Consider the following 288,358-nt stretch of genomic DNA (forward strand, 5'->3'; position numbering starts at 1 on the left):
AATAGTCAGTCAGTATTTAGGCACCATCCTGGATGATAAGCTGTCTTTTGACACCGGTTCAGATGCCATGTGCAGGAAGGCAAATCAGAGATTGCTTTATCTGAGGAAATCGAGACGTTTTCATGTTGAGAAAAAGCTTCTGAAAGTGTTTTATTCATCTTTATTGAATCCATTTTAACTTTTGCTATGATCTGTTGGTTCGGTAGCCTCAGCATCTCAAGCAAGAATAACCTGAGAAACTAGCCGAAATGATCTTGACTTTTGGCAAACCCTTTTCATCCTCTTCACGCCGAGTTTCAGGTTTTCCCATCTAACAGAAGTATACGCTTTCCTGCGAGGACAAATCAGATAGGTACCTTTAAGTCATTTGTCCAATCTGCCATTGTTTTGTTTTTTTTTTTTAAATAAGCTGGAGGAAAGCTTGAGGGGAATGATGCACTAGTGGAATAGTGATGGCTTTATGTATTTATGTGTATGATGTCTGATGTATCCGTATAGAAAGATTTCATTGTGCTTGTATGAGATGATTGCACGTTTTTACTTCTGTTGCAAACCAAATTGCCCCTCTGGGGACGTGGAAGATTTTCAAAGTCAAAGATATTCCTCAAAATAGCCGGCGTGTCGGTCCGTAAAATGCTTCGCCAAGTTAGATGTGCTACTGGATTTTATCACCACACCTATCAAGCACTGTTTGTATGCCGTTTTATCAGCTACTCAGAGGGGAAGGCATTTATAGTATTAATACTTCTGCAAATAAGTATCATATCTGGATGCAGCGTTTTAGTATCAATGCTTGTTTCAGTATTGATACTTGTGACGACAGTATTATTATATCCATTTCAACCCTAATACTCATCACTGGTATGGTGAGTCACTTTGAAGACTAAAGGCCTGGTTGAGAAATGAGGTCATCTGTCCTCGTTACACTGCTGATACCTTGTGGCGGGACAACCTTTCCCTGCCGTTGTCCACTAATGTGAGAAATGAGCAATCTGCTCTTAATGAACACACTTTACAAACTCCTGCTCGACTGATGCAGCCTTTACAGAGTTTGTCAGTAGTTTCAAAATGCGGCTGCCAATAATTGTTAAGACTTATCTCAGCAAAGTTTACTCTCTGATGACCGTTCTGGTTAAGCGCTGCCAAAACATGACGGCGGATTGGCTGTTTTATAATTTAAAGTCAAAGTGTATCATACACGTGCCCAGCATGTCAGAGATCTGACTGATCCGTCATCATCAGAGCTTCAATTACATCATGATACCGAGATAGAAAAGAGGGAGGACATGTATCGTCTGCTTTTAATCATGCCCGGAAGCAGAGACGTAGATCTGTTTCTAGTTGAACATCTATTGTCAAGGTGTCTTTGATTGAGGCTCCTATCTGCCCCGTTACATTATGTCTGTTTCATCTTCACACAGAAAGAGAGGACTGGGAATCTGCTTCTTCACCAGGAAAGGGTTGATGATGCTGCCACATCCCTGCACATCTTATACTGCCCAGACACAGAATCACAGCAACGTTTCGACAATCAGGTAATCATTATGTTCGTCTTTTACTTCTCAAACCTCCTAACTTTTGTCTTTAATCGTTTTGACGTTTTTCAGAGCAAACATATAATAGCTGCATATTTTAATAAACCAAAAACGGACTGAAATGGACTTATGACTTCCAGCGCAAAAATAAGTAATCTCTGTTATACGGAGCCCATCAGTCACAAGTTTTGATTTGTTTGGGCTTTTTTTCTATTTTCAGTTTTGCCCCTTGTTAAATTAAGAGTATCTTTCTATGACCTTAGATACTTTCTTGTTTTTTCCTTGAGTCTTCAGGATTGTTATAAATTGATCTAAAGTGAAAAAGTAAAATGAAAATATTTCAACAACTACAGAACGGACTGCCATGAGATTTTATACAACCTTCCTTTCAGAATTGTGTTGTGTTCACAATGCTATTTATTATCGGTTATGGTCACTTAACTTCTGCAAAACCTTCATAGAATAACTTTCTTGAATAATTTTGAGAGAACTGCCATCACCACAAGCCTTTACAGAATACTGAACATCATACCCGTTGAACATCACCAAGGTGGCAGACATGATGCTCTCTGAGTTTTTGATGCTGCATGGTTAGAGCTCCCAAACAGTTTTTCTTTGTTGCTCAAACAATAACGATAAACCTCTTGAGCTTGAACATTGAGCCTTCTCAGAAGCCGAATTAAAGCAACTGTCAAGATGACAATTTGTGGTTTTGAGTCTGGCGATGACTGTGTATTTTTTATTATCATAGGTAGGCCTTGTACCAAAGGCCTGTCACTCCTTAAACACTCCTATTGACTGTTCTCACAGGAAGCATTTGTGATGCTGTGATGTATTTATATTTGACAGAAAGATAGCGCCACTGTAAGAGAGTATATCCTGCACCAGTCCAGTGTATAAGGACATGTGGACATCAGAGGGTGCCAATATGAATCTGTATTAGCAGGAGGCTTCGGAAACAAAATGCCAAGAACAATTTCTTGAGATTCGGATGCCATTTTCTACCAGCAAAACTTGCAAAATATCCCCATAATACATAGATAAAGATTTAATGTTTTAACCCCGGAGCAGCTTCTCCGTCGGCATTAAATGTCACTGCTGAGCCCAAACTCATCCTGTGGTTTTTTCAGACATAAAAACACTTTGCCGCCCATCATCCAAAACTGTAATCAGCAACTGAGTGTAATATTGCATCTTTTTTTTTTTTTTTTTTTTTTTTTTTTTTTTTTTTATATTCTCTCTGTCTTGCACTTTTATTCCATCGTTGCACTCAACAGGGTTTTAAAATGTGTCCTAATGAAATAAATTTACTAAAATATTCTAGTTTCATGAATTTAACTCACTTATCATTGCCATTAATTGAGGTAGTTTGTCTGTGTTAAATAGCACTTAACCTGCCCAGCAAAAGCACAACTATCTCCCACACCAAGTCTAGGTGCTGTTCCAGCGTAGTGTAGAGCCAGCTTTTTTTTTTTTTTTTTTTTTTTTTTTTTTTGGGGGGGGGGGGGTTCTTTTCACACATGTTGAAATATTTATTTGACTTACAAAGACAGAGCTCTGCCTACATTGACGCCAGCGTGAGTGCCTGCTTATGGACCATGATTTATATCGGCTTGCAGCACCAGCAGCTGAATTTCAGACTATTGCTTTCAGAAGTCTGTCACATCGAAATCCAAAGGAGCCATTCTACTCAGCCTCACACCTGTCGCTGTAGACTCCATCAGGGTGCAAACTGTCGCACATTATCACTGAAGCACTGGCTGCCATTTATTTTTGGACCCTGCGGTTCCTTTGTTCACACCATTCTTTATGAAACATGTATGAATAACTGAGCAACCATGCAAACATAATAGCGTGCTTCACGCCAGGAAAAGACTCACTTTGCAGTGGCTGCCTGGTTAGGGCACATGCTGCAGGTGCAAATTCTGGCTGGACAGATCATGTAAATCCCACCTCTCTTCCCTGACTGTACGTTGTCATGTCTAATAGAGGTGAAAAGGAAGAAATGCTCAGTTCACTGATCAATCAAGACGTGAAACAAAATATCACATTTTAAATGAGAGAGTCCCAGAAATTAGAGCAAAGGTTATTGATGTGTCCAAACCAGGATCATTTCAAAACTGCTGAGGCGGTTCAGAAGGTAACTGCAGTTTAAAATGAAATTGGGATAGTAAAATGATATAAAATTGTTATGAGCTATTAAGAAGTACAGTTGAGCTCCCCAGCTGATGTCTGGCACAGGTGGCCACGTGTGGTCATGTGTCACAGCTATATTCTTGAACATATCCTACACCTTTTTACATACGCTATCTTGATGTATTTCATCTGGTTAAATCTAATTGTATAAATTCTGCAAACACACTACCAACAACAACAGCGAGGATAATTCCGCTACGTGGATCACCAGGGGAAAAAAATCCATTTCACACTAGGCTAATTGAAATGTAATTCAGTCTAGGCTGAAGCGATGTAGCAAGCCATCTACGGACTGACATTTGTTGCTGCCACAGTGGTCATTCCTAATTGTTCACCATCTCTAAGTTCGCCTTTTCAAGTCAACTTTTTATCCATTCAGTGTGTGGGGTTTAGTTTAACAGTCCAAATCTAGTTTCTCTTTCGATGCTGAAAAAGAAAGAAAGAAAAAAGAAAAAGGCTGCTACAGCAGGAGCAGGTGCATGGTTGAAAACTGTTACGCTTTGTCTCTTAATTTGTCATGGGTGCGAAGGCGTGCGTGCGTGTGTGTGTGTGTGTTTGTGCGTGACATGCTGCAGCCAATCAGTGTGCTCTCTCCGGGTGCACCTGAACCATGGCAGATTGCTGGTATAATGACGGATTTATCATGCGGTAAGACAGAACAGAACAGATCTTTGAGAGCACACACAGCAGACCATTTACTGTATCAGCGTCATCAAATAAGCTTCAGTACAAAATAAAAAAAAAAAAAAAAAACCCAACTACTCTTTTCAGAAGGTGTAATGGCTCTTAAAAGGTTGCACAATGCAGAGAGCAGCACAATTATGTTATGATGTGCCAAAAGTGATTTCCCCATGCCATTGCAATATGTTGTCGCCTCACAGCACGGTGGGTCTGAACTCCAGCCCCAGTGGAGTTTGCATGCGCCCTCCAGCTACTCCAGTTTCTAAAAATATACACATTAGCCTGATTGGTGGCTCTAAAGTTGCCCATCGACAGGAGTGGGAGCATAAGTGTTTGTTCATCCTTGTTGTGCCCGCCGTCGCCCAATGTCAGCTGGGTTTGACTCTAGCTACCATGTCACCCTGCAGAGATAAGCAGTGTAGAAAATGGATGGATGGACACTGACCCGTTAACGTCAATCCAGAGTTTGGGTCTGATTTTTATTGCGCAGTTGTTGCCTGCATCCTCATGAAAGCCACGCCCCTGACATGATCTACTCTTAAAGCCAGCATACGTATGGATGCTACGGCTGCAGATGGGTGTTAGTTAAACAACTGAGTTGGTCTGAAACAAGCTGATGCTGCTTTGCTCTGTATGTAAAAAACTGTCAGCCTTTTCTAACTAACTTTTGATGGAGATTTCAGTTATTTATTCAGAGCACACAAACGTAAAGGTGTCCTCTGAAGATCACCAGTAGTAACAGCATAGGGCAGTTTTATTTTTAATTTTTTTTTTTTTTTTAACGTTACCTTTCATACCAACAGATTCACATTATTCAACAGATCCGCAAATGTTGGTAACTGTCTTGGCACCATAAATAAAAATGTAGGCCTGTGGAGAATGTTGAAAATGCATTTTGAATTGCTTTAAGTGGGAGGAAATCAGTGTTGACATAACTCCACCAGGCACTTTCAAAGTTCAAGGACAAATTACAGTGGTCAGGATGATTGTGCCTATCTCTCTCCTCTGTTATTTAACTGAGGATAACAGGTCATAATTTGACGAGGACTGAAGTGCAAAACTCCAGCTAAACAGGCAGTTTGTTTTATGTTGTTGTTGTTTGCTTTTTTTTTTTTTAAAGATCAACTGTAAATGCAATGAAAATTAATAAGAATTCAGAAGAAGCCAAAGTGCAGGGAAAACTTCTGAGAGGAGGCAGCTGATTGAAGAACCGAATCAAAGAGAATGCATTTGTGATCAGAGATAAAATAATCCATATTAGCAGCTAAGTGACAAGCCTAGGGTGAAGACGAGATCAAGGCAGTATTAAAAAACAGAGCTGTTTAAAGAGTTGTTAATAAGAATATAAAAAATTCAGATCGTCGGTCATATTTGACAACAGCATACTGAATTCAATTAAGTAGTTGAGAGAACTGTTAGTAGAGATTATGTGGGGTGGAGATTATGTGTACAACAAAGTTGGACTCAGAACTCAAAAAGCTCAGAATTTGTACAAAAGACTACATTGGCTGTTCGGAAAACACCGGGCTGTAAACCAGAAGAGTCATAACAATGTCTCAATACCTCTTAACTTAGGTGTCCTCGGTTTAGGAAAACCTGTGGCATTTTCATCTTTTAAAAAGTTGAGGTTTACATCCATTCATAATATCAAACACCCGACAAATTGTTGAAAAAAAAAAAAAACTATTGAATGTAAACGACCCTTTGGATGAATTTCGAGTCTTTTAGATACAGCAATGTTTGCATTTCTATTCACTTGAAAGCAGACTTCTTCCCCCTGATTTCTCTGGCATGGCTGTTTTTTACGGTTTCCTGCTGCCTCCCCACGATCAGTAGAATAATAATAATAGCAGAATTTCATTTCTCTTAAACCGTTGTGCATCTTCGGTGCATTTGCACGCATTCCAGGAACAAGATGCAAACAGAGACTCGCGCATAAAATGATTGCACCATAGCACTAATATAAAATCTGAAAAAAAAAAAAAAACAACAACTCCACAGTGCTTTGAGACAGTAACTCTTAGTAGGCTAGTGGATAAAAAAAAAATAAAAAAGTCCTCCAATTTTTCCAGTTCAAAGCTGCTTATTTTCCACTATCTCCAAATCATATCAGCACCTGACCCATTAATACAAAAGCTGTCCCTCATCCCAATAATGTTCATTAAACATGAAGGCTCCAGCCACTCACGTTAAAACTCCTCCAGATTGAATAATGATAAGGCTTTCTATGTACGTCCCATTCACGTGTCCAAGCCACTTCCTCAGTCAGCTCCCACATGTTGCTGATTTGATGCAAAGTGGCACAAAAGTAATCGATTATGCTGTAATTATCTTTCCATACATACTGACTGACTGGCAGTTGCGATGCCATCAGTCAGCAGCGTTCCTCTGTCTGCAGAGAGGATGAATGAAGGGTGAAACGTAGTATTATAGGCATTCACAACAATAAAATCAGTTTAACTTGATAAAATCACACAGTTGGTTTTTTTTTTTTTTTTATCACATTTTCATTGTGATTTATGTTTTCTTTTTTTTATTCATTCTCCTGCTCATTTATCCAGCTGACAGGCTGCACGAGTTCATTTTTTTACAAGCAAATTCATAGACATTAAACAGAGCAAACCACATTTTCCTATAACTGACCCACACAATGCACAACATCTAATCAAAACTAAGACCAAGGTTGATGTCGCTCATGAGGAGACTCGTGTGATTCAGGGACCTGAGGTACTACTAAAAGCCAAGTTCTTATTGTGTTTACATTGGTAATGACAAAGGATTAGCAGCTGCTCACAAAGTCCCATCCTGGGTGCAATGTGTGTAACCTTTTAGCTTTTTGTAAATGTCAGTGGGGTACCATGGACTCCCATGGTGTTTAGTAAGATAGTACAGTAAAAGGTTTTTATGGCTCAGCTTTGATAAAACTACTGTGCCAACTTGGAAATAGCCATTTATTAATAATAATCTACGCTCTACTTGCAATCATTTATTCCAGTTTTACTTACATTTTCTTTGACAGAGTATTGAAAGGTGTTCTTTTGTGCCTTGAAAGGAGCTTATAAATAAAACGTATAATTATTTCTGTTATGAAAGCTCCTTCAGAGCCAAAGGCATTAAATAACCTTTAACACAGCCGGAGTAGGATTGCTGATGATAAGTAAACTAATTTTCAATGGAGTGCTACTTCACTGTGAAGTAGCAACAAGAAAAATTGAGCAAATCTAGATCACTGGAATACATCTTCCAAGCAAATGTATGAAAGGTACCAAGAGGTCAAGACCATGAAATATTCAAAAAACCTTTTTGTACTTATCAGACACGGTGAATATAGACCCCAAAGAGGTGTGCCATAATGTATGTGCCAATGTGCCATGTTCTGTGCGCCTGATCATTTTTGTTGTTGTTGTTTTCCCAAAACTGCAATGCAACAGTTATCTGTTGTTGTTGTTTTTTTTTTTTTGTTTTTTTTTGTGTCTGTTTTGTTTTTTGTTTTTTTTTTTTTGTTTTTTTTTGCCCGTGATGATTCAGTAGCACGGTATCTGCTGGAGCAACCCAACAGTTAAAATCAGCTGCTTCCAGGGATCCATGGTGAGAGCATACCTCGAAGAATGATGACTGTGATAGACGGTCGCATCGCATCAATATTTCTCACATTTTCCTTCCCCATAGGTGACACACGGGGCTTCGGCGTCACTCCTTGTTCACCTGAAGGGTTCTTGCAGAGGGAAGGGGTAAGCATGTCAGGTTTATACTCTCTGGGTTTCAAAGACCAGAAAGAGCAAAGGATTAAGGGTGTCTGATGAACAACCGCGTCACCAAAAAAGGAAAGCATAAGAGTGGGACATCATGCAAATGCTCCAGTAATTTTTCCAAAATGTTCAGCTTGTAAGAATGAAAAAGATTAAACAAGCATGGTTTTTTTTTTTTTACCGAGCAATATAAATAAAATGAAAATTGTCTATTCTACACTGTGGACTTTACTGATGTCTCCTGAATGCCTCACATGCAGGTGATGTGTTCATGCCACACCATTCGAGTGTTTGGTGAAATAGCAGTGAACTGATAACTGATTTCATGGGGCTCAAAAGGGTTTATAGCTGTCTTTGCAAAATGTGGGCCATCGACGGCCCACTTTTCCTTGATGGGGCCCCAAGCGTTTGACTATTCTCCCGCATCTTTTGGCATGTCTCTGAAAATGATTTAGTGCGGCTCAGTCTCCAGGATCAGACTGTCAATGAGTGAAAGTTAGCTTCTATTGTCCTTCAGTTTATTTCTGTCTCCACTTTGGTCCAGTCTAAAATGTCTCGAATAATGAAATCATTCATTCAAGTCATTATCAGGGTGAATCCTGGTGACTTTGGTGATCCCCTTGACTTTTCTTCAGCACTGTAATTAGACTGACATTGGATTTTTAAGTGGAGTGTCTGAACAGCTCTTGAATGTGTAGTCATTAAATTTGATGCACACGTTCATGTCCCCCTCAGTGACATTTTTAACTAACTTGTTGAGCCCTGAGGTCTTTGGCTGGTGTCATTATTAGGCCAAAACGTCCGCTGGCTGCTTTGTGTACGTCAATTCTGAATGAACCATGTACTTTTACCTGTTTGCGACTAATTTAATTTCCCCCAGATTCTGAAAAACACAGCTGGTCCCTCCCGTTCCATTTCCCAGTGATAACAGTATGGCAGGAGTCAGGCAACCTTACCCGTGCATCCAAATGAAAAAGATCAACTTCAGTGACATAAAATATTCCATTAGAATCAATCTCATTCAAAGGCTATTTGTAGAGATTCACTGTTCCTCACGACAGCAGAGTGGTTGAACACAATCCTCTGAAGAGACCTGTTCTCAGTCAAAGGAGGAAAAAACTTGGACTGAAATCAAAGCTTTTCTTATTGGCAAACACAATAGCATTTTATCTATAGGAGCTTAAAATAAATTGAAAAATACTGAAATGTTAATGACCTCTTCGGGGAAATCAGGCTGCCACTAATACATTTATTGGTACAGGTTACTTAGATGAACAAAATTTTGGGAAAAAGCGAAACTCCAGTGAGAGTTTTAAAGCGATGCAGCACCAATGCAGCAGCATCAGAGAACTTAGTGATCTTACTGAACTTCCACTGATCATAAATAGGGAGACTTTTTTATACTCACGCTTGAGCTGTAGTTGATAGGCTTATTTTGGCACTTTTCGTCAAGATGTTTTTTGCATTCTTGTGTAACCTAAGAGAGATTCAATTTTACTGGATAAAGATAGTCACACAGTGAAGAGACGTGATACCCAAAAAAAAGGTCAAGCATGGTATCAAGGAACGATTGGCTCTAGTTTCCACACAGCTGAAGCAGCAGATCCAACCACAAGAAAGCATAGAACATCAATGAAATCATTTAGTAATGGCACATTCACATTTATTCACGTTAATTTTTAGAAATGGCCTTGATATAAAAAAATCCAACATAGTTCTACTCTGGAGGGGGAACATTTGGTATAAATCCATCAAACCAAGTCGGTCGTAGATCTTTACACCTCCTATCCCTGACTCGGACACAAAATACATCAGTAATAACAAAGATTTATGATGATTGAATGGTGTTTCAGTGAGCCAGTAAGCCTGAATAGTGTCACTAAACTTTACAAGGTCCAGAGGCCTGATACTGCACAAACTCCATCCTGTCAGTCTGACAAACAACAGATGAAGCGAACAAATGCAGAGGCACGCTCTTCGTGTTTCACATTCACATCGGTGACGCTTTACAATTTTACCACACAGTGTGTTACCTGTGCAGAAGACATGTGAGTGATGAACAATGCATGTCGCCCAGAGGGTACACAATGGCCAAAAACTCTGACAGGCCAGCTGTTGTGTTCTGTTGTTGTATTGTTCATCGTTGTGCTCCCCCGGTGGATTGAAGGTGGGGTTTCTATTTGTCATATACAAAGGTATTAGTCTTTCACCAGCTCTCCCTCCCGCCCCCTGTGTCTGTGCTGGGAGTTCCCCGGGCCTCACCGTGCAGCTTATGGCGTGAGGCAGCCGTCTGCGGTGGCTTTTAGGACACGCAGGCAGAACCGAGCAGCCGATCACGCCGCCGTCAATTTAGAGATTCAGCTGTTGACGACGCTGATCGAAGAAATCGATCGAAAAATATTTATCCTGATAAGTCAAATGTGAAGTACAGAAAAAATATAAATTAAGAATGGCACAGTGGAAAAGTGTGAACCTTTGCTGGCTCATCAGTTGGACTGGAGTTGAGGCTCAGTGGAGACGAGGGAACGCCCGTCTTGAGTCACCGCTTTTACTTAATGACAAACAGGCTAAAGTGCACGTACATTACTCTGGACCTGGACAGCTACACTGCAAACTCCTGACTAACACTGCTCTCTCTTTCTCCCTCGCTCTCGCCCACCGCACCGCACAGCCTGATAAATCAGAGTAATTTGCTCATTTAGTTGCGTCTGCTTCATCTTAATGTTTAATGTGCAAGTTTACTTTCCACACACACCTGCATCTATCATAAGTAGCTTGGCTCACTCTGGCGGCAGCTAATCAAAGGCCCCGGGACATGTAAAAACCCTCTTGCCAAATTTCAGCCTTTGTCAACGATACAGATGCAAGTTGGAAGTCAAGCTGGCCTCACCCAGACAGTGGAGCAGGGCTCCCATCCAGGTCCGTATGACTCTTGGGTAATATGGTGCCAAGCGCACAGTTCTAAGCAGTGACCACTTGTGAGCTGATCTTGTTTCCTCGCTCCATATGAGAATGCTCAGGGTGAACAACAATAAGGCCGCAGGCCGGAAAATCAGAATAATGACTCCTGTTGCAATCGAAACATCTTGTCCTCCTGGGAATATGTGACTAATTCTCTCGTACGCCTTCACAGAGCATATCCTGTCATTACAGCCCTGTGAATACTGCAGGTCGGTGGCGAGGTGAGCTATGGAGGAAAGATTTGTTTTATCTTCTGAGTAGGTTGAATTTTTCAGTTCATCCGTTCAGAGTGATGGTTATTCCATAATTGTGGGTCCTAAGGATGTCTGCGCTGCGTCTAATATATATGAAGTGACATTGCTGATGATAACGACAGAAGACAGGCCCTGTTCTTCACCCTTCCTTATCAATAGTCTTTAATAGGCTTTTATCCCAAAAGATGAAACCAAGGTCATCCTCTGACTTGTCTTTAAGCGTGACCATCAGGCTGACATTTTAAGTTTAACTGTAATACAAATTTTTAATAGCTCGCTGCCTTTAAAATGGGCATTTCTTCGTATCTGGAGGATGAACCTTGGTGACCTTGTTGACGCTGGCAGTTCTAGACCAATTTTACTGAAAAACCACTGGCCTCAGCCAGGGCCCCTGTCAGAGGGGGACTTCAACCCGGGGCAAAAAAGACAAAGCTTCTAAATCTTATTGGATTTATTTCTATCGTATTTTTCCCCGTATATCTACAAAACTGGCCGCCATTTTCAGTAGTGCAACACACGAAAGGATCCGACTGGAATGTTGAGCCACGCATCTCGCAATCTCAGTTTTATTAGTTACTGCATAACCCTTTGACTTTTCCTGTAGCACCACCAGCAGAACAGTTTTTCCTTTACTGTGAAACATCCCATGACGTCTAGCACCATCATCAGGTCCAAATCTCGAATTAGTCTGATGTGTCTTTGATTTTTTTTTTTTTTTTTTTTTTAGAGCAAATTAACAAATGAGGTTGGTAGAATCAATGTTCTACCACAATTTGCTTTTTAATCGGAGCTTTTCCTAGATTTATTTATCCTTGAAGTGTTTTATTCTTCTTAGGCTGACTTTGTATGTCTTTTTATCCTGCACTAAATTGCTCTGATTATTTTATCTGTTAACATAACCTGTGGTTTCCATTGATTATATTTCATTCCTGCCTTTTTCTGGTGCACCGTGCCACAAATAGGCTGACACCTTCGTTTATAATGTTTTTAATCTGTGTGGGAGTAAAATATAAAAGGGCATTAAAATGAAATACAGGACTAAATATGTAATATACCTGCACATTCCCATAGCAGTTTAAAGGATTTTTTTTTTTCTTTTCTGGTAGCCAATTTAATGAAACACAGCATGTTTGATTAACATAAACCTGACTTGACACAACCACTTTTTTATCTATATTAAGTCATTTGTAATCATTTCTGCACTTTCTGCAAACATCCTCCCACCACTTTTTGCTGTTTTACTTTGCGCTGTCAGGTGTTATGACAGAAGGTTTAAGACTTTTCTTTTCCACACCCAGACAGCGTAGGTTTTGCTGATGAGATACGATGCAGAGGGAGAGAGGTGGAGAATACTGCCATTTTAGCTGCCATGTTGTGAAGACAATCACCAGAACAGTAAATTACTGAACTCTGAAAACTGCCGAGGGCGAGAGCCACTTGACGCAGGAGTGTCACAGCGTGCCAAGGGCTGCGGGCCGAGGCAGATATAGGAGCCGCCACTCCGCCAGTCCAACCAGCAAGTGTGTGACTTTCACTGGACTCAGCCAGTTGATCCGGCCACATACTGCGCAGGCCAGACGTCAACTTACCAAACCATGTTCCATCAATGTAGCACATAATTGCAACTGTTCAAAGTTGCCAAACACATCCAAAAACAGCTGAAAGTTAAATAGAAAATGAAGGAGACCACCTGGACCAAAGAACATAGGAACTGTTTGTTTATCTGAATATCAAAAAGGCTTTATTTCCGTGCATTATCAAATTACATTTGTTCCTTTTAGCCAGCTGAAATACTTGTAGGTCTGCTTATTAAAAAAGACGAAATCACAACCGAAAAGAATCAGTACAGAATAATAAGCACATGAGAAACACTGAGGAACACCAGTGCTGAGGTCCTACCTGGATGCTGATAATTATGCCTTCTTGGTCTTAGTGGAATAAACAAACACAGGGCTGATTTTGTGCTCTGTCTCTGCTTCTCCGGGGAAACAATTTGGATAGTTAAAACATCACCAGCCTCAAATCTGTTTGTTGTTGCCCAGACAAGAGTTTCTTCTGAGGTCACAGAAAGGAACGTTGGCCCTTTTTCATCAGAAGGAAGTGTAATGTCAACAATCTGATTACCAAATTATTGACAAGCGCCAGTTTTGATAAAAAATTGCTTCTTCTTTTTTTTTTTTTGGAGTAAAATCGTTGACGAGCTTCCAGTGCTATGAACTGCTGCATTTCTCCATTCTACACCTGTAACCTGATCATCTCTGGCCTTTAGATTGCTCGTCAGATATTTGAAGACATTCATTAGCTCAAAGTTCATTAGCTGTACAGTAAGTTATTTCGCTTCGCCGGAATTCTAAATGATTTGCTTATTCCAACTCTGTCTGCCGAATAGTTTTTTTGCTGGTGTGAGGTGATAATTTTAACTCCTCCAGGGTCTGGTTATGGATCTCTCTGCATGGCTGTATTTTCATAAATGGCATTTATAAGTGTAACACCTTAAGACTTATACAAGCTGCTGAGAGCCCCCCTAACTGGAGAATACAGGGAACTGTTAAGCCTGCATTGGTTGCAATTACAGGTTTGAGAATGTGCATGCTGTGTCCACTGTGATTGGTTAAAGGCACCCTGGGCCTGAAATTGGGTAAAATCTGGCACATGCCTCCATTGTGCATGGTTGTGTGGGGTTAGGCTTAGTGATCAGTGATTAGTATTGTCGCCTCACAGCAAGAGGGTTCTGTGTTCAAACAACTGGTCACAATAAATTGCCTATATGTCTGAATGTGAATGATTGCTTTCATTTGCTATATACGCCTCTGTATGTCGGCCTCTCTCTGGGACCCACTACAGTTTTCTGAGATTGTTTTTCCCCAAGAAGTAATCAAAACATTTATTGACTTCTTATTAACTCCTGAATGTTACAGACTTTTATTAAAGGCAGCTCATTTTCTAACTCCCTCAGTTTGATATATGGAATTGGTCATAGCTGTATTTATGTCCAAGCCTAATTTTCAGTTGCTTTCATTTTTCTTGATGATTATTAACACACTTCCTGTAACTTTCCAATGTATAGCCCTTCTGTATTTCAATGGACAAATGGGTGTGGTTTTTATTTTTATTTTTTTTACAGGGCTTTTATTGCCAATTTAGCCTTGAAACATAATCCAAACAGAAAGGTGAGGTCACAGATAATCTCGAGTTCAGGTAAGCAAGTATTTCTCTCTCTCTCTCTCCATATATATACAATACAGGTCAAAAGTTTGGACACACTTTCCTCTTCATTTGAATGAGAAGGTGTGTCCAAACATTTGGCCTGCACTGTATATATATCCACTTTTGTATGAGATCACCTGATTAGGTTTCTGACTTGGCTGTGGGTGGATAAAAGAGCTCTGAATCCACAGCCTGAAGGGACCACCACTGTCCCCTACCAATAAGAGACATCCAGCTGGGACACGATGCCTCTCCGTCAACACCCCCAGGCCATCCTCCAGCAGGATGCAGAAATTATGAGTTCTACCTGGCCGCTCGACCACAGTCAGGAATGTTGTCAATACCGAAACACCAGTGTGCTGATGCTGCACCTTTTTTTTTTAAAATATATATATTATTCTTCACTGACATACACACAGCTCACATGAAACATAGCATTTGGTGCTATCTCTGCAAACTGCCAAGAAAGCTTAACTCCAGTGAGAAACACAACACAGTGTGCCATTAATGACGCTGCTGACTACACTGATTATGTGTCAGTGGTCAGTCCACTTCAGGCTATCGAGTAGCGAGAGCAGAATGATCTTTATTCCGAAACTTTGCTTGTTTTTCCAAGTCGTCACTGTCAAACAGCAACACTATACCTGTAAGTCGCAGTCCGTGGTGGTTTTCTGTTGAACTAAATCAAAGTTCTAGCTTGTTTTGCTGATGGAGCAGCACTGGCAGGCAGGGAGCCTGTAGTGAGGCCTGGGAGGAAGGAGAAATAGAGGTAAGAGGACTTCATGCATCGGTATACACAGTAACCTATGCAAACGCACCTACAGGGTCTTACTCACATACTCTCTGCCAGGTTTGACATTGATTCATCTTCTCATACAGTTCAAGTAAAAATGTCAAATGAGGCAAGTTTGGGGTGAGTGGCTGCTCAATGTCAATCACTCGTTCAGTTCATCTTCATCATTTCATTCATCTTCTCTCCCTTATCTGTTTCCAGGTCGCAGGGCAATGTCGAACTGCATCCTGTTTCCTGGTTCCCTGTCCTCCTCACAGGTGAGGATAAGAGCGCGTGATTGACAGGCTGATGATGCCGCATCAGCAGTATTGCAGGTGTTGATTGGTGTGGTGAAGGGAGCTGAGTAAAAAGCAAAGCTCCTGATTTACCTGCCAGTCCTTGTTTTATCTCCTTACCTGCAATCATGAGCTTTAGGTAGTGACGGGAAGAATGTGACCCCAGCTAGTAGCAGCTCAGATGGGTTTCTTGTGTTGAATGGAGGCCCAGCTTTAGAGATGGAGTGAGGAACCTGCAATAGAGTTGCCGCTTTCACATATCTTAAGGATCCAGTTCAGATTACTTGGGATGCCTCTTGCATGCCTTCCTCTGGAGTAGACCCAGAGACTGCTGGAAGGATTACGTATCCCATCTGGCTTTGGGATCCCTCAAAAAGAGCTGGATAGCGTCGCTGGAAAGAGGGACATCTGGAAGGCAATGCTGAGCCACTGTGCCATGACAAAGCCCAGGATACGCAGAAGAAAATGGATGGAAAGATGGAAATACCAAACAATTACAGGTACCAGCTTCTGCATTGTTTGGGCCTGGGTCCATACTTTTCTTATGTTTTTGTTTTTTTCAACCATGGTAACCTTGTAAATGTATTGGCCTTTGCTGGTAAATTTGATAATGACAAACAACATTTAAACTCTACCATGAACTGAATTGCCCATCCAGATGGGCAATGTCCCAATATGAAAAATGGCACAAATGGCAGGAAGTATAATAATCATCATTATTACTGAACATCAGTCCAAGACTAAATCCATATTACCTAAATGACTTTATTTGTTACTGAAACTGACCGTACCTGACATGCCAGTAATAATATCTCATTACAAAGAAAAATCTGTCCTCATGACAACAGTACATTGATCTGTCAACTTCACAACAAATAGGTCTATAATCCATGATGGATGTGTTTGAAAAACTCGATTTATTCGTAAATCCTTCACATTTGCTCGCGACTCTTGCTCTGTTGGACGCAGTTGCAGCAAAAGCTGGCTGTCTTTTAAAGTTTATGTCTGAAACATTAAAATGTGACCCTTAAACCTAAGAAGAGCTCTTTCTACAAACAAACTTTTTCTTGTACTTGTCCCTTTGGTCCCGAAGTAATTGGTACAACTCAAATAATAATAATAAAAAAAAGCCTTTAAAGATAAATGAGAGCTCTTTAAACCAAACTTTCATTTCTGTCGAGCAATATCTTCTGAATCCACGTTTTGTCCCAAACACATACCAGAACTGTTTTTTTGTGTGTCTGTGTGTAAAACTTTTACTGAGTCGTGGTCAAGCACCATTACACCTCTCATGAAATGCAGTTTAATATTATGGACAAAGACAGCATGCTCATAAAGCACTATGTGTCGGGAGTGTCTCAGATGACAGTTACAGTCTACCAATTTATGTGTGACAAAATGAAGCACTTTAAAAAAGCAGCATGAGCTTTAAACGGAGCAGGAAGTAGCAGCGGCTCAAAGAAGAGTGCGACACACAAAATCGAGTGTGACATTAATCATCAGCAGTGAGATAAAACCACGATATCGGTAATCACCTGCTGGCCGTTCCACTGTGAATGAACTTTGCTTTATTGTGTTCACTTGTGCAGTTATATAAGCAGAGCCCATCCATTTTACTCTGCTGTTTAGGAATCAAACTTACTGTATCCTGCTGTCATCACAACAGGTAATTTAGTGTTTGGTTTGCCTGTCATCGATAAATAGTATTAACACACTTCACTGGAATTTCAGAATTTCTTGCCTCCCTTCTTGCTGATTTTTTTCAAGTAGAGCAATTTAAGAATTGCAGCAAGAAATCATTAATTAATTAATTAATTAATCTGCAGTAGAAATTTTGTTCATTACAGGTTCAGAATAGAAATATTACTTGAATATGTAAGTTAAAGCATAGATAGAATCTAAAATTAAGTAATACTAAAGAGCAAGCTGCTTAAGTTAATTAAAGTGAGAGGGCTTATGAGTAAGGACAATTAAGTGCAAATATCAAAATAAAAGCAAAAACTGTGATCTATATAACACATACTTACAGGTTTTAATGGAAACTATTTAAAGTTAATTAAAATCCCTTACTGACCATTTCATAGAGATTTTTTTGCCTTAATAAATGAAATATTAAAATTAGTTTGATCTGAGTGTGACAAATATGCAAAAAAATCAAAAATCAGGAAGAGGAGAAATACTTTTTCACAGCGCTGTATATATGTGGCGTATCCCCCGTGAGTCATTTTAAGTCGAGGGAGCAAACTAAAAATATGACAGTGGCATCAAGCAGGTTGACAAATTAACTCATAGTTTGTAGTTTTGTGTTATCTTCTTCTTTCTTTTTTTTTTATTTCATTTTATTCCTTTACAGGCTGTTATGAGTTAGCTTTGCATGAATGGATTTGGGCTTTCCATTCTGTGGTGCGTGATCAAAGCTTCAGATCAATGCACCACACACCAGGCATCACCAGAAAGCTGAATAAACCCGCGTCTAATAGCAAAACACCCAAGTGTGCTGTTGCCTGCATCTAACCAGAGCAGCATAGTGCGACAGACGGGTATTTCATTGATGTCGAGAAAAACATCTTGGATTATGTGAACTTAAAGGTAAAGACAGCAGACTGTGTGGCATCTTGTCTTTGCATTTGCAAAAGATGCTATATTCTCCATAGATTCATCATTCTCAGTAACAGTAAATAATGCCTGCATGTGAGGATAACTTCGGCAAACACGTCGGCCAACGTCTTTGATTGCTTTTGTATTCCTGTTCACAAGTGTGACATAACTGTGTGGCATCATCCAGCAATGTAAGGCAATAATATTTTCCCTTTTTCTTTCCCAAATGACAAAAAAAAAGTAGGAGTAAATAATTAACTCGGGATCCAACTGTATAACCTGGAGGATCCAGAAATAATTCATGAACGGTAGTTCCTGGAAACACATGACACGTTGCTTTTAAACGCATTCAGTGGTGGTGAAAGGCATAAGTGTTAATGTCATTTTAAGGAGTCACACGGCAAATCAAGCTGGTACACACGAGGAGCTTTAGCCGACTCCTCCACCCTCTCAGGATGGTAAATGTTGCTGGAAGTTAGGCCTGGCGTCAAAGTCTGCAAAGAAACCTGTGGTGTGCAGCGAGCAGCTGGAGGAACCCGGCAGTATGTGGATGTTTGATAAAGATGGTGGCCTGTGGGGAGTACTGCTGAGACATGACGGGGCCAAATGGCAGAAGACCAAATGCCCCTCTCTTTCTGCCCAGCAGACATCACATGTACATTGACAGCGAGTGAGAAAGATCCCCAAAAGTTTGGCGAAGATAAAGTGAGATGCTCAGAATGAAGCAGCTGCGCAGTGTGTTTCCACAGCAGTGATATGCACGGGGGACGAATTTCTTTATCAGTTCTTTATCTACCAGTACAAGGTAAAAGGGTGCCCTCAAGTGCAGACATATATAAATATGTGCATATTATTAACCTATGAACCAGATAAAGCATCATTACAGTTTTAACCTTGTGTTAACACACAGAACAATTTCATTCAGAGCAGAAAACAAAAGCACTTCCGCTGAACAGTAATAGAGGAAAAATATAGAGACAAACTTTGGAGTAGCTCAGACTGCAGAACATGCTGTAGACCAAAATGCCATCCTGCCAGAAATCCATATAAATGTAATCAATCCTTTTGTGAGTGATCTACACTCAATTCCCCACAAATAGGAAGTAACCTCAAAAAAGAAAATATCACACCGTTGGGCAGCTATTTATAAGCCTCTTCGGGGATTTCTAGCCAAAGCTGTAGCTGGGCCACTCATGGACATTCAGAGAACATCAAGGCCACTCCTGTGTCTTCTTGGCCGTGTGCCCGGGGTCCTTGTCCTCTTGTAGGCTGAACCTTCAGCCTTCTCTGTTGTCCTAAGTACTCTGGACCTGATTTCATCAAACATGTCCCTCCCTCTGTTTTATAAACTATCTGCCGCCATTGTGCCTCACCGGTGGGATAGTTATAGATGAGGAGCAGGTGATGAAAAATTGTGCTTTCATCAAAGCAGAGAATCTAGAGGCTTCAGTCTGAAACGCTGCTGTGAAGCCCAAGACGACAAAAGGGCTGCAGCGATGGTTGTCCTTGGAAGTCCCCCCCCCCATCTGAAGCTCAGCTGGCGTGACCATCAGGCTGCTGGTCACCGCCCACACTGAGTAACATCGTACCAGTTTTCAGTTTAGTGCTGGTTTCCCCACACTTCCAGTGAGTAGCATTCACAGAGCTCTTTGTTCTTTTGGGAACCTACAGTGATACAGAAGTGTTTTCACCGTCCTCTTTCTGGATGTTCCTTCAACCCCATGGCTGGGCATTTGTGTCAATGTTATTTGTCAGCTGTCAGACTTTGTGTGTTTCTAAATCATGTCCATTTCAACCGAATCGAACACAGATGACCTTGAGTCCACTCACAGAAGTCGTGATGATGATCAAGAGAAATTGGAGGAATCAGCACACAATTTTAAGTGTAATACCTACCGACTGAATTAGCAGGTCATTTTTATGTGTTTGCAATAATATGTCTGATTCTGTTTTTCATCAATTGATGAGGTGGAAAATTAATTTTAACAAAAAAGGCGAAATAATCTGAATAATAATGCATTGCATCTAAGAGCGACAGAGATGGTGACAGACAGATGAGGATTAAGAGTCTTCATATCAGTAACCTTACTAAAGCACTCGAGACAACATGGCAGTGATGTATCAGTCCGTTACTGTTCAAATGACCTTTCTGTTTCTTCTAACCAATTATGTCCTGATGTTGAAAGGCACTTTGTTTGCAGTGTCATGTGATTTAAGCAGCAGGTTGTTGGTTCAGTGGTTGCCATTTTGCCTTTTTTTTTTATTCTGTCAACATGACGCCATGAAACATTTCCTGACATTCAGCCTTTTTCCTTCAACCCACACTCCCAAATTCCGCAGCAAAAAGACACATCAAAACGGTCCGTCTTCAGATTTTAGTCAGCAGGACTTCATGAAAGTCAGATGAACTGAGGTTGTGCTCATTTCCATCTGTAGTCTTTGTAAATATGCTGCCAAAAAGAAAAAGTGTGCTTTTGTAAAATATTTCACCGGTGACAATAATTCGGCCCAGTAAATATCGCTGATGTGATATTACAAGCTTTACATCAAATGGAAACGCTGAGATCTCGTGTGAGCATCACTGAAGAATTTAATATCCTAATATTTTCAACCTGGATGGTCTCGTGTCCATTCTCGATATGGGTCATTACAGCGGCCCTGAGTGCTCAGGGTACTGCAACTTAAGAAAAACATTTTCAGCAGTTTGACAGTAAGTGTTTTCCAGCTAGGGGAAAGTAATAGACTGGTCTGGGACGCAGTTATTGTTGATTTGTTATTTCTAATATTTAAAAAAAAAAACAGCACAGGGATGTATCATGATTGACTATTAGTATTATGCACCCATGCAAGTGTTTTCAAAGTGGGTCTTCACTATTTAATAAGTTATTTATTTCAATAGCAACAGCAAAGTCATGGAGAGAGGATGACACATAGTAGCAGTTTGGATTAACACCTCAACTCAACCTGCACATGTGATATTGCACTGACGAACATGTTTCCTGCTGTTTGGTGTATTTACATGTGTTTTCTGAAATTGAGGTGGGTTGAGCCCTCAGGGCTTCCGTAGGTCATATTAGCATTGCACCTGCTATCCGTGCTGTAGAGAGTGAAAGTAAAGTAAACCAGAGATAGCACATTAACCACATCTAATGCTTTTCACTGAGTCCGAGTATAATCTGACAAAATACCCTCCGGATTAGCGATGTTCACGAGCTACGTGAAGGTCTGCTTCTGGGGAAACTTGCAGTTTGTGAAAGATATTTGGAAAATTGGTCTAACATCTTCAATCTTTTTTTTTTTTTTTTTATGTGTCTGGGTTCTGTGCCAGGTTCCCTGAGCAGCAGTTGAACACAGAATGTCTGAAAATGGTTTGGTACACTTCCAGTAGACAGGGAGCTATTAATAATAGAGAGCACATTAGAGCGTATGGCCTCTATTATATCTCTGGACAGTCTTGTGGGGATAATGTCAAAGGGACTGTTTCATGTGCGACTCAATATTCATAAGAGCATTCATTGATATTAGCCTAAAGCAACTCAGCAAATTTATCCTGGGCTCAGGTATAATGGAGGTCTATTGCAGAGACAGGGGGTGTGATGTTGAAGAAGTTTTCCCACGATTCGCTGCAGGAAAAACATCTGTACCCCTCCACTTCACTTCACTTCTGTGTGGTCTGCTAATGTTTTAATAAGTTCAGAAAAAAAAACAGCCTAACTCTTTCATAAAAACAAACCACAAAATATATTTTAATATAATCTGTCGGGCACATTTGCAAAAGTTGGACACACCTTCTTATTCAGATGAATAGGAAAGTGTGTCCAAACTTTTGGCCTGTACATAAGCTTACACAAAAATATAGGCAGGCATCCAGAAAACACAAACATGCATTAAAAAAAATCAATACAATACCCCTATTATTTATTTTGTATAATTACGTGTCTCCAGTTGGAAAAACAATTCAATAATTAATCTATTTTATTCTATTAAATTGTTATTGGTTTAAATCTGCTGTTGTTATACACATCAATCCCTAACACATACACTGCAGAGACTGTCATCAATCCCAAACATGTAATCATTCACTCATTCAACGCTCATCTTTGAATTATTTTTTTGAATTGAAAGTATTAAATTACACGTTGTTTAAAAATGCTAAATAGAGTGTGCCCAACAACCATAACAAAATCAGATTTACATATGCAGTAGTTGCTGGTTTGTAACCAGAAACACGCTGCTCACTATGGCCCCAAATAACTAGGCCTCCCAAGGTAACATAATACAAGTCCATCATATGTAGATGAGTCAATTCTAGATGTATTCATAGAGCACATGTTTAATATAATACCACTAATCTTTTTTTTTGCATACATGATTTCAACATTTATTTGCCTCATGTCCAAATATATTAAAGTGTCTCTGTTCATATGCAGCCATCCTGCCAAGCTCTAAGAACCAATCTTGAGCTCATGGGCCCCTGGTGATTTCCAACATTTCACTATCATCTGTCTCCCAATCATAATATTGCTATAAATTCATGTCCCATGGACTGTTTAAACACTGCACTAACTAGAGTTTTGTTTCTGTCTAAAGGATGAAAAGCCTGGAAGCTGGCAACAATTCAGACATTTTCATACAGCCCCTAAAATCGGTTCGATTTTGATGACTTTTGCTGATTCATTCAGTGGAATGACGTAGTCTGGTTGTGTGTGATGACACATGAAGGGATATGAATGTAGTTTTCTCCTTGACTAAGAGGCCAGTTCTGACCGAATATGAATGATAAATGGAACCCCAGTGCTCTGGCATATGGTGTTTTTTCCCCCGTGGTCTACTGCTAGTTGTTCGCCTGTGATCTGTCCATTTTTATTTTTTTTTTATCACAGAAACATGTAGGGTAACTACTGTGTTATCCCTCCTTGCCTGCTGGCAAAAACAAGCTGCTTATGTGTATTATAGCCCCATACCACATTCCCTCTCTGCATCCCTCCCATGTGGAACTCTCTGACTCCTTTTGAGCCAGACAAAGTACAGACTGAGTGAAGCAAAGTGGGAAGAGGTTGCTATTTTCGTGGTACTTTGGAAACAGTTAGCTAAGTTTTCACAGGGGGGTAAGGTGAGGTGATTCCAGCCACTGCTGCCTCCGTTACTGCTCCATCGTCTGCAAAGGAAACACACCTCCACACAAATATTTACAGATAACTTATTGATGCCTACCAAATTGAAATTAAAGTATGTGTGCCCTGCATTTGACTGTTGGCTGTTATGGCTGACAGAATTTCTGATCAGCAGACACGCATCTGAAATTTAGAAAATTCATTCATCATTTCATATTAGCTTATTCAAAGTTGGACATTAGATCTCTTAAAAGCTGACATTCTGTGAAATTGTTAAGAAAAACCGTAGGATCATTTAAGGGTGCAGAATATATATATTGCTTGTTTGTTTTTGGCACATTGAAAAAAAAAAAAAAAGATTTAACTGCATTTTTTTCCAAGGGGGCGTTTGTAAGCTGTTATTGGGAACAGATGGGAGCAAGATATAACATGCAGGATAGACCAGCCAGCTGGAAGTCAAACCAGGGGTTTGCTGCTCAGAACATTTGTATCCATATCTGCCATCAGGTCACTCATATTCTTCTGTTCTGTTTTACCTAGATTGTTATTACAATAGACAAATAACTTTCACTAATCATCACTAATTCAGCTGTGAGGGCCAGTTTTTATTCATTTTGTTTTGCTTGAAAGACTTTTTGCTGTATTTGGTGTGGGTTGAGTGTCACCCTTTAAAACTCATGCCCCACAGTGTGCTTCGGATCACCTGGGCTTGCTTTGTCGAGGTTTTTGACTTGTGGGGAATTTATCTGCATGTAATGCAAACAAAATGCAATTTGGTTTGACGACTCTGCGCTGCAGTGAAACAAAATAGATTTCAGTGTGGAAGAGCGAGCCTGTCAGCAACATCTTGTCACATAGTGTCATTTAATTCACGTTCGAAGGTCAGTATTTCTGAGGTTCACATTAGAAATTATTTAAACTTAGATCAGCCCAAAAACGGTCCGGTGCCTTCTGCTAAAGCTGTGCAGCTGCTCAGAAGCTGAGCTCAGCAACACTTCTTGGCAGGTATTAATTAATAGATACTCACTGATGGAGTGTGTGGATAAAGGGTACTCTCAACAATTCCCATGTGCAACAACAAAGCAGTCACTTTTTACTGTGCTATCGTTTGTCCCGGTAGAACTAATCCTTTTTTATAGTATGTGTACTTTATAGTGATAATAAGTCGTGTGCTTGTGAAGCCACTACCAGCTGAGTTGAAAAAGAAAATTCAACTTCACATGTCCTATCAGTCCATCTGCATCAGCAGCTCATCAGTCTGCTCTGCAAACTGTATTAGCATCATGATGTAACCCCTCTGCAACTAACTGTGCAAACTGGGTCATCAAACAGAAAATCTTTACACGTATTCAGTTTGTATCTGCACACCTTGCCACCTGGAAAGGAACAGTACACTAACATAAGACGCACTGCCTACTCCAAATCAGTGCCCTGTGTTTCAAAGAGTCGCTTTCATTGTCATTGTGTTCATATCCCGTGGTCCCTCTGCAGCAGAGCTGAATATACTACTGATTGGACATTCCTCAGAGGATCTGCTCCTGAGTTATCCTCAAAGGGTGAATGTAACAGCGACAGGACAATGGACAGCTGGCAACAAGACACAACTCTTAATTCGGCAACTTGGGCAATGCCCCTTTTGTAAGGAGCTCACATCTCAAAGACACTGTAACAAGAGCAGAGCTTCTCCAGCACAGGCAGCAGGAACTTCCTCTAGTCCTGTAGTCCTGTACGATTGTCCTCTTGAATCGATATTTGAGATTGACTTTAAAATGTAGGACAGCTGATTTGTATGGCGTTTTTTTTTTTTTTTGTTTTGTCTTTGTTTTTTTTTGACATCTTTTTGTGTAGTTACTCGTTGAAGATAATAGTTTATAAGGGTAAATGTCCTTATAGGCATGAAACTGTTGTATTCAACTTAACATGAAAAGTTCACATCTATCTTGTAACTCAGCAATAGTACTACTACTGTTAAATATAAATAGGATATCAGTAGAAAATACAGGTGTATTGCTGACAACAGTGCAAGATAAAATAAGGCCTTATGGACTTATGGACCACTTACTGGGCTTTTGTGAGCTTTCAATCACACTGGGGTACTGATGTAGATCATGGCTTATGGTCATATGAGATTTGCAATAGTGGCACTAATAATTCAAGGACAGCATGAGTTAAAAGTTAATATCAAAGCAGAAAGCTTCTGACACAAAGGCTCTGACATTAGCCTTGTAGATGTATTCAGATAAAGTCCTATAAATAGCAGCCAGTGAGAGATCCTCATAAGGAAGACATAGATAGAGCTGGCCCTGTTATTTTACATTGCCTTTAAATATTTCAAGACAGAAGCTGTTGAGAAATGAGTCACCCACAAGCTTTTGTTTTATGATGATTGCGTCAATGTTATCCAAGTAACATAAACAAAACAAAATGTGCATGTATGTTGTATAATAGCTGTCGAAAAGAGGTTATTATTTTTATTATAATTTTTTTTATTATTATTTTTTTCAAATGTGAATATCACAATCTGGCCCTACGTTGTGCAGCTACACCAAACTGCAGCAGTGAGCCTAAGCAAAATCTGCAGGGAGCAGGAATCACGCTAACAGGCTAAACAAGCAATTGTTAATGTTTTGATAATGAGCAAATCTGGCGAGCCTTGACACATTCAGTTGGCCTCTTCGGCTTGATTTGGCATATAGGATGCAAGTCAAGTCAAGTAAGTTCTCTGGCCTCAGCTGTTACCGACTACCTGCTCAGAAAAACATCTGCACGTTGTAGGCCAACCTCATAAGGAGGTTGAGGCGTAGTGGCAAGGGTGGAAGTAGGAGTATTAATAAAGGTCACAGGTCACACTAGCACCGCAGCAGTGGTAGTCATAATAGTTGCAAATAAAAACAGTAATAATAGCAGCGGATTGATACAGATTTGGGCGGCAGTAAAACCGGCAACAGCTACGGCAGCAGTTGTATGTGAGGTGACGCCACTAGTGATAGGACTCATAGTGACATAACAGCAATGCCATCAGGATGTACCAATACCAGAGCGTAACAGCAGTAACGGCATCAGCAGTCGCATTAACACGATGAGCAGATACAGTAGGAGATTTGGTCTCAGTGGCAGCGGCTGTGGGAGAAGCTACAGCAGTGCTGGTTCTCGGCTATTTCAAAAGATCAAAAAAAAAAAAAAAAACCAACAAAACAAAACAGTGTTTTGAGCCTTCAAAAGATGTTTTCAGTGGCAAGCCTGTTTGATTGTGTCACCTTCACTGTAACGCAGGATTGCAGAAGGAACACGACAAAAAACAGAGGAGAGATAGAGGCAAAGCTGGTGGCACTAGATGGGTCTTTTTTTCTTTTTCTTTTTCTTTTTTTTCATTGCAGCAGATGCGGAGGCTTGCAGCCGTCGGCCAGTACAGACAAGGCGAACCAATACTGCGACTTGTCACACACAGACACACAAAACATCACACACAGAGAGACAAACACGCACATACACACACTTCATTCCTATGTAAATACGACATTGTGCACTGGTGTGGGAGAGGGAGTTAGATCGAGCCACATGATGTTACAGAGAGTACAGAGCAAGCCTTTTCAATACTTTGAAAACACTGTGGAGGGGGTGAAAAAAAAAAAAAAACTGCAGCAGATCAGCTGCGGAGAATGACCACACTGCCCTCTAGTACTAGGAGAAGGTATGACACTGCAAACACTGCAGAGGATTCCATCCCTCCTACTCAGTCACCATAACAAGTGGTTTCTCTCTGTGACACTATTTTATCTGCTTTGTTTCTCTCTATTTTCAGTCTTATCTTCTATGGGGTTTGCGGAGAGGCTGATTCTTTCCCTGAATGAGATTTGATGATAGAGACTTGTCTGTATCTAAACCATAGAAGTGTATGTTTGTATCTACTTAACTTGTGGCTTTATTTGAGCGATGTGACTATATAAATATGATACATACATGTAATGAAACAGACATCAACCCTTTGTCACCTACAGTGAAATATTTGGTTTTCCATTCATTTCATCAAGTGTTTCCTTTAATGCCACTCAGCATTTATTTATACCTTGGACATAGCTCAGTGACTGTCACCCTTCTCTACAAGGACAAAATAAGTGACACTATTCAGTATTTTTTGTATCAACAGTGAATAAAAAATTGCTGTGTAGTGGCAAAATGTCAAATGCCCCAACCCACATCCTGGTCCCCTTCATAATTATTAGTGGTTCCATCCATCCATCTTCTACCGCTTTTCCGTTTCTGGGTTGGGGGGGGGGGTTATGAGTGGTTTATTCAGCAAAATATCAACCTACCTGGCTGAATTCATGAGGAATGATTAAATTGCTCCAGATAATTGCTAACACAACTTCTCTGTTAACTGATGGCTTGGCGCATGTAGAGTGATTTGTCAAGATGAAAATAAAAAAAATAGGCAAACTAAAAATGGAAGCAGAACTTTGAGATTCTGTACCAGAAGAAAATCTTTTGTATCATTTGTAGCCACTACAATCTTTATATTTAAGTATGAGATATCTTTTGTCTAGTGTTTAATGTTTTTAAAAAATCAATTTGTTTTCCAATAAAGCCTGGACATTTGAGGGTTGGTCTCCAGAGCATTATGAACCAGGCCAGCTTACACTGAAACAAGTACTTGTGCTGCTGCCCCCTTGTAGTTTTATTCATGGCACTGTGTTCGGTTCCAGCACTGTATAATGGCTCCAGACTAACTTTAATAAGATTACGAAGGTTTATATGTAAAAGCAGCAGCTGCAGTGGAGGGCAATCTGTCTTAGAACATGAAAGTAAACCCGAGGAATGCACTTCATTTTTCACGAGATGGGAGAAATGCAGAAGAAGAGCTTGAACTGAGTTACAGCAGCTAGTGGAGCGGAAGCGTGGCTCCAAATAAAATGAGGAGTTCATCTCTCATGTTTTTCGATATGTCTGTCCTGTAATTTAAGAAAATTTGTGTGTGGGGCAGGAGTCTAGTAACATGCACAAGTAAGTCAGACAATAGCTTGGACTGAAGGCAGGGTTGGGGTATTAGTTGTTGTTTGTTTTTTTTTTTTTTCTTGTTTGGTTGGTTGGTTGTTTACCTGAAAGCACACACTTTTTTTTTTTACTTTTGAAAACCTTTCCAAATAAATCAGAAGTTATTGACCTTAAAAGATAGCATTTTTTTTTTTCTTTTCACGTTCTGGTTTAATACTACTCCTAAATGCCCTTTAATGCACCCACAAAACTGTCTGGAAAACCAGCTCGCTAACAAGGAGCAGAGAATGCGTTTTAATTACTCTCCACAGTGCCTTGCATCGCCATCCCAAAAGTAAAATACACTGACAATAGTGTCAATGTAAAGGTAAACAAGCTGGGGTTTGGCTGCTTTATCTGCAGTCTAATTATAATATTGATAATAATAATTTTGTAATTAAAACCCAAAAAACATCCACATTCTTCACATCAAGGGTCTTCTGTATCTCGTCATCTTAATTTTCATTCATTAACTCATGATGAATTGCTAATAATTAAGATGAAAAGTTTCTAATAAGACCACATAGAAATTATGCTAAAAAAACATGCACACAAAAAGTCAGCAATATCGTCAATCGCAATATTGTCATGTGATAAAAAAATTGCAGATAGTATATGCATCAACACATCAGTACTATGTTTCACTATGTTTCACAAGTGGTTATAATGCTCTGATGCAAAATGTGCTGCAGTATTACTCAACAGTATGTAATACAATGTACAATTTCTCTCCCTGCCCTGGACCCGAAGAAAATTACATGACTTCCAGCTACAGTAAAGTTTAACAGCAGAAAATTATAATACCAAACATCATGGCAAATGGCCATTGAAAGGCCCTCTGGAAAGCACTTCTGCTGGAGTAGATGTGTGAAGCAGGTTGAGAGAAAAGTGGCTACAGCAAATAATTATCCCACTTTATCACAGTGTGGCTACCTCTTAGATTCAACTTTGGTTTCATGAATTTTGTGATTAATGGTCAAATATATCCGAACGCTTCTGGTTGTCTGCAGGACATGTTTAACATTTTGTGATCTGATTCCACAAAATGTATGCTATAACAATTATTGGCAGGAATGATGGCAGTGATGAACCTTATGTGAACCTTATGTCTCTCCTGACCATGTGAAACTTTAGGATGTTTTTTGTAGAAAAACTGTACCATTTTGGTTCTAAAGCACTAAGGAAAAAGCAAAGGAAGTTGAGGGCTTTCATACATTATGACATGAGCCAGACAGGCTTTAATACGTGTGTAACAGGTGTCTTATTAGCTGAACAAATTAAGTTTCCTGCTCTATGCCCGCATGCGGAGTCATTCTTTGGATTTGCTAAAGATTGACAGACCATTAGAGTGAAATGTATGTGTTGAAAGTTGGTAAGTAAAGTGCATGTCCCACGGAACAGCACAACATCATTGACATATGTAATTGTGCCAATGGAATTGTTAGATAGCAGTTGCCTTATTTAAACATCCGGCACATAGAGTGAAATATATGCATTGTTTTGGAGCAGTGTTTTCATTCTACCGTATAATGTAAGCTGTTTGGTCCCGAGCAGGTGGTGCAGAGTTGGCTTCAAGAGCTTCTCCTCTGAACAGTTACCTGTTGCCGCTGGACACATGGTTGATGAGAGCAGTGAGTACAAAACAGTAAAGCAGTAAAGCAGGTTGGCCACAAAACCAAAATAGCTTAAAAATCCATCAAGCGAAAAGAGGACAGAGCTGATGAGAACTGATGAAAGATTTGTCCTTGTGACTGATTATTGTAAAAATTTGATTAAAGATTCTATTTGATTTGAAAGGGAAACGGGGCACATCCAACTTAGTTTCTCCCCTGCAAAAATTACAAAAGTAGCATGATTGATATATCGCAGATTCTGTATCAATGCAAATATTACGTGTTTAAGTGGGACTTTTGCCATCCTAAAGCTGTGTTTTAGGATGTGTTGTCTTGTGTGAAGAACAGCAGTGTGTAGCAGTAGTGGGCGTAAGTGTGTAGTTACAGGACATCACAAAAAAAGTAATCTTGTCTCCCTCCTCCCTCTCCCTCCTCCTCCTCCTCCTTCTTCTTCTCATGTCTCAGTCAGTGGAGAGATGAATAGGTAGCTGTTGCTCCTTGTACTTCAATGAATCAACCTTAATGGAGAGGAGCTGACAGAAGGACCAGGAAAATGAAACCAAGAACTGGAAGTAGGAGGAGGTGGTGGAGGAGGAGGAGGAGGAGGAGGTGGTATCAGTGTAAGCCAAGGGAAGAGAACAATGGATAAAGGCAGTGAGTGAGAGGAAGTGGAGAGGAATGAAAGGGAATAGAGGATAATATGAGGGGGTGGAGTGACAGGGAGACGGGGAGATATCAGGGGACCGCAAGTGCAGCCAACCCATGAAGATGTAAATGTTGGTTACTCATTTACATTCATTGTGGCAATTTCTGTCTCGCCCACTCTCTCCTATCCTACACTCTCCCATTCCCTCATCCTCGAAAAGCACAGGCAGAATATAAACCGAGTCATTGCACAGTGATTCCATATATGTAATATTTGTGAGGCATACTAACAAAGTTCATCTTAAATACTGTCTTTGTCAAAGCACTGCTGGTTTGTTTACAGCTCACGGCTTAATGAATTCTGTCTTTTGGATCAGGGGAGGTGTGGTCAGCTGTTGGTGAAATACAGAGGTATTAACTAGTTCTGTCCAGTAGATGACACCAGAGGAACAGTCCACTTACTCTGATGTATGCAGGGAATGATTACAGTGATAAATCATCCACTACAGTTGGCCTGAAACCATGCTTATCCAATCTTTTTTATAATACAATAGTCATTTCTAATACATCCTGCATGAGCGGAGATCTGTTCTAAGCAATTTTCCGTTCATATACCATTTTTATTTAAATATTTGAATAGCCTTTATAGGCCTGAAGAGGCAATGTTGTATTGTATTAAACTATAATAAACTAACTTTGAAGAAAACCTGATCTAAACTAATTCCCTCATGTGCACTTCAGAAGTTGAGAACAAGTGATTTAGAAAATATATGCTCAGGGCCAACTCCGGTGAATTCCCCAACCGACAACTCATTATTTTTAAACATGCCATAATATATGGAGATGTTAACAAACTGTAGGCAACAAAAATATAATAAATAACTTTAAATATCTAAACATTTTGTAAGCCACTGTATACAAAGAAGTGGCTCAGCTCTACTACAATATTTATGACATTCACAAGGAAGGAATAAAAAAACTACTAAAATAGAACCAGACATATATACCTTGAATGTAATGTTGTGGGAGTCTAATGGATTTAATCATGATTAAATTTAGGACAACAACTTCAGCAAGCCACTACTCCAATTTAATGTTGAACTGCTTCTACTTAGTATATCAGTTTGCGAGTTTAAGCCAAAAATGTGTTTAATGGGGTCACATTTCACATGACTCTTGGTTACCATATTCTAATTAATTCATCCATGAGTCCAAGTGAACGTTGACAAAATTAATGACATTCCCTCAGAGTGGATTTAGGATGCCAAAGGCATATTTTCCTCGGTCGCCATGGCTTGACTTCTCACTTCTAACCAACCAAAAGTTGAATTTGAAGAATATGCATCAAGATATTTCTAATATGTCACATTAAAAAAAAAAAAAAAGGGACACACATATGTGCGGATGGACAATCCAAAAATATAATTCCTCTGGCTCAGGCACTCACCAATCAGAAAACACAAAACCCCCAAATACTACAGTATATCCATTTCTAAATTCAGAAAAATCATAACCACATTGTCAAATACTTGCACGAGATAAATAGGGTGACGAGTTATTACTGTAGACCAAATCAATAAATAGCTTAAGTCACACAGATGTTTTGATCATTACACATAATTTTGAATGTTGATGCAGAGATCCCAAATTTTTAAAAAGTGGCATTTACATGTTATTTGTCTTTTTAGTATAGCAGGTTCAGCTGCTCAAAATGCTAAATGCACTGCAAACTATATCCATTGCAAGTTGTTCAAATACTTGGCATAATTCATCAGCTCATCATTCATTCACGTATGACATGTTTTCATGCCACCAGACTGAAACAGGATCAACTCCTCCTCTGTCTATCAAAGCAAAACCCAGGCAGGTTGTCAGCTGTCAGCCCCTATCAGATGATGCAATGATAGATTTGGTGTCTGCACCCTCACCCCACTCAGAATCACACTTTACAGAAGAATCTGTCACGGGAGATTGAGTAATGCTTTGAAAATAACCTAAAAGAGTTATACCTGCAGCACTTTTTTGCATTTCAGTCTGTGACTCTAGCAAGTTCTATGATTGTCTCAATTTATCCCATGTGGCTCTTTAATCAATTTGCCATTGTAAGTAAATAAAGCACATATGTTTGTGATTAAAACATTACAGAGTGTGATTGAATGGATGAAAGGGACTGTTGGATGTGCCAGACAGTTCAAGGCCCAACACCATGTTTACTTTTCTCTAACCTCCTTTGATTGCAGTGTTTGGAGGCCATGGAGACCGAAGCCCATCCATTTCCAAGCAGACAGACATTTTAACCATGACATCTTTATTATCATGGCACTGTTTTCACCTTCAGTGAAGATCCGTTTGAGCAACAATCATCTCTCAGTGGACTTTTTACGGCGTAAGTTATTTCAACTCATCTGAAGTTTTTACCTTCGAACTAAACCTTACTCCCTGTCATTCTGTTTTCTCTGTTTTGTATTGTCCTCACCTTATTCACGGTGAACATCTGTCAAGCATTTGTTCCTCAATAGAAGGCACAAAAACAGATTATAAAATGATTGCTTTTTTTGTATCATGTGTTTTTAACAGCAGCTGGTTTCCATTCAGTTTCGATACATAATGAAAATTGGGTTTTTCTTTTTATTTGTCCTGAGGCATTAGTGTTCATGCTACACAGCATACAATGTTAACTGTTAACTGACGAAAATAATACCAAATTTCATTTGGTTTCATAAAATCTTTCATAGCGAGTGCTTCTCTAAGACAGATTTACCGCTTCCTTTTTTCTTGACTTGAGTAAATTTACAGTGAGTTCAAGGTCCCTGCATCACTTTTCATCTGGTCAAGATGTTTCCATTAAATATGTTGCAACAGATGGCGCTGTAGTTTACTCAGAATTACAGCTGCTTGATCTTCTTCTGGGGTTGTTTAGCCCACAGCCCATTGCTTATTGCGCTGCATGCTGGGACCCTCTCTGCCACCATACGACCATTCAAAGATATTTGTCTTTTTGCTTCTTTGTGATCATATCCGAGTTTGGGATTCTTTGTGAGTGCATTGTGCACAGCTATTATTATATTTCTCTGTCCCATACATCTTCAGTATCTCTACAACCACATATCATTCCTGTATGACAATCATATGCACTTCTTATTTCATCATAGTTGTTGCAAATTTAGGATAAAAGAATTGGATATTTGGCTCTACTAGACCACCACTAATCACACAAAAAAGTTGTTTTTGGTATTAATTATGATGTAATGAATGCCTGAAAACAGTTTTTGAGTTTGTGATTTGAAAATTTTATGAAAAATTTTATACATGAATAAACACTGAACATATATAAAAAAGGATAGCCATCAAAACAAATTAGATGTGACCTCAGTTCTACGTAATAATATATTATTACAATTTCATCCTGCTGCCTTTCACAATAATTTATTCAGTTGGAAGTCATGTTATTTCATGTCACAAGATTTTTGTAAGAAATATTTCCATTAGGGCGGCACAGCGGCATAGTGGTTAGCGTGATTGCCCCACAACAAAAAGGTCACGGGTTTGGTTCCAGGGCCTGGGGCCTTTTTGTGCAGAGTTTGCATGTTCTCTCCGTGCTTGCGTGGGTTCCCTCTGGTTTCCTTCCACCATCCAAAGACATCATGTTTGGGTTAACTGGTGACTCTCAATTGTCCATAGGCCTGAGTGTGAGTCTGAGTAGTTGTTGGTCTCTGTCTGTCTCTGTCTGTTTCTGTGTGTTGGCACTGTGATGGACTGTCGACTTGTCAAGGGTGTACCCCGCCCTCATCCAATGTGATCTGGGATTGACTCCAGCACCCCCTGTGACCTAGAAATGGATAAGCGGTGGAAGATGAATGAATGAATATTTCCTTTATTTTTGACATGAAAATTTTAGAGAACAGTATTTCATTTACAGTTAACTGTATTCTTTAAGATAAGATAAGATAAAATAAATAAAATAATAAAGCTCCATGTAAACAATAAGATAGATACAAATATTGCACTATCCCTGAATATAAGTCTTACTGGGGGTTAAAATTGTGTTGAGAGAAAACAGCCAGAACTTAAAGCCATCACCCATGTAGGCTGAAATAAGAACTAAGAACCAGTAATAGGACAAAAGTAATAAAAAATAATAAAGGCTAGTTAGAGTTGAGACACCACCATCAATAAATAAAAAAAGGCGAGGGGGCGGGGCTGCGTTGGTGGGTGGAGGAGGGTGAGGAGAGGACGCGAGGAGAGAGGCGCGTTCTCTGATTGGCTGGAGGACTCTGGTACCCAGCTGCGTCAAGCCCGACAGATTGTTCTCGACTATGACCAGAAGAGGAGCTTTCAAAATAAAAGCGCACTTCCAATTGCTATCGCCTAATCTGATCAGATTAGAGAGAGACACTATCTCAACCAAATCACGTTTTCACACTTTGTAGGAATATTATCTATGTTATTTTACCCACAAAAAATATCCACATAAAACAACAAATTAAAAAAAACGCAGACGTCTCAGTTTTGTCCAGGCCGGAAGCAGTCGGTTTAATCCAGTCTAGCTGGACTGTGGTCCAGAAAAAGAGGAAAGGATGGGACTGGCGCTCCTCTCCGCCTCTCTCTCATGCTTCGTCGGCCTTTGATTCGCTCCGCCGTTTGTTTGTGTCCCTTCTCACCCTTCTCTCTCTTTACCCGTCGAAATGGAGCCCCGTGGAAATTAGCAGGGAGGGGGTTCCACCTCTTCGACTCCTCGCCCCCGTCACCTTTAGGGAGAATGATCCACCGGCAGGTTATTTTATCCCAGGTAGGTCGCCCTCCATTGCCGCTGTGTAGCGTAACGTTAGGTGATGTAGCCAGTTTCCCATCCGTCTCCAGCAGCGGCCCAGCGCTCCGGAGACCCGAAAATGTGTCATTACCCTCGGACCGGAGGAGACATAGGGGCCACGGGCTTAAAGCACATTTCAAGACGTCGAGATGAAACGACAAAAGAACATATCTTTCTGGTTTCTCTCTCTCTCTCTCTCGTCTGTTATCTGGCATCGCCAAGCAGCAGCTATGTGGCTTATGTTTTAACAGCCAGCTTAATTTTGTCACCACTGCTAGCTGCAGCATCCCCACAAGTTGGCATTACATCAAGTAAAAAAAAAAAAAAGAAACAATAATAAATCAAAAAGAAGCTGAGATTGGGTTATCACGAGCTGTGGGACGTGTGCAGAATGAAATAACGAGTGCGAGTGTGAGAAAAGCTTGAGTCATCTTCCATGTAAACACGACATGTTTCCTGGTGAGCAAATGCAGCTCCAGATGAATTCATTTTCTTAATGGTGTTTGGCGTGATGTGTTTGTTCGCCCTAATTGGGATCTACTGGGCTCTAAATACAGGAGGAGGCTTCCCCTTTCGCTCTTTGTGCGGGGACTCCCATCCTCAAAATCCTCTTAAATACTGGAGCAACACATGACCCGCATTTTCCTTTTGTTTTCCTCTGTGTCCTGGTACCAGGAGAGTGATTGAAGTCTTCGTACTTTCAGTCGTGAATCAAGGAATTAGTTTCATGAGAACAGATGCTGTCCTAAATGGAACACATTTATTTTCCAAAGTGCAGCAAGCTTTTTAAATATACATTTTGCAGACTTTGGGCTAGATAATTTCAGTGATGATTGTCATATTGCCAGGCTGGTGAGGAATTTATGTCTCCAGGATAACCACAACAATATCGAATGGTTTCCTTCTAGCTCCTTCTAACACAAATATGCACATCTTCTCCACATTGGTTCAGCTATGCATAACATTAGCCAACGCAGGCAGAGGAATTGTGACTTCAGTTTTTGTGGGTGTAAAGTTGGTCTTGCTTATGAAGCCACTTTAGTGCATCATGCCCTGCAGGGCTTGGCAGAAGTCCCTGAGGTGAACTCGGCTAGCCTTTGAAGACTAGTATTCTCTGGCAACACTGAAGGGGTTGTACCAGTGCATCTGTAGTTATTCAACTTGTATGTATTCTTGTCAGTATGCAAGCTGCCATTTATCTCTCACAACAGTGGCTAACCTTTGAAATTGTTAAAATTGTAAATAATGTTACCTGGACATCTCTCTTTTTCTTTTTAAATCTTCTGTCCTGCAACAACATGTTGTGCTGGTGCGCTTCGAAAATGAAAAAGTGCAGCGATCTGACATTGACAAGGACTGCTTTCTTTGTGTGACTCATCTTCTTTTATAGAGGATACAGCTCTGTGATGTTTTACCACATTGGCCCTGAACAGACAGATGTAGACTCAACAGTAGATTCTTTTAACTGTATTATTCACAGAATTTGTATGGTGATCCCTGGCAGACTTCTTTACACGCAACGTTCACCAGAGCTCAAACTGTGCTGTAAACCTGCCACTTTTGGATTAATTTATTAGCGACAAGGCCACTAATGATTATTTTCATTATTGAAGCCGCATGTGTCAATAAAATATTTAGTGAAAGGAATGTTTAAAAAAAATAAAAAACAAAATGCCCAACAGTGCCCAGCTGCACAAGCACAGTTATGTTTTTTTTTTAAATTACAAGAATTAATGGGTTAGAGTTTGCTGACTAATTAAGTTCAGTTTTATCTCCTAACTCAAACTGGGCTTAAGATCAAGATAGTTTATATAACAGGATTACAGCCATGTCTTTTACACAGGGTCCAGTGTTGTGATACTGAGGGGATAAATGATAGGATAATTGCCTCTGTGAATTTACTGGTTATTTCTTTTCTGCCAATTCATAATACCCTGATATTTAAACATTTAGCTGTTCAACCAGTTCTATGTTCGTCTTCATAAACATGTATGGACCTAAAAAAGCTGACATTTAAAAGTATAACTCATTGACTTGTTATTTTCTATTTTTTTCTGCATAGTGATTGTTGACCAGTAAAACTTAATGTCCGGTAATGGATATATTTAGCTGATTGATTCATACGACGATCAAAAGAAAAGAAAATTGACAAACCAAAATAAGTAAACCAGGAATGAAAATCCAAATTAGTTGCATTCCAATGATGAAATGTTGTTTGAAGTGAAATTTCTCCCAAGACTCATTCCTGTAAAAATATTGAAGGGAGTGATGATGCTGAAGAAGCAGAGATAAGTACTCTGAAAAGCTGCAGGCTGTATTCATCACAGTGTGCTGTATATAGAACTTTATTGATTTACAGTATGATATATAGCAGTGACTCTGAGGCAGAGAGACGGTTTTAAGTTGGAGGATTTGGATGCAGTGTAACTCGTATTAACTGGTCTTTGTGATAACCAGACTTTGGATATTAGTTACTGTGAACTATAGAGATTTGATTAAATCGATCTTAGATGTACTGAGTTAGGCCTGGGTTTTTTTGAATGTCCTTTTAATATAGGAAACCATGATATTGTGTGGGGGGGAAAAAAGTTGTAGTTTGAAAGCTTTGTGTGTCTCAAGAGGGGTGTGGAGTTAGAGAGACATGAGCTCAGCAGCCTTCTGTAGCCCACTCCTCTCCTCCTGTGCTTAAGGCCAGCGGCTACATTAGCCAGTATCGGCATAACAGACATCCATCTCTGATCCAAGTGTTGCTGATTGAGCTGATAACTGGTGTTATTCTCTTACACAAGTCAAGCATGGCAGAATCAGTCCAGTGAGAGGGGAAGCGGTTTATAATGCCCAACTGTAAATCTATTTCCGTACTTTTTTCCACCCAGAAAAACATAATATTCATACAGGCATGATACCAAGAAATCCTGTTCAGCTCATATAGACTATTAAAGTAACAATGGACGACTATTGCATTCACACCAGTGTTAATAAGAGTGGTGGCAGTCAAAGTCCAATCAGCCACCTCCGAGTGTGATGCACACACTGAATGACAGTTTGTTTCATTTTATGATGTGCATGCCAGTTGCGTGGCTGTAAGACAGTTTGAATGAACAAAACAATTATGAAAATGATGATGATATTTGGCTTAGTGCTGCGCTGAAAATGACCATTCTCACAGTCGTGTTAGTGCTCAAATATTAGTGTAAATAATTATAGGTATTTACAAGCCAAAATACGACAGTAATGGCAATTTATATTAGATGTTATCACATTATACACCTTCATCACCACTATAATCCCTGTGTTTTTTCTGTGGAGTCCTCCACAGGCTATTTAAAGGACATTTTTAGTTCCGGTATGTGTTTAGCTACAGCCAGATCATCAGCATGTGGTTTGTTCCTCTATCCTATTGGAGTATGTAATGAACATAACAGCCTCTGTAGAGACCAATAGCAGGGTTTAGACTGTTAGTTTTACTGAAAACAGCTGAAAACTGAATGAACACACAGGAGCGGATTTAATGGTAACAGGAAAAAATAGTTCCAGTTTTAACTCTGAAAACCTGGAGCTGATTAATTGAGTGGCATCTTATTTCACACTGATTGGATTGTGAAAGATTCGTGTCAAACTGCTCACTGTTGAAGAAAATCACTTGAGTCTTTCTTCAAGATTTGCTGTAGTGGCAGATGCATATTGGTTTTCCAGAATACGGTGAGCTGACTGACACAGAGCAGGTCTGAGGCAGTCGACTGACCCAGAGCATTGGTTTAGTGATTGGAGGAAAAAATGTAAACTACACAGAGAAATGGGGTGCACACCAGGGGGAAAGGTTGTTCACACTGTGGTACAAGGGGTATTCACACCAAAGGGAGGAAGGACTCATCCGGAGATCACGTGAACAGTTAATCTACCAAAACATATTAGCCGCCTCTGTGGCTAACATAATGCTACCATGGAGAAATACATTTATTGAGAGTGGATACCATTGAAATGCAATGGTATCCACAATGGTGGTTTGCATACATGCAATCTATATAATACTAATGGAAGGTGGGTTTTTTTTTTTTTTTGTTTGTTTGTTTTTTCACGTCAGATGACTGGAACTATTTTTCGATACAGCGACAGTTTACTCGCCTCTGTAAGGAACCTCTGCCGGGAATTCACATTGCCGTAGCAGCTGCTGCTTAGTTGTAAACAATGACGTCGCCTAGCCTTAGACTCCCACCTCCTCTGCTATGGACCAGCTGGTCCGCTGGTAAAAATTGATTGCAAGGAGTGCTAACTCAGAGAGATGGCTTATTCTAACCAAGCCAGAGGTGTCTGCACAAAACCAGGCTGTGAGGGACAGATGTTTGATGACCATTAGAAGACAAGAGGTGCATTTGTGCAGATGCTCATTGTATTTATTTTCCTAAATCCTATCTATCTTCCATGAATTGAGTTTCATGTTGCACTGGAGGCAATATGTCTGGCTTAGATACCCTCTAGAACTGACCCATAAATAAACTAGTTGAAATGTAGTGTTTGATCTCAGTATAAAGACCTGCATTTGAATGAGACAAGGCAATTTTTTACTACAACATGGCAAGGTGCATGATAAACAGGAATAAACAACACTTAAGACAAAGACTTAATTGTAACCCTGTACTGGTTTCCTTGATCACAACTGAGTGCCAGAGGCTGCAGTGGATAAGAGATACACGTGAGGAGAAAGGCCGTGCCACTGTTATAAGTGGGTTATTTGAACAGAAGCTTCGCCCAAACATCAGTGCCATCAGCAGTTGTAGAAACGTGGCTCGTCCTTAACAACTCCAGAGCTGAATTGAAGATCGCGACCTTTTTAAGTTTTTATTTTCAGTATCACAGATTAAATAATCTATTACATACAGCTATGAAAACAAAAACAATGGCATGCTGTGGTTAAACAGTTGTTTATAGATGCAACTTTCTAGAGCTGTCCGGGCAGCCAGTTAATACTACAAAGAAAGATTATTTAGTATTATCCTGTAGAATCATGAAAAATGAATCTTTAACACAGACGCAGGTGTGGTGAAATCTTTGTCTTGAAACAAATCTCCACAGAAAGTGCATATCAGTTTCCATGTGAGGTGGAAAGTAGAGCAGTCGCAAAGACAAGACACAAAGAGTGTGGACAGCAATAATTAGATCATTACTATGGTTACTTGTCCTGAGGTGAGCAATAAGCTGAAGGAGGAAGACTACAATAATGGAAGTCTTTACTGAGCCATGGCACTGGATCATCTCAGTCCCAGCAGAGGCTTTCCAGTCTCTCCTTACTCTTTGCTCTTCATGCGTACTGGATTCATAATCATGTTGTCTTTAATGCAATTTTATTGGTTAGTTCTGCAATTGTCAGATCAACTGGGGAGATGTCCCTTCAGATTACAATATATATGTGCTATGTAGCCATGACAACATACTAATATCCTTGTATATGACTAATGAGGACTGAGAGTTGTTATTGCATGTGAGGAGAGCCCTCATAGGTGGTCCATGGTCTGAATTTGGATCCAGCTGCTTCCCTATGCAGATCTGGATGTAGTTCATAAATGATTGAACATTATTACATTTAGTCACCATCATAGTCCATCGCACAGTCTAAATGTGTCATGCATTGAGAAGCAGTTTTTAGGTTAATATGTTGAATTTGTTATCAAGCTTTTGTTTATTATTGGCAGTTACTAAGCTATGTCATAACTGATGGTACTTTCAAGTATCAACATGAATGGGGACTGATATATATATATATATATATATACAAGCAGCATATTACCTTGAATGCAGGTTTTAATGACGTTATAAGAAAAATATTGCACATAGAAGGAGATATTACAACATATAATATTATTAAATATCAACCCAATAGCATCCATAATTATTTGACAGTTCTGCTGTATGAGGCACCCCTTCATAGTTCCTAGTATAGCAACTTTAAGTTAAGTAAAAGCTAATGATCAGTGTGGTATTGATGAACACAGTGAGTGCATCCCCTGTAGAGCCATACAATATCACAACATTTTAAAGTGAAGGAAACTCCATCATATTCCTGTTAATCTTTTTCTTCCCTTGCAGGCTCTCCTCTCTGCTGCAGCAATGCAAATCATATGACCATCCAACTGATGCACGTTAAAACATGATGAGATGCTGTTTTTTTGTTGCTGTGTTCAATATGTTTTACGTTGAACATCATCAGATGCTGATGTTGTGTCTGTCCATTGTCTTATCTCGTATCTCTGTCCTCCATGTCTTTGTGCGGAGTGCTCAGTGTTCTGCCTCTCTGTTTCCTCTTGTCTGTCCATCTGTGCTCGTTCTCAATTATTCATATTTTTATCTAACAAAGATAAGGTATGAAAGTATGATGACACTGTTTTCCCCTTCTAACAAGAGTGCGCGCAAATGCCATACTTGACTTTCACCTGCTGCATTCACTGCCTCTGCTTTTTGTTCTGTGGTTTGTAACACACCACCCTTCTCCTCCCACTTCCCTTAGGTTTTGGTCTGCTTTGGGTTGACTGGTCATTATGCTGATGCAGCTCTGTAGTTTCAAGGTCAGTGCCCCCCCCTCCCACAATCACCCACCACCTTCTCATTTCCTGCTTACCACCATCAAAAACCCAGTTTGTCTTTCAGATTAGAACATGATGGGATTTTGATATCTCGCTTCATCAATATTATGTCTCAGAGTAACCGTTTTCATACATGCTTATTTATTCACTATCATCAAGTACATATGAGTTCATACCAAAATCTAATCTGTTTTTAACAAGACAAGTATTTGCCTGAACAATTTAAAAAGTAATATACTAGTATAACCCATGACTAAATCCATAAGGTTGTTTGCTTCTCATTAATGTTTATACCACATAGTGACACAAGCAGGCACATAATAATAGTGTTGTGCGTGTGGATAACCTTTCTCCATCACCAACTGCACGCACCCAGCGCTTCAGCATTTAGACCGATCCGTCAAGGCTGGCTGAGTTGTGCCCTGAAGCTCCTTTTTAACTGGAACACTCTCTGATCTGATCAGAGATGCCACAATGGAAAACTCTCCCACTTATATGTGGTCTAGGTGGTAACGGTGCTGCATCTTGTAGCGATCACAGCATCCAAGCTGAACAGACTCTTCATCTCTGAGTGGAACAGGCGACACCTTCACAGCTACACCTTTACACCATGTTTACAGATTTGAAGAGGTTCAACATTGATAGAGTTTCTATTTCAGCATCTGAATCTGAGCCAATATGAATATTTTGTAGTGACAACGACCACAAGAAATACATTAACTACTACTGTAGTAAGAATTAATCGCTATTTAATATCAATATCACAGTTATTTTCAAGGCTATTAATTTGTGATGTTATTATATTGGTATAATGGTGTTTTACCTTATGGGTGTTCCTGCTATTTTATCCTCTATGGACATATGGACTAAAAAAATTCTCTGGCACAGCTTCAATAAAATAAAAAACACTACATCAATAAAAACTAACCCCTCAAATGGCGGAGTATTTTGCATGGCTGCGAATAGCGTAAGTGTTTGTGTTGTTTTGGCCAACTATATTATTGTACTCTATTTCAGGATTTATTTTTATTTATATGGCATTGTGCAACATTGTGTTGGAATTTGGCCCTCAAAATTACAATTCCCAAGATTTTACACCTGTGTACGTGACATGAATTGAACTGACGTTTCATTTCAATTGCACTGAATAAATCAAAGCAGCAAACCAGTGTCAAGTGGTAAAGAAAACCAAAAAAAGACTACCTGTTTACATTCCCGCCAAACAAACGATGGCCTGGAATTATTCATCAGCTTTAAAAAAACGTGGACTGCAGCAGCTATCAATGTTGCCCCGGATTTAAATGTCTGAATTTTGTCAAATGATAACCTGGCATCTATTTTCAGCACCATTCCCAGTACAGGTTTTCATTGTTTATGTTTCCTGTCCAGCATTCCACTCTGAAACAACAGGGAATATAGAATATACAGTGGCTTATATAATGCTTCTGTATATTCTCCAAATCCAGTATAATTCAGGAAAAAAAAACAAATTGGTTTGTTTGAGACCGCCACCATGTCAGCCTCTGGTGTTGTGAATCTCGTCCCAATTTAACAGAACCGTCTCTGTCAGCCTCAAGACAAACTGGCGTATACCTGACAAACATCAATAGGTGGAAATGTGTCCACTGCACTACTGTCTCAGTGTTTTATTGAAATCAGTGACTTGTTCAAGTAATTTTAAGGTTTATGTTCATAAAATAACAATTATTAACTGTCCAAATAAAATAAATGTTCTGTACCAGGTGACATCACTGATTCAGCAATGTGTAAGCAGCATTTCATTTTTTCTGAGCTTTAACAAAATGAAATGTTTAACATTGATTTGACAATATTTCTCTAACATCTTTATAATGACTGAGAAACAAACTAGCTAGAAATACGGCTGACTATACCCTTTTATCAGAGTTGTATTTGTCCCTCATTGCTTTATATTTATTTCTACTTTCTTTATTTCTAATGTATCCTGTGGTGAAACAGCATGTAGCTTCTCAACAATGCGCTCATTTTCACCTAAAGCAGAGACATAGTTTGAAGTTATAGGAACAGTGTGTCTCTGTAGTTTGTTTGGATTTTGACATTACCACCTTTAACTTGACACAGAAATACTAACCTTAGTAAACTTAGCTACTTTTAGTAAACCTTGTGGTTTAAGAAAAGGTCCTAGCGATCTATTGTGATCACAAATAGTAACATGATTTTATCTGAGCTGCAGAATGGAGGATATGTGAATCCTCACAGCAACACAGCATGAGTGGCATCCTGGCTTAGCAGTGATTTAGCAGCTTTCTTTTCAAATGGTAGTCACTGTTAAAAGGCAAGCTGTTAAATCAATTAGATTCACACACTGGGCCTGTGTGCTTCTTAGCCACCAAGTGAGAGGAGTCAAACACAACATTGGGCATTAGTCAGCTCCAGCCGCTTTTAGGTGGAAAGTCGTATGGATTAAAGAAGAAATTGTTTTCTCATCAGATTTCATCTCGCCAAAAAAAAAAAAAAAGAAGAATGAAATTCTTTTACTTTGTTCAGCTAAAAGCTTGTAATGGACTATTTCTTTACAGAACTTGTACCAGAATCGGTTCCTGGGTCTGGCAGCAATGGCCTCACCAACCCGCAACAGCCAGACCCGTCAGCGCTGTAAGGATGCGGTTCGTCACAGCTATGGTCCTGATTCCTACGCTGTCAATGGTCTGAACCAGGAGGCCTTCATGCTGGGACTGTCGCGGTCTACCAGTGACACTGATCTGGTCTCCCCAGATGCCCGCTCCACTCTCACCATTAGCTCATCCCATTACACTATAGGTCAGTCTGAAGACCTTGTCATCACCTGGGACATTAAGGAGGAAGTGGATGCTGGAGACTGGATTGGGATGTATCATGTCGGTAAGTGAGCTATGATACAGTAGCACTGAATACTTGAGTTTGATTGACAGAAGATAAATTTACATGGGGGCGTCTGCATCCTCCCATTCCAAGACAATATAGCTATATTAATTATATTCAGCAACTGTGTGGTTTCATCAGATTCATCTGTATTTCCAGATGAGGCTTTGTCTGAAAACTTTCTGGACTATAAGAACCGAGGCATCAACGGTTCTCACAAGGGACAGATCGTTTGGAAAATTGACTCCAGCTCCCACTTCAATGACTGTGAGTACTATAAAACTCTCCTTTGCTCTTTTTTTTTAAGGAGAAAACAATTTTCCCTGAGGGCAATCAGTTTCTCATTAAAATCAGCTCAAGTTGAGGTGCTCCATTAACCAACTGTATTGTACAGTTAAATCATTTTTGTTTCTTGCTCCAAGTCATATTTCTGTTTGGAATTCTGCATTTTCGGTCGGGCTCTCCCCCTCACATGCAGTCTGCCACGTCAGTTTAGGCAGAAAAGCCAAAATCAAACCATCTCTGCACCATTAGTAAAATTTCAAGGCCCTGAAATTAGGACGTATTCTACAGCTCTGCTGCAAACAGTTGAAGAAAGCTAAAATAGAGTGTAGTTTGGTCAGGTTTGCACTGACTTGACCAGTGCCGTTGACAAATAATAACCTGGTGACTTGAACTCGACAGATATTTTCCTGAGGAAATGGTGAAGACCAAAACGGACCTTAAAAATAATGAATATTGGACTGACAGAAACATTCTGCAGTCAGTCAGTCAGACATTATTTACAAAGCCCTTTCAATTAAATGAAAAACACAAATAGCAAGAACTAAGGAAATGTTATCTTGAATCTCATAAATTTGCTTTTAGTTAACACCAAAAACTGGAAAGCCAGGAAAAACACAGTGAGAAAGATAAAAACAATACATTGCTTAATCAGAGGAAATTTATTAAAGTGAAGTGAAATCCAAAAAAAAAAAAAAAAAAAAAAAAATAGATAATCACAGTCACATGAAATGAATGACAATGTTGCTTAAATTCTGAATCCATAAATAGGACTGCTTGCTAACACACTGCCCATAATAATTTTATACGGCGATAACTTGTCAGTGTTGAGTCACAGCTGGTTGATTGTAACACTGATTTTGGCTCACAGCTCTGAAACAGATACACACGCTTTTCACTGCACCAAAGAGATCAGATGTAAAGAATGTAAACAGCCTGCAATCCTATATTAGTGGTAATTACAGACCCACTAACAATTTCTTCAAATCTTGACATCATTTATCAAGATTAGGTAGTTTCCAGTTGTCTTTAAGCCTATGTGTCATCACAGTGGTGTTTTTACAGTATATTCTGTCTCAAACAGCAACTTGGGTTGAGCTTTTAAGTTGGGATATTGCTGCCACCGCATGTGAGTTACCGGTGCAAGCTCTCAGTAACAGGTTTTCTTGCCGAAGCACATCGTTTGAGGGAAGCAGAGAGCAAATAGGTGCAGGCTGACAGTCACAAATGATGCACAATTGCTGCATTTAGGGGCGGGGGGGATTGAATGAGTGAGACTGGCTGCACAAATGAAACACGGTAGATTTATCAGCACAGAGTCACCCAGGTGTTTCCACTTAGGGAAAAGAACCTTCCTGTCACAGCTGGAGAAGGCTGTTTTAGCTGTTGTGTTCGACTAGTCCAAGCACTACTCATGGTTAGGAGCTTTAAAGTATCACTGGCGGTAAAAAATGGCTTAGATGTTTATTTATTTATTTATTCTGTGATGTTTCAGTTGTGATTGTTTCCATTTGCAACAACAATTTTGTATTTTTTAATGGCTGTAAGAAATATGTTAATTACATAAAAATAGGAAGCACATACTTGAATGCAGTTAACAATGAAATGAAAAGACATATATAACCACAGGAGATGTTTAGTTCTATTCATTTAGCTTAGACTCACAGGATGCTGTCTTGACCATTTAAATACCCCATTTTTTCAAAACTGAAGACAAACATAAAATTTGGTGGAATATGGTTCTTGCCTCCCCAGAATGAATAAGACGGGTTTGTTCAGTTACTTGACTACTGATAGAATCACTTGTGTTTAATTGTGAGAGTAGCTTCATGTTTTATGTCTTTCTAGCTTATTCTATCGTCTGTTCATGTAATACCAACCAATTCTCCTTTCTGTGGTTGACACCACAATTTTGATTTAGAAACACATAAATCCAAAAATCCGAAAACCTAAAAATTCCTTAATTGCTAAGAAGGTTGTATAATGTTTGTAATATCTAAACTTTAGAGTACATAAAGCATTATCCTACTATCTAAAGGGGATCTTGAACATACTGAGTTGTTGTTTGCTATAATTATAATATCAGATCTCATATCCAGATATCCAGTCTGGATATGGGGTACATTAGTTTATCATTTTGTTTCCTTGATCTTGGTCTGAGTAGGGAGTGTTTTCTCCCGGCTTTATGACCTTATTAAACAAAGACTGCAACTATTTAAGGCTATGCAAATACAAATCATTAGCTATAATTTAGCTTTTCCATGTTACTCTCCAGTCCGGAAGCTCATTTGTGCACAGAACATTCAGCCAGTTTCTGTGCTTCTTCTTGTCAAACCATCAGAGATTGTTCAAATGTGGCCAAACAAGCAGAAAAATAGAGTTCTACTATGACCTCAATCTGTTTGTGTGTCCAAAGCATTTTTTTTTTTTTGGCGAAACTTCCCCTATTTTCCCCACTGTGGAAGTCCCAGAAATGGTAAACGTCATCAAACAGCTGTTGTTGTTATATAATATCTCATCAATATAAGTTTGAAAAACTGAAAACAGCTTTTGTGATATGATACTGCCACCATTGGGAAATGATAATGTATAAATTAAAAGATTTATTTCAGATTTTTGATTTAACCCCTTCACCTAATTTAACACAAACATTTGTGCTGGTCAAATAGAGAGCTAGTGAGACGGACAAACAGGCGCATGGCTGTTTATTAACCACACCTGTATTAGTAGAGCTGTGTATAATAATGTTGCAGTGATCAATCACATGGTGGAAACAGCAAGTGGTAAGTCATCTGTAACACTGAAAAAGAGTCATGCTTTAACAGTCCAGGTTCAAAACAGTTCAGAGTTACGTTTAATTTTGGTGCAAGGAAACTAATACTCCATTAATTTTCTTCCCTTTCTAATGTGTGTGTGTGTGTGTGTGTGTGTGTGTGTTTCCTCCTCAGCTGAAACACAGGTCTGCTTCAGATATTACCATGGTGTTACTGGAGCACTGAGGGCCACAACTCCAACCGTGACCATCAAGAAGGGTCCTGCACCTGTGAGTCTCATCACACCTGATAGATTTCTTTTGACATCTGCAGCTGTCTGGGTTTTGTGTATCACTGGGAAAGACATTCATCTCCAGTAAGCGTTCAAACATAACATATTTCGCATGTAGTGGCTAAGTCCAACCGCAGCTACCATCTGTTCACTCAACTGTGATTGTTTAGATGCCTCCTTGGAGTAATGATGTTCAGTCTGTACCTGTATCCTTCGTCTGTGTTGCCCCAGTACATAGCAGAAGGCTCAATTCTTAGTGCAGCAGCCCATGGACACATTTTGACAAGAGGGTCAAAACTGAAGCACAGGAATTCATGATATTGTCTTAATAGGAATATTAAACATAGCCTTATTGAGCATACCCTAATTTGCAATGATACACAAAGTAAAGTCCTTGGACAAAGATGGATGAGTGGACAGCTGCATTTTCTGAGGCAGTGGACAAAAATCCATCTTTCAGAGCATCTTCAACCCAAACTGGAGCCTAAATATGAATGCAATCTCTCTGCATTCTCTCTGCTCTTTCTGTCTTCCCTTTCTCGTTGTTGTCTGCTGTCCCTTTAACTTCTCCCTCCCTTCTCTCTATCGCCGTCCATCTGCCCTACTCGTGTGAATTTAGCATTTTATGCTAGCTCTTATCCAGATGAAAAAATAAAACACTCTGTCGTGTCAGTACGTGAGTTCATCTTGCATTGAGGTCCTGGCAAGTAGGAACATACATCAGCATGTTAGATGAAACCAGAATCCCTACTTGGGGGGGTTTTGTGAAGAAGTGTTGTAGTTTTAATCACCTACACTAAAAGGACATTAATAGATATTTGTAAATAGTTCTATATTTTACCTACTAAACTGAATTACCGTGATCATTGTGTATATTGTATTAACTAAAATGACAAAATTAGTGTTGAAGAACAGCGAAGAGGAGATACCATATAGTGACATTGGAACAACTTTCTTTTTTTAATCTGGAGACTAAGAGCTGTGCTAACCCTAACCATTCTGCATAATGGGAAAAAAAATAGTTTGGGTTTTGAAGTTAGTTCCACTAAAACAGTTTTTCTGATGAAGAGAAATACGGCATGAGGTGACAGGGACAACTGCATATCATCGATGCACTTCAGACAGTGTAAAGCTCTTAGCATCCAATTGCTGCAATTTACATCGCAAATCATGTGAATCATGACTTAGATTTGAGGACACAGGCACGACACAATCTCATTTCAGTGTGTCACACATAATGAGGATATCACGAGCTCTGGAAAAATCACACTTCTTATGACTCTTGCTAGTGATAGTTATCGGAGCAAGAACAACAGGAACTGTTTATAGATAATTGTATTCACTCTTAGAAATAGATACAAAGGAAAAAGGGCTCAAATTGTAGCCCCCTGTGTGACTCACTGAATCCATGCATATTTTATATTTTGTATTTCCTGTTTTCATCTCATGAAACCCCAAATTATGGGATGATAATGGGACTTGTGGCTTTGAGGGTTTGGATCGAGAGATGATCTCAGCTGCTTAATGCATCAATTCTTTTAGCACCTCTGATATGCAAAGTAGTAAATGCCAGATGCAGTAATTTTTGGAGTAACAGTATGACATATTACTGTCATGCCAACAATTTTTTCATTGCCCTTCTAAAGCCTCTATCAGTCAAACATCATTGTCAAGCGGGTGTCCAGCTGGATGATTGGATTTCCATGTTTGCCTTCCCATTCTGCTGCTGTTGGCTTCAGGAAATGCTGATGGGCCCAGAACTTGATCTGCGCCTGCTTCCTGAGGACAAAGGAATAAAAATAACCAACAGAGAAGAGAGACAGGGAAGAGCAAGGATAGCAAAAGATAGTTTAGTTCAGGTAAGTCATTCAGGTTTTCATTCAGGAGGCGAAAGGAGGAAAACACTGATTGTTTGAGGCCGATATAAAAGCGGAGAGGAAGCAAAGAACAGAGGACAGACAGGGAATCAAGTGAAGGATTTGTCTACTTTGACTTGTATTTACTGTAGCCAATCAGTCAGACGCTGCAGACGGAGAAGTACAGCATTTGTTTACGAATGTGTGTGATGGACGGCATGTGTCTTCAGCTGGGACTGCTGTCTCCCAGTCATCCGGAGAGGAACAGCGGGAGGAGAACGAGGCTCAGCTGGATAGCCTGGGTAACCATAAATATTTGCTCCATCCATGTCGTCCTCTTTTTTTTACACATTCGCTTGTGACAGCTCATTTGATTGTCTGCCTTTTCATTAGTTTTTTTGCAGACACATAATGTGTGAGTCACAAAATAAACATGTAGAGCTAATGATCTTTTTGAACTTCTGAAGTATGACGCAATACATGATAAAACAGTGGGCTGAAGGTGAATTTATCTGCTTTAATGGTTAACATTCGCTTGTGCGTTCTAATGTTAGCATATGACGTATTCGTACTGTCTGCACAGTTTGTTTTGGAATTAGTGCATTTATGTTCTGTATCTACTGCTGATATATTGTTGTTTGTGAATGTCAGATTAGGTAATGAGAACAGCTGATGCAAAATTCAAATATCAAAAGAATATTTCAACAATCAAACTCAAATTAGGTTAGTTATTTTTCTGCAGCCAGAAAGGCTGCACAGAAGCACTCATAAACAAACATCAATTAGTCTTCCATTGCAAATTCATTTTGGTGTACGCAACATAGAGGATGCTGCGTCAGAGGTGTTGGTAGGCAGGCAGCCAGTCTACCTGTTTACTTCCTGTTGGGCTAAGATAGGTTAACTGCAATCTGGCTCTGGTTTAACATATGGATATAAGTTAAATGTCAATCTTATCATTTCACTGAAGTAAAGACAGCAAAGCACATTTCCCAAATACGTCATCATAACTTCAAAGTTTTAAAGTTTTAGTATAGATACCGTAGAATTGGAAGGCGTTGTATCTTAGGTATCAAGGAATTCTCAGAAAACAAAATCACCAGGTTATTATTTTTCAATTTTTTGTCGCCACCGACCTTAATCTACTACCCGCTGCTCCCTTTTTTATTTGTTGTGGCACTATTTGCAAATGTATTATTGAGAAAAAGGATAGAGCTTGCCTAGCTCACTTAAAAATGTAACATATCTGTTATTATTATTTTAATCAGCATACAAACTGAAATGTAAAAATGCCTAGTAATGAGACATTAATTAATCAAACAATAAAACACATTTAACTTTATTAAGTCAGGATGAAATACTGAAGACCTAAAGCTTAAAAGCTACTTAAGAATGTCAGAATCCCCCCTTTCAGTACCATGGATAGAGCCAGTCAGCCAAACGGACAGTCAAAACACTTATTTATAGACTTTGATATCCAAAGGAATCAACTGCAGTAACAAGATGTGTGGGTATAAAAATAAATTGGTTATTGTCGCAGGAGTGTGAGTGCCATTTATGATTTTATTGTTTTTCACTCCAGAGTATTCCACCATTGACCATCATATTAACCATCAGAGGTGCAGGCAGAAACCTCGGGGGGGGGGGGGGGCAATGTTAATGTTTTTCCTGGTCCTCTTTGTCATTCAGTCATGACAAAAAAAAAAAAAAAAAAACCTAGATTCTGATGATGCTTAAAGCTGTGATTTTATATATGGCCTATGATACACATTAATCAGACCAAATTACAAATAAAGGCTTGTTAGGAAATCGAGGAAATGCAGTAGGTTAAATATTTATTATCTATTTATTTATTATTTATATCTGTTTATTTTTATAACAAAATCTATAAAAAGCTATTTCAACCATTAACATTTCTATGGATATACTGCTAAGGTTAGGGTTCCCCTCCTAGTTGGAAAATGCACTGTTCTGGAAATGTTACACAGCACCAAGCCTACAACTAATAATACTGATCGACATTGGACAATGGCATTTGACAAACTACCCCCTGCAGATCTGCTCTCAACACTGAGCTGACATAATCTTCTTTATGCTACTGTGTCGATGTTCAACCGCACTGAGCTAGATCACCCAACCTCTCTGTCTTAAAAGGCACTGGAGTGTATTAAAATGTCTTGCACACACACACACACACACACACACACACACACACACTTACTCACTCACTCACGCTCAAGCCTTGGTGTATCTGACCTGTAATCAGATGTAGATCCATTTCGTAAATGTAGGCTGTCTCTTCCCAGCTCATCAAGGTTGGAGGATGGGGGGCTTTTATTGTGTAAAATCTCTCTCCTCTTACATCATTTAAGATTCCTGCAACACTTACAGGGTGCTCATAAATTGTACATTCTGTTCCATTTATATTGTGAAAGTATTTGTGGAGAAAGAGAGCATTTTGTCTTTCTCTGTATCTTGTAGTAGGTCGGTAGATTATATAAAGTGTACTGCAGATAGATGAAGTTGTCATTTGGTTTATCTGCAAGATTAGAATCACCGAGGAGACCCGCGCTGGCACTTCTCTCTCCGACTGTACTCGGCAAGGCAGATTAGCATCTCATTAAAATGAATTGGTCCAAGCATCTGTCATTTCTTTTGTCCCTTTATCTTGTTTTCACTGCCTGTGTTTTGTTTCCAGCCAGTTGCATAAGCATTTAGACATGGAATCGAATTTTTCCAAGAAAATACCGCCATATTTTTGAATTTATACATATTGTTGTCTTCCTGATTCTCTGACATTAATATATTTAATATTCAAAATCACTTTGAAATAAATACGTCACCCCAATGCCAAGATGTCTATATATCGCTAGGGTTTGTCTGGATTGGTCAGTCCAGTAGACTGTAAAACCATTAGTTTTTCTTCTAGCTTCACTGCCAGGTCAAATAATTCCAATGGATAACATTTTGTTTTGTGATGAGCTAGCAGGTTAAATCTGTGTTAACAATTTTGGTTGGGGTAATGCCTGATAACAAATGTCAGTTATTATAACTTGACTCATAATCTCACATTTATATCTAATTTTAACGTATTTTTTAAAGTGAGGGTTCGGGAGGCCTTGTAGTGCTTTTGTAGTGTATTTTTATATTTCAGTTTTTCTTGAAAATAATATTTTGACATAAATGGTATATGCGATGCGGCCTTTCTTCTTCTTTTTTTTTTTTTTTTTAATAATTGAAATAATCAATACCGGCCCAAGTGTACCTCTCACATACAGAGGCAAAGTTCAAGTTAATATGCTAATATGTTCAATCTCAAGCTTTTATTCATAATTTTATAATCAGTCTCAAAGATTCATGGATATCTGCTAAAAATGTTATGGCAATGTATAAAATACTTTTCACATCATTTCAAAACCTCAAAACCCCAAAGTGCCTGAGGAAAGGTCTAAATCCAGTTTTTTTTTTTTTTTTTTTATTAGCTGATGCTGCCTGGCATCAAATATTTTGCAATCCATAAATTATATCATCAGCGGGACTGTTACTGGAAGAGCAGGCATCTCTCGGGTGGACTCCACGGGTTATGCACCCCGAGCAAAAATCTGCCTCAGGTTTTTGGGAGTTGGTACGTGCCGCCGTACATCTCCTGGGATCTTGATATTTCTAACCGTAAATCATACTTCCAACCATGTGATATACAGAGTGGGTCGACTCATCGTGCACAAGGCCTTTGGCTGCCTTCCAGGCATTTGATTTCTGTAGGCCTGTCAGTGCACTGCTTAATCAACCATCCAATCGATTAAAAAATTTCTCATTGTGACCAAGGTGGTGGTGACAGTGCAGCAAAGCAGCAGTTACTATATTTTTTCCTGCAACATTTTCCAGCTTGCTTTGGGAGGTCTCCACGGTCCAGCTGAGCCAGTGCTTAGCTCCCATATGACTCAATTTTGATAAACTGTTAATCAGCAGCAGTTCCGTTATTTATTTATTTTTTAATATTGTCTTTCCACATTCAGGTGGCTTGCATGTTCATTATTTTTTAGCTTAATTTACAAGGAACGCCAAGTACAGTAAAGTGTTTCCACTGTCTGCTGGAGTTGACAGAACAAGGCATTTACTTTCCCTCCTCTCCATCAGCTACTCTGTCTCTCCTCCCATCCCCCATGCTCCTCCTCTTCCTGGCTGAAGAATCGATGTCAGAATAATGAAGACAGAGTATTGATTGCAGGATGCTGTCTTGCTGAAAATGGAGCTTAAAAAAAAAAAAAAAAGTGTTGAAGTGAGACAGTTGCTTTTTTCCTTCACCTAAGCATGTATTTAAAGTCATGTCTGCCATGTCATCTTCATTTCCCGAACACTTTCCTCACTTTCCTTCTACATGGTGTTTTTTCTTTTTCTTTTTCCTTTTTCTTTTTTCTAGGTGCACACTTTTATTTGGCTACTGTGACCCACTTTCCTCATGGGCATCATTAAAGTTTCATGTAACAGGAAAGGAAGGAAGATGCTGTTGTAGAAGAGACGGAAGGCTTGAGTGTGTTTCCATGTTATTCTTGTTTGCAGACAGCTGTTAACTGTTCATGTCTGTTTCTGCCTTCAGGTATTAAAACCAGTGGTTAGTCCTGAAGTCAACCATGGACTGGGCAACAGGAGACTGATCAACTTTTCCCTGTCAGGTATGTTACACATGGGCATCTTTTTTCCTCCCTCTTTTCTCATGCTGCTTTATTCAGTACCCATCTGTCAGTGTTTTGATAGTCTTCTTTGCCTGCTGCTCTCTATAGCCATGTCAACTTTCTGTTGACTTTCTAAAATCATTGGTAGGTGTGAATCAGTGCCTGCCCATATCCATGTAAAAGGAGATGCACAGTCTCATTGAAATCATTTCTAAACACAAACAACGACTTTTATTTCCATTCTTTGGCAACACTGAAACTAAAGTATACAATAACACAAAATTATCCTGTTTGACTATATTTACAGGCAGTTCATTATCAATAAAGAGATAATCATGCTTTAAATTTTGGATCCAAAGTTCCCATAATGATTTTGTGGAGGTACGATCCTACGATACAACTTGAACTAGACACTTTAAAGGCAACAATGATGAAATGTCTTTTTGTAGACATTTCAGATCAAGGAGCTCGCTAAATCAAATGTGTGAGTGGAATGTGTGCAATATTTCCAACCTGAATCTGCTGCACACACTGTATGTGTTAGATTATTTATCATTTAGTCTCACATCCCATATTTCCTTGAATTTGGTGAGAAGTGTCTTTAAAACTCCAACTGTGCACACACCAATTAAAATTCAGTTTCAGGCGACTTTGACACATTTTAAAAAAATGCATACTGCCGCTACACACAACTGCCTTGCAATGTTGTGCTCATTCATTTTTACAAAGGCTTTACGGTTACCTTTACTGAATGCAGCAACACAAATCAACTCTTAAATGCAAATTGTGTCAGTGGCCTCATATCTTTTTCATTCACAACCCTGAGCTGGGTGAAGGATCTGGGTTAGTCTATCTCAAAGGATTTAAAATGAAACTAACTGTAACTAATTAACAAAACTCAATCATTTTCTCAATATTCTGTAAATTGTAAACCAAAACTGTGTTGCAGCTTTGTGTGGAATTTATTTCAATTTTGTTAGCACCCTACACACCAATGGTTGAACCAATGGTTGAACTGATCAGTTCTTGGCCCCTACACCAAAACACTGCATTGCGTAATACCTAACTAAGTGTACATGTTACACTTAGTTAGGTATTATGTCTCATAGAGATCCATTGACAGCCAAATAAAATCATTTTCAAATTCCTTCACACAAAACAATCATCTATCATCAAATTTTGTTAACATTTAGAAATATCCTTCACTATATCCATATGTACATATATATCAGCATAGCGGTTAACGGTTAGCGCTGTTGCCCCACAAAAAGAAGGTTGTGGATTTGGGTTCCCGGCCTGGGGCCTACACTGCCCTCCCCCAGTGTGAGCTGGGATTGGCTCCAGCACAACCCGTGACCTGGAAATGTTAAGCAGTAGAAGATGAATGAATATTTCCTTTATTTTTCACTTGAAATGTTTAGTGAACAGTATTTTCAGGCATTTACTCAGTTAACTGTATTCTTTAAGGTAAGATAAGATCTACTTTATTGTCCCCAGTAGGAAATTCTTTGTGGGCAAGTAGTACAAAGTAGGCTGTATCACAGAAAACACAAATGGATAAGCAATAGATGAATGAATGAATTAGTATATAAATATATACGTGTGTGTGCGTATGTTTTTTGTCGTCACTCGACTGTCGTATGACCTCATGTCTTTCAGACATCCAGGCAGTGGGCTTGAAGAAGGGGATGTTCTTTAATCCTGACCCGTACCTGAAGCTCTCCATCCAGCCTGGAAAGCATAGCATCTTCCCCTCTCTGCCGCACCATGGTCAAGAAAAACGCTCTGGGGTGGTCTGCAACACAGTGAACCCACAGTGGAGCACAGAGGTACACACACACGTTTATACCCTCACCGGCTATATTTAGACATTTAAATATGTGATCAGTATGCAGATTGTTACCTGTGCCATTTGTGTCCAGGCTGTACTTGTCAGGTACAATCCTCTGAGAGTTCATCTTAAAGTCACCCGCTGTTACTGGGCAAGCAGGGAATAGTTTGACTTTAAACAAACTTGAAGGTTAGGAGTCCAAACAGTCTGAATTTATATGTTCTTCTGTATTAAGGCACTGAGTGTTTTTTTTGTTTTTTTTAAATAAATGTGTTTTCTTCTTCTGTTTTCCTTTGTAGCTTCTGGTCTAATTTTAGAAGGACTATCTGCGTATTTGATCCAAAAACCTGTTATGTTTTTACCCTCCTGGAACTGGTAATTCTGCTCTCATTACAGGCAGAGAGACAGTTTTAGTCATACAATCTGTGTCTCTGTAGACACTGTACAAGTGAATAATGCTAATAAGGCTTTGAAGAACAGCAGTGAACAAGTTAAAGCAGTTAATTGTCGAGCATTTGCATTATTTCCCCTTTCACAGACTGGTTTATGTAGCGTTTAAATAATTTTTGTTCTGGAAAAAAAATTTAAAACTATTAATTTTTAACAGTTTCCTTATGTTTCCTAACGCTTATGTTAGGCAATGATCCATTATATAGGTGTATTACAGGGGTTGGTCTAGATTTTTTATGAGCATTGATGGAAAACAAACAACATATGAGGAATTTTTAATTAATTAAGTTAAAGGATTGTAAAGGAAAGAAAATGTCCATAAATGCATATGTTCCCAATGTAAACGCAGCACATAAGGCTATACAACACAGACAATGGAAGATTGGGGGCATCTTTGGTTTCATTACTGCAGTAGAGTAAGAGGGTCAATCTAATCCATGAAAATCATGTTTGCTTTGTGGAAAACAAGATCAGCATAATGATTTTCGCATTTAGGACTTTTTTTTTGAAAAACCATATGTTTGGGGCAAATTCATCGCTCATCAGTCCTATTGTGGACACTGTAGATTAGCAACACAAGCAGTATGGATGAAGTAGCATTAAACCATTTCATCCCTTTGAGTGAGCATTATAACTAAAACTCTGCATAAAGACCAATTATCTTGATTTGTGTCTTGGTCAGCTCATATGTGGGGAAAAAAACTAAGTTCTTTAACCTCAGTAATGAAAGCTCTTTACAGGTTAATATGGCCTGAAAATATCTTATGACAAGCTGTCTTATTTCTGAACTTTAATGAGAATTTCAGGATCAAGACATATTATGAGGGTGACTTTCCCAATATAGATATTGTCATGCTTCAATCATTTGGCAGAAAATTTATGAGCAACTACTTTGATAACTTATTCATCATTTTATTAAGTAAAAATCTGGACAAACATGTCCCAAAGCCCACAGAGTCCAGGTAGCCTAATATCAGAAATGCTTTGCTTTCTTTTCTTTGTGGATTTTTGGCTTGTTTGTCATTTCGAGATGCCAGCTTGGACTTTTTTTATTCACGTTTAAGCAGTTCAAGTCCAGTGACTGACATTAAATGGTGCAAAGGCAACAAGCACACTGCCCAAGCAAACAAACAAACAAAAAAAAACAACAAACAAAATAGGCCACCAATAATTATTTATAAACAAACATAGTATTCAGGCTTTTTCCAGAGATTTACAAAACTGGTGAATTTGAAGATTTCCTGTAGCATTGTAAATAAATGAAGCTTTGGAAGTGGACTAATCATACAGTGTTGGAACAACATGTACTACTACAATATTGTGTTGCATTTTATGGCCGTACTACAGAAGTAGCAGTATATAAAGCTGTAAAGGATGAGTAACAAAGAGAAACAGACACGTTTGGTTTGAAGTTCTTCCCTCAGCAAAGATATTGACCCAGACAGAACCAGACAGTAGGTTCAGATGACAGAAGAGCATTACAGTCTCCAGACGTGAACCCATGAGATCAACTTTCTGAGCATTACATTTCCATAGTAGGAAAAAAAATGTAGATTTAGGATTGAAAAACAAGTAATTATTTTTTTATTATTCTAAATTTGAATTACAGAAAGGCAGAACCATTATGCCATGTACAATTCACTAAAATCTCGAGTATTAATCTTGAGTAAACTGTCATTCGATCAATAATTCTTAAAATAAAAAAGCCAACCCATGGCACTGACACATCATCACCTCATAAAGTAGTTAGTTTATCATTATGTGTCGGCCTTTTCATGTCATGCATGATCTGCAGTGATCAAATGCAGATTTTAGAGATTTGCAGAATGTTTAAAAAGTATATGGGGATGTTTGGCATTTTAGTGACTCTTTTTTTCTGCACTTTATATCAGACTGATGTTGAGATTCAAAACTGCAAATTTAAATCCATTGAGCGGACCTCTTTGTAGTTCAAGTCAATATTTGTGTATACTGTACACTGCTGATCCTGTCAGTTTGAGAAGCTACAGAAAAAGCTTTTATTTTAAGGAACCTTGTCTTAGCATTAAAGATGCACTGCTTCAGATGACCCAGATTTTATACAGAGCCATTTAAATAGTTTACCTGTTCTTTGCTTGATGGATGAAGGTTTCTAATGTTCTGCTGCAGGGAAATCATAGTTATTTTTAGTTTGTAGTATTAAAGGCAGAATGTGAAAAACATGATTCGGAACCATTTCTGTAAATTAGCATATTTCAGCTTCAAAATTAGACAGGCAGGCTCGATCATAACAACAGTGGAAACGACTCTGTGCTTTGTGCATAATGTTGAGCTATTTTCTGTCAAACTTAGGAGACTCCAAACCCGGATGTGATGCAGTATCCCTCTTGGCAGCATCCACTCAGCTCAAAGCCACTTTCCCTTTTCAAACAGCTCCCATGTCGAGTGGAGCTTGGCTTGCCTCGCAGTAATGCACTATTACTCTAATGGGTCTCCATAGCCTGGTTGTTCAGTCAACATACAAACCCATACTCCAAACCAGTACTTTTTCAGATTTCAGACACAGCTTTGAAACATTTTATAATAAAATTAAATGATGAAAAGTTACACCAGCAGAATGTTCCAAAACAAGAACTAATCCCCTGGAAACCTATACAGTGTTGGAAAGTGTGTTTTTGGAGTAGAATACTTTTTTGGAATAATTAATGTATTTTTATATTTATCTTCACATGCCAATATGTAAAAAATTTTGCTGTCTTTTAAATTTGGACATAAATAAAAGTCTGTCAATCTACATTTGAACATGTCAATGTGATCCACACTCAGAGCTGTCAGAAGGGCCAGAAGGTCTTGTCATTTTCAAATCAAATAAAATCAGTTCATTTTTATTTTCCCAGCTAGATTAATTTGGAGGCTGATTTTTATGCTATATAATCCACCCTAACTGGTTTAGTGAGGTTTTCACACATGAGTTTGTGGCCACCTAAAAGGCAAGATTGCGTTAGAATAAATTCAGCAATGCTTTCGTCCAATCTGACTAAAAGAGGTCAGTAAATCAGAAGATTTTATTGGTTTTCAGATGAGATGTCATCAATGAACCCGCATCAACTTCTTGTATTACATATACAGTTCAAATAATAAAGCCACGGTTCTGGAATACTGTTGAAAGTAGAAATATAAAGTAACATATTTCAGGTTTTATTACATTATTTGAGTAATAGTGTCAGTGTCAGTAACAGATTACTGGAAAGTGTGTTTAACTGTACACTGAGGAGTTACTGTATTACTGAATTTCATAACAAAAATAAAATAAGAGCTGGAATCATTTATCTGAATCTGAATAAAGGGAGAACTTAGACATAGAGCTGCTCTTACTCTTACACAGCCTCACTGGTTTCATACATATCATTTACATTTTTGAAGCTTCTCCGGGTCACTAACATCAAAATATCACTTAACTGATAATGATTGAAAAATCATTAATTAAGCTTTGTGTTGTATGCAATTCAAACATAATAGTGCAGAACATACAATAACATTGCATGTTTTTGTTGCAAATGTCTTTTCAGTGCTGCAAATGACTTTGAGTGTTTATTTTATGAGCTCAAGTCTGACATCCTCAGTAATATGAGAAAGTGGTGATGGTGCCGCAGCTGATTCACTCTGCTGTCTCAAAGTGAACACAATGCTGCATCCTTTAGCAGCAAGCTAACTCTTACAATATAAGCCAGTCAGCCATGTCACATGCAATTCAAAAAGACTTAATAGATTTAGAGTTCACCTGAAGTCCTCAATGACACCATCAGTGTAATTACTGAATTTGCAGACAAACTTTGACAGCCTTTGACGGGGTGGGTGGGGTGACTATTGTAAGATTTCTTATTGTTCGAGAGACCAGAAAGTCTGTCAAACCATATTCTGGGTGAGATTTATTGCCCCTTATTCACACTGATAATGTTAGTGTATTAGTCTCCAGGCTGTATAATGGGGCTTTGGGTGTCATCACCACCTGCATGCGGTTGAGGATGGAAATAATGCTGCTGTTAATGATAGCAGGGCCAGGCAATTTCTCCACAGAAATGTAGTTTTAACTCCAGTTAGTTTTCAGTGTTGCTCTAGTGAGCCTGCTGCAGTGAGCCTGCCCAGTGTACCAGCTTCTAGCTCTATCCACTTGGTATGCTACTCTGCCTTAGGGCAAAGTGACATTGTCTAATGGTCATATATGCAAAATACTGCAAAATTGTCTTTTTCACTGTGATACATTTTGGAAGTTGGTTTAGCTAGAGAAAGAATGTGCAGTTTCAGTAATATTCATAGTATGCAACAATATTTGAGCACAATATCCATAATGTGCACAGAATAGACAAATCCCTCTAAAATGTATCAGGTTCTTGTTACTTCTTGTCACGGCAAACCCCAGTCTTTTCACTTTCATCAAATGTGCTGCAAATGTAATAACATCAATATAAATCCAGTGTGCAGCCCGATCAAAATGACCTTTATGACCATATGAGGATCGACGCCTGTCATGTGGACAGAGCCGTGCAAATCTATACTGTCTCTCATTATGTGCCTCGCTGTAGGTCACGCTGTAGTGTGCATAGTGTGTGCCGCTGAAGTTTCAATTATCTGGCCTCCTCCATGTGAGGGAGACCCTGGCCTGCCTCGTTCCTACAGTGCTCTGGTAATGTCACCAGGGCCCAACAGAGAACTGAGCTGACTGTATGTAATAATGTAGAAGGTATCTGTCAGGGCTGTGGTCCTGACTGTTGAGCCAATACTCACCTTGTACCGCTTACTCACTTCAAAAAGGTTATTCCATAATTTGTTGCACAGTGGGGAGATTTTTGGGCCATACATACACAATCAGAATGTATGCTTTGGCATACATTCAGTTATAGCACATCCATATTCCATATATCCCACTAGATATAATCATATTAAACTACATATTGAAGTCGCATTTGTTTGCTGTGGCTTTTTTATTGAATTATCATCCTCAGTGCCGATGATGTAGTTAATCCATGAATGAAAATATTTTTACCAAGAGCAGAGCTTGTGAAATTCAGGCTGGGTCAGCTTTTACTGGAGTTGCTAAAAATAGCCTGTCCTTTAAGATAGCAGTCTGCTAAGTTTATTTTAGCCCTAAGCAATAAATAAATCAACTAAAAAAATGAACTCATTCTGAATAAATGTCAACTGACTTAAGTAATAAGAATGAAACAAAAGTGATGTTGGAGATCATTTAGAGGTTACATTTCTCTGCATTGATAGATTTTGAGTGCTTTTGTTCTGAGCACACATTAGATTTATTGCACAGTCCCATCCAGTTTTTCAAATATTAGCAAAAGCTTTGCTTCTCCAAGCATCCAATCCAATAAGTGTTCCTAAATCTCAGTGCTTTTGTGTGATAAATACAACCCATATCTCTGGGTACCTCTTCTCCTCCTATGGTTTTTCCCCATAGGTCCTCCTCCACCACTTCATTTCAGTCTTTCCAGTCTGTCCAGTCTTTCCACTCTCTCTCTCTACAATCTCACCCTCTTTCTTAAGTTTGTTCTGCATCTTCCACCCACGAACAACCATTTTTGCTCTGTCTTCTCCCTTCTGGCTCATCTTGTAAATTATTCACCCTGACTCCTTTTATCCTCCTCCTTTATCACCCTGCACACTGATTGCCCCCAACCCCCTCCTTATTTTCCTACCTTCCCAGCATCGCAACGTCATAGATGTACTCTTTACATTCATGTGCACTTTGTTTCTTTTCCTCCCCTGTTTTTGTCTGCATTCATGTTCATTGTCATCTGTCTCCTTCCACATGGAATGTAAGAATCAAGAATGCATACATATTTGCAAACCAAACTCAGCCAAAATGATATACACTTACAGAGAATGACTGATTGTAATGCTGGCTAAAGTACAGTTCAAGGGCAACACACACACACACACAAACACACTCACACACACATACACAGGTCAGTAGTTTGCAGCAATGAAATTTGTTGAACGCATTCTGAATGTTTCTCGAGTAAAATTATACCTATTTTGTTCCTTGTAAATTGACAGTTGTATTGGTCAACACATGAAATCTAAATCCGTTTAAACATCCAGGAGACACTTAGATTGTCAATTATCAAAATAGATTGTGAAGTGATGTACAACTTGCTGAAGAATAGAGTCAGAGCAGTCATGAAGGAATAATGACAATAAAGAAATGAAACATAAATAATATCATTCAATCTTAGTTAACTTTAGGCTATATTTGTATTAAAACTGCTTATTAAAAATCATAAAAGTGTGCACAAATATTCATTTTTTGCTTTGAAATGGATTTCGAATCACGTCTGAAATGGCTTTGAACTACGCTTAATGTTTTCCTCAGAATTTTATTTTGGTGGGTGAAGAAAAAGCCCTTGAGGATTTGGGCAGTTAAGTCCCGGGCTGTGAAGCAACATTTAAGTGGCTTGGATAGCGATCAGACCCACACTGAGAGAGAGAGACAGTTTATTTATTTCATTCATCCTAAAACCACACACATGCCTGATTGGCTTGGTGAAAATGGGAGCTCTAAATTAAGTGGGTGCAGATCTCTGGAAAGCTATTTTAATCTAGAATAACATCACAGCATCAATAAAGGAGAGCATTATTTGGTAAGTGAATAACAGGAGGCACATAAAGGTCTTTGTTGTCATATTAAAAGAATTGGAGTAAGTTCAGACTTCCAATCTCATGAGATTTAGAAATTATTCCTCCTGACATAGCGTGAACCAATGCTAAACCATATAAATGAAATAAGGTCCACGTTGTATTTGGTTGCACTGTGGAGGTTTTTTTCTGCACATAGTATCTAATATCGATCTACAATCCTGGTAAAGGTTAGGGGGAGATTGTTGTTCTGATTAAAGGCCCCCCTTAATGGTTTAACAACACAGGATGATGAATGAGTTGTTGGTTTCCAGTTTCTCTGCACTCACCTTAAATCTCAGTTTAACAGCTGGATGCGGCTGTGATTCTGTGATATCACAGCTATTGTGGAGGCCGGTTTGTGGTCCAATATGCAGCTGATTAAATTTTGATGTGGAGACTTAAAACCTACAGAGCACATCAAGTCGAGGGATGGCTACAATATTTCACTTCACAGTGAAATATATCAACAAGAATGAAATGATATGCCATGAAATATGGTGCAAACATTCACATCCTCATACGCATCAGGGCATTTTTGTTTCAAGTCAAATTTGTTTTTATTCAAAACAGAACAAAAACACTATGTAAAACAAGAAACAACCACATCTCATGTTTTTATGTTTTATTTTGAATGACCTTGTAGTGCACACATCTAATCCTTAAAATTCTCTCCTCTCTCTATCTGTATCTGCAGAGGTTTAACTTCGTATCTCTGCCCACTGATGTCCTGGAGATTGAGGTGAAGGATAAATTTGCAAAGAGTCGGCCAATCATCAAACGCTTCCTGGGGAAGCTCTCTGTCCCTGTCCAGAGGCTGCTGGAGAAACATGCCATTGGGTAAAACTGACGCGCAGTCTATGCCATCATGCAGAGGATTTTGTTTAATCACAACAAAACGTTGGTTCAAGCCTTCACAACTTTCTTAGTTCCCACATAAACAAGCCCGCATGGACAGTTGACTTTACATATATATATATATATATATAATAACTTGTGTTATCACAGCAACAGAAACCTTTCCACCTAATCTCTGACTCTTTCTTCTGTTTTTTGTGTTTCCTCTGCAGGGATCGGGTAGTGAGTTATACCCTGGGTCGCAGGATGCCAACAGATCATGTCTGTGGCCAGCTGCAGTTCCGCTTTGAGCTGACCTCCTCTATTCACCCAGGTACGCAACTGTACAGTCTCCCTGCATGGACAGACTTAAACTGCTTGTCTTCAGCGCTAAGACAGCTAAGAAAGAAATGCATGAAAAATGCGCATCTTCATGCCTCTGCGTCAGCAGCATTGTGTATGTCTCTACCATTCTCACACATGGCATATCTCAACATCACCCCAAGGGAAGGCTCACTTGAAGTCAAAGATGGCGGATATTTCTTCTGGTGTCATAGAATAGTGATTTTATCAGACAAATCTCCAGGCTGTGTTCCTGGCTACTAGCGTAAATATCAGATATCCTCCTTCACTGTCTGTGGTTGAGCTTTTGGTTGTAGGTAATGCAGGTGCCAGATTTTGAGGAAAGAAGGATGTAAAAATTGTGTGGAGTAGGCAGATAATGTTTGCGGTTCTGCTTGTTTGTTGTCATTTTTTGAGAATGGCCAAAACATTTGTGCTGGCTGTTAGGAATGTAGATTTTGTAGATTTTGAGCTGTAAATTGAGAGTCTTCCAATATAACTAGAGTCCTCATTTAAAAATGTCAACACAACGCAAACTGCCAAACAGTTTGATGAACACTGACAAAAATATTTATGTTTGTCCTCATTAGATGATGAAGAGGTCTCTCTGGTTGTCGAGCCCGCCTGTCTAGAGGGTGGAAATGCAGCAGATGTTAACCATGCTAATGACGCACCTGATGATGACACACTCAGTGTTGGTCCTGACATGCCTGACCTGCCCTTGGATGCCCCTCCCGACTTTGAGACATCCGTGCCACCAGCTTCCACAAGTGAGGGGTCCACACCCAAGGAGGTCCAACCTCCTGATGAGGAGGAGGTGGATGCAGCATCGCGGGTGGAGACTGGAACTGTGGAGGAGGAGAACACAGTTAGGGAGGAGCCGTCATCTGTTGAGCCCCAGGTGGAGCAGGAGGAGGGGGCCTTGGCTCAACAGCAGGAGGAGACCAGTGGAGCGGGGGATAATGAGGAAGTAAAGGAGGACACGCAGCAGGTGGAAGGAGATGGAGAGCAGAGAGAAGAGGCTGCATCCCAAGTTCAGGAGTTAGCTGAGGAAGAAGTCGATGTAGGGGTAGAAACAGAGCCAAAACCAGACTCTGACAATCCTGTAGCTGTATCAGCAAATCAGGAGGAACCCACAGAGGAAAACAGCACAACCCAGGGTGCTCCTGCTCCTCCTCAACCAACTGAAGGTGTCCCGCAGGAGGTGACAGAGGAAGGAGAGAGAAGCAGTGCCCCATGCACTTGCCAGTCCCTGTTTTCAAACTATAACTCCCATGGTCCCTCATCGCGTCGTAAAAACCGTCCCTGTTCCCTCCCAGTATCTGAGCTGGAGACGGTTATCGCTTCAGCCTGCGGTGAGCCAGAAACACCACGAACGCACTACATCCGCATTCACCACCTCCTACACAGTCTCCCTTCAGCCCAGCAAAGGCCTCCCAGCCAGGAAGAGGAAGAGGCTGGGGACGGAGAGAATACCATTACCACTGAAGACACCACCGCCACTTCACCCACACTCAAGACCTCCAAAGATGGAGAGGAGGAGGGCCAGGAGGATGAGGAAGATGAGGATACAACCCAATCTCCCTCTCAGGTACAGCCATGGGCATTAAGATTTTGACAAACCTTACTGCAGCCACCACCACAGATCCCTTAATGCAAAAGTTTCTGAAAATTGGCAGAATTATCTGGGTCAGAAACACAAAACTCAATTGCAAGACGGCAGCTTTTTGTCTCACTCAGTTTTTGAAATTGTCATGAAATGGAGTTTGCTGTGTGACAAAACGGATGTGTGTTGTGCAACACAGTTACCACACTTTTAAAAATTTCTTCTTGTAATAACTGCAGGTCCCAGAGTGTCCAGGTCCCTGCTGCCGTCGATCTTTGCCCCGCAGCCTCTCCATTGAACGCCTCTCTGAGCTTAACCAGCTCTTGGAAGGTGAAGGAGGAGGGCACGCAGCTGTCAGGAGGATCTCTCCCTCTTGCCTGGAGAGTGAATCGGGCGACTCCACCAACGGAGGAGGAAGGAGAGTTGGTGGGAGCACCCAGACAGCACCTAATGAATTGGACTGTGAGTTTTGTGACACCTCGTGCTACAGCACCTCCTGCTACAGCACTTCCTGTTACAGCACGTCATGCTACAGCAACTCAGGCTACGAGGGGCGGAGCCGCTTCTGCAGCCACACCCGCCTCTCCTCGGTGGACAGCAACAGGCTCTCGGGCAGCACCGTGTTCTCCTCACAGGATGAAGACGAAGATGAGGAGAGCGCCTTTGAGCCCATACTTGATGGCAGCAGCACACCAGAGGGCCCGGAAGTGGGCGGGCGAGGAGGGGAGAGGAGAACAGCAAGATGGAAGGAGGCCAGGAGAGTAGACACGGGGGAACCAGCTGTGGCCGGGCCAAGTGACAGGAACAGCATTGGTGAGATGAGACCTTCTTATTGGTCATGAGGCTGTTGTCACATAAGATATTTGGTTTCCCATGTTTGTGAAACACCTTTTTAACGTGTAAGACTCGTGAATAAGGTCCCAACTCAGTTTTTGGAGAAGATAGACCAGCTGTAACACAATAACATTAGTTGTGGTGATGGAGATTTGAGAGAGACAGAGAATTAAATGAACCAGTTATATCTAAGGAGTGCTAGAAGGGAGAGAGATGTGGCGTGTGTTAGTGAGAAAGCGAGAGAGTGTTTTAAATAATGTCATCTTCACTAGACAGGTGGTTTTATTGATATGTTGTTGCAAAATGCTGCTTTCTCATAGGCTGATGGGCTCGAAGCAATCAGTAAATTTCTTTCTCTGTCAAGCTAAAAACTTGTCAGGATTTTAAAGGCTGGCTGAGCCTTGTGACCTCATTCTTGTTTGGCATGTATTGCGATTGAAGCAACAGGACTTTTGAAGACCAGGAAATATATTTCGTCATAATTAAAATGAAACAGAGAGACATAAAAGTTATTTCATGATATTTAACATATTGGTTTTTGTTGGCACTTTTCCACAATCTAAGTGCAATGATAACCACTAAATATGTACATTGACTCTAGAGGATGGCGTTTATTCTTAACCCAAGTTTCCACAGTTACAATCACAGAGAAGAAAAGCATCGTCTTCCCTTTAACAGGGTTAAAAAGGAGTTGGCCATTCTTTTCTTTTCTGTTTTTCACATATATTTATACTCTTCATGTCTTTTTTGACTTGGCACTGAGCTGATCATCAATTACAGAAAAAGCCTTCCAGCAACTCTATGTGCATGTGTGACACACTGACAGTAATCAGACACTGATTGAAAAATACTTGTTGGCGAAGTGGGAGCAATTATAAAATGTTATTAGATTAAAACACAAAACTGAAGGCGGCAGTGACGGTGAGAGCTGGTACAGTGTGCTGAGACAGGATGACACAGAGACACCTTCACGTTACTTGGTCATGGTGACCGTGGTGGCTGAATACCTTCTTTAGTTTGAGAACGAAGAGCTACAGTGTGGGCCCTGTCCAACTGTGTAAAACGGTGTTATATCTGATCTAATAAATAATGATGATGATGATGATGTACAGAGCATCATGTGTGCACAAGATGTTCATTAATTAATAGAGATCTGTGGTTAAAGCCCAGAGGCTATTAACATTTATCAGATTAATGTAGCCAAAAATGTTTTATAGACAGTGTGAAAAGGGCTCCCTTAAATTAATTCCTAAACCAAAATAAAAGCACACACGCACAAAAGATAATTCTCAATGTGCACACAAACACTTAATATCCGTAGAAAGATGAGTTTAAATTGTTCCCACCTCTGATTTCAGCCGGTCCATAAGACCTGCAGTTTGTTTCCTGTTTTATTCTGTATTTGTGCATTTTGCATGACAGTTGTTTCAGAGTTACAACAGGGATATGAAAGTAGGTCATACACACACACACACACACACACACACACACACACGCATAGTCTTGTGGAAAACAAAATGAAATTCCCCTCCTGTGAAATGCAATCAGCACAATGTCAGACTCTTTGCCAGGTGTGTTGTTTCAAATGGTGACTTTCTTTTTTTACCCTCCCATCAAAACACAAACACTTTAGTTAGAAATAACATTTATGCTTTATTTAAAGATTTTTTTGGCCACAAGTTTTGGCTTCAAATTAGAAAGAAAATCAGGACAGGCATATATTTGTATTCATTTTGAAAGTTGATTCTGTTCCAAATTTCATCAGCCACATAATTTCAGGGCTTGATTAAACCCTGGATTCTCTCTAGACCTCTGTGTTGTAACACATATATTCACTGCTTCACACCCCTCAAGTAATGTATGCTAGGCGTGATATACTAGCTGCTGCTCTGAGTTTATGCTGTGCCAAGTAAATTCATTTTCAGACTGTAAGTGGAAATTATTTTGGACTGTGTGGGTGTGTAGAAAGAGAGAATGTGGGTCTGCTGCCTCTTCTACCATGATGTAAACATGGCAGAAAACCACCATGCAGCAGAGTAAACAAGCAGCTCAGGTAGAGGAAAAAAAAGATTTATTTCAAGCTTAGCGCTGTAGGCAATAAAACTTCACACTTATGAGCTGATCTATCACCATTTTTTAGATTAAGATTTAAAAGTATATTTTATGTAAATCCATTCACTTTGTTTTATTAAGACTAATCTTCCTAGAAAGCCAGTTTTAACTCAGACTTTACACATTTACAAATATGGCATAATTATGGAGAGTATAAAATCTCCAAATGACTTGGGGAAAATATAAAATTGCAATATATGATACGGTTGCAGAAAAAAAAAATGACAACTGTACATATTGTGCATTGTCAAATGTTGCCCCAAACCTGTGTCAAACTTTACCAAGAGGTCCATCCCAAGAGGGGAATGAAATCACGTTGCATCATAACTAAACTGAGCATGAGTTACTGAATAATCCATGTATTCTGCGGTCTTTGTGTCTGTACATGTGACATTTGGAGCTACGCTACCTTTGCTCATGCTATGCCCACATTGTTGTTCCTCTGTGCTCCACTGCTATAGTACGAGGCAGAGATATTGTTTTTCAGTTATATGTCTGTAGCGTTGTTTGTGACGTTAACCCACCATTGCTGTCAGCCTCAATTTGTGAAAATCTGTCATCTCATAGATCCATCCATCCATCCTCAACCCCTTAGCCAAAGTCAGGTGGCGGGGGGGTAGCAGCTTTATCAAGGTGCTCCTCTCATAGAATTACTGTTATTGCCTCTTTACTGTGTTTTTTGTTTCTGTCTTTTGCACTGATGTATCTAATCAGACTAAAGGCATTTTTCACCCAGTGGGGGGATGCTTTCTCATCAATGTGATGCCATTGTATGATCTGCATTTCCGCCAGGCTGGTTGACAGCAGCTCGTTTTCACCATGTTCCCATCTGAAAGCATATTGTGTTTATTTCCACTTAGAATTAACACGTTTTACCCCATCCGTATCACAATTCTATGATTTTATGGCAGAAGGAAATGCTTTCAGAGACTATTTACACAGAAAATGCCAAAAGCCAATAAGAGTGCAGCTGTCTGAGGACACGTAATCAATCTGATTTACCAAACTCATCACAAGAAATTAAAATATGGATATTATTCACTGCCCAAGTTTTTAGAATCATTAGTATTAAGCATCACTCTTTAAGATCTGTGCGTGAAAACTATGATGTGGTTAAAACTGCACAAATCTATATTTTCATATGCTCAGTGGGATCAAATGACTTGTGGAATGTACCAGTGTTTACTTGAAGTCGCAAACCAATACTCAGTCGTCACTAACTCTCGAAGATCTCTCTAATCAAGCCCTGATCGAAGATCTTTTAGCTCTTTTTGGTAGACATACTGTAAATGAACTCTTCGCCATCTGGCCAACACCAGACAGCAGGCAGGAATAGTGAGCAGCTAGGTGATGATTGATGGACATAGAGGAAAGATTAATAGCTAAGAGTTGGTGGAGACAAAACCAGAGCAAAAGGCGGAGTAAATATTTACCAAATGGTGTGGAAAAACTACTCCAAATGAATGCTGTCATTTCTCCAGATATGCTGGATTCATTCATATGCAAAGGTTTACCAATACATTCCCCAGAACTCAATACAGTGTCTTAACTGAGCTGAAATCAAATACTTTGGAAACAATCTGTTGGGATCTGTTTTTGTTTTGAGTTATTTGCTTTCATTATAAGCACAGTCAAACATCTGATTGGCTCCACTATGAAATGTCCACCTGTGGGAGCCAGTGTTGCCCAAGAGACAAAAGTCACTTTTATCAGTCCCATCTGTCGTTGAGCGCAGCTTTTGAAGCGTGCAACCCCTGTATTGCTGCATAGCTAATGCATACAGTAAAGCTTACTTCAATGCCCCCAAGTGACCCAAAAAATCAATTCCCAGTCTTTAAGGCCTTACATGATTCCTGTAAGTATGACATGACATGGAAAATCTGCATCCTTCAATGTCCAAGAGTCTCCTAGTTTGGCATAGTGTATTCCCAGCCTTATGGTAATCTATCCCATACTGTCTCTCTGATGTCCTGTAGGCTCAGGCTTCTCCCCTCCTGTTGGCCATCTTCCAGTCCTGCGACCCAGCCATGACCTTAACCATTTTCCTGCTGCCTCTGACCAAGCCTTACCTCCAAGTAAGAACCAACAGGTCCCAGTCTTACTCTGGAGTCCCATCCCATCACCTTGGTTTGCTGTGAGTGTGGCTGTTTGTGTGTGCATGTGTGTCCATGTATCTTCCTTCTTTTCAGACGTGTTTTATCGCCTCTTTGTTTTCCATTATCATGCCATTCTCCCTCCTTGTACCCTCAGTCTCATGCTGCTCTGTGCTGCTTGGTTCATGATTAGATATGCACTCAGTATTGGATGATTTTGCATCATCATCCAACAGAGACTCTCTAAGCTGTGTGCCATTAATGATGTTTTTGTGATTAACAGTGTAGCAACTAATCAGCCAATACTCTGAGCATGTGTTGTGTAAGTACGAATGGCAACAAGTACAAAACTTTTTTTGCATTTATGTTGGTGTACAAGCCTTAGAGGTATTAATAGGTGAATTTTTGAACTGTGGACACGCTAAAGCTAGGCTGCCCATCACAATCAGGGAAGTGGTATCCATCTTTCCAGCTCATTCTTGGAAATGAAACAAAGCATACTTCTCATCTGTTGAACTTGCAGGAGATTATGCTAATAATCCAGTTGTCAGTAACATCACTGATGTTACTGACAACTGGTTTTAGCACTGGCTATCTGCTGATACGGTGTGTAATGGGATATCCTTTTACTGACTCACTGAAATTATTTCTGCAGCCTGCTATATTTGGCAAACATTACATTTCTGACCTTCTCGATCCAGACAGAAGTTACGATTTTATAGGCTTCAATGATTTATATGAATGCAGCTTTGGACTGTCATCAAATTATTCACTGGACGATAATTGGTGACCCTGATACAACCTACCATCAGTGAAGTGTTTCCTTGCCACTGTCGCCAAGTGCTTGATGGGTGGATCTGTTGGGTCTCTTTCAAAAATTTTATAAAGAGTTTGGTCCAGACGTGCTCTATATGTAAAGTGCCTTGATGTAACTTTGTTATGAGTTGACGCTCTATAAATAAATCTGATTTGATTTGAAGTTTGTCCGTTCTACCACTGAAAACAATTCTCAACAGTCTACAAGTAACAAGCTTCATTCAAATGATTTTACGCTCGTACACTCTTTGCTAAAGAAAAAAAAGAAAATGGTTTCATGAATTCATGTAACATTAATTTACCAATTCAGATGTTATAGTAATAACAGGATTGGCAGGTCATTATAGCCAATATGAATCTATAACTAAGAATTAAACAAACAATGGCAACAACAGTGGAAAATTACAAAGAACACTATCAGAGCTTGTCACAGCTGCATCTTTGACAAAAAGATCTCAAAATGAAAAATATTATGACATTTTGAATATTGCTATGGCTGAAGTCATGTAAAAGATTCTTTTCCTGGCCAGATGCAGTCCTGATATTTCTTCCTAACATTTTCTGTGAAGCAAACATCACCAGGGAAGTATGGAAATTAACAGTCAGTAGCAGCAGCAGCAGGGTCTCACCCACACAGCTCATGGAGAAAAATTAAGCTAAGTTAAAGCCCTTGAAATATCTAGTGTCCATTGCAAATACATTTTCCTAAACTCACTTAAAGAAAAATCAAAAGAGACTGCTCAATTTTCCAGCGATAGTTGCAAACAAGACCGCAATAGATTCAATCCTATAATTTTGCCAGTCTTCATTGTGAACTCAGATGGAGTTAGAATTGTAGCTCGCAATAAATCAATTTCCCTATCACCTCCTACAGGGTCTAACCACTGTTAAGTTCATTGCTCCTTGACTAAGCAATGGACTTTACAGTGGTTAGGTGTGTGGAGGCTGGTTGCAGTGTTATTTGGTCAAGTACTGTCTAGCAGATGAGAAGTGTGTAAAATTATAAAAAAAAAATAAAAAAAATATTTTCAAGCACTTGGAATGGATACGCTTACAACTCATTCAGGCACATGATGGCATTCACATGTAGTGGCACTCAACTGCACTTTGAGCAGGAGTACACAGCCTGATCACGGTCATAGGTTAGCTCACTTCTGTAAGAACCGAGAGGAAAATGTCATTATGTGATCACACCATTACTAAAAACCTAGTCCAAACCACTTTCAGCCTCATGAAGCTAAAGAACCAATGTAGGAATACTAACTTCTTATGGTCAGGACTGGAAATAAGAAATTATTCTGTGTGTCTGTGTGTGGGCAAAGCAATCGTGACAGCCAATAAAGGGTTTTTGTCCTGAGGGGGTAGTCTTCATCTTCCTCTTCCTCCCACAACAGTTAGTCAGAACTGAGAAACGCTGCTACCATCCTTATTTCACACATTTACACTGTGGCCATTTACAAAATCAAGTGACACAGAAATCATCACAGAATCACAACAACTCATTTTCTGTAAGGCTCTTTTAACCTGCTTCAGCTTTCTACATACACAACAATACAACGCTCCTCAAACTAATCAGGTAACAAAAGTTGCCAAAGCTGTTCTGTCCCATGAGTCAATTGATAAATATTATCTATAACATGTAAATATGTATGTGTAACATGTGTAACATGTAATAAAGTAATGTGAATATTGATGCAGGCACTAATGCATTGTTATAACTACTGTAAATGTACTGTAATTATAAGGGATACTTTCTTACTCTGTCTACATAAATTACGACCTCACTACCCCCTCACCACGTAATAACTTATTAATATTCACACAGGCCCTGTTGAACAAGGTAAAATATAGAAATTAATCAAGAAATTGGACATTTTGATAAACCAAACTTCTTGATCTAAGCTTATTTTAAGAAATAATTTGAACTCAAATTAAAGCAGCTGGAATCATTCATTCATTCATTCATCTTCTACCGCTTATGTTTCCGTGTTGCAGGGGGTGTTGAAGTCAATCCCAGTTTACACTGGGCGAGGGCGGGGTCGCCACAATCAGCAGCAGAATAAATCCACAGACTCCTATTGTTTTGTTTTTCTCAGTCAACTTTACTGTTTGTTCCCAACTCTCATCAACATGGTTTCCAGCAGCTGTCTTCAGTGACAAGCTTTGATGAACCCACCTGCTCAGCACCAAACAGCAGACAGATGCAGTCACACATAACTGGTGGACATAGTTGAGCAACTAATGAGCTTGCAGTTTTTTTCAGGAGTTGGTCACAAACTCAATTCCAAATGGAGGATAATGTTGGTCTGTGTCTGCCTGATCTGGAAATAGGCAACTCTTAGTCAAAGGTGATCTATATCAGCTCTTTAAGGTATTTACAGCTGCCCCCAATTTAATTTGACTAAAGACCTCAATAGCAACATTATTGTCGTGAATTCCACTTTTTTTCTCAAGTGATGTCATGTCACACCAGAGCTGATCTTAAATTGAGTTCTCTTATATGCGGTTTTTACCAGAAGTGTCTAAGGTTCACCTAAACTTCATGCAGGTTTTAAAACTTGAATAATGCTACATGTCACACTGTGCGTTAAAGGAAACGTATTTTTTTTAAGTAATCCAAATGAAAAAGCAAGACATCAAACATCTCTAACTGCGTCATAGAAACATAGTGACAAACATACCTTTATTCCGCTGCCATGTCTCTCTGTTGCCACAGACTGGGAGGCTCGCATCGACAGCCATGGCAGAGTTTTCTACGTGGACCATGTCAACCGGACAACAACCTGGCAGAGGCCAAGCCACGGGGGCAAGTGTAACCACGGCATCCCCCGCTCAGGATCCACCCACCAGATGGAACAACTCAACAGGAGGTCAGAGTGAGACTGAGCGAGGAAAATGTATTTTATTTTTAATCTGGTTATTTGGTCAGATAACATGAAATCTTTTTTTGTTTAAATGGGATGCATTGAATTTGCATAATATCAAGGATGCTTCATGACATAACGGATAAAATGGCAGAAGCATTATCTGGAAGAATGTGTTATTATATCATGAACTACATGAAAAATATTATGACTGGTAAATCATTAGGATCTTGTTTCTTCATCTCTGATGGTGGTAGCAGTTTATGTATTTTATCATTATATTCAAATTTTGATTTGTTAAGTTTTTTGTGAACTTTGTGAAGCTAAAAATGTTCTCGAACTGAAAGGTCCTTTAAAACGGCAGCAAGAAAAGAGGATGTATTGTATAAGAGAGTGGAAGTCAGATACGCTGGAGTTAGGCTGACATCTGGTGACTGAAGACGGAAGTTACTTGGGCAGCATGTTATGTATAAATGCATTCACCGCATGGACTTCTCAAAGTGCAGCATTTGTCTAAGTAATAAATCTGAAGCCAAAGACGTATGAAGGATGACTTATTGCCTGTTCAGGTACCAGAGCATCCAGAGGACCATGGCCACAGAGGAGGAGGGCGGAGGCCCGAGGCTGGAGCGGAGCAGCAGCACAGAGACTGACACTGAGTCTGCTCCACCAGGTATAGAACCATCTGCATGTTGATGTCATGTTATGAGATCAGCCATGTGCTGATATTTGGATTGTATTCTTCATAGATGTTTTTTAAGTTAATGCTTTATTTTGGGTGACTAAGAAAGTAATTTAAAATTTCATTTTTATTTTTTTTTAATAAGCACACCTGTTGTTTGTCTCCAGGCCCTGCCTCTCCTGTCAATAACCAGAAGATCAGCCATCTCCTCCAATCACCTGCTGTCAAGTTCATCACACACCCAGAATTCTTCACTGTGTTGCATAGTAACTATGTGAGTTCTAATTTATATTCACATAATGTAAAGACAGATGAAACAGCTAATTATATATTCAGTGTGACACTGATAGAAGCATCTGTTTCAGCTACGCAAACCCAACTTCCCACGCACATGCTCACAAATGCACAGCCAAAATGAGAGGAAAACAGTGTTTTCTGACAAGGCCGCTGTACTTCATCATTTTCTAAAAAAAATTTCTATTCACTCTCCAGGCAGCATACCGGATGTTCACCAGCAGTAGCTGTGTGAAGCACATGATCCTGAAGGTGCGTCGGGATGCCAGGAATTTCGAGCGCTACCAACACAACCGGGACCTGGTTGTGTTCCTCAATAAGTTTGCAGACACCCAGCTGGAGCTGCCAAGGGGCTGGGAGATCAAGACTGACCCCCAGGGAAAGGTATTGCCCTTTATGCGAGTGGAGTAACCTTGTAATGACTCTGCTGGAGGGGGCGGGTGTCAGTAGTCATACAGTACAGTTCTACTCTGAAAGGCTAACAAAGCAAAATGAATGAAGGACAGAACACTGGACTGTGTGGTAACAATCAAGGAAGGTCAGTCACAACACAGATCACAGTCTGTCAGGGGTAGATTAAGTTATATACTGTTAAAATCAGACAAACCCATGTGAAAACAGTAAATCTCTTAGATGCAGCATACATGTGGTCTGTAAAATTTAAAGAACAATATTTTTGACTTTTACGCTGCCTTAGATACTGTATTAAAAGGATGTCATTAAATTCATATTATTTCCTGCGTCCCAGTCGTTCTTTGTGGACCATAACAGTCGAGCAACAACTTTCATCGACCCTCGGATCCCACTGCAGAACGGCCGGCTGCCGGGCCACCTCGCCCACAGACAGCACCTGCAGAGACTACGCAGCTACAGCGCAGGAGAGGTAAGCACACATCAGTTTTACAGTAATCAATTCTGAGTTACTCACAAGAGGCTGTTTGTTTCCACATACTGTGAAGACGACTTGACACAATTCCTTGTTTGTGTTTAGTTGGCTCATAAAATCTTAAAAAAAAAGAAAAGAAAAGGCTGCTAGTTTTCTGAATTGTTTGTTTGTTGTCTTTATTGTAAGCCAACGATGTGTTAGTAATTTGGAACTTTCCCTCCTCAATCTGAGATTCTGAGAACAAATCTGACTCATATTCTTAAGAAACAATTGTCAAATGCGCAATTTTAAAATGCAAAGTCCTGGTGACTGTCATTTTTAAGAACCATTTATGGACCAGGAGGAAACACCCTGAGCAACAGTTTTTTTCATTGACAAAGCCCTCATTGTTTTTTGTGGACAGTGGAGCCTTCCCGGTGTGGAGGACTAAGATAAGTCAGGCAGTGGATTTCATCTAGACTGAAGAATAGAAATTTAAAAAATGCCTTACAGCACCATAGTAAACTTCCCACAGCATTTCAGCCAAGGAGCATTAAGAGCCAGAGGCTTCAAGCTTAAATATTAAAAGCAGCAACTAGATTGTGGGGGGGGTGTTATTCTAGATGGTTGAAATTTTATCTTTATAACAATTGCAACAACAGCAATGACACTCATCTTATCGGGTAAATAAGCCTTTTAAGCTGTTAACTCTGAATAATAATTCAGTCAAATCTTAACATACACACAATACATGGATATTTAGACCCAGTTACTTTCAGAGGATGTGATTGTGATTAATAATAAATCCAGTTTGAAATCATATAGAAAGACAGTTGTTTTAACTCTAAAAGCTAAATAGGCATAAACTTCAATAAGGTGTCTGTGATTTTCTTAGATCAACAGCTGTCTCTTGGTGAAACTTGCATCCTGTTCTCTGTTCTCAGGCATCTGATGTGTCCAGGAGTCGAGGGGCTTCTCTGATGGCCAGGCCTGGAAACAGTCTGGTAGCCGCCATACGAAATCAACATCACGGTGACCCACAACAAGTGACTGCTCCATGTAGGCACTGTCATACTGTCCCTAACCACTCACAGAACATTGCTTCAACTATAACCTTCTACATTAATGTGTCTCTCCTTCTCTCGTTCTTCAGCTTACAATGACAAAATAGTGGCATTCCTTCGACAGCCGAACATATTCGATATGTTGCAGGAGCGTCAGCCAAGCCTGAGCAGAAACCATGCGCTGAGGTATCCCTCTTTCTTGAAGTACCAATTCTTAAATACTGGCATCTTTATTATTATCTCACTCTTTATTTGTTATCTCTATGCAGTGCTCTTGGTCCACAATGTTTGTTCCATAGAAAAATACATCTATCTGAAGCTGTTGTGACGCTTCTACATCAGTTTAGCCAGTCAGCGATAGACTGTCCGTGTACTTTCCTCTTTGGTTAGCTAGGCACGTGGTCGTTGCATAAGCAGCTTGCAGCAATCATAATGGCTTCACTGACTGTACTAGTCACTTACATATCAGCAGTTTGGTTCATTTGATCCAGATCAAGGAAATTAATATGCATTATCCATTACCTTTTAGTTTATTATCACCCTAAGTACAAATGAACCAAGAGGGAGTAAATATGCCATATAAGCCATTTGGTGATCATCCTATATCACCAAAGGTGCTTCTAAGACATTTTCAGATTTATTATCGGTTTGCTCTGGTCCAGTTAATTGGTTGTTAGCCGATCACCAGTCAACCAATCATCTGTTGACCTTTGAGCAGTTTTAATGGAGCAGTATGCTGTCTGATTCTTTTTCACTCTGGGGTCAAAGCAGCAACATACCTCACTTTGGGTCACTACTGCCCCCTGAAATATAGAAATATATTGGAACCACTGATGTTACCAGCATTGCATTTATTGAGCATTATTCAGGGGGCTCTGTTGCAAATGGTTTGTCCCAGTCTTGAAAAATCATGCTTTTAAAAAGTAGTATGATTCAGCAGTTCAGTTCCATATAATGGAAATGATTTTGCCATCTATTCTAAGTGGCTTCAGAGGCTGTAATTTGATTTTACTTGGTTATGGAGCCGAGAATGAGTCTTAACACCCAGATATTTGCTTCTATGAACAAGGGATTAAATACTACTCTTGCTTTTAGGGAGAAGATCCATTACATCCGAACAGAAGGTACCCAGGGGGTGGAGAAGCTGTCATGTGATGCAGACCTAGTCATCCTATTAAGGTAAAGAAGCTCACTGAGTAGTGTAAAGCCAACATGTATAGTTTGTTCTAATTATTGCTGAAATTACACGATGTGCTTTTGTTTGGAAATCATATCCTCTCTGCTCTTGTGTCTCTTGGCTCTGCAGTTTATTTGAAGAAGAAATCATGTCTTATGTTCCACCTCACCCCATCCACCCCGGCTTCAGCTTCTCTCCTCGCTGTTCACCCGCCTCCTCACCACAGAACTCTCCTGGTAGGTCGTCCAGCCAGCCAGTTTCACATAATTTTGACAGAATTTAATTTAATTCAGTCAATTCAGTCTACTGATCCTCAGTCTTTTACTTCTTTCTTGTCAGAGGCATTTATCAGTTTGGCTGCTGTTACTATACTCTAATATTACGACTTTAACATTTTCTGGGTTGAGAGGAATATCTTATTCACCTTGTAGAATATAACATTCATCGCAAGATCACTCAGTGGGAAGCTGCAAGGGAGCTGGGATATCAAAAGTAAATAATACAAGTTGTTTTTGGAGTTTCCTGGCTGGCAGATTTGGAGATGCTATAACGTACTAATGTACAGAAATCCCATAACAGTAATCAGTGCCATTTGACATAGCCTGCTGTGCTATGTTAGGGGCCACTAATGTTATCCTAATGAGCTCCACGAGACCTCAAGCAAGTGTGTGTATGTGTGTTATTGATGGGATGGTCTATAAATGGAAATTGGGTCACAGCAGGGAAGCTTGGCTTGTAATTATGCTTCATTTGTTAGCTGTTATTGTCTTTGTGGAGACCTGACCTGGAAACTCTGAGGATGAAATGTGGAGAACTCAGAGAACTGCTTCATATCATTCCGTCCCAGGCCCATCAGGGGTCAGTCCATTTCTTAGTTGGTTTTCAAATATCAACGTTTGGGAATGCCACACAACAAAAATGCACTGATTCAACTCAAGCCAGAGGTAACATGACAACATGGTCCCTTGTCTGCAAGGAAACCCCTGGAAGATCATGTTCTACAGAACATTTTCAGAGAAATAAAGAGAGTGCTGTTCTTGAATGTTGCATCTTTGACCCAGAGCTTCAATATTTCGTGTGCTACAGTTGCTGTGCACATGGTCCGTCCTGACATTTAGAAGCTTAATGGTTATGAATAGTCTTATTTGTTGAAGCATGAGGAAATAAATCAGGTATGGTGCTCAACAGTTGAACATTTACCAATCAGTGAACATTTGTAGATCGCCAGGTGAAATGATCTCAAATCCATTATGATCATCATCAGTGTGACGTATGCCTCCAGGCTGTAATTGGAGTTTCAGTTGTGTAGGTGTGCAATCATGCTATCTCATCCTGAAGGGAATAAGTCTCAGGGAAGCTTCGTGGTGAAATGACTCAGCAGTTTTGTCAGACTATTGATACAAAATAAATTCACCTAAAAGATCAATACATGAGGAGACTGATGTTTGTTTACAAGGGATTTTTCCTGACTTCATTCTGAAGAGTATAGACATGCACAGAATTGCATAAGTTTCTTCTCTTGCAGATCTTGTTTTATTTCATGTGAGCTGATCTGTTCTAAATCTGTGTCCTTGGAGTTCAATCAGAAGCCATTTCTAAAGAGCCAAATGCCAAATGTTCAATATTAAATAAAGTTGCTCTACAGACAAATTTTTCCTCATTACTATAAAATATTGTTTCAGCATGGATTTTTTCTTTTCCTTTCCTTGTGTGTGTGTAGGCTTGCAGAGGGCCAGGGCTCCAGCTCCTTACCGCAGAGACTTTGAAGCCAAACTACGAAACTTCTATAGGAAATTAGAAGCCAAGGGCTACGGCCAAGGACCAGGCAAGATCAAGTAAGACTTGCTGCAAATCACACAGGATGCAACTTGCCTTCAAAATGAAACAGATGCCTTCAGAAAACGGGATGATTGACCATCCTGTTGTTTTTTATTACTATTGCAGGTTCCCATGAATTGTAGTAGTTAGAGTCCATGCAATGAAAAAAAACAAACAAACAAACCACTGAAGAAACTGCTCCATGTTTTGCTTCAGTTTAATCGTCATGATAGGTGTGTGTCCTTATTATCACTCACCTTTAATTTGTTTTTCAGGCCTTAAATGGTCTGGGTCTAACCCTGAGCCCACTCCATTCCCAGATCTCTCAGATCCTCAGACCAACTGCTCCTGACTGTCCCTTAGTTTGGGCTGAAGGAAAGGGTCAATGGGGAAGTTTGAGCTGTTAACCTGTTTTAATTAAATGTTTTTCCTCCATGGACATTTTGAAGGCTTAACTTGAAACCCGCATGCTTTCTTGTGCTTTTGAGTTTCCCTGAGGTTTTTCACTTTCAGCATCTGTGTTTTTACTCCAAACAGTTCCCTGCCTGACTGACTACACTAACTTTGGTTTCATTTTAGCTGCTCATGATAACTTAATTAGGTTTGATTTGTTACATCTATAAAATGAAATGCTTGTCTACTGTGCCTCAGACACTGAACAGCTGAATAATTAAGATATGACAAATCCAAACAATTGAAAGACTTCTTCGCTTGTTTGTTGTGGTTTTTGCAGGCTGCTGATCAGGAGAGAACACTTGCTGGAAGGAACCTTTAACCAGGTGATGGCATACTCCCGCAAAGAGCTGCAGAGGAACAAACTCTATGTCACCTTCCTGGGGGAGGAAGGGTGAGATACACACACTCGCACACTAACGCACGGTGATGTAACACAGCTTTGTGGGTTGCATTGCAGTGGGTTTATGCTTGAAATTGCCACCATGTTTGTTTCTTATAAGAAGCATAAATAAACTTTGCACACACGCAAACTCCCACACAACGGTACACAAGATAAACAGGAGGAAAACAGTTAATCAGATGTTTTCTATGTAACGCAGAACCATAAGAAGCAACTGAAAATAACAGATAAACACACACATGCACAAGTGTCAGTAAAAACCTGTTCAGCGACAATGAGCACCAGCTGTACAGGCAACAACAAATCACACTGCACCGCAACTGTAGCGTGATACAGTGTGCTGAAGACATGTGCAAGAGAGAGGGAAAAGTGAGCTCTACTCTATGGACTGAACTCACTCCCTCCCTCAGTGTGTGTGTGTCCCTCAGTGCTCCAGAGCGTGTTTCAGATATTCTGCTGCGGTCAGGTGACTAAAAGTTACTCACTGCTGCTTTAAATGTTGTATATGTCGCTTTTTTTGTTGAACAAAAAGTTCTTGGTGAGTTCCAAAAATCTTATGAAACACTGCTGAAACTCTAAAATAATCCTAATTAATTAATGAAACATCATTGGTTTGAGGTGGATAAATAGACTTGATCTATTTTTTAAATAGGCCAAAGGGCTTTATTACCAGTCTAAATCTCCAAATATACCATGAACCAGATATATAAAAGGCCATCCTCTCTTCTCCCTCTCTTTTCTTCAGGTTAGATTACAGCGGCCCATCCAGAGAGTTCTTCTTCCTCTTGTCTCAGGAGCTGTTTAATCCATACTATGGCCTGTTTGAATACTCAGCCAACGACACATACACTGTTCAAATCAGCCCCATGTCAGCTTTTGTTGAGAACCATCTGGAATGGTGAGCTGCACAACAAACACATACACACACCCATTCTTATTATTTCATGAAACAATTAAATTACAAAATAAGGATCTTACTGTTTCTACCTGTAGTGTTAAACAATTGGGGGGTTATGGTTAAGTTCTGGTTTTCAAATGTGTTAATAAGTAAGTTTAGGAGGAATATGGTATTGACCGGTGCACAAAGTGCTTGAACCTTAACACCTTAATAGATTTTTATATAATTGTTGTTCTTCTGATTGCCTTTGAAACTAGTCGAATCACAGTCTCTGGCAGGTATATGTAACCTGGCTCAGTGACCAGTTTACATAGTTATCTGATTGTCAAATGTCACATAAATATGTAGTGGTTCCAGATATTAATCATTTCGCCCCCTGATTTTTAATCATCGCAATCTCTCAGTCTGAAACAACCATATTATTCGGAGTCAATGAATTGTAAAAAAAAAAAAAAACTTGTAAGGGATGTGTTTGACACATCATGAAGGATGATTCTTCTTTGATGTTGATAATGAATGTTCCCTCTAATACAAGGGAGGTTAGAATTTTGATCAATCAAATCAACGATTAAGCCTGTAACAAACAGCATGTTGTGGAAGAGAGATTCAGTTCCTGTTAAAGTTATTTTTCAAAAGGCTTTATTGGTTATGCTTTTGTGAGACAGATGTTGGTCTCTTTGAGTATCAAACATACCTGTGCGTGTCTTTGTGTGTTTGTCCAGGTTCCGTTTCAGTGGTCGTATCCTGGGCCTGGCTTTGATCCACCAGTACCTGCTGGATGCTTTTTTCACCAGACCCTTCTACAAGGCTCTACTCAGACTGTCAGTACACACAAACATGCACACTGGGTGCTAGGCTAATGCTTAACATGACAACTCCTGAAAATGCAGTCTCACTTTCATGTAGTTATATTCTGCCAGAAGTTTGAATGTCATTCATATCATGTAGATTCCATTGGGAGACTGAAACTTTGTGCAGATATAAAATTCTCTTTGTTGAATCCTGAATGAAAAAGATCAGCATGTTACTCCTCTCTGCAGCAGCAGCTGAGGCTCATGGGTATTGTAATCTCAAGGATCCCAAGCAAATACTGAACAAAGTTTGTCCATGACTGATGGCCAGAACATCAGCCTATACCACTGCTACATTATACAGGATGATTTTGTGCAGAAATATTTGTCAATAGCTAAAAGAAAACAGGGAATGTGGAATCAGTGGTTACTCCTTCACAAGTCGATTAATGTTTATGTATGTCATGTTAAAAAAGACTGACGCATTTCAAAAAAAAAAAAAAGATTGTTTTATTAAATTATTTGTCAGTGTACATGGAGCAGCTTAGTCAGTTACATAAGTGAGTTGTTTGTGTCTCCTGCAGAGCGACAGACCTGTCTGACCTGGAGTATCTGGATGAGGAGTTCCACCAGTCCCTGCAGTGGATGAAAGACAATGACATCACCGACATTTTGGACCTCACCTTCACAGTCAATGAGGAAGTCTTCGGCCAGGTTTGTTATCTAACCCACGGGCACGATGATCTGTTGTTGCATGTTGATCTCTTTGTCCCTCCCACGCAAATACTGTACCTAGAGTAAGATGTTTTATTTTCTTCATCTTGTTTTTCTGTGAAATGCTGTGAGAAGTTTTAGATTAGACAAAGTGGAGATATTTTTTTTTTTTCCTGTATTGTTTTGCACATGTAACCTCTATGCCAAACTTTCACTGTTTATCAACCTCATTTTTAACCAGAGCTCTCCTTTCTTATTAGGTGACAGAGCGTGAGTTGAAGTCAGGTGGTTCCAACCTACAAGTGACAGAGAAGAACAAGAAAGATTACATTGAGCGAATGGCCAAGTGGAGGGTGGAGAGAGGAGTGGTGCAGCAGACAGAAGCACTGGTCAGAGGCTTTTACGAGGTAAACAGCTGGCAAAGACCAAATGATTTTGACCACTTTTCAGATCATCATCTGATTGAAGCTTCCAGGGCAAAACTGAACTGAAGAATCTAGTCCTGCAGTGCAATTTACAGTGAAGCATCCTGTTCACCTCACCCGAGCATGGACGTGTGCATGCAGTACGCATGCAAACACACACTCTTTGCCTTTTTTCTTGTCCCATCCAGGTGGTGGACTCCAGGCTGGTGTCTGTGTTCGATGCACGCGAGTTGGAGCTGGTGATTGCAGGAACAGTTGAAATTGACCTTGGTGACTGGAGGAGCAACACAGAGTACAGAGGAGGTGTGTTTATCCAGTTGTGTATGTATTAATATGCACATGTATATCTTGAGTGTTACCTGGATCGGAAAAACATGCAGGTTATCAGAGTGACCTGACTGTATGAGATGTAGTCAGGCTTACCTCATGTATGAGCACCAGCCAAGTGCAACACATAGCCTATTTAGCTTTCCCCAGAAAAGGAACAGAGGATCAATAGAACTCAAACCTATACAGTGTGCTGAATATGAGTGTGGAACTCGAATGCAAAAAATACAGATGCTGGTGGTTGAACAGAGCCAGGCCATCTAACTCTGTTTTTAGTCTTTATTCTAACTTTCATTGTTAAACTGTGTTAATGAGTGTTAAATCATTTACATCCCAAAATGCCAAACAATTTTTTTGAGACAAAAGTCACTTCAGTAAAGCTGCAAAAAAGCCCCAAAAGTTCCAGTCTTTCAGAGCTGTCAACAAATCTTCCCATAATTTCACACATAAACTCACTGACTCCCACTGACCAGGTTACCATGATGGTCACATCGTGATGCGGTGGTTTTGGGCTGCCGTGGAGCGGTTCAACAACGAGCAGCGCCTCCGCCTGCTGCAGTTTGTCACAGGGACATCCAGCGTGCCCTACGAAGGCTTTGCTGCCCTGCGTGGCTCCAACGGCCTTCGACGGTTCTGCATCGAGAAGTGGGGCAAAGTCACATCGCTACCCAGGTATCTAAGCTTATTTCCTATGAGGCTGCACCCACTCCCTACCCGCTACAATATCTCATACATACTTTTGGACTATAGTCACTGCAGGTGCTTTACGGTACATTTAGATTGATAATATTAACTGAGATGTTTGAATTGCATATGGGATGTTGAGATTGTTCTTGGCTGGTAGAACAATAAACCTGTCAGTCCCCATCAAAATGTACCGGCAACTTTTTATTTCGTACATATTATTTAAGTCTTAGACTTGGAGTATTATATAACCGCTCTAATATTGCCACTTTCAAAGCAATGTGCCAACTCAGCAGAAGAGCTATTTTAGTATTTTTTCCCTCCTCTGCAGTCTAAGTGGATGTGATATTGCTCCTCTGACCTTACAGCAGGACATTAATTTAGTAAACAGCAGCCAAAATGCGAGTATGCTCAGCAGAAATAAACCAGGGCTCAGGTTTCACTGCAGAGTAGGGAGAAGTGCCAGAGTTTGACTTTATCGACATTGGACGATTTCACATCAACCATTGTATTATAATGTCATACTAACTGTGGTACTGTGCTGATAATAAGGTTTGGACGCAGTGGAGTTTGCTCCACTATACTGCATTTAACACTTAACATAGAAGCGATAACGGATATGCCTCAGCATGAGTTGCACTGGTTTGTCATTGATCCCAGGTTTGTTGTCAAAAGCCTATTGCTATGCACAGTTTTGAAAGTTACAGTCAAATATTTGTGTGTGGTGGCGTACAGTTAGACAGAGATCCTAAGACTTTTTTTTTTTTTTTTTTTCATACGTGGGTCATGTGAAGTAAATTTTTTCATCCCCCCACATCCCCCATAGAAGACCAAAATGTGTAACTGAATGTACTATATGCGCAGACAGCGACTGAGCTCTGCAAGGGGAATACAGCCACCTAGCTCAGCTGGATGGACCCTGTTGGTGGAGACTTTCTTGTTTTTCTTTCCTTTGTTCTTTCTTTTTCTCCATGATGAACAGAAAGTGGGATGGAGCGGAGTGGTGTGGAGAGGTGGGCTGGAGCACATGTAATGGACAGCTCCGTCAGCTGTGAGCAGTGGTTCGTCCTGCTCACGCTCACATGTTCGTGTCGTGGTCACCTGCAGAAAGAGCCGCGAAGCTTGGCTATAGCTTCATCTCTACGCTGCAGATGAAATATTGCATGTACATTGAAATGTAAAATTCCTTTTGATTTTTCAGGGAAGATTAACATGTCTTATATGCCTTTTTCAGGGCTCATACCTGCTTTAACCGACTGGACCTGCCTCCCTACCCTTCATACACCATGCTGTATGAGAAACTGCTGATCGCTGTGGAGGAGACCAGCACATTTGGCCTGGAGTGAGGTGGACAAGCCCGACAGTTCAACCTTGTTGAATCCCTCTCTGTGTAACACTGGCTGGGCCAAAATGCAGCAACAACAAATAAGCAGCTCTTGTGGGCTTCTAATGTCGTAGAGAGACTCGGATCGTGCACAGCAAGTTTGTTTTAATGAAGTTATAATGAAGTCCTTCACCTGGCTATATGGGTGTTCATGTGAGCACCCAGCACTTGGTACACCACAGCAGGACTACTGTTATTTTTATATTGATCATTAAGTCCAGAAACTATGACACACAGCACTGACTTAAAAAAAGAAAGAAAGAAAGACAGAAAATAATATATATCTATATAAATGCATACCTCAAGAAAGGGTATGTACAATGGAATAAAATCACTTATAGTTGCATGCACCTAAATTCATCAGCCATCCAATGACAAAAATACTTATAAAATAAATTCTAACACAATAGTAACAAATAAATAAACTGTACAGAAATATCACTGATCTAAGAAATCTAAGACGGTGGAGTGACAGCTAAATACATGAGAATTTATCTTCAAAATTTGAATTGACATAAAAGATTTTAATTACAGTGTAATGAATCACAAACCCTATTTAATGCTTATATATGTGAAAAGCAAAGTGAAGCAAAAAGAATAAGATAACAGACAAGTTTGTACCAAATGTGAATGGGAAAGGTTACACTTACAATCAGACTTCAACAGTTCCCTATCACTCATTCATTCATTTATCTTCTGTCGCCTATTCGTTTCCGGGTCGCGGGGTCTGCTGTAGCCAATCTCAGTTTAGATTGGGCCAGGGCGGGATACACCCTGGACAGGCCGTGTTTGGACAGTGGGAGAAAACCCACAAAGCACAGACAGAAACGCTGCACCGAAAGGCCCCAGGCCCGGGAGCTGAATCCGCAACCTTTTTATTGTGGGGCCACAGCACTAACCACTCTTACGCCGTGCTGCCCATGATGACTTATGAATTTGTCAATCTTTTCTGTCAATTCAAAAACTTGAATGCTAAAGATGTGTGAAAAGTGCTGCACAGAGATTCTCAGGCGGTTTGCTGCTCAAGTAGCATTCTGATGAAAACCTGTGAATGTGGCCGAAGAATTGGAATTAAGAATATTATTAAAAATTTTATTGCCAGTGTGATGATGGATGTGATGATACTCAGTCTAGTCTCTCCAATGCAAAAGGAACAATCATGTCTGGCGTTTGAGCTGGAGAAGTGGCAAGAATAATTGCGTAATTTATTTAGAAATACATTATTAAAGAAATGCAATGAAGCTCGAAGGCCTGAGGGGGTGATCAGTAGATTGATACTGTCAACTCTACAATGAAGATCACTGTAAAAGTAATACTAATTGTCTGTTTGTGTCAGTGAGAGCAGTAGCTGTGGTATGTTAATCTAGGGGAAGGACATCTGGACATGAGACAGAAAATCAGACCTGCAGAATTCCAAGAAGGATTTCTTGACTATTTACCAGCTGAAGAAATTCACTGTACCTATCAAAGAGCAGATAGAGATCAAACAGTGAAGGCAAAAGGTACATCTACAGATGACTGATAAGAAAATCAAACCCAAGAGTGGGAAACTGATGGGGATATGAATAAATAAGATCTGGACATCTGAAGGGAGACGCGAATAATAGTCAAGCCATGAACATCTTGTTAAGCACTCCATGAACTAAAGCAGTTCAATGTCAATAATTTAGAAGACAGTGCTGTTCTTCAGCAGGCTCCTCGGTAATGAGCAAAGACTCCAGTGAAAAGCTGAAAGTCTGAGAATGTTCATAGAAACTGGGGGAAAAGTAACATAAAAACTCTTCCTAAACAATTTACCTTCGGTCTAATTAATTGGATTCATTGTCCATTAACAACGAATCCAAGTGGGTCTAATCACCAATGATACTTTATCCTGTCTTGATTTTCGAGATGTAATGTCCAGAAAGACGTAGATCTGGACCTTCACCAGGTTCTCTGTGTCCCCGTGGTTCACTCCAAAGCAGACAGCAGCTGGACACAAACCTTTCATGGTACTGAACAGTAGTCCCTCCAAGCTTTCGTGCTCAACGTTTTCAAAAGCTGAGGCCATGATGTCATGCCTCCTCTTACAAAGTAGCCATCAATACCAACACAAGGGCTTCTGGGACTGCTTCCACAGAGATCATGGTGACAGTAGATGCACATGTGGGTACTCCAGCTGGCTGAAGGGGACTTTCTTTGTACCTGTAGGCCGAAGTGGGGCTTCACCCTTCGGCACCTCTGGTCCTACTGTTTGAATGGGAGCTTCACATACTCTTATTCAAGTCTTCCACTAATGAATTTCTGTCTGTGTGTACACCATCACCTCAGTGCTGTGCACGGAGCAGGAACTCCAACATCAGAGCCTTTACTGTCTCACACAATGTGACTGGTACCAAGCAGCATGTGGGTCTTCAAGGGCTTCACCGGACCAGCTCCCTGGACTGATCCAGCTCTTCTGGTACTAACTTGTGAAGTGGAACAGATGCCCTTGGATGAACCAGTGTAATATATGCAATAGTTATGAAATTAACTTAAAGCTGTTCCGCAGTCTGCTGTGTTCTTTCAGACAGTGACTGACTGCAGCATTCCCACAGCGTTCCCACAGCGTCTCCTCAGCATTTCCACAGAATTCCTACAGCGTTCCCGCAGCGTTACCAACCCTTTGTCTACATCTCCGGTTCAGTAATCAAACCGTGCCTCAGTTACTTACTGTCTCACATTCGGCCTGTGGTTTTGTGGGGCTAAGGGATTTGTTCTTAAGCCTCATAAAAGAAAAGCTTGAGTTTAGATATTTTTGAAAGCAGTGTGCATGTTCTCTTGGCATTGGCTTTCCTTTCCTGTCACACTCTGAATATGAGTCAGGTTTACTGGAAACTCTGACACCCAATTTACACCAAGCCACCTCATGCGTCTTCATGGGCAGATTTGCAATATCATTTTTTATTTTCAATTTAAGAAAAAGCCAAGTAATGCAACAAGAAATCTGGCAAGTGTGAACCAGATGTTGAAAAGGTGTGAAAGCTTTTTATCTCTCAAAGTTCTATACAGTATCTGTCCTCCTTCTAAGTGTAACTGCACAGTTCCTCATTGCAACAATTGAAAGAGCTGCAAAATTAAAGAGTAGTGGATAAATGATAAATGAAAATGTTGTTTAAAGCCTTTTGTATCTTCAGGCGGAGCTGCCTGAAGTCTGCCCTTAAGTGACGTCACTTGAGTCAGAGTACACTACAGGGCAAGAAGTTTGAAAATGAGAACAATCAACTTTTGTGGAGGTAAAAGTGAGCATGAGGCTAGAAGCTCCAGGTTCGGTTAGCCCCCATTATTGTTAAAGACAATAAGGAAACAATGAAGGACAATGATGAAGATTGTGGGGATTAAGACAAGGAGATATCTCTGTTTTCCATTCATGCGAAATGTTGACGTGTGCACTTTAAGTTTTAAACACGCTGGCTGGACTGTTTTTAACTTGTTATCCTGGGGCCATTTTCGCCAGCTGTTCATAAGTTCAAGCTTAACATGGTCGTAACATTAGTGTTTGCAAAGTTCATCACTAACAGGTTCCACCACATAAACTACTTCTTATTTAGAAATTCGATGCTACTAAACGTGCATACTCACCAACTGCCAGGTTTAACTGTTGTGGGATTATCTGATCCAAATTACCAAATTACTAGCAACTATCTGAGCCATTTAAAGTGAAAAGTTGATATATCCAACCTGAAGTTTGATGAAATAAATCTTTATAATATAACTCTTGATAATTTGAAATCACATCCTGCTAAATTACCTCAGTGTACCTCAATTTATGAAACCAACAACCTAACATTTGGCTAAATTAGTAAACCATGTCAGTTAGGCTGGATATTTCCTATTTTACTATAAATCATATCAAAACATTCACAGAAGTATATTTCTTATGTTAAACAACTTTAAAATTCAAATTTTCTGATTATATGCTACAGAGACCTCCTGTTTGTACAGTTAATGGCTCTTCACTGGCGAGTGCTACAAATGTTTTCTGGCAACAGTCTACCAAAGTCTTTACCAGCTGAGAAGTTTAATCTAATGGTGAAATCCAATACAGATCACAACAGAGAAATGAACTACTGAGAACTTTTGAAGCACTTTACGTTCTAACTTAGTAATGGTTTATGAGGAGCTGGTGGAGAACAATGACAGCCGTCACCAGACAGCTTCATCTGGTTCAGAATGGGGCCCAACCTCCTTTTCATCCAGTGCAAGAAATGCACATGCCAATAAAAATGACAATGTATTGAATCACTGTGGGGATTTGTCCAAATGTTTGAGATGAATCAATCCCTCACTGTTAAAATTACAATGACACCATTGAATGCCAGTGGAGGAGTACTCCTTATTGACCCTAACCCATTTTGCAAAAGTGAACCTTCATGTTCAGCTTAACCACAGTTTCCTCGCCAAGACCCCAGTCTTTCACTTAGCTATCATATTTGCCATATAATTATTTATTGTAGGCCTACCAACTGAGAATCATTTAATTTCCAGCATTAGCTGTATTATAAGTTTTCATTGACCTGAGCTGATATATTGAGTTATACAGAGTCATTGAATAGACACATTGTTGTCAGATGGAGGGGTTAAGATAAGACTATGGAATACAAAGCGCATGAAATGGCTGGATGAGACCTCTGAACTGTGTCACACCCGTTGAAATAATTTGACCACAGTTGAACTTCTCATGATTCATCAGCAGCCTGTTGGATTTCATGCTTCTGTCTTCCCCAAATGATGTAATATTATTCTCTCCTATTCTTTTTTTTCTTCACCTAAATGGTGCTTTGTTTGCTGTCTAGCTACAGAAGTAAGAAAAAGCCAAATTTCAGAAAGTATCGCAGCAGAAACAGATGAGATGGCTTTCTCATCACACTGCACTGGCAGTCGGACCATCAGTACTGCAGTGGTTAGGCCTTATCCGTGTATCTCTACAACCAAGAGGACAAGGCTGTGGTTATGTTGCATTCCGTGTCTTGTTTTGTTTTTTGTTTTCTTTTGGGTTTTTTTTCTACACTCTTTTGTACTGTTATTTATACTGTATTGTAATTATAAGTAAATGGAAGACCTGACGCTTCCCTTGAATGTTTTGTTTGTTTGCTATTTTGTGATGGTGTTATGAGAAGCATCAGTTGAGAAGTTTGCCTTCACTTTTGAAGCCTTCCTGTTTTGACTTGTGTCTTTTCTATTACCCGTTGAGCTAATTGATGATCAGTCACTACTGTGGTTTTGTTTTCATTGTGCTCACAATGACAGACAGACAGACAGAGCGTCTCTAGCGTGTAACTCAGACCGGTCTTTGACAGTAAATGACGTGCATAAAAAGAAGAGATTTCTGTGTGCAATTTGTTATGTACAGGCGCATTTCTGTTATTAGATTGATATGTTTAGTACATGCATTGTAGACCTTGACCACAAAGAATGGTTAAAAGCACTCCCATAACACTGACATGTAAGTGCACTAATTGAATCATTTAATTAAATACTGAAATGAACTTTCAGAGAAAGAAAGGTGGTGGAAATTTGTAGTGGCAGTATTTGTGTTTTTGATTAATTTGTCAATTTTTCATTTTTAAAAAGGGAATCTAACAAAGGGAGTAAGTGAATGACTGATGGGATGGTGGCAACTTTGCTAAGGCATGCATTGTTATTCTTTCTTATTTTTTAGCTATGTGTGTGTGAGTGAGTGTGAGTGTGTCTGTATGTGTATATATTGTACTGTATATGTATATGTGCATATTGTTGAAAAGTACAGCTATGTATTGTCTGAGAACGGGTTGCTGAATACTCAGGCTGTGCTAACGCTCCACCATACCATACAGCTGTTCATGAATCTCAATAAAAAAAGGTCACTTTGTTACTTTGCTTCCATTGTGTCAATATAATATACAATCTGAAACTGGTGAAAGACAGGAGGATTAAGAATCTCAGGTTTTCTTCTTGACCTTGGATATAGTTAGCTGCCTTTGACTTAAATGGTTATCTGGACTCCAGGAGGATGTTTTGCAAACAACTAATTTGTGGAATGAGAAAACAGAAACTTAAATTCTAAAGTGTTAAACAAGAAAATGAAGGTTAATATAACGTATAATTGTGTGTTTTCTTGCGTGTTTTGTAATTTTGCCTCACTATGTAATTGATTTGCATCCCTTTATCCTTTATCCCTCTCTGTAGCTGTTTTGCATCCCATTGTCTGTTATTGCTATTTGTGGTTGTTTTGCTGTCCTTTGTGGAGTTTTTTTTTTTTTTGGCATTTCTATAACATTTTGTCTGTGTTTTGAGTTTTCTGATAGTTTTTCTCTTTGTGTTTCATTTTTATGCTACATCAATCACCTTTGTGGTTGTTGGCACATTTTTCTCATCATATTGTGTCTCTTTGTTGTTTTTTAGTGCTTCTTTGTGTGTGCACGTTGAGTTATGTACGTGGGCAACAGCAGACCTTGTCTCACATGAGCCATCACCTGCAGTGAGACACCTTAGCACTATGTGGCATTGTGTGCCGCAGTACTGAGGAACAACAGAAGGACATGGTTTACTTCATAGTGAAGAAATATACCTCAAATGTAAGTAAGCAATTAGTTCACACATTTTCAGATTAAATATGATTTGATCGATAATCAATATGATTGAATGCAGTTTTCCTGGGGTGCTGTTCAGTGGCCTCAACTACTCTTCTAAATAACCCATTGTCTTCCAAATGTTTGACCAATTAAGTGAATAATTTCTACTAACCACTGCAGCTGTACAGCTTGTCTGTGGTGTGACCTCTCACGAGTTTCTTATACTGTTGTGAAAATGTTTTCCGCCAAATAACCAAAAAACCAAATGGTTTCTTGCCTGTACAGAGTCTGCTGTGTATTTTGACATTTGTCTTGTATATCTGCCCCCCACACACATCCCCTGAAAGGACACCTGTCTACAGATTGTGTGTCTTTAAAAAGCCATTTTACCAGCTTTCTCAGCTTGGTTGCCTGCTGTAGGAGAGGCATTAACAATGGCTGTAAATAAAGATAATTTATTTAAACAGAATGGCCGCAAAGCAAGCTATAAATACGAGTAAAATATAAAAATACATTGGTGTGTGAGCTCTCGCTGAAGTAATACATTTCAGTGATTGTAAAAACGTTATCATTTTATGCCATTTTTTTTATGTCCCAATTTACTTATTATTTAATTGAATCTTTTGAGTTAGTTTTATTTCCGGGTTCGGAACCTCCCAGTTACACCGTTTCCATGGCAAAGCACCACGCTCCGCTGCGCGCCGTCCAATTGGCCAGCCCGGCTGTCAATCAACACGCGCTGCCATGGTAACTGACAGCACCGGCTCTTCTGCTCGTCAGTGAGGAGCGAGTGGAAGACCTTCGAGCACCGAGCGAGCAACTCCATCAAAATGAGCCGGACCGCCGCGTTATACGAGTCAACATTAAGCTATGCGGACTCGTTCAACTCTTAAGACGGCACAGTGTGATATTTTTACTGCCATTACCCGCTGGGGTCATCCGTGCTGTTGAAACATCAGTGTGCTAACGTCTCGTCCGTTTAAAAGTTTGAACTCAAGCTAACCGACCGCTCCAGTCTACAGACGTCATGATCCCCGAATGTCCACGCGCCGGGGACTCGAGGAGCCGGAGCCGTTTCCCGCGGACTCCGGCAGCCGAACCGAGCCCGGGCCGAGCTGCCAGCGGCTTGTTGTCCGAGATCACGACCACCATCAACAGCGAACCCTTCACGGACCACTACACCATACTGCCCGGTAAAGAGCTCGGAAGGTAAGACCTGGAAAACTCCTTTGCGGAGATCTGTGCCCCAAAGTTGTTGTTGTTATTATTATTATTATTATTTTAATTCATTATTAATTTTTAAGTTGTCCCTCACAATGAAATAACAGGTTCCTCCGGTTATAAAATGTCTGTTTTCATTGTTACTTATGGTAGGTCCGTACTTGTCAAACAGCAGAAACGTTACATTTTTGAGTTGAATTGTTTGTTGTTGTTGTTGTTGTTGTTGTTCATTTGGCGCGGCAGCTCAGTCGCTCAGTCAGGCTGTCTGCCAGGCTCCTGTATCCATGCCCGATTGGATTGATGGGGTTCTAACAGTAAACGGGCTCGGTTGGGATTTATTTCTTCACTGCTCTCTTTGTCCTGCACAATCATACGTTCCTCATTTTGATCATATCAAGCCTGTTTCTGTGGCTATACCAAGTCACTCCTCCTATCATGACAAGTTACTGCAAGATCTAGCATAGGTGATGAATTGTTTTTCCTTACGTTAATGATACACTGCTGCAGTTGAGCAAAAGGAAAAAGATGCCCTGAAATATTCAGTTTTTTTTCACATTTCTCTTTTTGAATCAAGTATATTTTATATTTATATAAAATGTATCTTATATATTTTCGGACAAATGTTGCTTTTTCTAGTGAAGTTGGATTGACATTTGGTGATCTTATGTCCATCAGCTGTTTTGGATCCCAGTTACATATTGAATGCTAGGTCAAAGTATTGTTATGTTTGTCTTAAGTGCTTGAAAGTCAAATCTAGTCCATTGTTTGATGCCAAGGATATGCTATCTGCGCACCGTTTAGAACAGCTAATGTTTCACAGGATTTCTTAAAGGTTAACTATTAGAGAAATTGCCCTCTATCCAGCCTGCTCAAGTGATCTTACATACAGCCAGTAACACAAGGTCACAAAGCCAATCCCTGTTTGGTGCGAATATACTTTTACCATGACTAATTGCCCACTGAAAGACTTGAGCTAGTGTGAATGGTTTCTCTGACAGCTTTTTCACAAAGATAATAATGTGGCTCTAGTGGTGTGTTGACTCCAGTACAATACTAGAGATAAGAGTTGGCTGAATCAAAGTCATTCAGCCAATAATCTCTTGTTATAAAGTTATGTCAGCTATGTGTGTTTGAGTCTTAGAGGACCACAACAAAGACTGTATGTGTGGGTGTGTGTGGAGGGAGTGTGGCTTTGCATCGCATGACAGGACATTGTGACTGAGATTAGCTGCCAGAGAACAACATGAAAGGTTACATTAATCTGCAGCACTACTCCGATCTGATCGACAGCATTGTATTCAATGGATCAGCTGACAGAAGTTCGTGTGTTCAAGGTCCTGTACACCACAGCAGTTCCAGGGTTCAAACATGATGTTTTATTGTTCTCTTTGATGTAAACGTTTGCAATTATAGATTTTTTTTATTTGTAAAATAAATCAACTTTTAATTGATAATACACCATATCTAGAGTTTCTGCCCTCATTAATTTTATTCAACATTTTCAGACTGTTCTGTAACAACAAATTCCTTCATTTCTATTAAGATCATGTGTTGACACACATGTGTCAACACAAATATCCTTCAGGTAATTAATCGATGTAATAACAGATGAAGCGGTGGCCAGCCTGGCTGTACAACTTGTGTTTACTACCTGGCTGGCTCTTAGCCTGTCTGAACTCACAGGTAGAATTCCATTCAAGAGGCTTTTTCAGATTAAATAACTATGAACGTGATCTTGCATACTAAAAGAGATTTGTGTTAGAGATTAGTGTTTTTATTTTGTGTGAATTCAGCTTTATTTATTTATTCTGCTTAAATTGAATCTGTGTTTTTGTGTGGAAGTTTCTGTCACATTATTCCACTAGGTGGTTTTTCTCTCGGCAGTACAGTATGGCATGAAACGGTAGCATGATCATTAAACAAGCCTGCAGAACATTCTGCCTGCAGCACAGCGTTCTAGCACCATGTGTTTATGAAGTGTGAAGTGTGATGTGCATGGTGAGCAGTTTCCGGACTGAGATGTGGATGGATGATGCTGAGCTCACTCCTCTCTGGCCATTGACCCTACCGGCACTGCTTTGTGGGGAAACTCCCCGTATGTTGGGAGTGAAAGGCAAATTTTCATGGGCTTTGGTGCCCAGCTCATTTTCTTAAAAGGAGGCATATTGCCAACATGTTCAGGTTCTGGGGGCTCAAGAAGTTTGCAGTTTAAGTATTTGTCTGGTATATTCTGCTTTGTGTTTTACAAAAACCCAGTATTGGATCTTTCTCAGGGACAAAACATTACAGGAGGTGATACACTTAAAATTTTCAAGAGTAACAACTGAATCTAAGAAACTGAATTATTTTATTGGTTGATAAACTGTAAGATCTATGAAAAAACAACATGGCAACATACGGAAATGTTGTAAAAATAACAGCTTTGCCGTTAGAAACAGTTAAGACAGTTATTATCGGATGCTCATAATGAAAAAGCCTGCTTCTTGCTCCTTTTAACAAATATTATCCTTGCCACTCCTCCTTCTTTAGTCTCGATCTGGGGCGATTTAGAAGTCAGGAAAGTCCTGTGTCACTGATAGACAAACTGGAGGTATGAAGACATCTTCCTCCATCACATGTAATCCAACAATTTTCAAGATCTTTTATCTTTCATATTTTTTTTCTAAAAGAAATCCCTTTATGCTTAAACTTGGTCTTAAATGCGGCACACTTTGTGATATAAATCTCAGAGAATAATGGATTATTTTTAGCCTACTTTTCTAAACTATCACTACCTTTTATAGTCAACAACAGTGAAAACTATGTTGTCTGTAATACTGTTTTTGTTAACAGTAACTGTAATATTGTTTTTGTAGTAATACCCTCCAAATATCTGCAGTAGGAGTCCCAGATGGCCTGCAGTCAAGCTTCTTTAGTGACTTTGACAATAGAGAAGCAGTCATTGATTTCCAGATGGTTAAGACCCAAAGCTTTTTCCGGAATGGGTCTTAGTGACAGAAATGGCCACTCTCTTATTAGCCCATATGGTCCTGGACAGAGCTCTTTAGTGATTGAACGTGCCCAACATTGCTAGGGAAAAGATAAAATCTTAAATTTTTTCAGGCTAATCTTGATTCACGATATTAATTGAAAGAAATTATTCCAAAATACATTTTAGAAATAATCTTTTATTTTGTTTTGATTATCCCTTCTGATATTTGAATAAAATGTTCCCTTTGCGTTAAAGGTGCATTTCTCATTTCACATTTTCTTATGAAGCCTGAAACCATTTTGTCCAAGTAGACTAGCCATACCTAGCTGTCCAATATTGCGAACCCGGCATGGGATCACTGTGTAAATCATATTGGATAACAACAAGCTGTGCCCACTCTGAACTACAGAAGCCCAAGGGGAGTGTCGCGGTGGAAGCTAAAGAAAAAGACGATTTTCATTCAAAACAAATTGTCCTAAACTACAAATTCGACTTAATCGATTAAATCGATTCATTGCCCAGCCCTACTGGAGACATATTGTCATGACTATACTTAAGTTTTTTTCTTGACTAAACTTTCTGGTAATAGAAATTATTTAGAATTTTTGCCTTATTCAGTTTTAGATCAAAAGAATGGCTTATATGGTGTGTTTTAGACTATTTCCATTTTTTCTCTTTGCACTGCACATTCATCACCATTTCCTGAAACAAGTTTAAAATATGCAAAATGTTTATTTCCCGGATTATTACCACAATCCAGTCAGAATTAAATGCCAATAAAGAGATCACTAATCACCGCTGATGATATCTGAGCTCTCTGTAAAGTGTAAGATACAAAATTAATACACAAAAATGATGGCTGAACACAGATGCTTTGAGAGATTGGGAACACTGTTGGCAGCAAATCAATTTCTTTTTTCCAGAACTGTGTTTGTGGCTCTGAGATGAGTGACATATTTGATGACAGTGAATCGACAGGAGGATACACACTATTCCTCCTGCTATGCATGTAGGGAATCTGTTGATATGAGTGGGAGTTTTTGGCCCCAAGCCAGTGAAAATCTTTATTTCATTAAATGTGTCCGGGGCAGTCTGGCTGCATGTGAGAGATCCCAGCTACAGTATGAGACTGCAACCACCCACCACTGTCCAAATTGCTCAAATCAGGGAACTACTGTTGGCTAATATTCTGTGGTTGGTGGAAACACATTTTTATTGCATGTAAAAAGTAAGCCCCATTTGTACAGGATTCACATTACAGGCGAAGTAGGAAATAAAGTATCCACCAAGATCCATTTAGGAGTAAGATAAGGACATGACGAACATTTGCATGAGAATCATCCAGCGTTCTGATCAGTATAATCCAGTTACAGCTGTCTGTACGCTCACTCATACATTACAAACAGGAAACACTGATAGTTAATTCAGCATACTTAAAATGTTTTTTCATACAGTAGGCTTAAAACAATCTGCCTGCCTTACAACAAGACATATGAGAGTTTCTGGCATCTTACTCTGTTGAAGGCTTTAATTTTTATGTGATTTTTTTTTCTTTTTTTCTTTTCTTTATATATATATATATATATATATATATATATATATATATATATTTACATTTTCCAAATATGCATTAGTTTTTTTCTCTCTATCAGTTCCACAAAAAAAAAACATTCTTTAACAGGAATCGAATTTCAAACTGGGCTAAAATGACATTGCAGAGATATAACTATTGCTGTGGTTGAGGTGAATTCCCCCACATACATGGTCTGGAAAGGCTAAAGAGTGGAGTTCATTTTAACATAAGAGAGAGACCAAAAATCCAGTCCGAATGGGTTTTTGTGCTCTCCAGTCAAGATGAAGAGGAGTAAGGGCTTAATTTTTCCAATTACCAACACATACAGTATAAAAACCCAGTTTGTGCTCTGCAACCTGTTTTTGAATTAGTCATGATAAATCTTCACTTTGTAAACACGCCATACCTTGCCTGTGCTTGGACTTATGACCAGCAGGTGCAGCCTGCTGTAGCTTTCCATTAGATACACTGTGTTCATACCTCATCAGATTTATTAATGTACGTAGACTCACACACTAAACATTGTAAGGTTCTTTGCTGGAGCTTGTCTTCAGGCTTTAACCTCCAGAAGTCTATCACTGCATCCGTTAGATTTAATCTTTATGTTAATTTTAACCATGAATTCACCTCTGGCTTGGTCTGTGTGTGTGTCTACACAGACACCCGCATAAGTACTACACATTCACAAACACACACAAAAGCCACTCTTTCAGGGTGTAGTCTGTGAACAAGGCTGCTGGCTTTTGAAATGTGCTGACGCTGCGTTAGAAAAGGCTGTGGTGGCCCTGTATGGTTTTTAAAGAGCAAGCCCAGACTTCCAAACCAAACCAAACAGCATCAATGCACTGATCCAGGCATGGCCACACCCAGATCGAAGCACACTGCGTCTAGGGGTCCAAGACTCCCTTGAAAACTAAAAATCACTGCATGACAGAACCAAAACCCAGCCTAATAAGGATAACACGTTTAACATACTTGAAATCACAAACTCTTATGCAGTTTACATTAGGTTCAAGGCAAATGGCAAAATTGGCTAAAAAATGCCATTCATTTATCATGCACTTACACATATATACACTGAACAGTAAATCTGCTGCCTTTTCACTGTTTGTATGCGAAAGGTGGCACAAGGTAATTTCATAGCCAATAAGAATGCAATTTTGAGTGAGTGAAAGTTGAATGTTTCACAATTTACTTGGTATTTGTTCCTTAAAATGTCCGAAGGTACTACTTGTATTACTAAATATGACCACACAGTTTTCAATTTCCCAAATCAACATACATTTTTCCTTTATTAATGTGCTTTATTGGATTTAATTTATCAAAGTAGAGGCCAGTAAGGCCAATACATTTCTACAAAACAAGGCTCTGCTGTGATTTTATAATCAAAAAAGATTATAAAAAGTGTTGATCTCAGCTGCTTCAGCCCCATGACTCTCACATGAGGCCAGCTGAGGATGAAGCAGCACAGTGCAGTGCTTCAGGCCCAGAGCAGCTCATCATGCTGTGCACCCTGACACAGTCTTTTTCATTGTTTTTTAATGTCACAGCTTCCGTTCTTGCTCTTAGCTATGGTCTTATAAAGAATGAATTAAATTACTCAAATCAGAGACCCCTTTTGCTCTTATGTTGGCTAGTTCTGATTTTAATTAATGTTTTTGCTGCCTCTGTTGCACGGTAATTATAATAATTTCCTTTGTGAAAGTCTAAAGAACCCTTGATCAGTTCACTGAGAACTTTTAATGAGTGTAGTTGTTCATGAAACATTGTTTTTTGATATAGGAAAAATACTGTAAAACTCAAGAAGACCAAAAATTCATCATCTGTGGTAATTCAGTTAAGAAAGTCTGTTCATGTCCCCACATCTGTAGGAACTATAGAAGAAAGTTGCTTGTTTTGCCTCACAAACCCTCTGGAAGGTTATCAGACCTAAAATGAGGTGAAACCTGACACTCTTTCTTTATGGTGGAACATAGTCTAAGTTCATAGTCTTAAAAATAAAATTTTTCCACATCTTCTCTTTGTAATACCTGCTCTTTCAGAGCCTGTAAAAATGTTGGGTCGGTCAATAGTGCCGCTCTGCCTCTGACAACATTTTGAAGTAAAACAAATGAAGTATTTCTATACACCATCCTTATTAGTGCCACACCACAGAGTAAGTCCTAGATCCTAGCCAAATTTAGGTAAGTGGAGAGAGCAGTTTGGACATGACCGTGTGCATGTGTCATGGCTGCAAATCGGTCACGTTCAGCCCGGCTGCTTCTGCTGATTATTGGAGCATTGACTGCCAACAATAGCCAGAGGGAAGACGTGATGTGAGCTTGTCATCTCCATCACCAAATGCATTTCAGAGGATATCCCCTGGGCAGCATGCACATGTGTACACACACAGCACTATGTGGTCTTTACATGAGACCACCTTCTAGTCTGCAGTAAAACTGGGTCAGGCCAGACTGTTGTGGTGGAAAAAGAAAGGGGATCACTGCACAGCCAAAATGACCCCAAGTCAGCTTTTATCTCCTAATATGGGAGGCTGCTGTAGCCAAAATCCTTAAAATAAAAATCCAAAGTTTCTATATAATATACAAATATATTAACAGATTTTTTAAAAAGAAAAAACAAACACGATCACCCAGATTTTTTTGCTGCTTTTACCATTTTTAGCATCACTTTCTTGCAACAAATTCACATTATATAGAGTTCTACAGCTCTGCCAAAACATTGGCCAAAACATTGTTTTTTAGTTTGATAATAATTTTTTTACTCTCTGTTGTACCTTATCCTCCCTAGAGCAGGTGTTCAAAAGGTCTCAGAGAAACCAAATCAGTGTGTTTTTTCTTTCCTTGTTTTATAGCTTCCATGTACTTGGTTGTCCTCTCAACTCTGCCTTTTAGCATCTTAATATCGCCACTATAAACACAATGATTGTATTGCGACTGAGAGCATGTTATGACTGTAAAATATAAGTGTAATGTCGAAGAGCTTCTTTTGTGGCTTTAGATTTATCAGGTTTCCCTTGAAACACAATCTCACATGTCTACTTTTTGCCTGAAAAGATAAAATGTTTGCCTCTGCAGTAATTTGCATTTAAATTTTCACAGATTGTGAACCTACATGCTGCTCTTCCTCTGCACTCCTACAGTATGTGTAGTCCACTACTTGGGCACATCGGGTATTCTGAAATCAGGAAATTGTGGAGTAGCAAATGAAGAACTAAGCACACAAACAGGCCAATTTCCAACAGTGATAATTTTTCCTGTGCAAGTGATAGTTCAGATGCACTGTTTCAGTTTGTCTTTTACAAAGGTTAAGCTCATTTGGATTTATGGATATGTAGATATGAAAGAACTTCATGGCCACAGATCAAGTTTGTTAAAGAGTACGTTATTTTTAGAAAAGGTATGCCTGACCTGCAGTGTGTGTTGTTTTTTTTTGTTTTTTTTTTTCTTCCCCCCCTTTCAACTTAATGATTTGAATATATGTATTACCACAGGGCTCTTCATTGTACATTCCTTATTGCTACTTCAGTCTGGATAATTTACTTCACTCTTAATAATTCCAGTCTCATGAACTCAATTATAAGCCACTTGTGACACACGAGAGATGAAAATTCAGAAGTATCTTCTTTCATGGGAAAGAAGGAACATAGCCTTTTTTGCTAAAATCAGACAAGAGTAAAACTCCTGCCACTGTGTTTACCTGGGTATCTGTTACTATCCAAATGGTCCTCCATTAAATCCTAACTTAAAACTTATTGTCTCTCAGGGGGAAGTTTGCTGTGGTCAGGAAGTGTGTGGAGAAATGCACAGGCCATGAATATGCTGCAAAGTTCATGAGGAAGAGACGGAAAGGCCAGGACTGCCGGATGGAGATCATCCATGAAATTGCAGTACTTGAGTTGTCTACAGTCAGCTCTCGGGTGGTCAACCTCCATCAAGTCTATGAGATGGCTTCTGAGATGGTGCTTGTCCTGGAGTTGTGAGTATCCAACCAAACACAATGACTAAAAACTACCCGAATTGATGAAATTAATTTTTGTCAAATACGTTGAGATTTTTAATCTTGTCTGAATCTTATAGTTGTAGTTTTTAATTACAAAGCATCACCAGAGCTTCAAATTTGGTTTGTACATGACTGAACATAGAAACACACAGGAACACAACAGTGTCATATTCTCAAAGGAGAAGCACTCCAGGAACCGCTTTTCAGTCCTGCAGAGCTTCAGGCCAAACTTAAATGCTCCAGCAAACACTAACTATTCCAACAATGTGCCTCGCCTGTATCCTTTGTATACACGCACGTAGATCATGTTGTAGGTCATGTGTGGATTGGGTTTCCTCTGTTCCAGGCCAATAACTGAGAGATGAAGGAGACAGACTAACAGCAGTTTGATGTGTTAAATCGATCAGTAACACTGAAACCAACTGGAGAACAGCTTGGTTTGACCCAGTATGTGGGATTCATGCACAGAACACGCACACACACCACACATACGATGGGAACCAGGTCAAGTATGGCCCAGGCATGACCAGTGAGATGAGATCATCATCAACAACTGGTGGGACTACTCTAGACAACACCATACAGTATTACATGCAACTATGTGTGTGTGTGTGTGTGTGTGTGTGTGTGTGTGTTCATTTGTGTCCATTAATTCATGACACGCCAGACTGATCAAGGAAAGTCTCTCAAACTTCCCCTCTCTCTCTCTGTCTGTTCTTGTCACTCTTCCCTTACAGTATGCCGTATTGGATTTTGCTGGCGTTTCACACCAGTGACACCCAGATTTCCCTCCACACACAAACAGACAGATATAAAAACACACAATGTGTTTTCAAAGATTTTAAACGGAACTGCTGGATTAGATGTTATTGACATATTTAGGACCAGCTGTCACCTTTGGTTTAAGACCACTTTGCTGAAACCGGAGACCAGCTGGCCTTTGTTGAATAGAAAGAAGGGCAAATTAATCTCTTTCACCTTTTTTTGTATTGTCGCTCTCAAGGTTCTGAGGAAACCTGGATTGAATTCTTTAGGAATTCTTTGTGTCCCCGTGCCATGAAGCAGGATCTGTCCTAATGTTTGTTTCTGAGTATGTGTCAAACTCCAGAACCAGGGATCCCCAAAACAGGTCTTCCCATCTCCTAACTCTTTTGAGTGAAATTAGTGTAGTGCAAGTTTAGAGGTGTTTGTTTTTTGTTTTATTGCCTCTCTCATTTCACGATGAAAAATTGAACAGAGAGGCTGTGAGCGGTGTGTAGATTGTAGTGTTTTAAAGGATTATGTGTCAGCAGCACATGCCATACAGGGCAGTCTGTCACAGCAAGGGGATCCCATAAATGCTCCTTTTTAAATGTTGTTGTTGGCCCAGTCCTCCCCCATCTCAGTCCATAATCCTAATCTAAAGGATAATCTTCAAATTAATTGATGCCCTAAGTGAGGATAGTGCTCCTCAGCAGGCCCACAGTCATTTCAGACACTCTTAGACAGGCCAAGCCATCCTAATCACTGAAGGACACTACAATTTGTCTGGAGTTTTGAAGTTTTGGAGATATTTTTTGTTTTACACTGTGAAGAATACATTTTTTAAGGATATTCTCCTAGATATTTTTAAGAGGTAGTAATTGGCCCACACTTTTCTTGATGTGAAATCTTAGCAGTTTATTGATTTAAAAAATGTGGGCTACATGTCTCAGAAACAATTATTTTCTTAGGTCATAAATCACTAAAGCAAAGAAAATAGTATTTGATTATACAATTTATATGAATTATGGAAGAAGTGCTCATGGATTCCTGTATGCTGGCTGGAGTTCATGCCAGCAACATTTAATCCATCCAATCAGCCCGTCCAGCTTTTTTTTCTTTTTTTGCTTATTCGTTTGTTTGTTTGTTGTGATTCAAGTTGAATGCTGTCATTCTTTCTGCACCACATACTTGTCTTTTTGTCTGAGTGAGGTAAATAATGATAAAGGAGGATTGAAGGATGGATGGATGGATGAGGGAGGAAGAGACAGATCTTCGAGGAATGAGGGTCAACTTGACATAGAAAACTATTCATGGTGTGGTGGTAAAGGGCGGAGGGAGGGAGTGAGGGAAGAGAGAGTGGGCCAGGATCCTAAAGCTTTTTTTCAAGCTGGTAGGGAGAGGAAGAAAGAAGGCAATGAAGAGTGAGAAAAAAGATAAAAAGGGGAAAAGAGACAGAGGCAAAAATAGCGAAAGTGTGATAGAGAGAGCAGTTTAGCAGAAAGAGGAAGTCATCCATAGAGAATGAATGAGAGCAATAGCGAGCTCTATGGCCTCATTGCTGGCTGAGCTCCAGCTGGGAGTCTATTATGTCAGTTCAGCTGCAAAAGCGCACGTGACTGGCCAAAGCATGGACCCACGAGAAAGTCATAGAGGAGAAACTCTCTACACTAGCAACTAGGTTTGGTTTTATTGATAGTATTACTCAATGTTTCAGTTGGTTCCTGGCCTGCTTTGTCTTACATTAAAGCTAAGGCTGGTTTCCTTATTCCTCTTACTGTGAATAAATCACAAGAAGTGACCAACAGGAGCAATATGTGAATCCAATTTCCCATTACCCACTCAGTGGCCTTCAGCCTAAGACAAATGAAGAAATCTTTCAAAATGGCACTTCAGTACATAGTTTCACTTAAAAAGGTAGCTTTATTAATTCGTTCATCTTCAACCATGTCCGCAGTAGGGGGGTCCTGGAGCCAATCCCAGCTCACACAGGGTGAGGGCGGGGTACACCCTGGACAGGTCGCCAGTCCATCGCAGGGCCAACATACAGAGACAGACAGAGACCAACAACCACTCACAATCACACCTACGGACAGTTTAGAGTCACCAGTTAACCTAAATATGCATGCCTTTGACTGTTGGGAGGAAACCCACACAAGCCAAGGAGAACATGCAAACTCTGCACAGAGAGACCCCAGGCCAGGGAACCAAACCTGCAACCTTCTTATTGTGAGGCAACAGCTAACCACTGTGCTGTGCTGCCTCAACAGAAAATTAAAACACATTTTCCTTTTAAGTGAAGATTTGGGCCACCAGGAGAGTCTGATTGTGTGCATTGTCATGAAAGCATACAGTATATCACACAGCATTACTCTGTACTCTGCACATCTCTGTCTCTGTCATCTCTGGGAACTTTTTGCTCCCAATGGCTTGCTGGAATAAGCTCCAGTATTGTGGAAAGGTTTTCAGCACATCTATCTTACTGTCAACAGGCCTGAACCTACAACTTGGTAATAGGCAACATTTCATTTAGGTTGATATAATTTTTTTTGAAAATTAGTTGTTTATGTTTTTTACCTTTTGCTAATAAACTGTACCCTGTTTGTTTTTAAAGTAAAATGTAACTTTTCTGCTTGCACTTCTGTTGTATTTGTCTTCTCTGATGACGTCATGGCAAAATTAATGATGCATAAATAATAGCAAAATAATTAATATATAATGTCTGTAGACATGTAACTTGGAGCTCTGTACTCAATGTAGAAATACTAATAAGTTCCTGGGGCTCTGAGATTATGTTGGGTAGACCCAGTAGGAGCCCACTGCTCACCTTTGCCCTGGGGCCCATCGGAGGTTAATTTGTCCATAAATATAATTAGTGGTGATGTCAGATTTGAGGCATTTGGGCATATGTAGGCCCATAACCAAATGGTTAATTGCTATTTTCTCATGTCAATGGAGCCATTACCATGTGGGAAACTCCAGTTTCCTGGACATGAATGCATGATGAGTGCAGTATGGAGGGCTGCTCCAAGGCATTCACTTGACCTCACTCTGACTTTACTGCTCCCCCCATCTTATGTATTCATCTCTTTGTCCCTACTGTCCTATGTGGAGATGGTTTCTTTTTCACCACTCGTTTCTTTCTACTAGGAGTGGGTGAAAACATGTATTCATCAGTTCATTGCAATATAGTTTTTCCCAAATCGATTGCTTTCATTGTAATGAAACTCCACACCCGTAGAGGCACATTGTTCCAATGTGGTGTGATTCGTGTTGTACTAATGGCCAACTTCACCAAACAATGTACGTAGTAGTGGTAGCTCATTAAAATCAGCACCAACATCTCAAAGCCAACTTTTGGATACATTTTGGATTCATGTTTAAAAGTGGAACAGAGAAAGTTGATAGAAGTGTGTGTGAGCTTTGCAAGTCAATAGTAAAATATTGCAACAATACAACAAACCGTGTAACCATGTAATTATTGCGCAGTTATGTTTCTTACTTTTGTGCTGCAAGATTATTCCGGTCAGCTGACATTTATGTTGTTATTATTGTTTTTTTTAACCAAATCATGTAAGGTTGAATGGGACGGGTGGCTGATCAAAGCTGAATTGATCCATTCCCACAGTACTGAGCTGACACTGATTTCATTAATTACATGAGCAACTTGCCAATCAAACATTGACTGACTGCCCTGTGGCCTGCATGAACCTGACCCCTCACTGGGCTTCAAAGCCACTGTCAGGCTTCAGGGGCAAAGTATAGGCAGCAGGCCAATCTGCTTTTGTCTGTGATAATATGAATTGAAGTGTTTTTAGTGCTTGTTTGTTTCTGGTTATGCAGATGACCCATTTTGAGAGCGTTCTCAGTCACTGAGGTCCTTATTTCAAGTCAATAGTTTAAAAAAATGAATTTCAAATTTAAATATATTAATTCATTTATTCATCTGCCATGGCCTACTGCCATTTTTAGATTATGGAGGGTGCTGGAGCCAATCCCAGTTTACATTGGGTTAGGAGGGGCACACCCTCCTAACCCAATGTAATGTCTCCAGCAGACAGCATGTCTTTGGACAGTGGTACCAGAGTACTCAGAGGAAACCCACACAAGCACAGGGAGAATATGAAAACTCTGCACAGAAAGGCCCCAGGCCCAGGAACTGAACCCGTGACCTTATTGTTGTGGGGCAACCGACTATGCTGTCGTGCTGCCCTAATTTAAATATAGTTCAAGTAAAAGAAAAATTGTAAGTGCTCTTCCTGATTACTGCATTTAAGCTAAAAAAAAAAAAGCACACTGAACACAATAGAACAAAACCAGACAATTTAATGTTACACAAATTAAAACAGTGTAGATAAAAAAAAGTAATACACATTGCAAGTGTTGGCATTGCACAGTCCACAGGATTTATTGAACATTTAATCCTTTTTTTTCCCCTTTCTGTGTTGATTGCTTTAGGGCAGAATCTGTTCAGGAATCTGGTGGTCTTGAGTTTTTCATGGCCTGTATCATCCACCAGAGAGAAGGTGGACCAGATGATGGCAAGGGTGAAAACTGTTTTTGACAATGTGAGGGGAGAGAGCAGCTGATGATTATCCCTTGAGACTGCGGAAACTGCAGACTAATTTTTGTTATGTTAATGTACCGAGTAGACAGATCCTGTGTTCTTCGTATGGTTATAGTTTAGCAACTCAAACAAGTTGAATTCAACACATTTTCTCTCATCAAAGGCTTAAAGTCACTCACCAGTGTGTTCATCAGGCTTTTTATTACCTTTTATTTCATTTCAGTTTATCTGATAACATGCACTTCACACTGTTCAGTGTGCAGTGCAGTTCTACTGTAATTGAAATAGACAACTGGGTTGCTCACTTGTTGAATGTAAAAGAAATATGAGATGTGCCTAAATCTTCTCCTTAACATTGGTATGTGTTGCCGTGAAAGACCCACATGGGCGCAGATGCCCAAGCAACGAGCACCCAATTTGATGCCCAGCTGTCATTCCCCTATTCTTTGTATCACATTTCCTGTCTCTCTCCACTCTCCCTGTTTAGTCACAGGGGAAAAATTGTTTTAATTGGGTGAAATCCGAATATTAGAGAATTTTAATGAATTATGAAAATAATCATTCGTTTTTAACCCTAGTATTCATTTATTTCCAGTTTGGGTAATCAACTTGTCAGTTTGTAACTTTGTAACTTTAACACAACTTTGTCTGTCTCTAAAGTGGTCTGAGCTATAATTATGTGAGAGAGACGGTCTGCTATATTCTCCACTCTGTGTGTACACAGTACAGTCCACAGTTCTCTAACATTTGAAAAACAAATCAATATATATATAAAGATTATACTACCGGTTTTTATGCATGCTATGTTAAAACATTTCATGTGAGATAAATAGGCCATATCAAATTTTAGTAAAATGCCAAATTAACCACAAGTCTAATCTAGCCCATCATTAAGTAAATCTCCTGTGTACGGAATCAAAACAGAACAGATACTTGAGGAAGTTTTCTGTGTGCCAGACTGGATTAGTTTCTGTCTGATCCTCTGAGGAATGAAATTTGGTTTCAACTGTTTAATGCACGTGCCGAAACCAGCCATGTGTGCAGGTGTGTGTGCCATGACAGATTAGAAACCACAACTGGCACACACATTCACTCAGCTGACCTAAATAGTAATCATAATTCTCGTCTTGTTCTTTCTGGTCCCAAACTATTTCCTCATTAAAGCAGCAGACTTTGATTCTGGAGCTACGCACATCAAAGCCCATGCACTGGGTGTGTATTTGTGTGAGGCTACTCAAATCTTTTTAGCTGAATTTGTGACAATTTCTATTTTTTGTAAGCTGTTTGCAAAGACACATCTGTTGTTCTCAGCCACAACAAAGACGGACCCAAATAAAAAAGGAATAGCATGAAGGTTCTCACAAACCATCCCAGCTTTTGGGTATTTCATGTCGATTATTCTGGCACAAGAAACCAAAATTTAGTTTCTAAAGACAGAATATTACACAATTTAAATAAGTAGTTGATTTTAAGCAAGTCTGAAACTGGAACATTAAAGCTGTTGAATTTATTAACCCTGATACTTCCTGAGGAGTGTCAACATAACCTCACAGGAAAAGTTTGTTTCTTGAAACTAACAGAATCACTGCCAAAAGGTTCAGCACGGTTAGCTCTATTGGTGCATTTAATTGGGTAAATGAGGCTTCTCTTCAGGAAACTATAAAGCAGGTTTAAAAGAGTCTTACCTTTGTTTAATAGAAATGTAACTCCAGTTTCCTCCAATCCACAACAAATATGCAGTTTGTTTGTTTTTTTTTACTAACATATGTCAGTTGTCCTGAATTTGTTCCAAGACATTCACACATTTTTTTTTGCAGAGGCATATTAAATCTGTCTTATTCTGTCTGCTCTCTGCATCATACTCCTTTCCTCCTCAAACTGACTCTGACAAAAATATCAGGGAGTCAGTTTAAAAATGTTGACATTGAGTTGTAAATGCATAAATAGTTGTATTGAACCAGGACTGTCCTTGTGTTAAGCCTCTGGGCAGCAGGTTGTCTCCAGCCTAGTTTCTCACATCTATTTTGATAAATTTGCAGAAAGGAATCTCTGTGCGGAGCTGTTTGACTTTCTCTAGGTCTCACTTCCAGACTGTTTTGCTAATGTTTTCATCTCTTCCACTTGGGTTAAAGGCCCTTTCTTCTCACCTTGAAAATCCAAAACATTTGGACTCACTCCTCCTCTTCCTCCCCCTTTCCACCTTCCTCTGAGATAAAGCCTAATTCACCAGCACCCTGAGGGAACACCTTGTCTATTCCTGGCTGCCCTCCCTCTTTTTCTTTTTATGTTTCTAATTGAGTTTGTCTAAGAGAGTTCATCTCAGGTCAAAATACATTGAGAGGGCTTGAAGGAGAGAGCAGGAGGTTAAAGCCTTTACAACAGTTTGAGACAATTTAATTTTGTTGTTTATTTTCTACCCTCCGACTGTTTTGCTGTGTCAGGTGGAGAGAAATGATCAGTCAACTGTTCAAATGGCCTCATTCAAGTGAAGCTCATAATTAGTTTGCTATATATGGAGGTCTATTTCTACCACCACCCCCGGCAAGTCAAAACACATACACATTCATACAATGGGGCTACAGAGTGATTCAAATCCACGGTGTCTCGTGGGATTTGCCAAAAAAATACTTAGGACAAGTTTCATAAGGATTTTGGTGAGGTTGGGGATGAAACCGGAAACCTGGCAGTGGTATAGGGTTTCAAATTGGTGATCTGGTTTCCTCATGTAGGTGATTTCACATATATATCGTAATTTGAAACCATAGCAGCACTTAAAACCTATATATTAAAACAATTATAAAACAATCTGTTCAAGGTCATCAACTTAAGGGGCAATATTAATTTCAAAGAGACAAGTGAACATGGCTGTGTCTTGGGCAGTGCGGCAGGAGGTGAGATCTTCAACCAATGTGTGGCTGACCGAGAGGAAGATGCCTTTAGCGAGGATGACGTGAAGAGGCTCATGAGGCAAATCCTGGAGGGAGTTTCCTTTCTTCACCAGAACAACATAGTTCACCTTGACCTGAAGGTAACTGGAAATGTATTTTGACGATTCTCCACTACCACTTTTATTTTGTATTCCACTCTTATTCTTAGATAATCTGCCTCACTGATCCAGGCAGATAAGCTAAAAGCTACTTCTTTCTCTCACAATGACATAAAGACTCCGTTAAAGCCTCTAAGTTCATCTGTTCATTGTTGCTTAGTATCACCAGGCAAAGCCACGGATAAATCAATGGTACAACTGTTTCATGATGAAACAAGCCGCTCCATATAAATTACATCATTAGTTTTTATATTAAAACTAGTAAATGGGGGAAAAAAATGCTGTAAGAAACACTAGCGGAAGCATCAAACTTTCATTGAAACAATCTTTTTGGTAGGGACATAGGCTTGATTTCTGTCTCTGGGGGTTTTGCACCTCCAATGAGTAATGAAATAATGAGGCAAGATTAGTTGTGTGCTTGTCACTATTACACTGGATATAACTTTCTTGGCGTGGACAAATGTCCACCTGAAGCTTGCCGAAAGACCAATCCATTCCAGAGCCGGAAACCTGTTGGGAGTCCAGATGAAACCTGTCAGTGAAATATGACTGGCTTTGAAAAAACCCATTTGTAGTTTCTTCACAGATCTTCCTGAATGAGAACAGATTCAAAATGTATTTCACTTTAGTTCTACTGCTACCATTAGTGAGTTTCTTTCTTTAAAATTAAGAAATTAAATGAGGAAAAAAAATAGCTGACTATCTCCTGTACATAATGCTCTGTACATGAAGGAGAGAGTTTTACAGGTGCACATGTGTGCAGTAATGTGTGCTGTGATGTCCTTCCAGCCTCAGAACATCCTGCTAACTAGCAGCTCTCCTCTGGGGGACATCAAGATCGTGGACTTTGGTCTTTCCAGGATGGTCTGCAGCCACCAGGAACTGCGAGAGATCATGGGAACCCCAGAGTATGTTGGTGAGTTGTTGTTCGCCCTTACTTCTAACACTTTGCAACAATTTTCTGAACTGATTTAACTTTGAAGGATGATTGACGTGATTGTGTTTGTTTTGTTTGTTGGTTTTTTTCTCAGCTCCAGAGATCCTGAATTATGAGCCCATAAGCATAGCCACAGATATGTGGTAAGAATCCGAGTCAAATGTCAAAAACCAAAACTTGATGCTGGACTTCTGTTTGTTTAAGCCATTTCTCTTACTTTTATATTATATCCAGGTAAACTGTCTGCTTGCTTCTTAAACTCTAACCTTTTTTTTTTTTGTTATTTAAAGTGATTACAGTCAGCTTCAACCATTCATTATTTTCATAATGTCCATCATTCTGCAATTAATAATCCATCCTTGCTACAGACAATTCCATTTCGTTTAAGGATATACATAATATTCTTTATATATTACAGCTTTTGTTCTTCCTTTCATATCATTCTGACCTATCATTGTGTTGCTGTGTCCAGGAGCATTGGTGTCTTGGCCTACGTGATGCTGACAGGGATCTCGCCCTTCCTGGGCGAAAACAAGCAGGAGACATTTCTCAACATTTCCCAGCTCAGTGTGAGCTACACAGAGGAGGAGCTGCAGCAGCTGGACCAGACCGCTCTGTCCTTCATCCAGATGCTGCTCCGCAAGCAGCCACAGTCAGTTCACACTGCACTTATCAACAAGACAGTCTACTGAGATTTACATTTGTATATTTGTGCTTTTGTGTTTCTCAAGAATATTATGTAGACAGTCATGGGTGCAGATTAAAACTTTGCACAGGCAAAACACAATAAGGCCAGACCAAACCAAACACTTATCCTCTCATGACAAAAGGGTGTACTAAGTAAAACGCAGAAAGTATAAATGAAATCCCATTTATTTATACAGCGCCAAATCATTAAAAAGTTGCATCAAGGCACTTTACACATAGAGCAACCCTTCCTTTAAAAGCCTGAAACCTCAGAAACAACCAGGCTCAGGGAAGGTAACAATCTGCCTCATTTAGTTGGGTTGAGAGAGAGAGAGAGACAGGGAGGGCGGGAAGGGGGAGGCAGAAAGAAAGATACAGAGAGAGTGAGGGTGAAATTTTGATAAGCATCGGTGACCCCTAGTGGACGCCTTGACTCTCAGGTTGAGAAAGGCCTGGACCACAGAATATCTGAAAATGACCAGTGACCGGTAGTGAGCTTTTTATACAGCCTTTGTTTCTTCACTACTGGACTACACCATTGTCCACGTAAGGTGAAACATGATCCATTTTCCCACCAATTACGCTAGAAGCACAATGTGAGACGTGCAGCTGTATTCAGGTTTGTGTGTGTCTCTCCAGGGACCGGGCTACTGCGGAGCAATGTCTCAAACACCCCTGGCTTCAGTCGTCAGAGTCTAAAGAAAGCCAGACAGCAGAGAAGACCCTCACAGTGGAGGAACAGGAGCCGCCAGGTATGACCAGTAGCCCTGAAACTCCCGGCAGCATGTCGACAGCTGAGGAGAAAGAGGAGCGTCCAATGACAGAGGAGCTCATAGTGATGGCTGCCTACACCCTGGGTCAGTGCCGCCAGTCTTCCACCTCAGAGAAGGATGCTCTGGCTGCCGAGCAGAAGGCCATCTCCAAACGCTTCAAATTCGAGGAGCCCTTCAGTGCCCTGCAGGAGGTCCCGGGGGAGTTCATCTACTGAGCCCTATCACGATATGCACCACCAACCTCTGACAATACAATCAGCAGAGTAAAAATTTGTGTTGTCACAGTAACAAAACTACTTATTCAACTCCTCTCTATATATACTCTAAGTGTATAATCAGTTGCTGCTGCGCTGTCAAACTGATTTTATTTAAGAACTTTGACTAAGTGCATTTAAGTACCTACTCATATATTTCCCCCATAATGTACCACCTTGCTTGACAACCACCAACCCTCACAACCCAACACGAATACAATAAGTTTATGTCACTTGTATTTCATTTGGTTTGCTGTTGTGGTTTTCTTTTCCCATGAATAATTGGCCAGACGTAGACAGGTGTGAGATATTGTGAACGAGCTACCGTGAACATGTAAATTGAAGAGATCATCTTTCTAGAGACTATCAGCAACAAAGCAGAAAGAAGTCCATCATAAAAGAGGAGGGGAAAATGAGGCTGAATCCAAATATACTGCTTCTGGAGTGGGCCTTAAAATCTACAAGGTGCAGGCAAAATGCTCCAAGACAGGCGTTAGGTAATCCTTAGGTCATTTTCCTACACCAAGTTAGGATTTTATACATTTCCAAGTTTTGTGCAATACAAAGCCTCAAAGCAGAAAAAAAAATATGCATAAGGAATTGAAAGTATTGACTAAATGGTAAGATCATTTTTGACAATCTGACCACAGCTTTGGCTATGGGAAATTGGCATTATAATATCATTTAAGCATATAGGCCATACATAATGCCTATGGGGCATCAGTGACATCTGGGACAAACACTAAAAGGCGTCCTGGAAAGCACAACTTCACTGAGTAATGGAAACTAACAAACTAACTCCTGCCACTGGTATCAGGTGATGTGTGTCGTAGTGCTGGAGAAGTGGGGGCTGTTACTGAGAGCTCTACTTTGCCAGGTGGAAACTCTCTACAGTATACAAATATTATGTATATGGTACAAATACAGTTCCAGTCATTACATATGTGCATGTGTACTGATGACTGCGTTGATTTTCAGTTGGGACTGTTTGTCAACAACAAGCAAAAAACACCTTTCTTACTTCTCCCATGATTTTTGATCACAGAAGCCAAATCCGTGTTGATTTCTGTCCATATCCTTGTGTTTGCTGCTTTCCTCTGACCAACCAGCTGCTCTTAACTCAATCCTGTTTGTATCTTCTTTTTATTTTGTATTTGGTGCCATGCTTGGAGATAATATTTGGTTCTTTTAACTCTTGCTGTTTTTATTTCAGGTGTTTCTGTTTAATATTGCAAATATCTGAGACAGAAATTTGGAGTTTTCTATTTGTGTGTAATGATGCAAATGTTGTTTTTCAGAGGTGCGTACTGTTTTTAAGAGCCATGTCACATGTTCCTCTCCCATTGAGGTCTGACCCTGTGGGGTTCAGCTCTCTGAAGCAATAAAGACAGATCATTTTAAACTTATACATGTAGACAGTGAGCACTCTACACTTCCACTGGATCTGTGCTGTACATTTGTGTCTATAAAACAATAAGCTCTGTTACTATGGAAACAAATTTGTACATGAATGTCCCCTATTGTAAATAAACATTTCAAAAGCAAGAATCGTCCTTGATCCTTTATGATGAGAACAAAGTGTAGTGGAGGTTGTGCATATCTCAGCAGCACAATAACACAAATATTGATTGATATAGACCAACATAAACTCCACGACATACACTTCAAATGACACAACACAAGCAGAATTTAAAAAACTCAAATTGTAGGTGCCACACCGTGGGTTTGCTTAATATATTTTTTTGGAATATTGAAGTTCATATGATGTTTATATGATGCACAGCCTGAAACCATGCAGCATGTTATTAACTTAAGTGATATCAGTTACCTTTTCTTAAGAAAATACTGTAAAGCTGCGACTTCCAGGTCTACTACCTGAACCAAAAGGGGAGAGAAACAGATGAACAAAATCAGAACGAGAAATAAAGATTGAAAATTAGTCAGTGGCTTTTTCTCAGCAGAACAAGGCCCACCGGGAACAGGTCAAAGGTCAAGACCATGAGATGTGGTTGAAAGGCCCGGAGTTTTACAGTTAATTGTCCCTGTGTTATAAATATAGCAATGATGGCGGACATTCAAGTTCATTCATTATTATCATTCCTACGTTGTCGTGATTGAGGGAAGACTTTCTCCATGGTTTACTAAGTCATCATTTGTGTTTTTCCCTGAACTGCTGCATCACTTCAGGTGACCACCGGATGGCAGCAGCGTTCCTCCAATCAATGGATTTTCCTGAAGGACCTCATTCAGCATCCAAACTGTGTATTTTGTTCTTGAATTATCCTCATTTAGAAATTAGTGAGTAAGTGCAAAGAGGAACATGGCGAAGTCTTAAATTAACTCATCCATAACGGATCGATGTTAAGTGTTGAGATGAACGACGAGAAATGAATATGTATGTAAACAAGTCGTGTTTCCCGCTGTTGATGGGAAATACTGATGAGTTTTTAATGCCATTGTTTTAAATGCAAAAGTAATACAGCCAAGTAATGGTGATGGACTGTCGTCTGTTCATCGTGATCATCTTCAGGACGGATTTTGTTTTGCAGCTTCCTTCTATCACTTCCGAGTCCAGCTTTAGTCGGAATGTTTCTGCTGTTTCCGGCGTCTCAGACTGAGCCGGAGTTCCGCAGGGAGAAATCAAACCGAGACCGAATCACCCTAAACAGGACGAACGGAAAGCCCTGTCGAGCTGCCGTAAACCATCCACCACGTCTGCATCAGCACGTTCAGACGTGCTTCCACCTGCTTTTATTCTGCGGTGAATGATTTCACTGTTTGGTTGCAGACGTCTGTCTCAGTGCGTTGCAGCAGCTGTTTAGAAATGTTTCAGCCGGATGCGGTCGGTCAGCGTTTTCTAGTTTCAGGCCATGGCAACACCTCATCCGGATCCTTCACTGCAATTGGCTGGACTGTGTGTTACACTTTCAAATCACTGCACAGCCTCATCAACATACCGACCACCCACAACCTTCATTTTATGCATCAAAATACGGCTAAAAACGGATTGAATGTCGGAGTGGTTACATTTTTTCACCGCCTGATGCCAGTAGATGGAAAGTTTCGGTCACCCTGAGGGAGGTATGACGTGGCAATCCGTCAAGTAGCCCTCAAGACATTTCAGTCAAGGTGTCAAAATGTCAGCCACACGGTGGCACCAGATGGACAGTCAGTTTGCTGAACTCATCCTCTCAGGGTCATGAATGTCTTTGTTAAGACTTGTCGTTATCAATCCAGCAGTCGGATAAAATATCTGAAAATAAATGACACGAGAGTGAGGCAGCTAATCTGACACAGTAAACTGATTAAATGTATTGAGCATCAGTCTTCATTCTTCTGCATGTCCGTGATCACATACAGAACCAGCTTTTTGTGTGATGAATGTTTCAGTACGCACAAAAGCAGACGAAGCTATAAGTCAAATGAAAATCAAAGCTGAGTCACAGCAGACAGACGGAACAGTTATTTAGTTTGATGTGCAATTGATGTGTAATTTTCTGAAAACAGAAAGACTCAGGCCACAAGGAAGAGCAATTTGTCTAGTTTATTCATCACACTTGGAAGTGGGAAGTGAAATGAACATGCTGCAAGCAGGAAAGGGAACCAGAGCTGTGACTCCTCTGGTTCCTCTGTTCTGCCTCCATACACACAGGCCTTACGATAGTCTGAGACATCTGTGGAGCGTGCGTCATCATCTCCTGACAGGTTACCTTACTCGGCGATCGACCAAGTTAAAATTAGACAGAAAATGAGACAGCACCTGCTGCCAGTCTCCTGAAGAGAGCATTATGACTATTAAACAGCTGACATAACGAAAGGGTCATTTTCCCTTCAAAGGCGTCTTAAAAGTTACCGGCGAATGAACAAGTCTGTGAGCCAGCAGGCTTTATGTCCTGTTCAGTTCTCCAAAAAGTGGAAAAACAAAAAGTATGAATTCATAGAAGAAAATCACGAACGCGTAAAAGTTGTTCCTGAATTTGATTTTAAGTGTGGTTAACTGGCTCATATTGCAAAAGAAAATCAGTTATTACCTCATCATTATTTGAGTTCAAGAAGTCAGACTGCTCACCAAGTTTAGAAAGGCCGCGTCTCTTTGGTGGCTGCTCGCTGGGAGTTAAATTTCAGGGGAAGCAGCTCCCACCTGTTGGATCCTCAGCCGGTTTTTGTCCCAAAGTTTTGGCTGTGTCCAAAAGTGGACGTGGTCTCTTGGTCTGTAAAGTGAAGCCAATACTACTCACTCCGATCCACTGATTGCAAGTCTATTGTATTGAAGTCTATGGGAAAATGGCCCTACGTCTTAGTTGATTTACTAAAAGTAAACATCGTCCTAATGAGTTTACGGTGTCAATCTGTAGTTTCAAGCCGTCTTCAATACAACAAGATATATATTGTTTCTTCTGACGGCCAAATTACGGAGCGGAGGATTCAAAACAGCAGCTCACTAATCAGTCGGTTGTCATGGTGATGTTATCACTGTAAGAGTGACGACCTCTGAGGTCGCAGTCCTCCCTCCGCCTGCTGCTGCCTGATTTCAGACCAGCAGCATTAATCAGTTTCGTATGCAGATACACATTATGGAGGGCGATGGATGTATGGATTTCTTATTACCTTTGAACGCTGTTTTATTTTGGTTCTGCCGTCCTAAAGCAGGATGATACGGTGCAGTTAATCCTTTACAACGGTAATGTGAGCCACTTTAATACACAGTGAAACAGGTGACTTTTTTTTTTTTTTTTCTCTGATGCAAGTGTCTTCTACATGGACAGCAGTGTTTACATCTTCCGATACCCAGTAATTACTACATCACATTTGTCTGGGGGCATTGTTGGAAATAAAACAGCCGAAAGAACGAAGCGCTGAAGAATTAGTTGAAGTGGATCTGTGTGTGTGTGTGTTTTCCCATTTTTCCTGTCAGCACATTTGCTGATCCTCAAGCAATCCAATCTGGATGCCACATAACGAGAGTCTGCAGGTTTTGTTGCAGCACATTAAAAAACGAATTTTAAAACGACAAAATAAACATAATTGAAACAAAGAATCTGTAAATACAAAACCTGTTTTATGTGCAGTGATCATGTCGGTTGTTGTGTTCGTCTTCTGATGAACACATGCGTGAGATTCTGTCAAATTTCAGGCCATTTTGCATTGTGCATTTTTAGTCAAGTGATGTTTTCTTCTGCAAAGCAAAAAATATTCAAGTCTAGTTTTCAACACTGATGTTTATGTCTCATATCTTTTTCTTTTTTTTTTTTAAATAAGTCTTTTCGTCTTTTGAGGCTTTGTGCGCAGTATGTCCACATGTCTCAGCTCTGCAGGTAGCATTTCCAAACTGAACAGCATCGCCCCGTCCAGTGTAATCAGCTGCAGCCAGAGGACAGCTTGCAGATACCTGTGCTGATCAATGTGGAGCTCTGAGTCTTTCACAAACTGCATTCGCTCGGTTCATAATGATGCTGTTGTGCTTCGAGGGAAGAATGCTTTGCATAACAAAACTGTTGTGACTGCGAACGCAGGAAAACTTGGATGGTCACATCAAGTCTCTTCGTGTTGTGCGGGTCTTGTTATACTCAGGAAAAACGGTGTGTGTCTGCTAACGGGATGATTCAGTGTTTAGCTTTAATAAATACGTTGGAAAAACAGCTTCTTCAATGAGTGAAAGTGAAGAGCTGAAGTGGAGCTGATTGAAAAATCTTGCAACATGAGTCGCTGTCAGCTAATTTACTCTGCAGATGACCAGGCGATGTTCTTATTGTCGGTCTATTGTCAGGATCCTGCGGGCAACTAACAATGTCCTGACTTTTGGCCTCCCACATTCAGCGAAATATAAACGTCTAATAATGCCGGTGGCCAACTGTCTGCAGGGGCCGCAAATGCATGATTCAGGATATTTTTGAAAAAGCATCCTTAGAAATTCAGAAAGCAGCAGGATCATCGAGGAGTGAGAGGATGCCAAGCAGCAAAAGGCCACTGAAGGACTGCTGCAGTTAGCAGTACCAGGGGCCTCCGGGGCCCTCACTGCACACTTCCTCAGAAACACTTGAACTCCTACTTAGCCTTAGAATCATCCAATCATGTGCGAACGGAACTGAAACAGTGAAAAGAGGAAAGTCATGCAAAATCAAACATGATACAGCAGCAGCTCTGAAAGGCATTTGAACAAATTTAGCTCTTTAGATGTTTTGTTTTGTTTTTTTTTCCCATATTAATGGATTCACTCACTCCATCGCACACATACACAATCTGGTTTGAATGCACGGTGACGACCGGCTTTATGTCCCCATCATCTGCCGCCAGCCTCTTTGTGTGCCGCCGCCGAACGCACACGCAGTTGCTGCTGGGGTCGCTACGCGTTTGTCGTCTGCAGAGTGGAAGAACGGCAAAGCACAAAGGCTCATCACCCACACAACAGGATGTTAATTATTGTTGTCTGGTGCCAGCAGACTGACATCATTAGCAAACATACACAACGCTGATGTTGCTGCCAAGTCCTCGCCCTAATAGCTGGTGTTGGATGCATTTTATTGTTTGTTGGTCCAATATCGGTGTAAGGGCTTTTTATTCAAGCCAGTTCCTGTTCGACAGATGCTGTCTAGAGTAAACCATAGACGACAAGCATTGTCTCCACTCTCCCCAGGTTTTCTGCCTCATCGTTTTGGTTTGCCGATAACTAACAACAAAGTGTGTTTGTACAGCAGAACGGCAGAAAACGACGCCTTCCATGTCAGCTTTTTTTTTTTTTAGCATTTATAAATGAAGTCAAATGCTGAAAATCTCAAAGTTACTATCACTTGTCCTTGTTTTCCCTAAAACATTTATGGAAACCGGATGGAGGTCCGCCGATGTGAGATTGAAGCTACTAGGGGAAGTATGACAATGGCTCCCACACCGCAGAGGTCAGCGTGAGCAGCAGACAGACGGCAGGCCCTTCAAGTGCTTAGACTGGAGCGACTGAGCACTTGAATTGGAATTGGAGTGCGTTTGTGCGCAGTGCGTGTGTGCAGGTCACACTGACCTGTCTAACATCATAACAGGAACAATAATAACCGCAACTCAAAGTGAACATCACAGCTGTAATTAAGGAGGAGCCTGAAGCAGGACTGCAGATTTGATCTGTAAACTGCCAGCTGAGTGTATTTTCCTTCAGATAGATGTCAGAAAGGCCACACAGAGAAGGACTCAATCTGCCCAACACTTCTGCAGCTGGTGCCTTCACTGAAGAAAAGCAGGAAGTCTGCCGTTGCGTTTGAAACAACAGAGAAACCACAAAACGAAGAATGTTTGTTTGTTGACTTTTCTAAAAGCAAACAAACTGTTCTATGTTTCACCAAACGGCTGCAATGGAAATACGTGAACAGAGCGGAGAAATCATTAATGTGGTCAATAATACAGTGTGTCGCCCCGACCTGTGATCTCGTTACCCAGAGTGCTCCTGGGCAGAGCCATCAGGCAGCTGTGAGGACAACCACGGCCAGAGCTGCATGTGCTGCTGTCCTTCAGCATCTGTCCCGACTGTGTCCTCTATCCCGACTGTGTCCTCTGTCCTGACTGTCTCCTTTGTCCCAACTGTGTCCTTTGGCCTGACTGTGTTCTCTGTCCCGACTGTGTCCTTTGTCCTGACTGTGTTCTCTGTCCTGACTGTGTCCTCTGTCCCAGTTGTCTCCTTTGTCCTGGCTGTGTCCTCTGTCCTGACTGTCTCCTTTGTCCTGACTGTGTCCTCTGTCCCAGCTGTCTCCTTTGTCCTGACTGTCTCCTCTATCCCGACTGTGTCCTCTATCCCGACTGTGTCCTCTGTCCTGACTGTGTCCTCTGTCCTGACTGTCTCCTTTGTCCCAACTGTGTCCTTTGGCCTGACTGTGTTCTTTGTCCCGACTGTGTCCTTTGTCCTGACTGTGTTCTCTGTCCTGACTGTGTCCTCTGTCCCAGTTGTCTCCTTTGTCCTGGCTGTGTCCTCTGTCCTGACTGTGTCCTCTGTCCCAGCTATCTCCTTTGTCCTAACTGTCTCCTCTGTCCTGACTGTGTCATCTGTCCTGACTGTCTCCTCCAGCCTGACTGTGTCCTCTGTCCGGACTGTCTCCTCTGTCCTGACTGTGTCATCTGTCCTGACTGTCTCCTCCAGCCTGACTGTGTCCTCTGTCCGGACTGTCTCCTTTGTCCTGACTGTGTCATCTGTCCTGACTGTGTTCTCTGTCTAGACTGTGTCCTCTGTCCTGACTGTGTCCTCTGTCCAGACTGTCTCCTTAGTCCTGACTGTGTTCTCTGTCCGGAGTGTCTCCTTTGTCCTGACTGTGTCATCTGTCCTGACTGTGTCCTCTGTCCTGACTGTGTCATCTGTCCTGACTGTGTCCTCTGTCCAGACTGTCTCCTCTGTCCTGACTGTCTCCTTTGTCCTGACTGTGTCTTTTGTCCCAGCCCCCTGGCTCAGATCCGGTGAGGTGCTGTCCATGGTGCTGAATCTGAAAGACCCCAGTACATATGGAGTCCTTCAGGAAGAGGACAGAGGATAGGGGACATTAGTCAATCAGAGAAGCAGAAAGTTGGGCAGAGGAAAGTGTGCAGGGCCCTGAGCAGGAAACCATGAATCATTGAAAGCCATTAGAAGAGCCGATGGGCTCTGAGTAACTGATGCCACAGATTGACTCCTATATATAATGTATATATATGTTAACAGCTATCCAAGTCCCTCGTTGCTCGGCTGTCTGGTGAGCTAACTGTCGGTCAGCAGCATTGCTAAGAATAAGGCTGGTGCTGTTTTATTTCGGTATTTTAATAGGACATTTTCCTTTATGGGATTAGTTTGTACATAATAAAATGGATGGCCTAATAGTTAAGACATAAAACAGCGTCTTCCTCAAACTCAGTTTTTGTCCCTTCTGGTCCTGTCGGCAGTCTGTCACTACACATCAGTTTGGGAAATCAACAATAACATAATATAAACTTCATAACCTTATGAAATGTTAACTTGCTGATAGTAAAAATACGCCATCTTAGACTGTCATAATGAGTATATTTCAATAAACACTCATTGCTGGTGAACGTGTCCAGGCCCAACACTCATGTTCCTGTGTGTCCATCAGGCTGCGCTTTTGTTTTGGTGCGTTGCTAGTTTTGTTTAGACAATAAAACGAATTAAGCTGATAATAAAGCACTGTGATTGTGTTTGCGGTTTTTTTTTTTTTTTCTTTGTGAGGTGGGCGGGTCTATGTTGGGAAGGGGGCGTGGACTGGGCCAACATCACAGGCGAATGCAGTTTTCCCACCATGCCATCAATCTCCATCTGTGGCGCGTCCGAGCGTCGCCCAGGCCGCCTCCGTCCGTCCCGTCACCCGAAGCGCCGCGCTGTCGGACCGGCTGGATCTGAGCCTGATCTCCGGGGCCCCTCCGGTAACGGGATGAAAGCGACGTAGTGACAAAGGAGCATCCCCCTCCTCGTCTTTCTCTTCTCTTGGAGGGCTTTTTTTTTTTTAATTAATTTTAATTTTAATTTTGATTTTTTTACGCTCCTACCGGCGGAGATATGAGGAACCGACTGGCCGATGTAGCGCTGACATTCTGGCTGTTTCTGGAGGTGAGCACCGCCTGCCTTTATCACAGACTGGAGCTGTTGTCACACCTTTGATAGATAAGTGTTTCCCTCTGGATGTGTTTGACACGCAGAGACTAGAAATCGCCTTGTTGGGGCCGATCGGTCCTCCAGCGGCTGTGGCTCCGATATGGAGGGTTTTTTTTTTTTTTTTTTTTTCAGAGCGTCGTTCGCCAAACTCCATTAAAAACCGGCAGAATTCAATATTCGACCACTTGGCGTCAAAATCACGCGAATCCTGCGGGAGACGTTTGTGTTTTGCTCGGAAATGTGTCGTCTCCTGTCTACTTCGGCGTGCGTGTGATCGGCCAGGAAACGGTGTAGAGCCATAAAATCTGAACTTTTATATCGGTCGATGCTGCTCCCATCTCAGCTGTGATGTAAGTGGCTGCATAGAACATGAGCACAAAAAGCGAAATGCCAGAGGAGGTGAAGTGAGCCGAGGATACTGCAGCTTCCTCTCATTGTTCGGCGCAGGAAGAGTTACCTGAGATTCTGCCATCCTTTGTCTTTGTGCCCAGACCCCTAAAGTACTCACTGGGTTACTGGGCCTGGAGGACACACACACACACACACACACACACACAGATACAGTGTACAGTAGGTTGAGTCCAGTCATAGATAAAGATATTCAAATGTCCTTTGTCTGGTTACATTTGTCTGTAGGATTTTTATTTTTTTTTTTTATCCCATCCAAAGGTCTGACAGCTAACAAAGAGCTTTATGTTCGTGCTCGGTGAAATTACTGTGCTGTCACAAAAGGCATCCCCGTTTGGGGGGGATGGTTGAGGGTCATTTCAGGAGGATGAGGGGACGTAGTTAGCTCCTTATTTTTTTTTTATTTTTTTTTTTGTTTGTTTGTTTGTTTCCTCTGTCGAGGCAAATGCAGCGTGCTCACAAACCCCACACTTCCTGTCAGTCCAGTGCTGCCAACACTTTATGTCTTTTACATGTATTATTAACTCTCATCATTACTATTTCATGTCATTCGGCTGACGTGGTGAGCACATCCATTTTGGATGTGAGCAGGCGTCCTAGAGGGAAACGAGCCCTTAGACCTCAGACTGGTGCTGCTGTGCTCTCTTTGATAAGTGCTCCAGACAAGCACTGCTGGTGATTTTGCTTCATTCTCAATAGCCTCTCTCGCTTTTGTTTTTCTTTTTAGAAATGTCTTGTGGATGAAAAGCTTCCATTCATTAAAACAGATGACGTTGATTTACGCAGCTATGAGCTTTTTTTTTTTTTTTAATTCCCTTATATTTTATATAAGATAAAAGTCTTGCATCTGTATGGCTTAGACTGCAATCATAGTTAAAATATCCAGCTTTGGAGCTTTTGCAAAGTTCTCCTTTTCAGGACAGTGATCTTTGATTTTCATAGAGAATGATAGAGCTTCAAACTGGGCTCAAACGGTCGACGTGCCAAAAAAGTGATCACACGTTGTTTTAAGTGGACTGATGGGCAGGGACCCATGAGGGTTTGTCTCATCTGCTGATATTGGCTGGACTGTGAAACAGATATGAGGGATACTGACGGTGGTTTCCAGCTATGCTAGGCTATTGAGAAATCATGGATGCTAGCTGGAGAGACAGCTTAATATCTTCAAGCCATGGCCGTCTTTCTCTGGTTCGGGTTTTAGTGCAGAGCAGCGTTTGAATAGATTTCTTGTCATGCTTGCAAAAAAAAAAACCCAAAACAACCAACAACAACAAAAAAAACGCATAAATAGTGAAAATCTACTACACAGCATTGATGGTGAGATGCGTGATAGAGAGTCCTACTGGTTGGCTATTGGGAAACTCCCATGTGTTAAACTGGAACTTCTGTTGTTGAGCTTTTCTGGCCATCAGCCATTTGCAACGCGCCAAGCCAATTTTCCATCTTCTTCACGCGGACAGTTGTGTGTACGAGTTTTATGCCTGTGGTGTCAAAGAGGCAGCACATCTGTCTGTGTCAGTGGAATTAACTGTGACAAGGAAAACTGATATTTCAAGCTTTTATTCTGAGGATTGAGCCAAAGGATACGATACACGCTGTTTAAAAAAAAAAAAAATGCCCTTTTTATGCCAGAGGTGCTCATGTGTGACCTGAGGGTGATGTGAAAGGATGGAGCAGGTTTTTGGCCTGGATGAGGGAGTCAGTTTAGGACATCTCAGCCTCGGCCTGTCAGGCTCGGCTTTAAACTGTCAGGTGAAGCTACTCTGTTCTCAGTCTGTGTGGGAACATGGTCAGTTTATCCAGAAGAAGGTGAATTCATCGTGGCTCTTACAGTTCAACAGTTTACTTATTCACTCTAATGCACAGAGGGAGAGGTGATGTGAGTGCAACAAAAACACACACAAACACACACACACACACACACTCCTGAGGTGTGCCTGTATTACCTCCTAGAAGCTGTCTCTGCTGTGTATTTGTGCTTGGTGGTGCCTCTTGTTGGATGAGAGCTACGTCGGTGTTTCTGTGGGTTCCTCCCGGCCTCTCTCCTCTAGTCAGAGGTTAAAATGTGCCACTTGTGTTGGTAGATAGTATAAATGCAGTGTTTTGTTTTTTTTTCCAACCCACGTGGTTATTTTTGTAACCATGGTAAGGAAGGCCCTCTAATTCAGACCTTTTTTAGCCCTTTCCTGAAACCGAATCCAACTTCATAGCAACGTTGAGTGATCACCATTGCTGTAAATGATACAAGCAACAATTGACCTCTGTCTTGTCTTGTCTTGTCTCTGTCTTGTCCGGCCAACTTCTGTGAATTTACAGTTTTGATGTTGACATGGTGTTTTGGTCGAGAGTGGGAGGAAATAATTTACACCATGTACTTCAGTATTTGATGTGCAGATAAGGCTGAAACACTACATGGGTGTGATAAAACTACATTTCGGTAATGTCTGTAATCAGTAATCAAGTTAGAAACAGTCACTGTTTTGTGACCAATCATGTGAGTTTCTGCTTTGTGGGTTAAGTTGCTTTGAGTAGATTTTTATTCAGAAATCGGAGTGATTTTAACATCAAGTTTTTTTTTATATAAGAGTATCTGTTAATGGATGTGATTTTCGCTGAGCGTTCAGAGTTCAGAGTTGAGTAGTTGGGTAAAACAGCGACGTCCAGATGAGCTTATGTATGCCGGGCAGGGTGTCCATCTCCAACATCAGGGTTGAGTTCCCTTTAATGACGGACTGTGGGTCATGTCAAGCACCCATCTGGTTTTCAGGAACGTATTATTTAATGCACATCTCAGTAATAATTACCAGCTGGAAAATCATAATCATAGTCATTTCAAAGCCATAACATTGGACGGCTGCTGTCTGGCCAGCCTGTAAAGTCCGAAGACTTAATGTGTTCTGAGACACTTTGGACGTCTTTTTCACAAAATATGTGCTCATTAAAATGGAATTTTATCAAGTCAGAAGCTGTTTTCAGGCTGTTTTGTAATATGTGAATTTAGACAGATGTTGGATTAAGTTTAGAGGCTTAAGGCCTTTTTTGTGTTGTGGGAGACTTTGAAATTCCTCGTGTTACATAATGTCACATAACTGAGCAGCAGGGTCAGGAGCTATTTCAGGGCAACTGATGTCCACAAATGCCCCCTTAGGCACTAAGAGCAACTCCTCTTTAACTGCCTTCGTGGATCAGTTGTCTGAGGAGTCTGCTCCAATGGTCTGGTCCGCTCTAGTCGTCTGTGATATGGTAGTTTTTAGAAATGTCCCGTGATTGTCTGTTTGTTTTTCACAGAGCTTCACTCGAACAAAACCAGCACATCCTGAATATATTAGTCGCATGAAGTTGGATTAGAAATTAAAAATACCGCCCAAGTTATCAATGGAGTCACTTAGTGTCATTGAATGCTGTGCTGATGACATCACGGGTGTCTGAGCCAAGCTCTCTTTAACCAATCAGACAAGTACAGAGTCAGAAGTGCGAGCTCACTGACTCTCTTTCAATCCATTGAGGTATCTCTGCTCTAACGCTCTCACACAAGGCGGAGCCGAGTGGTCTGCTGCGGACTGTCAAGCTTGATTTTCAAATTGTGCATATTGCAGCTTTAAGCCTTTAAGCACTGGGGTTTGTAAAAAGAACAAAGGGCAGGATTTTGACATCAAGATTTCATAAGGCTGTGGATTGAAAGTGCTAAGAGATAAAGGGTGACTGTAAATGACAAAAAGATTGAGTATGATACAAGTACCTTTACTCATCTGATTAGCATATTATGACTATTCATTGGATTTCAGTAAATGCTTGGTGCTGAACATAACATAAATATACTGATTTATCAGTATGCATAATAAAACCTGTCCGCTGGTATTACTTTACCAAATCAGGGAGTGTAAGCCGCCCTGCAAGTATACACATCACTAATCGCTGTTGTTAGACAACCAGTCATCATCTTCTCAAGGTAGATTTTCTCCTTCAGAATGAGAGGACATACAGATCAAAAAGCTTTTTTTTTCCTCTTCAGTATTTCACGTATTTATAAACAGGATTGCTTGATTATCAATTCACACACGCATGCTCGGAGAAGATTCCCTCTGCAGTTTGATCAACATCATTCTGGGCTAGAATCAACTAGTCTTTGAGCGTACTAACAAGATTTAGCACTGTAACTGGAACTACGGGCTGTTCTGTTCAGTAGTATGGTAATTTTGGGATTCAGATGTTTAAGTTTCATTATGCAAAATAGTAAACACTGAAGTGTTCATATTTGACAAGAAAAAAGAAGAATCTGTGGCAGATAGTAGCAGGTCCAGCAAGATGCAGCAGATAATTAACTGAATCAACATAATGAATGAAATAAATAATAAATAACGTGATGACATCGGTCCAATCAACCCCCGATCAACATTGTCAGTGAATTTATTCTTGACAGGCCGGATTAGACGCTTTATCACTACTGTACACTGTATGCACCTAAATATTAAACCGCTTCAGCCTGTTGGTCTTGTACAGGTCTTGACATACTGTTTAAGCTGAGGAAGCTGATGGTTTCTGTTCCTTCCTCTGTTCTGGTTCTATTTCTGTAGCATCTTCATCTGAATGTTTGATTGTCCTCTAGAGAAGAGACTTGAAAAATGCCTTTGTGACTTCATCCGTCACAGATGTTTTGTCTTGTTGCTTTTGTTGTTGTTGTTGTTGTTGTTGTTGTTGAGGTCTTTATTGGATGAATTGTGTTGCCTTCATGCTGGTGCAGTTCTGTTGTTGCAAACCTCAGACCCGGAAGAAATTAGATAGCAATTTAGAAGCCGGAGGCCGCAGCCTAGCTCACAGACATTATACTTTGTGTTTAGGTCTTTCAATGAAGTGTGAACTTCTGTAAAACTGGTGCTGGAGCTGATCTGCTGAGTAAATTCTGCTTCCTGGTGTCTGTGTCTCTTCTCAAGGCAGAGACATCTATTTCCTGCTTGCAAATTAGTCTCTGTGCCATCTGTAACATACTGGTGATGACACTGGAGCATCTTTTTCGGCATCTGTTTCTGTCACACATCAAAATCGACCTCTTGATCTTGACGTGATCTGTCCAGGCCACCATATGCTTCGAGATGTGGCAGCATTGCTGTGTGCAGACGTCCAGACATGCAGCAGTCCATTTCCAGGCTTTTTCCTCTTCCTATAATTAGAATAAGATTGTATTATCATGCACTGCGTGATCAAGATTAGCTCTCTGCTGTTTTGTTTGTTCTTGTCTATAGACAGTTGAGCGTTTTCAAATTGGTTAATCACAGAAGTAGCTCCATTAAAAAAGAAAAAAAAAGAAAAGAAAAACTCTGCAGAACTTTCATGAATAAAAAAAAAAAGAAGAATATTTCCCAATTTTAATTGCATCTTTCGTAGTTTAACAATGACAAACTGGAGTGTGAAATAATGCTCAACTGCCTCTTGAATCTCAATAGGAGGCTGAGGAGTAATCAGAATTTCACGTTGTGGTTCAGGTATTAAACCACATAATGAACCCGGGGAGCAGCACTGGGATGACTTGAAGTGGTAATGGGAGGTGTGATTTTGAATATTGACAATATGCTCAGAATTCTTTTTATCACTTGCTATTTTTTTTTTTTTTTTTCATCTTGACGGTATGTTCTGTCTTTTATATATTTATCTTAGAATATGGAGGCTAGTGAAAGAAAAGGGACCCATTGAAACCACAGACTGTTTTCATTTCCAGTAAATAAGATGAGGCCAGAAAGTAAACAAATAAAAATTGAGTTTAGGGAGCCCTATTTCGATATTTCATTTTCTGATGACACATGATGGATTTGTGTGTCTGTTCAGATTTTGACAGACACGTACAGCAATCACCTCACACCTATACAGGAGTAATAATAGTACTGTATATAGATCTGCCCACTCAGAAGACAGAGGTCATGTCTTGGTGGACGCTGCTCTGGATCCAGACGTGGTCCAGTTAGGATCCACATGTTTAAAATATAAATTATGGAGAGTTATTAAAGTTTGATGATTTCTATTTTAACCGGCACGACCATTGTAGCCTTTACGGCACCGATCATGTGACCCCTCTCAGCCAATCAGGGGAGCGACAACATTGGTAGGGTAGAACAGGGTTAGAAACATTTTAAAGCCGCTCCGTTGTCTCACCTGCCGTAGAATAATCTCATTTGTGTATTACACATTCTGGTGACACTCCCATCACTGCGAGGGCAGACAGATGAGGGCTGTTTGTGTGAAAGTCGAGTTTACACAAAACACAGGGAATGACAGAGGCTTTAAGATCTGCGTGTGTCTGCACGTGAAAATTCTGCTGACTCATGAAAAACCCGGTCAGCATCGAGGCTTGTCATTAGCAAATTACCAAACAGCACATCAAGCACACCGCTGAATTAACATCTCACATGTGAGACAGCTGAGGTGGAGCTTTCGGCCGGGACGCTTTCAAAGCAGCTCCATCTGTGTGTGTAGATGATTTAGGGTGATTAAATAAAATGAAATCATATCTCCCCCCATCCCAGAATTTGGTGTTGGCTTCACCTGTGATTCTGCCTGTGTTTGGACAGTTGCTTGTTGCTGTTTGTTTTTAAGTGAACAGCAGTTGCCTTATCTCCAATTTAAAGACAAAGAAAAGAGGAATCATCCCGTTTGACTTCCTCAGAAATCCAGTTGCATTTGATACTGTCAGGTCCGTGCTGCTCTCTGCTGGAGACACTATTGCACCTCATATCATGTGACCAGTAAAGCATGGAATCAGTTAATTAATAAAAAAATTATGTGCCATTAAAATGTATTTTTCTTCCCAAATAATAAAAAAAAAAAAAAAAAACGGCTACATTCAACAGCTGTGTGGTTTTAGCTTTTAATTTTAAGATCAGAGGAGCACAGCTCACTGTGTGGTTTTATAGCTGAGCTAGTGAAAGCATTTTTATATGGATTAATAAATGAAGGTTAGACTGGATTAATTTATATCTTATTTTCCTTGTGTCTTTTGATGTCAGGCTTAGGGTTAGCCTGATGTTAGTGTGCAGATCTGCAGCCAAGTTTTTCTGCCTCCTCCCACTGGCATCAGCCAATAGGAATGCAGGAAAAGAAGATGACCGTTCGGCCTTGGAAGCTGAAGTATTTGGATCATAATTTGCCAATCACTAAAGCCTGCAAGCAGAAAACTAACAACCGTCCACTAATTCACTGGCACATCCAGACAGAGCAGTAGATTAAAAGAAAGGCACCCTCACCCGACTCCCCCGCCTTCCTCCGGCTCTGTTTCCTCTTCACTGCTGTCTCCACATCAGGCCAAACACAAACTGACAGACAAATGATGCTTGGCGGCCTGTTGCTGCTTGCTAATGGCAGCGTCATCTGTGAGTCCAGTGGAGTCATAGATCATCCAGGGAGAGATAGATGAGGGGGGGGGGTAAGAAGAGACCGGCAGAAGGAAAAGGAGGAAGACGTGTATGTGAAGTTTATTTAAGCGCCCATTAATATAACATCACAGGGATTGGAGATTAGTTCTTCTTCCACCAAAGACTGCGCCGGGACAGCCTTGAAATCAATATTGATTTATTGATTAGTATATGCTGGTTAAAGTATCTTTCCAGAGAAATGACGTTAGCGGCTGCAAGTGAGTGGGTTTGAAGGCCTGCATTGGATTACAGAGTTTGATACTCGTGTCCTTTCACAATTCCACAGCATCGTGCAGCTTCAAAGGCGTAGCACATCCCGATCTCACACACACACACACACACACACACACACACACACACACACACACACCTGCTTCTGAAGCTTTAATGTGAAGTGTAGAATCATTTGAACTATTCATCCCTTTGGATGTCCTCTAGCCATCTGAGCTGCTTTTAAAGCAGGAAAACACACTCTGTGGTTGCGTAACGGACATTTTCGTCCTGTGGGAGCACAGAGGGACATTTTCCTCTCCTGTCAGTGTCTTCACTGAGCTCTAATTAGAGAAAGACAATGAACAGAGCTAGACAGTGAGCACTGCTGGCAAATTGTTGGGGACAGGATGATGATCAGGTCGGAACTAACGTAGAGCGTAGCACCAAATGAAATCCTCCTTGCTTCAACTGCTGTTTGTGGGCTTCTGTTTTGCAGTTGTGCTCTGTTTATTCACATTGTGTACATGATTTAAGAAATGGTCCTACAATCATGATCATCATGTCAGAGGCAAAATTGTAAGTCTAGAGGTTGAAAACATTGGAAAGATATTCCTTTAAGTGTAAGCAGACGCCCAAACAGCCAACTACTCATTTTGTATCCGCTAGTCTCCACTTGAACACAAGCTGAGCGTGATCAGTCCTGCTGCCTCATGCTCTGTAGAAGCAGTGAGTTTGGCAAATATTAGCAACGTGAATGATGACCACATGAATGACATTAACGCATTAACAACGGCAGTGATTTTTGCAGACAGGTGTCCATCACTGAAGAAGACACTGTTGATAAAATACTCAGCCTGTGGCAATTTTACTTACATTTCATCCCAGTTAACTACTTTCAGATTCTCCCCACAATGTTGTATTGTAAGATGTATTTGAACTTACTGCAGCAAATGGTATTTCCAGGTCACTTGCAAAGTATTCGAGCCACATCACATTTTCCTTTTATGTTATACCGGAGCCTTATACTATAATGATTTAAAAGCCCTTAATCCAACTGCCTTAAAAAAAAAACAAAAAAAAAAAACAGATGTCGAATTGGTGTTAGAAAAAATAAATAAATAAATAAATAATAAATAAATAAATAAATAAATAAATAAATAAATAAATAAATAAATAAAAAAAGAAGAGGCAGCACTTTAAAGACTTGGTTACGCACTTCCTGTGTGGACGGGGGTTTCCCACCATTGAACACAGTGATAGCAGAAAGCAATCTGGACCAATAGAGTGGATGTACATTGTCTCAGTAAGGCGGGATAGGATGCTTTTCTTCCTGCCTCTCTCTCTCTCTCAGCGTGTGTGTTTCCGCCATTATTCCTTTCGCCCAAGTGACACAGTACGGTCCCATTCTCCAGCAGCATCATGACAAATAACCCATTGTGCTGGCGTGCTGTGGGCCGCCAAAACACCTCGGCCTGCCTTGCATTGCTGCTCTGCTCTCCACACGCTGTCAGAGATGTGGTTGGGCTTTATTGTTTTCCTCTGGGCCCAGATTTATCACATATGAAAGCAGGTGGAAGAAAGATAAAAGGGAAGAGACTTTAGTTTTTCTCCTCCCTAACCTTACAACTCAAATCTGAGAGAGTTCACATTGAGCTCTTAAGTTGGTTAAGATGGGCGCAAAGGAAGAATGAGCTTGGACCTGTAGAGATTGAATCAAATATAGATAAATGATGAATAATACGTCGGTTAATAAGGCTGTAGGGTGATCAGTAAGATAAGGGCAAGCAAAAGCAGGGATCAAATCAAATCAAATTTATTTATATAGCGCCAAATCATAACAAAGAGGGGGACAGAGGCAGTTAGAGAGACACACTGTGAGCATTATGGAGATAAGGGTAGAGAAAGAACAAGAGCAGGGGGAGGAAAGATGCCATGGAAAATACAAAGAAAACACACAGTGACTCCTATTAAAGGAGTGAAACTAAATGTACATTCACTATTAGTGACCGTACAGCCGACGAGAAATTTAATGGGGAAAAAATATCCTGACTGGCTCTGCCCAACCTCCACGACAAGTTGTGATTAGTGATGACGACGTGATTCTGTGAACAGGTCAGTGATGCTTCCTGCTGGAGAACACAATGAAGACCAATAATTTGGCAAAAAAAAACCAAAACAAAACACAGTAACAATGTTTACTGCTGTTTACTATCTTTCTTTTAATTTAGTCATGATAAACCTCCTGTATGCAATCACTGATAATTATATTGTCACACCCACCTCCTCCCAGTTATTACTGAAAACTCTGCAAAACATAGGATCAGCCACACAACACCAGTCCCCCTCTCAGTGTTGGCGGCAATTAAAGCAAATGAATCTTACATCCTGCTTTTCTCTTCTGTAATTGCTTGATTTCAGATGCACTGCACCAGTCTGAGCGAAATATGACTTTAAAAGATACAACCCGCCGCTGCGGTATGTAAATCAGCTCCACTAGGACACCGCAGCAGAGAAACTTTGTCTTGAATGTTCCCGCTGCAGATGGCAAGCGTCCGCGTGGTTCATGTAATTGAGTACTAGCGCTTAAAGTGAATCACAGGTTGCTTTCACCTGCAGATGAAACACAAAAGTTGCTCATAAAAACTGTTGCTGCCACACTGTGCTACTTTTAAATTGTCTTTTGCTATCGCCACAAGAAGTAAATATAGGTTAGTGCACAGCAATTTCATAACCGATGCGACATGCAGCATTCGATAAAGGCTGCATGTTTTCATTTGTAGTGAGTCTCTTGCTCAACTTGTTATCACCGAAAAGATGTCTCCACTTAAGTGGAAAGTGAGGGTGTGTATACTAACAGCCGACTCGAGGCAAGCCATATCTCCTGTCTCACTTTCCCTCCTCCTCCCTTTTCACGGGACCTGTTATGATATAGGCGAAAATCCTCTGTATGCCACAACAAAGCCAGCTGTGTTGTCATAGAGGGAGATCATTCCAAAGACAGTTAATTAAAGACGCTCCCCAGACTGCCACCATTCTGTCCTGAGCTGCAGCCGGTAATGGAAATAAGCTTGGAGGAGTGCAGTTTGTCGCCAACATTGTGAGGCCTCGATATTTTGTTCAATGTAGGTGGCCAAAATTCAATGCCAGGTTGAAGATGGACGCACTGTCAACAGTCGATGCTGATACATGTTGGTGTTGAAGTTGTTATTGACATAGGGGAAAGCTGCCATCCTAATTGTGAGCTAAACCCAACAGCTGGGAAAAGCCGCGTCAATTATCCAACGCGTCCTATCGGACATGTTTCTGATCTGGTGCGCCATGGGAAGGGGGTCATACACAAAGGGTGCAGGGGGATCCTGTCTGAGTGTACGCTGCTGGATGTTATTGTTGGTATCTATATCAGATTTGACAAAGAAAATGTTTCCTGGCTTTAATGAGGGCGATGAATTCAGATGAAAGAGCTCCGCTGTTTGTGGAGTTGGCCCCAATAATTTCTATTTATAACTGAAATTGTCCCCTGAAATGAGGGATAATGTCATTGTAACGTCTCTCTGTGGAGAGACGCATGGATGAGAGCGACCATTATTGTCAGGAAGTTCTTTATCATGCCAGATGGTTGTTTTAGAGAAGTAGTGAACCCAACACACTGGCCCAGCGTGAACCTGCTTCATAGAGCCTGTTTCGGTGGTAATGTGAGCAGGCTGAGTGTCATCTGCTTCATTTCCTGGATTGGAAACACAGACCTGAGACATTAAGCCTTAATCAGATGAATTCATTGTGATGGGGCATATTCTGACAAAACCATCTTTACGTTGCACACAAAGCAAGCACACATAAAAACATGATGCAGACAAAATTTGACAGGAAAAACTCAAGACTTAACAAGTAAAGCTGCGCATAAATAAAAGGGTACATTTGCATGGAATAGGAGGAGAGTCAGGTTTTTTTGACATTTAAAGAGACAAATATCGGAAAATGTTTTATCATCATTTACAATCAAACTGCACCTGCAGTGATCAAAGGCGTGTAGCTTCATTTTAATTAAGGTATGAGAATATTGTGCACATCGAGGATGTTAAAGATATGAGCCCAGGTTTTAATTACACAATGAACGAGTGTGTGGTGTTAATTTTACAAACAGGCTGTGACATAAAGAGAAGGTATCAAGAAACTCTTGGCTTCAGTGTGACTGATCGGTCAGGCCTTAAAACTAAGCGGGCATGGACCGGGGTTGTCTAGAGGGATCAATTTCCATGAAATTCATAAAATCCCTGAAGGAAGTGTGACTTACTGAAATGATTCTGGCTTTACCAATGACCTTGCTTCCGTATCTCATCAGCTTGTAGCTTCTATAGAAGTCCCTGGCCATTTAAATTCAATTCTCAGCTCAGCCGTGACAAAAGGTGATGATGGCCAAAACCAGAGCAGGACTAGTTTGGCACAAACTCAGGCTTCTCAACCTCATAAGACCCTTGTGTGGCAAGTCACCAAGTCACCGAAAGAGAAAAATGAAAAAAGATGTTTAGAATGTTTGTCCTGAATAAACATCAAAAACTGTTTTTTTTTTTTTGTTCTGTTTTCCTGAAAAAAATAATCTCTCCTTCTCTCTTTCACAGTGTGTCGAAGCAAAAAAGTATTGCTGGTACTTTGAAGGCGGATACCCAATCTACTTCATGTAAGTACAACAACTTCTGACCTGTCAAATTTCATCTATGCACACAAATAACTTAAGTATCCACAAGGGACACAAACTATTTGGCTGTGCAGCCAAATGTGTGAAGAATAAATCAGAAACATTCATCTACCTGGTTAAGGACAGAAGCCAAGAGCGCCACGCGAACTCAGCAGAAATCTTTGTTTTTGCTCCAGAGGCTTAGAGTTAGTTGTCAATAAGTTATATCATCAGTTTCTGCTTCTTCTCATGTGTTTACTTTAGTCAACATGGAATAAAATACACATCAGATATAGTTTTAAGAAAACTTATAACTAATAAACTGTCAGTCAAATCTGGTCTAATTCCTCAATCCACAAAAAAAAAGCAAATCCAATATAAAGGCTAAACACTTGATGTGGCCGCCTGTAAAACTGATCAAAGGCGGTTACAGTCCCACATAGTCCAGACAAAAAAAAAAAAAAAAATACCAAAACACACTTAACAAAAATGTAAAATGACATCTTTTCCAAATTCATATTTTGAACCTGACCATCAATAGTTTTCATTTTTACTGTCTCCAGCCTCCCACTGTATTGGATTTATACCAAACTCATATAAATTTTTGTTTTAACATAATGGCGTATTTCTTCTTGCAACATCAATGCCGACAAACGTGCGGGGCACCCAGCAGAGGAGTGAGAATCCTCAAACAATGCCCTGATCAAAATTTCATTAGACTCCCCCCTCCTCTAAAAGTGCAACATGTGTGTCTGTGTGTGTGTCTGCGGGTGGAAGCAGAGTGGGAACTAATGAACTCTCTGCTTGTGAGGGTTGAAAGATTGTTTAAATCTCAGCAGGCTATCAAGTGAACGCTGATCAAATTGATTTAGATTTATCCAGCAGTTGCTTCCTGCAGGTTTAAGCTCAGATTTGGCCAACACACTGTGTTTTACAGATTCCGACAGACAACACGCTTCCCCCACAGTTCTTTCATCCATTCAGTTTGCTCTCTCATTGGCCGGCCACAGAAATAGAGGGACGAAGAGATAGAGATGCAGGGAGCAATTACTTTGGTCATGAAAAAAAAAAAAAAAAAACAACTCACAGGAAAAACCTACTTTCTCCTCCAATCTCTCTGTTCTTTTTACCCTCAGCCCTCAGCCTGTTGTCCTCTGTTCAGCTTCAGAACCATCAGGACACTGATCAGTTTCTTGTGACCTTGACAATGGAAAAAAAAAAAAATGAAAACAGCAGTGGCTCCATGAAACCACAGAGGAAACAAAAGCAAAGGGCCCAAACTGCATCTGAAAGAAATGAGTAATGAGAAAAACTGGAATGACACTGCCGCATTCTTACGGATATGACTTCTGTAGAAATGCTGACTGATGCTACCAGGGAGGTGCAGTTTACATTTCCTAACTATAAGCTAGAATAAGCAGAATTTATTTGTGCATCAGCGTCTGAGGATGATCGCTTCCATGAGCCTGCCAGTGTAATCCTTTTGATATGATTGACATATTCAAATGAACAACATAGAACTCAAAAGTGACACAAGCTGCAGCCTCAGAAACCATCTGAAGTAAAGGCAGGTTTCCACAGAAATATCATGACATTTATCCAAGTGATCCAGCAATCTACATGTGAGGCGTTCAGGGGACATCTGAAAACTGTATCAGCAGTCTGCATATGAGGCGTTTTAGGGACAGCAGTACTGCTGTGCTTATCAGTAGTTTTCATGTGAGGCATTTAGGCAGCCTCCGTGAACTGCAGAGTCTACCAGTCGTGTTAGTTTGAGGCATTCGGGGGATATTAGTTAACTGGAGCATCTGCTGTAAAAGGTAGTAACTTCATGTGAGGCGTTTAGGAGTCTGCTGGACTTGTTTCCCTCAGTGTTTAGTCTCACCGCTGCACATGCTGTTGAGCCGCATGTTTTATACACTGATGTTCCTGCCGCTTGTTAATTTCAAGCTCAAACCAAATCCTTCCAGAAGGTTTTAGCCTGATTCCTATAGTAAGACTCCTAATGCCTCCTTTCTGTGGCGGTGCCTTTGTTTGCCTGCAGTCTCATTAAAAAGCTTTAGATGGAGGATTTTAAGGCCTTGCTCTTCATTTCTCCTGAGAAAAGACAGAAATTCTTTTAACTCGACAGCTCAATCTGCCTTTTATTTATTTATTTATTTATTTTTGTGAGATTGTGTCTACAGTCCCACACATCTGTCCCCACAAAGACAAAACACTATCATAAAGTAAAGAGAGGAGAATGTCTTGTATTCAAGAATAGAGACGGATTTGACACACATAAGATGAGTCAGTAAATGGGTGTCACCTCAGTTATTTATCTAGTGATGATATCCTTTTTTGTATTCACACAAAAACAAACAAAAACATCAGAAGAAAACAAACACTGTTGTTTTATAATTTTGTTTCCTGCTGCACAAACCTAGAAATTTTTCTTATTTTTTCTTTGTTTTGAGCTCTTACTGAAACAAGTCCCGGGCCGCTATTTGCATCCAAAAAGTTTTATTTTTAGGCTTTTTTTATTTATTTATTTCCTTATTGTATTTAATCATTGTTCATTTGAGGCAAGCAGCCGCAGCAGCGTCTGCAACGCGAAGCTGACGAGACAGCTGATTCCTGCAATTTACATCTAAAGTAAACTCTTTCTAGGAGCCATACCATAATAAAGTCACAGACGTATTTTTAGATTTATAGTGAAGTTAAATTTCACCCCTGTTCATTACAATTAGGCTCTAAACATAACACATCTCACGATTATAACTCTGTGATTATAAGACCATATTATTTCCTCATTTGGGTCTTTTGGGGGTTGCGGTCTAAAGTTGTGTGCCATAGCTCCACTGCAAAAGGGGATTTATGAACACAAACAGCCGGGTGGCACAGCAGAGTCTGGCATCTGCGTGGCACAGGGCAGAAATTCAACCAGCGTCACGCTGAGGCCTCCGGGGACAATGGCTGCTCATCCCCTGGCCTGTTGCTGTACAGCCAGACAGCACTGGGAGTCTGAGGTATGCACTGTCACGCTGGCTATCCACAGTCATCCATCTATGACCCGCACACGCACACACACACACGCGCAAGCCCTAGTTGTTATTTCAGCTGTTGCTCTCCGTAGACTGATCAATCACAGTTAGCCTCCGCTGTGAATACTTGGCTCCCGCGCTGCAGGCCTTGCCATTTAAAACGAAACTTTTCAAAGTTTTGTTTACGAAGCAGAAAAGTGTGATTAATGGCAGCATTACAGCACACCTGTGTCCGATGCTGTGAGGCTTGTCATAGGGGAAGAAATGTCAGTGTGCTGTATTGAGACTCTCGGTCCTGCAGTAAAACAACATAAAGACAGGAGGTAATTATCTGTACCTTGTGAGTGAAGCCCTTTGCTTCTCTCACTAGCTCCGCACTTCCCTTCAGCTCGGAGCACTGTGACAGTTCTTATTTGACTTTGTTGCGCTTTTACGACCTGCTGTATCTTGGCAGCGGCTGATGATGCGCCACCTGCCCATGGCAAAGCTACAGACACACAAAGTCAGAGTACAGACTTCTGCTTGATGTGTAAATGGATACTTCAATTTAACAGCTTTACAATGTGAGATATTAGTGTTGTCTTGGTCTGCTGCCTCCAAGTGACCAGAGTATCAGCTGGTGTACATTCAAGGCATCACAGTATTTCTGCTTAAATATTAGAATGCAGCTTGTGCTGTAAGGACAGAAATGATGGGGCGTCACATTGGTGGTGAATCTGATTCAACAGACTGTGCAGTTTTGAAATTTTCAGCCAACATGAATCTGTGGAGTTTCCACTATCAGAAGGGCTACCAGGCAGGGGCAGAGGACAGTGTATATTAAAAAAAAAAAAAAAGACTTGTGTCTGGGCAAAATAAAATTGTTCCCAAAAGGGAGCCCTGACAATATGGTGTGTGATGTTACAGGCTGTCAGGTAACTCTTTCATTCCGCAATGCTTGAAAAAAGATAATGACTTAAGTAAAGTTAAGTCTCTAACTCTCTTGTAACCTTCACTCACTGCTGAAGACATTTCGAAAACTGTGACTATATTATCAGAAGAAGCTTAGAAGTGCTTGGAGAAGGAAAAGTTCACTGAGCTAACAAATCAAGTAAGAGAGGGGATCATCTTCCCATTGATTCAGTGTAATCAGACTTATTTTTTTAAATGCAATGGAGTCGCCACCTGAGTTCACAAATGGACTGCTGTTTCATTTAAAGTGTCCAATTACTGCCTGCGTGTGGGCTTGTGTGTAATTACCCTGCTGTTGCTGACCCATGTGTGCTACTGTGTGCCTTTTCGTTGTAGATGCCGCTCCTATGAAGACTGCTGCGGGACTCGCTGCTGTGTGAGAGCCCTGTCCATTCAGAGACTATGGTACTTCTGGTGAGTTACAGCTTGTTTATTCTCCCTTCATCTGGAATGACTGAAATGAAGGCTTGGTGACGGAGTTAGCGCTCAGTTGTCAAGTAAATTGCTGTGTATTTTTTAGCAACGGATTTCCAAAGGAACAATGAGTAGCTCTTAGCAAAGGAGCTCTTCTGTGATAAATAAAAACTGATAGGCGCCCTGAAAAAGCTCCATTAGTAACACGGCGGCAGGCGACTTTAAGAGCCACATTATTGTGAACTGTGTAGACAGTGGGTAGGATAAAAACTTTAAACAGACTGTCCAAAAGCAAAGTGCAGAACATGTTGAGGCTTTTAGTAGCTGCCTGATTGGAGCTGGAAGAGAGAGAGATAAGAGAAGAAACGCCTTCTTCAAAGTAACATACGTCATTTCCTTCGGAATGAATAGATTTTTGCTTTGTAATGTTTTCACGTGGGATATGATCCAGCCTTTAAGAGTCAGACTGACCTTCATCCTATTTCCATGCTGGAGTCGGTCTCCTCCTGCGGGACAGACACAGGCGTGTGCATGATGTCGGCTCGGTGAAAGCCCCTCTGTTTGCCTCCTCAGGGTGCTGCTGATGATGGGAGTGCTGTTCTGCTGTGGTGCTGGTTTCTTCATCCGCAGGAGGATGTATCCGTCGCCTCTGAGAGACGAGCCTGCGTTCAATGTCTCCTTCACCAGGCACCCAGTCACCACACCAGGTACAGTGACACCCAAACACACGGATACGAACAGGCTGAAGTGGTTATAATTAACAGGTTACATTTTAAGGAGAAGGATGAAATAAAAGAAAAAGAATAACTTCAATCTGGATGTGCACTCTCGCCGTCCATCTCCCTGACCTGCATCCTCTCCATGTAGCTGCCTCAGCCAGTGCAGGATTTGATCTGTGAGTCAACCATAATGATGTCCTCCATCAGCTCATACCGACTTGAAGCCTGAGATGCCCTCTTGTCTTGATTAACCACTGTGAGCCCCGTCAGACTTATATGTCAAAGACATACTGTAACTACAAAATTCTCTGACACCGGATATATAAGCTGTTAGGGAGGTTAGTTTGAGGTAACCGCTGCCTCACATTTTCAAAGTGTTTTACAAATGCATACGTCCTCATATGTCCAAATTATCGGACAGTTTTAACCAACACAGCTGTCAACGTAATGTAACACTTTCCTTGGACCCGTCTTTAAATTAGCAAATCTGAAAAAATAAAATAAAATAAATAGTCAAAATGTAAAAAATGTGTTGACGCACATCTGAGGTGGAAATGAAAATCATTACCCACAAACATGTTTGATCACGTAAAAGGATAACATAAAAGACTTAGTAACCCTAAAGGATGATAACAACAAAGGTCTTTTGCGGGTCTGCTGCCTTTTTATTGGCAATGAATTGGTGATTTAGTTTCTTTTATTCTTAAAATGGAGTTTGACAGGATCCATCTCCACAAGCCATTTCTGTGTATTGTCACACATGATCGGACAAACGGGGTTTGATGTGGTCCTTTTTATTCGAAGATCTATTTATAAGAGCAGTTATCAAATCTTCTCTCTGTAAAAGAGCTTTAAATGACACTGAATGGAAATGGAAGATGACACCAGATCAGATATTCTTCATGATACCTTTGAGCTGATACCAAATCTTCGTAGGACATTTGTTGTGCTGAGCACCTTCCCCGTGTTCGATGGCGATGCAGTGCACATGCTGATTGTAGTTTACAAGTGTATGTGAGTAGCTGTGCATACAGTGAAAGGCCATTTGTCAGTGTCAGGAGCTCACTTCCTGACACTGACCCAGATGGGATATTAAAGCAGCTACTGGCCTGGGAGCAGAGAAAGATGAGATGACCATTTAAACAAAATGAGCATCACAAAGCAAACATTTTGGATGATGAAAGGAAATTTTGAAATCTGACAGATGAGTTTCAGGAACACGCACTCTGTTGTAATAATGTGAGCGAAGTGATGGGACCGTCACATTAACATGGGCACATACGGCAACCAATCACAACAGGCGGAGGATTTAGGACATTGAATGGGAGGAAGGAAATTTACCCGAAAAACGTCCATCGAACTGAAAGCTGCAGTGCACATCAGCACATTCAAGTTACAGCCAAACAAGTTCGCATAATGTTGACAAAGTCAGTCAGCAGAAGGTAAAAATCTCAGTGAGGCGCTGGTAGCGACATGTATTTAACTGTGATCTTGCCAGACCTTAGAAGTGTGTTGCATTTTGTTGTCTGTGTACTCTAAACATGTCTGTAGGTTCAACGCAAGTATGAATAGGCAGCTGTGTTTCTGTGATAGTGCTTTCTGTTTGCCCTTACAGCGCAGTGCAAGGTTGAAACAGATTAGCAGGAACGCTCAGAGTGTTTGTTCGGTGTCGCGTTTTGCAGCTTTTATGTTGAGGAACAGAACAGACACTGAGCAGGTTGGAGCCTACGGTGGAGAAACCTAGGTCGTGATGCTGCCGATCTTAAAAAAAAAAAAAAAAAAAAAAAAGCAGTTCCACATTCAGAAGAAAAGATCTGTCTGAAAGTATTAAAAGTATTAAAAAAAAAAAAAAAAACTGTGAGGAACATTGATGTTGCCTCACTGCTCCTGGAGAGTTTGGCCTTTATTAATATCAGGAGTAGGGTGTGTAGCCATCACCTCTAGTCAACCTGAATAATTGAATAATGGCTTCCTGCCTCCGGTGCATGGATTTTGTCAGTGTTTGTGTCGTTACTCTGACTACCAGACGGAGGACGCACAAGTTCGGCATGAATTTAACATGACCACTGTGGTGGGTCAAGTACAGCAACACATGTTCATGTCAGTGTCAACATTTGTGTTTTCTGTTTGGTTCACAAATTATATTGTAATGTTTAGGGGAAAAAAAAAAAAAAAAAAAGTTTCAACCCGTTCAACACTGTGGCCTCTGAGGGTGAATTTTAAACTTTAGACTTGGGGGGGAAAGTAGGTCAGCTGATAAGACTCTCTCTTAATATTGTATGAATAGAATCACTCTGTGTTAGTCAATCAAGCAGAAAATGAAATGGAGGGCTCTAATAATATCCACAGTGCAAAATAATAGATACCAGAGGAGGAAGCCATTTCTAATTTCTTTCTATGATGAAGACAAAATAGAAAATATAATCACAGCCAGCTCAGCCCAGACATTTCTGACATGCTCGTTTTTGAAAATTGAACATGAAAAGGCTTTAATTGCAGCATTGTATTGCCACCAAATTTATCCCAGAAGAGGCTGAAGAGGCTCAGTAATAGAGGAGCATCCGTGGTGGCTGAGAATAAATGAATGCTCTAAAGAGGTCTTTTAAATAACCACATCCAAAATGTCTTTAAAAGAGACAAATGGATTTTGTTTAACCTCTTAGCTCATAATCAGTTATGTGCAGTCATGTTAGCAGTCATTGATTGTCAGCATTTTAATCCTAAAGATTTCCGTCACATCAGAAACGAGTGGGGAATGTAGCTATGGCTGTAGTCAACCCACATATGGATTCTTACTGGTAGAATCCACCACCACCAACTGTTTGCCACCAAACTGAAATCCTTTCATAGTGACAGACACATTTGTGTTGTGGTTTGGCCAGTTGTTGTGACTGGGCTGTTGGTCCTCTTTACTGAACAGCATGAGGTGATGAATCCTCATACAGTGCTGTATGTATTTAGAAGGTGCACTTAAAAAAAAAAAATCATCCCACGTGAAACACCTTATTCAGAAGGTAAACAAAAACCCATACACACTGTCAGTACGTCGGCTGATTTATTTATTTATTTATTTATTTATTTTGGGTATAACAGCTTCAGCTTTTGTTGATACAGCCATTGACCACAGGCCTGAAACAGTTAAGATTTTAAAAATCCATTGTCTGCGTCTGCTGCAGTATCAAGCCCAAACAAATCGATAGCCGCACTTTATAATTTACCTATGTCCATTTTGGTTTGTTTGAAACGATAAGGAACTATATTTGACTAAAGGTGGAGCTGAGTCACACCATGGAAACAAATGCATATGCATGCTGAGGGAGGCCTGTGACCTCAGAGATGATTTTATTTTATTTTTTTCCCTCACTGAAGATGATTTGAGCTGTTACAACCTTCACATTAACGCCTCTGGGATAGGAAACATAAAAAACTGCTGATAGCAGCAACGCTGACTTTTAATAGCCCGACAGGCTGTGCATTGTACTTTGTATATTTTGACTCTATTATTTTCTGTGCGTCACCATCAAACCAGAAAAAAAAAAAAAAAAAAAATTGGGGGTAGGAGGTGGAGAGATTGGGGGGGGGGGGTGCGATCATCAGTCTGGGACAAGTAAACCAACACTAAATGATTAACTTTGTTTCTCTTCGCAGTTTCCCAGCAACCAGGAAGTATGCAGGGCTTCGGGGTCAACGGGATGACAGGTGGTGACCCGGGGAATGCCATGACACACCCAGCATACGCCGCACAGCCTGGCTCCGCCCACATGATGATGAGCTCCTACCCTCCGCCACCATCCTACTGCAACCATCCGCCACCGTCCTACGAACAGATATTTCAAAACAGCGACAAGAAGTAACGTCTGCGACACACTGAGGAGACAGGACTTGACATGAACTAGGAAAGGAAGGAGGCAAGGAAGGATACAGTGAGAGGCTCAAATAGGAAAATCTGACACAGAAGAAGACGAAAGCCTGTCAGCCGTTTCAAACGGTGCTGGCTTTAGGACGAAAATCTTGGAAAACACACAAGCTGTTGTGGAAGAGAACCAAAAGAAGCACAGTAACCAGAATCTATATGCACACACAAGCACACACATGCACACATACTACTTCATCTGGAGTGATTAATTTATGTGGATCTATGTGTACAGCTGAGTTGAACTGAGGACGAACGAGGATGGACCCGTTTAGGTTCACTTTTGGATTCACTCACCATCACTTCTCTCCTCCACCCTCCATTGCAGCTACAGCTAAAACTGCATCAGGTGTTATAATGCTGGATGATCGATTTAGGTTTAACCATATTTTCAAGCTGACAATTTACTGCAACCTGGGCTTTTTACTAGTTGATGAGTTCTTGATACATTTTTTTTTTTATTCCATTATTGTATGTAAGGACCTACAGCCCGTACAGCAGCTACTTGCTTGCTCTCCTTTTAGCAGGGATGAAGCCTTTCATGGGCCAGCTGGCACGTACCAACTCTGCCACTCTGCCAAGGATGCAAACATATATACCGCTTCACTTTTAAGTGCTGAAAATGGTGGTTTAAGCCTCATCTGATAAGCGCAGCAGCTGTCAATGTGATGAGCATCGTCAGTTTCTGCTGCTGAGCCTGTGAGGCCATCTGTAGATGATAGTGTACATTTGGCTGTAACCTCGGGCAAAGGCCGATCCTTTGAAGACATAATTTTAAGATGACCTTGTTCTCTTAAGGTCCCACTAAAATATCAGCATTTATCAGCAAATTTATTAATAGGAATCCCCACACATTGTTGACTTTTACACGGCCAGTCAAGTTTATGAATGTGCTGCTGAATAATAGGAACCTAAATGTGTGAGTACTGACCCGTGAAGTCCAACATGGCGGAAGCTCTTGCAGCTTGCACCATTCAGTTAGCATTTCACTTCGTCTGAGTGCCATTCAGGAGGGCTTGAGGGGAGGTGTGTGAGAGTCAGTGGTACAAATTCATCATTTAAGTGACCTCTACAGACTTTTTGTCTTTTTGTTAACTGACTGAACTTTTAACAGATCTATTTTCTCCTTTCAGTAACATTTGTTGAAGGAGATGAGTCACAATGGTGAACAAAGTGAAGTGGGTCAGGAAACAGAAAGGTAAAAAGGATGGCTATTAGAGAGAGTCAACAACTAGCAACCTGGCTGCTACATTACCAGGTTTCTGCAAGTTCTTTACAAAAAGTAGCAGATTAATCTGCTCTGTGACTTTGTGACATACCGGAAAAAGCTTTTAGCTCTGAAGTCACACCATTAAAGAAAATTGAAAAAAAAAAAAAAACTTAATAGCTTAATTAGCTACTCATATTGGATTTAAACGTTGAGCGGTGGATTACAACAAACAAACTGTGCAAAGCTCCTTTTGCTGGCTTATTTTCAAAGATCAATGAAAAGCCGGTCATCATATATGGTTTAAATCGATGTGACACTGAGCAGGTTGTTTATATTAGATCTGCAGCCCAGAGATTTTTCTTTAATCCGCTGAAGTTGTGGTGCTCCTGAAGTGGAGTTAACCGTTAGGAAGCACAACAGAATTATATCGTCACGCACTGTTGCAGCTACATTATGGAGAAATACCCGGGTGCAAATTGAAATCAATGAGTACGGAGTTGGAGTTGGGTCGTGCTGCCATAAATAATGTGCCAATGTTTACATGGTTAAAGAGCTGAGTGGATGCCAGTGGTTGTGCTGCTGCTCTGTGTCTGATGCTATAGTTGGGGAGGAGGTTGTGCTGTTTGTGAGCTGCAGTACTGATCCATGTGGACCCATAATCCTGCTGAATCACTGAGTGTCATGTGCCAAGTGGCTTATGACGACTTCAGGAAACGCTTGCTTATTTTCTGGCAGTTTAAGCTCTATGTGCACTTCCCGCAGGAAATCTAGTGGAGGAGGATCAGCTGCTGGCGACTGAATGTGGCCGCTCACATCATCTGATGACAACTGAATTTGTATCTTTCAGATTTTATGTTTTCCATTCAAGTCGTTACCGTAAACATCTTAAACATCTGTGCTTCGTGAAATACAGTGAAATTGTCATGGCAGCGGTTTCTGCTCAGGTAAATCAAAATTGCCAGAAATATCTGAGGAACAGAGCCAAACTGGAACAAGGACAAGAAACATACAGAAATACTTTAAAAATTACAGCGCATTGGATTATTTGATGATTCACATCTGTAAAATATGTTTTCTTCAGAACCCCCCTCCCCTCCTCTATGTTGTTTTCAGTGTGAACATATGGTCACCTCTGCTTGGTAGCTGATGTGTTCCCCGGTTCCACCTCCCTTTTGGCGAGGTACAAATAAGAATCGTCCTCTCAGACAGTCTGCAGGGTACAGATGTTCTCGGCAGGAAGTCCATATTTCCTGTAGCAGAGATGGAAAACAAGGCAACAAAGAAACACGTTCAAACATCAGCCATGAACCACCAATCAAGGTTTTTAAAGACCTACTCTTTCTCCCATGTCTTTATGCTAAGCTAACATGCGACTTACAAGCTTCATAGATGCTTGGTATCATCTTGCATTCTTCTGTTTCACAACAGCATCAGGTTAAATCTCTGAGAATGTTTCCCTGCTATTTATTATTACCGGCCGTGCTTTAGGGTTAGGGTGGAGGGTAGAGTGGATCAGTGGCTCAGTCCTAATCCCCAGGATTATACTGGGACGAGTTGTGACCGTTTCAGATTTTTTATTTTTATTTTTTATTTTTTTGCCAATTTTTTTTTACTTTTCAGGCTAGAAAAAGATTAGAAAGCCGGAGTGAAAGCCCAATGACAAATCAGTCCAAATTTCCTAACTGTCACGTTTGAGCAAAACTACATCTCTCAAGTCCATTTATGTTCACTTATGTTTCCTCATGGCTTTTTTTCAGCATGTTCCTGGGACCTGACAAACACTGCGGTGTTTGTACAAAGCTAGTATGTGCAGAGTGATGCGTGTTACTTTGCTGAAGAACAGAACAACTGCTCCAGCGGAGTATCTTGTGGTTCCTGGCTATCTTGGACATTTCGTGCTGCAATAAATACTTAGATGATGTGGTAGTTTCAACAGGTAGCTGAGCTCAGTCTGTAGCATAGTTCTGTCCTCACGGTCATTGCACCGATACCCTCACCCAACCAGCACCGACCACACTGACAACACAATGGGCCTTATCTGAGAATCGTGCTTTTTGTCTGTGAGGTTTGCGCTCAGTCATGGGAGCCCATTTGTCAGACCTCTCAGTAAACTGGTAAGGCCATTCATATTACCAGTTTAAACCACTCACTCATTCAGATCAAGGCCTTACCCTTCTGAGACCCGGAAACTCATTTTTGTCCTCTGTAGTGGACATTTTAGTTTGATTCCTCTAATACTTCCAGATGCACCTGAAACAGATACAACATTCAAACATGCAGAGAGGAGATCTCTGCATGTTTGAATGTTTTATCTTTGACATCAGTGATGCCCCGTTGTCCACTGCAGTGGAGGATATGATGTGTTTTCCTCTACATAACTGGTATGACAGGTACTCACAGATTTTCTTTGTACTGATAATTGTAAATATGAAAGAAATGGGGAGGATGCAACAGGCTCATTCACAAACATGTTTGTTTGATTCTTGCATGAGGCCTGTTATTGATGTGGGCCGAGGACTTTCAGTTCATGTTATCACATCTGGTGGCAGTGATGGGTTCCACAGCTTCTGGACAGCAGGCTGTCGATGTTTCCATGTTAAAAAATGAAGAAAGCTTTGTGGCTTGCATGGCTCAATGAAGTAAAAAAAAAAAAAAAAAGTAAAGAAGGAAAGAAAGAAACATTGCCGGTAATGTTATTAAATCAAGAGTTCCTAATTTTTATGCCTCACATTTGCTCCCACTTCATCTTATCCAGAAAATGTTTTTAAGTATTTTGTACGCTGGTGGAAACTTTGACCCGAAGGAAAAAAAAGACAAATACAACTTGAATTTGGGGGGGGGGGGGGGAGTTGGGGCTGTGAACTGAAAATTTAAGAGGCAGGTACTCAAACAAAAAAAAAAACAAAAACAAGAAACAAACAAACAAACACATCATTATTCAAACAACTGCACACTTACAGATGTTAAATAGGCAACAGATTTCAGTATCAATATACAGTAGTCTTTAGCACTGACCACTTTACCATAAGTCATCATTGTTTTGTAAAACCTGGCCTATGGTTATAATTTCATATTGAGCAACTAAAATCTCTTTGACAGCAGATCATCAGAAGGGTTAGGGTTCAATTACTAACACCCATGTCTGAATCTGAAAGGAGTTTAGTCACATCCAGCCCCATGAGTCTCCTCCTTTGTCCTGTCCAATATTGGTACGCAGTTATTTAAAGAATTGCCACCACCTTGCCCCCCAGTGGACTCCCCTTTATGGCCCCAGATGTGGTTGTAAAGCTTTGTACAAAGAGCAAAGCTTGTACTGATTCTTTGCTGTGGTGATTTAGCTCATGGCCTGTGCCCATATTTCACTTTAAAATATAGTTTATGGTATTTTGGAGGGGTCGCCTCCCGGGGCCCATCCTGCCCTTAAGACAGTCACAGTGCTGTTTCACAGTGAAAGAACATCTGTTGAGCGAATGCCAACGCAGTGTCAACAAAGACCAACTTTAGAGACTCTTCCTAGTCCCCTCTGGTTTTCAGGGCTACTACTGGAAACCAGTTCTGGGACTTTTGCAGCAACAGAGTCTCGTTTGGTCTCAGGTTGTTTGATATTAAAAATAATAGCACAATATTAGACAAGGTATTCTGTTACATCATGTCAAACTATGCAACAGGTTCTGTAACTGATGAAGCATTTTAACCGTGTGTTCCCTGTGTTCATTTGCTTTAAGGATTTCAACATTAACTATCATTCTCATCGTGAAATATGTAAATAAACTCCACTTCTGATAAAATGTGAATGAGTTTCCTTGGTGCTGTTTATTCATGCCACAAAATAAATTGGCTGCATGTTCTCTATGAACTTTCCGAACATTTCAGCCGTTAATTTGATAAATTGAAAGAATTATATGAAGTATATTGAACCACGGATACATGGAGGATAATGTCGCTCATAATAAAATATCCTGAATCAATCTGTCCTAAGTCTTAATGCTAAGATATGAAAAGTAGGAGTTTGGGTGCAGTTTTATTCAGAAAAGCCTTAGGATTTATCATTTCAAAAATAACTGGTAATTATTGTAATTAAAACAAAAATATGCAATTCTAAATTCACATTTTGATTAAGTCTATGTTTTTAACTTCACTTTCGATCATTGCTCTGTTGGATAAATAATGTTCATACCTGATTCTGTTCTGTGGAGATCCGCTCATCATTACGGGAGGAAGCTGGGAGACATAGTGGGTGGACCCTGCATGGGGAAATGCAAATTTTATTGAATTCCAATATATAATCCTTATTTATAGAGCAATAGAGTCTTTCAAACTGGGCAGTGGAGTCCCACATACAGAGGGAAACATATAAAGCTGGCCTAGAGATGCCGAGTATTTCCCAGTTCTGCTTTATCCTCGACTCCACCTCTATCTCCAGTTCCAGCAACACATAGGAAGGTGTTCAACTATACTGGAAACAGAGTAGCGCTAACAAAAGGCTTAATGCCATCTTAAGATACAGGAACCCTCAAAAACAAGAGAAAAGCAACTATAAAAAAAAGCCTACCTTTATTCATTACGCACATGGCCACTGCAAAAGCTCACATTCAAATCGAAAATTCCATCCATCCCTCCATCTATCTGGAGGTGCTGGAGCCAATCCCAGCTCGCCCTGGAAGGGTTGAAAACAGTAAATTAAACAGTACAATTAAATGTAATATTATTTAATACCTTCCTCAGTCTTTAAAAACCCTGTGAACACCCTGGAATGGGTCAGTCATCAGTAATCTTTAAGTCTTGCCTATTTGGTGCTATAACAAAGGCATTGGCTCAAGCTAAAAACAAACAAACAAAAAAAAAAAACAAAACAATAATAATCAAAGAATCGCTTATAAGGTTGATGTTGGTCTGTTTGTTTTTGTCATTAATGTTGAGTGATGCTTGAGGCCTTATCCTCCTGAGACCTGGTAATTAATTTTTGTCCTCTGTAGTGGACATTAGTTTTTGCTTGATTCCTCAAATACTTTCTTATTAAGGATCACTCAACGTTGATGACAAAACAAACAGATCAACATCGACCTTTCTAAGAGCCACACTTGCATTCATAACAAAAATGAAATAAATACACAACCCTGTCATCTCCACAGCCAAACAGAATGTTTTCTGATCACTCTTAGTAAACAGGAACAAAAACTTAAAAGCCCAGAAAATTGCACATTTCTGTCAAAATTATAAATGGAGATTATCTGCACAGATTATAATGAATTCCATTTTCTGAAAGCAAGTGTAAGTATCATGGAGGCTTGCACATATGATGGTGCAGCATCTTTGTTTCTCTAGTTCAGTGAGTGGTAAAACCTGACACTTTTTTCTTTGAGTAACTTCTATGGGTGTGGGCATCTGGTGAGATAGTGTGGCCAGGACACACAATCCCACCAGATGCGCACGAGTCAATCCAGAGTAAAGTCATCTTGAGGTTCTATTATAAAATGCTGAACAATAACAAGCACATGACTGAAACCCTTATAAAAGGGAAGTGAGACTGGACAGGTATGGCTACACTGATAGCACCGTAAGCACTGTGGTCCTCGTCGACATGCTTTTATCAACTAACTCTTTGTCAAAAAGAAAACAGAAAGAAAGATAAAGCCAAATCACAATCTTGGGAAAACAAAATAAGTACAAGGACACTTGTTCCCTTGGCCTCAGAAGTGACAAACAACATCAACCTTTTTTATACTTCTATAAAAATGCATATGTGCATTCATTTTGTCTGAAATAATAATAACAATAATAATAAAGATACTAATAAAAGAAGAAGGAAGCAATTCCAGAGCTCCATTCATTTTATTTCCAAACCTTGCAGAAATTCTCTGACTTGACCTTTGTAAGCACTGACTGAGCCAAAAAGCACGTGAAGAGCAATTACTTACTTGTCAAACTAGAAGCTCAGGAGTTTAATTTGGAAAAAAAACAAAATAAATAAATACACATTTGGCAGAGTCAAATCAAAGACACAGAGACAAAGTTCAAACACATAAACACATCACCACTTATGTCCAGAATTCTCCCTGCTGGGATCAGGATCACAAATCACCACCAAATACATTAAGAAGGACCAGCGACCTGATAAACAAAGTTTCACATGTGACATCATCCTCATGCAATGACATTCATGATGAGACTTAGGCATTTATGTGCATTCATGTGCTGTCGGATTGGATCGACTGTACAGGCATCACTTCACCTCAATGTTAATACCACACAGACCAAAACAACGTCAAGGCCTTCAAGTTACATATGGAGCTCTAACCAAACTGACCGGTGGGTACGCACTCCAACTGTAACATGTTCCCGACAAAAGAAGGCCCATGTGAAAGAAATGTGCCTACAATACTGTTGGTTGTGGATCTGAAAAGGTCCAGTGTTGCATTTGAAGAGAGGATCTAAGACGCCTATCCCAAAATTCATTGCATGCTTGTGATTAATCACTTTATGTGAATTACACAAATAAAACAGAGGCCAAATCTGAACATGAAACCCTTGGTAGGCCGAGCTGTCTCATTTCAATTTGGCCTTGGCAGCCTTGGGAGGCTCAGACTGGGCGTCTGAAGGATCTGGCTCCTGAACTGAGACACAGCTATAATTTAGCACTAGAGCAGCACAAATGAATGGCTGCTAATGATCTCTAAATATTCTATTATGGCTTTTTAGTATCATAGCCTTTGATTCAGTTGGTGAATAAATAAACCTTGAGATCATAGCCAGGTTGATTAGATCTGTGTTTTACAGTGTGACCTGCAATATATCGGCAACATCTCACAGTCTGTAAGCGCCAAAAACTAGTCTGATTAAAAAATAGGCTTACAACAAAACTAATGACCTGATTTAATCCCTTGTCAAAATGAATATCATACTTTATATATATATAAAACAAGTAAACCATAAAAAAGTGCACAAAATTTGTACAATCAATTTTGACTGGCGTGTTTTCTTGTAAAATGCATTTAGAAACAGAATGTGTTTTAAGGTAAATTAATGCATAATGTTCCAATGGTGACATACTAACACATTTGAAACCAATTTCTTTGGGATTAACACAATACTATATTTTAATGTACAATAAAAAAAAAAATAAAAACAAAATAACAACTGGACCTCAGAATTGATATTAGCACTGCTTTTAGCTGTAAATTTTTCAAACCACCTTTTATAGCAGTTACCATGTGAACCCCGAATTTAGAATTTCAGAATGCATTTTCCACACTTCTAGGAAACTTGTCATTGCACGATAGTGCTGACTTCGCTCTCTGTACTCACAAAAATAAATAAATAAATAAAAAACCCTCATAGGTCTGACTTTATGGCTGATCAAAGTAGGGGAAGTTGAAGTGAGGGATTAGAAAGAACATCAGGAGCACAATTTTGTACTAATAGTGCAACACTTATTACCAAAAGCAAAATTTTATTTTTACAAGTTGTAGCATAACCTTTGCTCCATCTGTGATTTCATTGCTTAAGTACTAAAAAATACCCACAAAGGAAAGAAGATATCTGATTCTATCCAGTGCCCTCCAACAGTGGCAACACTGAGCGTGAAAGAGGAGCGACTCAGCATTTCTGGAAAGGTCAGCAAAAGCAACATCTAGTGGAAATCAGTACTCATTAGGTTCATTGAAATATTATCAAAATTGCAATGTGACCAAGTGCATTATCCACATCGTAGCAGCAGCAATTTGTTTGATTAAGGTCAAATATGTCACAATATAGACATGAAGGGGCATACGTGTTTGCCACAAGGCCAACAACAATCACATCATCATCACTGTTATATTTTTAGAGTGAAAATGAAACGCAAAAAAAAAAAAAGACTATTCCATCTGAATATGTGACTCAAGCATAATTGCAATATCAACTGATAATGTATGAAAGGGGGAAGTTTGTCTGTCAGCCCAGCTTGCTAAGTGGAATCCTAATATAACAGCACTATGGGCCCTTCCAGCTGGTCAATATCTAATGTTTGGCTCTACGGCTGATCCATTATGGTGAGAGAAATTGATTTTTTTTTTTATTTATTTATTTTTTTTAAACCACTGTGTAACAAACACCTGGAGAACTCCAACGGCACAGCTACAAATACAGGAAGAAGAAATCACTACACTGACTAGGATATGAGGCACCAAGAGCCATTTACAGTGAGCATGCAGAGGCAAAGAAATACCAAAACACACACACACACACACACACACACACACACACACACACACACACACACACACACACACACACACACACACACACACACACACACACACACACACCCTCTTTCTTGGCCTAGGTGCTACAATATTAAAGGCTGAGGGCTTATAGTGTGCTCTTCTGTGTCCATGCCAGCAGGAATTAAACAGTAAGGAGATGGCATGGGGTCTACATCTTTACCTCAACACCATCCACACCATATACTGCAGGAGGCCAACACAGCTGAAAGACCCACAGGTTTGAACAACCCCACCAACCCCCACAGGAAGCAAAAGATCCTCCCCAAAAAGAAAATTCATTCCTATTGTCCTCTTCCATTTTCACTGGACCATAAACAATCAACTTGTAGTTCTGTTCCAAATTCAATCTTCCCTTTTGTCATCATGGGGCTTTCTTCAATTTGCACATTTTCAGTCTCATCCAGACCAATTTAGCTGAAAGGTTGAAAGCTATATCACAAATGCATTCTTGTCCAATGTTTGGGTAAAAACTCAGGTTAGCCATTCCCAGTCCCATCAGCTGGCAGGTCAAAGTTCAAAGGCAGGGAAACAGGAAGCTTCAGGCTTTGCCATCTCTGAAAGATAGTGGATAGCCCCCGCCATACCTGAAAACAAGAAATCCATCTGTTACTGACAGCAACACATTTTACACATTTCACTGTCCATCATCCCGGTTCGTGGTATTCTTCTCTGTAAAAGCACCAGAGATATTATTTATAAATGAAGGAAGTAAAACACTGTAAACTAACAATAAAGCAAAGAAGAGAGAAAGACTGGAGAGACTATTGTTCCACCATAACTACATTTCTAATACATAAGCTGTTGAGTTAAAATAAAAGACAAAAACTAAGAAAATGGTCAACATTTGACTGAAATGCAGTTTAAATATAATTTATGATAGTAATGTCTTAAAACTCGTATGATATTGCTCGTAAAAAGAAAATATGGCAATTCAGTCATATAATTATATAATACAATTTAAAAAAAAGAAGAAAAAAGGCTAAAGTATAGCATGTTACTGCTCAGTTCAAAGCTCATTTATTCAGTTGTGATGTTACAGCTTAAGTTTTCATAGTTGATTTCATTGATCGGGCAATGAAATGTTTCAACTGATATACTTATTAATCAGGTACACAAAATATAATAATATATAATGCACTAGCATGAGGCAATTTTCTTCTTCTTCAGTAATTCCTTGTTGAGCTGCTGACCCCTCAGAATTACTTGTTTCTCAGAGTCAGAAGTATTTTATATAAACCTGTTCATATGAATAATAAGACTTTAAAGACTGTGATTAGACCTGCCTCTGTGCTGTTAGTGGTTCACATCAACATATTTAGGCTTTTCTGCTCTGTTGTGCTGCCAGACGAGTCTTGCCTTACAGCCAATTTGACTTCACAATGACAAAATTACTCAGAAGCTCTGATGGGCAGCAGACTGAATGTCTGCAAGACTAATCACAGGCCTGCTTTTGTGTAGGCTTAAAAGCTGTGGATCTAAGGGCAGTTAGTCTGGTGGAGATTTGAATTATAATGATTTGGTACCTTCAAAAAGAGAGTAGGGTCTGTCTGGGATGCGACATCCATGGGTGCCATAGTCTAAACACCACTCAGCAAACTGAAGGGGAAAAAAAACAAACAAACAAAAAAAAAAAAAACCACCCACATTTATGAACATTTCTTGGTGTTTGTGTGCGACAATGAAAAGGAAAAATTATACATCTAATAATTACTGCATTAGAATATTTCTGCCAACAACACCTCTACTGTGTGCAGTTCTTTAATTCCGTTTGAAAAGAAGAAAGATCTGTGGAATTGCTATGATCACTTCCATCGTTGTTATGGCAACCTAATACTCAACAGCTCCTTCCTTGCCCACTGATGACTTTGTGGATTTGTATTTAATATACGTGGTTAATCGTAAGTAGAAATGTTAGGTGTAATTTGGCATATGATCTGCTGGTTTATTTACAGAAATTATTTATTTCACACTTTCTCTACTGATTCTCTACTGAGATGAAGAAGAATAAGCTTGGGGAAAGCAATCAAAACAACCTAATTCTGGACCAAAAAAAAAAAAAAAAAAAAAGTGTATGCAAAGTACGCAAATTCTTACTTTTCTCCCACAATTAAATAGATGTATTAATTCTCTATAAGCAGACTGCGCCTTTGTCTTACCTTGCAGGCCCGGTACAGGTATTTCTTGTCCTGGGTGACCTTGTACAGGGACAGGAAGGCATAACCGTTACCAGCAGTGCCGTGGCAGATACCGTAGCCTTTCCTGAGCAGCCCACGCTGCCAGATGACATCAGCACATTCTGAAGCTTCCTTCAAGTACTTCTCCTCTTTAAACACCTGCCAAGACACAGATTAACCCAAATCAAGCCTGAGGCAAAAAAGCAGTTTACAAAAACCACCAGCAGGTTAGGTTTGTGGTCTGATTTACTTCCTTGTAAAGCTTGAAAAAACCTCACATCTCCCCGCATCAGGATGATCTCCAACCAGATCACTGAGCTCCTGAGCTTACCTTTTAAATGTTCTATGCATATTCTCCCATTAAAGAAGTGAGGTTGGCCTTTAGTTTTATGCCCCTAGAGAGGCCTAAGACCCATCATCTTGAATCTTTGAAGAGATATGCACTGCATATTTGTAAGAAAACCTCACTATAGATATAGTTATAGTCATTTTCAAAGGGAAATACGTTACATAAGGCCTAAGGGATGAGACAATTTATCGCATAGCTGATATATTGATAAGTTTTGTGTTGCACAGCCACAAGAATGATACAGCACTCCTTTAGGCCTTTCTGCCTATATAACAAAGGATGCTCTTGCTTGAAGAGACCATCACAGTTAGTCAGAGCTCCTTATAGTAACAGATCTTCATTATTATCACTGTGTGACAAGTTGACTTTAAGAATGTGCTTATGCTGTCTTAAAGTGCCTCCATCATATTCCAGTTTGCTGTGAACCAATGTTCAGTAAGTAAAATAATGCTGCTGAGAGGACGATTGAAACAGCTGACCCGCCAACACCTATGCAGCTGCTAAAATTCCTGTCCCGAAGACACAAATGGCAGATTTGTTGTGTGTTCTTCTCATAGCGAGAGTGATAAGTAACCATGTCTCCCATTGTGCATTGTTCTCTGTGTGGTGCCAAAGAGTCGCTGCATTAGTGAGAGGGATAGGACTGCCAGAATGGCAGCACATTTGCTGCCAAGTGGCTCTCTAATTGCCAAAAGGAAGTTGACCCACAATGCTTCAGAAGACTCTGTGTGTGTGTGTGTGTGTGTGTGTGTGTGTGTGTGTGTGTGTGTGTGTGTGTGTGTGTGTGTGTGTGTGTGTGTGTGTGTGTCTGAAATCAAAGAGTGGTGTTATCGAGACAGAAGGGGGGTATTCACATGCCCACACTTTCGTCAGTAACAAAATGCCTGTGTGACTAAAACAGATTAACTACTTTCAAAACTTTTTTCTTTAAGATGGCGTCATCTGACACATTTTAACATGCATGGAAAACAATAAGGTGTCCATGCAGCACACAGCCACACCACAAGGTGCCAGTACTGTTCATGTGACAGGTCAGTTCAGGCGGAAGTCACTGAGTCAGGCAATGTGAAAACTCAGTTCAGAGCAGAAAACAGTCTCACCTGATGAGCCATTATGAGCATGTGGATGACACCAGGAGCTCCATGACACCAGTGAACCAGCCTATCACTCTCGTTGCTCAGTGATGATGGAAAGTTCCCAGAACGAAATTTCTTGTGGCGGACATAGTCGATGCAGGGGCGAACCAACTCTGACAGCATGTCTGGATGGACCTTTGCTCCTGGCTAGAGATGGACAGAGTCAGATTAGTATAATTTCCATTATTATTACTATCCTGTTTTACTAACTACACCTGGGGCTGAAATGATATAGATGGGAAAATGTTTAAGAAAAATATGGGGGAAAATAAAAATCAGCCCAGGATGTTTAATTTTAACTGTTCCCACAACTCGCAATTTTTCCTGAAAAATTAAGACCCTTTGTACAACATAGGAAATAGAACTGGCATACTAAAGTGTAGCTCTTTTTCACTTTCCTTTGTATAAATCAGTAGATATGAAGAATGAGAGTGATTAGTATTCAGTCAGGACCACACAGCAGGAATGAACTGATGGAGAAGAGTCCCATGTAAGTCACAAGTTCGACTATCAAGTCACACTGTCTAGAGTGGTAAAGGAAAGGCTCTGATACTGGAACTGAAAAATAACTCATGCCTGATGTTCACAAGAAGATCCATTGTATTAGAGAAAGCATCAGAGCTAATTCTTGGGGTGTCTGGATGGATTAGTGTGCAGTGTCCCTGGCATTAGAACATGATGAACAAAATTAGTCCTAAAAGGATTCATTAACTCTTCTTGATTACTTGACACACTTGACACACACCCTCAGATGGATGCAGGGATTAATTTTTAATTTCCAGAAAAAAGGAGCTCAGAATGTTAATGACCACAGGACAACAAGAACACAGCCAAACAACTCTGAACAGATTTACTTCACTAATCAAGTAAATAGAGCAGGAGGTGTGGAACTCGCACATCTGTCTCACCATTACTAAAATAAATAAATAAATAAATAAAACCACTAATCTCAGCTACCAGCAGCAATTACATAAAACAGAGGGACAAAGAAATGTATGACTTCCACTTGTTCTCTGATGCTTGATGTTGCAAAGAAATAATTAAATACAAAATTTCATTTTTCTCTGGGCTGTGCATCTGTGCACAATTCATATGCATTAACAATATCGCCATCATTCTCAGACTAGAGGCAGTTGGAGAGCTGCTTCAAACTTACCTGCACCCCACACCTTGATAAAATTTTGCTTAAGCAGCTAACAGCACTCATGAGATGTCTGGCTGCAGAAGCAAGCAGCTCTATTGGCTCTCAGCCCAGGACCATAAGACCCTTCAAAGACCAGACACCAAATCACTGACCCACTGATTAATGTCTCTCGCTGCAATTTATTCTGGACTGAGTCCAATAATCAAAACTGCTCTCTTACCAAATAATTAAGTTGAATCACCATAGAGCTTTATGATTTAAAGGGTTTAAGCATTAACACAGCTTTTGATCAATGCCTCAGCATGACCAATTGCCATTCCAACTGTGGATGTTTCTGTTCCACTGGTATTACTGAGGACTGTGTTCACTGGCTGCACTTCTTTTACAGTGATTCATTTTGCAAATATTTTCATTTATGACTATGCACACAACAGAGACCTTTACCAAAAGGATGTGCAGCATAAATCAAGTGGACATGATTAGAAATAAAATAAAATCCCAAAGAGATTCAGCACGAAAAGGGTGTCTGCCTTAGAGAAAGTGCCTCGTTCAGTGATAACCCACCACACCCATTCAGTCTCTTATCCGCCATTACCTGCATCAGCATGCAATAGATGCCTGCCAGACCATGGGCAGCCCCAATGTATTGCTTTTTGTGCCATTCATAGAGCAGTGGGCAGCGATCTGTCTTCTTCTCCTCTGCTGACATGTTCTTTCCTGATTCCACGATGGATGTCACCACCTGGTGATTAGACAGAGAGAAATGTGTGAATTTCCCCACGCAGAATATGGCCTTCTTTCACTTCTAGGAACAGAAATTGTCCTCACACCAGTCCCAAAATATGGGGAGGAATCTCTAGGTACCTCACAATTCAATTACAATTCAGAGGGCTCTGATTCGATGGCGAAACAAATATTAATTAATATTATATTAATTAATTATGAATTTCTTAAAATATATCTTTAATCTGTCAAGGAACTAGGGACGGAAACTAGCTGTAGCTATAATCTGGCATGTTTGCATATCAATGTTCATCAATGCTCACTATACTTTTCTTTAATCAAATCTTTTATTGAGATATGATTTGGTTCGACAAAGATATGCAAATATGAACATATGTTTATATATATATGCCATTCATTATAAGTTAAATGTTTTTGTATTTGCATTACAATTAATTTGCCCCTGTGAGCCACTCTTACTAATTAATTTCTCAAACCTTATCTAGAACCAGAGTCTATTTTTTACCCATAAATTGGGATTGGTCAAAAGTATATTCAATACAGCAGATCACAACTCTTTGTGAGAAATTCATCCTTTGTTTTTCCTTCTGTGTGTACCATTAACTACATATGAAACACATAACAAATCACGGTGGGACAAATTGACACTACGCTGTTTTTTTCGTGGCCTTCTAAGAGGCAGGAACAACCTCTCCCAAAGACTTCAATAATATGTTTTAAACACACCTTCGTTTGATCCGAGTTTAGTTTTCAGTATTATATTGGCTGCAATTTTTTTACAACAATTTTACATGATCTTCATTTGTTTTAAAAATGCTGCAGTTTTGTAACCCTGAGCTCTCACGGTTTATTTAGTTTAGATGACAGTCTGTGTTGTTTCTTTATAATGGAGGATCAAGAGCTCACACTGTGGGTCCCAGTTCCTCTCAGTTGTTGTGCCACCTTGTAATCTAGTAGGCGCGCTTGTATTTGACTTGGTAAAAAATAAATAAATATTGGCTGTTAATTAAGAATTTGTGAGATTTTTCTTTTTGAAGTATTTTCTTGATCTGTTTTGCATAATTCACATATACTGCTAACTACTACATAACAATTTCAAAAATTTGCTCAGAAGTCTGTTTAGACTTACATTTGTTCAGCTTTACATGATTTTATAGTAATTTAATCCATTACTGGTTGTGTATACAGTGCATTTTTGTCTTTTGTCTGCTTATTACTGCAAAGTGCTTTCTAACATCTTATTTAGAAAGGTAAGCACAATAGTTTTCATTGCTCCTGTTATATGCCTTTAAGGAAGCCCATTTTGGAAAATCTGGAAGAAGATTTAATTTTCTTCTTCATGTAGCTTGTTGAGATGTATGCAGAGAGGTTACGCTGGACCCTGTAGATTCCACTGACATTTGAAAACTGTTTGGGGCTGACTGAGACCTAGATGCATAACTCAGTGCCTTCCAAAACAAGTGGCCAGTTTGGAATAGGAACAAAAGGCAAACAAGCCCAGAGAGAAGCCAATTAGCTGAAAAGGTCAACAGCTGAAAACTCTGTCGTCGAGAAACCAGAGATCAAATTTCCTCTCTTTGAATAGACACTGCAAATGTTCATTTTTTTGGGGGGTCTGTGTGCATTTAAGTAGCAAAGAGTACACAAGACAACTCAGGACATACTGGGTCAGGCCTTGATGATAGTTCAAATTGTAGGCAGGGCCACTCTTTTACTATTAGAAGAGTCAGTGAGCATCCTTGAAAAATGATGCCATGCTCAATTCATTATTTATGCAACTTTGCGCAGAAAAGCACATGAGGAAGTGCTTTCGGATTGGATTGGAAATCTGTGTCAGTGCCCTAGAAGAAAACCATTGCTCTCAAAACTGAATGATTAAAACTTTGCCAGAATATAATAAGGAGCCAGATGAACAGCAGCAGTCCATTCTTTGCTCTGATGAAACTGAAATACATTGGCTTAGACCAAATGGGATCTTGCATATTTGGACCTGCCTGGTGTGGCAATAGGATATTTTGAAATTGACAAAAAAGTCTTTTGTGGTTTTTGCCAGATTTTTAGAGAAATACAACATGGAATTTACAACCTGGCATGTCCCTTGTTGAATGTCTTCATTTTTTGCGGGGCTGTAATACTGATGAGTAGGAGCAGTCTCGGGCCCTGACTGCTCAGGGTCTGGTTTACAAGTGGAAGTGGGTAGAATGTGATAGGAATTGAGATGAGACTGAGATGAACCTCTTCCAACCCCCACCTGTGGCCATGAGTAGTAACTGATAGAGTTATGTCACAAATAGCTGTTCAGTTCAAGAGATATGGTATGTTGTTTGTGTTAAGATCATGGCATTTAACTCATCTGGAACACTTTGAGATGGATAGATATGTGGATGGACAGGAGCACCTGCAGCTATTTTACACCACACCATTATTTTCAATGGCTTAATGGAAGTCAGATAAACACCTTCTTGAAAGCTTTCATTGAGAATATTATATTGAGACTTATATAGATTCATTAGCTAATGCTCAGAAAAAAAAGTGTAATCACTTCATTAATTTAATTTTCTTACAGTCAACACCATTTTAAAACTACATGGTATGTGCTAGCTAACTATACTATGGGACAGGCATCTTTACAAATCAATCCTGTCTCCTAAAACTTACATTTATACATTTATACATTTATGTCAGGAGTGGTTTTGATCCTGAGGTTTAGGCTCCAAAAAAAGTTGGGGAAAGATTTAGTTTGACAAGATAATGTCTTGGCTAAATAATGATGTCTTGGAGGGTGCTGCTGGGACATTTTTCAATATTTCATCTTAATATTTTATTTTGAAAAATGTAATACCTATAACTTACCTTTTCTGAGTTGCCTCAATGTGCACAGTTTACTATATGACTATTCCAGGAAAACAACTTAAATACATCCAATAATGCCTCAAAAAACAAAATTTTCAGGATACTGGGTTACATCCAAATTACTCATCTAATCTCTACATATATATATATATATATATATATATATATATATATATATATCATTTTGATCAGTTCATGGTTTATTTGTGATGAGGATGTTTTTACTGTATGACTCTTTGTTGCAGGTTTCTGTCAACATTCAACTCAGCTATATTGCATCGGTTATATACCGACCATCCCTGTATTTGTGTCTGGGTGTAGGGCTGGATGATCTGAGTCAGCAGTTTAATCTGTCCTCAGGCAATATCAAGGAAATGAAAAGGAGAGTAAAACAGATCTGCAGCAACAGCAGTACCTCCATAATGATAGAGAGGAATTAGTCAGCCTGGACATTTACACATAATCATCTCTCTCCAATGCATCTATATTGCCATCTCTGGCTCTGCTTTTCTCAAATGCTCCTTTCTAATTCTATATTAATTCTTCACACACCAATCCACTTCAACATGTGTAACATATTTATTTTGATTAATCAAAGCGTATAAATCTTCATGGACTTCTATATATACTTAACTAAGAAGGCATCTCTAATTTTTTTGTCAAGAGAGGCACCATCCATCAACCTGTCAGATTCATCCCGCTCTCTCTTAAACATACAACTTTGTTTGTGAGGATACTGATAATGCATTCCCTAACTCCTGAATCCTCACAACTGAATCCCTAACCACTATCTCAAAAGCAAGTCTTAATTTTCAAAAAAAAAAAAAAAAAAACTGTCTCCAAAAAGCCACTGGGACTTCAGAGGATTGAACAGGCTGAATATAACCAGCTATAACTGCCTTGAACAGTTCAGTGAACTACATTAGATGTTAAAATCCTTCAGTTGCTTCTAGAGCGGAATTAAAAAAGGAGGGAACGACAGAGATTGTGTTGACTGAGTGTGAGTCAGTGCAGTGACAAGCCGAGACAAGCTGCAGCTAGAGTGTAGCCCACTGGTACTTGGCCTCATTTGAGTTGACAGCTCATCATATTGCTAGCATATTGGGCCAATGTCCAACTAATTCAAACCAAATCAATTACAATCAATTCTAATGCTTTTGCCAGTGCTGTCTCTTCAGAATCAATACGGTGATCAGATTCTAAATAAATCTGATTGACGGTATTGACAGTATTGATCATCACCATAACGGTCTAGGTGACTGGGTTTCAAATAAAGTTCAAATAAACGCAATATTCATGAACAGACATGCAGAACTAATGCTCTGCACAGTGTGCTTAAGGCTGTGAGCAGAGGAACCAACAGATAATGCAATTTCACTGTTCTGTCCAATCTGGGCAACTGATTCATACAGAGTAAGACACTTGGTTAAAAAAAACCAAAACATTTATTTTCAGCAGCGAGCTACAGTATCTAAACTGCAAGCTGTCAGTCAGAAACACCAAAGCAGAACAAGCTGGATATTTTGTATAATAATCGAGCCTGAAGGTAAGAAGTGTGAAAATCGTGACAAAGAGAAAGTAATGACTTATAATGCTCCAGAGAGAACAAAGAAAAAGATGTAAAGATCTCTCAACAGCACCCTGGAGCAATATCAGGGATTGGTAAAGCTGACAGAGAGTGTGTGTACGCGCGTCTGTGACTGCGTGACAGACAGATATATGAGCTGATAACTGGTTATATGAACAGAACTGCAGTGCCGCAGCAAACTGGAGCTTTAGAGAATCAAAGACTTTATTCCTTTATTTGCCATAATAACACTACGACTAACATACCATAATTTCTGGACGATAAGCCGCTACTTTTGCATGCTTCTGTTTGTGTGTGTGTGTGTATGCGCATATGCTTACACTATGTGTGTTTTTGCCTGGCACTTTGCCAAAGGAGACAGCTGGTGCTGCAGTTTTTGTGTATGTGTGACTACTTAGGAAAAAGTCAAAATGGCATGTGAAGTTCACTGTTTGTTTTTGTGTGTGTGTGTGTGTGTGTGTGTGTGTGTCCTCGTTCTACTGTCCTAGTCAACCTTTGCCTCTACCCACGATAGCTTACACTATGCCTTCTTATGATGTACATTTTCACCTCCTCAACATTATTCATCAGAATGAAAATTATCTGAAACACTGTAAAACACTGAGAAGTAGAAAAATCTTCAGCTGTCCCTTAGAAAACTAAAATAAGAGGCATCATTTTGCAAAAACTTTAAGTAGTAAATCATTCAAGCATACAAAAACCAAGCTACTAAATCAGACACTACATAATATCCTGGTGGATATATACTTTAGCAAATGCTATGTTTCATTACTAATGTATATTTCTGTCAATTTCACAGTGCAGAAATATTAAAGACATGTTGAGGTAATACAGGAAATATATTTTATACAGTCTCAAGTAAGAAAATTTAAGGTACAGTTTTTATCAATAAAAAATACTTACTAATTACTAATTATAATTACTACTAACTATAAAACTAATGATTTGTGATTTGGGTTTTCAAAACTACTTAATAACAATTTCATTATAGGTTTTGAATAAATGCCAACATGCCTAATTACTCTCAATTTCAATCAAGTGGTGCTCTGATTAAAATTGTGAACTCATAATTGCAGACGGTTTGATATGATTTGGCTGGTGTTTACAGTTAGCTCAGAATATAGGAGAATATACAACCTTACATAGCTTTGTGTCTTAAATGAGATTCAAAATCTAAATGTATAATACAAAATAATACTTAATGGTCATGATTCATCATATCCCTGCCAGGCTGCCAAAACATGAGGAAAAAAAAAAAAAAGCGCACGTGTCTCACCTTTGTAATAGTACCCTCATCCACTGTGTCAGCTCCTATCTCTCTGTTAACATAGAGCAGAGCATAAAGGTAGCCGGCCCGGCCATACAGCAGCTCATCCGGCATCTCAGAGTCTGGGCTCAGCACTGATCGTTGTAGCTGAAGGAGTCTAAATGAAACACACAGAGTGTGATGTTTGCTAAAGAATGGTTGACATTTAAGACACCACAAAGATATTTCCTCAGTGTGTCATGGAAATAATGTACATTTGGGCAAACCCTTGCTGGTTTTTTTATAGGATAAGTCTGATTATGCTGCTAGTACCAGAACAATAAGTTAGAACTGCTCACCTTGACAGACAGTCCTTGCTGTCAGCAATGTTATTTAGTTTGTGATGGACCACTGCACCTACTGCCAGCGGCCCAGCATCACCACACAGGAACGTCACTTTACGGCCATTCAGGATCCTCATGGCCCTCTTCACATAATCCAGGGCTCTCTGCAGGTGGGAGGCCTCTTGGGACACTCTGTAAAGTTGCAGGTATAGCAAGGCAATGCCTGCAGTTGAGGGGAGCACATACATTATGTAATGGTCAGTTGGGCTCAATGGTCAAATGATTATCAAGTACCATGAAATAGCTCAGTTTTATGGTGCTGGGGACAGACCTGTCCAGCCAGTGTAAGTGGAGAAGTCATGGGGATCAGTTGTCTTCAGGCCTTCTTCCATCTGCTGGAGGAGATCCTTGATCTTATTCTGAATCTTCTTCTGGAATCCTGCACTTACCTGAGAAGGGAGAGCAAATGTATGAACAGCAGCCACAACAGTGGAATTACAGTTGCAGATGCACCAATAGATCATCCAAACCTCAGCAACGACTGATATCCCCCCCCCCCGTTGACTAATATTGACCTATCTGTTAATAAGAGGGAATTTGCCAATGCCAGTGGCAGGTCTTCTGTTTTTTGTGGTCGGACAGTCAGACTCAGACAGTAGAAACTAGGTATGCATTGACACATCAACCAAACATCAGCATCAGACAACACTGCCCCTGCCGCCCACCAATGTTAGTTGAAGTCCATCCCACCCACTGATAGCTGTAATTTCTTGAGCCAGGGTGTCGCTTCAGATGTGAAAAACAGATCACACCACAGAGATAACTAATATTGTCTAGCATAGATAAACTATAGAAAGGTAGCTAGGATCACAAATATGAGGCTTGAATAGTAGAATGTTGTAAGGGGTGGCAGAAAGATTCCAGACTCATTAGGATTTAGATCCAGAAACCATACAATGTTAATAAAGTAATTTTCTACTAGGCGCCATTTACCTTTTACAGATTTAACAACAATAATCAGATTATGCTTCATGAGCTTGTTTGAACATAGAGACATGGAGTTACTTAATACTCTACATACCCTGTCCACACTTAGCCCATAGAACTGTATAACAAGAACAGCTAAGGAGCTTCCTGAATCGAAGCAGCTATGCAGTTTTTTTAGTCACTGAGTGTCTCTCACTAGCCACCTCCTCAAACAAACACGGATGGGAGTCTGGGAGTGCGCAAGACATGTAGGAGCTATTTAGAGGACTCAGGCCCATTTACTGCTATCCAGTGGCCTGATAGATGAATAGGAGCGGCATAGAGAATAGGTTTCTCTTGTCTACTGCTGAGAGCCAGTCCAGCGAAGTCTTTCAAACGCATATCACATGACTTTCTGCATTTGATTTCTTAATTATACTGAATGTACACAATACATTAACATTGGATCACAAATATGCCTGAATGTAGCTAATATTGCCGTTAGAGAATAATTAATTTGACACTGTTTGATCATACAAAAATCTGCAGTTACATCTGGCTAAAACAACTATCGTAATTTCCGGACTATAGAGTGAATATAAGCCACACCAGCTAAATTTATATATTGTACATATATAGGCAGAGCTTGTTTATAAGCCGCAGGTGTTGGAAATTGCATATGGCATTAACTATGTTACACAGAAAGATTTTGCCTTTTCACCAGATCAATTGCCTTTGACTTGAAAGCTGCATCAAATGCATTGCTTCATGTGTCTTCCATGATAAGGGTGTGTGCATGAAGCGCAAAATAAATGACTGATCTGAAGAATTTAGTTTGAGTCCTTTTAATATAATTCAAACAATTTCATTGGTCCACTGTGACCTGTTCGGTAATTTCATTGGTCAAATGTGGCACTAAATGTATTGGTGGCATGAAGCTCGTTACCTGTAAAAATCCATAAATTAGCCACAGGGTTCAAGGCGTGTGAAAAAAGTAGTGGTTTATAATCCGGAAATTACAGTAGTGGACCAATCAACTTCTAAAGGTGTTAGATGAAACTAAAACAAACATTGTTCGACAGTATAGTTTCTTGTTCCAGTGGTTGTTTTTATCCAGATTATCTATCAAGAAAGGAGGATTAACACAACTAATCTCCCTTCTATATCATATCAGGCTGCTCTCTCTAGGTTTATATTATCTTTCTGTATATATACTAGCAGTAAACGTGACAAGTTTAAATTCTGATTGAAATCAGTTGCTTGTCAGATAAATAATTTTTCCCCAGGACACTACTGACAGAAGAGACAGTCCTTCAGGCTAAAGCCCAGAGAGCCTGACCAGAGTGTGCCCCCTGTCCTAAAGCACATAGGATTATGAGCGAGCCCCTCTGTTCTTTCTGTCCGACTCACTGCTCCCCATGGTTGAAGGGATCGATGGTGGAGGAAGAGAACAAAGCAGAGGCAAAATGACAGCTAGCACTGTTTCACAAGAACAAATGGTACTATTTAGTATAACAATGAAATATTCAGAGAGGCAAACAAGGAACTAGAATTGATAGTGTTACATAATATTGAAAGATCTGCCTGCATCCCCTTTGTCACACCACTGTGTACAATTAGCTATAAAGGAGTATCTGGGTATATATTATACATAAATATACAAACTACTGAAGTGCTGGACAACAATACACTAACCGTTTTGTTATTCCTAGGCCTTCACCAGCAGTTTAATTACAAATAAGAACAACCCTGTTCATTCGGAAAATGTATGAAAAAACCCAGCAATCTCATTTAGTTAAATGTGAACTCTGCACTGGCACAAAAGGGGCTCCAACATCAGGTCATCCGCTGGCTAATAAAATACACATTAGTGATGGGGCACACTGGAACAAATCCTGGGTGTCCGCTGGATTAGGCAGGCTGCTAAAAAAATAAATAAATGATGTTACCAGTGTCTTTCCCAGCCCTCCATGTGTGCCTGGCAGTCGGTTTGTCCATGAGTGCGTGCTGCATGTGTGTTCTGGAGGGCAATCTGCTCAATTGATATGTTATGGTGTTTCTATGATGGGAGCTTTTCTGCTTCTATAACTGTTAATTCTTTGGGATTTGGAAAACTGGTTAAACAAATCAAGACATATATGAATCTTCCACCTTCAACTCTGGAAAATTATTATGCTGGTTTAGCATGTTACAGACTGAAAGAATAGATTGCTGAAAAGAATAATCCCAAAATTATTATAAAATAATATCTAATGCTGCAGTAGAAAACACACTCGAGGCTCCATAGTTCTATTAGCAGCTCACAAAATGAAAAAGCAGAAGTCTTCTACTGGAAAGTTTTCTTTTGTTCCACTAAAAGGACAGGATTGATGCTATATAGTGATTTCAATGTAAAGGAGGTTATATCATGACTCTGCAAATACATTTTGGCAAATCTGAGACTGTGACCAAAAACTTCACAAATAAAAGTTCAAATTTCCTCAAGTGGTTTCCATTCAACTGAAGGATGACTTCACTCAGGTGGACTTGATCTACTCTTAGAGAAATTAAAGATATAAGTATTGATTAGGGGTCTTAGACCTGAAACTGTGTTACCAGTTAACCCCAGTACTGTGTCACAGTAAAAGCTTTATGCAATGCAGGTAGTGACTGCTTGATGAATGCTTTCTGCTTGCGGATTTTCATAACTTTATGTGCTCACGGCTGATACTCTTTAGTACTACTGCTGCTGATATCAGTTCTCTGGAGACTTGCTGATCTTGACACTTCTCATATAATGTCAAAGTGTAGACTGCAAGGAAAACAAAACTGAAGAGTTGGAGTTTTGGGGCACTGTCACTGTCTGTAGACTTTGGAGAGAATCCCTCACTTGCTGTCAGTGATAATGGCTTTTGCATTTTGACTTAAATACTCGAATCATTATTTATTTGTGTCTTATTTCTGCAGCAGGCATCATGCACCACACAAGCTGTCAAAGTTTGTTTTTTATTTCTGTGAAAGTACAGCCACAATCATCACAGGTGGAGTATTTATGCATCATGCACCTTTGTTTGTTGTGTTTTTTTTTTGTTTGTTTGTTTGTTTGTTTGTTTGTTTGACAAGGGTGCTGGTGCAAAAGGTTTTACGACTTTAATGAATGGAGGACTCAAAGTTTAAGAATAAAATGCATTTGTGTATTAAATTCGCAAAAAATACAATAATACGCAAACATATCGGTAAAAGAAAAAAAACAACAAGAACAAAAACACGACTCTGTCAGCTGGAAGGATCACTTTTGAATCTCTTTCCCACAGAAGAAAGACGATGATGATGATGACGATGCAGTTTTAGGAGGATATATTTTTGCAGGCCATAAAAGTTAGGGTGCTGACGGCCTGTGTCAGTTGTCATTAGGAGCAAGGTGAACTGAGCTGGCAACACAAGCAACTGTACTTTCTTTCGTGATTACTACGCAGCCCGGCGATAACAAACACCTTCAGGTGTACCTGTAGGTTTGAACGCCACAAACCAAAATATCACCGAGTCCAGTCGCTGTAAATACAGACATCACTATAGCAACAAGGAAAAATGTCGGGCAGCAGTCACCGACGTCTCCGACTTAGCATAAGCTTTTGCGACAATAAGCTCAACTCAGTTTATCTCACATTTAACAGTCTGCTTTCAATGCTATCGACGTGTTAAGGTCCATCACTGTACATAAGTACAACTTTAAAACAAACTGTGGCAAGTATTATAAACTGCGACACAAATGGACGGGGTTAAGCTAGCTGTGGTTTGTAGTTAGCACGTCAGCAGATGGAACAAAAAAAATAATAAAAAAAAAAAACAATCGAAAAGTTCTTACCTTTCCTTCTGCATCTAACGGCTCGTTGTAATCCACCTCTGCTCCTGGGTTGGAGGTGAGGACTCCCTGGTCCCAGTCGGGGTACGGGTTAGGAAAAGAGCGCTCCTCCATCTCTGCCTCGGTAGCCGAGATCAGCTTCAGCCGCTTGGACATGTTATCTCCCATCGCTACGGCGGCTCGGCAGGGACAATAATCCTCGGGCGCGCTGTAGGGCCAGTAAATTGGAATATTGATACTCAAAACCACAATAAAGTCAAACAAAATAATGCTATTATAAATGCATATACGCTACTGAAATTGTGTTACAGAGGTGGTTTCTATTTAGGCTACTTCTTATCATATTGAAGAAAATGTTAAGTCGATTTCAAACAAGTTAAAACTACAGCCTGTTTGGTTTTGTTCTACTACAATGAGAATCGGCTAATTTACATTTTCCACGAACAAAGTTTAATTTTCCACCCAAAAGCGGATTGTTTGCTCGGATGTATGTGTCTAATGTGGGGATTCCATGTCCTGCTCGTTATAATAATTTCTCCGGGGAATGATTTTGGTTGTGTTTCACACATTAAATCAAAGACTGGGGCCAAGAGGAGTTCAGGGAATTAAAAAGTTTACACAGCTGAAAATGTAAACAAGAAATAATCAGAAAAAGAAATTAAAGCGGAAGACGATATAAGCCTTCATCGAGGGTTAAGTTTAACACAACTTTAGCTATAATGAATGTCACCTTGAGTAGGCTAAGCTTTTCATGCAGGCCCCAACAACTGTTCATTTATGAAATTCTAATATGGATATGGATGCAAATATCTGAGGGTTGAATTTACAGCACATCCTTTGTTTTGGTGGCTATAGGCTACCACAATAAAATGTGGGGATAAAGCAGATTTATTAACCGAAATAAAGAAAAAAAAAACGTGGCTACTGTGATTGCAATAACAAAAATACAAACAAATGAGCAGCCCTGGTTATAATTGCCAAACACTGCAGGTAATGACAGGTGGAGCCAGGCTTACCTAAAGGTAATATGATGAGCGAGGCTATCCGATCAGCGGTCTAGTCAATGTGGTCCCCAGCCAGTCTCCTCACAACTCGTCTGTTTTAGGTGATCCCGGTTGGTGGTTGCGGCAGCTTCCAGCGGAGTCTCTCAGCATCTCAGCGTCCAGCCTCCTCCGTCTCCCGGTGAATGGAGGGTTGAAGCCGCAGTCAGAGCGCGCTGCGGGCGGTCCGGGCTGCCATGTGTCACCGCGTCACCGTGTCGCTCCTCCTGTGTCTGCCTCCTCTGCATCCTCCTCTCTCTCTCTCTCTCTCTCTCTCTCTCTCTCTCTCTCTCTCTCTCTCTCTCTCAGACCATCAGACCGCCCCCCCACCACACACACACACACAACCCCCCTCCTCCGCACGCTCCCGCACAGAGCTCTGGCTACAGGGTGTGTGTGAACCCAGCCTTCCTCCACCACCAGCACCCGCCTGGATCACCGGGCAGCAGCCGTCAGGACCCGGCAAAGGTCCAAATGTGAATGGTGACAGATGGTGTTGGTGTGTGATGCAGTGATGCCGGGATTAGGCAATACAACAAACAACCCCCCCCCCCCCCCCCTTCTCTCACTTTCCCTTATCTTACTCTTCATATCCATCATTCATTTTCTGATTCTCACCAGAAAAAATATATCCTGTGTGAGCTGAGCATCAAACACTGGGCCTTCTGGGCTTTCGAGTACAGACAACAGGAGGACAGGCTAGAGCTTTTATTTATAAGAATTATTCTGATTATTTTGTCATCTTTCTGAGCCAACCTCTTTTAGCTCCGTCTAAGCAAAAGAGGGAAATTTTAAAGCACTTTACATAAATGGTTTTACTGATCCCAAACACTATAACAATTAGTGAGATCATTACTCTAATGCCATTTGATTTAACAATTTCCTATCTACACTTTCCTGTACAGTGACTCCCAGAGCAGCGCTGCTACAATCCAGTCTAAGCCATCCATCCAATCCATCAGGAGGTCTATAAAGCCTCATCAGCCTGATCTGGGATGCCGATTTCCAGTGAAGCTCCCAGGGTTTTTATCTGGTCCGCTTCAGTCCGCTTCAGTCATGCTGGAACGGTCGAACTCTAAATGAATCTGCTGAACAAACGGGGCTTATCTGTGTAAGTCAGGAAAAAGACAGAGAGAATGTAATGGATATTACATTTTGCAATTGTTGTGTGTTTTGTTTGATTTACTGATCACTTAGAATGGTTTAAAAAAAAAAAAATCAACAATGAGTGCAGATTCAGTTGACGGACTCTTGAATCACTTCAACTCAAAAATCTTGAATGTAATGGATGCTGGTGCACTGACCAAATCAATTAACCTAGCCATACGGCTGTATATTCTTGTAATCATTTTATTCTAATTATTTTATAATCTTCTGATAGATTTTGTGCACATCGGTGTTCTTACTACTCTCTCTATGTTCTTCTGTATGTATATAGAAAGACACCATCGTCAGTTGGATTGGTTTCCTAAACGCTTTGCTTTCTCTCTTGTGCAGTTTAGTCTGCTAATGAACTTAAAATTAGACTAAAAAGAATGCTAATTTTTCCAGATGTTTTTTTTTTTTTTTTCTGTTTGAAATCATCCGCCACCATCCTCAGGGGAAATATCAATGTTGTACCAGTCTGCCCATCATAGCTCAGCCCTCAAGTATTCTGCACTCACAGCAAGAAAATGGATCTTAAATTCCAACAAAAATCACAAAAATTAATTACAAAAGGGGATTGGTATGACAGTTAAAGAACTGCAACAAACACCAGCTCAACTCAAGCATTGGACAGACTCTCATCACGCCGAGAGCCAGGTCACCATGACCCATACTGACGTCCAACACGTCAGAATAACGAGTAAGGAAAATCTGGAGTTTTGGGTAAGAGAGAACCGCACTAATGCACACACACCAAGGGTCGTGTAACCAACACAGCCAAAGTTCAAGATAAGTGAATTTGAGATATTCATCCCCTTTCCACGGAAGCCGAGATTGCCAAAAAGGTCTGGCAAACAGGGTGAAGCCTATTCACCTAATTCACACACATTACCTGACCTGAGTATGAAAAGACATGCCACATTCTGTAATAGGGGGTTTTGTCTCTGACTACGTTGTCAGTAGGGCCGCTGTGAATAAAGAGATTCCCCATCTGATCCCTCTTTGAGCCACCTCTTTCTCCCACAACAATGTCAAAATCCAAACATAGTTAACTGGCAATGAGATGTTAGGTTTTCATCTTGTACTTTATATGTCAAGGATGTTGTTGGTATAAAACATTTTGGAGATTTTGGATTTTGGTTGACATGGCTTCAGACAAAATATTTATCAGCAACAGCATTCTACATTATACATTCAAACAAATATCAACATATAATAATGTCCTGGTGGGGGGAAAAAAAGCTATTTGAGCAAGATTAAGTAACTATTGTGGTCAATCTAAAAATTGTCTGTTGATTATGAAAAAAAAGGGATGCCAAAAAGCAAATTCCAGAGTTTCCCGATGCTGTGTTGTTTTTTCTAAGATAGTCTTGTGGTCAGTCTCTGATTCCTCTTTACATGCATCTCATTAGAAGACAGCAAGTGCCAGTGAAAGAGCACGATGCATTCTCATCTGTATCTGCCCATTTTGCCCAAGGAACCCGAGGAATGGAACCATGGAGAGCATGTCACATCTTCGAAAGATCTTCCTGCTGAACAATTAATGTGGTACACTTCCTGATATAAATATTGCTAATGCCTCATCATTTTATTCTGAGTGTCCTTCCTCCTGATCCAGCACTCAGAGGGAGATTTTTGACAAAATCATGAGGGGCAGTAATGATGTTCTAATCCCTTGGAGTCTGGCTTCAAACACAGGGACAGGCAGCGATAACGCCACACATCCGTGGGAGTCTCATTTAACCAGACTGCTCATAGGAGCACGTGGCGTCTGATCCATTTTTGTTGTAAATAAAATTCGAAAACATTCAGTAACATTTCAGAAAGATGAAGATGAAGGGAGAGAAACTCAGAAAATGTATACTACAAGCAAGAGAAAATAGATGGTGGCTCCAGTGGCCGCCTGTTCCCTGGATGATAAACCGAGAGAAGGCCAGCATTGATTGGCTGGTTAGTTAGCCCGAGTCAGCACAAGAGCAACTATTCCTTCATTCTTTTTGTTGAAAGACATGAGGCTTTTACGAACAACATGAAATCTGCTACACCAACAAAAATAATAAGATGAAAAGAGTTTGTCTTTCCTCAACCACTTGGCCGACAGGAACCTGAAATAGACCAAGAAAGAATGAAATACTGGAAGAGATGGGAATGTTGGATGAAATGTGAACGTTTGTGTTTGAAATTTTCCATAATATTTGTCGCCGCTTTGGATACGTATATTGTACCTTATCCTTTTGCATATATACTCCTGTTTACTGTCACTATAACTGATACCTGGACATAAATTATAATAAAATAATCATGTATTATTAAAAAAAAATAATAAAAAACAAAAAACAATAACTAGATTTGTGTTATTTCTCAGAATAAGCAGGTTCCACATCTCTTTGCTAAGATTTCACATCTCATAAGTTTCATCACATCCATGCAGACGCTTACATTTTTTATCTGGCTCATGTGTGAGGGGGATCGGTGACATTTATTCTAAGGGGTCCACAGAGAGATCCATGCTCATCTGCGCTCCTGTCCCAGTGATGCACATCTGCTCCTCATTTCCATAATAATGCGCAGCAAGGAGATGGTCAGAACTGCAGCCTCAGCTCTTTCTCTTGCTGAGTGGACAAACAGAGGGCACGCCTTACCTTGGTGATCTCAAGCATTTCTCTTATCTGTCCACTTGGCACGTTCTCTGTGCGCTTTTCGTTGGAGTAACACTGGATTATCGTGTCCAACGTGACACTGAAAATGGGCCTGTTGCAGCCACATTTCTGAGATTCATCATCACAGCAGTCAAGCATGCTAAAGGAAAAAGCAACAAGTCAGGATGAATTTTGGCCGAGACATGGATCATTTTATAATTGCTTTGTTAGGATGAAAATACAACGTGAAAAAAATGATCACGTTAGAATCAGGATTTTCATTGTGAATGTTTCAGCAAACTCTTTTTTTTTTTTTTTAAACATCTAACATTTGTTAAATAATCATGCCTGGACTTGACTCCATATTATGCATGAAAATGATGTCTACATATAAATTAAATATCCATTATATACAAAAAGTAACATATATATATAGGGGGCAAGTATATCATTTTTCCATATATGGAGCTCCGCAGAATGAACACCCTTTGCTCTGCCAGTCCCAGAAAGCACCGCCCTCTCTAGTGCCTGATCAAAGAATCATGGAGATTATCACCATGGCAACTGGTCTGTCGCTACGATGGCACGACATGGGAGATTTGTGGAAATATGGCTCAACCTTATGAGGGAATAGCAACTACTACTGCTTTATGTCTCACTTGTTCTCACTCACTCACACTCTCTCAGACACACACACACACACAGGAATTAATCTAAGAGAAAAGTGGGTCACCAGCTAAACCAAGTAATAAGACAGTGACCTCTGCCCGTTGGTCATTCCCCGGGCCTGTGCATTTACATATTGTCAGAGATTTGTGTGGGACGAGCTTACAGGATGTGTCTGGCATTATTTTATATTTTTGCTGTCTTTATCATCGACAACTCCCGTGAAAAGACCAAGCTTGCAGGTTCCTACCAAAGATCTAATTCTTTTAGAATCTCCGAGCTTTTCATTACTTCCTCTGTTTTAATTAAGTGCTGTTTCTGTCCCAGATCAATAAATTAAAACAGGCCAAATGGCTGAAGTGTTTTTCATTAAAACAATCCACACAGTTCCCGGGGGCAAGAGTGCGCCATATGCCGGCACTGCTGCGGCGAATTTCTATTTACATCTTATGACATTTCAAATAATATTTTACTGACTGGGCCTGAAAAATGCAATAAAATCTTAATAAATCTGAACCAATCACCTTATGTTTTTCATCACTTATACAGTTACACGTAACCAATACCTCAGAGACAAAAGATATTCTGTTCCTCAGTCTGCTGGTGTGATCTCAGCCACAATATGTTGAGATGATATGGCAGTGTGATTTTCTGGAGGGTGGAACGTTTCCTCTGATAAAAGTAACCATTATGTATTTCTGACCTCTGTTGGTGAAATATAAGAAATGCAGCCAAACTGAGGGAGTTTATTTCTCCCTTTGCGGTGTCCTTTATTAAACAAGGGGTAATCACGTAGTGGAGATGCTGTGGAAGTGGGCGAACAGCTATTGTTCCCTTAAAGTTAATTCAACTTATTGGCTTTATTTCAAACTTGCTACTTGTGCTACAATTAGTTTAAAGTGGCTCCATTGAAAATGCACAGCGTGCAATAAATCACCGGTGTGTGTACTGGCAACAGGTTTTGCGGTGGAATGAGTTCAAGCAAAAAGCTTTCACGAAATCAATATTCAAATAAACAGGTTTACAGTCAATCCTGGTCTAAACAAACAAATCCAGTGAGGTGAGGCAGGTTTACTGTTTAACAGCTCTTTAGGCTGATACAACACACCCACTCCTCAGGTCTCTCTACCATCATCCCGTACTTCATATCATTGACACATGAGCTAAGAAAGAAAAGAAATAAAATAAAAAAAGAGGGAAAAAAATTGCACCTTTTCAATAAAGTGGCAGAAAAATTCTTACCGGTTTGTTCACAAGACTCAGAAGCTGATTCCACGGCCAAAATCTGGTCCATGCACGGTTCGATGAATTTGCACTTCCACATCTGAAAATAATTCTGGTGTCTACACAGATGATCTTCCGGCTGTCAGTCAATATGGCAGCATAATAACTGGAGTATGCTCAGATGTGGGAGTAAATGTGCCAGACACAAAGACAAACGTGTCAGAAGTTTGATTTATCATATGAACTGAGAGTGAGGAGGTCGGAACCTTTTTATCCACCTGCTACAAATAGAAAGTGGACAACTCACAGATCTGAAGTCTGCCCTGCGTGCTCTATCAGCACTACTTTGTCCATTAAATTAATTTCCATACTGCACAAATATGAACTGAAGCCACTGACTGAAAATCAGAAATTATTTGAAGAAAGTTTGGAGGAAAAAGTTAGTGAGTGACCATAAACTGTTTTAAATCACATCCTTGTGAGGACAATAACCACACTGCCTTTTCTTGTTAGTCTGATTAAAATATGATGGGATTCATGCAAGTTTTATAATATGCCAGAATTGCACGGTGGACATTTGCAAAGAAAAATGAATCTTAAAGACATTTTGGTGGTTCTTAGAAAAGGTATTTTTCATGCTCATTATGCTGGAACGGCAGAACCATCTGTAAAGAGTTTGGAGCCACAGTCAGACAGCTTGTGTACAAATGGAGGAAATTGCAGAGTGTTGTTGCCCTCCCCAGGAGCGTTCAACCAACAGAAAACACTCAGACCAGTGTGAGTGTAATAGTCAGTGAGGTGACAGAGGAACCCTGGGTAATTTCTCAGCTACTAAAGGCCTCTCACACTGGCTAATGTTGATGTTTGTAAGTCCGCCATTAGGAGAAGACTGAACTATAATGGCGCGCATGGGTGCCGTCCTCCAAACAGATGACTGCTGCCTGTCTGAAGTTTGTTGAAGATCACATGGACTGAAGGTTACAGAAAAAAAAAAAAAAAAAAAAAAAAAAAGTTTTATAGATGGATGAAAGCAGACTTGGACTTTTTGGGTTAAATGGAAATTTGTTTTTTCAGAGAAGATCACACAGAACAACATTAACCTTAAATACATGTCATTCTACCAAAGAATGGTCAGAGAAGAATGAAGTTATTGTTTGGAGTGGCAAAGTCAATGTGTTCATTTAGAGAACACACAAGAAACTTATGCTTTAAAAAAAAAAGAAAAGGACCAGACTCAGTGATTACCTTCCTACCAACAAACTTTCACCCTGCTCTATGTGCCCTACAGATAATATCCAACTAGGATCCAACAGTGAGCGGTGATAACCATCATGTCTTTAGGGTCATCACGTGGGAACCTCCTTTCGTCTGTGTTTTGTCTAGTTAGGCCCACAACACCTCCAGGAGGCTAGACCGTGATCACTGGCGTCCCAGAGTCACCCCCTAATGCCAGCCATCACCGCTCCTCACACAAAGACAACTATCTCAAACAGCACCACTGTCACCCACTGCGCCAGTGAAAGTATGCAGGGTGCAGGAGGTGGAGGCAATACAAGCTACACTAGCAGATTCAGCAACTAAACTCACCTGAACAGTCCTATACTCAAACAAAACCAACATGCCAACTCACCTGGACTAACTACATGGTGTCAAAGAGGCTGAAACAGGCCACACCCTCCACTTAAACACACTTCCCCTTCCTGGATTTCTTCCTCTGCTTCTCCTTAGAGTCTGTCTATCTTAAGAGCTCCCCCTGCTGGGCCCCCAGCTAGTATTACTTTTTCTAACCCAAATCCACTGACCGGATCTTACTGCCTCATCTGACATTTCCTTCACTATTTTCCTCACCCTCTGTCCCCTTCCTCCCAACTCCCTCAGCAAAGCGACAGCAGATCTTTCATAATCCAAATGAAAAGTTGTGTTGAGCATCACAGAGTTTGAGTTGCTTGAGAGCTTAAATTCCTCCAAGGCGATGTGCAGGAATGATCAAGCAGAATTTTTTGGTTCCAGTTATTGTTGCATCACTGGCTTCGACAAGTGACCTCCCTTCACCCAATGTGAACTGGGATTGTCTCAGGCAACTCCCGCAACCCAGAAACAGATAAGCGGTAAAAGGTGAATGAATGAATGAACGAACGAAAGGCCTCGATAAATAAATGATCCAGTATAAAGTTTATGTCTCATTTATTTAATTGGGTTTCCCTTGATTTACTTTTTGGACCTGAAAATGAACAAAACTCAAAAAGCTTGACAAACTTACAAGCAGCATCAGACCTACAACATCAGTTGCCAAGATGACTGTCCTCAGCCGTCCTGTTAATTCTCACAAAGACTTTCCTAGCTTAAAAAAATTCTGGATTCATAGAATACCCTTGTTTGGTGAATTGACCACATATTTAAAAATTGAAGCGATTTCCCTCTTACACCTAATCTTGATTTAATAGTAAAATTACGGCTCTGCAAAAGAAATTATAACAGGCTCAATTACTGCTTCAGTTGAAATACCTGCTGGGATAAAAGTCTGCACCACACAAGTGGACTTAAAGTATCCTTGTTAAACAGCAGGTATTCATGTGGACATAGAGTTAGAAGAGTGCTTGTGCTGTGTTAATTCTGTATTTCCTGTCTGGTACCAGCTGTGCAGAAGCCTCTGTCTGCCTGTCTGCCTACATCTAGAGCGCCGGGGGGAGAAATATTGAACCCTATATTGCCACAAGCCAAGATCGAATGCAGAGGTATGAAATCTGAAAAGTAATATTTCCAACTCCAGATAAGCGGATGAAAATGGCTGGATGGATGGATGCTGCTAATTTGCACGTTGTGATTGTAAAACGCCATTCGGGATGCTGAGATCAAAGTCCAGAAATAATATAGTTAGGGTTAGGCGATAAACACCCAAAGGAGCAGAAACCTTCTCTGAATACTATTTGTACTCCAGTAAAAAGCTCAGATTTTCTTTGGTGGTGGTGTTGTTTTTCCATCTCTCACCTGCTAACATGGAGGAGATGGAACTGAAGGCCAGCACTGCAGCAGTCAGCCACCAGGGGGCAATCAAGATGTTTCGGTTTGATCTTTGCTGTGGAGGATCATTATTTCAAAAAAGATTCACTGACAGAAACAACCTTTTCATTTTTAATTTTTATTATTCGTACTTATTTCTTTTGGAATATTTGCCATTTTAATAATTATTCACTGCTGCCCCCACCTCAATTTCCTGCATGCCTCCAGTAATCCTAAATTTACAGGTCATTTTGACATTATGGTGCTTTCCGCTCTGATTCGAATCACAAGATTGTGTACGAAAGCTTCTGCTGAAAGGAGCACTGAGGACACTGAGACGTCTAATTATGGAAACATTTCAAGGAAGCACGCACCAGACTCAACAATTACATTCTCAGTAGACATAGCTGCTTGAGCTCTCATCTAATTACAAACAACACTGCTGCTGTTACATAATCACATTCATTCACAGTCATATTAGAGGAGCTGATGCCAAGCAGCAGCAGCAGCTTACAGTAAACTGTGCTGATGTTGACTCACATCTTTCTACCCCCACCCTCAGCCTCCCCAAGAGCAATTACCCCACACCCACTGCATTGAATACCTGCATGTGTTTTTTTTTTTTGTTTTTTTTTTTTTTTGGAAAGATAAGCACCCGAGCAATCAGAGCAAATTACAGGATACTCTTTCTGACCATATTGGCAGAAGGTCAGCCAGCTCTCCTCAGCCACTTTCACTGCATCCAGCAGCACTTACCCGTGTCTACTTTAGTTCTTCCCTTTGGGAACAACAAGCCTTCATCTGGATAATACTTATGTACAGAGGAGCCTGCTCCTGTAGGCCAATACCCACGTGAGTAATCCTCTAGTGCCAAAAAAACAAACAAACAAAAAAAACAAAACAACAAACAACAACAAAAAAAAAAAAAAAAAGAAAAAAAAAGAAGGATATTATTAGTAGTGCCTGTTCACACACAGGAAATAACAACAAAAAGTATCTGAGTGCCAGCAGCAAGAAATGATCAATATCTTTTGTAAAATAAGCTTTTTCTATTTTCCGCAGAGGAAGATGATGTTAATGATGTGTCAGCTCTCAAGAGTCGGAGTGGAAGTTTGATGATGTGTGTTATATCAAGCTAACCAGAAATTCCCCCCAAAAAGTTGCTCCTGATTCTTAATTCTGAGTTGTCAAAGCAGAAGCTGAAACAGCCGGTGGATCTTCTGTGATGTCCAGCAGGCTCACACTGTTACAACTGAATGATTTTATTTTTAAATCTAATTTAGATTATCCAGAATTTGGGGTAGAAACCGAAGTGAAGATGAAGTGGAACGAGTGAATGAAACCCACGCTGGTCGGATGTGACGGGCTGTGAGGCCTGTCAGTCGAGCAAAGAAGCTCCAAAACATAAAAACAGCGTCTCCACCAGTCTGCCATGCTGATCACTTTAAAGTCAAAATATCAAATAAAAATGCATTTCCTTGGCCAACACAGACTTTTCATCTCTTTCCATTGCAAGTTAACGGACCCAGTAAGTTCAAGTCTATATATCTGGAATTGCTAATAGAGAACAGGGGAACAATAGAGGAGAATCGATTTTAATCTGATCCAGAAGGATTCAATCAAAAGACTGAGGGGAGAGAGTGAGGAGGAGGTGAAGGGGTTGGGTGACAGATGAACCCAAGAACTGAGGAAACAGAGCAGGATTAAATGGACCTTTCTCATGACAGGGATACTGACAGCTTTAATTAGTCACATTATTTATGACTGCGCTCCATTTGGTCCTCCTGCTCCGGGCTCTCCAGCACTACACATCCGGGACTCAGTGAACAATGTCCAAGCATTCATCCCCTGCTGTGTACCAAAACCACGCAGCGCTCCGATTAAATATAGGTACGGCACACGCAGCAGAGACTGCATAACTGATTAAAACCAGTTAGTCGACAGGGAGGCCTCCCGTTCACGGGCTTGCTCTCTTTGCGTGGTTGACAAGTTTAATCACATGTGGTAACATGACGCACAAACACAACACAGACACCAGCATTTAGGAACAATAAAGTGGTCTGTTTTCAGTGAAGGAAACAATGAGGAGTGTGTAGCTGTGGCCAGAAATAAAAAGAGAAGATTGAAATGAGATAAAGTGACTCTGAAAAATGACAAAAAAAAGGAAGAAGCCTGTTTTTTATTCTTTGCACTCACTGTTGTGTGCTCACAGTGCTTTTTGCAGACACAGCCATGGTCTCCATGAAGCGTCAATCAGCAGCGTCTTAGTCACCGTCATGTTGACTGTTTTGTCTCATGAGCTAAATTGAGGACAAAAAAGGTCTCAGTTGTATTAAGAATTCTGTAAAAAATCAGTCACAGCACGTTGTAAACGCTGATCATGTGTCTTGTTTATTCATAATCTCCCATAATTTCACTGTGAAAATCCCCTCCAGCGTTATTTCCACATATATTCCATGCTAGGATCAGTGTTTTTTCTCTCATCTCTATCGGCCTGGCGTTTCCTGACGGAGTTCGAACACAGCAGCACTTCATCTTGCGAACTGGTTGCAGATGCTACAAGTCTCTGCCTTTGTCTGATAGTCAAGTGAGTCATGTGCGTTAATGTGGCTGTAGTAGACAGCACACACTGACACCCCCTGGTGGTGGGTTCAGTAAACCCACCAGGAAGAGTTTATAAGCTGCACTTTTCCGCCTTCACACTTAAAATTTTACACACCTCTTTGTTTCCATCCACCTCCTCAAATTACAAAAATCATCCTATGATTGGTTAGGTTTGCTTTGATTCACCCTAATTTGCAATTTAGAAGCTGAACATAAACATGAAGTGACAAACTTTAGTGTCACTGTGTGCAGACATGAACGTGTCTTTAATTGTCAGTAACACAGAAAAGGGCAAAAAATAAAAATGGGAAAAATCTGAATGAATGCTGTTTCTCTGTTGATTTAAAAACACACTAATGATGAATGAAACGTTGCTCAGGTGTCTCAAATTCAGTCTCTGAAAATATTTGCGGTGTTCTCCAGTAACGTTGTGCAGCACATCCTGTTATTGTACCACTGATTTCACGCTGGAACAAGTACACAATAACAAATATATCTTATCTGACCTCGCGCACAGAAAGCAACGGTAGAAAATAATGTACCATTTTTGTAAACAGACGAAAATATGGAACTCTGTGATAAATATTTATAAGTTAGAAGTTTTCTTTATCCTTGGTTGAATTCCACACTGGAATGCTCTATGTGGATAAACAAACCAACAAAGCTAGTTTTTTATACAACCTTCTTCACCAATAAGACAATAGCTTGGAGAGCAGCATGGTGACACCCAGTGTTGCCCCATGACTTAAAAGTCTGCCCCCCCCCGAGTACCTGCTCAGACTGGCCTGTGATAAGTGGTATAGATAATAAATAGGAAAAGAGCGTCCAACTCCTCTGCAGCCTCAAAGAGAAACGCTGAGGACCACTACTGGTACTCAAGCTTGAATACCACATTGTGTTTCTGTCCGACACCAGGATGTGACGGCAGTTTGAACAATCACACAAAATAATCAGTGCTCGAAAGCAAAGATATCAACTGAAGCTTGGTGACATGATAACGTTCTGAACACAGTGATAAAACACGGCGGAGTGAGAAGAATGTTATTAAAACCAAAGACTGTGTCAGCGTCTGTGTAGCTGCTCAGTCAGAGCTGATCTGCTGGAGATCAGAGCCAAACAAACGCGCATAAATGTTCGCTGTTGTTGGAGGTTGCAACAGAAGCAAACGGAAGGCAGAGAGAATATTCATGTTCCAGTGTTGTGCGAAAATCTCCCTGTAGGCATGTGAAGCTCAACGAAACAGACTTTGACCCAAATGTGGCCCCAGTTCCTCTGAGCGCACGCCGATGAAGGAGGAGAAACACAGAACCACTTAGCCACGACAAAAGGAAGGGGGCTGCGCCTGATGTCGTCTGTGGGAGCACGCTGAAGTCCGGGGTCAACCGGCTCGGTGGAGTTTTCAGCCTCTTTTGAATGTGTGCTGAAAATGACCATCTTGCTTCAACCTAGAAAACTTCAAGTGTAATCTGGATTTAAACAAAAAAAAAAAAAAAAAAATCCCAAAGAGAGAATTAAATGAGTTTTGGCCCGTCACTCTAATGGCACTTTATAATGAGAAGCCTTGATAGAATTGGAAGCGGTGAGGTTGTCTCCCTGGTGTATGACAAAATAGACCGCTTGCAGTACGCTTATCAGGACAGTAAAATGTTGGACTCCTCATCCTTTACAATCACACAGGACACAAAAACACTGGATCTTTATTCCTTCTTCAAGGTCCAGAGTCGGGACTGCCTTTATTAACTGCTGTGATAAAAACTTCTTCAGAACTGGTCACTGACTTCAGGAAAAACTGTGAAAAAACCTAATTCAGGCTCTATTCATGGTAAGGGTTGAGATTGTTGATGCGTACCAATGCTCAGGAACTGTTTCAGACTCTAAATTACAGTTTTGATGTGAACACTGAATGTGTTATAAAGCAAAGCCAAAAGAGAATCCACCAGCTGAGGAAATTAAAGTTTAATGGCTGTAAGAAAATGTCATGCATTTATTTATTTTTTCAACGTATTTTTCTTTTATTTGCTGGTCCAGGGGTCTGTAAAAGACAAGAGCAGCCTTTATCAGCATTGCTCAGGTTTGTTCCAAAATACTATGGTGGTGGTGGCGGGGGATCAACAAAGAGATTTATGTTCTCTGCAGCCAAAAAGCAAAAGGAATAAATTCACATTCCGTCCTCAGATTTCATCTTAACTTTAACTTTTTAGCACCGTCTGTATAAATTTTCATCCCTTTTGCCATCAGGTTGATCTTTGATCACATGAAAAAGAATAAATACTGACTGTATATTTATCTTCTCCGGCTATTTTTTGTTGTTGCTGTTGTTTTGTTTTTAAAATGAATGTATGGGGTTGGTAGACTGGAAAAACAGAGTTGCCCTTTGGGGGAAATACAGATCTGGGAGTCAGTCTGAGTCTGACTCGTCATCTCTCCTCTCACATGTCTGATCAGGCGACACAGTTCAGAGAGACTTCAGCGACTGAACCAAACAAATTCCCTCAATAACACCAAGGGAAGAAAACCTGCTTCGCTTCTGTTACCGTGAGGTAATTCCGCTCAAGCTTTAAATGAGTCCGCGCTTGATCAGAATTTTAATGCAATGTCAGCATTACAACTAAAAAGTAATATTCACTGTGGTAGATCGCACAGCAGGGAGCCTGAAGAGGGTGGTAATTGATTTTCATCCTGGAATGAACCAATCCCAAGCGTAAAAATACATCCAAAACTGAACAGCTCTACATTACACAGTGCATTGATATGAGTGTATTCACCATAATTGGTGCACAATCTCTCATCTGCCTCCTTCTGAACTCCGTTATTGAAGTAATTACAAAGCTTCAGCTGTTTTAACAGCTAAATATCAGATTTGCTTTTGATAACTGTTGCAGAGCTGCCAGAAGTGAGATCCTAAGCGTGCCAACAGATGTGGCTCCTCTCTGTGTGTGTGTGTGCAGCAGCAGCAGCAGCAGGCGGAGAAGGCCAACATCCATACATCACTGTCAATCTGCTGAGAGCCTGTCAGGCTATTCTTAGCTTCTGCACAAAGACACAGAGGAGGAAAAAAAACCCTTCCCCACCACCACTCCCTTCTTCACAGCGAGCTTACTAAGTCCCCCTGTGCTCCCTCAGGGGCGTATTTAGTGCTGCAATGCACCGTGGGTGAAATATCTTTGGTGCTGAAAGCACAGTGGACCTGCAGCAGATGAGTCAGGGAGGTCGGAGTTCACGCCGGGCCATTTGTGAATCACTTTTGGGTGCTGCTGCAGCCAGCGCCCTCCAAGGAAGAAGCAGCAGCACGATGATGTCACAGAGACGAACACACGCGCTTTTCCATCCAAGCAAGCTTCTCAATCAGGATTTGTGCTGCAGCAGCTTCCACTCCGTCCAGCATTTCAATCACAACACACGTCAACGCACAATGGGTGTAGCTACTGTTGCACCTTAAAAAGTGCTGCTTCTGCAGTCCTGAGCTCAACAGCTACTTGGCAGAGCGTGGCGCCACAGCACTGCGGCGCACTGAGGGGTTGCAGCAGCCGCAGCAGCTTGCTCAATGACGCGCTGAATCGATTTCCTCATCTTGTTATTGACCTTTTCGCTCCCACTGCTTGCGCTGACCCTCGAGTGTGGCACACTCTCAGAGGAAGACACACAGAGGAGCAGCGGGAAGGAAGTGATTCATTTCGCTTGTTTGTTGTGAGGAGCTCTGCTTGGGAAGGCTATCATCATTAGGTCCTGATTATTATTCTAAATTTTCACATAAAGTCTCCTAAAAAAGGGATATTTTTTTCTCTCCATCATTTCCTCTTACATGTCTTCTTTAGTTAGGAGGCAGTTAAGTGACTTCACATGATTTCTTCCTCTGCTCTGACATTAAGGTGCTTTTTCTTCTGTTGGCAATTTTGTTTATTTATTTATTTGGGAGTTAATTTGAGGGTAAAATGTTACAATAAAAACAAAAGGGCAGGCTCCAGTCTCTGCAGGGAGTGCAGCCCTGTGAAGTCATGTGCGTCCATGTGAGACCTTCACTGACAGCAGCTGGTGATTATCTACCTGTGGGGTTACAGCTAAATATCCTTGTTGTTGTTTTGTTGGTGTGCGCCCCGCTGCTCTGAGCTTTGGTTCCAGCTATAGAGGAGCAGAAAAGCTAAACAGCCTGGTGTGGCAGCATCCACAGTTTGGGTGTTCTTTTTGTCTCGTTGTCACCTGCTGGGCTGGACAAGAGGAGGTGGAGGGGTTAGGGTAAGACACCGGTGATGAAAGCACCATCACACAAGCACCACAAATATGAGGAGTAATTCAACACTCCAGTAGAGTAGAGCAGTTTGAAGTCCCCAGTCATAAAAGTGATCATCACTGATGGAACTGACTGAGTCATTGTATTCAGTGGAGGTGAGAGTGTTGAATGAATGTGCACTTGGTCAGCAAAGAGCATGAAAAGTTAATAACGGTGATTCATTTTTTTTCTCCACCTCCACTCCACCTGGATAAGGTCAAACTGCTTCCAAAGTAGAAACTAATACGTGTATTTGTTTGTAATAATAAACCTGGAAAGGAGGAACAGGCAGGTTAGTGTGTTCCATGCTCCAAAAAAAAAAAAAAAAAAAAAAAGTTGACAGAAATAAATCAGATTTGCAGATACAACAGCTGCAGGTAAAGAGTTTTTTTTTTTTTTCTTTCCTCAAGTCTGTGTCTGGTGTACTAACGGCACTAAAGGCTGGCTGAGGCATAGCTGGGAAAGTGACTGTATGGCACAATCTGCAGATTTGGTCAGGGGGGTTGGCAGCCACAGAGAAAGAAAGGAGGAAAGGAAGGGAGGAAGAGAGAAAGACAGAGAAAATGTCCAGCACAAACCACACTCACACCAAAGACAGAAAAATAAACTGACAGGTGCCATGGAGGGGTTGTTACAGAAATAGTAATAAATAAAAACAGAGCAGGAGTAAAAAAAAACAAAACAAAAAAAGCACTTGAACATGAGAAGAAAAGAAAAATCACACTGTTGAAGTTGAAGCTTTTCCATTCTCAGTGAAGATAAAGGAGTTCAGTATCTGTGCGTCTGTGTACGTGGCCTGCCTCCTGCCTCACTTCGGCTCGGTTGCCCTGCGAAATCAGAGCTGTCGGCTGGCCGCACCTCATCGGGTCTGTCTCTGACGGATCAAAATGAACCTCAGCGCTACAGCAGAAGGATCAGTCAACGTCAAAACAACCTGCAGTCACTTCCTTTCACAAATGAGCAACGGGCCTGTTAGCTGGCCTGACAGCAGTCGATACTATGATGAAGCTGCGGCTGCGCGCCTCGTTATTCCCAATAAATACATTTCGCCAAACTTCAGAGAGCCATCACAGGATGAGTCTTCGGCAAGGAATCTAGCAGAAGCTCACATCACATGCTTATAGTGAGGGTGAAACAGACACATTAGCATCTTGCTCTGTGACCTCGGAGAAGTGTGTGTGTGTGTGTGTGAGACAGGCCGGCCCCGACCAAACACACCTCCCATGCTGGAGACCGCGCTATGTGCTCCACCTCGGAGCTGCACGACTTTGTTTGGATGCCTCCCTGTGCACCCATCTGCTGCTCAGCATGTTTTACAGTCAGTCTGCTCACTTCATCTACTGGATTCACCTGTTCCTCACGTGAGGCGCTGGGTCAGACTCCATGTGATCTCGGTGTTATATGAGACTTGTGTTTCAGATACGGTGGCGGTGTACGGCTCATCCAAAATGTCGTTCGAGACTTCAAAATGACGTTTTCTTTTCTATTGCATTTTTTTTTTCTCCCCAAAACAGGTATTTTTATAGCTGTTGGATTTAAAAGCGGAATTTTTAAAACTATTTGAAAAAGACACAAGATATGTCAACGCAACATTCGCAGACACGGATATTTAAACAAGAATTGATTGGTTGACCTTTAGCTCTTCTCAGTCATTTCTCCCCCTCACGCTGTATGGCGGCCATATTGGATGCCATCATCCCTATGGCGCTTCCCGCTGCGGACGTGATACTGAAATAGTTTGACGGCGGCGCGGGGTGACGGTGTTGTAACATCGCAAAAGTTGCAGAAGTCCTTTGGCATTGAGTTTCTGAATACAGGCTGTCAACACTTCTGTGGACGGACCTTTGTCACTTTGACACTTTCTTTAAAATTTCTAAAAAAAAAAAAAAACAGACCCGATTTCTGATCAAAGAACACAGGGGCATCTACCTTCTGTCAGCATGGGGCCTTCTGCGCTCTACAACATCATCACAGCTGAGTCCACTTTCCAGCTGCGATAAAATAAAACGACCACAAAAGTTGTAGTGAAACCTTGTTTCTTTATTCACACAGTTTACTACTCCAGCTATGTTAGAAGTTAACATAAGTGTCAATCCTCTAGTTCCTATGTTGATCTCTCATTCATCTGTACATACTATATAAAAAAAGATTATAATATGCTTAGAAATCCAAGAGGGTTGTGAGGTGGGGAGGGTTTATCAGTTGTCGAGGGGTTCTCGCTGTCGGGGTGTTCAGTCCCTCCCCCTCACTTCCAGCCTCCTCCACCTCCTCTTCAACTTTTTTTTTTTTTTTTTTTTTTTTCTCTTTCTTTCCCATTAAACAAAAAGAATATATTGAACAAGGCATATGTACCAGAGCTCAGAAAAGGGGCTTGGACATTTGTAAAGCGCTTTGACTGTACAGCTCACGCAGAACACAACCATATACAGGTCATATACAGAGCATGGTAAAAGAGGAATAGTATACTGCTTGGGCACAACACAAACACAATACAATGCCATTAGACAAAAGTACCATTGAAAAGAAAAAGTGAATTTTTCTCTTCAACTTTAAGCATTTCATAGAAACAAAAAGAGAAAGATAAATTGCAAACTTGGAGTAAACAAATCAAGAATATATATATACAGTGAGGTAAAACACATTGGTCTTTAAAAGGAGGTATTTTCTTTTTGATTAAGTGACCATTTAATATGTTAATTATGCTTTTTTTTTTTTTAAGATCTTCTCAGCTTTTGGATGACATCTATAAAGCACGTAATGCAGACATCAATGCAGACACACAATCGCATGCAGTCTTGTCATTCGAGGTGAAAAGTAAAAGAAGTCTTGTCAAACTTAGGCACCAAATAAAATATGATAAAGCTTTCTGCTACACCTGTTGCCACAAAGGCCTCACTGCAGCATCGGACTGGAGAAGAAAACTGTTTGTAGCCGAGCAAAGCCTGAACCGTTTAGTGATTCCAACCGCTCTCCGCGTCAACCTTAACTCTGTCTGAGGCGCTTTACTACTGCACATGCTTCAGGAGAGAGGAGTGGGTCTGTGACTTGATGGAGGGCAACTGCGGGAGAATGATTTAATCCTTTGACCCGAGCGCGGACCTCACAGTGTGTGGATCATGCTAGCATAGATGGGTTGTTGAACCTCGTGTGATCCAATGGGACTGAGTGGGCAGACATGATTGGGCCCAGACTTTGCATAACAAGAGAAAGAGACAGAGATAGAAACAGACCCGTGCTTCGGATATTTGCATGCTCACAAAGTTGCTGCCATGACCTTTGGGCTGAGTTACGCAGGTTGTGCTCAGATTGGTTTGTTGACTCTGAGAAGGCTGATACATTCACGGCTGTAGGAATTTCTCAGTGCGTGGTTCGAAGCGGTAGAGCTGCTGGCATAGTTTGTTACCTCCCCGTTTTTGGCCCTCCATCAGTGCACTCGGAGGAAAAAGTCATGTGTTTTGTACCTTCTTAGCTTCAGAACTAAACGCATGAAAAGGCTGCATATCAAACAGAGCGCCTCCCTTCATACGGGTTTGAGACACTAAACGGCTCAGTCACCTTCACAAGCTTCATCTGTGTTGACTAGCGAACCAAGGTTTGAAATAGCATGACGGCTGCACAATGACCCCCCCCCCCCCCCACCACCACCACCACACACTTTTAATCTGAGCTACGGAGAGAGAAGGCAAGGCTTTCAACAAGGAGGTACAAGCAGGCTTTCTTTGTAAAACAGTTCAGAGGTTGCCATACCCAAGGTAAAATTTATTCGCCAAACCAAAGTAACCCCCAGATTAAGGAAGCAAATACACAATTTACAGGTTCGATCCAGACAAGAGGAGGAAAGTTAAGGTGTGCTTGAAACAAAGGTTTGCACAGAATGTCGTTCAGCCACTTCTGAACACAAAGGTGTTGTATAGTTTAAGACAGTCTCTCCTGAAGGCATTTGTGAGGTTGGTCAGATTGGTGGTTTCTGAAGTTAACTCCCCTCTGCAGTCTGGCCGTCCAACAGGGAATCTGGAGCACCCTGGGGGGGGGGGGTAAGCCCACCTGACTGGCCCAGTTGTGTCATCTTTGGGTTTGAACAAGGAAAATAAATGTCCACATTATAGTGCTACTTACACTTCACACAAAGTGCTTTTTGGAATTTGTCCAACAATTCTTTTTTTTTTTTCTTTTTTTTTGTAAATTTACAAGAATGACAAGGTGATGAATATTCAGTGAGGCAGTTTGAACTTCTCTCTAAAACTTTAAAAAGTACAAATAAGCAACGGTAGATGGGAGCTGGTTGGCTTATTATGGATAGAGTAAACCGGCTGCAGTGAAGTGTGGCCCTTGTAGCTAGGCGATAATCTGTTATGTCAATTAGAGAATGACATGGAATGACAAGAGAGAATTGAAAGGGGGGGGGGAAGAAAGACTGCTGTATAAAGACCACAAGAGAAAAACATTCGGGTGCAAACATCTTTTTACAGTTAAGTCATCTTGGGTTTTTGAAAAGAAAAAGTACAAGGCTGCTGGTGACTTTTAAGACAGAATGAAGGTTGTCCTTGTAGAGGCATACCAGAGGTGCTGTTGAGCTGAGCTTTTGTCGTTGCTAATGTCCCAGAGAATGGCATTGCTAATGTTATACACACACAATACAGTCTCAATCTCACCCAAATGCCCAGCAGGGATAGCCAGAGCTCACTTAAAGGGATACTTTGAGATTTGAAATTTAGAGTTCCCCCATACCTTGACCAATCGCCCAACCCGTGCCCCAGACCCACATGGCTTAGAAAGACAAATCCTTGGTGCTGGATTTCTCTGGCAATACCCAGTTGGCCCGCTAGTTTACACAGTTTAACATTTAATTCAGCATAGTCTGTCACCCTTTTTGTATTTAATATAGCAGCGATATCCACTTTACTTTCTTCAAATATCAGGATAGCTTTTTTTTTTTCTCCACACGATATTTACACGGCTTATGTAGCTTTCTGCCCCTGCTGATCATTTCTACATATTTAATAATACTTCATTCACGAGAAGGACTCTGAACAGTGGAAACTACAAAGATTGGAACATCACACCATAACTGCTTTTAGTCAAACTGTTATTTTTTTTTTTTCTTACCAAAGTGTCATTCATAAGGATGACAATGGAATTGCTGAATAAAGCCTGTAGCAACTGATAATGTCATTTTCATAATAACTGATGTGTTAGGAGTGGAAAAGGCCGCAGGATGTTTTCCCATCACCTAAGGTTTGGGCTTCTGGTTCTTCATTCTGATCAATTCCACTGAACTGATACCTTCTAAAGCTCTGCAGTTCAGTTGAGCATGTTTTTTTTTTTTAATTTAAGAAAATTCAACAGTTAAGTTCTCACTCTCGCTCTCTTTTTTTTTTTTTTAATTGGTTTACTTCCTATGGATTTGGAGTGATGCAAAAATGCTCACAGACTCTCAGAAAAACAAGTTGGTAAGTAGATTGAACCAGGCTTCCTCTGGCTGACAATAAATGTCTAAACGTAGTTGCATAAGTATTGCAATTAGATCATCTTGTAATTAAACGCTCAAAGGGTTTTATTACATTTTTAGGTGTGATGCAGTTTGAAGTTTGACAAATTACGTTAATCTGTTTTTACATTATCAGTTGCTATAAGGACAACAAGGAGGGGTGTTTAAGCAGAGAAATTACTTTTTTTTTTTTTTTTTACACTGAACAAACTCAATAATTTGAGATGTCATCTCTGCTCTCCCTCTTTTTAAACTTGGGCTTTTAGTCAGTAATATTTCTAAATAAATTTCGAACTCTGCGGGCAGCAAAGGACAAGGTACTCTGAACCCACTGATAGATTGGCACAGTGGTTTTCAGCCATGGTCGGCGAGGTTGCAGCTTCCCACTCTACTACAGCAACTGACTGAACTGATCTGAACTTTGAATTAGAGAGGAGGAACTCGTCAGTGACACGAGCTGCTGCAGTGGGTGGACTCCCTGGCCTCCCAGACCGGCAGCTGCAAAACAACTCTTCAACACACTTCAGCAAATCTTCAATTGAGGGGATTGCCCACCAAATGACTAATGTGCTGGATTTGCTTCTGAGAAACATGGCACATGAATGATCAGATTTAGGCAATCTGAGGATATTTACATCCAATGGCAGCTCTCACCTCGTCTCGGAAAGCGAGGTGGACAACTAAGTAGCAGCACATCAATACATTATGTATCCATTATGTAAGGAAAAAAAAAAAAAATGGAGACAGACGGACTCGCTGACATCTAAATTGCCATACAGGTAAACCCCGCCGTGGTTCAGAAGTGCACTTATTGCTGAATTATTGACCAATAATACTTTGCGTATGTAAACGTTTTTTTTTTTTTTTTAACGTAATTCATTTTGACCTGTGTGCAAGACACAAGCATATCTGTGGAAATAAGATAGAGCGAGTTTAGATGTTTGGCAATTTGGCAACAGGACAAACACTTAACTGAAACAAACTTGCATCTGGTGCTACATATATTTTTTTGTCCTATAGATAGAATCATGACACTACCTTTAGTAGACTTTACCTTTAGTAATCAGTTTATATATACATACATATATGTATATGTGTGTATATATATATATAGATATATATATATAGATATATATTAAAATAAAAGAAAAATGAAAGGGAAATGAAAAATAAGAGCAGATCCTGACTCTTATGCGTTGGTCCCTTAAGGCTTGCTAAGCTGAAATGACAAAATTTGTCCATTTTACTTTTTTTTCATTTTTTTCCATAAATGTACATTCTAGTAGAAAAAGACCTTGCCATAAAAAAAAAAAAGAAAGAAAAAGAAAGAAATTGAAACAACCTGGAAAAGCTATGGCTTAGTAAATATCCATTTGCTATATTTAAATGAATGTACCTCACTGTTATTTTTTTTGTTGATTATCCTACAGAGAAGAATACACGTTAAAGGTTGATTTGCACTGCTGCACTATCAACAGCACAAATACGTGAGAACAGAACCCCTCCCCCCCAAAAAAAAAGAAAGGAGAAAAAAAAAAAGAGAAGAAGCAAAAATAAAAACAAATAAAAAAAAAAAAAACACAACAAAAAAAAATAAAACAAATCCAAGAGTTTACACTTATAGGGCAACATCAGTAATGCTTACAAGTCTTTGTGTCTCTTTTCGAAAGCCGCCGTAAGCTTTTGCAGTGTTCTTCCAACTAAACACAGTTTGAGGTGCTGGAGCTCAGTTTCCAGACTCAGTCCGCTGAGAGGAGAAGCTGTACAATGAGTTGTTGCTGAGGTGGTCAGGCGTTCAGGTGAGGGTGGGGGGTTGACGAAATGGCACCAGAGTGTCGGCTGCATTGGGGGTGCTGAGGCATGGAGTGTGTGTGTCTGTGTGTGTTCCTTCTTGGGTTTTCTGTCCCTACTTCTTGGGTGTGCATAGTACAAGCTTGGTGTATGCTTGGCAGGGCTCCACTGGGCCTGCTCTGGCGCGTGCGTGAAGACACGCGCGCACACACAGGCACACAAACACATACACAGTGCCGCATGTATGAAGAGCAAACACGCTCCATAGCAGCCGACATGAGAGGGTTTGGGTTTTTAAAGCACTGGCACTTTCCGGTAACAGCTGGCTTGGAAGGCATGGTGGCAGCTGATTGTTGTTGTTGCTGTTTGTGGTTTAGCAGAGCAGAGTATAGAAAATAGACACATTTATCTACTGTATATTGCATATGTTGCAGCATGTTTGCCAAAAATGAATGAGGTCATCATGTCCAGTCTAGTTTTGCAAAACATCCCATGCCACCCAAAAACAGAAATTAAAAAAAAAAACAAAAAAACAAACAAACAAACAAAAAACCCCCAATAATAATAAATTAAACTGACCTGTCCGATTCCCTGACGATATGAGGGGAGACGGAGAAATACAACAGAGATAAATGAAAAACTGGTGCAAAATTGTTGCAGAGATGACAGATTCTGCTCACTACTCAACTAGATGAAGCCAACGTTTGTGTGAGCCTCCAGTGGGCGGCTTACAGACTGTCCCATGATCCTCACTTCAGTCCCCAGTGCTACTGTGAAATGACTCGGGAGTGGGGCTGCAAACGTCACGTCTACGTCGCTGAATAAACTGAACTCGCTGAGTTACTACTAAACCATGGCTCATTTAGGGGTGGTGGATCAAGAGGATGCTTGTTCCGTTCCGGCCTTTTCTGAGTCGAAGAATACAAGGAGGGAAACCGAGACATTCCTCTCCCCAGCCACCTCCTCTGGGAGGATCCTGAGGCGCTCCCAAGCCAGCTGAGAGATGTAATCTCTCTAGCAGGTCCTGGGTCTGCTCCGGGGTCTCCTCCCAGATGGGCATGCACAGAACGCCTCTTGTGGCTTAGCTGCCTCTTCACCACAATGGACCAGTATGAATACAAATGAAGTGCCGTGAACTTCTTCAAAAACAGAAACTTCTCTAATTATGAATGTTCGAGTTACTATTCAAAGACAACACTAGTTAACTGTCCAGTCACTGGGCAGATGTGACAAGCCAACACTGACTCTGACTGGACACAGCTGGGCCACTTGCATCGAAGGTTTTGTTTTGTTTTGTTTTTTTCCCCCCATTGGTCCAAGAGCTTTTAGGCTGAATTTTACAAAATGCATTTCCTTATGATACATTTCCCATTAAATAAATATTCTCTGACACATTAGAGTTTTAGCAGTTACACTCTGAAGAGTGTACGATTGAATTAGATTTATAAAATATTTGGAGCTTGTGTATAAACACAAGTCTGTTTCAAACATTCCATCTGGATTGCTCTTAGACAATAATTATTCAAAAATGTAAACAAGCAGCTTGCAGCCCTACTGAAGAGTAGCTTAACCCTCTGAAGTAAAGAATGAAATGCTAATTTACAAATGAGGAGGTCATGATGAAGATAGGGAGATGAGAGTGAAGCTCTGGAAGCTCAGAGGCCTTCCGGAAGATCCCCAGCTACCTGTCCGGCCTTGAGTTCTCCCCGATGAGGTGTGAGTTCTTATTGGTTGGGTGGAGGTGCGTGTTTAGATGGTCACCAGGTGCCTCTGTGGGTCTTACAGAGACTTCATGGGATGAACATAGTAAATTAACATGAAGGATAATGAGCGGAGGCATCCTAAAATGCCTCTTTTATCCCCTTCAGAAACAACCACATATCATCAGATCCATCCATCCATTCATCCATCCATCCATCCATCGATCCAGCCATTCATGTGTGTATGTCTGCCCAGTGCAACACACATACATAGATGGTTCCTGAGTTTCAGGTGCAGGATTCATCAGTTTGATGAATGAAATGAGATACGAGGAGAGAAAAAAAAAAAAAATTCTTCATTTCACTTCAAACCAAAGGGGAGGAACAATCGATGAATACCAATGAAGACAATAAATGCTGTAATGCTAACGATATGGATGCCAGTCAGAGGTGTGTGTGTGTGTGTGTGTGTGTGTGTTTGATAGTTGGGTCTACATCTTGATCCCCTCTTGTTGGCTGAGCTGGGACAGGGTTTTCTTGATTCGGAGAGCGGTGAGTCGGGCAGCACCGTTGGCGTACCAGCACTCCCTCATTATCTTTGCCATCACTCGCAAGGCCTGCAGAGGAGAGAGTGGGTAGACAACACAACTGAGCAGTGATTTTGTGTTTGTAGGCTAAACAAAGAGAACAGACGTTTGGAGATGGACTGCTTCTGATAATGATGCGAACATTTCCCAGGACTTTAAGGGGACAGAGTTGTCATTTTGGTTCAATCAAGCTAGAGGTTATTTTTTATGCATTTATGTATTTTTTAAACAAGCTGCTGATTTAAATTAAATTTTACGCTGAAAACACACACAATTGGATTAAACAAAACATCTCTTCCTCCTAAACAGTCTCCTGTCTATTCCAATTGAAATATATATATATATATATATATATATATATATATATATATATATATATATGTGTGTGTGTGCATGTGTGTGCGCTTTTCTTTGTTGCTGTTGTTTTACAGGAAAGTCTTTCCTTTTGTTTCCAACTTGACATCACAACCAGGCTGAAGCTTCCAGAGTTTACACTAATTTCTTCACGTCTCTCTTGGTGGGGCTGTAAACAGCAGCTGGTATGTATGACTCAACATGTCTGTGTCTGTGTCTGTGTATGTGTCTCAGTCTTTCACAGTGTCCGTCTGGTGAGATGCTTGTGCATCATCTGTGAAACTTCCTACAAAGCTCATCAAGACCGTTGACACATTCCAGTCGTCCATTCATCAGGTGGACTGGTGCCAACTCCACACCGCCATGAATTAACATTCTGCTGTACACATGCTTTTTTTTTTTTTTTAGAATCTTATCCACCCTTTTATGCAACAGAATTCACTGAAGCTTGTGTACTATATAATCCATATCTTTCAGAATTTGTTGCTTCGGTAACTTTAAATATGTTCATTTTCAGCTCTGAGATGCTGCTAAAGTAGCTTGCTATGATTCACAGTAAAATACAAACAAACAAACCAGAAAACAAACAAAAACAAACAAAAAAACCCATCTATTTATCCTATACAGCCTGTTATGTAACCCCTCAGTTGTACCTCTGACTGAAACAGGCAATGTTACTTTAGCTTTGAGCTTTTTAGCCCCCACCTTTCCAAAAGCCCACTTTCCTCTGAGTGGCCAGCTTCCATAAGCCTGCTGAGGAGCGGCAGCCAGGGAAAGGTTTTGCAAGCAGCAATTCATCATCTTACTAATGCAAAGGTACTGAAAGCAAACAGTAAAACTACTCAGCATCATATCTAATGGGAAATGGAAAATTCTCAGATGAATCTCTATGTGTTTGAGCCTGAATCTGATCCAGAACAACGGAGTGAACAATACCGACATCAGCGGGGTGTCTGTTCGCTAAATATTACAGCATCACCTGTTATTGTGTCACATAACAATAAGTGCGATCCTTCCATCATAATCACAATCCTTGAGCTGACCAAGAGGAAAATGTCAGCTTGATGGACTGGTGACCTGTCCAGGGTGTACCAGACCCTCAGGCAGAGTGGGATTGGCTCCAGCAACCCCCGCAACCCGGAAACAAAAAAGCGGAATGAATGATTGAGCAGTGCAAACACTTCCCACGTTTACATCTGCGGTTTCAATTTACAAAACCTGCTCAACAGCCTGCATGGGCGGGCATAATTGTTGCAGTCTCTGCGTGAGTCGATGCCGACATTCCTGCGTTGATCTCAGCTGTACATAGTGAGTCAACTATATCTGGACTGAAACACTAACCCTAAGCCCCCAAATAAATAACTCTGAACAAGTCCAAATAAAAGCTTTGTGATGGTCAATGGTCTAGGCTTTGGAAATAAAACAGGACATTTTACTACTGGGAAATCACATCTTTAAACACTGGATCTTGTCTATATGATAGAAAAAGGCGCAGAGTGGTGGTATCTTAGTCTCCAGTAAAACACGATAAATCAATGGAAATAAAACAAGAAACCTCGTTGCACCAACACAGGAGAGAAACAGGAGAGAAAAATGTGAGCATGCATCCTATGGGAGCAGATTCTGATCCATTTTTCTTCTATGATTAGTAAACAAAAGAGCGGCAGTATCTCAGCTTTTAGAAAAGGGCAAAGCCCACATCTGTGACACAACTCCTATTCTGCCACCTCCTAAAAGATATGAACAGAACCATTTTTAAATCATTAATTTTGTATGTACTTTTATGATCTTCCCAAGAACAGTCGAGCTTCATCTTGCACTGTTCTACGGATGATGCAAAAACTAAGATTTTGATCCTGAGGATCTGAAATTGCAGAAAATTCCCATTTGCGGTGTTATTCTTGGAGCAGAGTGTGAAGTAAGGTTAATATTAATAATTTAAAAAGCCTAACCCTACAAGTAAACTAAGAATTTTAGCTCCTTTAAATCCAGCAAAACAGAACGTGATCTCTGTAGTGGGGCCATGTCCTGTCACTGTGAGATCACTGCTCATGTCGAGTCAGTATTTTAAGTTTTTAAACTTTGTTTTTTAAAACAAAACCTTCAATATACTCAATATACTATATAAGTAACTTTGAATCAACATTTAAGTCACAAGTGTCAGGTTGGACTTGGCCTTAACAGACACCCAGTATTAGAAGGATTCAGAAAAATAGTCAACTAGGACTAGAACCTGAAACTTTCCACCCTCTGTTTTTTTGAAAGCAATATTTGATTTCACGTCAGCAAATTTTTATGAGGGAAAGTTATTCGGCATTTATGTAGCCACAGAAACATGATTATCAGCAAATTGGTTTAATGGAGGTCAGTGAAATGTCTGATTTTATAAAATGGATATCTATGCAGATGTACTGCTATTAACACGGTGTGGGTGTGTGTGTGTCTCCTGCTTTCATTGACTTAAGAGTTTTGAGAAAATTGTGGTTGAGTTTGCCAAAAATTGTGGTACAGTTTTTATCTAAATGGATAAAAATCCAATTTATATTTCTGCTCTATTAGCTACTCAGTGATATTTAATTGCTCTATGCAACAATTTACTTAAGAATATAGATGGAAAGCTACAGTGCTGAGCTGCAGCTCTTCACAGGTAAATTAAGTATAAACAGAGTCATGGATGCAAAGGCGAAAAAAGATAACCCTAAAAATCAGTTCTTTACTGAGATTTGTTGCTATCCAGCTTTAAATGGCTTACTTGGGCTACAAAAAGTTGGCTGCTTATAAGACACTGGGCTTATAAAGACGTCTGGTGGGACGTGTCATCGCTTTGCCTCAAAGGAAACTGACTGCAGCTGGTGCTGATGAACTGACACTTCGCCATAACATTGGCGCTGTCAAACATTCACAAATATTTAGATTGGGCTCTTTATGACCTGATGGCTGTTTTGCATTGCATTGTTAGACCCAGTGAGGTAGGTGCAGCTGAAAGATCAGTGTTGCTTTAATGTTAAATGTTAGATTGGAAAAGTGAAACAAACAAAGGAAGGAGGTACAAATTAACCGCAGTTGTCACTGGTGATGTGATTTTTGAGAGCTGAAAACTGGCTTGTTTTTCAGGTACAGCTCAAAAAGCAGGGCTAGGATAATTAATGTGCAGAGTTAATGCTTATCGACAGAGTTATACAACAGCAGCATCTTTAATCCTTAAATTTTGAAGCAAAAAATAAAAAGGCCTTGAAATCTTTACAATCATGTTCCTGCTTCAAAACACCACTGTGTGCGTGTGTGCCTGTCCCTGCCTATGGAGCAGTGGCTTTGACAGGACTCTGTTGAATACAACTGCCCCCCCCCCCCCGGCTGTATACAGCAGACCTCTGACACGGCTTTTCCTGAATAGAGAATTACTGGCGTCACCTCCTTGAAATTTCATGCTGCCTGCTTTTCTTGACCAACTCTGATTGATGTCCTTGCAGAAAGCACCACCACTGCATTATGCCAATATGGAGACAGTGTACTGTAATCAGCAGAGTGCACAAAGAGGTGTTTTCAAAACTGCTGTCAAATCCTAAATCCTAAACACGTGTGTTGATTCTTTGGTAGATGAAGTTACTTCAGCTTGAATCAATGTCATGATGGCATGTGAAACAGTCTAGAATTGATTATTACAGGGAGTTAAAAGCAGGGACCCCCCCCCCCAGCATGATAGGTGAGGTCCGTTTCACATCACGCAGCGTACTCGTCTCATCTATCCACTTCTAACAAGACCTCACACGCCCAGGGAGACATGTCTCTCAGTCTTTAATGTCTGGATTTGACACTACATTCTCAGATGTGTATTAAAATTTTAAGCTGCTACATATTTATATATATATAAATGGTTGACAGACAGGGAAATGAAGAAAATTGGCCGGATGGACCGAAGTCTTCCTGCACTCTCATGCGATTCCATTTTCAACAATAAGGATTAGGAATAAATAAATAAATCTGAGTTCTCCATGCAGCCACTCAACATCTTGGCAAAGTGAGTTAGAGTCAGATTCGGTGACATGTGTCCTACCTCACAGCTCTGCCAGCGATTGGGAATGTTGGGTCTAAGCTTCTGCTCACAAACCACCTTCCTCATCTCCTCCACTGATGGATCTGACTGAACCAGGTCGTAGTATGGCAGCTGGTAGTCCTCATGTATGCCTGCCAGAAAAATAAGAAATGTGGTAAATACTCTGGTATACCTGAAGTGTGAACTGTCATCCTTTGCTCCCAGTAGATGTGGCATCTATCAAGGTACAACGGGGATGGCACATGACTTCACCAATCACTTACAGCCGACGGTGCTAGCTGAAAAAAATCTTCTTAATGATCTAGACATGAAAACGAGTTGATCTTTAGTCTCGTCACTAACTTGGTGCACTTGCTGTCCTTGCTACAAAGTGGCACAACGTTGCAGCTTTTATCAGCTCAGAGCCAAATTAAAGCTGTTTTTTATGTCAGAAACAATGATCCATTCTTTTATCACCTCAGGGTTAGAGTATTGTGATTCCCTGCTCACAGGGTTGAGCCATTTCACCCTTTCTCGATTACAAACAAGGAGTGGTGCTTTACATGTTCTTGTGTTACTAATCCATCTGCCATGATTGTAAAGGACTTTGGGTCAGCTCCTGTTGTCTTTAAGTGTGCTATATAGAATAAATTGACTTGGCTTGGCTTTGCTTTACAATAAGTGGGTTCTATGATCCATTTTTCAAACTGTCTGATTGTATATCTGCACTTTAAACTATGGAAATACCGATGTGTGAATATTTCCATAATTGATTCTGCTCCTTGCTTTGTCCATTCATCCATCACTCCCTCCATTAATCTTTCAACCTCCCATTTATTCTCTCAGTGATTCAGAACCTCCGGCCCCTCTCATTTGATCCTCACCTCCCATGGAGCAGCGGCTGGCGATTTCCCAGAAGACCAGTCCCATGGCATAGATGTCAGCTCGTTTGAAAGACTCAAAGTGTTTCATGTTTATGGAGTCGTCCAGGACCTCTGGAGCCATATACCTAGACAGGCAGACATATGGATTGTTACCAGACATTTCAGCAACTATTGGTGAAAGGATTATCTGAAGAATACAAAAGAAAACACAGTTTAGTATCTCATGTCCACAGGTGGGAGTGCAACAGAAACATGTTGGTGTAAAGTAAGAAACTTCACATTACTTTTTGAAGGTTACATGGGGATCCTAATGTCTCCTAAAATGATGACTGGAGATTAGCGTTTCCTAAACAACCAGTAAGAGTTTCATGAGATCCTATGGAGCTCTGTGTCAGCTTTAGTGTCATAGGTTGTATTGTTTGATGGTGCCCCGCCCCAAAAAAAAGTCAGGAGGAGTGTGTATATAAATGGAGAGAGGCAGCCCAGCCAGTGCCAGAGGGGATGTGTGCAGTGGCTGCCCCTCATTGTGTAAACAGGGGTGCTGTCATAACTGACCTAACCTGATTCTTATGAATTCTGGTGGAAATTTGTAAATAGGCTGTGTGAAAGAAGAAACTGTCTTTTATATTAGTTCTGACAAAAAAGGAACAAAACCACCAGGTTGACAAGAGGAACCATTGGTGAGGGAAATCACAATTGAAGTTGTTATATAGATAAGAACAAAGAACCCAAAGAGCCCCCTGCCACACTAATAAATAAGAAGCTATGTTAAAGATGAACTCAGACATTAAGGGCATTTGTCTGAACTCTTGGGCCTTTCCCCTGCCATAACTGGATAAAAGGCACATTTTTGTGTCATGTATTACATCACGTCAAAATTACATTTAAAGAGACCAATTTTCCACTACTTTGATAAATAGCTCGGAAACCATTTCTTTCATGAAATCCTGTGTACAAAAAACATTTTGAATAACTGATATCTAAAGCTTTTATCTTTTCATTTCTAACCTTCTGTGCAGGAGCGGGGACAAAGGGGGAATTTTATATGCATGGAGTGACTCTGGAAAATATCTACTCACACAGATTATGGAAGATTCATATGAACTTTAGATTTACTTTATACTTACAGGGAAGGCATATTGCTTTGTGGACAGTATGAACCAAAGGAATCGTAAAAAGTAGCAAACAAAACCTGTCTGCATGTTCCTATGAACACTGATCCTGTCCCTTATTACTGTCAGATGGAAGAAAAATATTTCAACCAGTTCTTAAGGGAAGCTGATCATGTGAATTAAAAATCTTCAAGCACAATTTAACCGTCCCTATTAATATGGATCCATCTATAAATTAGTAAGTCATTTGAAGACATCTATCACAATAAAAGCTTTCCTTTCACTAAGCCATTCAACCATCTGAAGGCAGCACGGTGGTTTTGATAATGACAGCTTCCAACTTAAAAAGACATACATCGGGGTGAAGACCCACGGCACACAAAACTTCCTTGATTTAACCAGCTCTGCAGAAGATTTTCAATTACCTCTGACAGGTGACTACATGACATTACATGTTGAGCTTCAAACTGATATCTGATGATCAATAGAAAATGAACCTTTGGGCATTCCTGTGGACAGTGTTTCAGCTACACATCACTGATGATCTGTAATGAGATGGATTCCACACCGTAATCAAATAGCCCACACTCTGGGCCTAAGAGACCAAGCCTTAATTGAATTCTTCAAGCAACTAGTGTACAAATAATGAATGGGTGTCCTTCTTCCTCTTTAGACAAATAAAAAGGGGAAAAACATCATGCTGAAAACAAAAGAGCTTTATGAAAGAAACTAAGAGAATTATGTGCTGAACGGCAAGGAATAAAATACAAAGTTGTTGATGTGTGAATTTAAATAGCCCACACACAAAACATTTGAATCTGAGTCTGTTGTTTATCGAGATTAAGTTTGAATAAAGTCAAGATTAATATTTTTATTCATTCAAAGGTGTTTTTTTGTGCCACATTTACATTTGGCAGTGAAATGGAAAAAAAAAATCTAATTAAAATGCAGTCTCAGTAGCAAAAGTTTTATAAAAAAAAATACTGCAGTGCATATAGAAGGAAACATAATTCCAAAATTCTAAATTATGGAATATCAGTCCAAGCTTGGTCACTCTATGACAGTGACATGTTGATGGTATTGACATATAACGTAAACACCATCGAACCCGTATGCGCCTAGATTATAAAAGACACCAACTGTTTCTAATAAAGAGCCTAAGATCTTAGCTTTGTTACTGCAGACAGTAGACTGTCTCAGAGAGCTCTGGCCCAAGGTCAGGACATGTTAGGATCCCGGCTGTCAGAAAGGACTGAAAAAACTGGTGAAAACAAGCACCCCAGTGAAAAAATATAAATTCATATTTCACCCAAAATTATTATTTCAATACAATGTAACTTGAGAGTTGGACTGAGACTTTGCTGGATTTAAGCTGAAAAAAATACTGGTGGAATCTGATCATCAGTACATAGCATGGATTTCAGCCAAGGCCAGAGTCTTCATCTCCACTGCCCCGAGGCTTACTGAATCATTTAGTGGCACTGAAATACACTCGCAGCATCAAACCACCGCAGTAAGCAATAGATTAGCATCAGATAAGAGGACAGGGCGGGAGGAAGACATAAACAAGACAAAAATGATGGGGAGAGAAAAAAGCATTCCAGGATGAGAGCTATGCTATCACTGTGGGAGAGATGAAGGGGGAGACTATTGGACAGGGGGCTGCTACAGCCTTAGTTCACTGATTCCCTTTCCTACCCTGTGGTTGGACTAGTCTGCTAGTCTGGAACAAGACGACACAGAGTCACAAGGGGAAATTGAAAGTTTCCAGTCTGGAGGACTGTAAGCAGGGTACAAGTGGAAATAGTAATGACTAATGATACACAAGGGGGATAAGAGATCTTTTTGAAGTTATTCATTTTTAACTCTTTAACTATTCAAATGCCTGGATTCATAACTTTTGTAAGGTCAATGTAAGACTGTGCAAAACTTAAGTTATTGTCGTTTTTTATTTTGTTATGATAGTTTAATTTTAATCACATCTGTAAAGATACAAACTGAACAGTTTGACGGAGCAGAACAGTTGATTTCAAATGTTGGAAAATAAGTTAGGCGACATTCCACTAAAAAGCCAATCAACAATAAATGTATACAAATGCACGTAACATTCAAACACAGGGTGAGTGATCACACTGCTGCACTGGGTGAAATGTTCCCCTACCACCATGAAGACCCATGGTAATGATGGAACGTGTCCGTAGTTTGTGTTGGGCACACCCTACCATCCCAAATACTACAGCAGCAGAAGTGGATTTATCCCCCATCAAAAATAATCCTCAACAAATTCACGAGTTCCACTTGTCAGTAATGTTTGATGGAAACTACAATGACCAACTGTTTCAGAAGAAAACACACATTTATCAGACCTATTTTATCTCTGTATAAAGCAGTGGGCAGGGGGCGCCTGTCCTGGCAGCGCAGGGAGCAGACTGAGATCAAAATGCTCTTTCTTTGTGTCGCAACTCAGTGCTCACAGATATGGTTCAGTAGTTTTCAGTTCAAGTCATCCAAAGAAGCTCAAGGTAGACAAACAAAGAGCTTTGCTGGTCATACTGTTTGAATGGGAATGAAAAGTGCAAACAAAGGTGGCTGCACTGTGTCCTCTTAAAAAAGTACAATAAAGAAAAGTATTTGCACTGTTACACCGAATATATTTCACCTCAGGGTACAAATAAATATTTTCTTCATCGACTAAACTGAAAATTATTCTCATAACTGCATTCATTCGGTCCACAGATTTTTTGCTTTGTCTGTCCCTTCAGTCTAAAGACAATCAGTTTACAAAAAGACATAACATTTGAGAATTGTTGCCAATTGAGTTTCTCTCTGTCTGAACAAACACTAAATTTACCAATTGTTTAATTCTCATTTCATGACCATAAATGGTAAAACCCTGCACATCCCTCATCCCTGAGCTCTGCATCAAAAGCTGGTGGCTTCACAGAACCTGCATTACTCTGTTTATCCAGTTGGTTTTTATACTTGCTTTTTTTTTTTCTCTTTAGCTGGGCCGCATGTAAAGAAGGCAGAAGAGACCCATGGTGACATCGCAAAACAGTGTTTGGCAATTTAGCAGATGAATCATTTCAATGTCTATGATGCTCTGACGTTGGGGGCAGCCAAGGCTGTCAGTGTAAACACACAGTGCAATTTCTGATAGTCTGAATGCCATTGTTGTCTGTATCTACCCTCTGCAACAGCCAAAAATGACAAGATGATTTATTTGAACTGGAGTTAAATCCTGATGAACTACAGCTCTTTTAGAGTAAATGGCTGCCAACACCCAAAGTAGCCTAACTTTAGTGGCCCCCAATTCAAAGCCATTATTTTGAAGCTCCACTTACTAATATACACAACACAACTCCTGCTTAGAGGGCAAAGCAGAGGTGAGTTTATCCCTAAAGGAGACTTGTGTCATTATGACAGACAGACAGCCCACACAGTCAAAATGGCTGAACCTGAGTATTTCAGTTCCCTACCAACAGACTTGCAGCAAATAGAGAACAAGTAGGAGTGGAGAACCTTGGCTCATACATCACCCACCCTCAAGAATAAAAGAGCGAAAAACAGCTTTATGATCCGGTGACATTACCTTTTGGTTCCCACTCTGTGGTTTGGAGCAATGTCAATGGTGTCGGTGGCCGAGTCGTGGCGGACAGCTAGACCCAGGTCAGCGATACAGCAGGTCCCGTTCTTCTTCACTAGAATGTTCTTTGACTTGAGGTCTCTGTGGGCAATTGCTGGTTTACCTGGTGACAGGAAGTCACATGTTTAACAAAGGCCCTGCACCACCTGAGCTATACAATACAAGAAAGAATAATTTATGGTGATAAATTTACTTTGATATGTCCAATATCAAAACACAGCTCTCTGTGGCTATGTTCACATAGCTGGCCCAAGTGTCCTGAATCAGATTTTTCTCCCTTATCTCACCCAGATCTTATTGTTTCACAATACCGTGAACAGCACATATCATATGGAATCGGATGTTTTCAAAACAGATTTGAGCTACTTTCATATGTACTTTAAATCGGTCAGATATGATGTTTTTGATATGTGACCTCAGTCTGAACAGCCAAACAACCTGTATTGGAATTAAATATAACTACATGCAGGAGTCACAAAACTAAAAACAAACATGGCAGACAGCGGTGAGGGAGTCCGTGGAGGGACAGTGAAATATAGACCTTATGAAATCATAAACGCTAATGTCTGTGGCGTCCATGTCTCTTATTCCTGATTGTTTGTTAACTCTTGCAGGTGACATCAGGGCCGAGACAAGTTCACAATGGAGTCTAAGCTTTAAAAGCTCCATTAAAATATTGGATCTAGACAGAAATCTGAATTGAGCATTAACACTTGGGTGTGAATATGGCCTATGAGTAAGGGGATAGAGATTTGTTTTCAAACTGATATTTACTGTGGCAACAAATGCTACTGTTGTGAATCAACTCCTTAGTAGAGAAGCTCTACTTTCTCCAGACAGACAATCTCATAGAATTTTCACTCAAGCTGATGCATTCCTATTGTAATTCATGTTTTTAACCTATTTCCAGCACAGAGGGAGAAAACAATGAAATGCAAATGAACCTGGCTTGTTGTAGAAAAACAGGTGGAGTTGATTTCACCAGCTGAGGACATTTCTTATCTAGGCATTTTGAATTAGAAAAATAAATAAGAATCTGTAGTAAAATAATGCATGATCTTCATCTAATTCCTGTGGAAATTAAAACCTGGTGTCTCACCTTGCGTGCCCACAATCTCCATGTGGAGGTGAGCAAGGCCACTGGCTGTGGACAAGGACAGTTTGATCATGCCCTCCACAGTGACGGTGTAGCGGTTCAGGTAGTCAAACAGAGAGCCGTGTTCGTGGTAGTCTGACACAAGCCACAGCTGAGTCCACGTCCCGTTATCTGCACACAGATGGAGAGAGAGGGGGTTAAAGACAGAAGTGGAGTTATCCGCTTGCTTTTCCAGCAGCAACCTGTCGCCATTCATCTATCCACTTCTACTATCTACTAATCTACTATCATATTATTAGTGGGCAAACAATCCCACTTTGTTCTTCCCTAAAAAAAAAAAAAAACCAAAAAAAAAAACAACAACAACAACAAAAAAAGCTGTATTCAGCTTTTCAGTTTCATTCAATCTCCACTGTACTATTGCCTGAACCCTGCTCATAAGAGAGGTGAATGAATAAAAGCTTTAAACTCATTCATCCTAAACCTCAACCAATAAGCAGAAATATTGCTTAGATGAAAATCAGGATTTACTGAAGTTAAAAAGCAAACAAACACTCTTACATTCTTTAAAACCAGGCTTGTGAAAGAAACTTTAGGGACATGTTGGCAGAATGACACAAACAACAGTTTCTGAATGGTGACTGCCTATGCAACATACCAGAGGTGGTCATATTCTATCCACCTTGCTGGAATTCATCACACTGTTTATTTTCTCAGCATCTTCCAGCACTCTCGTTGATGATCAGACAATGCATTTATCCCAGAACTAGTTAGGAGTTCCTTCATTAAGACACAGCTTGTGTGTCTTTAACGTAGAGACTGGAGAAGTCATGGCTTCTGGCAGACAGAAATCACCAGTGTGCTGGGCACACAACTGTGTGGTTGTGTCTGCTCGGTCTTCACAGTGAGCTGTTACTCCCCCGTACTGTCTCCCAACCTGTCTCTTCACAGCAAACGCTTGTCTGCACCAATTCCACCTCTGGCCGAGCTTCTTTCTTGCTGACAGCTCACAATTCACATGCAATTAAATCAACCCACACTGCCATTTGCTTTGGATCTGAGAGATTTCAATACATCTTTTTGTTACTGTTTCCTTCCATTCTTTCTTACTACTATCTTAAACTTCCCACCTTTGTTGTCAGCAGCGATGAAGCCCAGGATGTTTTCATGTCTTAACATCACAGTTTGGTAGATCTCAGCCTCACGGAACCAGGAGCGCTCCTCACGGGAGGAAAAGATCTTTACGGCCACCTCTTCGCCTCGCCACTTGCCTCGCCACACTTCTCCAAAGCGGCCTTTACCAATGCTCTCCTGGAGGATGATGGTCCTGGCGATGGTCCTCTGGACAAGTAAAGGCAATCCTGGGAAGAGAGAGACACATTTTCGGTGGTAATGCATGATGACGTGGAAGATGTTTCTTGTTTGTGAAATTTAGGGGAAAGATTAAATTGAGAAGGTGGATAAGATGAAGGAGAATGTTGTTGTGGAAGGGACAAAACCTCAAAACTGGTCAACAAACTTGAAACTGCATCTCTCTGAAAAGTCATAGTACTGCGATTGTGTAAATGAACAAATAAATATTGAGAATATTTCAAAAATGAAATCTCTAAATATCTGGAGATGACAAAATTCTTATGTGAGCAAAACCCTTACTGTGCTGGACACCTAACAACTACTGTGTAAACAATATAATGACCCAAAACTCAGCAGAAACTATAAGAGGCTTAAATGTGGAATGTTTTTCTTCAGCTCACTAGTCTGATGAGAAAAGAAAATGAAAGTGGAATGAAAAACCTCCTCCTATTTCATCAGGCAAACCACACACACAGTACCAGTTACACACACGACTGCCGATTGCATATTGTACAATATGGTGTAAATAGCTACGAAGACTGAATCCAAGCGGCTCCTTGGCAGTGCATTGAGGTGCCAGTCGGCACAGAGAGGTGCTAATTTATGGAGAGTATAAAGACAAGCTTTTGCCAGTAAGTGGTGTGTGTATGTGCATGCAAGTAGCCTGAATTGTGCCAACCTGTCATTACAACACAGTTCTACTTTAAGATGTGTGCAGCTGCAGTCTTACAGTACTGAACACGTGCATGTGCACACACACACACACACACACACGCCCACACACTCCCAAGAACTTTAAATGCAGACCAATTCATTCAAATTCATTCATACATTTTTGGTAAAAAAAAAATAAATAAATAAAAACAAACACTTTTAATATTAAAATTTTCAAAAGCAAAACTGATTCCTGCACAAGTTAAAACATACTAGTGTAGACAAACAGTCAAAGTGGAAGCACCATGGGATAATGAGACCAAATTAAAAAATGTGGTTGATCTGAACGGACCAGAGAGAGATCACAAAGAGCTGCCAGCAGTTTAATGAGCCACTAATTAATGAGCAGAAACACAAGTTACATTGATTCTAAGAGCTGATGCAGGGCACTTGACTATCCACTGTCCACTCAAAAATAAATAAAAATCAAGTGTTTGTGGTAATGATAGTGAACCACTTTATCAGAGCTGAGTGGAGGAATAATAGCAGCAGAGATTAGAAAATACAAGTTTTAGATGAATTACTCATCCTTCAAGATATTCAGCTCATTGGTTCCTGGTTGTTTTTCAGCTTCTCAATCTTCTGAAGAAATGTAAATGGATGTCTCATTTAAGAAGAATACGAAGATAATGCAACAAAAGGTTTAAAGCAAACATCTCCTGCACTTTTGGAGAAAAAAGGTCAAGTTTAAATATGCCAGAGCCATCTTAGTTTTGAATTAAGAGAGACTTAAGATGATAACCCAGAACATAAGACATGTCTACAGAGGCCAGGAAGGGCTACAGCAATGAAAAAAAGGGGGGACTTGGGGAAATGGACCAACCTGATCCAGAGCCTGAGGTGGTCATGTCGTAGATGAGGTCCTTCAGTGTTGTTCCAACAGTGATGAAGGGGTGATCCATTGAGGGGTCCTCTTCGTTGGGCACCCGGTGGTGGTGGTGATGGTGAGCCCCGGCACCTCCGGCCCCCAGACCCCTGTGGCTGTGGCAAATATAAAACGCTACGACGAGCAGCAGGCAGAGCACGCACACGGGGCCAGCGATCACTGCTGCGAGGGCCACGGGTCCCAGAGAAGAAGGCTTCACTGTGGGGCCTGCAGGACAGGAATGAGACAGACACAGATTTGATCAGAAAAGACTGGGGGGGGGGGGGGACTTGCATGTATAATCAACATGCGATAGACAAAATGAGGCTGCATACTTGTGGAAAGGTTAACTCAGGCATACTGATGGCTGGCGCAGGGCAGGCCTAAAGTGTTAGCAATGAGCCAGAAAGTTAACAGGTCAAGGGGTGCAGAGGAACGTCCCATCTGCTAGGGCCGATGGGAGATTTGGCCCCTAGATAACACACACACACAGGCCTCCCAAATCTGTGAAGAATTGCTACTTAAGAGAATTGGTATGTATGTCTTTTTGGCAGACAAAAATAAAAATTTGTGCTTCCAGCTTTACATTTTTGAACAGGACTCAGCACCCCGTTACTGTCCAAATGACCCCAAAGAGATGACCCACTTCATTTGCATGGCATTTCTGGATGTTTGTAAAAGCAAAGCAAAAATCTCAAGGTGTAGGCATTATATGTGTATGCACACACACAGCCAGCTAAATTGTCATATGATGAGAAATAATGAGGCACTAGTGGGTTTTCGGCCATAAATGTACACAATGTTGTACTATCAACTGAAAATCTACTTTGGTTGTTAAGCCGTTCATGTAAATAGGCCTATGTTTACAACCTTGATATTTATCTTTCATGTATATCATTAGGATATGCGACATGTTTTTCCATTACAGAGGAAAGCAATAATATTGAATGGAAATTCAGTGCCCCATTTCATCAACAAAATGGAACCTTTTTTTAAGTGCTAGGTTTGTGCTGTGCTGTGTGTGTTCGGTGAAACAGAGTGAAACAGTTGTAGCGCAAACATAAGTGTGGTGTTGTAACATGAAAAAAAATGTCTGATTAAAAATGTCTCAATGTCAAGTCTTATTGATTGTATTGGATTGGATAGTAAGTATGAAAGGCCTTGCATCAAACACATCACTGCAGACTTGTGTACAGCAGCACTCAAATTAGATTAGATCCTGAGATGAGGAGCAGTGTGTGTGTGTGTGTGTGTGTGTGTGGGAAGGGGGGGGGGGGGGATCCGACACTGTGTTGATCTGAATCTGCCCTTTTCTATATATTGTCTTAATCCTAGCAGCCACTTAATGTTGGCAGCCCTGTCTTCCAGTGCACGTTTCTCTAGACATAAGTGTGACAACAGGGAGTACCAGGGCAAAAACACAGCGCAACACGTTTTTACCAGAGAGCTGCAAAACCTTTCTGATGAACCACAGTCGCCAATCATGCCTGGAAAGGTGCCAGTGGCACGAAACTGTGAAAAACAAAAGTTGGGAGCTAAAGCAGAGGTGTAGAGAAAGCTGCTCAGTGAGAGTGAGAGATCAGATAGATTTATGGTAAACTGTCTTATACCCAACACGGTTACAGTCCAGCCAAATATCTGATAGGGGTGGAGACAAGGAAAGGTCAGGTTCATTTCTAATTGAGCTCATATTCCGTGAGATGTGTTGAATTTGTCACATTGATGCTCCGCTGCAGAGCAAATCTGTGTGTTCTAATTCTGCTTTATTATTTACTACAAGAGAAACTGTATGAAACATTACACTTAAAGAGAAAGGACATGAAAAATATCGGGTTGGTAGGCATTCATTCAAATTCTAATCGTATATGAACGTGCATGTTACCATAGCAACAGTAGGTGTGCTTCTCCCTCCATTACCTGTTCAGTCACTGGACCTAAACAGAGCATGAGTTAACTGAAGCCCCCGGGGAGAAATGTTCACGTGGCTTCTCGGCATAATTGTCTCCGATGTTCAACATAAACGAATATAAAGAGATGTGTGTCTGTCTGTTTGAAATCATATAGAAGGGTCACTAAAAATCTGCGAACAGTGTTGGCTCCTCATAATCCTTGAAATTGCTCTCATATTTCATCAAAAAAAAAAAACATGTTTGACTTCCAATATTTTCATCCAAAAGTCAAATTTCACTCTGACAAGGTCATCGCAATGGAAATTTCATCTGCGACAGTGACAGCGCTAAAAAATTAGAGGACGTATGCAGCAGGATGGAAAATTAATACTGAATAATACTGACTGCTGTATGTGATGCTACAATCACTCCTTCTGCTCTGGAGAGCGTAATGCAATCCAGCGAGACCTTTAGCTTGCAAACACTTTATAGACGGATGACGAATCAAATACAGCCACTGTTTTTACTAGATAAGTGTCCTTGGTATAACAATGACACAGTGAATGAAGTCTCTTTCTTTCGTTAATTTAAAACAAGTCTAATTTATCAGTTCAGAAGTAAAGTAGTGAGAAACAGAAAAACTTTTGAAAGGAACTGTCAGTAAAATGCCAGTCGCTCTCATGTTTCATGTCTGAGGGATTAGTTCTCCTACTAGAGGGATCATTTCACAAGACACAGGCAGTATTTCAATATCCCGTGTTAATTTGGTGATAGTTGCTTAACATTACAGTAATCCCTCACTATATCATAGCTCACCTTTCGCGGTCTCAGTGCATCACGGATTTTTTTTAAATAATCAACGTAAATTAATGTCGCGGCTCCCTCTATACATTGCGGGTTTCTGCGGGTGATTAAAATTTGGCTTAGTCTTCCCAGATGATTTCGTACATCCCACACTATTGTCCGACAGAGGAGACACGAGTGAGAGCATGCTGTTCGGTATCCTGGGCGCTGATTGGCTTAGTGACCGCAGCCTCAGCTCCCAGCATCCTAGCTTTCATCATCCCACGCCGCTCAGTTTGCTTCCTACGCACACTGCAACACATCGCTCAGCACCTTTACTTGTGTTTAAAAGTGTAGAAAAGCTTTATCAGAGCGTGTGGAGGCTTTATAAAAGCTAAAATATAAAATCTAAAAATATATATTTAAAAAATACATTACAATATTCTGATGAATTACTTTAGCCAATCCTGTTTCTACTTTGCAGATTTTCACCTACAGTAACACCTGCGATAGTCGAGAAATTACAGTATTGAAAAGTCTTTCTCAAAGAATTAAGAAAGGAAGCAAAAATTTCATGCCACTGACCTGTTTTTAGTAGTGATGTTCCTATCTCATTTTCCCTTTCTGATACTGATTCTCACGCTTGAAATTTATATATTGGCCCATACAGAGTTTTGATCTGATTCTGTTGTGTTTAAATAAGGAACCTAATTTGAAAGTTGTATGCCAGGAAGCCTATTAAAATATGGAGCCACACAATCGTTCTGGACAGTCAACTTTAAAAATAAATCTAGGAATTAATAAGCCCCCCCCCCAGAAAAAAGACCCCTAAACAACATCCATTGTTTAGTAAAGCAAGGAATCAAAATAAGTGCAACTTAAAAAATACATAAATCTAACCATCAATAACTCATCCTGTTTCTTCAGCTGACATTTACCTGTTTATCAGGAAAAAAGTTCTTATCACATCAGAGTACGCACTCATGTAGTGGGCTAAGCAAAAACAAATACCATGACTGGAAATGTGGCTGATGTCCCATTTTCTTCCAAAATAATTGCAATATGATTTTCTTGCTATAGTAGTTCAGGTTCAATCACACACTGCTGAATTAGTTAGTTGTGAGAATGGGTGAATACTGAATAATGCTGAATAACTAAAGGTGCAGTTTAGGTTTTTTCTGGTGGACAGAAACAGGCCTGTGGTCAAACAGAGGGGAGGAATTCATCAATGCCAAGGTGATCAGCTGGCACCAACAACCAAAGGCTGTCTGCACTTGGTCACACATGGCTGGTTACCTGCTCTCGCTATATCGATTTGCTCTGTCACTTCATGCTACTTGTTAATGAAGTTGGCGCACAAACAAATCCTTTTAGGAAATGAAAGTCCAGGTAGTTCAGGTACAGGTATGTTAACAGAAGTTTGTGTCTGTTTTTACCAGGGATTTCCAGGATGGGCTCTTTGTTGCAGAAGTCCGTAATACAGCAAATTGGGTAAATGCCTGTGTCATCTTTGGCAGACGGGGCACAGATGAAGGGCCGGTCTCGCGGGATCAGTTCATTGTCCCGTATGCACTGCCGCTGCTCGGTGGTCGTTCGGCCGGCCCACTTGCGGAGGGCAACGAAGCAGACGCCATCTGTTATGCAGCTGGAATTCAAGCTGCAGCGGTCACAGTAACACTGGAGGGCTGCAGGAGGAAGAGAGGAGAAAGAAGATAATTCGGGGTTGACCTGCTCGTCACGCTAATGTCACATCAATTAAGACAAACAAAAAGCTGCTGTAGGTTTAAAGCAAACATCTCCTGCACTTTTGGGGGAAAAAAAAAGAGTCAAGGTTAAATCTGCCAGAGTCACCTTAGTTTTCAAGTAAGAGAGACTGAGGGTGATAACCCAGAACACAGACATGTCCACACGGGCCAGTTTTGGAATTATTTTTTTTTTTTACTGTTCTCAATACCCTGTCGTGCATCTTAAGAGAAAATTGCTCTTTTGTATCACCCAGGAACTTGCTTGGTCCACGTACTGGTGTTTTACATATGTGAAACCTAATACTCTCCTCTGTAAGAATACATTTTCTTTTTTTTTTTCTTTTTTTTAATGTGTTGAACAAAAAACAAAAAAGCAAAACTGAAATTGCTTTCTCTGTTTTACTAGACATATATTGAAATTAAAGCTGACAACCATCTCGAGGTCATTTAACCCCTTTGTACACTGCTGCCTCTATTAAGCTTGCCTGTGTGCATGTTGTGTGGATATTTTGGAAGGCTCTTGTCATGGAGAAAATATGACGTTACATCACTCACAGTAACTTTACACAAAAAACAGAGACACAGACAGACACACATATAGTGACTAATTTTTGTCTGAATGTTTGCTTCAGTATTGGCCGTCTATGCATGACAAAGACAGACAGACGTGCATGCGCCTAACTCACTCACACACACAGTCACAGACACAGCTGTAGTACAGCTGGAAAGCACATGGGCAACATCAGGAAAAAGCCAAAAATATGATTTAGTTTAGAGTCCTTCATACTTCCCATTAGGGGTTTAGTAATTATGTCCAAAAATGTTGAGTCATAAAAGTCCCAGGTCAGTATGGCTCTACCCAATGTGTCCTTGTTACTTTATTGAAAGTGCGTGCAAACTTTTCGTGACTACTGTATAGTTATGATGTTCACCTAATTTTCAGCTGCTTAGGTGGTGTGGAATGCAAAAACCAACTTCCTGTCAAAACACATAACAGATGTTTTAAACTGACTTGAATTACCGCATCATGCCCCACCACCAGTCAGGTAGCAGAAAAAACCACAAACTCTCTTGTTCCTGAGCTGCAGTACTACTTTTTTGCAGAGTATCACAATGTCACAGTGAAGCTGAACAATGACCTTTTCAATACATGTTCTTGCTATATATATACAGTATATATATATATATATATATAAATTTTTTTTTTTTACCCCATTAGACTTATGTGTTAAATTGTGTCAAAATCACTGTAAAATAATGAGTTATGGCCAATGATGTGTTTTGTAACTTTGACCTAAAAACCAAATTCTCATAGGATTGCACAAGAAACTCCAATGAGGCCTAAATTGGCTTTTATTTTAAAATGGGATGGAAGGACGAACCAATGCCTGTGGTCATAGCAGTTGCTGACAATGACGCATAAAGTCAGAGGAATGGGTCTTCACCCACATGATGGCATAGCCTGATTCAGCTTCAAGGCTGCCTCTCATTCCAATATTGATTGAACTTTCAGTGTTTTTTATGCAGTTTACCTGCAAGAATCTGCTTTCTTTCTTCTTGACTTCCAACATCAATCCTTGAATTCTGCCTGAAAAGGTTTTATTCATGTCTATGATATAATAAAATATAACAGAGGGCTTTAGCTAATTGCGTACAGCTCCTATGTATTAAAAAAATACTTCTTTTTGCTGTATGACCATATGAAGTAGAGATGATGCCTCGTATAGGACATTAGACTTTATGATAAATAAATGTATTGCAAACCAGACCTCAGGCTACCCAATTAAAAGGACTCCCTTATCTTGTGCATTTCTAATTATGCATGTGCATTCATTTCTTACAATGGCTTTCTTTTTTTCCTAAAAAGATATTGTGGCCACTGTTTGGGGCATCTTTAATCACCTCTAAACACTGGGAGACAACAGGCCAGACAGCAACAGGGTCAGGAATGTGGTAAGGAAGTCTGCCTCGCAATCCCTCAGGGTTGAAAACATTATCACTGGAGTACTATGAATAAACCAGGTCACTCTCTCTCTCAGTGTCCTTGCTCTGAAAGTTCATCTGTGGTATCATCATGCAGCTCAGAAACACATCACGCATGGCTGGCCAGCTTAACATAACAGACCCTCTAAGACAAGACCTCTGAATAATTAACAGCGTAGGTAACATAGCCTTTGGTGTAAAGGTGATGCACACCGACAGACACACACACACACACACACACACAGAGGGTATTGTAGTAGCTCGTATGATAAGGCACACCAGTGGAAATCTGCCCTGTGGTCTTCACGGAGGTTATGTAAGGATGTAGTTGATAGTTCAGTAAAGACAAGCAGAAATGCTCATTGCATTACAAAAAAATACATCGGAAGCCAGAGAGCACTCATCATTATGGGAATTTCATGCTCAAGGAATTCAGGGAATTATTTGGAGGTAAATTCCACTCATGCAACGAAAGAGAATAAATTACAGGAAACAACACCAACTTTGTGTGTGTGTGTGCGCATCTACAGAGAGCAAATTTTTGGGTTTCTCAAGCAGAGGGGAAAAAATAAAAGCCAGATGACACTGGCTCTGACTCAACCTCACATATGCATGATAAATCCTGTCTGGTTTCTTCTTCCGTACAAACAAAAGACACACACACGAAAAACAAGGTACAGTGTTGGCGAGGTATGTCTCAGATGTCTAGACAACAAAACTCTTCTATGTGCTGCTATTATCCTGAAGGGTTTATACTTATACTGACATATCTGATAAAACTACCCACAACACTGACTGTGCGTATGAATAAAATTAAATAAAAATTTTTCGACTCCCAAATACTTGCAAAAACACAAGGGACCATGTTGGAGTGGTTGTGCTACTTCAGATAAAAGTGAGACAAAGACATAGCAGCTGTCTAAACTCTGGATAGAAGTTTGTATATCCCCTGAGACAGGACTTTATAACAGGATTTCATGACAAAAAACATTTATCATCTGCCTGGATGATCCCAAGGTAAACAGTAAGGTTAGCTTATCCCCTTTATATAATAGACTACCTGGCGAGACTTGCCAATTTGCTGAATATTGTGGTTTTGCAGAAAAAGTTGAGCAAGGTTTGTGTTTTTGCTGCCACACAATCCAGCACATCTTGAGTCTCTAGTGATGTTAAAAAACTGAAAGGTTTCCATTACCAACACATCTACCATTTGAGGTTTCCTATATTGTTTTTTGGCTGTGGTAATCCCCCACTGGCCTATTACAGACCACATGTCGAATCTGGATCCTTCAGACATGCACTATCCAGTCTCATTGAATTCAGCTCACAAGTTATTTAAGTCACAAATGATGACGGGTCGAGGATTCACGTTTCAATCTGTGGCCAACTGTTGGCAGGTGAGAAGCCAGAAATACCACCATCTTCAGCGGTATCTACTAAATCAATAAGGATTACATGTCTAATTGGTTTTCATGAGCTTTGCTCCAACCTAAAAATAAGATGACCAGCAGATGATATGAATGGCTGTGACTCACTAGCTTTTATATCCAACTTCTCAAAACCTCCTTGATCCCAACGATGGATGCCCTGATCGACGAGTATGAGCTTAATGAGCTCAATATATATTAATTTCAGGTGGATAAAAAGTTAAATTACAACTAATAATGAGACGTGATTGGCTGAATAAAATGGTGGAGTACATGAGGAAAAGTGCGGTCACCATTTCACATTGAAAATATATTTTACTAACTGAACTGACTGACAGCAGATGAATCATCAAGGTCTGAAGGTGCCAGCATGACTCGGCTCTTACTCGCCCTGTCTTGGTATTCCAGCGGGCACAAGATGACTGGCAGTGAGAAGAAGACTAATCAAACAAGAAACGTAGCAACAGCCTCCAATTACAAAACTGGGAAATGGTGCCCTCATCTCTTTGGTCAGATATTATGTGGTTCAGTTGAACATTGATCCGAGTCTCCCCAGGATCACTCATCCTGACCTGTGCAGCAACAGCAAAGGGAGAGAGAAAACCGAACACTGGAAGGTTGAGTAAACATTCTGGTATAAATTAGTAACCTCTAAGCCTGAGGCAATATAACCCTCATGACATCATGACCTCGTAAGATCAAGAAGCTGCTACACGATCACCGGACGCAATAAACAACCATGCCCAGGGGCATCTGTCAGAGCCCTTCTAAAGATAGTGTCAGATCAGTGCTGCAGTTAGAATCATCAGTTAATATTATGAAGATAATCAACGTTTCAGTCCGATACATCTCAGATCATGAATCAACGCATCAACGAAGGGGGAAATCAAACCAGAAACCAAAGAGGCCTCTAGGTGCAGACAGAAGCAGTTGGATTTGAGTCAACACGGATGAGTCAGCAGGGGAAACAAGCAAACAAACAAACAAAAAAACGACATAAACTGGGATGCTTCTCTTCTTGCGTGCTCCTGCAGCATTATAAAGTTGGCACAAGTGGAGTCGAGTTTCAGGAAGATTTTATTAAAACGCAGAGGCTTCACATTTCAATACCCAGCTGCACAGTCCACACACACATCCAAATACACCTTATGGCACAACTGAACAATGATCCAAACAACACACCAACAAACCTGCCCCCTTGCTGTTGCAGCCTCTTATTTCCTAAGAAGACTCCTCTCTTCTGTCAGTGGTTGCTTCTCTGTATGAATGGCCAATTAAAGATCCTGTATCTTGAGATAACCCAGTACAACATCACAGAGGGTGGGCCACACAAAAAGAAAAAAATCTTTTTAAACAGCTTAAGTACAAAGAAACTGAAGGGACACCTGAGGTACATATAACAAAGGGTTTACTAAGAACCAGCACTCAAGAAAAACTAATTATATACACAATAGATCTAGATTTGTAATTCGATGATTTTCTTAAGATGATTAGTTTATCTGAAGGAATAAAAGAAACTTCCAGGGGTTTAATTTACTGACAGATATGGCAACAAGATGACACTGCCATCATGGGAATGATTTCTTTGGAAGACGTTTTAATGAAAAGCTTTGGGTCATTTAGGGCAACAGTAAATGTGTTTGGCCCACAGACGCTGTGGCTGCTGAATTACAACAGTAATATTCTACAAAACACCAAACAGGACTGATGCTTTTCGGGCAACGTCTGTCAGTGTTTGATTGGCATAACATGAATTGCCAGCATTGATTTTATATCGTTTTAAAGTTAAAAACAGTAAGAAATGCCTGCTCACCTAGGATTTGCTTTGGCTTTGATGTCCACTAAATGGAAGCTCAGGATTTTGTGGTTGTTGGTTCGGCATGAAAAGGCATTTGATCATGGGCTCTAGGATACTGTGTTTTGTATTTTACTTCATTTAATAAAAATAATAAAAAATACCTGCAAATACCAGCAGCCATATTCAAATAACCTGATTTATTTTTACTATTTAACAACACAATGCTATCTAATACAATTCTCTATATAATTGTAATTTTTGCTATTAGCTTCCTCAATAAAATTTGGTAGTACTGCTTTTGCATTTTGATCAGTCGCAGTTTCTACATCAGTTTTGCAGTAAACAGAGGCATGAAGTCAATTTGTGAAATAAGGCTCACTGTTGAAATGTGACATTCACACACAGTGTGACTGATATGATAGAGGAAGTGTGAGAGAGAAGACAAACTCAAGGCCACATTCTTACTGTGTGGTCAGATACAGTGTGGTTGACCAATCACAAGACGATGCTTAGAAGATGTCCGGCAGGCAGCCAGACTAAACACACACAACATGAACCAATAGCCCGCTTCGCTCCTCCCAAGGCTACTCTGGCCTGCATGAAGTGTGTTTGTGTGTTGCGCGTGAGAGGCGGGGGCGTCTGGATGGAGTAGAGCTGTGGTTACACAGCATGCATCCAAACCAAGTTTCTGACCATCAACAAGTCAGCGAGGAGTGGAGGAAGCACGCTCATCCTGTATGTGTGCGGAGCTCTGAGGTTGTGTGAAATTCAATATGTTGTCTTCTCATGAGCACGAGTTCCTGTTCTGGATGATCAACACTCCATTTTTCACCCTGGGTGCTGTGACTTTAAGAGACAAGATCAAATCCTAAACTTGGCTGGTTAATACACTTGGTGCCGCATCTGTCTGTTGTCATTGAGACACTAAAACAGCTGATGTCCACTGTTTGCAGCTGTGTTGCCATCTGGCTGCCAGAGACGACACGCTCCCACTCCAGCCAGTGTGGCAGTGGTAACAGGAGCAGTACATGAGCCGTGTGAAAGACTCTTGATGTCTTATGAGCAGTGCTCCGTTTTTCATCCAACCAAGAGACATGGATAGATATGGACAGACATGGATAGATATGCACCAACTTTTAGAAAAACTAAAAGTTGGTGCTTTCTGAACAGCAGACAAAAAGGTACACTCGTCCTTCAAATAATTTTGTCCTATTTTTTTAGCAAACATTACACCCTCTCTGAAAAACTGACAATGATTTGCTTCACAGCTGAATAAAGTTAAGTGGCAGAGTAAGCGGCTTAAACGCCGAAAGTGTTTTAAGTGTTAGCACACTGACAGCATCATGTCTCTGCAGCTGCTAGCTTTTAAAAGGTGTCACTGCTTTTGTTCCACTGTGGAGTCTGACTCTCGCCACCTTCTTACTTGGGTCTAATTAATTTCAACAGTCAAAAGACATAATGAAGACATTTGAAGATGAATTACACTCATAGACATACATGTTATTAGAACTTTAAATTCTTTAGACATCCTGATGAAACTGTGTTTGTGGACATTTTTTTTTTTTTTTTGCCAGGACAAAAGTGCTTATCTAATATTGCGACAGTTGATTTCAGGCTCTGAAAGTGCACACAACCTCTGTTATTACTAGCACTACATAAAGCAATAACTGTTGACTGAAATGGAAAATTATTTTGATAAGTCAATTCGACTTGACTACGTAATGAGTTTAATTGATTATTGATATTACCGTTGATGGTTTCAGACTTAATTCTGTTTTAATGAAGCATATATACATAAATTTTCCATTCATTTTGTTGTGTCCAACTTGGTATGTGGCCCAGATTTTCTTTGTGGTCTCGTTTTTGAGTCACCATGGATGTAAATGCAAATGAATATTAGTGCCATCTGGAGGCCCAGTCTGTGATGGACCCTCAGAGGGATTGCTGCCTCCCGTCATTCCCAATATACTTATGCGTGAAAAAGCATTTTATATTCATGTTACACATTAGGCATTGTTTGCCATGTAACAACAATAAATAACATACAAACAACATAATTAACAAGAGAACAATAAATATCAAAGCTGTCCCTCCTCAGTTAGGGGTTGAACTTAATTACACTCCCCTCCGATGCACATTTTACTTCCCACATCCTTTTAACCTTTTCTCCTGACTCCTGACCCCTGACCCCTGACCTGCTCTTTTATTCCTATAACAATAAGAAAAGTAAAATGGTCAGATGGCCAGAAAGAACAATAAATAAATAAATAATAATAATGAATCTACAAGCTGCAGATAGTATGAGTTGATATTTCAGATTTTTTCCCCCCAGACATTTTCAGAAATTAATTCTGCTTAATCTTGCTGGCTATGGAGGTGTTTGCATCTAAGCCTGCTGTAGTATTTGACATAGTGACAAGGTAGAGAAATTACTCTGGAGGCTGTGTTAGTGCCTCATGCATGTTCATGCAAATCACTCCCTGCAGTGAATAGAGAACCGGGTAAGTACTGTGGGACTGACATGGGACTCTCAACATTGTTGACAGGACTTGTGAAGGATACAGTCACACTGTGTCCTCAAAATTAGATGTGCAAAACAAACTTCTTGCTGAATTTTCTATTTAAAAATAAACCCATCTTTCTGTCTTGTACATTAATGTCTTGTCGCTAATGACACTTCCACATGATGAAAGACAGGATATATTAACCAAATTCTCTTTCTGTTTTGCCTTCAATCTCTGAAAAATACATTATTGCTTAGGGTACAATAAAAAAAATTATTATTAGAAAAATTATTCTCATAATTTGTGCAACTTTGTGTGTAAGAAAATAGCATAAGAAATGTTTTTGCACAAGAAGTATGCTGTGGGCTTTCTTCAGCTTTACAGGCTATTCAACAAATGCAGACATAAGCTAGGTTAGCATGCTTTGTGCAGTCACTGAAATAAGATAGGACAAATGGTATTCATCAGGTCTTTGAAAATACAAACCATTTTGGTAAAGTCACTGCAAGTTGGAAGTTTGTGTGCAATGTTTTAGACGCTTGGCTCTTTAAACACCATAGAAAAAGAGCTGTGGTGCAATCAGAGTACTATGAAGCTTCTCCCAACCAGAGGGGTTTGGTACAATATCCCACTCTCTGTGTCCTTAATCGTTAACTGTCACTCACACAACTGATTTTGAACCTTGCTTATTAGATAATTTATTAATTATATCATACCATGATGAATGGCCAATGTTAAAAAGAGATTTAATATTTTGTAGGAATCTGGGTATTGAAGTTTCCTTAAGGGTAGTGTTATTCATGACTGTGGTGTTGCGTGTAAGTAAAATGTGAAAGATATCCTTGTTCTACAGTTAGAAATCTATAATGTATTATTTCAATGAACTGCTTTTACTAACTTCCCATTAGATCCTGAAGCAGCACTGACATCATGCAACCTTCCTGGTGTGTCAGTTCCTGGTCTGGAGACCAAATAGTTCGAAACAGGGCTGTCCTTATCAAGCTCTTCCCCGACTGGCTCTCCTTTGCACATTATTCATCTTATCAGGGCTTAAAGAGCTCTTTTAATGTCATGTCATGTTTATGTCACAGTGCGATTTGCTCCAATCTGCTTCATATATGGAGGAGAGATGTGTGAGAGAGCCAGAGGCTGGATGTGTAAAATTAATTTTCTACTAATAATTCATCACGTACTTTCTATCTTCAAGCAGCCACTTTTAAACAAAAAAAAAAAATAAATAAATGTCTGGCTTTTGCAGTCTAATCTTTCTGTGGGCAACCCTTGGAATTTAATTTCATCCAAATTGAACTTGGCAAGGAATTTCTGCACGTCGGCATCCCATTATAATCACAGCAACCCGGTGAAATACGGTCACATTACCCAGGCTTCCCGTTTATCACATTCAAAACAAAGACAATGGTCATTCTCTGCTTTCTGAAACACTTACATCTAACATGATTCCAGAACAGCTTTGTTTCTAGATCCCACCCTCAGCATTTGATCTGCAGCCAAATCAGCACACGGGATAAATTGAGGTACGAGCATACATAGATGGTGAAATAACCACACATCAGCAGAGCTGCAGCCTCATTGATCAGTGTGTGCGTTGACGCACGGAGGCATTTGGGCACCACATAGAGGTTCAGGTCACCTGCTCTTTGAAATCACTCTGAACCAAATACATGATCACTATATTTATGCAAGAAAATTGTACCTTGAGCAAAATATTATTTTGGGTGCATTTCCTCTGTAGATTGCAATTAAATAGAAGCCTTTATGCTACCCAGGTAAACTTTTCTGAGTCAGAAAGAGGTGCAGGAGTCAGAGGTGACCATGTAAATGGGCTTTTGGGTAGCTGGCTGATAAAATCTGCAGAAACAAGGTCAAATACAAAGTCAAAACATTTCAACACATGTCAACACATAAAATAGAATTCTAATAATTCCATAAAATAATAATAAGTAGCTTTCTACTTGAATAGATTAGACACAGGGATAGCGAAAAGCTTACTTTTTACTATTTCAGTGTCTAACAATCTGCCAGACAGGGAACGTTCCATAAGAGTGTTGGATGAATTATTACAGCTACACCGCCTTCTAAAAAGGGGAGCAGTGCCTGTACATGTTCACATTTAGGCTTACAGGACACTGGGCTCCACTATCATCTGTGCAACATGTTCTAACCTCAATACGCTGAGAGCCTTTCGCAGGCTTTGAGGATTAGCTTCAGAAAACCATTGCAAGGCACAGAACCGGTGCGCAAGAGCAGATACAGAGGGGACCTGAGATAAACCCACTCCAGTAAACAGAAGCCTTATCCGGTCATTAACAATGACACTACAATAAACCAAAGTGGGACAGTAAAGTTCATCTGATCTGACCTGACAAAGAGTTAACTGTCAAGACACAATTTCTCAACTTTCTGAAAAAGATCTGCCTGCTGGGTGAATAATTAGGGTATGTGGGGCAGGTGTGGTGATTTGAGATTAAATATAGCATTTAATCCTGCAAGGAAGTCCTATTTAATAACATAATGATAATGGTGGTTTGAATCAAAAAGTAGCAATGAAGCTGTTCTCCAGATGTCCATTTGTCACCAGCTCCCCTCCAACTACAAACAACAAGAAGCAGGACCGAACAAGAGAAAACATCTACATCACTCAGAATGAAAGGATATCCTTGTGTGGATAGTTTTTATTTCCTTTTGCCAGGGTGTTTCCCAAGTGCGAGAGGGCCAGCCTAATTCCGCATGATCTCGGCTGGAAAGGGACTGGCACACCATTTTGGCAGAGGCAGGATGCAGAACGTCTCTTCCCACTGATATTATGAAAAATCTAGGTAACATTTTTTTTTTTTTTTTTTGGGCTATTATTTGAGAAAACAGTCTGTTCTGGTGAAGGTACCAGATTTCACTTGGATGTCTTTATGGTCGAGAGATGACTTTATTGAAAGACCTCCGTGTCCCTGAACTAAGAAAAGACTTAACAACAGTATAATAAAAATAATTATTTCGTATTGTGTGCAAAGAATTTCCATTTAATGGATTTTAACTCTATTTAAGAAGGTTAGCTGAGAAGTTAGATAATTTCTCTTATCCTTTTTACGCCAAAGTTAGGGTGTATTAGTGGGTTTTCTGTTGAATTAGCTAAACCTCACAGCAGTTTCTAAGATATCCTTTTACAACCACGTTCATGTCACACCCGACTTTGACTAAAATTTTTTATTCTCGGCCAATTTGGTTAAAATGGGTTATTCAGCTTGTATTCAGCTTGTAAAGCAGCTCTCACAGTGCTCACTGTAACATGCTGTCTGTGCAGAATAGTCACTCCAACTCTAAGGCCATTCTTCCTTGCATAGTTTATTTATCCATTTGTCAGAGTAGTCATAGTAACCCTTGATAAATTACAAAACCACAGAAGACATACACAAAGTATATTCAGAGCCAACTGTCCAGTCAGCCTTAAGAATTGTGGGTTTTTATGCCCTAAATGGAAAGCTCACCAGCAACATCTGTTAAGACACATCAACCTGTAGAGTCAAATAGAAAGAGTGGGCAGAGTGCACTGTAATGTTGCGCTCAAAGTTAAAAACAAACAAACAAAAAATAATAAATAAATTAAAACTATCTTCTGGCATAGCAGAACAAAGCTTTGGTCAAAATATCCATAAACGTATGCCCGTTATTCAGCGTCTAACTGGTTGACGATTAGCTTGGAATCTTTGTGTCACCCAAGTTCCTCATCAAATCACTGCAGTCAATTAAGGAAATAATTATTTCAAGTAAAATCCTCATACTTGTCCTGCCTACGTAGACTGCTGTATCTTAGTTTCCAAGACATGAAGCAGGGTCAGGAAACTACCAAAACCTCAAGTTACTGAACAGGGCCTGATTTAATCAAATAGATAATATTAGCCTGATACAATAAATCACATACTGTATCAAAGTTCTTCATGTCCTACCAACTTCCTGATGGATGACTGCATTATCCATGACACAAAGGACTGACACACTCAAATGAGCAGCCATTTATCTTTCCCCTCAAGGGGGACCTTGGACTGGACGTGGTGCAGGAAAAGACATGTAGATAAAGCCTCATTGATCAGGTGCTGCTGTCTGTTTTTTTTTTTTTTTTAAATCAATTAGTGCAAGTAAAAATTAAAGCCAGAAAAACCAAGTGGGAGAATGTAAACTCAGCTGGTTCATGACATCAGTTAGCTGTAAAATCGGGTGGTTTTTCTTACTTTGCTAATAGTGCCACCAGCCTTTCGGTGCGATGGGTCCTATAAAACCTGATGTCATAGCCGCCACAGTAGACTTTAGTGCAGCATTGCTATCCTGCACTGTGGGATTCATCATAGATTATTGATAAGCCACATCTGCAGACTGTAAATTCGGCTTTAATTATTGGCTCTAAGATGTTATTATATGTATTCTTGGGTATTCACTGTCATTTTGGAGGCAACAACTTACCCTAAACAGATTCTATGTTAACATCAGGGAGAATTAAAATTGTATAGGGCCTCACTGGATGAAGGATTACGCTACAGGTGGCACCCAAAGATTTATTTATGCCTTATATAAATAGGTCCCACGAGGCAAGAACACACTCACTATGGTAAAAAGAATTTCTCTCAATGTTTTTAGCTAGAATAACGACCCACAATGTGACATTTTTAAATTTAGTTAAACACAAAGTCCCAGGACACGCAAGAAAGTGGGATTTCAAATCTTTCCGCCCACATTTATTTATTTATTTATTTATATATATTTTTTTACATTTGTCTGGTCATGATCATTCCTTACAAAATGTGACCATTGAAAAAAAGCATCTGCCATCACCAGCATCAGTTTGGGGACTAGCCATTACCATTGGGTTGTTTAACAGTAAGTCATCCTACAAATTGAAATTTCTAAATATGGCACCTTCTATTGTGACATTCGTATAATTCATCTATTAATTAGATTGTACGCTTAGTTTAGCAAATAGTTGACATTATGATTATGAGTTGAGGCAGAGGTAGTGTCGAAATAAGAAACTTAAAAAACATTTTTTTTTCTATCCAATATTAAATGGATAGTGGTCACACATATTCTGATATTTGTTTACTTGCTTTGAGGCTGATTACAATTTTCAAAGTGTTTTAAAAGGAACGGAAGCAAAGAAGTGTGAGCATGCAGTCTTGAAAGCCTTTGTGAAAGAGCTCCATTTCATTAACATTTCAGTGTGTCTCTACACTTGTGTGCACACATAGCCAGTCCAAATGTTGTTATACAAAGTCCGAGTTGAAATTATTATTTAAAAGGGTGATGTCCTCCAACACATCAAGATGAATCAAAAGTGATTTTCATGTTCTCAAAAATACATATCAGAGAGTTCACAGAGGGCATCAACTCCCAAACTTTGTACTTTATTTTTTTTTTTAAACCAAAAAGAATTCAGTGACAAATTTAATCTCTTTACACCAGACCACTGTGTCTGTATATATTGAGAAAGTTCACCTCCTGTTAGGGGAAATAAGATATTGCACTGGGCCAGGAAGCAGAGGAAGGATGACCAAGCCACAGATTAAGTGACTATAATGACATTCACAAAAATGTTCCTACATACCACCAATTTGGAATTATTTGAACTATTAACATAAACACAAGGTTCATTGTAAAACATGCAGATCAATCAAATCCTCTAAAAACACTATTCTGCCATTTGACAGCTGGGCATAACTTGCTGCAGTTTTGCAAGTATCATACATCCTGTGAACATCAGGTGCCATCAGGTGCCTTTTATTTTGGCTGCTGCTTTATAGACACCACTTGGGATCAGAGATTCTGCACACAAAAATCCAATTACTAATCTGAACAAAATGCTCTCCACAGCTCATAATGTGTTACTTCCAAATACACATTTGTGCTCAGGGTTAATTGGCCAAACTGCTGCAATTACTCTTGCAATAATCATGCAGAACAGAATAACTTTGGGAGAGCTATTTTTTCTTTAATAAAAATGTCTCCCTTGTCCATTGCCAAAGCCTTTTATTTTGTCCAACTAACAGTCCAAAACTGAAAGCTATTTCAACGACATAAGACAAAGGGAGGCAGCATATTGAAAACATTAAACAGATGGAGCAAGAAAACATTTGCATCTTTTGTAGAAAAAACAGAAATATCCTGATTAATTGTCTGTTGATTGGCTGATATGGTTATTGACTAATAGCTGCCGTTCTTGCCTCAACTTTTAGATTTTTCCCAAAGTCTAACAAAAAAAAAAAAAAAAAAAAAATAATAATAATAATTTAACTTTAACACACTTAGTTCCTCTTCACTTAAAGTACATATGCTTTTGAATCCTGTTATTCCTAAAATGCTCTTAGACAAAGATGCAAAAGTTCAATGAAACCTTCCCTTTCGCATAGTTAAAACCCAAGCTGAAAAGAAGGTCACTTAAAAGGTGATATCCCATACACATTAGGATCTATCACAAATGGCTCTTATGTTCGGAAAAATACATCAACAAGACAACAACTGATCATAGTCCCTCTACTGAAAACCATGGCAAATTGAAGAAAAAAAATTAAAATGGTTTCATTCAGTTGTGGGTTATCATGTGTGTGGGTGACAGATGGTACGGGCAAAACCACCAGAGATAATGAAATTCTTTAAGGGAGAGCAAACTGTTTCTGCCTGGGAATCCACTATTGGCCAGGTATCCCGTGGAAGCAGGAAAATAAGACCCAAATGGAAGGGGGAAAAAAAAAAAAAAAAAAAAAGAGGACTTTTATTTTGTACACGAAAAGGGGCCATCTTTTATTGTTCCACTGTCCACCAGAGAAATAAGCACTTTAAACAATAATTAACTGCTCATCCAAGTGTTCACTCAGCTCCAGAGAGCAGTAGCAAAGTAAGGGGAAAAAAAAGGCATAGCATCATTAATGGCAAGCCAATACTATGAGTCACTATGGCAACATGTAAAGAAAGAGAAGAGCCTCCATTTTAATCCAGCGGTGGCTGGAAAAAAAAAAAAAAAAAAAAAAAAGAAATAAGTAAAAGAAAAGAAGAAGAAGCAACCTCTGACCATCTACATTGATATAAAAAAAAAAAAGAGAGAGAGAGAGAGATGGGGAGCCAGAAAGCTAATGGACATTTTATTTTAAAACTCTTTGTAAATTTCTTAGATGGTAAAAAGTTTATATAGATAAAAAGTTTATATCATATACACAATGCTTTACATTAACATGTCTAAATAATATGTTTGATTGAGTGAAGACTTCACAATATGTATGCTACATTCGCAATCTTTAAATTTAGTTGAGTTTTTAGACGTTTTAAGCTTCATTATAATCATTTGCATTCAAACATATCAAATATTCATGACATCCTGTGGACATGTTGCATTTCCTTTGGTCTGTCCAGGACCAAGGACTCATGAGGCATGGACCCACTAAGGAGCTGAAATTCTTCTTATTATTCTAAATAAACCTAATGCCATTCTAGACAATCTGATTTCAGCCAAATAAGCTACCCAAAATTGTTTAGAAAAAAAATTGAGGGGAGGGGGGGAAAAAGGGAGGGAAAAGAAAGACAGATTGCAGAGACCAGGGTTTAAGTGGCTACAACGCTTGGTAAAGTCCCAGGAGATGCTTAAAATGAAAAGAGGATCAAGCTTAATCTGATGCATCAATTCACAGTGGAAAGCACAAGAGGAAAGGGGAAGGCAACAGACAGTGGCTTCATATTACATAAATCTATGACAATTCAATTCCATAACCCTGAAACAAGACCATGGAGTTACATGTGGGTAAACACACACACACACACACACACAGCATGGAAATGTCTGGGACTGTAAGTGAATTATCCAGCATGCACGAAGTGCTGGAGGGGAAAAACTGAGGGCAAATCATCCATTCATTAGAAAACTCTATTGTGAGCTTCTACTGCCAACATAGTTTCACCAAATTTCGACTGACATGATAAAAGCAGCTCCTATTGTTTGTAATAGTGGCTCAATGCATGAAAGTGGTTGGCCCAAAAGACCTGAGACATTTGGAGCAGAAAATATTAGCACTCATTTTTCAGGTGTTGAAATAAAGGATCTCCCCCCCCCCCCCCCCCCCCCACAGACAAAGAGGGATTATTTCTCTTGAAGTTCACCAACATATTTTAATCATTAGTGAGCATGTCCTCTGCCAAGATAATCCATCCACATCACAGATGTGCCCCCCCCCCCCAAAAAAAAAGAAAAAAAATCCAGATGCTGATTATTCCACAGATGGTCCTTGGGCCAGTCACAAGACAAAAGAAAGCCCCCTCTGTGGTTTTGACACATATAATGCCAAAGATGCCGCGTGTTTTCAGGAAGCATGCAGCTGAAATGATGAATGACAGCTGCTGCCCATCAAATAATTGGTCATTTCACAATCTACAACCGGCTGCGTACCCAAACAATCACTTTCATCGATTAAGATAACATGCATATTTAAATTTAAGTAATCCATCCACACAAGGAATAATCCTTATGAAGAAAAAAAAGTAGATTTTAACAACTTAACACTGGAATTGCGGCGCTGCGGTTGTTGAAAAATAGCCTGCAGAAGACACTACTGCTACTCGACTGGATCCTGCGGTACAAGATCTTTCTCCCCTTGTTTGTGGTGAATAATTGCCTGAAATGTGTTGCCAATGAGGCAAAAATGGAGCCTGCAAACTGTGAATGTGTGGGCTCTACTAGCCGCCTAATAGCCTGCTGCCAGGCATAAAGTATACTGCATGCTTGTCTAAGGGAGGTCTCAGCATGTTGAACACTGGAAAGTGTGGGAGGTAGTTTCTGCCTTAGATGTTTCAGGACTTCAGCTGCACACTGTTGTCCTCTCTGAAGTCTTGATGGTACTGTGTCCAACTACACGTTCGTATTTAAACTCCAAAGAACACTTGCTATTTCTGTTATATCATCAGCACGACTTTCAAATTTGAGGTTTTTGTTTGTCGCTAACAGCTGGTGAGCTACACCTGTGTCTGGATCCACCTGAGACCAGGTGGGGATTTATTATTCGTCAGAGGATCAAAACACAGCTGTCACAAAGCAGCTCAGATCACCTGGCTGCTAAACTTGAGCATGCTGTGAGAAGCTGACTGATAACTAATTTTCACCATCCATACTACGTATATGTGGTCTTGCACAGCCCACCTAAAAAGTCTCCATATTTTATTGATGATTTCACTGAATTTGACTGTGCGGTCATTTCAGGTGATTTTTGTTTGTGGCCTTGTCCTCTGGATGTACCAGTTTTTGCCCAAGAGTCTTGCTGGGGTTGAAACTTGCAGGGATTTGATGTTTGTTAAAAATCCTCCTGAGTTTCTCTGAGACCCCAGACACGTATGGAAACAATGTTTTTGCGTTTTTCTTTCATTTTCTCAGCATCATCCGAGTTGGTATTCTTAACAGAGCGTGTTGCTATCTTGCCAAACGTCCAACTCTGAGAGCCACAACTTTTCAGGGCTCCCTTTAGATGTTTGTGTTCCTCTGCTTGGGCCCGAGTAGAGGTTGGTACATTTTCAGCCCTGTGTTGCAAGGTTCTGATAACTCCCAGTTTGTGCTCCAGTGGCTGGTGTGAGTCAAAAAGTAGGTATTGGTCTGTGTGTGTGGGTTCTGTCCTGATCAAAGTAAACATCACAATCCAGAAACGGTATGTGGTTGTCTTTGACATCTTCTCCAGTGAACTTGATGTTTTTGTCCACTGAGTTGATGTGTTCAGTAAAGGGTTGTAAATCTTTAGTGTCACCCACATACCTAAACTAATGGCTTGGAGGTGTTCCTTTATATAAATGTTTAGGGCCTTGTGCTCTAACATTTCCATGTACCATTTCCTTGCCTTGCCATGTTTTGGTGTGTAGTTAAACTGACACCACTTCTTCAGATTGCTACAGGCTGACCCTAAAAGGTGTTGTGTGATGTTTTTTGAACATTTCACACATTCATACTCACAATCCATCAGAAACACACAGTGATGGCACATCAAGGGCAGTTTGGGGCTTGGTGTCTTATTCAGTCCTTTGTCCTGCAGAGTGGAGGGGTTGGAGATCAGACCACCAACCTTGTGAGTTGTGGACAACCTGCTCTGAGACTCTGAGACTCTGAGACTACTCTACAGTAATGGAAATCTGGAGCAACCTTGAAGAGAATTCTATTTCCCTGTTATCTTAATATATGTAATGAACGGTAGGGTTCTCTGTAGAAACATGAAGATATTACACTTCATTGTTCATGTGCCTGACAAACTGGGAGACAGTCTCAAGTGACTTTGTGAATTCTTGATTTGCTCATTTGGCCTAGATTGCACCAGCCAAAATGAACCAAGCCCTTAAAACAGGGCACTGATTAATTTGTGGTTTTTACTGACAGAGAGTGAAACTGTGATCAGCTGAAGGAAGTTGTCATCATTTCAAGAATAGGCCAGGTCTCAAAATTAACTGGATTAGGATAATTATTAGGATTAGGATGATATAATTACAATGGATTTATTGCAATTTGATACCACAATTTAATAAATTCACATGGCATACTACTTTGTGTATGTATCATTCCACAACAAAGTCCCGTTTTCAGATCCACACAGTTATGAAGAGCCCAGTTTTGATTTAAAATGTTCAACACTGTTAGGGCAGAACTGTTATTTCAAATACCTGTCCTGAATTAAACAGCAGTCCCATCTGAACAGTTTTTAGTTTTTTCATAAAAACAAAGACAGATAAGAGACAGAAGCTTCACTCCATACAAAGAAATAAAACATTAGTGAGGCAAAATCCCTCCAATGAACATGAGGCATACTGTTAACAAAATCTTTTCATATATTTTGAAAAATAGATTCACGTCTTTCGCCTTTTTCTCAGACTGTCTAATGACTTGCAGGAGCCATGGCCTATCATTGGACAATGCCACAGTGGAAGGACCTTTGGACACAGACTTTCAATACCACTACTGCTCCAACACATTCAAGTTTGTAAAGCATAGACACCTTATTCAAGGGAAATTATCATCATCATTCATCATTCATATATTCATATACAGGGCAGCGTTTGTATTGCATGAATCCAATACAAGGGGGGTAATGAATAAATCTGTTTGGCTGATCAAGCATGAAATGTTAACTTTTAGTGCCCTGTACAGTTTTTGACAAGCACAGCACAATCATGATGAGTGCACCCCCTGTGCTTTTTCTTAGATCTATGCACACAAGGATTGACATCAGCACTAACAGGAATGTGGGCGACACAATGTGTTCTCCCTAATGGTCCTCCTCTTTTACTGATTTGAACCAGGGGAAGTAATGTCATAAGAAGCATGGCAGACTATCAGTAAAGGCTCCGAGGAAGAAGGCTGTGGGTGAGAGTAAAGGGTTAAACTTTAAAATGCATTGCCAAATGCAAAATGACAAAGGAAAGGCATTCAGTGCATGTGGTCTGAAACATACTCTGCAATGACCAATCCAAGTATTTTCCACAAGAACGCCTTTTATTTTTCATCATTTTATTTCATCCTGTTTTCTCCTATTTTCCTATCTCTCCAATGTCCTCGTCACTTTTGCCTCTATGGTTTGCCTGGACGGGGTTTGGCCCATGTGACACACACTACTGCCAGCAATGAGCTAATTTCGCAGAGAATACATGACAATATTTTTTACATGCACTTAAGAAACTAGGTTGCACAAAGCATATATAGGGAATTAAATATATGTGTACGCTTATTACAGCTCAGCTCAGCCATGACTTTACACATTTGGCAGCATCACATTAAAAGACAAGCAAAATCCCAATTACATGTTCACAAGGCCATAATTGACCTTTCTACAACAGAAATAAGCTTTCAGTAATACTTTACCCAGCTACACGTACACATACTGAAAGATCGCAACCAGTTAAGTAACATGAAGTCCTCTATTGTGTTTCACTAATGGAGAATAGCATATATGTAAATCATTTGCTTAATGTCTTTGATAAGAGCAACTAATGGTGTGTTTTAATACAAATGAGGGGAGAGTGCAGCACCTCATCTACTAATGTTATGTCCCCAATCAACAGCAGCTCCATCCACTTAAGGCATGCTATTATCTGCTCTACAAGCAACACCTTGAGAGAATGTGACTGTGATGTCACTTAAGCCATCCTCACCTCAGTTGCACCCTGCATTAACTACATTTATCACCATGACAACCACATTCTCCACAAAGAGATTGGCTCTCGACTAACAATGCATTTAGTGACTTTTAATATTTAGTTTTTTAATTTTATTATTTAACTGTTGATTGTTTTTCCACAATCCCATGCTCTTTTAGATATGACCACAAAAACCAAAGCTAAAAACAGAACTCTATGTCATGTTTATTCAGTTGAGCACAAGTCATGTGAGACTTTTACACTATATTGGAAACATAAAGCTGTTTACAGCCTTCCACTGTTTGAGAGGATGTTTGGGAGGAGATTACTGAAAATACAGTGCGTTCCTCACCCGGTGAGAGGAAACAGTACTTTGGCTTAGCATCACTACACAGATGCACCTATTTATTTTTAAACCAGCTAGAATGCTTGCTTGCTAGAATAATATTGCATTCAGTGAAATATGGTTTAAGTTGGTTAAGTTTTTTGATCATTTTTTTTTTAATCATACATTTTCAATGGTGTGTAATTGAAATGAAATGAACAAAAAAATACACTATTATCATAATGTTTCCAAACCTTATGTATTGATTGTAACTGCTTGTCTTAAAAAAATTAAAATTGTTTCTCTCTCTCTCTCATGAGCCTATTTTACCTTCCAAATCTTGCCCTGCCCCCACTTCTTCCTTAGATCTTTCTGTGTGAGTGTGTCTATCTGCATCTGTGTGCATGATGATCCCCCCTTTTCAGTGGGACCTTTCAACTTTCAGAGTCATTTCCATAGGTCATGGCCCCACCCACCCTACCCCCAACCAGGCAGTCAGTTCCATTATGGCCAGCCCTTTGTCCATAACAGATGTGCACTCTGAATGTGTGCGGCTAGTAAGAGGGAACACTGCCCTAGACAGACACAATCTCCCCTCCTCACAAAATCATAGTGCACACCAGAAAGGCTGCTATGTGCCCTGTTGAATTGTTTGACCTTGCTGGTCAAGGCCGGAGCCAAAGCTCAGCCACATGGAGTAAACCGAACTATGGCTCACAGTACAGCAGATACAGACTGCCCTTCAAACTGGGAGAACAGGAGATCAATGGCCAGGTTTGAACAGGAAACCAAGCTAAGAGATTGTAACAGTTGGGGGGACACACGAAAAAAAGACCCGGCAGTAAAGCAACATTCCAAACTTCCAGTACAATCTGTATTAACCTGACAGATCCACAAAAAGACAAGACAGAGGAGCAGTATTTACCTGCTAATAAATATCAAAGTATGTCCTTCAGTGGTTGTTCTTCAATTCTCTAACAAGAGAACACCAGAAATGCAAAAATTCTGCACAGACAATAAGTAAATTGGTACACTTTCTCATTGTTGTTTTTTCCCCATTCGTATACATGGAGAACATTTGGGCTTAAGCTCTACGGGCGAACAGCTGCCTCGACAATAGCTCACCCTTATGACAACGATGAACATTCATGAAACCTGCCTGTTTTATCAGTGTTGAAGAGATAATGCTGAGGAGGCTTTGTGTTCCTTCAAAACAAAGGGAGAGGTATGGATGACCAAGCATATTGAGAATGGCAGGAGGAGTACATCTGTCTGTGCTGCTAGTTTCATAAATATGCAGCAGCTTGATCTAAAGGTTAGACAACCAGCAGCCTGCCAGCTGCTCCGACCCAGACACAGCACACACCCCCCCTTGCCAGCACACCATCATTTATGACGGACAAATTTCAAGGTAGAGCCCTTGAGCAAGGAGTCCCATAAAATAATCTCCTCCATCATTCCCCAAATGTCCTCTTCACTGTTTCATAACGGAGATGACTTCACTAAATGTGAATTCAGATCCCATCTAATCAGACTGGTGCACTGCAAGGCTGTCTCTCTATCCAATGAGTTCCTGATTCACTGTGGGCCTGTTGTAGTCCATGGCATGAGGAATGGTCCAACTCATCCTGCAGGCACAAAGAGGAGAATAGGATGTATATGGATGGGCCACATTGTCAGACTCCACCTTGTTACAAAGAGGTGAGACATTCTTAAGTAATATTCAGACCTTATGCACTTCAATATGAAGGCCTTTCCATCCATAGCCACATTGACACGTCATGACACTACCAAAGCAAATGACATTTTTACTCAGCGCAGTGTAGCACCTTTATTGAATCTCATTGTGCATGGTGGGGCATTGTTGGTCTACCTATACAGGTAGTCACAGACACTGCTGCGCAAAAGGGAAATCTGAAAGGGTGGGGCAAACACTGTCCTCTGTTTTTCACTTCTCATCTGTGACTCTGGGATACCAGTAAGAAGCAGCAATGCTGAACAAGGGAACAAAGAAAGGCATCATGATGAGAGATTTTGTTAAAAGCAATATACCTGAATCTCTATGGGGCTTCTCTTTATTCTTTCCTGCATGTTTTTTTTATGTTGATGCTGGACAGTACAACAGGGCAGTTGCCTATACGTGGGGGTGGTGGACAACAGAAAAAGCCAAAGAACTGTTTAAAACAGCTGAGTCACAGGTCAGACATAACCAGACAACTCTCTTAATAGGCTGTTGTGCCACATCCATGTGTGCTCATACAGGCTGCTCTGCTTCACTACCAAATGATTCAAAGTGTGTAATTGAGAGTGTGCTTGTACAATTTGATAGTTCCCAATAAACTCTTGCACCAATGCATGAAATTTACTATGGAATGAATTCACTATGTGAGAAATGTGAGGTGTAAGAATACATAACTGTGGTCATATCAAGCACTGCATTTCTCACAAACACCTATTGGATTAGCAAATTCAGTCCTCTGCTTCTCCAATCTACTATGCATCACATTGGCAGACATAATTCCGTTCCATTGCAACAGTTTCCAAAAGGTCTGTGATTCATTCAAGGCCTTGCTGTCTTAATAATTTTCTCTGACTTTTGCCATCCAAGAAAAGAGAACCTATGAGATACGGCATGCTTACACTGAACTGTTCATATGAATAGGCAACGTAGCTCACAATCCAGCACGTTACGAAATCTGAATGGCTGACTGGCAAAATATTTGAGGGGCAGGTCGGCATCTGTACTGGATGAGCAGACCTGCACAAACACATCATTGCTAATCTTTTATTCAAGGATCCTTTATTCTGACACACCAAACTAAACATAAAAACCCATCAATAACAAAGACAGACTGGCCAAACATTTAGTGGTACAGCTTGTATTCAGTTAGCGAGCTCAGCACAATATTCCAGCCAATGATGACCCTGACTCCAACATGCAACATAAAAGCTACATCTACATGAGCAGAGAAAAGAAGCCAGACATCTCTATCTATAATCTGAAGTATTGTAGAAATGGGGCCATTTGTTCACAGATAAGAACATGCCTCTTTCACTTTGTTTTACTCTGGTGCTTTCATAACAGCAGAAGAAAATAAAACATACATGGTTAAAAATTAACATAAAGCCTGGTTATTCTTGTAGTGCCTTGTAAGGAATTTAATATAAAAGAAATCTGTTGAGCAGGAAAGGGATTAATTTACATGTACTATAACAGCCCTTTACTACCTATATTAATACTGAGCTACTCAACTGACAACTGTAGCTGCACCTTCCGTATTGCTGGGGTTACTATTTGAGGCTGACATACTTTAACTGTTTTAGTGAGATATTACACCGTAGCCCCAAGAGAGGGAGATTACACTCTGAGGATGTGTCTGAATTACAAACATTCTGCCGATCAGTTGGGAGGTCAACATTGAATGGAAGGACGCACGACTACCAGTGACTTCAAACCCTTACTATATTCTGCATGAGTGTTACAATGAATCTTCCTCAACTTTAAGAAACGTGTACGGGGGGGTTTCTATTAAGCATAGTTCAGCAATAGCAAGACTGCTCTTAATCCCATACGGCAATTAAAGTAGATCAATCTCACATCTCAGAAATTAAGTGTCTGCAGGTGGCAGCCAATAACTTCAACACTTTTGTCAATGTTCAGTAAATGCAGTTTCTCCCAAGGCAGCGCGACCTGGATAGAATAGACACGTAAATACAGATTAATAGTTTCTTTCGAGAGCAAAAAAAAACAAAAAAAAACAAAAAAACAACACGAAAATGAGACTTGTTTCAGAAAGTTATTACATACAACTACGAAATAGCAGTAACAGTATTTCTTTGAAAGAAACCAACCATACCGGACAATATGGTTTATGCTGACGTGGAAGACGTGGCTTATAGAACAGCTTCTAATATTAGAGATGCAGGAACTTTTTCTGACATAAAACCAAATTTGGAAAATGTGCTGAAAAACTTTTGTAGCTGCTCCTTTGCCTGTTCATTATTTTTCTGTGACACAAACAAAACAATATATCACCTTACTGAAAAAAAAAAAAGGAGTAGGAGATGAATACCAATACTACACATGAATTTGCCACAATGTGAAAAGAGATGATGCTCAAACTAGTAGTCTGAAAGCATCGGTGATTTTTTTATAAGTGAGAAGAGCAAAAGCTGATTAGGATAGGGTTCTAAGATTTGCAAGTCACTGTAATTCTTATTCCTATCTGTCATCTGCAAGCCCAACTCCCTCCTCCTATAAACACCAATTCAGCAGTACAGCTTGTGATTCCCTGGCCTCCACATGAAGGAGAACAGAGTGGGGGGCCATTCATTAACGCATTGGTGCCTTTGAATCCAATGGACACTGGCATGGCTACAACCTCTCAAATTAGTTGTGGTTCCTTGGGCCAGGACAACGGGCGTCCAGGGTCACCCACATGCCTGGCATTCCTCCACTGCTAGTACTGACAGCAGCAGCACACAGCTCTCAGAAAAACAACGCTCCACAAGCATTTCATAGAAACACCCTATAGACACAAAACATGGCCCTCACCAGCTGGGGGGTTAGTGGTCAGGGTAACGACATGTTGCTGATAAAAGTTGAGGTAAAAATATCGAAGCTCTACAGTCTGCAGGAAATTTTTGAAGTACCACTTTCAAGATTTAAAAAAAAACAAAAAACAAAAAACACCACAACATATGTTTTGAACCCTACAGAAAAGCGGAAGCAGAACTCCCACTGTGGCCATTGTGAAAAATCTCATTAACACTGCCATACTGAAAAACCTTCCTTTATACCCTTCCCTTGTTTGCCGTTTTTCCAAGAGATGAGAATAGAGAAATTTTAATGCAGTGCATGGATATTCCCATCACTGCCCACTGACTGTGGTATTGATAGCAGCCTCATCTAGACAAGGTTATCTCATACAGATATCTTGGCATTAGTCCTCATGACATCTTGACCTTTGGCGTCCATACTGATAGCCTCCCAAAGAAAGTTGTCAATTTTTCTTTGGACAAATGCTCTCTAAAATACACTTTTGTCAGTATTAGATTGTGATGAAACAGTTCATGTGCAAGCACAGTTGCTTTTGAAAAAGAAAAACTAGCCAAAGCTTTTCATGTCACTTTGCTTTTAGCAATTCATGGAAGCATCTGTTCACTTAATGAGTAACTTATAGAGATGGTCCAATGGATGCCACCAACTCTGAGGTGAAACGCACATATGGTAATTTTCATTGCAAACGCTTTAGTGGATAAATTACGACAGTAGGTATCTACTTAGCTGAAAAATTGCTACAATAACTATAGCACTAGATCAGAGAATATTCTCCTAAAAGGTCCCAGCCACCTGCACAGACCTGAGTAAAACTGCCTTTTCCCTTCATGCACCGCAAGCTTGGAATGAGCTGCAAAACACACGTATCTTTGTCCTTGCTTTACGTCTAATCTCATATTTTCAGTTTTTACAGGACCATGTAAATTCTTTTAAGCCATTATTTGATAGTACTGCTTTTTACTTTTTAGTCCCTGATCCCTGGATGTTTTGTCTATGTCATGTCTTATTATGTTTCCCCATCCTTATTTGTACTTCATAAAAGACACGTTTCCCCGGCAATTTTGCTGTAGAGCAACAACCTTGGGGTATTTGAGAAATTTCACTTAATTCATTGTTTTTTATGAGTGACCAAGATGCATATCACACACATTTAATTTGCTGTTCTTTCATTATTGTTCTAAACAATTGCAGAGAAATATAAGCAGTATGAATGAAGTGTTTTGTATTCTGTACGATTGTTGTTGATAGAGTGGTATGCAAATATTAACCATTAACCAATCTGTTGGGAAGAGAATGGGGCTATTTCTCTTTCGCATTTCTTTGGACTCATGTCAAGGTCAAGACACAAACCTGTAAGCAAGGCCTGGAACTTTGTGATAACAGCAACACAACTATAACAACAATCACCTCTTTGTAATCGTTTAACAAGCACAATGAATCAAGCAAAGCTGTTCAATAATATTTACATTCAACATGTATAAACACAGGCCACAAGGCGGCAACAAGAAGGTCCAAACAAGGAGCACTGAGAAGGTTATACAAAGACAGCCCGGATGACAGCTCTCAAAACATATTTCAAATTAATTCCTTTAAAGCATTGTAGTGTTCACATTGGAAATAAGAAAAAAAAAATACCATATGGCTGTTTCTTGCAATAAAACTGCCAATATACTTTAATGTCTTCCTGAGCACATAATGTATGCTTTGCAGAATCCATAGTTTATTAAAGAGGGACATACTCTTCAATGTATGTGCCAAGGTATTTCATTCTGAACCTCGAACAAGAACAGCTGAGATAACTTCCTAAACCAATCCCCCTGTTCCTTGTTGTCAGGGACAGTCAGCCTTGACAAGTTGCTTGCATTTGACTCAGAGTGCTGACACAATACTCATCCTTTACACCAGCCACTCCAGCTAAATGGGGCCCCTTTACTTACCATGCCTAAAGGGAGGGAGGAGAGGGGGGGGCAAGGGAAGGAGCAATAGACTGAGCGCGAACAAATGAAAGTGGAGGGTGAGAGAGCTGAGGGGAGGAGAAGGAGAAACAAGTGACGGAGCACGAGAACAGAGCCTATTACGCTGGAGGATGACTGGGGCTCCTAGGAAGAAGAGAGTAATGGTGACACCATCTAATTTAGCCCAGTGCCAGGGCTTGGATGTATCTGAATGCTGTTGTGCACGCTCCACACTATACTGTGTGAGCTGCTGGGGTGTGGTGCTGAGCCCTCAAAAGCATCTTAACGCGTAAAAGATCGCAAAGAAGATTCTCTACAGCTGAATAATATCTATACTTTTACGAGTGTATTCGTAATATCTTGTGCAACCTGGATATGCAAGTCATTCAAGCTACAAATTAAATGTACATTCATTCTTTTTTTCCTCTAATCTGAGGGTCAGGTTAGCTACATCTGCACTATTAAATTCTTTTCTCATGCAAATGATGCAGCACTGACAGGGGACCCATGCCATGACAATCCTATTGCTGGACAAAGAAAGCAGAATTCCTTCCCTTCTTGTGTGTCCCTGAGCCAACATATCAATTTGGTAACCAGCCTGCATTTGAGGCAGGAACGGGGCATATGAGAACACACAACCACGCTTTTGGCATTAGGAGATTCCTATGTGATTTTTTTTTTTATGTACACTGTTGGAAAAGCATGCTCCTCCACTCCTGATGAGACCGGCTTACTCTCTCTTTCTCTCTCTCTCCCCTCCATGCACAAAGGAATGCAACACAAAGGAAGCGCGTGAAACTGTGAGTCAATCGGTGTGTGTGTGTGTGTGTGTTTGGGGGGGGGGGGGGCGCTATTAGTACATATAAGAAATGCCTTCTTCTGCAATCACATGCTGGCTCCTGAAACAAAGGAAATGAGCCCAGTTCCTCTGCTTGAATTGAAACAAAACAAAAACATCTCAGGCAGTGTGGAAGGTGGCAGCGGCGATGGCTGCTGTGTCGATGCCATTCTCTAACGAGGAGCGAGCTCTGAGTGGCGGAGCTGATTTACAAACCATGACTCAGACTCTTTTTCCTCTGTCTCGATGGGGGGTTTGGTTGGAAAGGAGAAACGGGGGGGGGGGGGGGTAATCCATAGCTTCCCCCCTTTGACAATTCAACCGCAGTCTTCTTCGGCTGCAATTACACGTAGTGGACTACAACTGTCAGAAGCGAGGAGATTTCAGCCAGACGATGTGCAGCTCAGAAATGAGCACGCATTCGTGCATGTTGGGACTTAAGATGAGGGCACATTTCGAATTGACTGTTAAACTGAAAGGACGAAAGAAGTGCTGCGTTTTGACGGTGGGATGTCTTAAACGTGGTGTCCGAACGGGGCGTGGGGCGGTGCTGCCCGTCTTCAACTACTAACACAATGCCATCACCCACTGCAAGAAAAGCTGTCATTTCATCGGCACACCTGAATCACAGCCCACAAAACACCCCAAGACTAGTTTATACTTAACCCGCTGTCTTGTCTAGCAAGCTAAAAGCTACCAGGCTAACGCAGAGCAGATGCGAATCTGTCAAGTAGTTAGAAAACGGAAAGTTGAACTCGCAGGCAACGCGCGTTAACGGTATAAGGATGAACAGAAACAAAACCAAGCGATCAAACCTGGCATGGAAGAGCCTAGGAGTCGTTTTTTTTTTCCTTTACTTGAAATTTGCTCAGAAAGAGTCCACATCTTTACAAACACCCTGTCGTGGCTGTCACGGCACCTGAAACTGAGTAACGGAGGCTGAAAGCATCACGTACCGAGCTGTAACGGTCACCTGGGCTAACACAGGGGCACCCAGCCGAGGCGACAGAAACTTCAGCTGCTCAACTATGTGCTCAAATAATATATATAGCGCTGAGCACAGAGACACGCTCCGATCCCGAGGTAAATGATCAACCGCTGCTTGACAGAAACAAAGCAAACATCCAGTCAAGGATGCTGCCAACTTTGTGTTTGCGAAACTGAGCACTGTTCCAACGGACTGACTCCGGAGCTCTTTGTTGGCAAAGCTGAACCCAAAAAGCTCTGATCCAGAAAACCCCTGGCCGAAGAGAGACCGGCTCTGATCCCGGGCTGCAGCCCCGGGCCGCTCTGAGACCGACGGGACTTCTAGCCTCCTGCTCCTATTTTCCTCCAGACAATAAACATTCCTCAGGCAGGCAGTAGCAGACTGGCCGCGGACCCTGCGCCATCTTAGTTAGACACACTCCGCTTCTTCAGGCTTCTTGAACAAAGAGCGTTACTAACGAAACTGGCGGGACACAAGAGAGTAACTTCCGAGAAAACACGCGTCAAACACAAAAGACAACTCCATCTTGTCCACGTAAAGGCACTTACCGGTATTTTCTTGTATCCTTGTCCCGAACAGGAGGACGAGCAGAAAGCATGGTATTGCATCCATCGTGGCTACGGACCAGACTGGCTGCCGACTGCTAACTTCTCCCTGTGCTGAGGAAGGTAGGCGCTGATTGGCCAACAGTACAGCAAGTCCCGCCTTTCCAGTGTTTGGTGTGGGGAGGAGTGCGACGCTGATTGGCGCAGAAGGCCAGCCACACCCCGCCCCAACAGAGCAACACGACCACTGCTGTAAACAAACAATGTTGCCATTCACTATAATGATGAAGTTCAAAATTACAGATTATATTCATATCATTACTTAGATATATTATATTTTAATCGGTAAAAAGGTCTAGTAGATTCTTATGAACAATACCATAAGAAAAAGCTAGCAATTATTCCTGGTTCTTTCTATCATTACATATTATTTTCATACTTTTATCACATTCTGTCTGAGATTTTTTTTTTTTTTTTCAGCCTGAAAATGTAGAAAAACTCCAGTATAGTAAAAGTCTTAACCACTGAGATACTGTATGTATGATTAATCTATCTCACACATACCCTGTACTTAAAAATCTGCACAGAAATGCATGTATTCACAAAAAGGGAGAAACTCCTCTGTACCACAAAAAAGGCGCAACGAATGTCACTCTCGTGTTGATTTGTCAGACGGAAAGGTTCCTTCACTTCACTGTGATGTGGTCGCTGGCTGGCTGAGTGATTGCATCACAGTCACGACAGCTTGTAAACATATCCCTCACACTTGCTTATATAGCTTGTCCTTTGTCTCATCATCTCACAAGTAGGCACACATTACCTGTTTTACACCCTTCTGGATACACACACTCACACATACACACACACCCTCAGGCTCTCTCTCCCTTTAGTCCCTGGAGAGTGTGACAGAGATTGATGATGGCCTATTATTTGATGTCCAACTGAGCCCTGCATTGCCCTGCACAGACACAGACACACACACACACTAATTTAGTCACACACACAGACTGGTATGCCCTCATGCATATTTATTCTACCTTTCCCTGCAAACTGAAAAACAAGAATTATATATCTCAGACTTAAAACGAAGAGCGCACCAGACAGAAAATGAGGAGAACCAAAAAATATGTAGAATGTTGTTTAAAGTCCTAAACACCCTGTTCTCCTTAACAGATGTCATTAAATTGAGCCTACTCCGAACAGTACACACACTAACAAAGGCACCACCTGCTCTTGCCAGTAATCAAATGCTGTTCACGTTTTAGCGTTAGTAGCTGCTTCTTTTGCATTTAAAATTTTGGCATTTACATGGATTCATCCAAAGTGACTTATAAAGTGTAGCACAATCGACAAGGCTCCGATTTTTAATCACAAAATGATATCCAGCCAAAAGTCAGTTCTGGAAAAGTCAGTGACTGTGAACACAGAATGGACAACGAATGGTATTGCAAAAAGTAGAAGCGAGATAGAAAAGACAGAGGTAGAAAATGTTTCAGATTTGATGCAGGTGGTCTGCGCGGGCCTGTCTTTGGGGGGAAGTTACAAAATTCTGTCTTTTTTTGCAAGGACAGGAGAGAGAACATAGGACAAAGCTCTATTTAATGTCATCCTTTTGGCAAGTGCCTCTCAAGACAATCTCAGCTCCCAACTTAAGCACTGCTGCATAACTCTAATAACTCAATTTGGTAACACCCAGCCTTCAACTTGTTAGCTGTGTGATCCTGTAAATGGGGAATTGTGCGCAGAATACATTCACACATATTTGCAACATTTGAAATCAAAATTGCTCTGCAATGGGCTTCTTGAGAAAGATACGGTACCGCGTATCACTGAGATTGAAGACAACTGAAAAAAATGAGATATGATTTCTGGAGCAAGGGGCAACATTTGCAGCCGAATACTGATACCAATGTTAGGGGTGTTTACAGCTCCAGTTCCTCTTAATGCTGTCTCCACAATTGTCATGAAAACTGTGATTGTTCTTTGGCGCTGCAGGAAAAACCATCATCACAAAAATATTAAGTAAAAGATAATTGCTGCATGTACCAAATTCACTTGACTGTTAGTGTTACATATATCACCTTGATTTGGTATTAATGCATAAAAAGCATACATTGAATAATTACAATGTGAAGACATTATCAGGACCAGAGCTTAAAGGACATGAGATTCACATACTAACACCAGTGTGGTGTGATCTGGTGTCTCTCTATGCTGCAATCGATTCAGTTAGGCAATGTTTTGTTTTGGTCATGGTAGTAACAAGCCAGAAGGCAAAAGCTGGGCAGGTTGCCATGTAATGTGTGCTAGATGTTCATCATCACCAGAGGACAATTCAACTAATAACTGGGTAACCTCTGATGTTTTTATCTGACAACACCTCTGTCCCCTGTCGATCAACTATGTCAATTTTGGGCCTGTCTAAGTGTCACTTTGAAGAGCACATAATACACTTGCGTGTCTTGTCCTAATTTCTGAGTTAGACTATTTGTGATCATTGATTTATTTCCCCCTGCAGGATGACTTTTCATCTACCTTCATTATCAGTTCAAATTTTCCATTTAAATGCACACTGTGATGAGATGGCAATGCTCTCTCAGTCAAGTTCCCCTTCTCACCTTATTGTATTTTAATCTCCTTAAATCTGTTACTTTACAAGACAAGGCCTGTTGCTGGCACCACCAGTTTGTCATGTAGCACATATTTCATTCACTACAATCTCAGGCTGGAGACACACATATCCACTGTCAAAAGAATATTAATGACATGACTTAGAGATGAAGCGAGCAAATCAACCACTGTTGCATGGATGAATCTGTTTGCTTCATTCCAGTTATCTGAAGCAAAATGTCTATGTATTATATTTATATAATAATAATGTTTGCTGTAAAATTACATGAAATCAAAAGATAATATAGGTATGTGATTAATATTTGATAATTTGAATAAAAAGAAACTGCTTTTGATGGAGCTGGATTATGTACAATAAAAATTATCTAAAGGAAAAACTGTTAGTAAAGAATAAAATAAGAATACAGCTCTATGAAGAACTCCTTATAAATGGCTTTGAGAGCACAAGCTCTGCATATGATAAATAGAAATGAACATGTATTCAAGTGAGACATTATTATATAACAGCCAGATGAATAGATCATTCTCAGCAACCAACAGTTTTTAGAAAAATATTTTAATTCCTAATATTTAGTCCCTTACATGGCCAGAGAATCCTTGTGAACCGCTCTGTGTTTGCTATGGTCATTACTTCAAAAATTCATTATAGCTGGATGGGTCTCACATGGTACACCAAAATACCACACACACACACACACACACGTGCGCATGCAGTGGCTGTTATGTTTAACTAAAAGGAACGCTCTGTTCCCTGTCCAGGAATCACTCTTGGACCCCGACCTGATAGCTGGTGGTGTGGATGGAGCTCTGCCAGTCATACCCCTGCTTTTATTTTAGACTCAGACCTATCCCCACAAAAGACTCAGACACCACCACTTTCTAAACACTGTAGGGCGCGACTGACACTTTCTTTGCAGTGCCCTCAGACCCAGTACTCTTTAATGGTGTTGAAACCTTTCATAGCATTTATTACAGCTCATGATTATGTCTTACAGTGTCCGATCGCTGCATTAATTACCAACTGCTTTCCTGGTACAGTGCGAAAAAATCAAGCTGGTACTGACAGGAGAAAATGATTAAGTATTTTTGTATCTACTTTGTAACTGTGTAGTAATGTTTTAAAGTAGACACAAAAATAGCCTTAAAATGACAGTTTTAATTAAAAAGGGGAGCTGAGCCATTTGTTACATCATAGCCCATACATTATTAATAGTGTGCTATGTTAGGGACAGACTATAGTTAATGTCTATTGCAATGTTAAGGGGGGAAATATAATGCTGCAGGGATTTATTTATTGCTTCAGTCAAGAGATGGCTTCATAATACAGAAAAGACAAAGGCATGGTTGTCCAGCACATAGTAGTTAATAAATCAAATGTATAGCTGTATGACAATTATTGCTACCTGAGGAAAAAAAGAAGACATAAAAATAGGTTCATGAAACCTCCCCAATCTTTAAAAAGCCTAGCAATCATTGTCCTAATTCTTGTAATTACACAATAAGACTAAGGTATGTGGGTTGTAATATATTGTATGGGTCCCTTGGCAAGTTTTATTCTATTTAATTACACATTAAGAATGAGATTGTTGACACTATTGTTTTTCTGACTTGTATTTTGTTTCTCAGCAGGATATGCAGTTCTACCATACCTACACTTATTGGAAAAATAATCTCTTTCTTTCCTTTAAATTGTCCGGGTGTTACTCCTTTGTTTCCATTTGTCTTATTTTATTCAACTACATGTACATCTAAGTATAATATGAAAACAAAATGTATTTGGCTTGGTACTTGGTTCTCACAGAGAAACCACACTGCAAGTCATCCTTTATTGTTAAAAGCCACACAATCACAGTTGTCACCCAGTGCTGTCTGCATAAACACAATTTACCTCAATGTACAGTTACTTGGCTATTGAGGATTACATAATTTATCATGAGATATAATGCTTTTCAGGATATTGAAAGGAAACTTGAATAGCTTAAACATAAAATACTGTAATATTTAAATAACATGTAATTTATTTCCACTGGACTTCATAATGATAGTTTGCTTTTAAAGCCTAGTACAGGAGTGGCTACTCTGAGGTGGAATAGATAACTTTGGAGCCTGCATATTAAGCTGACACTGAATACACAAGTACAAATCTCAGTTTACACATCAGATTCAGGTCAGATCGTACCCATCTTACTATATGCTGAAACCATTTACATGTCACATGGTCTGCCTTCAGTACATATTAAAAGAAGTGACCCTAAAAAATTGTCCTTGCATGTGTCACGTCGCACTTACTGTATGTACAATAAAAATTCAAGCCCCTGCAGCACTGGCATTTTCAACTGATGTTTCATATACCTGAAGTGGAACTTTAGGAACTCTGACTGACTCTAACTGTAGGAACAGTTAAAATCTTCTACCCCCAGAATGACTATCACATATAATAATATAACGTTTATAAGCTGCTTAGAAGTTTATTAGTGGTCTTATTCCTGTAAACTGCAGCTCTGATCAGATACAGTAGCTCCTGCAGTGCTCAGTCCAAACAAACAGCGTTTGTGAAACTTAAGCAGGCAGCAAAAAAAAAAAAAAAAAAAATCTGGTACCAAAGTAGCCTTCAGTAGGTGCATTTAACATTTTTTTATGGCACAACATTACTTCTCTGGCAAGGCCCATCTGATCATGTTCCTTGTATGCTGCCTTTGCAGTTTGTTGCTTTGAAGAGAAACTGATACGTGGAATCGTCTTCCATATGTCTTCTCATGACTATAAAGCCTGCTGTGAGGTCGGAGCTTTAAATACCTTTGAAGCCTGCAGGCTGGGGAAAACTCGAACTGTGACGATGAGCATTGAGAGGCTGCGGACAGACAACAGGAAGGACAGAGGAAAAAAGCAAAAATAAAAGCACCACAATTCTCACCAAATGTCATTTTCTTCTAAAATGGGACGTGGCATATTATGCCTGACAAAGACTTGAGCAAATGGTACTACAGCATGGGGTAATCAGTAGCCTACTGTGTACTGTGGAGGATATACCTATTTACATTATGTGTGGCCCTCAGACGCTACGCTATAAAAGGTATTTAACAGTTGAGTAGCTCTGGGGGAAATATGCTAAAGAGAGCTGAATTCAGCTCACACTTGTTTAGTAAGTTACACGGAAAGGAGCGAAAATTTATATTCACACTGTCGCACGTTATAGTCTGGATTTTTGTGAATGTTTAAAAAGTTTGGTATATGTGAGTCTAAAAAAAAAAAAGAGTGATCCTCAGCTTTTAGACCTTGGATGCATATTGCACCTTAGCTACGTTGATACCACAACTATTTGTCAGAGTAAGTAGATCGACCATTCAATCAGCGACATGCACAAAGCTGCTGCTGTCCAGTTTGTCATGTAGTCAGCAGCGGCGCTACATAGTGTTCTTCAACACAAATTACAGATGCCTGTATTTTGTATCGTTTCACGTCTCGCTACAGTTTAGGGAGAAACATCGTCCCATCATTTCATTAATGTTAAAGCTGCTGTCACATCCACAAAAATGAAAACGCACCACTTAGTTAAAAACAAAACACATTTTTGAAAACGAAGCCAGTGGCACCTAATATTTTGTGGTAAATCATCACCATGTCACGTTTCAAATGCCATCAGCTGTGTGCAGTATTCTGCCTTCTCCTCCCATGATCATCTCTGGCATGCCAGACTAAATTGTATTTGAAGTATCAACTCAAACTCACCCTGAGGACCCATGGCAGTAAAATTCTGCTAATGCATTGATGTATTAGTATAGACAGTTGAATGAAGTCAGATGTTGTTTACACTGGGCCATCTTCCAATCTTGTGGTAATGGATTGCAGTACAATGACAAGAAAGCTAATCCAAATTCCAATTCATCGAACATTCAGCTATTCCTTTCACTTTGATATTACGAGTGTTTTTTTTTTTTTGTTGTTTTACTTTACAGCAAGAGGTATCTGCAGCTCCCCTGTTTTGAAGGCTGTGTCATTCATATGACTTGACATTTTTGTTATTTGCTTACAGAAACATTATTTAAAACATTTTTTTTAAAGATTAACTGAGGAATGGGATGCTGTCTAGGAATCCTCTCTTTAGGTTGTCTGTGATTGCATCACCTCTGCCTACTCCACAGCCCACACTGTGGTCCATCTGTCCCTTGATGGGGTCACCTACGAGCCTGTGACATCAGGGCAACCCTGGAGGACCTCTGAGTTTGGGTCTCACTCCTGCAGAACATGTTGTCACATCCTGTAGTGGTGGCTGTGATCAACGTGATCCAATGAGCTGAGGCAGATTAGCTGCCAGCAACACAGCTCTCTGAATACTAACATTTGAGAACAGCACAAAATGAAATCATTTATAAATGAAGGGCATGAGGTGGAAAAAGGATGCCATACACAAGAACAGAAAAAAAAAAAAAACCTTTAAATGATTGATTGATCGAATTCTCCTTCAGGTTTGACACTCAGGACTGAGACAATGGCACAGTCCTTTTCATCAGAAAAAAATATAATATGTATTCAACTTATTATCATATGTATATACATTCATACCCAGGAAACCTCTTGAAATTAACATCAGTGCTTAGAAAGAAATAATTGCAACTGTGATTTGTGGAAAGACGTGGTATCTTTATTCAAAGTAGAAAGGAATCCATTGTAGGAGCACTTATGAAGAACCCGCTGTTTGTTGATTTCAATTTCGCCTTCAGCACCCTCCAGTGTATCTATTGATTCAGAAAAAGAAAGAGATACGTGTCAACTCATATATTATTAAATGCTAGTGCTCCCCTCTGACTGTATCTGGAATGTAAAAGTCGACAACAGCCTGTCTGAGTCTATGAGGCTGGCCCTGAATAACATCTTCTGATGACACTGCTGTCCTCGGTTTCCTGCACCGAGACCATCACACCCCATCCTTGTACTCTGTGCGTTGTGACCACCTCATTTAGAACATGATGAAAACTGATAACAGCTCAGTCGGTGACCGCATCCCAATGGTTACGCATGAGTAACACCCCCCTTTATCAGACATAGTTCCAAAGCATTTAATATCCATGATACTAACCGACAGCATGTTTACCTAGCAATGTGGAAAACCTGTGCTGCAGTTGAGCTTTTCCAGAAGTCTCAGAGGTTTTTCTTGTGCATATATTTAGGCTGGGGAATGTATAATATAGGCTGGCTCTAAATCACCGATTAAAAGAACCTTTATATATAAGATGGAAAGAGCGGTACTGTGCAACAGTACAAGGCAGGATCTGCAATCAAGACACACAAAGATGGGCAGTTTAAGTGGTTTATTTGGCAATGTGGGATGATAAGATGAGTGGAGCGAGGTTGAGTTCAGGTGTTGTTTGAGTATTTGTTGGGACAACACTAACGTGGGTGCAGTGCTTATTCACAGCTGAATAAGTCTGGGGCGGTCTGACATCTGGCAGGGTGTTACCAGGCGATCCAGGACTGGAGCTGACAGGGGAGAGGTGGCTGGTCAGGTCTGAGGCAGGAACCTTGAATCATTTCCACATTTTTCCCCTGAAAAGTGCTATTTTTAAACTTTTTTTTCCCCCTATTAATATAAGATGTGAAAACAAGCTAAAATATTTCTTTTGATGTAAAATTTAAATTAATGTACCCACATGCCATTGCACTGTACTGAGACAGGGAAGTTATTTGTTTTCTTGCCACAAACTGCTTTATTGTTTCATCAAAGAGCTTGCATTGCTGCCAGTGTCTGAATGTGTTTAAGTAGCAAATGGAATTCACATAAAAGGAAAAATGACTGTTACTTCTTTTTTATAAATGAAAAGAAGGAAACTCAAGTTATTGAAAAACAAGATATGAAAAACAATACAGTCGGTGAGTATATGGAGAGTTGTAAAACCTCTATCTGCCAGATGCTGAGTGGGATTCATATTCATACTCATGATTTCAGTGCATGACAGCAGGAGTTCATCAGCCATTGACGTCCACTCTGGTTTCTTGAACTAGAAAAATCTGTGGGTATTTGGTCAATTTAATGGCAGGAAAGCATGTTCAGTTTGAATCTGAAGTCAACAGGATCGCAGTTGGTAATGAGAATATCCAGTAGCAAGGTTTTGTTTTGCTTCCCACAGAGACAATCCTTGTGGGAGGCTGATAAGAGGACAGCTCTCCACCCTAATCCCTGCAGCCAGCTGTTACTCAGATCATGTATTACTCCCTTGACCTTTGGGATTTCAGACTTATTTTCTCTCATATGAGCTTTTGTTCGCAGCTTATTAAAGGATGTTGCTGAAAAACAATGCACATAGTAGCTATGTGCCTGATAGAGCCATGAGTCAGCAGCTTTTCTGCCAAAACCTTACAGTAGCTGATAGCTCTGGCAGATTCCTCCTCCTAATATCAACTGGTGCAGTGATTTGAATCCTGCTGGAGCAGCCCAAATATAAGTCATTATAGACATGCACAGATATTAGGAGAGGCAAAATCTCCCTCCTCTATAAATGAATGCATTTTAACAACAGATGAGAGTAAATGTATGTTAATAGGGATAAATTCATTACCACACACATCCCTTCTCAACTCTTTCTCCCTCTGTTGTTGCTGTAATATCCAAAACTCTGTAGGTTTTTTTTTTTGTTGTTAGTGTACCTCTACAAACAGGATTAGAGCCAGAGTGACTGAGGGGTGGAGTGTGGTGGAGAAATAAGCAGCATAAAAAAAAAATGGTTTTCTTTTCTTTCATTCTTTAAAAAAAAAAAAAAAAACAGCTCTGTTTTCTTTTATTTCTTAAAGTATGAAGGATTCACCGTCTCACCAGGAGTTGGCAGAATGCCGGACAAGAGCTGGTAGCAGTAGATACCAGCAGAGATTCCCAGTCTGACTTCCTTCACACTTCTATCTTCTATCTCTATCAACTGAATCCTACCATTACACTGCAAAGGTCCCCCAGACACGAAATCACCTCTCTAAAAGAAACAGGCTGCTATTTACATTTTAACATTCCATTTCCACAATTTAAAGATACTTATCTAACACAGGCTAAACAAAATTGCTTAATACGCAGAAGAAGCAAAAGCAAACTAAAACTCTCCGCCTGCACACCCTTCACCTTCATTCAGCCTAACCAGGTAATCAGGGGCTGCTCTCACCCTGTGGATGCATTCTCATGTGTGCACTCCACCTGCACTCTGTCTGCTTTCACTGTTCATGTGTTTGATGAGGGGGAAGCTTTCCCATACCCCTAAAAAACTCCATTCGAACAGCATGTCATTTTCAAAGCCTTTAAATTTCTTCTAAGTGAATACCAAATAACCAAGCAGCCGACAAAGATCATAAAGCACCATGAGAAGCTGTCACGGTTTTGAGAAAAGGTGCCCAAGAGCACAACTGAACAGGGAAGAAAAAGAAATTAAGATTCTTTACTTTGAGGGGGGAACGAAGTACATACACTAAAAGTATCAGAGTCAAAATGGGGAAGAAACAGAGTGCATACAAGCCAAGCCACATGGCACAACAATAATCTGGTTGCAAGCGAGTGAAAGTGGACCAAATGTGCACAGTCATTGGATAAAAAATATGGATGGATCTACATATCGATAAAAATAACTCATAATGTTAAATTTGATGTACCAGACATTTATGTCAATATACTGAATATTTCATCACACAAACATCAGATTGGTATATGGATTAAACAGAATTTATATTACAGGGATCCCACAGCCAAAGAATATCCTTTCGGACAGCTGTATGTCATTTCATTGTAGTGTGGTTTCCGTTGGATACTCGCTTAGTGAATGTGAGTTTGGTGACACATTGGGGTGCCAACTGTTCGATGAACTGAGGATTCCTTCCTCCTAACACAGGAGATGATGATTATCCATTAAAAGTGAGGTTTGGATGTTTACTTTACTGAGCCTGTAATAGATAATCATGATTATTATATAACATAAGTGTAAATGTGTTGGAAGGATGAAATGTGTGCTGAGGAGCCAAGTGTAAGATTACCACCTTTTGATGAAAACCACAAAATCTAAATGCGACACACAATTTTATTTATTCATTTATTCATTATTTATTTTGAGAAAACACAAAAAACAAAAAAAAAATCATGCCTGAGCTGGAGGTCAGTGTTCTTCTGGCTTCCCCCGATTGCATCCAACTCTGCTGGAAATATTAATGTGAAAACATGCTGAGAATAGGAGAAATCCATGTAGAAACATTTTGCTCGTCCATGCAGTTGCTCAGGCCTGCTCCTCTGCAAGGAAGGAAACCACACCACATCATTATGCACATGACAGAAAATATGCAGATAAGGTTAATGGGGCTTATATTTAGTAACACCAACAGGCTGGAGAGAAACATAGAGCGGCAGCAGCACAGTAGTCTCCTGAAGGGACATGTTGTACCTTGGAGTTAATGTTCATCTGCCTTTGGGTAGTTATTTAATTGTTAATTCAATTAATATCCTCAAATGATAAACACGCCAAAACTGTTAACAGGAAAGAACTGAGAGAGGCCCCATTACATCATTAAACGTGCAACTGAGTGTTGAGAAATGGGTTCAAGATTGGATGGAGACAAATATTTATTTATGTAAAAATATGCGAAGGAACACAGCAGTTTGTGAAACATTCCATTTCTTGTACAATACAGAAATCCAGAGGAATCATCTGAACTGGAAAATAACCCAGCAGTTTATTTTCTTCTTATGCAACAAACAACAGCGACAAAAAAAAAAAAAAAAAAAGGACGTGCTGTCAACACACACGCTCCCACTGCATCACATTGATTCACTGAGGCTCGACTTCTGAATTTCCTGTTGTTGTTCCCTATAATCATGGAAATGTCTGTAAACACGCCATGCTGTAATGAAACATCTATTGATGCAGAGCGACGGCATCGGCTTCATGTTCTGAAGTCATGGGGTTTTTTTCAGAATCACATCAGAAGTCAGATTGTATTTCAGTCTACTTCTCCCTTGATTTTTTATTTCAGTAGAGGTTTTCCTTATTTGTTAAAGTTCTCAGTCTCTAGTTTCGAGCCTTCTTCGATACGACATGATGTCAGTTTCTCAGATGATTGCCCCAACCAGAAGAAGACAGACCATAAAATAGGGGAGGATTTAGGGGGCTTGACTACAGTGTAGTTGTACCCAACATGGCAACTTGCCACGTCAATCAGGATAGCTTACAGAGCAGGTCAGATCCATAAATCACTTCTCAGCTCTACCTTCACCTCTGAATATGGTTTTTAAAAACCCAAGATGAGTGATGATGTCTTTTATGGTGCTCTTGGCTTCTTCTCCTGATGAAGACAATGGTTGGCTTTGGGGGCTTTAACCTCTGGCAGATGGTGATAGCACCTGCTCGTGCTGCCCCTTGGACAACAGCTAAAAATGCGCACCGTCTGATCAGACTTTAAAAAGCACAGTATATTTTCACTGACAATTACATGTTACATTTTCAATTCCTCCACCTCAACATAACTTTTTCTTTTGTTTCCATACATAAATCGTATTTTTAGATCTTGTGCATTAATAATACATATTTAAAACAACACTGAGATACTTACACAGTTTTGCCGCTGAAATAAGTACCCAGATTTCCAAACAATGGCAAACCTGCCTTTAAAGGCCAATAAACTCGTTTTCCACTGGCGGTAGTTTGTCGTTTTGTTTAAATGGGAAGGCACACAGTCGAGGAACAGTGACATCACATGTCTCATCTTCTGCTTTGATGAATGATAGCGTCTGTGTCTGGGCAGGTTCACCTGGGTGTTGTGATTTTACATCAATGCTCATTAAAAGCTGGTGCAAAGAAATACTCCTAACTATAGCTGCTTCTGTTGCAGTACAAAGCCCCATTGTTAGTGGGGTTTATTTTTTTTTTTCTTCACCAAACTGTAGCAGCTGTGCTAAACTGAGTTGGGCTCATTCTACTCAAACCACATTCGAAGGAAATGCAGTTAGTGGAAATGTTCCAAGTGTGCAAAAATACACGTTTTGATTGAGCTGTTGTTTTGTGATGGTCTGAGTTTTGGGTTCTGTCGATCTCAGGCTTCGGTGGGGGCACGTAGCTTAGCAATCCTTTCATATTTGATTATAACCACATAGACAAAACCTCCTATATTTCATCCCCTGCGTCGTCGCCAAGCCTGTTGAATTTTATCCACAGATTTCAATAGCTGTGATTCATCATTGTGCCAGGGAATTTAAAATAAAGGCATTTTTTTTGTTTGTGTCACCATCACAGAATGATTTCTTTTTACCATGGAAAGTAGCCAAGAAGAAGTATCTGTCTCATTTTAGTGATCTATGGAACGACTGACTTGAACAGAAATGCTGCATGCACCCACTGAATGTGTTATTTTGCTTTACTTTAAAGCAAGGAACACTTTTGTGTAGTGTGTGACTGTCTTGTTAATGATGTATAAGACAGTGTCTGAGTAAATATTATTTCCGCATCTTCGCAATACTCAAGCAGACCATATGAGAATTTGTTGCTTCACTTTTCCAGTTAAGCTTAAAATGTGGTCTTTGGCTGAACTGTCCTCAGCCTGCTTTCCCTTTTAAAATGTGTACAGCAGCATCATGTTCTTACTTTCCCAGCTAGTATTGTGTCATATTTTCAGATTAGTGGGCCGGTAATTGATTTTGCCTCATGAGTTTATTTCAATGTAGTCTGTTTAATTAAGTCTGCTGTGCCTGATGATAAGTGTGCTTTTCACTCATAACACAACACGTAGCACTTGGTTATCAGCACTTTGCAACAATCAACTAATTTAAACTTATGCTTTGTTTTTTCAGTAAAGAGCTCTGATTTTCTCCAACGAACAATGTGCAAATCAAAGCAGCTGTTTGATTCTAATGCAGGTGTTCTGACTGAATATGCTGAGCATTTTTTTTTTTTTTTTTTTTTTTTTTTTTTGGAGGACCATCCAATCAGCTTGTGTCACACAGGAGGTGGCGGATGCTTGTTGGCTACCATGTGTTTCTGTGTTGATCTGCCTGATTATAGGGTTTCTGGCGGGGCTGCCTGGGGAGGCAGACCTGTTATGTCCTGGCGCAGCACCAGTAGCAGTCAGCCATGGCAAGATGAGGCGCCTGAATCACGAAATAACCCCTTGGAGGTTTTCAGCTGTGTGAGCAAATACTGCCAAATGACTACTGACCCAGTGGATTACTGGAAAAAAAAATATTCCGACACGGACAAAAACAAAAACAACTCAGTTTACAGAGTGCCAATCTGAGGTTGGTCTACAGCATGTAGGAGGTGTCTGTGCCTGCGCTCACTCTCCCTGGTTTAAGTTAGCTCACCAGCAGATGAATTAGGCTTAAGTTAGCCCTTGAGCGAGATGCTCAGCTGTGCTTACGAAGCTGATGGCAGCTTGCCATAGATCTTCGACTGAAGTTTCAGCTCCACGTGCGCTTAACCTTTCTTTCCTTGTTTTGTATTAGCTGCTCTGATGGCAACAGTGGAGCACTCTGAGCTAGAGAGTTAGAGAAAGTGAAAGGAGTTCAAAGAGTCTGCAACTGAGCCTATGGATGCGTCACCACGCGGCGCCCTGCGGGAGCTGGACTCTCCAGGGTCACGACCTGATGTAATTTCCCTCTAAATGGCCCCTCACGTACTGAGAGGGAGCCCCAAGGCTCCCCGGACTTTTAATTACAAAGTTTTAATGAATTCTACATAACTCAGCAAATGGTGGCAACAACTTAGTTCCTCTTCTCTACTTCCACTCACCCATATCCCTAAATTTAATTATTTCTAACAACTTTTATGTCATTTTCTAAAATAAGCAAATAGGAATTAGCTTTGCGCATCGCATTCACGAATACTGTTTATTAATTGGCTTTTTGATGCTGCATACTGTCTGTTAGAGTGTGTTTGTATTGGAATGTGATTTTGCTGACCCTGATTACTGACCCCTTTTACATATGGTGTAGAGAGTTGACATTCAGTGTTCTCTCCTCTCTCACCTCACCCGGGTGGATTGTGGGTGTTTTACCTGCATTGTGTTGCCTGTGATAATGTTTGCAACTTGCCAGGTGGAGTGTTTGAAGCTTGAGGGCACTGCATGTAATTTCTGTTTTACTGATTGCCTGTGGATAGATTGCTGATAGGTAAAAAAAAAAAAAGAATAGAAACAAATTATCTACCACCACCGCTGAGTTGGTGTGTAATTGTATTGTACGATTTCAGCAGCACACGTGAAATATTGAAAAATTGATTTGTGACAGCACAAGGCAGCAATTTGCTCTTTATAGCACAACACAAAAATCCTTTGGTGTACTGTTATTGTTTAAAAAAAAAAACAAGCACAACCAGTTCAGATTTTAAAGCACTCAAACTGTATTACCCCTGATGCAAACTCCCTACACTCACTTCTCATGGCTTTGCTTTTGGATCTCCTGCTCAAAATTTAACTTCTACAGGATCATATGCCTTTGATTTGATGGATGATGTATTTAATTTTGGATTAGAGCGTCGTGATTTGTGATGAGACACTGCAGTTTTGCCCTTAATAGAAAGATTAGGTGATCCCAGAAATGAGATATCTGAGATAAAAAAAAAATGTTCCTGTTTCTTCTTCTTGTCATTTCTCTCCCTTGCCTCTACATTCTCCCCTCCACACTAGATGCCTCTGCGATGGCGAAGGATCTGCTGGCAACAGATGGCGTCCAGCAGGCATGAGTGGCTCCTGATGGGACAGATGGGGGATGCTGGTCCCATTAACACGTAAGGGCAAATCGCTGCCTCGCCCAGTCCCCTGCATGGATGGTAGGAAGAGATGATGATAGAGGACCAAGGTGAGGCTTTAATGAAGACATGGGGAAGTTGATTTGCGGCAGCGGTTATGTGGAAAATATGAAATATGATCAACGAGACTGATAATAGTGGGAGGGGAGAGGCCTAGTAAGACGTACTGTATCATCAACCGTCACTGTTTCATTTAAGTCAAACATTGAAGTTTAAAACCGAAGTTAAACCATGTCCACTCTCCATTGCCATAATCATCATAGATATCTGTGTGGCCATCTCATGTACCTGTAAATGTTGTGTATCTGACAGTTTATCATTTTGTCGTTGTTCAATACTGCAGCGCTAAAGCCGTTAAATCGGACAGGAGGAGCAGACTCAGTGAAGCCGCTAACTCTGAAGCATGTACTGCTAATGCATTAGATAAATGTGAAATATATAAAAACCCAGACAGGACGAGGACAAGTGTCTGCGACGCAGCATTACCATATTCCACTCAATTATCTATGTGACTTATGCAGACATTTATTGAAGTGCCGGTGATTCAAAAGAAATTCTGTATCATTTCAAAACAGAGCTTTATAAATTTAACACTGAAACTAGTTAGAGAACGAAAAAATGAAACTCTACAAACTGAGGGTATAACATATGGATATAAGTATGATGGTATTGAATTTAAGAGCACCAACAGTGTCAAGGTAACTCACATATGGCAGTGGTCTGTTGCAGTTGATGTTCTGTAAACAAACGATGCCTCACAAAGCCCTGCCATTGATATGAAACGCAATGCAATTTCTGTCTCCTGTCTAAATTATTGTGGTCCTGATCAGTCATTCATTCATTCATTAATCTGTGGAGACCTGTGCAGCATTGAAATGAACCCAGGACTACCAGAGAAAAGGGATGTGTGTCCGACGGAGCAGGATGTTTCTGAAAGTGAGAGGCTTTAAATAGACTTAATTTCCTGTAAATGGTAGTGAGGAAAAAAGAAGAAAAAAAAAAAATCTCTGATTGTTTGGAAGATCTCATCTCATCTCATCTTCAGGGTTGCAGAGCGTGCTGGAGCCGATCCCGGCTGGTGCACTGGGTGAGGGCGAAGTTCACCCTGGACAGGTCGCCAGTCTATCACAACACCAACATATAGAGACAAACAACCATTCGCACTCACATTCATGTCTAAAGGGAAACTAAAGTCACCAAGTAAGATCCACACGTTTGTCTTTGGACTGTGGGACGAAGTTGGAATACTTGGAGGGAACCCCACACAGAAAGGCTGCAGGCCTCGGAGCTGAACTTTGGAAAGTCTGTGACTTGAAAGAAAATCGATCCAATATTCATTCTTTCAAGTGACAATAGGACAAAAGAATCTTAATCAGCGATCATGGCTACCTCTCCCTTCGGAATGAAAGGACTTCTGAGGGTTGAAACTCTCAGTCAGAGGAAATAATTGGAAATGAGCCACCTCCTTTTTCAGCTATCTTTGACTGTAGTGTGATGTCAATAGGATTCATTTCGAAAACTTACTAATATGAATTCAAAAACTCAACTGGGAAGTTGATCCCTGCTCTAGGACTGCTGGATTAAGTCCTTTCATATTGGGTGTCTGCCATTACCAAATCCCGCCTAATTCTCATGTTTACCGACATGGCAGATCAGTAGATTAGCAGATAGCTCTTTAACTAAGTTTAATTTAAGAACACAAGAGGCTATACTGCACCCTCTGAGGGACCTGGTTTCGAAGAGCGGCAGAAGTCCAGCTAGTTGGGAGAGTATGGTAGAAGTAGAAGAAAGCAAGTGGTAGAAATAAAAGCAAAGCAACACTTTCATAAAGCTCCTTTAAGTATCTTGAAGTTTGAGAAAGATCCACGAGAACAAGAGGGTTACATAATGAGCCATCTTTAGTTTCATCACAACTCTTTTATGATTCCGCTTGTTATTAGTTGGAAAAAATTGCCTTGGGAGGGTATTGATGAGAAAATTGCAAGTGCTGAATGGGATGTTCTGCTGCCTACTACCAGGGTATTTTTACTGTGGTTATGATCATATAATCTGGCTGGGATGACTCGGAGGCCTCATCAGCTCCTTGGAATCCAGCAGTCACAGCTGAAGGAACGTCTGCCTCTCAAACCTGAGGGGAACAACATGACACTGATGGAAATGGAAGCTTTGGGGATTTGGCTGCACTGCAGGTAGATCCCATGTCCTTGAAGGGCCACTCACACACAGATGATGTCCACATGGATCTGGACAGCAGCTTTAGAGTCACTGTTGCCGTGAGTCTGCTGGACTTCACCCACTTCACCTCAGCCTGCAGGCGTGTGGTTCATCTCTGTAAACACGGACTATGCTTTGTTTGCGCACGTCTGGTCTCAGTTAAGCCAAACTCTTCTGGGAAACATTTCGTGCTTTTGTTTTTGGAACATGTGACTTCTCACACTTCTGGACCTGCAAAGCCTCCACACACTTTGGACTCAATTGGTCTTTAATATCCTGTGTGTTTTCGCTGCGGAGGAAAGATGACTGCTGATGAATTTAATGAAGGAGCCTCATCTCAGCTCATTAACCCTCACTGCACATTTTCTTATGAGCTAATGTGGCTCTGAGGGGACAGGGGGCGAGCAAGGAACATGATGTGAAAATATGAGAAGACTGAATTTCTGCAACTTTTCTTTCAAATTCAGAGTCCAGGGCAGCGTGATCAACTACTCAGCCCCGGCTACAGTGAAGCTCAATGACTGAGAAACTACCGTAAGCATAAAGTTGCAATTTTCAACAAAGCTCTTAAGCTATAAGGCCAAGAGGAGAAAGCAAGAGGAATCATGGCAGGGCCTCTGCAGAGCCTCCTGTGATGATCTGAAAGAGTGGCCATGAATCAGGAGCTGCAGAACTGTTTTTTTTTTTTTTTTTTGTTGTTTGTTGTTTGTTGTTTTCTGTTCTTTCCACAGTGGGAGGAGAAGAACTAAGGGATTTGCAGTGTAAATCCAGCTGCTCACTGCAATCTGCTGCGCTCCCATCTCAAAATTCTGTGAGCGCAACACAACAAAGTGTTTTCCCTGGGAAAAACTAACAGCACAACAATGAGCTTAATGAGGAGAGAATCAAACTCCGACTCTGTTTCTCAAAGTGTTTCATTATGTCGGCTTTCAGCTCATGCTTGGCGCTCAAGGAAGACGTCACACTGTGGCACAGAGATGCAAACCTGAAACGTCTGCAGGACACCATTGACAATCGCCAGCTGGCTCTTATTTAGCAGGACAAAGGGGTCAAAGGTCAAACAGAGTGCTCAGATGGTGTTAAATGTGTCTGGCTGTGCCTCTGTCTTATTCTGTGAAGTACAGCTCGCTTGCTGCATTTCATCTTGGATGAAAGCGCGCAGCCACATGCCAGGCAAATACAGCTCCAACACTGTCAGTCCATACATTCTCATTTAAAAATGTCCCGCTTCATGGCAGAAATTAACACGTTTACAGTCAAAAAAAACTTCACCAGGGCTTCATGCTGTGTATAAAGGTAGTGCAGAGATGTATATAGAGGTAGTGACAACTGAGCTGCCAGCTCTGAGCTTCATCATTTGGGTTTACAGTATATATAGCCTTTGGGAAAAACAAATAGAAACCTCCTGAGCCAGATGATGTCATCAAAGATCAACATTGTTGTACTGCGTTGAAGACTGATCATAACTCTGGCAGAAATGCCCACAACAAAGCCGTGACACATAATTGATAAGAGTGAGATGTGGAAATTCATAAGATATATGAGTTGTATGGGCGAGGCGATCTAGTGCAGGCGATGAATGGCGCCGAAATGAAACTTGAGGATAAACCTAAAACAAAATTACCAAAGTCAATTGTGGTGTGTGTGGAGAGGAGCAGAGAGAGATTAGCTGGCAGCCAAGATGGCTGTGCCTTTGAGCAGATCCTGATATACTAATCTCCCGCAGAAAAACACAAAAAGCTCCTGATCCTCGAGTCTGTTTGTATAAAATTGCTAAATTAGACAAGAAAAACAATTTCAATTGTTCGAAACTTCAGTTTCTGGCTGCAAATTTTTAAAGCAAATCACATTCCCATCAGTCTCAGGTGTAATTCGTGCTCATAGCTACCTATTACGTCCAATAATGACAATCATATCATTTTATTTGTGCACACATCCTATTTTTCCATCAACATGTGCCAGCAAGGCTTCTGCGACCTGAATTTGCAGGCACTTTCATTTCACAAAAGGCAAAAAGTCGAGATTCTCAGCTCAGCCCTCAATCATCGAACATTATCATTATGATGACAAAAAGTTGGAATTTAAAGAACTATTAATTTTTCTTCAGCGCAATTATTCTCAGCCGTTGGCAGTTAAACACACTGTACTCGCGAAGCTCTATTCTAGGCTTTTTATTTATGCTGAGATAAGCTTGCATTCAAAGCTGCATGCAGGCCTAATGCTATAATACATAATAAGCTATTTATAATATTAAACAAGTTAAACACATAATCTTGGCTAAGAGCAACAGTCACAGCTGCCAAATGGAGGAAGGACAGCCGACTGTGTGAATATGTAAATGAAGGGGGTTATATCACTGCTCCATCATTAGAGAACATGAGGATCTGACTATAATTACATCTGCATGCTCCAGTAATGAATGTGCTGCTTATAGTCTAATGGCGCGCGCTGACTATCTTGACAATTTTAACCTCATTCTTAAGCAACTCCCATAACTTGTACGTGTTAAAGCAGCACATACCAGGCTTTGATGCTTCTCACAGTTGCCACAGTCACATGCCTCAGTAGGGATGTTTAATCTGTTCATATCCCAGCAGCTGGGTTTGGTGAGAAGCCTCCGAATTACTGATTGAACCAATGAAATACAAAGTGTTACCTAAATATAACTTGCGGGTTCAAAGATAACCAATCAGCTCATTCGGGCATGAGGCTTTAAACCTCTGATTTGAATGGAAAGCCTCACTTATGGGTTAGCAGAGCACATTGTTAAAGACCCCATAACGACAGCAGATGTGCACATATATACTTACTTTTGCTTCATTAGCATGCTACTATGACAGCATTGTTCAAACTGCGCCTCCTGGTGCATCTACAAACATATAAATTGGCTAAAAAGAGAAATTTATCATTCATTTAGAACTAGACACGCCAGCAATCATGTAATTTTCCCACATTGTTTGCTTGCAGCCACTTAGTCATTTTCAACAGCTTTTCAAAGTGATATAGAACTTGGTACCAACTGAGCATTGATCATTCACTTCAGGTTCTTCTGTGAGAAGGTGTGTGTGTGTGTGTGTGTGTGTGTGTGAGAGCAAGAACACAACTCAAGATTGTATTTATATCCTGGTGGTTTGAGATTCATACGTCAATCCCCCGAGCAGAATCCAAACATCTTATACCTCGAGAACTTTTCTAACAAATGATGCAACAGATCAGCTCTTTGTGTTTCTTCCTGGCATTCAGGTAAGGCTTCAAGCACATTAGGAACTAATGCAGACGTAGCTGTTGCATACAGTTTGTTGTGGCATCTGCAGCTTTAGCAGCGAACGCGATTTGAAATGAAATCTTTTGGTTTTCATTGGTGAGGCCGCTGAGCTCAGATTGTCTCTCACAACAGACAAAAACACAGTGTTGGTTGTGGTATTGCTTTTTTATAGTTCATGAAATATGCATCGTGTTGATTTTGTTATCCAATTCCTTTTTTTTTTTTTTTTTTTTTTTTTTGGGGTTCATGTTCAAGTGAAACAGTCATCAAAGAGCCATTACAAACCATATGCAGAAACACGCAGTATTAGGCAAAACTGCCCAGACCCCACCTCGGCTGATCAGTCCGAGTCCTCCAGCCTGCCTTAGGCTTCAAATGCTCAGGGCAGTTGACTTCCATTTCATGCCATGACACCACATTTATATCATACTAAGAGACAGGAGAAATGAGCTTCTTGCTAAAAGTACTCCTCCCTCTGCAAATGCAGTTGTAAAAAGCGAATAAAAACACTTCCATACTGTAGGAAAACTTGAAAATTCTGAGAGAGCTTTCTTTTTGAGAGTGAGATGTGAGGATGGTTTGGAAATTCTGGTTATTCTATGCACCCAGTGGATGCACCTAGTTCTATCTGGTCTAATGCTGACCTGACTGCCACGCTGCGACCAACACCTCAATGGCCAATTTGAAACAAGGCATGGAGCCGGGCGTGGAAAAGAAATGAAAAGTAGACAGGAACATAGTCGCTGTGGAAATGGACCAAGCGTCACAAGGCTAAATTCCTCTTGGCGTGGTTTAAACCTTAAACACAGCAGCGACTTCCTGCTTCATAGAGACATATCTTGTTAGAAGTTTGGAAAACTGTATGATTTGTCTGAGCCGACGTGTGTGACAAGCGGCGTTGCCATTGTGGCGGCGCAGTGGAACGGAGGGGCCACAGATACATGACCTGGGAGTTGTGAAAATGGCAGGAAGGAGGCCAGTGATGACAGCGGCTAATAGCGTTCGGCACCGGGGCGACAAGGGAGAGTGAAATGGTCGCACAACTGTGATTGTTGCCAGCCATGTGTGATTTGGGATGCAAGTACTATGCAAGTGAGTGTACCGTCTATTTATTATCAAAATGGTTTGAGACAGTGTGAGATTTAGTTAATGTTTATTGCACAGTGAGGAAACAGACTGTTGCTTTTACCGAAACAAACTTAACCTCTACCAGTAACACTTCCTCATTGATCAGATGAATCAGATTAAACATTTGTGGATTTGGGCAGAGGCAGGCTAACTGTCTCCCCCTGCTTCCAGTGTTTGAGCTAAGCTAAGCTAACCGTGACCGGACTCCCAGTGTGTGTGTGTGTGTGTGTGTGTGTGTGTGTGTGGACCGATATCGATCGTCACGTCTCACTCTGAGAAAGGAAAGCAAACAAATGGTGACTGTTCCACGACTTCGGCTGAGTTTGAAATAGTTTTTGTGGCCTGAAATCAACGTTGAAGAACATATGCAAGCAGCCAAATCTTTGTTTGGCCCCAGAGGATATAGACATAGTAATAACCATAATTACAATAATTCAAAAGATAATAACAATAAGAGATGGAGGAGCCGTGGTGAGGGTTCCCTGCTACAGAGCTGCCTAGCACAGTAATACTGTTTGACATTGGGACACGTGCTGTACAGGCAGATAGACAAACACATAGACACGGGACAACACACACTGAAGTACATTCTGGAATAAAAACACTTCATAATTGTTATCATGCAATAAAGGATATAAAGTATTCGTTTAAAAATACACACAAAAAAAAACAAAAAACAAAAAACAAAAAACAAAAAACATGGCACATTGGTTATTATTACCTCAATCCATTATCAGGTACATATCAAATATAGAGACATTTCTTAACAAATATAAAGTTATTGTATTTTTATTATTACTTCATATAAGACACTATATGCAAGGCATACTGTGGAAAATCTTCTCTACCCAAAGTGGAGTGTGGGTAGTGACTACGTGATTGTCCTTTGTTGTTATTAAATGGCTTCTAGTTCATATATACAAAGAGGAAGCATCCCTTTTAATACTTTTTCAGAGCTACTGGCTTCACACAAAGGGAGTGACGATCCAGGCTGTTCCACTGCTTTACACGGTAAAACGTCATTCACCCACTGCTGGGAAATGTCCTGAGCACACTTTAATGGAAGTGGTGCTCAAAATACTCTTTTGCCTCAGATAATGATCCAATTTCAGCCAATACGGTCTAATATCCCAGCTAATATGAAGGAATTATACTGATTTTAAAGGTCCATTCTTCAGTTTGGCACGCAGGAGGACATTACAGGGAAAATCCACCATTTGTAGATATCAAGATCAGTTTGTTTATTTGGGGCATTTTGGTAAAATAACCTTAATGTTGCTACTATGGATGTAAACAAGGTTAGATCAGGTCAGGCTTGGAGAGCAGCCATTTATTTTTAATTCTGCAAGTTTTTAAAGTTAACTTTATGATCTGCTGTTTGAAAGACAGCAGCGCTCACCAGACGGGGAGCACCATAAATCAAATATCAAATGACATTATGGGAACTCAGGACTGACAGTTAGGATTTATGGTCCTCTTTTGAAAAATGTCTCTCTTGCAAGTTGTCCTATTTTATGAAAGTGCAACACGGGATTGGTGGAGAACTCCGTTAACCACAAATGCTCACTCAGCATCTCTGAGGACCATATTCCAACGCTTACAGTCAGATCGTTTCCTCCCCTGAAGGCAGCCATTTGTTTCGCTTCGTTTTGTATGTTATAAAATGAACAGGAAATGTTAAATAAAGCAGAGACCAAATCTGCTCTGAAATTCCAGAGTCAGCTGCTCAGAACAATCTCTCCCACGCAAAAGAGCGACAAGAGCCTTTGTCTTCTGGATCAGATTGTCTGATGACATTGAGCATTATTGATTGCCAAACCTCCTCTGGCTTTGGTTTCTCCAATTTGAGGATTTATAATGTTATTAATTCAAAACAGTTTAAACTGTTAGTGGGGGGGGGACCATATTTATTATCATCATTATTATATTTATTCCTGAATCTGTTTAATGGATTGGTTGTCTTAATGATTTGAAAACAGTTCAATTAACTAGCTGCCTTCACTAATTCTTTCATTCAAATTAATTTGGATCTGCTGAAAAACATCGCAATTTTTCCAACTTGGAAGTACGAAAATTCTGAAATAATCTTGTGACATTTACAGAATTACAACTACATGGTAACTGAACTGCTGCTTTACCATAATACTGATTTCACTTCTGGTTTTCGCTGGAATATTACATCATATTCTGATGTATTTGCCTGCACTCAGGATAGATGAGTGACATATTGTTTGTGAACACCACGTCAGTTAAAGTGTTGTCAGGTTTGTTTTGGACAAAAGCTTCAGGTCATCAAGTAAAGACTGACAACTTATTGATCTTTTTTAGAATCCAGATCATCACTCCGGCTCTGATGCATTTCAGAACAGAAACTGGGCTACTTAAATATTTGAACTTTTTTGTTTGGCTTTTGATCTGGTCACATTTCGGGCGGTCTGTTTCGTCAGCAGCCGCTGACTTTAGTTTCATCTGAGCTGGCTCATTCTGTGAGCACGGCATTAACACTGGTGAGGTTAGAGGTTAAAACACTAGGTCCACGTACAGGATGCACTGCGGTTCACGCTCTAATTTCAGAGGCTGATCAGGCTGCATCCGATACATCACAACAGAGAAGTCTGAATTTACTGACACCAACTACTGTGTCTGTGTGTGTGTGTGTGTCTCTAAGGGAATTTCAGGTAACTTGTCAGGCAGATGTGCTGCCAAAGAGGGATGTTTCACCCTAGTCTGTTGCCGAAATCCAACTGGATGCACACAAACATACGCACAAAAACAACACAACACGTGAAGCCTCAGGACAAGGCAGGGAATCATGAAATTGATGTCCCAACAGCTTTCAGAGGAGTTTGCAGCTGGGACTAATGGAAAAACACTGCTGTTATGAAGCCAAATGCTTCTCAAAGGTCAAACACACACACACACACATACTCACACTCACACAGACACACACACACACACACACACTAAAGCCCACTTCACTGGAAGAAAAACCCAGTGAGTAACTCATCCACTCAAAAACTCAATAATACTGTTCATCTCTTGATACATAAGGTTTCCATGGTAATAGCTTTTCCACCGCCTTGATTGTTTAACGCAGGTGAGTTGATTCCAATGATTGTCAAAAGGCGCTGCCGCCTCTTCCTGCTCTTTGACAGTCCAAACACACTCACCTCATGATGCCCCTGTGATCCTTGCAAGGGGGGGGGGTGGGGCTGGGGTCTGTGCGCATGGAGGGGGTTTACTTTGGTTACAGGGGAGGCTGGGAAAAGACGATTAGGCACTTAGAGCTGGAAGAGGCTGGGGGCTGCGGCGATGAGGACACCAAGGAGTAAGTACAAGCCCGGAGTCAGGGGTGAGGTGGGGGCACCCCCGGTAGAGTGGATGGAAGAGGTTTTGATTTCGGAAGTGAGGAAGGCAGAAAGTGGGACTTGGGAAACAAGTGTTGGGCTGGCATAGTTGATGAGGGAATCGATTTTCTCGGCCTCCTTACTGCAGGCTTCGATCTGGAAGAGACGAGAACAGCAATCTTGAGTTCCACCCACTTATCTCTGTGACCTCTGCCACTCCCTCTGTCCTTATGAGTCTGATGATTAGTGTATGGATGCATTTCGGTTTTGTAATACTTAAAGTATAGGTATAACAAGTTGTCCGTCAGCAAATCAATGTCATTCATCTCTAATGATTCATAATCATTCTATTTGGTTGAGCGCATAGTTCACCGCACACCGATATAAATATCGAATGTGGTGTTTCGCAACCTCTTCCACCTTAATTCTCAAAATGCAGCAGGGGAAACGCTGTTGTTCTTATTTGTCTGACAGGGTAGAGATCACGTCTTGGTTCACCATCTGGCTCTGACTTTTTCACTTTAATGCTCCCTGGTGCTAACCAGTGATCCATTTTGATGACCAAGTTTTGGCATGAAGGAATCTATTAATGTGCAATACAAGCACACAATGTGGCCTGGCAGGCAGTACAGCAAAATCCTTTCAGTGGTTTATTGCAGTGGAAAAAACAATGACGGCGCTTTGTAACATTAAAACCATTATTCATACACACCGGGGCAGCATGGCGGCATAGTGGTTAGTGCTGTTTCCCCACAATAAGAAGGTCATGGGTTCGGTTCAATTTGCATGTGCTCCCCGTGCCTGTGTGGGTTTCCTCTGGGTACTGCGGTTTCTTCCCACCATCCAAAGACATCTTGTTTGGGTTAACTACTGACTCTAAATTGTCCCTATATGTGAGTGTAAGTGTGAGTGGTTGTTGGTCTGTCTCTGTGTGTTGGCCCTGTGATGGACTGGCGACCTGTCCAGGGAGACCCCGCCCTCGCCCAGTGCGAGCTGGGATTGGCCCCAGCAACCCCCGTGACCCGGAAATGAATAAGCGGTTGAAGATGAATGAATGAATGAATTCATACACACCTTTTGGGAACCGCTCAGCCTTAGGTGTGACACGATGGAGTCTACAGTGTGTGAAGGTTTGAAATTTAAACAGATACAAATCTAGTGAATCGATACAACAAAGTCCGTTCCTCATGCTTCTGTTTGGCGTAAACGGTGAGAGTTTAATGTAAGTACTTGGACTGCAAGGGCTGAATGTACAACAGCTGCTAAAGCCGAGCTACAGTAATCAAAGTGACAAAATTAATTAGATATATTAGGATAATTCGAAAGATTAACATCATTAAAAAGGTAATAACTGGGTTAAGAGATGGCTTTATGGTATATATAGTATATATTTTAGTATAACCAGAATTCAAGACCAAAAATTTTATCATAACATTTCATTTCACAAAGTTCTGAGTTGTATCAGTTTCATCAACAAAAAGGCATCACGGATGTAAGTGAGCGTCAGGCCTGTATTCATCAACCTGAGTCCAAACATAACAAAAAAAAGTGGTAGGAGAAGCTGTTGCCTAGTAACAGGTAAAGCTAAAACCTTGCTAAATTTTCAACGAAGCTGATGAGATTGTTTTTGCTTTGTGTTCTTTTTGGTTCAAGTTCATCTTTGTTTATTCACTACAGCTGCTCTTCTGTTCATGAAAAATGTATTCGTCTGTTACATATTTCCATCGTCTGCTCTTGAAATCTCTCTGGTATTCATAAGGTTAGGGGTCTCTTGAGCTCATAGTGTGGCAGCTATTATGGTTTCATGCATAGTTTTAATATTGCACTCTAAATAGCTTTCTTTTCAATTTCTGTTTGCTGGTAATCTTTCAATCTCAATGCAAACTGAGACAAAGTTGTCTTCATGAACTTAAACCCCTCACTTCAGCTATAGATTGAACATTTTAGAGGCCAATCCAAGTTGGCTCCATGAACTTTCAAAAATATTCATTGTAAATCTGTCGGTTTTTGTCCATTATTGGCTTCCAGAGAGTGAAATTAGAGAACCGCAGGCTGAAGGCAAATAGGTGAGATTATTGGAGCATTCAGTCTGAGAGAATCTTTCATTCAGAACTGACAGCAGACGCCACCGGAGGCATCGTGTGTTGAAGCCGTCTGCCCACAAAGAGTAAGGCCCTCTGGGATTCTCATTAAAATCTGGACAACAGCTGGACAACAGAAGGAGCAAATGTTTTCAGTTTTGGTCTTCGAAGGTCAACTTCTCTGCGACTGACCAAAACAGCATTTGGCCATGTGAACGCAATATCTTGAGAAGACTTCAAATGATGTGCAGTTTGACTTAAAGGTGAAAAGTGTGATTGCACACAACATGAATTAAAACTGCCAGAGAACAGGCTGTAGAGGCATACAGGCACCAGCTATTTATTTTGATACAGGTTAATTAGCTCTGGCACTGCAGACCATCACTGATAATGGACGTTTTGGACAGGCAGGAAAGCAGCTTGTTCATTTAAATTGCTGCTCCCACGAGGCCATCCTGTTTTTTGTTTTTTTTTTTTTTCCATTGGGCCAGAGAAGACCTTGAGAGGAACACGCAGAAAAATGAAACTACAGTATCTGCGCCCTCATGATTCCACACTCCTCCCACAGATTGGCCCTTTTTTACTGAAAGGTTTCACCTCCCGGATTCTCCTGAAATGATAAAACGAAAGCAACCTTTTTGTGATACCGTCCCTCTGCAAGGACGCCGTGAGGAAGGTACACTGCTGTCACTTCTGTTTATGTTTGGATGGCAGTGAATATAAAATTATTTTTAGGGACGATTAAGTAGAGCTATTGTGACACAGCTGCTAAGGAGCTCTGACCATGTGAATTTACTTTTCTTGTCTTCTTGTCACGTCTTCATCTATTTATTATTATTCTTTGCTGCATCGATCTATCAACAGCTTTTATATGACACATATTCACTGCTTTTGGGCATGAACTGATTCTGGTCCAGGATTACATTAAATTGTAACCAAAGACATCGGTTAAACACCAGCCTGAAGACATCTCAAGTGCTGCTGCATGTGTTTTAACCCACTTTCTGAATGACACACTTAAATCTCTTGCCTTCAGAATAATCTACATGATCCGCTTTCATGAAGTGGGAAGCTCAGTGAACTCCAAGATTATGATTTCCTATTTCCTTTATGATCACAATCAGTTATGCCATGACTTCCTTGGATTTAGCCAACTATACAGAGCTTGAAAAATGATCACCCCCACCAACACGATGCAGAAAAATGGTCAGACTCTCCCTTGTCTGAGTTACAGCGGATAATGGCCAGAGCTGATTTTGCACAATGGCACAGCGAAGCTGCCCTGTCATCTTTTGATCATTTTATCCTATTTAACGCTTGTGTCATAATAACTGTGTGAATTCTTGAGCTGTGGCCAAAAATATGCTTTGAGTCCACACTGACCTTTAACCTTTGACCAATGAAATGGAATCGCTTCATCTGAGTGAATATTGCCAAACTGAGGAAATTCCCTTGAGGACTTACTCGGATACTGCTTTTACAGTGAGGACGGATGGACAGAGAACACAAAACCTCCAGCTCAACCTGTTAACAGGAAGATCTTCTTCTGGAAAAACCGTGCCATACAGACAATAATGGCAAGACACTGCCCGCCTCCGCCTGGGATACTCATTATTCACATATTGTATCCAGATGAAGTGGGAACCTGCCAGTTCGCTATTCCATTTGCACAATCTAGTTTTTCTTGTTTACTTGAAGAAACTATCTGGGGAGGAAAGTGGATCAGAGGAAGGGAAGGCAGCTTTGTGTGCTCCTGTCTGTCAGTGGCACAATAGCTATCCCCTGGTTTATTGTGCCAAAAGATCAACATCATGTTATATTGGACAAGGATTGAACTTAGAGAGTGACACCAAAAACTCATTTGGAAAATATTTTCTGAGCTAATTTATCGAATGAGAAGTAGGGCCATTTTCACATAGACTTCAAAAGTGGAATCCTCTTCTGATGGCTTTGGGCAGAATGAAGGTTTAGAGCTCTTCAACTTCATTTTGAAGCCCAAGGATGTCCAATTTGAGCTAGACACACATAAATATGTTGTGATCACAGAGGATTCATTGTCTACTCGCACTCACACTCAGACCTACTGTCCGCACAGAAAGGCCCCAGGCCCGGGAACTGAAACCACGACCTTCTTGTTGTGGAGCAACAGCGCTAACCGCTAAACCACCGTGTTGCCAGGGAGGAGGTTAAATGTTAAATCTGCATTCCTGTGCACGATGACTGAAGTGACTGTGAGTACATTAGAGAGATAAGCTCAGCAGTGTATGCACCGTTCTGCTGTACTCCTGGTGACTGCAACTCGTCTTCATTCCTTGGCAAAGCAGTTCATTTAGGGACATTTACAAGTTCTGACTGGATGAGTTGCCCAGGGCCCTGACATTTATGTATCTTATGTAATTGTGGCTTTCTTTGTAACATTCAGGCTGCACACAATCAGAGAAAATGCATTTCAAATTGCTTTTCTGTCGCACCGTATTGCCTTTATCACTCTATTATCACCTCTTGCGGACAAAAAAAAAAAAGAAAAACTAAAAACAAAACTAAAAAATGGCTTCATAAATGCTAGAGTTTAGAAAGAGCCAATTAATGTTGTCGAGGAAATTGTCCTCACATCACATCTCTCTAATAATAATGCTTTTTTCCTTTCAAAGCGCAGCACAAAGATACCATTGCTCCTTTTTTGTTGTGTTTCAATTCAAAGTGGACAATGCAAAACAAATGTCGGGAAAAAAATGGGACTGAGGGTTTTATTAGTCTCGTGTAAAGATAATTTGTATGAATTGTCCTCAGTCCATCATCAGTCACGTCCACTGTGACCTCCCGTTCTGCTGATTGCTATAATTTCAGTCTGTCATTTAGCATCTGACTCATCTGTTTTGCAACTTGTTTGTGGGTTATTTCTCACACTCTAACACAAACTGACAGTATTACAAAAAATGTTGTTGATTTCAACAACGATCACTTTGAAAGGACATACGAGGACAACTCCCAAGGCTGGGTTTTATTTTCTTTGAGAACATGTCACTGTACCTTGGTTTTGTCCACTTCCATAAAAATCACAATTTTTCTATTCTAAAGTCATTTTCCCAACTTCCTGCATGTGAAACGCTACAGTTCCTACACATTAATCACAGCTCCTCACTTTAACCACGGACTCATGGTGTCTGTTCAAAATAAAAAAATAGAAAATACAAAAATATACCTAACCCCTAACCCAGCCCTCACAGCCTGTAATTACATACATTTTTATTAATATAGGAGGTTGATTTCTGTGGATTTGACATGTGTCCAATGTTTTTTTTAGGTATTTCCCCTTTCTTAGTTTGTAGGGTATCAGATCAGAAGTGTACAAACTCGACCTAGAAGCACATTCAGTTTGATGGGCCTGTACAGTAACATGGAAAAAGAAGACTTGGTAGTAATACTGGTTTATTATTTCAATGTATGTAAATGCAGTTTAGAGATGACACGGACCAAAATTCAAATAAAAGCCTGTATAAGAAAACTGGATGACTGTTAGCAATAACACATTTTTGGCCGATTGATTATAGCAATACTGACTTTTATTGCATCATGTGATTTCCCTTAAGGTTTAAAATAAAATAAAATAAAAAAAATAAAAAAAAGATAAAAAGGAGCTAATCAGTTTCATCAGATCGTATCCATGTGACTAGATGTAACAATACCCACACTGATTATGAGGAATTTTCTTAACAATAAAGGGATACAAATGGTGAGACATGAATGTGAAGTGAGACATTGAGGATCCTCCCCTTCGGTTTACCACTTTAATCACTGTGAGGATGAATATTAATGTCCAGAGGGAGCGCAGTGAGTAATTAGCAGAGCTAAACACGGCTCTGCTTGGGAATTGCTCGCACTTGTGTTTACACGTTTGCGTAAATGTGTAAAGAGAAATGCAAAGAATGAAAGCACTCTAACAGAGGGTAAAACAAAATGGAACATCTTCTGCGGATTAAGACAATTTTTCTAATCCATGAATATTTATGATAGCGATCTGTTTATTGGGTCATCTCACAGTCGAGTCTGTCTGATGCACGAATATTTTCACGATTGATACAGTATCTGAATGAATTGGAGATTAAAGTTCTTATCTGGGAGCGATATCTGGACCGAGACAAACACATTATCCATTCATTTATTCATCTTCAACCGTGTTATCCGTTTCCGGATCTCAGGGTGCTGGAGCCAATCCCAGCGCACTCTGAGCGAGGGCGGGGTACACCCTGGACATCACAGGGCCTACACACACATACAGGCAGAGACCAACAACCACTCACAGACAGACCTACGGACAATTTAGAATCCACACAGGCCCCGGGCAGAACATGCAAACTCGGCACAGGAAGCCCCCAGAACCTGCAACCCTCTCATTGTGAAACAGTGCTAATCGCTGAGCCGCGCTGCCCACAAACACATTGGATCAGTCAAAAACTGTTTCCACAGCTTCCTGAGCCGTAAACCTTTTCAGTGTGCAAATGAACAGTATAATGTCATCTCATATTGGAAACTTTTGAAGTGGCAACATTTACCATCTGAAAGGTTGGGTTGGCAGAATTCATACACATCAACCATATTAGCTGTAAGCTAGTAAGTAGCAACACCCCGTCCTCCATAACCACTCATTCCCTGTTACCAGGTCAGGAAACGACATGAATCAGAATCAGCATCTTTAGAGCATCCAATGGTAAAATCTCTGAAAAGACTTAGAATTGGTTCAAGTCTCTTACGTGATTCAGCTGCTAGATTTTGCAGTGGAGGTGCAGACTCGGTTTTAAAACTCTAACAACAGAGACCAATTTCAACTGCGTTTGTGTGTGGATGTGTGTGTTACCTGCAGTGGTGTTGGCTGCTGGTCCACGGGGGCGATGAGGACCACCAGCTCATGGTCGATGCTCAGGTAGCCAAAGACATCACACTGAGGCACGGAAACGTGAAGCCGCAGGATCCGCAGGACATCGTGCACCGTCACCGGCCGGTTTTTATTCAGCTGGACACAGGGGTCAAAAGTAAAACAGAGTGATCAGATGGTGCATCAAAATGTCCACCGGGAATGCCCTGACACCTGAGGATACTCTAAATGTCCTTCTTCATGTACATCAGGCTTCAGCATAACAAAGTACAAAAAGGGCTGTAAACACTTTCTGAATGCTCGGTATTTCTGCTGCTTTTAATTTCTAACACGCGCAAAGATCTTGCTTTTTACTTGTGATCAATCATTCATAGGCCATGAAATAATTAACAGCAGCAAAGCAGACAGAGCTGGACTGAGAATGGCCATGAGGTGCATCCATGCATTAACCATATATTTAACCGAAACATTTATCTCCTCAGACTCCTCAGGTTTTAAAGATAATTTTGATATTTGGAGGTTGGAATATCAACGAGCGTCTAACAGGTCCAAAAGCTCCAGAGTGATTGGCTCTGGTCGGACTTCAACTAAAGAGAAAATGGTGTGAGATGGAAATCAAAATAAAGATGAAAGTGATTCCAGCAACATACAGAGAGCTAAAAGAGTGAATGGAAAGCTGACGCAGAACAGATAAGCAAACAATAATAATCAACATGTGGAAATGGTATCACTGCAACAAACATAAGAAAACAATGAACAAAATATAAGGCTTAAATGTGCATGTTATACAGCAGCACAGACTCTGCCCTCATTATGGCGGTGCTGTATTCGTTTGTCTCCAAATTCAAAGCTGCAAACTTCCTTTGTTTGAGTAGCAGCCAAAAGTTGATGTGGAATCAAACACTTTTTGTCTTTTAACTGAATACTGAAAATTTCAGCATGCAAAATGAATCCTAGTGCCCCGTAGCTACTTATTAATTCAAACCTCTCAGATCTAATTTTTTCTTTGGTATTTAAAAGAATTGAATAAGCTGAATCCTTTCATGTTTTTATTTTTTTTTCACCTCATACAAAAACATTTAAGACACCACTGCAGTCTTGTCCTCAATATCACTGTTGTGAATTTGAGGGGTTTCATGGACTTTTCACTCAACGCTGAATATTTTCGAGACAGATTGCAATATTTTATGATTACAATCCAAAACAAAAGTGTTTCTTCATTTAGGTGAAAAGGATAAAATGTAAAGGAATAAAAGAATAATACCTGGCTATCACAATACAGACTGAAAAAAAATGATATACCGGATCTAAGGTTTGTAACTTTAGAAAACTGTAAGTGACATTTCTCAAAACCAACACATTTCTAAAATTATTAGACATCTTACTTATGTACTAATGTAAGTATTATCACCAAAATAACAAAATAACAATTAGACTTTAGAGATTAACAGTGATATTATTCGATTAACGGTAATACTATTGATCTCTAAAACTGCATTGTTCTTTTTGGAAGGCAGGTTCTGTTAACATGGCACTGAGACAGTTCAGGTTACACATGACTTTAGTTTTTATTAGCTGAAATGCAAACCATTTAAAATCAGTCATTTAGTACTTGGACGGTTTTGTGTTCACACTTGGTGATGGATTTATAATTATCTGGTTGCAACCCAAACCTGGATCCAGCACCACCCACGACGCAACTCGATCTCCCATAGTTCATCCGGAGATTAGTGTGGGTTATTCTAGCAGCTGCTAATGTAGCCTTGGTGCTCTAACCACAGGCAGAGATGAGGAGGCTCACTTCTTTCCAACTCCACACACACATCCCTTCCGCTGTCACACTCATTCGCTTTCTTTCTAATTTCTTTTGGGCTTTAAGCTTCCAATTTCAATGGCAAGTATAGGGACGCTGCGATGACATGGTATACACACGAACCATGCAACCACTTGCGCTGCCAAAGTGCCCCGATTCTACATCTAATAAGATTTATTTCACACGTGAGTGTAGACTCATGAATGAACTGGCAATCTAAATACAGCAAAATGCTGCCGGACATGCAGCATGTTCTGTGCTCTCGGCAGATAGAGCTCTGGTCTCTTACCGTCTCGTGTATTTTAGCAGCTGCAGATTAAATCAGCTCCGTTTGTGTTTGGTATTTAAAGGCTTAATGCTGAGTCTTACTATGATGCACTTGTGCTGGGGATTACAGCCAAGTTGACTAACAGCCAAAGAGTTTTTTTTTTTTTTTTTTTTTTCCTCTCTCTCTTTTTTCTGGGGGGGATAATTAAGCTGATCAGAATGGGGTGCCAGCGCCAGTGGGACTTATTAGCAGCTGACATGTCAACAGGCTGCACTACGTTCCAAGATGGAAGGGGGGCTCAGAGAGGACACTGTGGTTAAAGGGTGAAGGAAGGGACCGCTCTGTATTACTTTAATGGGAATGTAAGCTTAATATTCCTCCTGGTACTCCGGTTTCCTCCTTCCGTCCAAAGACATCACGTTTGGGTTAACTGGTGACTCTAAAATTGTCTGTAGGTCTGAGTGTGTGTGAGTGGTTGTTTGTCTCTGTGTGTCTGTGTGTTGGACCCCGCCCTCACCCAGAGTGAGCTGGGGTTGACTTCAGCACCCCCCGCGACCCAGAAACAGACAAGCGGTTGAAGATGAATGAAAAATGAACGAATAAACTTAATCTTGTTTGTTTTCATATAATAAAAAACAGATAAACAGAAAACTGTCTGTTGGCATAAAGTTGGGTTTTGAATGGAATGTTTCATATTTCAAAAGTTGCAGCAGAACTCCACTTTTTCTGTACTGTTCTCCTCCAAAATGCCATGAAATCAATGGCGCTTGTGTTGTCACTGACTGCAGTACAGTCTTTACATTTTATGTGATTTCTTTCAATAAAATATAGAATTTGTATTTGACCAAAACAGCTTTAGAACAAGAGAAGCACAACTGTGTTCAAATTCACAAGGTGTCACAAGATGATTAAATGAAACAAGACAAAGAAAAGTTCTGCTCCAAAGATTTGGCATTCTCTAAGTTTTTAGGGCTCCCATCCAACTTTGCCTTTTTATTGGAGATTCTCTCCAAAGAAATTCTGGCTTTCAAATGTGTTGAGGTGCTGCGACCAAACAGAGCCTTGTTGTGAGGAGAAACAGTTGCAGCTGCATCTGCAAATAACTAGTAACTGTAGCTTTCAGGAACGTGTAGAATAGCAGAAGTATTGAGTCAAATAAAATAGAAATGCCAAAAGAACAAGTACTTGAACCTGTACCTAAGTAGAATTTTTCAGAAAATGTACTTTTCAATGATGGACAAAATATCATTTCATTTTTGAAGGTTGGGTCTCTTTCAGAGTATTGGCTGCTCTCATTCATATGACACAGTGCAGCTGAAATGCTGACTGGCTACAAAATAGGAAAATGAGAAAGTGTTTATTCATTCTAACGTCATTTGTACTTTTAGGATTTTGCCAAACTCTGCTCAATATTTCACAGTTTGTACTTGCAGTGACCCCCAAGATTATAGGACATTTGACCCCAAAGCTCTTAAAAAGAAAAAGGTTAGGTTGCCCCCAGTGTTTTATGCTGTGGAGAATAATGCCAAACTGGACCAGAATACCAGTTTCGGGTGCTACCTTTTTTAAGCCCCCCCCCCACACAGGGAGAAAATATTACATACAAAAATTCAGCTGAAACTTGTTGAAACAACATCTCACATTACTTCAATTCAATAAATGAATCTGCTCAGTAACAGAAGAATGAGTTCTTCTCAGTATAGGATATTATATCTGTCGCTTGTGCCTGCACTAATAGCTCTTTGGCTTCAGAGCTCACCCAAGTGGCCACGACCTGTAATTACATCTGATGCAATTTGATGCATCCAGATATAGATCATTGCTAGTTTGATCGTTTTTTTAACTCTCTTTTTAAATTTGCTTCATTGGCCTAACTCCTTATTGCCAATTATCTAAAACAGTATTCTTTAATAATACTCTTGATTTTAGATCTCAACATAAAACACACAATAGGATAATAATTTGGAATTACGCATGAAGCTTCTGTAGCTCCCATAGATTCGTTCCAAAACGACTAGAATCAGAGATGCCTCAGCTACTGCCTGAAATACTGGACCGGTTACCGCTACGCATCAATCTGATGCAAAGTAATTTATTAATACAATTTATAGTTTCATACCACGGTTTTTGACTGGCAAAGAACAATAGCTGTAAGCGAGCCATTTGCAATTTTGCAACACTGTATGCTACACTAGAAAATGCAAGATGGACAGCACACAAGGTTTTAATTTGGAGGAATGGCCATAACTAGAGGGCCACATTAATCTGTACCTTAGAGAAAGTGTTCATCTGCTCTTTGTTCCAGAGGATCTGCAGCATGCTGGCACAAATTGGACAGCAAGCTCCTGAGGAAGAAAAAAAAAAAAAGAGAGGGGGTCAGAGGTCAAGGGTTATCATAGTGCTGTCTCCACAAACTAATGCTGTCAGATAGAAAGGTTACATTCATGGCCCATTGAGTCAGCATGGCCTCAGAGGTGTTTGGCTCACCAGGGGGTGTGACAGGGTGGCAGCCTGGCGTGGACAAAGGTGGACAGGAAATCAAGCTGCACGCAGAGTCAGGGGACACATCAGACACGGCCCCCACAGCGTGGCAGGAGCCCTCATAGTCCACAGCCACCCGGTCGGAGAAGGCATCACACACTGTGTTGTAGGTCTCCCCGTTATGGCCACAAACTTGCTGTGGCTTCCTACAGGCATCCTGAGAGCAGATGTATAGACAAACACACACACAAGTTCAAATCCTGTATGGATTTTTCTTGCTTCAAATTACGAGACTTAGGTAATTAAGTCTTCCTAATTTCTTCTAGAATTTTTTTTTAATTGTCTCTAAGGACCTTTGACCGAACTGCAATTGGATCATTTTCCAAGAAGCATCAATTTGATTCATACATTTCACGTCAATCTGTTCATTTCAACATCTGTTACCTAAACTGATGTTTTGTGCTGACGGTGGCACCTGACATGTTAAGACACATGCAAAGAACATTAACATTCATCCTCTGGGGATCGAGAACATCAATTTAAAGGGACCCAACAGGCCAATGAGCTCTACTACTGAAGAGGCGTACCATAATTTTTGAAAACAGATGCAAAACATGTTTTACCCTGATGTCAAAATAAAGTCTCAAACTAGACAGGCATAGGTGGAGTGGAGTATGAAGGATGTGGGCATCTACAGAATTAGGCATGGAAAGACAATATTGAGTTGCTTTATGGGAAATGCAGGGTCCCATACTTAAGAATTAAAGTCTGAACATTTCACTCTCTCTTTTTAAAAATCTAAAGTCAACCAAAACCTTGTCAAAAGCTAAAAGTAAATACACAGAAATCAGAAACCTCCTTTTAATGGCCCCATCACAGTCATACTTCTACTGCTGCAACAGCTCTGTTTACCTGTGTTGCTAACTTAGTGGATTATTACATTTTGATGGTTAACTGCACTTCGCTGAGCGCTTTTAACAGAAGAAGAGTCAGAGCTGCAAGCTGTTTTTCTCACAGATTTGTGTCATACACTTGTGTAATCAACACCACAAAAGACAAAGTAAGAAAACATGTATATAAGTGAAAAAATTGTGCTTTTCTAACCAACCTGGCAGTGGCCCATGTAAGCCAGAGTTTTCCCAGCCTGCTGCAGGTGACAGAGACTGGGGTGTACCAGACCGTCGGAGTCGCAGGCCGGCTCCACACTGTTTTTGTCACATGCTCCTGGCCGGCCAACGCACTCGTACTGTGGGCATTCTGATGAGTCACTCAGACACACACGATACTTTGGAAAGCACCTGGGAATACACGCACAACATGAATTCACTTAATCATGTCACGCTTCACTCTTTCCATGTTGGACCAGCTGAGACGTACTATAAAGGTGCACACGCACATAAACACACCACGCAAACATCACCCATTTATTGGTATAGTCTGGTAAAGAGGTAATAATGTAGAAGAGCAAACACATAATAAAACCCTGCTCTGTCACCATAGCAATGGCAAAGTCTCAGCGACTGGTTATCAATCAGGTGTTCAGCAACCCTGATGTGGCTTGCTGACTTTTACTTTCTATTTTCTTTTTTTTTTGTTCTCAGACAAGAGGAAAATAGTGTTTTTGTGAGTTTGTGTGTGTGTGTGTGTGTGCGTGTGCGCACGCAAGATAGTGTACATACACATTATTCATTTTAGACTTATTTGAAATTACACCATGGCCGCTAAAAAATTCTGGGCTCTGATTTGTAGGAATGTCTGGATGCACACCTGGGACGCAGGGATATGCTGATCTAAATGAATGCACAGTCATCACACTGCAGGAGCGTGGAGCTAGGGTGACTTGTGTGACCACAGAAATGGAGGATTTAAACATTTGCCATGTAGTCAGTCTGAGGGACAGCTGCAGGGGAAAGGAGGGAAGCTGAAGGAGGAAGTCAAGTAAGAACGTAAAGAGATACAGGTAAAGACCGAGAGCCTGCATCAGTAACTCATCTGTGCGAGTATCATCAATCCTGTCCTGTTTACAAAGTGTAGCAAACACAGGAGAAAATGCTCTTGAGGAAATTCATAGCTGAGATTTTTTATTCTGGATAACATGTGGGCAGACAATAAATCTGGGGAGAAATGCAAGACAGGAAGTACGAGCGCGCAGTGGATACAGAAGGAACTCGGCCACAAAAGAAAACTGAAAATAAATTAAAATTCGAAATGAAGAGTCTGAAACAATCGTATGCAAAGAATCAAGCAAAGAGTCAACTGCTTCCATCTTGCTTGGTTTTGATTTTTGATTTTGCTCATTATACAGTGACAGCAGTGAAGAAGGTGTCTGCATTATTGCTATTTTCATGAATAACCTCAGAGGAAAAAAACAAGTGACTTTTTATATTATTTAATAGATGAATAGTAGTATAGTAATAGTAATGTATTATCATACACACATTGAGACTGTCGAATGACTGGAATCAGATTAGATGCTTGAGTTGAAAATATTAATGTGGGGAGAGTTGTTGGGTTCCTGATTATCTGAATTATAGGATGTTCAACAATGTGCACTGTCCTTCACGCTTATCTAGGCATTCCTGTTTGTGTGAGTCATCCCAAGGACATGATGTAAGTCAGCACCAAGGATCCACGGTCCGATATCCAATGACGCTTGGATGAACCCCATCTGGACTAAAGTGGATTTTAGAGTTCCAAAGGATCCTGATACCGTCAATAAACCTTTTCGCATGAAGGAGGCATACACTGGTCAGCCATCGATTCAGGCCAAGCCTGTTAAAAGATTTAATTCCTTTTCCCAGAAACAGAATCTAGTAGATACCATCCAGTTTCTTCAATAGTAGGTTTTCTTCAGGATCTCAGTGCCAGTTTTACTGTCTGACCTTTCTGGTGTGGAGTCTGTTCTTGGTATTTAGGCATTCACTTGGGTTTTAGTTTGCCATGATGCCAATACTAATAACTCTGTGTGGTCTGTGTAGAATGAGGATTTCTCATGTTGGTGCTTATAAATGCAACCGGAGTTCATGCTAGACTTACACTGGTCCTGTACCACTAAGATTTGGGAAGGCTGTTTCGAAAGTTTATGCAGCTGTCTGAAAACGTACATTCGATGTTTCAAAATCTTACATATGTCTGTTAACGTGGTGAATTTTGCACCGTAGCAATGCATTGCTTACTCTCCCGTATTCAATGCAGCACATTTCATCTTCTTTTTCTGTGCCACTCTTTCACACTTTGCTCTTCATCCTATCACCAGCTTTGTCTGCTCGGGGAAGCTACCAGCGGAGGCCAGTGGCCCAGAAGTAAACAGCATAGACGTCTTTGTTAGCACCTCTGTGAGTGGTGATAGCTGCCGCAGGGATGAGATATTTTTGAAGACTAAACCTGCATTAACATCAACACACGACTTGTTCAGCCAATGGAATTTTTACGCTGGCGTCTGGATTACCACAAAAAGTTAAACGTTTGTAATATGTGAACGTTTGCTACAGTAGGGTAATGATCACAAACAAACAAGACCATGGTCCCATGACAGCAATGGCACCACTGCTGACGTGTTATTGGCATAATCTCTTGACCTTTTGTTTGCTACAGTTTTTTTTTTAAACAGACTTTAAAGCTACTAAATCAGATAAAACAGATTTAAAAAGCTTTAGTAAATCCCACCTGGAGTATTTACTGATGAATTTATTGCTATGAAATAAGATGTGAAAATGTCTTGAACTTGTGTTCACCACAGCTATGTTATTTCAATCATAAAACAAAATCCCCTTCAGAAACCTGTAGACTTCAGGAGGAGTGAACCAAACTGAAATGCTAACTAATTTCTGGGTTGTAGAACTTATTTCTGTGGAATACATGATATTTAGGATAAATCACTACTCCGCTTTCCGTTTTAATCGTGCTTTGCTTTGATTGATGATACATTCTTCTTCTATAGTCATTGAAACCTGACACTTCCTGCAGATGTTTCATGTTAAAGGTATCCTGTCCGGATTTTCTACAGTGCCACAGAGCACTGTTTCAATGAGCAGAGCAGCAACAGAGAAAGCGGAAAAGACGGCAAATAGGGAGACAAAAATTGGATTTGTAAATGTTTAGGTCAACATGTGACGGAGACACACCATATAAATGTTTTGATGACAGGCGCCAAATGTTTATTGTGGAGGAGACGCCACAGGGCACCTTTAATAGACAGCCAGGACTGTAAGAGGATTATACTCTTTCAGCTGTTAGAAGGCTTTTATCGGCAAAGTGTTAAAGTTTCATTGGCAGTACACTAACACCAAGCAGAAATAACTGGATTAAATGACTGGAAAACCGCAGTGTTTGTAATAGAGAGCAGGAAGTAAAGTGAGTTAGTAACCAAAACATAAAATTTAATTTAAATATAATTTTCATCATGAGGTTTCATACTACATTTATACTAAATCTTTTTTTTCCACACTAGTCTATAGAAATAAAGGCCTACCTAAAATCTTGTTCTAAAATAAAGGACTAAACATGATTGAGAATCAAAAGAGGTACTGAAATATCACCAAATATTCTCGCAGATGAACCCACCTCTGGTTTCTCTGGCAGGGCTTGTTTGCGCAGGGGTTACTGTGGTGGCACTGGCCGAAGACGAACTCTAGGTCCTTGAATCCCAAACAGCGAGCCACACAGGCGCTGGGATAGGTCCGCCCATTAGAGGCGCACACTGGGATGAAGCGGTCTGGACAATTACAAGGAAGACCTGGGGGAGCGAGGGAAAGACAAGGAGGGAGATAACAATTATCATAGAGGAGGAACACAATGGTCAAAATGACGCTGTGGCTGTGTAATCACTACACTCAACTCAAGAAGGAGCTTTTCGGTGGTTTGTTTAAAATCTATGTACTCTGATTGCTCACGTCTCTCCACCCGTGCAGCTATTTTTATGAATTCTTCTTATTAGACTACTCTGTTTGTCATTTGGTGCTAAAATTAAACCAAGGTCCAATTTTAGTGACGTGATCAGAACATGTGGCGCAGCAAAGCCTCATTCCAGACAACTGCCTGCCATTTCAATTTCATAAGTCCTTTAAATAGACTTGCTGTTGTTTTTTTTTTTTTTAATTCAGCTTCTTTGCTGTGATCAATGTTAATTCATCCATAAAACACATTCAGCAACTACATATTTGTCACACTGAGGAGACAAAAAATAACAACTGGATGTAAAAAGTGTGATGAAAGTCTTGGCTGAATAAAAGCTAAAGACTAGAATGAAGGACAGAAGAAAGGATGAAATCAACTACAAGGAAATACTATTTAACTGAAAACTTCATTGATCTGCATGCATGTTATTCTTGAGCTTCTGGCCAAAACAGTTTGCCCTCTCTTTAGAAAATCTCTTGTCAAGAAGTGTTGCAAAAAGCATCATGCATTCAGTAACATTTTGTCTGTTATTTAAAAAAATAAATAAATCTATATTTCAAAGAGTCCGCCAAGATTTAGCTATACAACAGCAGGGTCACAGTGACAGTTGTAAATGTGACATTGTCAAATACTGGGATTTAATTGTTACTATCAGTCAGACCAGCACTGGCAGTTAACCTTTAAAGCTGCTCTGGCTGTTGGAGAAAAATGATTATATTATCTGGCATCTTAGTCTTTCCTCTCAGATAGTCTATGAGTCCAGCATCTGCTCTGCGGCAGAGAGAGCAGGTGGCTGCAGAAATCAAACGTGAACAGGAACAACAGAGAGAGCTACTGTATTCAAGGAATTATAGGTGAAAGAAAACTGGATTTACTGAGCAATCTGTTTATTCTATTACTGCAGAGCAGCATTTAGTTTTCCACTGACTTCATGACAGATATGTGTTTCCATGGTTACTGCACACAATGAAACCTGGCATTACTTGGAAGATTGTAAAATTAAAAATGCATGAAGAAAATGAAAAAAACAAAACAAAACAAAATAAAAACAAAACCCCAACAACAAAAAAAAAAAAGGCTTTAGTTTTTGTTGGCAGGAGCTAAGAAGAAATCAAGACTAAAATGTGATTAAAGCTGAAGAGAAAGTTTTCAAGGACACAGGAAAGACTCCATAAAAAAATCC

General features: G+C 40.3%; 6 protein-coding genes across 9 annotated transcripts in view; 3 read left to right on the plus strand and 3 right to left on the minus strand.

Moving 5' to 3' along the window:
• The first annotated feature begins 35,364 nt into the window (after nt 1-35,364).
• Nucleotides 35,365-93,072, plus strand: LOC115060977 (E3 ubiquitin-protein ligase HECW1). 2 transcript variants are annotated; one of them, XM_029529172.1, is made up of 29 exons: nt 35,365-35,441; nt 44,599-44,920; nt 45,080-45,187; nt 48,151-48,245; nt 54,698-54,773; nt 56,433-56,602; nt 64,415-64,557; nt 64,788-64,888; nt 65,487-66,487; nt 66,742-67,315; nt 71,425-71,523; nt 75,074-75,227; nt 75,791-75,894; nt 76,071-76,177; nt 76,396-76,581; nt 76,946-77,080; nt 78,007-78,121; nt 78,216-78,312; nt 79,222-79,305; nt 79,433-79,539; nt 81,024-81,138; nt 81,855-81,968; nt 82,723-82,875; nt 83,598-83,696; nt 84,251-84,380; nt 84,641-84,787; nt 84,994-85,108; nt 85,606-85,804; nt 87,051-93,072. In XM_029529172.1, the coding sequence occupies exons 1-29, from the start codon at nt 35,412-35,414 to the stop codon at nt 87,160-87,162; spliced, it is 4,992 nt and encodes a 1,663-aa protein (XP_029385032.1). In that variant the 5' UTR covers nt 35,365-35,411; the 3' UTR covers nt 87,163-93,072. The 2 variants fall into 2 exon arrangements, 1 of the variants encoding a protein (XP_029385032.1); XR_003842303.1 differs by lacking the exons at nt 84,251-84,380; nt 84,641-84,787; nt 84,994-85,108; nt 85,606-85,804; nt 87,051-93,072 and having other exon boundaries at nt 82,728-82,875; nt 83,598-83,689.
• Nucleotides 93,073-94,572: 1,500 nt separating this feature from the next.
• Nucleotides 94,573-116,058, plus strand: stk17a (serine/threonine kinase 17a). Its single transcript, XM_029529243.1, has 7 exons — nt 94,573-94,981; nt 103,303-103,515; nt 111,728-111,875; nt 112,683-112,809; nt 112,925-112,973; nt 113,303-113,482; nt 114,157-116,058. The coding sequence occupies exons 1-7, from the start codon at nt 94,800-94,802 to the stop codon at nt 114,503-114,505; spliced, it is 1,248 nt and encodes a 415-aa protein (XP_029385103.1). The 5' UTR covers nt 94,573-94,799; the 3' UTR covers nt 114,506-116,058.
• A 7,945-nt stretch (nt 116,059-124,003) lies between these two features.
• vopp1b (VOPP1 WW domain binding protein b) lies at nt 124,004-149,778 on the plus strand. Of its 3 annotated transcripts, none has more exons than XR_003842324.1 (6): nt 124,004-124,109; nt 136,792-136,850; nt 141,158-141,235; nt 141,809-141,942; nt 145,603-148,397; nt 148,835-149,778. XR_003842324.1 is itself a non-coding variant. In XM_029529623.1 (5 exons), the coding sequence occupies exons 1-5, from the start codon at nt 124,059-124,061 to the stop codon at nt 145,806-145,808; spliced, it is 528 nt and encodes a 175-aa protein (XP_029385483.1). In that variant the 5' UTR covers nt 124,004-124,058; the 3' UTR covers nt 145,809-149,778. The 3 variants fall into 3 exon arrangements, 1 of the variants encoding a protein (XP_029385483.1); XR_003842325.1 differs by having other exon boundaries at nt 145,603-148,021; nt 148,159-149,778; XM_029529623.1 differs by having other exon boundaries at nt 145,603-149,778.
• Nucleotides 149,779-152,896: 3,118 nt separating this feature from the next.
• On the minus strand, nt 152,897-171,894 carry lancl2 (LanC lantibiotic synthetase component C-like 2 (bacterial)). Its single transcript, XM_029529115.1, has 9 exons — nt 171,730-171,894; nt 167,251-167,368; nt 166,935-167,142; nt 166,606-166,753; nt 160,740-160,886; nt 158,965-159,147; nt 157,498-157,674; nt 156,865-156,937; nt 152,897-155,925 (listed from the first exon to the last, which is right to left on the minus strand). Exons 1-9 carry the CDS (start codon nt 171,892-171,894, stop codon nt 155,849-155,851), a joined length of 1,296 nt encoding a protein of 431 aa, XP_029384975.1. The 3' UTR covers nt 152,897-155,848.
• An 18,695-nt stretch (nt 171,895-190,589) lies between these two features.
• tgfbr1b (transforming growth factor, beta receptor 1 b) lies at nt 190,590-245,497 on the minus strand. The gene is made up of 9 exons (XM_029528553.1): nt 245,427-245,497; nt 216,044-216,292; nt 211,894-212,163; nt 210,134-210,364; nt 209,007-209,174; nt 207,854-208,010; nt 203,150-203,274; nt 202,287-202,417; nt 190,590-197,908 (listed from the first exon to the last, which is right to left on the minus strand). The coding sequence occupies exons 1-9, from the start codon at nt 245,488-245,490 to the stop codon at nt 197,783-197,785; spliced, it is 1,521 nt and encodes a 506-aa protein (XP_029384413.1). The 5' UTR covers nt 245,491-245,497; the 3' UTR covers nt 190,590-197,782.
• A 21,004-nt stretch (nt 245,498-266,501) lies between these two features.
• The window catches only part of reck (reversion-inducing-cysteine-rich protein with kazal motifs), a 64,894-nt gene continuing 43,037 nt past the window's right edge, over nt 266,502-288,358 (minus strand). Inside the window, exons 16-21 of the mRNA XM_029529289.1 lie at nt 286,843-287,014; nt 283,388-283,577; nt 282,286-282,496; nt 282,070-282,143; nt 277,700-277,855; nt 266,502-270,919 (exon numbers count right to left, since the gene is read on the minus strand). Coding sequence (XP_029385149.1) covers nt 270,698-270,919; nt 277,700-277,855; nt 282,070-282,143; nt 282,286-282,496; nt 283,388-283,577; nt 286,843-287,014 — 1,025 coding nt within the window. The 3' untranslated portion in view covers nt 266,502-270,697. The remainder of the gene's footprint in view (nt 270,920-277,699; nt 277,856-282,069; nt 282,144-282,285; nt 282,497-283,387; nt 283,578-286,842; nt 287,015-288,358) is intronic.

The sequence above is a fragment of the Echeneis naucrates genome, chromosome 20 (genome assembly GCF_900963305.1).
Source record: "Echeneis naucrates chromosome 20, fEcheNa1.1, whole genome shotgun sequence".
Taxonomy (NCBI): Eukaryota; Metazoa; Chordata; class Actinopteri; order Carangiformes; family Echeneidae; genus Echeneis; species Echeneis naucrates.

Coding starts and splice junctions, on each gene's coding strand:
- tgfbr1b (XM_029528553.1), bottom strand. CDS start 245,490: ATGGATGCAATACCATGCTTTCTGCTCGTCCTCCTGTTCGGGACAAGG. Junction 210,365..211,893: donor CACCTCAGGCTCTGGATCAG/GTTGGTCCATTT, acceptor CTCTCTTCCCAG/GATTGCCTTTACTTGTCCAG. Junction 202,418..203,149: donor CAGCCGCTGCTCCATGGGAG/GTGAGGATCAAA, acceptor TTTTTCTGGCAG/GCATACATGAGGACTACCAG.
- stk17a (XM_029529243.1), top strand. CDS start 94,800: ATGATCCCCGAATGTCCACGCGCCGGGGACTCGAGGAGCCGGAGCCGT. Junction 112,810..112,924: donor GGGAACCCCAGAGTATGTTG/GTGAGTTGTTGT, acceptor TTTTTTTCTCAG/CTCCAGAGATCCTGAATTAT. Junction 113,483..114,156: donor CTGCTCCGCAAGCAGCCACA/GTCAGTTCACAC, acceptor GTGTCTCTCCAG/GGACCGGGCTACTGCGGAGC.
- vopp1b (XM_029529623.1), top strand. CDS start 124,059: ATGAGGAACCGACTGGCCGATGTAGCGCTGACATTCTGGCTGTTTCTG. Junction 136,851..141,157: donor GGATACCCAATCTACTTCAT/GTAAGTACAACA, acceptor TTTTCGTTGTAG/ATGCCGCTCCTATGAAGACT. Junction 141,236..141,808: donor CAGAGACTATGGTACTTCTG/GTGAGTTACAGC, acceptor TTGCCTCCTCAG/GGTGCTGCTGATGATGGGAG.
- lancl2 (XM_029529115.1), bottom strand. CDS start 171,894: ATGGGAGATAACATGTCCAAGCGGCTGAAGCTGATCTCGGCTACCGAG. Junction 167,369..171,729: donor CGTTAGATGCAGAAGGAAAG/GTAAGAACTTTT, acceptor CTCCCTTCTCAG/GTAAGTGCAGGATTCCAGAA. Junction 167,143..167,250: donor CACTTACACTGGCTGGACAG/GTCTGTCCCCAG, acceptor CCTCAACTGCAG/GCATTGCCTTGCTATACCTG.
- LOC115060977 (XM_029529172.1), top strand. CDS start 35,412: ATGATCCACCGGCAGGTTATTTTATCCCAG. Junction 77,081..78,006: donor GCAGCTACAGCGCAGGAGAG/GTAAGCACACAT, acceptor CTCTGTTCTCAG/GCATCTGATGTGTCCAGGAG. Junction 84,381..84,640: donor ATGAGGAAGTCTTCGGCCAG/GTTTGTTATCTA, acceptor CTTTCTTATTAG/GTGACAGAGCGTGAGTTGAA.